General features: G+C 44.5%; 4 protein-coding genes and 1 long non-coding RNA gene across 22 annotated transcripts; 2 read left to right on the forward strand and 3 right to left on the reverse strand.

Moving 5' to 3' along the window:
* Positions 1-8,693: 8,693 nt before the first annotated feature.
* LOC143277466 (large ribosomal subunit protein bL17m-like) lies at positions 8,694-39,198 on the reverse strand. 2 transcript variants are annotated; one of them, XM_076582300.1, is made up of 4 exons: positions 38,927-39,195; positions 19,904-19,975; positions 14,790-14,928; positions 8,694-9,113 (listed from the first exon to the last, which is right to left on the reverse strand). In XM_076582300.1, exons 1-4 carry the CDS (start codon positions 39,101-39,103, stop codon positions 8,857-8,859), a joined length of 645 nt encoding a protein of 214 aa, XP_076438415.1. In that variant the 5' UTR covers positions 39,104-39,195; the 3' UTR covers positions 8,694-8,856. The 2 variants fall into 2 exon arrangements, with proteins under 2 accessions (XP_076438415.1, XP_076438416.1); XM_076582301.1 differs by lacking the exon at positions 19,904-19,975 and having other exon boundaries at positions 38,927-39,198.
* A 14,253-nt stretch (positions 39,199-53,451) lies between these two features.
* Positions 53,452-121,618, forward strand: LOC143277513 (uncharacterized). 17 transcript variants are annotated; one of them, XM_076582369.1, is made up of 16 exons: positions 53,599-54,065; positions 54,274-54,453; positions 55,915-56,709; positions 56,746-56,850; positions 73,857-74,192; positions 79,805-79,938; positions 82,228-82,444; positions 86,211-86,510; positions 95,426-95,704; positions 97,100-97,423; positions 103,845-103,970; positions 104,960-104,992; positions 107,878-107,901; positions 108,893-109,168; positions 119,722-119,771; positions 120,396-121,615. In XM_076582369.1, exons 4-16 carry the CDS (start codon positions 56,790-56,792, stop codon positions 120,582-120,584), a joined length of 2,349 nt encoding a protein of 782 aa, XP_076438484.1. In that variant the 5' UTR covers positions 53,599-54,065; positions 54,274-54,453; positions 55,915-56,709; positions 56,746-56,789; the 3' UTR covers positions 120,585-121,615. The 17 variants fall into 17 exon arrangements, 16 of the variants coding, with proteins under 16 accessions (XP_076438490.1, XP_076438495.1, XP_076438486.1 ...); XM_076582368.1 differs by having other exon boundaries at positions 55,915-56,653; XM_076582371.1 differs by lacking the exon at positions 53,599-54,065 and adding an exon at positions 53,509-53,527 and having other exon boundaries at positions 54,395-54,453; positions 55,915-56,850; positions 120,396-121,614.
* A 5,432-nt stretch (positions 121,619-127,050) lies between these two features.
* On the forward strand, positions 127,051-130,638 carry LOC143277515 (uncharacterized). The gene is made up of 2 exons (XR_013053748.1): positions 127,051-128,586; positions 128,622-130,638. It is a non-coding gene; the product is annotated as an uncharacterized LOC143277515 (long non-coding RNA).
* A 6,387-nt stretch (positions 130,639-137,025) lies between these two features.
* Positions 137,026-197,363, reverse strand: LOC143277295 (NADH-ubiquinone oxidoreductase 49 kDa subunit-like). The gene is made up of 13 exons (XM_076582063.1): positions 197,231-197,363; positions 187,929-188,038; positions 187,538-187,647; positions 174,463-174,543; positions 172,160-172,280; positions 168,633-168,745; positions 165,546-165,620; positions 163,638-163,801; positions 158,142-158,261; positions 142,081-142,210; positions 141,294-141,389; positions 139,371-139,512; positions 137,026-137,807 (listed from the first exon to the last, which is right to left on the reverse strand). The coding sequence occupies exons 1-13, from the start codon at positions 197,311-197,313 to the stop codon at positions 137,770-137,772; spliced, it is 1,383 nt and encodes a 460-aa protein (XP_076438178.1). The 5' UTR covers positions 197,314-197,363; the 3' UTR covers positions 137,026-137,769.
* Positions 197,364-250,347: 52,984 nt separating this feature from the next.
* Positions 250,348-286,604, reverse strand: LOC143277363 (BAG family molecular chaperone regulator 1-like). Its single transcript, XM_076582147.1, has 7 exons — positions 286,559-286,604; positions 274,604-274,738; positions 274,067-274,158; positions 271,543-271,608; positions 270,832-270,951; positions 253,682-253,837; positions 250,348-251,053 (listed from the first exon to the last, which is right to left on the reverse strand). The coding sequence occupies exons 1-7, from the start codon at positions 286,602-286,604 to the stop codon at positions 250,988-250,990; spliced, it is 681 nt and encodes a 226-aa protein (XP_076438262.1). The 3' UTR covers positions 250,348-250,987.
* Between the last annotated feature and the right edge of the window lie 1,754 nt (positions 286,605-288,358).

A 288,358-nucleotide genomic window follows, 5' to 3' on the forward strand; every position in this document is an offset into this window, starting at 1 on the left:
ACTCAAATGGTATGGCCATGTCATGAGATCATCAGGGCTTGCCAAGACATTCCTGCAGGGCACAATGCAAGGAGGGAGGAGAGGCAGACAGAGGAAGAGATGGGAGGACAACATCCCAGAATGGACGGGCTTGAGGTTGAGCGATACAATCAGGAGGTCAGAAAACCGAGAGGATTGGAGGATGCTGGTTGCCAGATCACCTGTGGTGCCCCAACGGTCCACAAGACTACGGGATAGGTGAAGGTGAAGGTGATATCTAAAATAAAACATGCAATGCAAACCAAAAAGATACTAGGCCGCGAGGCCTAAAGGCAAAAATGCCAGTCCCAACTACTACTAATACTAGTACTACTACTAGAAGACTAGTACTACTGCAGAAGCGTACTTGCGTACCCCGCTCAACAATAACAAACGAAAGAAGAAAATAAATAAAATAAAATAAAAGGAAACAAGTAAAGATGAAGATTCGATGGGGACATAAAAAAGGCCGAGAGGTCTAAGCAGATGACCTGCCATTCCCTATACTGCTACTACTACTACTATGTCATATTCTGGCATTCCTTCAACATTCTAGTAGCTCTCCTTAAGGTGTTTAACTGTTTCAGAAGTAGGCTTGTCTTAAACAGATGATAAGCATCTAGATAATCCATCAATGTAAAAACACTCACTCGAAATGTCCGATCTCCAGACAAATCATAGACCTCCGTCCTTTGTTCCTGTGTGTCATGACGGTTCACGTTATAAATCCATCACAGGAAGACACAGAACAACGTCATTTTTGGAGTGATGTCATTAGAAACGTCAATGGCATTGCTGCAATTCGTTGAATTCTTTCGCGTAATTACCACGACTGATTTTGCCATGAAATAGGCGTCATATTCACAGTGTGGAAAACCGATTATTCCCGCCGATCAGTGTGCTTTGAGACCAAAGATATCTACCCACATGTTTGATTTTAGACGAAAATCCATTATTTCCCCTACTCCACCCATGCTTTAAATCATCACTACTTTCCCTGTTCCTGTCTCCTCAATATGCTTTTCTTTTCTTTTTTTTAAGAATATAAACGAAATAAACAAACTAACTTGTCAACCCGTAGAATTACAACAAAGAGCCAGTTGGGCTCCAAATTAAACTCTGAACTATTTCAAACACATGTTGATTATCATATAACTTATAAGACATTTCTATGGAAGCAGATGGAACTGCAGGTTTTGTAAATAACAAAGGTAAATATGGTTTTAACTGTACATATTTATGGATGATATGCAGGGGGGTAATTTCACTGCCGCAAATGCAAGTCACATTTGAAGTATATTTTGTTTTTATGGCATCCAGTCATAGTCTGTATATTACACTGGTGAACCTTCTGCAAAAAGCTGTGATGTCCTTTTGTTTTAAAAGAAAACATGCAATCAGTTTTGCGCTAGCTATTGTCAGTGTTTCTATGTCATGGTCAGACTCCTGTTTTAGTTCACTGGCATGGTTCCAGTAAGTTTTCTCCAGTGGGGAATAACCTTCTTGTAATCAATAAGGAATACGAATTTCTATGGCATTGTAAATGCTCATTGCGTCTTTTTTCGCACAACGATCCACCCGTTCATTTCCCAAAACCCCGTAAGAAGGGATCTAACAAAAGTTAATTTTTGTTCCACAGATAGTCAAAACATGAACTGTATGACGAATTCCTGTTACGAGTTCTCCTCTTGTCTTCAAATTAAAAGGTTTTAATGCTTTTAATTCACATTTAGAATCGACACAAAATAACACTTGAAATATGGTAATAAGAAGATCTAGTAGGTACACGTGATTTAATCCCATTAATACAGCCATAAGTTCTGCTGTGAATATAGAAAAAATCTTTACCGATATGATAGTAGGTATACTTCTCTACTTTTAATGACGGAATTATAAATGTAGCCCCTGCCTGATTGTTATCAAGTACTGGACCATCTGCATATACTTTAAGGCGATTTGGATAATTTTCTTGAATGTGAGATTTCACAAAAGCAAGGACAGCAGGGCCTTCAGCTTTCTTTAAATCTAGATTATGTCAAATGTTGCGTTGTACATCTCCCATTTAGGTATTGTCGTGTATGATAACCGAGGGGCTGTTTGATTTGGGTTCACAGTCGTGAGGGAGTGAATAAGCTGTGATCTTTTAGGGGAATGAAGATTTGATTTTAAACTAATCTCGGCAATATTTGAATTTTGAACTGTTGTAGGTACACCTGTCAAGATGAATTTTGCTGATGCAAGTTTCATCTGTTCTTCAAAGGGTAATACTTTAATTTCTGTGTATGTTTTTAAAGTTGAAGTATGAACTGGAAGCCTCCGGCTTTGTACAGAGGAGCCACAAAGACTGGTTTGACGAGAACGACTCTGGAATCTCCAAGCTCCTGAACACACTGCATATCTGACGAGGCAATTGCAGCCCTCCCACAGCTACCAATGACTCGCTAGCTGCCCCTCCCACCAAGGTCGAGACCCAGAAGGCCCTGAAGCTGACAACGTCAGGAAAAGCACCGGGAGCGGATGGAATCCAGGCTGACATCTGCAAGTATGGAGGCGAGGTGCTGACAGACAAGCTGACCGCCCTGTTCCAGTCTATCTGGGAGAGAGGGGAGGTCCCCCAGAATTTCAAGGATGCTTCTATTGTCCACATTTACAAACGGAAGGGAGACAAAACATCCTGCGATAACCACCGTGGAATCTCTCTCCTCTGTATCGCCGGCAAGATCTTCGCCCACATCATACTAAACAGACTGGTTGATCAGGTCTCCAACACAGTCATCCCTGAAACACAGTGCGGCTTCCACTCAGGCAGAGGAACATGTGATATGGTGTTTGTTGTACGCCAGATGCAACAGAAGTTCCGTGAGTAGAACAGGGAGCTCCACATGGTCTTTGTAGACCCGACTAAGGCCTTTGACACGGTGAACCGCCATGGTCTGTGGAGGATCCTCCTAAAGTTTGGCTGCCTAGAGAGCCTAATCCAGCTGATTGCGTCTTTCCACGATGGCATGCAAGCGAGAGTACAGGAAAATACTGACATGTCGGATCCGTTCTCTGTGGTAAATGGAGTGAAGCAGGGCTGCGTCTTGGCACCCACACTGTTCTCCATTCTCTTCTCTGCCATGCTGATTGACGCCTTCGAAGACTGTGACCAGGGCATCTACATTCAGTTTCGCACAGATGGCAAACTTTTCAACTTACGGCGACTCCATGCCAGGTCCGGGGTGTTTGAGGCACTGATGAGAGAGTTCCTCTTCGCTGATGACTGTGCGCTTGCTGCACACACCCATGAGGACATGCAGTTCATTATGGACAGGTTCTCAACCTCCTGCAGGTGCTTTGGACTCACCATCAGCCTCAGCAAGACCGAGTCCATGTAAGAACCGTCTAGCTCACAGAACGCCAGTGCCTCCCCTCCACCTGCAATCAAGATCAATGACACAGAGATCAAGTCAGTCGACAAGTTTTGCTACCTGGGCAGCACCCTATGCAGCAACGGAGCCCTTGATGCAGAAGTGACGCTGCGCATCACCAAGGCCAGCTCCGCCTTTGGCAGACTCAGCAACAGGCTGTGGAACAACAAAGGCATCAGGCTCAGCACCAAGATGAAAACCTACAGAGCTGTTGTGCTGACCACCTTGTTGTACTACTGTGAAACATGGACGACGTATCGCCGTCACATTCAACAACTTGAGCAGTTTCACCAGAGATGCCTACGAAAGATCCTTGGCATAAAGTGGCAAGACAGGGTCTCCAACCTCCAGGTCCTAGAGAGGAGCGGCCTGCCCAGCATCGAAAGCCTGCTGATCCAGTGCCAGCTATGCTGGACAGGACACGTTGTCCGCATGACAGACAGCAGGATCCCAAAGATGCTTTTGTATGGCCAGCTGAAGGAAGGCCACCATGAACTTGGAAGACCCTGCAAGCGCTTCAAGGATACCTTGCAGACAAACCTCAATGCCTCTGACATAGACATCGTTTCCTGGGAAACTGATGCCCTTGACCGCTGTCGCTGGAGGATGCTGTGCTCTAGTGGCATAAAGACGTTTGAAAACAAGAGAATGCTGGCCATTAAGGAGAAGTGTGAGCGAAGAAAGCAGGGCTGAACTTCTGGAGACGTTTTCCCTTGCAACACCAGTGGGAAGTGCTGTGCATCCAGAATCGGCCTCTTCTTCCATATGAGGACACACACCAACAGATAAGCCTGCCTGCCTACTCATCCATCGGACCGACGGGAGACTCCATCATCATGAACTGGAACACCAACAGCAAGATTATATGCTTTACTATCCACACTTTGTAATTTCTTTTAACATGTATTTTGGTGCAGAAAAGAATACCTCTTGTGCATAGGTTAGCTTTGAGCGTACTAGCGATTTCGCTGGGTGGATAAGTACACAGGTATCCTGACCCCAGTGTTGCCTGCTAACAATCTTTAATAAATTGACGGTTTTCTAGCATTTGTCAAGAGGTATTCCAGTGTATATTCCATGTTAGTTTTGATGTGAGATATACGCCAAGGAATTTTACTACTTGTTTATAATCTATCACTGACCCATCTATTTTAAAAATGGGAAATGTGTCTGGGTTATCATCATGATTAAACAGAACCATGCATGATTTTTCTGGCTGCAGAGTCAAACCATTTTCTGACATAATTATAGTCAGTCAACTTATTTAGTTCTTCTTGATACAGCCTCTTTGCGTACTTCATCAATTTGAGAGGGGTTTTGTTTTCATTGTTAGTTTCATCCATATACATAATTATATTGTCTGCATATTGTACCTTTTCAACATTATTTGATAAAGACTGTGAAAGATCGTGAGCTAAGGTGTTGAAACGTATTGGTGTGATTGCAGATCCTTGTGGGATTCCCATGTCAAGTGATCTGGAGTTAGAATAAGTATTTCTTACCTTTGTTTTGATTACTATATTGCTTAGAAAAGCTTTGAAATAATTAAACATGCAACCTGATAAACCAGTTGATTTGATTTTATAGAGTAATCGTGAATGCCATAATTGATCATACGCTTTTTTTTTATATCAAAGAAGGTGGCTAGAACATTTTTTTCCACAAGCAAACTGATGTTTTATCTGGTTAGTGAATTTAACTGGGTGGTCAGCTGCTGTTATCCCTTTTCTAAAACCTGCTTGGGTAACTGGAATCACACTGGGGTTTTGTTTTCACAGTAATGAAGAAGCCTGTTTAGCATAATTATTTCCATTAACTTTCCAACATGTGAAGTCAGAGCAATTGGTCTGTAATTGTTTTTATCAGTTTTTGGCTTGCCTTTGGAACCACTATGGACTGTTTCCATAAAGTGGGCAAAGTACCGTTTGACCAACAATACTGAATATGATTATGATTTTGTGTGTGTGTGAGAGTGCGTGCGCGCGTGCGCGTGTGTGTGTGTGTGTGTGTACTCGTTTCTGTTTCACACAGAAACAGTGTGTGGGCTGATCACAGTAAAAGACAAGTCATTATTGACTGATTTTATCAGAATCCATTTCCAAAACAGACAGAATGATGAAATGGCTGATAATAGGTTTTAAAAGAAGGAAATTCTCTCTTTTGAGAATTTCAGTGTAAGAGGCACAGGTCAAGACAGCAAAGCAGTGTAGCAAGAGATTTATTTCACCTCTCCCTCTCCACAAACTTACTGATTTCGGTACAAATGATATGAAGTATGTTGCCTACTACCAGGGACATAAAGAATATTTGTGGAGAACAAACATAAATAGAAAATCATAAAAATAAGGAGGTATACACCTACAGCTGCAGGAGAAATACTGGGAGCAGCAACAGCCACTGTACATCGCATTCATCGACCTGAACAAGGCCTTCAACCTTGTCAGCAGAAAAGGCCTCTTCACACTGCTACAGAAGATTGATGTCCCCCCAGACTCCTGAGGATGATCACGTCTTTTTATGAAGACATGCAGGGCACCGTCCAGCATGATGGATCTTCCTCTGACCCATTCCCAATCAAGAGCAGGGTGAAGCAAGGCTGCATGCTGGCCCCAACAATCTTCCACGTGTTCTTCTCAAAGGTCTCGTATGCCTTCAGCCAGTCAGAGGACGGTGTGCATCTCCACACCAGAAGCGATGGCAGTCTCTTCAACCTGGCCCGCCTTCGCGCTAAAAGTAAAACCAAAGTGCAGCAGGTTCTCATACGTGAGATGCTCATCACAGATGATGCAGCTGTGACAACTCACTCTAAGGAAGCACTTCAGCAACTCAACCGCTTCGCCCATGCATGCAACGAGTTTGGCTTGACCATATTAGCCTAAAGAAGACTAACGTCATAGGTCAGGACGTGAGCAGGACTCCAGGCATCTCCATTGGTGATTTCATACTTGAGGTCGTCGAGGTCTTCACATACCTCGGCTCCACCATCTCCAGTAGCCTCTCCCTGGATGCCGAACTCAACAAGCGGATTGACAAAGCAGCAACAGCCATGGCCTGGCAAAGAGGGTCTGGGACAATCCCATGCTGACCATCAGCACCAAGATGCATGTGTACCAAGCCTGTGTGATCAGCACTCTGCTCTACGGCAGCAAGACAAGGACCCTCTACTCCCGCCAAGAACGCAGGCTTAACATCTTTCACCTGCCCAACTTTAGAAGAATTCTGGGCATCACGTGGCAAGACTGTGTACCAAACAAGGCTGTCCTCGACCAGGCAGGCATCTCCAGCATGTTTGCACTCCTGACCCGGCACTGTCTGTGGTGGCTCAGCCACGTCAGACAAATGGATGACGGGGGAATCCCCAAGGACATCCTTTATGGCGAGCTCGCCACTGGTTCCAGACCTGCAGGAAGGCCTGTCCTACGCTACAGGGACATCTGCAAATGAGACATAAGGGCAGTGACATCAACCCAGCAGTTTGGGTGGCAGTGGCCGACTATCGCAACAGCTGTAGAAGGACCATGAAGGCATGTGTCCAGAGGAGCAAGGAGAAGAGAAAACAGCACTTGGAAGAGGGAAGAGAGTGCAGATGGCAGAGGGCAGAATATGTACCCTCTGAGCCAGGTGCAACTTTCACTTGCCACAAATGTAACAAAGCCTGCCAATCAAGAATCGAACTGGACAGCCACAGCAAGCGCTGCAACTCAACATCTTGACTGAACCAGGCGCAGAGTTCCATTGTCTCCCGTGACAGATGGATGTCAACATACACCTACAGCAAGGTATGCCTATTCAAATAGGCTGAATGCATATACACACACACACACACACACACGCATGCACACACAAACACAGACACGCACACACACACACAAAGACGAAAATCACAGTTGTGGATAGATGTTAAACAAAAGAACGAACGCACACACACACATTTACACATGTGCATGTGTGTAACTGTGTGTGAACATTTGTGAAAATGTGTGTGAATATGTGTGTGTGTGTGTGTAGCCGTGTGTTATCTGAATGGTACATATGTAAGTGAATCAGAGACTCCCAAGAAAGGAAGTGTCTTGGTATTGGTGTGCTCTTGTTGACCAAAGTACAAATAATCGGTGACTTGAAGCTGTGTGCTGTTGACAATTTCAAGGAGCCAGTTGTCACTCACTGTCTGTTCACTGCTGAAGTAAAGGTACAGCAATGACGTGAGAACTTTCCACTTTTTCCACTAATCACAGCAACAGAACAGCTGGACCTGAATTACCAATGTCAGCAGATTGTTGTCTCCCTTATTTCTTTCACTGACGGAGGTTTCTTGCATTGTCACTGTCTACCCTTCAGTACCTGTGTGCAGGCCACCATTCCCAATTTATCCATGCTCACAATATTCTGATTTTCTGACGTTTCATATCTCCACCAGCCTGTTGACATGTACACTCAGCCACTACTCTGCAAACTTTCACCTTTAACTCTCTCCATACGAACGGCGAAAGAGACGATGTTAACAGCGTTTCACCCCAATTACCACCATCAAAATATTGCAAGTGGAAGGCTCTTATACTGAAGAGGTGAATGTTGACAAATATACTGAAGAGGTGAATGTTGACCAAGAATACCATAATTCTGACGACGGACGCTGAAGGTTGGGTCTGTCATTGAGACACCCACTGGACATCCGAGGGGTCTGTGTAGAGGAGAAGAGAGGACTGGCCGTACTGAGTGAGTTAAATCTCCTCCAGTGTCAGTTGGGAGCATGTCCTTGTTCCCCCAGGTCTTTGTTCCCACAAAACAGTTTTAGGACAGGTCAGTATTCCCCGAGGTCTATGTGGAGTGTTTGCCTAGTGGTAACACATCCACCAAGGAAGCGAGAGAATTTGAGCACACTGGTTCGAATCCCACAGTCACCAGTATTTTCTCCCGCTCAACTACACCTTGAGTGGTGGTCTGGACGCGAGTCACTCGGTTGAGATGACAAACTGAGGTCCCATGTGTAGCATGCACTTAGCACACATAAAGAACCCACATCAACAAAAGGGTTGTCTGTGGCAACATTCTTTCGAAAAATCCACTTCAATAGGAAAACAAAACTGCAAGCAGAAAAAATACAAAAAATAAAAAGTACAGATAAACAAGTAAAAGAGTAAAGAAAAAAGCTCAAATGTACCTACTCTGTTATTTCTTGTTTAAAAGAAAGAATGAAGGAAAGGCAGAAGAAAGGACTACACTGTGAAACATGCACATCTACATAACTCACACAAACTCACAACAAAACAGAACACATTTATTCAAGTGACAACTTTACACGCAATAAAAGCATCAACCTTGTTTCATTTGTAATTAAAGAAGTTAATAAATCATTCTCACTCTCTCCAAAACCATACATCATTCACTGTTAATGATTCTGATGGACTGCCTTGCTGACCAGTACATGTCACAGTCCACCTTTTGTCTGCATGTACGATGGGGTTTTCTCCCTGTCTGAGGGGTCTGTTTCCCCGGGGCGGGCAGGCCCATCAACACTGCTTCCATCTGGACACAGGCCTGAAGGCTGGCCAGACAGTGGGCAGGCTGAGGAGGTGTCTGCCTGTTGCTCAGCATGGAAGTCCTGTCTTGCTTCCTGCAGCAGGATGTTGTGCAGGAGCAGGCTGGTGTCACGGGGCTGGGGACGCACCGAGGGCCAGGGGTTACCTGAACACAACACAACACCAAGGGCCAGGGGTTACCTGAACACAACACAACACCGAGGGCCAGGGGTTACCTGAACACAACACAACACCGAGGGCCAGGGGTTACCTGAACACAACACAACACCGAGGGCCAGGGGTTACCTGAACACAACACAACACTGAGTGCCAGGGGTTGTCTAAACATAGCACAGCACAACACTGAGTGCCAGGGGTTGTCTGAACATAGCATAGCACAACACTGAGTGCCGGGGGTTGTCTGAACATAGCACAGCACAACACTGAGTGCCAGGGGTTGTCTGAACATAGCACAGCACAGCACAACACTGAGTGCCAGGGGTTGTCTGAACATAGCACAGCACAACACTGAGTGCCAGGGGTGGTCTGAACATAGCACAGCACAACACTGAGTGCCAGGGGTGGTCTGAACATAGCACAACACAACACTGAGTGCCGGGGGTGGTCTGAACATAGCACAGCACAACACTGAGTGCCAGGGGTTGTCTGAACATAGCACAGCACAGCACAACACTGAGTGCCAGGGGTTGTCTGAACATAGCACAGCACAACACAACACTGAGTGCCAGGGGTTGTCTGAACATAGCACAGCACAACACTGAGTGCCGGGGGGTGGTCTGAACATAGCACAGCACAACACAACACTGAGTGCCAGGGGTTGTCTGAACATAGCACAGCACAACACAACACTGAGTGCCAGGGGTTACCTGAACACAACACAACACCAAGGGCCAGGGGTTACCTGAACACAACACAACACCGAGGGCCAGGGGTTACCTGAACACAACACAACACCAAGGGCCAGGGGTTACCTGAACACAACACAACACCAAGGGCCAGGGGTTACCTGAACACAACACAACACCAAGGGCCAGGGGTTACCTGAACACAACACAACACCAAGGGCCAGGGGTTACCTGAACACAACACAACACCGAGGGCCAGGGGTTACCTGAACACAACACAACACCAAGGGCCAGGGGTTACCTGAACACAACACAACACCAAGGGCCAGGGGTTACCTGAACACAACACAACACCAAGGGCCAGGGGTTACCTGAACACAACACAACACCGAGGGCCAGGGGTTACCTGAACACAACACAACACTGAGTGCCAGGGGTTGTCTGAACATAGCACAGCACAACACTGAGTGCCAGGGGTTGTCTGAACATAGCACAGCACAACACTGAGTGCCGGGAGTTGTCTGAACATAGCACAGCACAACACTGAGTGCCAGGGGTGGTCTGAACATAGCACAGCACAACACTGAGTGCCGGGAGTTGTCTGAACATAGCACAGCACAACACTGAGTGCCAGGGGTGGTCTGAACATAGCACAGCACAGCACAACACTGAATGCCAGGGGTGGTCTGAACATAGCACAGCACAACACTGAGTGCCAGGGGTTGTCTGAACATAGCACAGCACAACACAACACTGTGTACTGCTGACACTGTAACAACAGTGAGACAATGATAACTCACTGTGGACTGCTGACACTGTAACAACAGTGAGACATTGATAACTCATTGTGTACTGCTGACACTGTAACAACAGTGAGACATTGATAACTCACTGCTGAGTGCAAACACTGTGAAACAATGATAACTCACTGTGGACTGCTAATACTGTAACAACAGTGAGACAATGATAACTCACTGTGGACTGCTGAGACTGTAACAACAGTGAGACAATGATAACTCACTGTGGACTGCTGACACTGTAACAACAGTGAGACAATGATAACTCACTGTGGACTGCTGAGACTGTAACAACAGTGAGACAATGATAACTCACTGTGGACTGCTGACACTGTAACAACAGTGAGACAATGATAACTCACTGTGGACTGCTGAGACTGTAACAACAGTGAGACAATGATAACTCACTGTGGACTGCTAACACTCTAAACAACAGTGAGACAATGATAACTCACTGTGGACTGCTAACACTCTAAACAACAGTGAGACAATGATAACTCACTGTGGACTGCTAACACTCTAAACAACAGTGAGACAATGATAACTCATTGTAGACTGCTGACACTAACAACAGTGCGACAATGATAATAATAATAATATGAATAATATTTAATAATAATAATTATTATATTTATATAGCGCTCAATCTTGTGCAGAGACAAATCAAAGCACTTTCACACCAGTTATTCAAACGCATGCATAACTCTAAAACTGAAAAAAAAAAAAAAAAAAAAAGACAAGGAAGAGGCAAGGAATGGAGGCTATTTTGGGAAGAGGTGGGTTTTATGGCCAGACTTGAAAGAGCTGAGTGTGGAGACCTGATGAAGCAAAAGAGAAGCTTATTCCAATTACAAGGTCCAGAGACAGAGAATGAACGTCGGCCAACAGTCGAGTGTTTGAATCTGGGTATGCATAAACAGAGTGGATCCGAAACTGATCGTAGAGAGTGAGATGGAGTGGACTGCTGACACTAACAACAGTGAGATAATGACAACTCACTGTGGACTGCTGACACTTTAACAACTGTGAAACAATAACTCATTGTTGAGTGCAAACACTGTGAAACAATTATTGTTTCACAGTGTCTGCAATTGATAACTCACTGTGGACTGCTGACACTGTAATGACAGTGAGACAATGGTAACTCACTGTGGACTGCTGACACTGTAACAACAGTGAGACAATGATAACTCACTATGGACTGCTGACACTATAACGACAGTGAGACAATGATAACTCACTGTGGACTGCTGACACTGTAACAACAGTGAGACAATGATAACTCACTGTGGACTGCTGACACTGTAACAACAGTGAGACAATGATAACTCACTGTGGACTGCTGACACTGTAACAACAGTGAAACAATGATAACTCACTGTGGACTGCTGACACTGTAACAACAGTGAAACAATGGTAACTCACTGTGGACTGCTGACACTGTAACGACAGTGAGACAATGGTAACTCACTGTGGACTGCTGACACTGTAACAACAGTGAGACAATGATAACTCACTGTGGACTGCTGACATTTTAACAACTGTGAAACAATGATATCTCATTGTTGAGTGCAGACACTGTGAAACAATGATAACTCACTGTGGATTGCTGACACTGTAACAACAGTGAGACATTGATGACTCACTGTGGACTGCTGACACTAACAACAGTGAGACAGTTTCTGTTTCAGTAGCTCAAGGAGGCGTCACTGCGTTCGGACAAATCCATATACGCTACAACACATCTGCCACGCAGATGCCTGACCAGCAGCGTAACCCAACATGTTTAGTCAGGCCTTGGGGGGGGAAAAAAAGAAGAAAAAAAAAAGGTGAATAAATAATAGATAAGCTTACATAAATAAAAAAAATAATAATTATAATATAAAAAAGGTAGTAGTAATAATAATAATAATAAAATAATAATAATAAATAAATAAATGAGAATGGAGAAAATATCAATTAATGGAGAAAATATCAATTAATGATTTCTCAGTACTGTTTTTCTCCATGACAACAACGTTCTGGAAACGTCATTCAGTTAGGTTTCAATCACATGCACTTCATGAACATGTACTATTCGAGTGGATTTTTCTGTTCAATTTTGTCAGGGCCAACCCTTTTGCTGCCAAGGGTTCTTTTTTACATGCACACACCACTTAACTTTCAGACACCTGACATGATGTTTATCTAAAACCTCTGTGTTGTTGTTTTTGGGGTTTTTTTTAAATTCTTTTCAAGAATCATTTTCTTTTTATTCTTGATTCTTAATAATTACATTCATATTTTCTTTCACCAACCATCTTTTTAAGGGATCAAGCAGGTGAAGCACCTTTGTTTCTATGATACGTCAGACCTCAGGCATATACACAAACATTATACATTCACATGCACACTTACTCAATATCAACTGTTGGCCTGACTTGATTAACACATGCACGCAAGTTTGCATGCACGCACGCACATGCTCTCACACGCAACACACACACACGCGCGTGTCAGTTAACTCACTAGTGAGACAATGATAAGTCACTGTGGATTGCTGACACTAACAACAGTGAGACAATGATAACTGACTGTGGACTGCTGACACTAACAACAGTGAGACAATGATAACTCACTGTGGACTGCTGACACTGTAACAACAGTGAGACAATGATAACTCACTGTGGACTGCTGACACTGTAACAACAGTGAGACAATGATAACTGACTGTGGACTGCTGACACTAACAACAGTGAGACAATGATAACTGACTGTGGACTGCTGACACTGTAACAACAGTGAGACAATGATAACTCACTGTGTACTGCTGACACTGTAACAACAGTGAGACAATGATAACTCACTGTGGACTGCTGCCACTAACAACAGTGAGACAATGATAACTCACTGTGGACTGCTGACACTTTAACAACTGTGAAACAATGATAACTCATTGTTGAGTGCAGACACTGTGAAACAATGATAACTGACTGTGGACTGCTGACACTGTAACAACAGTGAGACAATGGTAACTGACTGTGGACTGCTGACACTGTAACAACAGTGAGACAATAACTGACTGTGGACTGCTGACACTGTGACAACAGTGAGACAATGATAACTGACTGTGGACTGCTGACACTGTAACAACAGTGAGACAATAACTGACTGTGGACTGCTGACACTGTGACAACAGTGAGACAATGATAACTCACTGTGGACTGCTGACACTGTAACAACAGTGAGACAATGATAACTCACTGTGGACTGCTGACACTGTAACAACAGTGAGACAATAACTGACTGTGGACTGCTGACACTGTAACAACAGTGAGACAATGATAACTCACTGTGGACTGCTGACACTGTAACAACAGTGAGACAATGATAACTGACTGTGGACTGCTGACACTGTAACAACAGTGAGACAATGATAACTCACTGTGGACTGCTGACACTGTAACAACAGTGAAACAATGATAACTCACTGTGGACTGCTGACACTGTAACAACAGTGAGACAATGATAACTCACTGTGGACTGCTGACACTGTAACGACAGTGAGACAATGATAACTCACTGTGGACTGCTGACACTGTAACGACAGTGAGACAATGATAACTCACTGTGGACTGCTGACACTGTAACAACAGTGAAACAATGATAACTCACTGTGGACTGCTGACACTGTAACAACAGTGAGACAATAACTGACTGTGGACTGCTGACACTGTACACGTAACAGTGAGACATGGATAACTTACTGTGGACTGCTGACACTGTAACGACAGTGAGACATTGATAACTCACTGTGGACTGCTGACACTGTAACGACAGTGAGACAATGGTAACTGACTGTGGACTGCTGACACTGTAACGAAAGTGAGACAATGGTAACTCACTGTGGACTGCTGACACTGTAACGACAGTGAGACAATGATAACTCACTGTGGATTGCTGACACTGTAACAACAGTGAGACAATGGCAACTCACTGTGCACTGCTGACACTGAAACTGTAACACTGTGAGCAAGGGTGTGGCTGAGAGTGAGAGGGGGCCCTGGGGATGAGCAGTGTCAGGTTAGTACCTTCATCAAAGGAAACAAGATGGTGCAGCAAGAAAAAAACAATAACTAATATATATATATATATACTTTTTTTTAACTAATAGGACAGTATGATGGCAAAGTGACTGACCTTTGAGTTCCAAAACCCCCATGGGAACGCCGTCACCTGGGTAGAGGCCAGAGATTTTATGGATGGACGTGGCAGCAGCAGGAAAGGAGGAGTAGCGTGGCACCAACACTTTGAACAACTTGTGAATCAAGTCTTTTTCCTGTCAACACACATAATTTGCATCTTTCTGTTTTGTGAAACCATGCCTTCTGAACAAGAAACGAATTAATGAGAAAAGTGGAAAAACAAATTAGATAAATAATTTAAAATTTTATCAATTCAGAAATGCAGTGAATTCAGAAATGCAGAGACTGTTCAAAAATTATTTCCACTATAAAAGAAGATGTTGAAATCATCAATTCTTATAACTTATCAATAACTTGATGTTTGGTGTGATGACCACTGGCATGGCAAATAAATAGAAAGTTCATAACAACTGTATTTATTGTTCAAGGACACTAGAATCGTTACAAGGTCAACAGTAACAATTGCAATGTTACCACACATCTGATGCAAGCAGCTTCCAAACTTTTTGCTGCAATTGTTGGGAGAAAACGTGTCTGAACCAGACAAAAATAAACAAACAAAAAAACATAAAGAAAGAAAGATGGCCATGCATGAGACATGGTGTGCAATGTGGCTGTGATCCTCAGGACCATCCTGACTGGTGTGTTCACACCACACCGTGCCCCTACACTGACTGACCAGTGTTCACACTAAACCATGCCTCTACACTGACTGACCAGTGTTCACACTAAACCATGCCTCTACACTGACTGACCAGTGTTCACACTAAACCATGCCTCTACACTGACTGACCAGTGTTCACACCACACCGTGCCTCTACACTGACTGACCAGTGTTCACACCACACCATGCCTCTACACTGACTGACCAGTGTTCACACTAAACCATGCCCCTACACTGACTGACCAGTGTTCACACCACACCACACCTCTACAGTGACTGACCAGTGTTCACACTACACCATGCCTCTACACTGACTGACCAGTCTTCACACACCATGCCTCCACACTGACTGACCAGTCTTCACACACCATGCCTCTACACTGACTGACTAGTGTTCACACTAAACTATGCCTCTACACTGACTGACCAGTGTTCACACATCATGCCTCTACACTGACTGACCAGTGTTCACACTAAACTATGCCTCTACACTGACTGACCAGTGTTCACACCACACCATGCCTCTACACTGACTGACCAGTGTTCACACCACACCATGCCTCTACACTGACTGACCAGTGTTCACACACCATGCCTCTACACTGACTGACCAGTGTTCACACCACACCATACCTCTACACTGACTGACTAGTGTTCACACACCATGCCTCTACACTGACTGACCAGTGTTCACACCACACCGTGCCTCTACACTGACTGACCAGTGTTCACACCACACCATGCCTCTACACTGACTGACTAGTGTTCACACACCATGCCTCTACACTGACTGACCAGTGTTCACACCACACCGTGCCTCTACACTGACTGACCAGTGTTCACACATCATGCCTCTACACTGACTGACCAGTGTTCACACTAAACTATGCCTCTACACTGACTGACCAGTGTTCACACCACACCATGCCTCTACACTGACTGACCAGTGTTCACACCACACCATGCCTCTACACTGACTGACCAGTGTTCACACACCATGCCTCTACACTGACTGACCAGTGTTCACACCACACCATACCTCTACACTGACTGACTAGTGTTCACACACCATGCCTCTACACTGACTGACTAGTGTTCACACCACACCACACCTCTACACTGACTGACCAGTGTTCACACTACACCATGCCTCTACACTGACTGACCAGTGTTCACACCACACCATGCCTCTACACTGACTGACCAGTGTTCACACTACACCATGCCTCTACACTGACTGACCAGTGTTCACACCACACCTCTACACTGACTGACCAGTGTTCACACTACACCATGCCTCTACACTGACTGACCAGTGTTCACACCACACCATGCCTCTACACTGACTGACCAGTGTTCACACCACACCACACCTCTACACTGACTGACCAGTGTTCACACTACACCATACCTCTACACTGACTGACCAGTGTTCACACTACACCATGCCTCTACACTGACTGACCAGTGTTCACACTACACCATACCTCTACACTGACTAGTGTTCACACACCATGCCTCTACACTGACTGACCAGTGGTCACACCACACCATGCCTCTACACTGACTGACCAGTGTTCATATCACAAATGAATATACCATTATATCTGATTGTGGTGTTCATAATCAATGTGTGAAACAGTATAACGTTTGTATATATACAAAATGGTTATCAATTCTGTTTTTACATTCAAGATATATAACTGCAATGTGTCGGTAAATGATGTCTGCAATGCATACTTTAAATGATGTCTGCAATGCATACTTTATGTTTGTGTCTTCATCATGTATTTAATACCTACTTTTACTATCACGATTCCATGTTGAATGTTGTGACAATGCACCTGGTCAAATTTCTCTAATATGAGATAACAAAGTATTCTATCTTCAACAACAACAACACACACACACACACACACACACACACACACACACACACACACACAATCATGTCTACTGGTTGGCTTGCATGTTGTTGTTTTTGGGAGGGGGGGGAGGGGGTTGTTTCGTTTTTCAAAGGAATTGACAAGACACAAGCAGGTCTGCACATAATACTGACAGGTATTTTAAAGTGTCTGAGAGACATATTCACATAATGAAGCTGTGAAGATTTTGACAGATCTCCACAAAGCAGAAAGCTGCTTGCCTAAAACAAAGTGGTAGTAGACTGACAGTGACTCTACTGTTCTGACTGTACTGCTTTGGTTCTGTTTCTGCTCTTTTCCTTTTGAAACAGTCATACTGTTTCACACATTGTGAAAAGTTATCATTCCGAGCCGTCAGCAATCAGTGCATCAGCATTAGGGCATAAAGTTTAGCAATGACTGTTTTCCGTGTTCTTTCCACAGCTAACAAAAAAACAAAACAAAACAAAAAACATACTCCACATGTACACACAATTACACTACATACACAGTCACATACAGACACACACACACACACATTCATGGCTTCTGATAAAGCATTTTATATCAGCTGAAATACTTGTATACATACATGTGTTGGGACGTTCAAGAATGAACACAGAAAACAATGAAAATCTTGCATCAGTCTAACTGACCTTGGATCGTCTGCTACAAAGAAGAGTTGTTTCCCTTCCTTACTTACCTCAGCAACCTTCACAATCATACCAAAAGGTGTGCCTGTCTTTGTTAGTTTTTATGTGTGTAGAAATACAGAATTGATGACTATGTGCAGCACAACTAATCTTCTGAAGGTAGCCTGGGACCCCCAGAATGCTGATAAAGAGTCCCTGGCACCCCTGAAATGTTTAACTCATCAGAAACCCTGCTACACACAAAAAAATCACACACACACACACACACACACACACACACAGACAGTAACTATTTTACATAACAGGGAGTGTGACAAAGTAGAAAATAACAAATGAAATTCTTTTTTGGGCGGTGATGGGGTCAGGGAGGGGGGTAGGGGGAGAGGCAGCGGGGGTGAGGGGGTGGCAGGGAGGGGAGGGATGCCTGAGGGAGGTGTAGGGGGGACTCAGGGGGAAGGGGGGGGGGTGAGGGGCTAGGGGTGAGGAAGAAGAGCGGTGTTTCTCCTGACCCATTAATTCAGCACATGACCTATTAATTAAGTGGTGAACCAGAAGACGGGTGTTTCTCCTGACCATTAGTTCTGCACATGACCTATTCATTAAGTGGTAAACCAGAAGAGGGATGTTTCTCCTGACCCATTAATTCTGCACATGACCTATTAATTAAGTGGTGAACCAGAAGACGGGTGTTTCTCCTGACCATTAGTTCTGCACATGACCTATTCATTAAGTGGTAAACCAGAAGAGGGGTGTTTCTCCTGACCCATTAATTCTGGACATGACCTATTAATTAAGTGGTGAACCAGAAGACGGGTGTTTCTCCTGACCATTAGTTCTGCACATGACCTATTAATTAAGTGGTGAACCAGAAGATGGGTGTTTCTCCTGACCATTAGTTCTGCACATGACCTATTCATTAAGTGGTAAACCAGAAGAGGGGTGTTTCTCCTGACCCATTAATTCTGCACATGACCTATTCATTAAGTGGTAAACCAGAAGAGGGATGTTTCTCCTGACCCATTAATTCTGCACATGACCTATTAATTAAGTGGTGAACCAGAAGACGAGTGTTTCTCCTGACCATTAATTCTGCACATGACCTATTCATTAAGTGGTAAACCAGAAGAGGGATGTTTCTCCTGACCCATTAATTCTGCACATGACCTATTAATTAAGTGGTGAACCAGAAGACGGGTGTTTCTCCTGACCATTAGTTCTGCACATGACCTATTCATTAAGTGGTAAACCAGAAGACGGGTGTTTCTCTTGACCATTAGTTCTGCACATGACCTATTCATTAAGTGGTAAACCAGAAGAGGGGTGTTTCTCCTGACCATTAGTTCTGCACATGACCTATTCATTAAGTGGTAAACCAGAAGAGGGGTGTTTCTCCTGACCATTAGTTCTGCACATGACCTATTCATTAAGTGGTAAACCAGAAGAGGGATGTTTCTCCTGACCCATTAATTCTGCACGACGTATTCAATAAGTGGTGAACCAGTTTTAAAAAAACCCACTGTGTGCAGAACAAAGTAAAAACCAGTTTCAAACAAGAATCCACAACTCATACAGCACTGGCAAGCGCTGCAATCAGTTCACATACATAAAGCTAATGTTAGCACTACACCACATTCACTTTTGATTTTATTGAATGAGATCATTGTCACTTGAAAGTAGTTTTAGTACTGAATTGAAGGAGGAGACTAACTTCTTAACTTTTTGCATTCACATTCATGACCAGTTGCAAAAAATCAAATGTATGTTTCAATCAACAACTATGACTATCAAATGTTATATAAACCATCCAGGCTTCTACCACCAAATACTTTTGCCCATAATATTCTCAGATTTGTACTTCATTTAACCTGAAATTTTCTTGCATTCTTACCAGTAGCCAGTGGTCTGCCATTTCCATGGTATGTTTGTGTGTATCCCCATTACGGACTGCCATCTGAATCAACTGAAACAACCACAGGGAACATTTATTCACGTAAGTTATAACATGAACTTGATAAAGTCTACATTTATATTTTTCTCTTTTTCGTCATTTTTTACCTTTTTTCAGTCAGCATCCTTCTGTCTCAATCCAAAACATGATCACAATCCAGTTATGAGGGAACTGAGCAGTATGCACATGTGCACGCATGTGTGTGTGTATGTTTTATTATACATGTATCACTGTATCAGGCTGGCTAAACTAGGTGAGGGTAGCCGACGGGTCTCAAACCCTCGGTGAGTTAGGGCTTGTCTACCCCAAGCATGTGAAGACTGGATCCAGCGGACTCTGCGGAAGAAACCTTCATGGTTCAACGGAGAGGAAGGCAGTTGCAGCAGAGCACTGTGGAGTGCTGAGGGCAGGATGAGGCACATAGGACATCCTGGTCATCCACTGCATCCGTTGCCATCTCCAGTCATCTTGACCTCGTCTTGCCACTGGAAACAGATGGTCTCGGACAAGAGAGTGAGGTCGACGGTGCGCAACTCCTCCTCACTATAAACAAAGTCATCGTGCAAGTCATCAGTCATCCTTCATTCCATACCATCATTTTCCCCAAGCCCTGTAGCGACAGGTGAGCGACGAAGCAACATGTGTGGGTACACTGGCAGTTGTAGCCGTGGACCTGCACACAGGCGGCTCAGGCCATGGGGTCATTTTTCACCGACTGGAGCAACAGTGGAGATTGGCAGCCCCCTGAGCGACTGAGCAACCCTCTTCAGGACAGCACTGCTCACCTCCATGGCATGAGGAAGGGGCTAGAAAAGGTGCCCTAAACATTGCCTGCTCCACACCACCCTCGTCAGCATACCACGGCTGACGGGGACCCTACTCAAGCGGTCAACACACAAAGGAAAGAAAGAAGAAAACAAGGAGCACCCCATTGACCATTCCCACATGGAACGTGTGTACGCTTCTGGACAGAGGCAACTCAGCCAGACCACAGAGACGCACAGCACTCATTGCGAGTGAACTAGCCAGGTACAACATCGACATCGCTGCCTTAAGTGAGACCAGACTGGCAGAAGGCGAACTCTGTGAGCAAGGCGCAGGCTACACCTTCTTTTGGAGTGGTCGCGGACCTTCAGAGAGATGTGAGGCTGGAGTTGGCTTTGCAGTGAAGACAACCCTCGTTGGCAAGCTGGCTGGCCCCCCGAAAGGAGTGAACGATCGCCTGATGACAATGAAACTCCCTATATGCAACGGGAAGAAGTTTACCACCATTGTCAGCGCCTATGCGCCCACCATGACCAACCCGGATGAGATCAAGGACAAGTTCTACAAGGACCTGAACACTGTCATCACCACTGTTCCCAACGCAGACAAGCTCATCATTCTTGGTGACTTCAACGCGAGAGTTGGCTGTGACAGCACCTCCTGGGAAGGTGTGACTGGGAAGCATGGGGTTGGCAACTGTAACAGCAATGGTCAACTACTTCTCCAGACATGTGCTGAGCACGACCTTCTTATCACAAACACCGTCTTCTGCCTCCCTACCCATAACAGGACGTCATGGATGCATCCTCGCTCTGGGCATTGGCATCTCATTGACTTTGTCATCGTCAGGAAGAGGGACAGGCAGGACGTACGAGTCACGAGGGCCATGTGCGGCGCCGAATGCTGGACAGACCACCGCCTTATCGTCTCCAAACTCAACCTCTACATCCAGCCCAAGAGACGGCCTCAGGGCATGAAAGCACCCAAACGCCTGAATGTCAACAAGCTGGAGCTAGGCAACATAAAGCAGAGCTTTGCTGACACCCTGGAGGAACGCCTGAGTCCACCGTGCTGGACAATCAGAATGTGGAGGCAGCATGGGGCGCACTGCATGAGACGGTGTACAACACTGCCATGGAGTGCCTGGGGCCTTCTGCCAGGAAGCACAAAGACTGGTTTGATGAGAACTGCAATGAGATCAAGCAGCTGCTGGAAGACAAACGCCAAGCCTAAAGAGCCCACATTGAAGATCCCAAGTCACAGTCAAAGAAAGACATACTGAAAAGCGCACGCAGCACCATCCAGCTGAAGCTGCAGCAGATGCAGGATTCCTGGTTGAGCAACAAAGCTGATGAGATCCAGGGCTTTGCAGACAGGAATGACATGAAGAACTTCTATAACGGCCTGAAAGAAGTCTACGGCCCCACCACCTCTGGATCTGCTCCACTCCTCAGTGCTGATGGTTCTACCCTAATCACTGACAAGGACGGGATCCTTGAGAGATGGGCTGAACACTTTGACAGCGTACTGAACCGCCCTTCCACCATCAATGATGAAGCCTTCGACCGCCTCCCCCAGGTGCCAGTCAGTGAGTCGTTGGATGCCATTCCAACTTTGGAGGAGACCCAGAAAGCTATCCGTCTGCTATCCAATGGCAAAGCCCCTGGCTCAGACTCCATTCCAGCTGAGGTCTACAAAGAAGGTGGTATGGCGCTGACTGAGAAGCTTCATCAGCTATTCCAGCTCATCGCAGGCAAGACTCTGGCCAGAGTGCTACTCAACCATCTCATAGTGCACCTTGAGCAAGGTCTCCTACCAGAGAGCCAGTGTGGCTCCCGGAAAGAACGCAGGACTATCGACATAGTGTTTGCTGCCAGGCAGATCCAGGAGAAGTGTCAGGAACAGAACGCCGACCTTTACTCCACCTATGTCGATCTGACCAACATAACAGTCTCTGTGGGCTTTTCCAAATACAATAGACTGAGCAACACACTAGACGCCACATTCTTGGCATCAGAGATCTTTTCCCATCCCTCTTGCAGCCAATCAGTGGCAGCCTCTGTGCGTGTGTGCATGTGTGTGTTTGTGTGTATGTGTGAGTGTGTTTTTGAGTGCGTGTGTGCATGCGCGAGGGTGTAAGTGTACACAAGTGTCAGGAGAGTTCTACGCACGTGCGTATGTGTGTGTGTGTGTGTGAGGGGGAGGGGGAGGTGGGGGTGCGGGGGGGAGGGGGGTAAAGGATGAGGTATGTGAGTGTATGCATGCCTACACTGTGGGAGCAACAGGATACTGGAACGTGCGGGTGTGTATATATAATATAATATATATACCTTTGTATATATGTGTGGGGGGTTGGGGGTGGGGGATATGGGTGTATGTGTGTGTGCTTGTACAAGTAAGTGTTCATCTGTGTGTGTGTGTGTGTGTGTGTGTGTGTCCTGGGGAAGCTGCGATACATAGCCTAGAAATGAGTGTGTGGAGGAGGGGGTAGAGGAGGTGCAGGGTCATGTGTGTGGCGTGTGTGTGTGTGTGTGTGTGTGTGTGTGTTGGGCTCATGTACGTTTATGTGTATTTGACTGTGCTTTCATATCTGTGAAACTGCATGTTTGGTTCATATCTGTTATGCATGTGTGGGTGTACGTGTGAATGTGTGTCTTCATGTTTTACATTTATTTGCTTATTTATCATCATTGTTGTCTTATTTGTTTATTTATTTATTATTTATTATTATTACTACTACTACCTTTTTTTATATATTATAATTATTATTTATTTATTTATCTATGTACGCTTATCTATTATTTATTCACCTTTTTTTCTTTTTTCTTTTTCTCTCAAGGCCTGACTAAGCGCGTTGGGTTATGCTGCTGGTCAGGCATCTGCTTGGCAGATGTGGTGTAGCGTATATGGATTTGTCCGAACGCAGTGACGCCTCCTTGAGCTACTGAAACTGAAACTGACCAAGGCCTTCGATACTGTTAGCAGAGATGACCTTTGGAGAATCATGGCGAAGTACGGATGTCCCAGAAAGTTCATCACCATCATACGGCAACTACACGATGGGATGCTGGCCCGAGTCCAAGACAACGGAGAGATTTCAGAACCATTCCCTGTCTCCAACGGAGTCAAGCAAGGGTGTGTTCTTGCCCCCACCCTGTTCAGTCTCATGTTTTCAGCCATGCTGACAGATGCCTTCAGAGACGCAGATGTAGGCATTGGAATCAGGTACTGCACAGATGGCTCACTCTTTAACCTCAGGAGACTTCAAGCAAAAACCAAGGTGAGGACAGACACCGTCAACGACTTCCTGTTTGCCGATGACTGCGCTCTCAATGCTGCCTCTGAAACTGACATGCAACACAGCGTCGACAAGTTCTCTGCTGCCTGTGACAACTTTGGCCTCACAATCAGCACAAAGAAGACTGAGGTGATGCACCAGCCAGTTCCAGGAAAGCCTTACGTTGAACCAAACATCTTCATCAACGGGCAACGACTGAATGCGGTGGACAAGTTCACATACCTGGGCAGTACACTCTCTCGCACAGTTGTCATCGACGATGAAGTGAATGCCAGACTTGCCAAAGCCAGCACTGCCTACGGCAGACTCAATAAAAACGTTTGGAACAGGAGAGGCATCACCCTGGAGATGAAGCTCAAAGTATACAAGGCCATAGTTCTCACCACACTGCTCTATGGATGTGAATCATGGACGGTCTACAAACGCCACGCCAAAAAGCTGAACCACTTCCACACCACCAGTCTCAGAAAACTTCTCGGCATAAAGTGGCATGAGAAGATCCCTGACACAGAGGTGCTCACTCGTGCAAACTTGCCCAGCACCTACACCATCTTGATGCAGGCCCAGCTGTGCTGGGCAGGCAATGTAGTTTGCATGCCAGACCACCGGCTCACCAAGAAACTGCTGAACGGCGAACTCCAACATGGCAAGCACTCCCATGGAGGCCAAAAGAAGCGCTTCAAAGACACTCTGAAAGCTTCTCTGAAGGCCTTCAACATCAGCCACGACACCTGGGAGCTGAATGCAATGGACAGACCAAACTGGCGTTCAGCTGTCCACAAAGGCGCCAAATCCTGTGAGGCCAACAGAATCGCTGCAGCAGAGCAACACAGAGAGGCCAGGAAAAGCAGTGCCAGCAAGTCCCCAACAGCCGCCACCATCCCCTGTCCACACTGCGTCAGAACCTTCTGGGCACAGATTGGCCTGACCAGTCATCTGCGCACCCACACAGCCCAACCCACCCACCCCCAGGATGACTAAATGGTCCTTGTCGATCCCGATGGACGAACCACACATCACTGTATGCATGTACATTATGAGTTTACACAGTCCTTTTTCACCAAGTGTTGAAAAACATAACTTTTACATATACCCACTTGTTTTATTTCAAAAGTGAAGCAGCACAATTTTATCAACACATGATATGGAATTTTGCTGGAGCTGCATGTATACGCTTCTGAAATGTGGGAACCACTCCTTAATGGTGATGTTATTTTTAATTACAGTGTTATTTTTTCCTGGATACTGTTCACACTACCTTCCCAAACTATTGCTGATCATTCACAAAGTTGATAATTCTCTTCAGTGATAAACTATTGAATAGCTTTTCCTTTCTAAGCAGTAACTTATTTATATTTTCTCCTACTAGTTCTAGCTACACAAAATTTATACTGTCATCAACAGCTGGTTTTCTTCAAAATCCTTAAGACTCTGCTCACAGTTGTCAAGAAGGATCACATTTCCACATCCTTCATGAAACCAACCTTACTGGGTAGATATTCTGTTTACACAAACTTTTTGTTTCATTGATTCATTTTAGATTTCTTTTCACTGGCATTAAAGATCTGTTATGCTTCATTCATATTTTCAACTCAATATAAAACTCCATACTAATCAATCAATTCCAGACAACCTCAATTTCTAACTTACAATCATAAACAAATTCTCCACTCCACACATTTATTTTTCTTTTCTTTTTTTCTGTCCCACTTATGTGCATGTGGACACGTTTTCACATTCGTTACATGCATGTTAAATTGCAGTCACACAGAATATACTCTTTCAGCAACATAAATGTCACATTTTGAATGTATGTAATGACATATGTAATCAAATGAATCATGAGGACACAGAATAATAATTTACAGCATACTGTTTCCTGTATCAGAGATACATTATGTGTGAAGACCATATCCATCACCATAACATCAGCCACAAACCTTAACCCATTCAGTGCCTATGTCAGCTGACGTCCTGCATAAAGTGATACCAGTCACAGTGCTGCATAAAGTGTTGCCACAGCCACAGTGCTACATAAAGAGTTGCCATAGCCACAGTGCTACATAAAGTGTTGCCATAGTGCTGCATAAAGTGTTGCTAGAGTCACAGTGCTGCATAAAGTGTTGCCACAGCCACAGTGCTACATAAAGTGTTGACACAGTGCTGCATAAAGTGTTACCACAGTCACAGTGCTGCATAAAGTGTTGACATAGTGCTGCATAAAGTGTTGCCACAGTGCTACATAAAGTGTTGCTAACAGTAACATGGCCAGACTGAGACCAAGTGCCGACAACACAGGTGGACTGTAGCCAGGAGGTGATGAGTCAGGCAGGCCTGTGATACGTGGAGTCATGTTGCATTGCACAGGGGCTGCTGGAGGCAGGTTGTGCCAGATACGGTGGAGGTGACCAGCACGACAGCACCATGCAATGCTGGGCTTACGGCACAGCCCCACCTGCTGAATGCGCTGGTAGAACCCTCTGTTCAGGTAGCACATGCTGTCATTTAGAATTTTCTGTCCAGTCTGTTTGATGTAAGACAGATCTATCCATTTTGGCAAGAGAGTTGAAGAATGATAGTGAATTAGCTGCTTTGTCACTTTCAAACACTTGAAATGTTGAACAGAAAGAAAAGGTTCACAGTATATCCCGCATAAATACAGGCAAGGTTTGGCTGCTTGACAAGTTGTCAAAACAATTAGAAAGGTTGAACAGAAAATTATATAAACAAGTTCACAGTAGCAGGCACAAACACAGGCAAAGTTACTTGCTTGGTCAGTTTTTCAGTTCAAAACACTTGCATTGTTGAAAGAAAAGACAAGTTCACAGTGGTCTGGAATGCAGCAAGCAACAACAGCAGATACAGACGAGCTGTGTTCACAGTCACAATAACCAAGAACATTTTTGAGGTGTGGAATGGAGGCCAACAGCAGGCCTAACACGAACACCATTCAGACTCTGAAATGAAGAAAAATGGTAGAAGCAGATGAAAGTACCAAAGCAAAACAGGTTTTTCTTGATTGTAAAAAAGCCATTGAAAACTTCGAAAAGATATTTACACCACTAAATTCTCGGCCACAAAAGGAACAAGCTGATAAAACTTTCAGCACAAAATGAATATGCACCTTTATTTCACACTTTTATTTCATTGTATGGGCTAAAGACTGCAAGACAGTTTCAGTGAAAGCATTATGCTTTATAAATCATTAAAAGCATTATAAATCAGCAAGGAACCTTGGAGTCATTCTTGACTCAAACTTCAACATGCATGCTCAGGTAATAAATCTGATACGCATAGTCAATTGTGAACTTCATCGCATCAACTCTATCCGTCAGTGGTGGTGGTGTGTCCATCGAGATCGATGATGACCATCGTTGTCATCCAGATGGGGGATGGGGGGAGGGTGGTGGTGGGGTGGGGGGAAGGATGCTCATGAATCTATCTGTGAGTGCGCAGATGGCTGAATAGTCCAATCTGCGCACGAAATGTTCGCTGACAGTTGGGGCAGACAAAGACAGGCATATCATTGTCAGGGAGCTTGTTTGCCCGTGACTTTCTGGCCTGCCTCTTCTCAACAGCTGCAGCAGTCCTGTTGGCCTCGCACAACCTGGCGCCTTTGTGCACAGCAGCGCGCCATTTGTCACGGTCCACTGCAGATTCCTCCCAGGAGTCAGGGTTGATATCAAACGCTTTCAGAGAGACTTTCAGAGTATCTCTGAAGCGCTTCTTCTGACCTCCGTGTGATCTCTTCCCTTGTTGCAGCTCGCCATAGAAGAGCCTTTTGGGCAGCCGATGGTCTGGCATGCGCGCCACGTGTCCAGCCCAGCGAAGCTGGGACTGCATCAGGATGGTGAAGATGCTGGGAAGGGTGGCTTTTGCGAGCACCTCTGTGTCAGGGGTCTTGTCTTGCCACTTGATGTTCAGTAGCTTCCTGAGGCATGTTGTGTGGAAGTGGTTCAGCTTCTTGGCGTGTCGTTGGTACACTGTCCAAGTTTCGCAGGCGTACAGTAGTGTGGGGAGAACTACTGCTCTGTAGACCTTTAGCTTGGTCTCAAGACTAATGCCTCTTCTGTTCCAGACATTTGCATTGAGTCTACCAAAAGCTGCGCTTGCTCTTGCAATCCTGACGTTCACTTCATCGTCGATTGTCACATTTCGTGACAGTGTGCTGCCAAGGTATGTGAACCGCTCCACCGCACTGAGTCTCTGACCGTTGACTGTGATGTTGGGCTCAACGTAGGGTTTCCCTGGGGCTGGCTGATGGAGAACTTCAGTTTTCCTCGTGCTGATGGTAAGGCCGAAGTTCCTGCTGGCAGTGGCAAACTTGTCGACGCTGAGTTGCATGTCAGCTTCAGATCCAGCGTTGAGGGCACAATCATCAGCAAACAAAAAGTCTCTGATGATGTCTGTCATGACCTTCGTTTTTGCTTGAAGCCTTCTGAGGTTAAACAGCTTGCCATCTGTTCGGTACTTTAGGCCGATTCCAACATCGCCATCTCTGAAGGCATCAGTAAGCATTGCAGAGAACATGAGGCTGAACAGCGTTGGAGCCAGGACGCAGCCTTGCTTGACACCATTTGTGACAGCAAAAGGAGCAGATGTTTCACCATTGTCCTGGACTCGAGCCTGCATGCCTTCATGGAATTGGCTGACCAAGGAAATAAATTTCCGAGGGCATCCGTACTTGGCCATGATCTTCCACAGTCCCTCTCTACTCACGGTGTCGAAGGCCTTAGTGAGGTCGACATAGGTGGAGAACAGATCAGCATTTTGCTCCTGACATTTCTCTTGCAGCTGCCTTGCAGCAAACACCATGTCGGTGGTTCCGCGCTCTTTCCGGAATCCACATTGGCTCTCAGGCAAATGACCTTCGTCAAGGTGTGCTGTGAGGCGGTTAAGTAGGATCCTGGCAAGTATCTTGCCTGCGATGGAGAGCAAGGAAATGCCCCGATGGTTATCACAGGCTTGCCGGTTCCCCTTTCGCTTGTACAAGTGAATGATAGATGCATCTTTGAAATCCTGGGGGATCTTCTCTTCTTTCCACATGAGTGAGTACAGCTGATGAAGCTTCTCAGTCAGCACAGTGCCTCCATCCTTGTAGACCTCTGCTGGTATGGAGTCTGAGCCAGGTGCTTTGCCACTGGATAGCAGACGGATTGCTTTCTGGGTCTCAAGAAGTGTTGGCGGATCGTCCAGTGCTTCGTTGGTGGGGACTTGTGTGAGACGGTCTATGGCTTCATCATTTATGGAGGAAGGGCGATTTAAGACACTGTTGAAGTGCTCAGCCCATCGTTCGAGAATGTTCTCCTTCTCGGTGATCAAGGTATTCCCATCTGCACTGAGGAGGGGGGATGATCCTGAGGATGTGGGGCCGTAGACTTCTTTTAAGGCATCATAGAACCTCTTCATATCGTGCCTGTCAGCATATCCCTGGATCTCATCAGCTTTGTCACTCAGCCACTTATCCTGCATCTGGCGTAACTTTTGCTGAACAGTCCTGCGGATGTCATTGTATGCATCCTTTTTTGATGTGGACTTTGGGTTGCTCAGGTGGGCTTGATGCAGACGGCGTTTCTCATCCAGAAGCTGCTTGATTTCATCACAGTTTTCATCAAACCAGTCTTTGTGCTTTCTGGTCATAGGTCCCAGGGTCTCTGAAGCTGTACTATAGATCAGCTCACGCAGGGTCCTCCAGTCAGACTCCACATTCTGGTTGTCCAGAGAGGCAGATTCCAGACAATCTTCCAGCAGCTCCACAAAGGACTGTTTGATGGTGATGTTTTTCAGCTTAGCGATGTTGAGCCGTTTTGGAGCCTTCTGGCCTTGGGGGCGTCTCTTGGGTTGGATTCGAATATTCAGCTTCGAGACTACAAGGCGATGGTCTGTCCAACACTTGGCGCCGCACATGGTCTTTGTTACACGTACATCTTGCCTATCCCTTTTCCTGACGATGACATAATCGATGAGATGCCAATGCTTTGAGCGAGGGTGCATCCATGACGTCCTGTTACGGGTAGGGAGGCAGAAAACTGTGTTGGTTATCAGCAGTTCGTGCTCTGCACAGGTCTGAAGCAAAAGCAATCCATTTGGGTTGCAGTGGCCCACACCGTGCTTTCCAATCACTCCATCCCAGGAGATGTAGTCAGAGCCAACTCTAGCATTGAAGTCCCCAAGAATGATGAGCTTGTCTGCTTTAGGGATGGCAGCAATGACAGAGTGAAGGTCCTCGTAGAACTTCGCCTTCACTTCATCCGGGTTGGTCATGGTTGGGGCGTAGGCACGGACAATGGTGAGGTGCTTCTGGCCAGATGCCAGTGGGAGTTTCATGGTCATAAGCCTATCGTTGACTCCCTTTGGGATTCCAGCTAGCTTGCTGACAAGTGCTGTTTTTACTGCAAAACCAACGCCAGCCTCACGTCGCTCTTCGCTTCCTCGTCCACTCCAGAAGAAGGTGTAACCAGATCCCCGTTCACAGAGCTCGCCTTCACCTGCAAGCCGAGTCTCACTCAAGGCTGCGATGTCGATGTTGTATCTGGTGAGTTCGGATGCAACTAGTGCTGTTCTCCTTTGGGGTCTGTCCGCGTTATCTCTGTCCAGGAGAGTCCTTATGTTCCAAGCACCAATGGTGAGAGGAACGATCCTTGTTTTTTTCTTTTCTTTCTCTTTGTTTCGACCGCTGATGTAGGGTCCCCGCCAGCCGCGGTATGCTGGCCAGGGTGATATGGAGCAGGCAATTTTTAGGGCACCTTTTCTAGCCCCTTCCTCATGCCAGGGAGGTGAGCAGTGCATTCCTAAAGAGGGCTGCTCAGACGCTCAGACGGCTGCCGAGCTCCATCGCTGCTCCTGTCGACGAAGAACGACCCTATGGCCTGAGCCGCCTGCGTGCAGGTCTGCGGCTGCGACTGCCAGTGTACCCACACCTGTCGTTTCGTCGCTCGCCTGTCGCCACAGGACTTGGGGGTGATGAAATGATGAAGGATGAAAGGTCATTTTGGATGACTGATGACTTGCGCGATGAGTTTGTTTAAAGTGAAGAGGAGTTGCGCAACGTCGACCTCACTCTCTCGTCCGGGTCCACCAATTTCCAGTGGCAAGACTAAGTCGAGACGACTGGAGGATGAGCACGGATGCAGTGGATGACCAAGATATCCTTTCAGTGTCTCATCTTGCTCTCTGCACTCCACAGTGCGTTGCTGTAACCGCCTTCCTCTCCGTTGAACCGACAGGTTTCTTCCGCAGATTCTGCCGGACCCAGACTTCGCATACATGGGTAGACACACCCCGGGGGCCAACTGCGTGTGGCATGCACACAGCACAGTGGAGCTAGATGGCCGTCGGTGGCTCTCCTGAGCCGACGCCCTTTTATGGATCTCCATAAGGGTGTCTAGCCACCCGCCTCACCAGTCCCAGAAGGGAGCGGTGGAAGTGCCGGTTTAGTCGTCGGCAACCCGACCCTGAACAGGTCTGCTGAAACTACTAAAACTCTTATTTCTGCTTTTGCGCGGTCACGAATCAACTACTGTAATTCTCTTTACACAGGCTGTCCACATAATATTCTTCAGCGAATTCAAAAACTTCAAAACAATGCTGCCCGTCTGACTCTCAAAGTCCCACGTACTGATCACATTTCTCCTCACCTCCGCACTCTAAATTGGCTCCCCATTGAAGCGAGAATTAAATATAAAGCTGCATGTCTCTGCTATTCTGCTTTCCACTCCACAGGACACACGTATCTTTCTGACCTTATCAGTGTTTACACTCCTGCAAGAAATCTACACTCTCCCTCTGTTACCTTTAGAAACTTCCTCGTCTCAATACAAGAACCTATGGTGAAGGTTCTTTTTTCTTTGCTGCTCCTCACATCTGGAACAACCTTCCTCATCATATCCATGCATCTGATTCTATTTCTGCTTTTCGCTCATCACTAAAAACTTATCTTTTTAGAACCTATTTATAAGCTCTCTCAGCTTTCTTGTTCTCCAACACCACCCATGTCAGCTCAATTTGGATGTATGAAGAGTGGGAAAGGAAGAGTGTGTGTGTAGGGGGAGGGTTTATTGAGAAAGAAAGGTCATGAATGTTTTATGTAACTTGTATTTGTAATACTTTCCTTCATGTAAAGCGCCCTGAGCTCTTACAGAGAAAGGGCGCTATATAAATGAACATTATTATCTTTTTTTTTTTTACACTGGACCCCATGATTCAATCATAACGATAATCTTGAGAAAGTTACTTTGGGTATTTTGGGATCCACATTACATGTTACACAGTATTATATAATTGTTAATAAAATACATAATTTTGTGTAGGCTTTACTTGATTTCATTGCATGGGCTAAAGACTGCATTGATAGTTTCATTATAAGTTTTATGACTGGCCCATATCGGAACTCTAACATGTTATGTAATATGACAATAGGCTTCTTTGAGAAAGCAAAAACCCCTCCCATTCAATTTGCCCAGAAGAGTCTTTATCTTATTTTTTCTTTGATTTTTTTTTATAAATAATATCTTTAAACAATGTTACTTATTTAATCCTTTTGAAAATAAGTTTTATTACATTTATCAAAAGTAAGGATGCTTATTATAGTGTTATTTCTTTCTATGTTACACCTGTAATAATAACAGTCACACTTTCATCTCTTCTGATCCCATTTTCACATCTTTAACCCAAACAAACTCTTTTTTTTTCTGTGTAACATTGTTCTACACATACTGATCTACAATCATCCACAGTAAATGATAAGATTCAAACAGACTGATTTGGGGGGTTCATGTCACATAACCTCACCCTGGCCCCAGTTCTGGAGACTGACCCAAATCCCTTGACTGGGACCACTGTCTTAGGTGGACAAAGTTTCTGATGTTATTTTTGCATATAACACAAACCTTCTTTTCAGGCACACTCGACAAAGTCCAGTTAGCAAAACATTATCCACCTGACATATTATGCTTATCTAATTAGCATGTTTATAATCCTGAAACATTAAACTAACCGTTCAGATCATGTTTGTGTTCACTGAACCAAACTCTGATGAAGGAAAAATCAGAATAGATGCAGGATATAAGAGGGTGTCTTAGTACAGGCACCATGGCAACACTTTTCATCCAATGCCGGGTGATGTCTTTTACTAGGCACCAAACTGGGTAAACTAATGTGGGCATAATAATATTAATGTAGCGCGTGTTCTGAGGGTGTATACATACACATATAAAATACTTTTATATATCAATGAAACTTAATCAAGAACAATCAAATATTCCCATGAGCTGACACCTTCACCATGACTTTTTTTTTAATCAAATTACTCCCCCTGAATGCTCCCCCCCCCCCCCTCTCTCTCTCTCTCTCTCATTGAAGCTGAAACATTACAAGGAGGAGTGAGAGAATTACTAGAAATATGCCTGCTAAAGGTGGACACTGTAACCCATATAATTTTTGGTTCTTGACATTTCTGCAGAAACTGGCTGCTATGTCTTCACAATTATGACAGTTAATTAAAACATTTTTACCCATAACATTTTTAAACACCCCCTCCCCCTCACTCCCACCCCCCAAAAAAGAAACTTTATCATAAACAATTTCAGGTTGCAATGTCTCATCTCAAAATTATGAGAGAGAAAAATGTTGACCATAGGAGCTGACGTGCAGGTCAGCAACAGGTGTAAGGCTGTGCTGTGTGGCACCCACCCACTGTCATCTCCATCTGGAAAGGTATGAAAATGTTCCCCTGACCTGCATCATCAGTGAACTTGACCAGGACATCATCCTCGTTGCACTAAAGGACTTGTTAATAATTAATTACATTTTTCCTTCTTATCCCTCATCAGTTTGGTCATTTTAGGGGCACTACTTTCTCCTCTTTAAGTTCTTAACTCTTGGCCCCGTATTTTTGCTCACATATATATATATGTGTGCAGTTTTGACTTCTCACATTACTCCTCTTTTTTTCTTCTTACAAGTTTTCAAAGTATTCTTTGATTTGAATATTTTGATACTCTGTGTATGCCTTGGAAAGTTAGGATTTTCCAAGGCAAGGCAAGGCAAGGAGTTTATTTCGTGTGCCCCCTGGGGGCATTGAAACATTACACATGTTCACCATCTACACACATCCAATGAATACAAAAAGAGTAATGTCAAAAACAAGAAGTAGGCTCATTCGTTCAATCACCTAATATACACAGTGACAAGTACTATTTCACTCATAATATAAACATACATACAAAAAACAGCAAAAAAATCAATTGGGAAAAAAAAGGCGCATCAATAGACAAAACATTAATAAACAGGGCTTCGAATAGCAGAAATCAAGGATTTCAGTTTTAACAGTATTCTTTTGTTTTTTCAGAAAATAACTGGTGGAATTTAATGGTGTTTGGGCGGATTCTATAATACTAGATAAACATTTTTGTCTGATGCTTTCAAAAAAATGAGCACACAAATAGTGAAACTCATCAGCAATGTCGTTTGTGGAACATTTATCACATAGTCTTTCATTTCTGAGTAAACTGTCAAAACGCAGTCTATTAACAGGCAAAGGATTATTAGTTGTTCTAAACTTAACTAACTCAATTACACAATTATTTGGTGGCACTGTAAAATAAGCATCTTGGCCAAAGTGTGGTTTAATATCCTGTAATTAATATACACAGTATCATTATCAACATGTCTATACCAATCTTGCAAAAACTTATCTTTTAAACAACATTTAATTTTCTCTTTGAACCATGTGGGATGTACATCAAAATTCTGTTGGTTCAACCAGAAGTAACTTAATCCAATTTCATTCAATACAGTATGAATACTTTTCAAGTATTGGTTCTGATGTATGTTATCACTGTATAGACTAAAGAGACATCAAAAAACAACCAAGGACAGTTTAGACGTTCTTTGGTTTATAACAAGCCTAAACCAAAACACTAGCATTCTGGATCTAACAGAGACAGACATGGGAAATTTACCAGTTTCACCAAAAACCATAAATGACAGGGTGGACTGTCTTAGTTTTAGAACATGTTTATAAAATTTTAATTGTAATTTTTCCACGATTTCAGAAATATCAAACCCCCAAATTTCACAACCATATGTAAGTATAGGAAGAACTGTCTTATCAAATAAATCAATAATTAAATTGACAGGAAGATTAAAGTGGCTACTTTCCCTCAGTAACGTAAATGCTGCTCTTGAAGCACGATCATATCAATCTCGCTGGGCAACATGCATTTAAATATTACAATTTAACTTTAATCCCAAATACTGGAAGTCACTTACAACCTCAATTTTGTCCTTATCGTTATAAAAATCTGGAAATGTTCTTACTTTGCCCCTAGAAAATACTACTACTTTACACTTCTTTAGTTCTTAGCATTCAGCTTAAGCTTCCGTTTTTTACAATACTTATAGAAAATACTGTCTCATTGAGGTAATACCATTCTGCAAACCAATGGCTGTCTCTGAGAAAATCACAGTATCATCTGCGTAAAGCAGAACAAATAGTTTTAAGAAAATATTGCAATCCTGTTCACTCATGTTCATTTTCCTAGCCTCATCAACTATGTTTTCTAATCCATCTAAATCTTTTTCTAAGTGGGATTTCATGTCATTTAAAAACAATGCAAACATTAACGGAGACAGATTTTCTCCTTGTCTCACCCCAACATTTGAACTAAAAAATTCTGGGAATTCATCACTGGCCATAACACATGATTTGGCGTCATCATACATATTTATAACAACTTGCAATATTTTACCATTAATACCACACCTTATCAATTTCTGCCATAAGAACATCCTGTTAACCTTTTCAAAAGCTTTCTCGTAGTCTAAAAAAGCACAATACAATCTCTTTTTTTTTATACAGCAAAATATCAATGATACCATATAAAGTAAATAAATGATCTAACGTTGAAAAATCATTTCTAAATCCAGCTTGTTCCTGCCCCATTATGCCTGAACTATCGATGTATAGTTTTAGGCGCTCATTCAGTAAACTTGCAAACAGCTTGCCAAAACATTGTGATACCACGATAGTTGTTTAAGTCATCGGGTGAACCTTTGTTTTTGAAAATTGGTCTTATGATCCCTGCAGTCCAGTCAGATGGAACCTTGCCAGTCAACAGTACAAGATTAAATAGTTTAACATATATATATTAACCATTTTATCATTTGAGGCTTTCATAAATTTGTTGATAATATTATCTAACCCAAATGCCTTACCGTTTTTCAACTTTGTAATGCATTTAACAACCTCAGCTTTGGATATGAAATCATTAAGTTAAGGATTTTCAAAATCACTTTCTTCCAAAGAAAAACTATTCATATCATTATCACCTTCTTCAAGATTCATATTCTTAAACATTTCATAGAATAATTTACAGTCAGGTAATTTCACATTATTCTTTTTCTTATTCTTATTTAACAAATTCCAGTATGTTTTCGGGTCCTTTGACTGCAATTGACGGAGTTTTGTGGCTAAATCTAAGTTATAGTTATTTAATTTTTTTTTCATACATCTTTTATACTCTTTAGCAGCTCGTTTATTTTCAGCATTCAAGAAAATATTCTTATTTCTGTTATGTTTTGCCCTACGTTTAGCTCTATTAAAAAGATTTTGCTTTCGCTTACATTCCTCATCAAACCAAGGTTGTCCAAATGATTTTTGTTCATGCTTTCTGTCTACCCTCTTTTTCTTCTTAACCATTCCCAATATCCTAACATTATCCAACAACACTACATTCACTTTATTCACAATAGAATTCATTGCGTCAGCTGAAACAGACCCTGGATGTCCAAGTAGTAAATCTAAATCATGATGAAGCTTATTTACTACATCAATATTAAATTGTTCAGTATAGTTTTCCTTTAAATCATTCAACCATTTTACATAATTTGGCTGAATAGACGCTCCCTCACTATTATTATTGTCATATATTCCAGCAACATCATGTAGGGCACTGAACAATATATTAGGCATCGTAAGTGTCAACGTAATGGGACAATGAACATCAGAAAACAAATCATTAAAATCCATGACACAAAATTCTTTCACATTTTGCCACATATTCAGTAAACAATTACGTAATCCACCTTAATCTTAATTCTCTTTCACTACTCTTTGCTGACTTCAGCTGCAGTTTTCTTCTTTCACAGAACTGTCAACATTTTTCTTGGTCTCAGTCCTGGCCAACTAGTAGAAGTGGAATTATCTGCTAAATCACTTTGACTTACTTTTGGTTTGTAGATATTCATGTGTGAGTGAAATAATACATGAATTGTAAAACAGGCATTTCACACGTGTATGCACGCATGCACATGCACACATATGAGGGACTGAGAGAAATGAAGTGAGAGAGAGAAACTCTGAAGTAATGACTTGGGCCAATGACAATAACAATAATATTCATATATATATATATATAGGATATATCCATGTGAACGTAGATCAGTTGTCTATTGTCAGCATGCACTTCATGTTGTCCATTCATGTTTTCTTATATTACCACAGACAATATGCAAGAGCGAAAATTGCTGAATGTGACAAGTGAATCCACAGACTTTTTAAGTACTTTTCACGTGAAATTATTTAAAGATGTAAACACATGGTAAAAAAAGTCAATAAGAAAACAGTTGGCATGTCTGTTAATTCTTGCAAGGGTGCATTAGCACTAGAAATTTTGACAATAACACCAGTCGTGAACATGTCTGATGAGGTAGGATTTGTTGCGTGATGCCCAGCGTGGGGTGGACACGACTAATCTTGAAATGCCGACATGTTTACATTTATGCATCCAGTCCACTGTCCCATGAGTGGTGACTAACCAGTAACCACTGACAGAACGTGCCTTCGTGCGTATGCTGAATTTGTGAAATCAGGATAAAATTACTGTGGCATTTGTATTTCTATTATCATTATTATTATTATCATTATGAGCATATACGCTTAATCCTGAAAATACGCCCTAGACGTTTACAAACAGAACACATCCATAAATATAAAAAACTGAAAAAGGAAAGACTGAACACAAAATACCAAGATACACCCCCCACCCCCACCCCCAGCCTCCCAAACACACACACAACACATACGCACACACACAAGTTACAGCACACAATCATAAATCCATGTGTTATTGTGACACAGGCATGGGATGCAATGCAGACAACTGAACAGGACATTAAAGTGATCCACAAAAAGGACAGTTTCAAGTTCAATAAGCCATTTGTTATGGCTTCCAATCATAAACTGTTGCCTAACACATGTAGGTGGTTTGTATTATAAGATAAACATACACATAATTATTGTGTGGAGCATGTTTACCACCTGAAAAAGACCTGCAAAGTGAGTACCCATGAGCATGTCTAAGATGTTAGTGCCATTTTGGAAGAAATATAAGCAAACAAGAAATACAAAAAATAGCAGCAAATCTTTTTTGCACCAAAACAGCTTTATTTCATTTACCAAATGATTAACATAAAGTGTGAAGCAGACAAAATGCACCATCATATTATGAATTTTGTGCAATTTTGTTAGAGTGAAACACCCCTTGACTCAGCCAAGTGTTCCTTGTATTGTAGAACTGCACATTTGATAAAATCAGAACGTTTTGAATACTGTAAATTCTAAACTTTTTAGTGAGAATGACTGACTGGCTGAGATCATAGACACATGACCACTGACTTGCATTTGCAAGGCATGAATTCACTGTGTTATTCAGTTGGAATTCTGAGATGTTATTGTCTATGCTGAGATATACATCTCAGAAAAATAGAGGCTGAGCCAATGGTCTGCTAAAATGTATGACAGTGGGAAAATATTCCGTTCATCCTGCCAAACTCATAACAATTTCTCCACCGGTGCCGTTATAGCATGCTACATCCCCTGGTGTGCACTGTCCACTTACTTTTTCGGCATACCCCCTGGCCTCGTCACACTGCGCGAAGGACGACTCGACCCGCTCGTGCCGGATCAGGGCCGTGACGTGCTTCCTCAATCGTTTCAGTCGTCCTTCGGGCCCAGCGCCAAGTCCTTCGACTTTAGATAATTTCCTAGGGCGCAGCCTCACACGAAATCGCAACATTTTAAAGAAAACACAGAAAGCCCCTGGGTCATGTGTTGTCCGTGAGGCTTTGCAAGGTTGAAAAGCAACTCTTGCTCGTTACCTTTAACCATTCCCAATTCGCACAAGACTGTTCCCACAAGAATCATAACCATTTAAGAATACGTTCATTCGTTCACTGCTGGAGATACAAAAATGTTAATGTACAAAATGTGCAGGCGAAATCTTTGCTCCAAAGTGATAATGAAGCATCCCAGTTAAGGTTACTGCGATCGCTTTCAGATATGGACTTTTTCTTAGTATTTGCTAATAAGTAAATAAGCACACACACACACACGCGCACACACACACACACACACACACACACACACACACACACACACCCCGCTGACTGACGGAAACTATTTATTGTCTGTTTAACTTTTTGTTGTACTGACTCGGACATTTTCGCAACCATTTGAATAAATATTAACTGAGCAACACAAAGTCGGAAAATCTAATTAAGTTTGAAAAAACAAACAAACAAACAAATATTGATATGAATTTAAAAAGAACATATTTAACAAAACAATTTACCAATTTTCATTAATATCATTATCTCAAAAAATGTTTTAACGCACTGTGACACACATACTCACAGACGTGTATCCCCCACCCACTCCCTACATACATCCATGCATGCACACAGACGCCCATTCAAATTCCCCCACCTCATCCCCCTACCCCAAGTACACTTGTATAGTCACAATTTGATTTCATTCCCCCGCTCCAAAGACGTGTAAGTCAGTGTTCACACCCACGTGCACAAGCCCTCTCCCTCTCTCTATCACACACACACACACACACACACACACACACACACACACACACACACACATATATATATATATATATATATATATATATATATATATATATATATAAGAAATGAATAAATTAACAGAGAGAGAGAGAGAGAGAGAGAGAGAGAGAGAAAAGACAAAATAGTAGTGAACTTCATTGCACACATACAGAATGCAGTCATTAAATTAAGGTTTCATAATGTAATCAAGACGACATATTGCGTGTTAGAGTCGAACAGTTCCACTAATTAGAATAATGGGAACTTTGCTCTTCATGTAAATCTGATGCTATCACCCAAAACGAAACACTACTTTGGATTAAATAAAATAGAGGGTAAACCCTGCAGCATATAATACATTAAAAATAATACATTTTTTTAATTTAAAAAGAAAGGATAAAACAACTTAGAAAAACCGACCAATAGGATGGCTTTTGATTAGGTCAACTGCGGTTTTTGTCAGAGACCAACCATCATAGTTTTCTTTGCTGGGGTGAAAAAAGCTGCACATGGCGACTCGGAATGGAAGATTAAAGGATGTAATCATACCATGAAGGGGTTTGAAATGTGAATGTGTATCTGGACATTCGAGCAAAAAATGTGGGATGTCAAGGGTCTTACCACAAAATTAATACATAGTGGTGACGGTTTCAAAAATCTTCATAACCATGCATTAGTTCTTATAGTAGCCTGTGTGTCACGTTTCTTGTGGAAATTGATCCGGGGTGATGGGGGCGGGGGGGGGGGGGGGGGTAGATCCCACCAGAGCTTCTTATTTGAGTTTTCTAAGAACTGCTTCTGTCTGAAACTCCAGATACATGTTGAAAGAATAGTACAGGCTTCAGGAACAGAAATACTGAGGAATATTGTAATTGATTGAAACTGAATTGTTAGTTCGATGCCGCTTCCTTGGCACAAAAATCGGCCATTTCGTTGCCACGAAGATTATAATGTCCAGGAACCCACAAGAGTGAAATGTCGGAGCCTCGTATAATTAACTGGTGGATTAAATACAAAATTTCGTACATAATATCTGCTCGTTCAGATAAAGATTGATTATTTAAAGACATCAATGCAGATTTTGAATCAGATAGTATAAAAATTTTTGGAAGGCACAAGAGGCATATCACTAAAAAAATAAATAAATAAAAATAAAATATAAAAATTTTTTTAAAAGCCATCAGAATTGTAAACAATTCAGTAGTAAAAATTGAACAACCTTTAGTTAAGTGGAATCTCTTTTTAATGTTAAGCTCGGGGATTACAGAAGCGGTCCCAACTTCAGAGTTACTACTGATTGATCTATCTGTGAAAACACGGAGGTAATATTTGAAATGTGTACTAATCAGTTCTTTGGCCCGAGAGGCAATAATCAATGGACTGTCACTCTTTTTTAACTGTCCATGCGTAAAAATAATATTTGCTTGCTCAGTCAGCCAAGATGGATGAAAACAATGCGGAATTTTCGCAATCTGGGAAACGGAGACAGACTGCAACTCTCAAAAACTGACTTAGTAAAATCGAACAAGGACGTGTATACAGCTTTGCTACGAATTTCTCTACAGATGTATGTTTCTTCATCAAGTTCAGAGACAACCGAATTTGAGACAGCTCTAGCCCTTACCATGTAGTTACAGGCACTTAATTTCCTGTGTTCAGGTAATGGTAAAACACCAGCTTCTTTGTATGTTTTGTCGATTGAAGCCCATCGCGGTAACTCAAGTGTAATCTTAAAAGCTAAGGAATCAATACTTGTCAGTTTGTGAAGATCAGAGTTTGAAGCAGTGAAATAGACTTCCTGACCATATGATATAATTGAGCGGACAAGTCCCATTGCAGCACTGATAAGATTACTGCCACAATTTATAACACACACACACACACACACACACACACACACACAAACACACACACACACACACACACACACACGCGCGCATTTGTAGAGAGAGAGAACTAAACACTGAAATGTTTAATGTCATTGGCTGAAAAGCTCTGGTGACATAGTGGGTACTAATCAGAATAAAATGGTGCAAAATAGTTTCAGTTTCGCAAAATAGATAAAATGGAACAGAAAAAAAACAAAAAAAACAAAACCAGAATCAGAAACAACATAAACTAATAAGAGATTTAACGACACTTTGGCACTTTGTCATTAGCTTGAAGTACATATGACATGTGACAGGGGGCGTAATGTGCCTTTCTTCAGTCGTTCGTCTCCAAAGTTTGGATGGTCCATAGAAAACAAAGTACAGATAAATCACATAAGAAATATTTACGCACGTGACATCGACACACAATATATCAATACAAACACATTCTCTTGTTGAGATAATAAAGTATTCTGTAATTTGTAATCTGTCATCTGCAAAGTACAGTATAAATCCTGAAATAATTATTTATGCCTCAACATCAAAACCCATCATATCAAACACATCAAATAATTACCATGTCGATAGAGACTTACCATCCAAATGTTGCCCTTCCTTTTTATCTATGCTTTTTTCCCCATAGAACCCATATACTAACTTCGTTTAATTGATTCTGAGTATTTGGACCGATTATGGACGTTTTCCGTATATTTATTGCCTCAGATACATATTTTGCAAGTGAAAGTATATATCGAGCTTCATTTTCTGTCATCAGCATGCCGAACAAATCTTTTCTCTGCGCTGGAGATGTATTGAAAGTGGTACAGTTTTTTCCCCCAGTTCATCTATCTTTTGCAGTTATATAAAATGATTCTAATCTTCTGGGCTTTCGCCACACATTGTAGAGAGATGTCTATGGACAATTGAAGAAATATTTAGAACATGTTTACGTAGTACAAGACGTCATGTAAGGAAGATGACGTAGAAAATAACATTACGTCACCTAATATGAGCGTGGTCTGTGACCAAGCTGCCAGCCAAGTTCACGGTGGCCTTCCTTCAGCTGGCCATACAAAAGCATCTTCGGGATCATGCTGTCTGTCATGCGGACAACGTGTCCTGTCCAGCATAGCTGGCACTGGATCAGCAGGCTTTCGATGCTGGGCAGGCCGCTCCTCTCTAGGACCTGGAAGTTGGAGACCCTGTCTTGCCACTTTATGCCGAGGATCTTTCGTAGGCATCTCTGATGAAACTGCTCAAGTTGTTGAATGTGACGGCGATACGTCGTCCATGTTTCACAGTAGTACAAGGTGGTCAGCACAACAGCTCTGTAGGTTTTCATCTTGGTGCTGAGCCTGATGCCTTTGTTGTACCACAGCCTGTTGCTGAGTCTGCCAAAGGCGGAGCTGGCCTAGGCGATGCGCAGCGTAACTTCTGCATCAAGGGCTCAGTTGCTGCATAGGGTGCTGCCCAGGTAGCAAAACTTGTCGACTGACTTGATCTCTGTGTCATTGATCTTGATTGCAGGTGGGGAGGAGGCACTGGCGTTCTGTGAGCTAGCTGGTTGGTACATGGACTCGGTCTTGCTGAGGCTGATGGTGAGTCCAAAGCGCCTACAGGAGGTTGAGAACCTGTCCATAATGAACTGCATGTTCTCATGGGTGTGTGCAGCAAGCGCACAGTCATCAGCGAAGAGGAACTCTCTCATTAGTGTCTCAAACACCCTGGACCTGGCATGGAGTCGCCGCAAGTTGAAAAGTTTGCCATCTGTGCAAAACTGAATGCAGATGCCCCGGTCACAGTGTTGGAAGGCGTCAATCAGCATGGCAGAGAAGAGAATGGAGAACAGTGTGGGTGCCAAGACGCAGCCCTGCTTCACTCCATTTACCACAGGGAACGGATCCGACATGTCAGTATTTTCCTGTACTCTCGCCTGCATGCCATCGTGGAAAAACGCAATCAGCTGGATTAGGCTTTCTGGGCAGCCGAACTTTAGGAGGATCTTCCACAGACCATGGTGGTTCACCATGTCAAAGGCCTTAGTCAGGTCTACAAAGACCATGTGGACCTCCTTGTTCTGCTCACGGCACTTCTCTTGCATCTGGCATACAGCAAAACACCATGTCACATGTTCCCCTGCCTGAGCGGAAGCCGCACTGTGTTTCAGGGATGACTGTGTTGGAGACATGGTCAACCAGTCTGTTCAGTATGATGCAGGTGAAGATCTTGCTGGCGATGCAGAGGAGAGAGATTCCACGGTGGTTATCACAGGATGTTTTGTCTCCCGTTTGTAAATGTGGACAATAGAAGCATCCTTGAAATCCTGGGGGACCTCCCCTCTCTCCCAGATAGACTGGAACAGGGTGGTCAGCACCTCGCCTCCATACTTGCAGATGTCAGCCTGGATTCCATCTGCTCCTGGTGCTTTTCCTGACGCTGTCAGCTTCAGGGCCTTCTGGGTCTCGACCTTGGTGGGAGGGGCAGCTAGCGAGTCATTGAATGGTAGCTGTGGGAGGGCTGCAATTGCCTCATCAGATACGGACGAGTCCCTGTTGAGGAGGGTGTTGAAGTGCTCTGCCCAGCGGGCAAGGATGTCTTTCTTGTCTGTCAGGAGGGTGGTCTGGTCCGAGGCTCAGACGGGTTGATCCTGTGACTCTCGGCCCATACAGAGCTCGGAGACCATCATGGAAGGTCTTCATGTCGTGAGCATCAGCAGCAGACTGAAGCTCTTTGGACTTTCTATCCCACCAGGTGTTCTTCATCTCACGCAGCCTCTTCTGTACGAGTTGCTTGGTTTGCAAGAACTGGTTCTCCTTCCTCTGGCAGTCTTTATCGGAAATGTGATCCTGATGCCGTATATACAGTGTGTTCAGGAGCTTGGAGATTCCAGAGTCGTTCCCATCAAACCAGTCTTTGTGGCTCCTCTGTACAAAGCCGAGCGTGTCAGCTGCTGCTGCTGTGTGCCCAGCATCTCTAAAGGTGCTCCATACCTCTACATCAGTCGATGCAGGAATTTATTGGAGAGCTACTTGGATTTGCTGCTGTAGCACGTCCTTGGTGATAGGGAGACGATGGATGTTCAGCTTCCTAGGGGGTTTCTGCCTGGCTGGTTGGAGCTTGCTTGCAAGTCTGATGTTCATCTTGCTGTGTACCAGGCGATGGTCCGACCAACAGACTGCTCCTCTCATGCAGCATGTAGTGGAAACATCACCTCTGTCCCTCTGCCGGACAATCACATAGTCCAGCATGTGCCATTGCTTGGAGCGGGGGTGCATCCATGTGTTCTTGTACTTGTCCGTTTGTTGGAAGAGGGTGTTGGTGATGGTCAGTCCATGCTGCGCACAGAGCTAGAGCAAAAGCAGTCCGTGTGAGTTGCGCTTGCCAGTGCCATGCTGTCCTAGGACTTTTGGCCACGAGGAGAAGTCCACGCTGACGCGAGCATTGAAATCCCCAAGGATGATCAGCCTGTCCTTTCTGTCTACCGCTGAAATGGTGCGGCTGAGCTCCTCATAGAAAGCTTCTTTGATGTCATCAGGGTTGGTCATCATCGGGGCATAGCAGCTCATGACTGTGGCGAAGCGATCCTTGGACAGCTTCAGACGCAGGGTCATCAGCCTGTCGTTTATCCCATGTGGAAGGCTGTCAAGCTGTCATGCCATCAGGCTTCCCAATGCAGTAGAAGGTGTAGCCCCCTCCAACTTCCTCCAGCTGGGTTTCACCCGCAAACCTGGTTTCGCTCAGGGCTGCTATATCCACCTGGTAGCGATCAAGCATTCTAGCAATGAGCGCTGTGCGTCTTTCTGGTCTGTCGTCTCTGTCTAAGAGGGTGCGAACATTCCAGTCACCCAGAGTCAGGGCATGACTCCTGGTTCTTTTCTTTTGTTATTTTCGACCGCTATTGTTGGATGTCCAAGCAGGTGCGGTTTCCTACTAGGTACTAGGTGAGGCAGGCTTTGTTTGGGGATCCTTTTATCTCCCCTTCTCCATGTGGGGAGAGCAGTGCTGTCCTTAAAAAGGGCTGCTCTGACACTGTGGGAGGATACGGGCGCCGCATCTGCCCCAGTCTACGGCGGGCGACCATCACCCCACAGCCGCCTGCGTACAGAGTCGTGACAAGGAACTGCCAGCAGCATCCTCTGCCTGTCCCCGTTACCACTTCTCCATCGCCGCAGGGCTTGGGAAAGCTGGGTGTTGAAGGGATAGCTCGTCGTTCCGACATTAGCCTGGTTGCCTGACCAGCACAGGTGACTTTTTTTTTTTTAGTGAGGAGGAGTTGTGCAGTCCCTTCCCCACTCTCTCGCCTACCGACGCTCACAGTCCCACAGGTGCAGATACTGCCACGTGTATGACGGCCTCGGCAGGTGCAGGTTTTTTCTTTGGAGCTCCGTCTCCTAGAGGGACTTCCAGTCAAGGATAAGAGCTCCCCCTGCCCTTTGGTGATCCTCTTCCGCCTTCACAGCCGTTGGGAAAGGTTTCCTCCTCCGCATGGCCCGTCGTTGGGAGACTTCATATGCGGCAGGTAGTACTGGGTTACATGGTACCAGTAGCAACGGCTATGCCCCTGACCTGACATCTTTTATATATATATATATATATATATATATGAGTAAAATCAACAGTAGCGATCGGAATTGCTCAGTAAAAAATAAGTAGATAAAAAAAATAAACACGAAGAAAACAAAAGCCGCAAACAAACAACAACAAAACAACAACCGGAGACCAGCTCCGCTGAACAACGCAGTGAACTTTTTTAATTGAAAACAAGTATTGACGAAGAAATAACAGAATGCGTCGCGTTTTGACCAATATATCATTTAGGCCTTTAATGTCTTCCAAAGACGAAACAAACCACACTGACATCAGTTCAGTTTCAGTTGTAACGAGGCATCAAAGCGTCATACTGTACACTACACTGCCACTGCCCAGAAAAGAGATAAGGGAGGAAGAAAAGGGTAGGGAGTGTCACAGTGATGGGGATTCACTAACCTCAGCACAGATCCAACTGACAAAGTGCTGCTTGAGATCTCAAATCTGTCAAAAGCAGCAGCATACTAAAGAGGGGAAAAAAGAGAAAAAAGGAGCAAAGATTTTTTAAAGAGATAGAGTACTATTCTAGTGTAAAGAATAGGCAAAGCCTCAGTTCTAGACTCACTTGTGTTTATCCTGTAAAGGAATCATGAAGAGAGAAAAAAAAAAAATCGTTGAAAAGTGCTCTGTATTAAATATGATATATAAAATAAGCTTGGGAGAAAACAAATTCACAAAAAAAGGCATGCCAGCGGGATGGAACCATGCAGGGAGTGCCATTGGACACAGCAGGACGAGGTGCAACTGACACGCACAGCAGCAACAGGAAGATCGAGTTGCAAGCTGTGAGACTCCAATACCACTGTCACCTGCCTACCCGGCCACAAGACATCGCTGAGAACAACACACAACGACGTCACTGAGAACAACACACAACGACGTCACTGAGAACAACACACAACGACGTAACTGACGTCAGTGAAGTATGTGTGTGGTATGTGTGACTGCGTATTTGTGTCTTATGATTAAACCTTGTAAAGGTTTAACTGAGAATTAAATTTGATTCTGATTCTGATTCTGATTCACACACACACACACACACACACACACATACACTGACGTGTGTGTGGTATGTGTGACTCCGTTTTTGTGTCTGTGTCTGTAAAGGTTTAACTGACAATTAAAATTGATTCTGGTTCTGATTGTTCTTGTTGCTTATAGTCCAGCCGACCTCACAGGGCCATAATTATCAGGACTGTCAAACCATAAAAATGATCAACCGTGTCAACACAAAACTGTCACATCTACACACACACACACACACACACACACACACACACACACACACACACAAACCACTGTAAGACAAACCCACAAAACAGTTCATGACACATTATCCCAACCATTTAGCTCTTTATGGCAAATGAGACCAGGCCATGCTGAGGATGCCAGCCATTCCACTCAATCTATCATCCCCAGATTACAAAATATCGTGAAAAAGGAAAGAAAACCAACAACAACAACAACAATACTTCAAAGCCAAACAAAAAATACATGAAAAAGGCCAAAATAGGCAAGACATATAACACTACAGAATGAGCAGCTAGTGCCCATCCCAGTGTTTACATCTACGTAATCACCAGAGCAAAACAGCACAGACAGAACATGGACTGCGGAAAACAAAAAAGTGTCAAGGCTTGCTTGAAAAAAGAAAGGGAAATGGACTGGGAAGGCAGAAAAAAGACACAACAGTGAAGGAAGAAAAAAAAAGGGGGGGGGGGGGGGGGCAGAAGCAAAGAGAGTGATAGAAAAGAGGAAATTTCTAGCACAGAATTTCCAGGTGGGGATGATATTTACAATGAAAGACCCCGGCATCCCCACGGGGTACTGATTCTGATTCACACACACACACACACACACACACACACACACACACACACAAACACACACACACATACACACACACACACACAGCGTGAACACTGTGTGCCACGCGATCGTGGAGGGGTGGGTGGAGGTGACAGGGGAGTGGTGGGTGGAGGTGACAGGGGAGGTGTGGGTGGAGGTGACAGGGGAGTGGTGGGTGAGGGTGACAGGGGAGGTGTGGGTGGAGGTGACAGGGGAGTGGTGGGTGAGGGTGACAGGGGAGGGGTGGGTGGAGGTGACAGGGGAGTGGTGGGTGGAGGTGACAGGGGAGGGTGGGTGGAGGTGACAGGGGAGGGGTGGGTGGAGGTGACAGGGGAGGTGGAGGTGACAGGGGAGGTGGAGGTGACAGGGGAGTGGTGGATGAGGGTGACAGGGGACTGGTGGGTGAGGGTGACAGGGGAGGTGTGGGTGGAGGTGACAGGGGAGGGGTGGGTGGAGGTGACAGGGGAGGGGTGGGTGGAGGTGACAGGGGAGGTGGAGGTGACAGGGGAGGTGGAGGTGACAGGGGAGGTGTGGGTGGAGGTGACAGGGGAGGTTTGGGTGGAGGTGACAGGGGAGGGGTGGGTGGAGGTGACATGGGAGGTGGAGGTGACAGGGGAGGTGCGGGTGGAGGTGACATGGGAGGTGCGGGTGGAGGTGACAGGGGAGGGGTGGGTGGAGGTGACAGGGGAGGGGTAGGTGGAGGTGACAGGGGAGGTGTGGGTGGAGGTGACAGGGGAGTGGTGGATGAGGGTGACAGGGGAGTGGTGGATGAGGGTGACAGGGGAGGGGTGGGTGGAGGTGACAGGGGAGTGGTGGGTGGAGGTGACAGGGGAGTGGTGGATGAGGGTGACAGGGGAGTGGTGGGTGGAGGTGACAGGGGAGGGGTGGGTGGAGGTGACAGGGGAGTGGTGGATGAGGGTGACAGGGGAGGGGTAGGTGGAGGTGACAGGGGAGTGGTGGATGAGGGTGACAGGGGAGGGGTAGGTGGAGGTGACAGGGGAGTGGTGGATGAGGGTGACAGGGGAGGGGTGGGTGGAGGTGACAGGGGAGTGGTGGATGAGGGTGACAGGGGAGGGGTAGGTGGAGGTGACAGGGGAGGTGTGGGTGGAGGTGACAGGGGAGTGGTGGGTGAGGGTGACAGGGGAGGTGTGGGTGGAGGTGACAGGGGAGGTGTGGGTGGAGGTGACAGGGGAGGTGTGCGTGGAGGTGACAGGGGAGTGGTGGATGAGGGTGACAGGGGAGGTGTGGGTGAGAGGTGACAGGGGAGGGTGGGTGAGGGTGACAGGGGAGTGGTGGGTGGAGGTGACAGGGGAGGTGTGGGTGGAGGTGACAGGGGAGGGTGTGGGTGGAGGGTGACAGGGGAGGTGTGGGTGGAGGGGACAGGGGAGTGGTGGTGGAGGTGACAGGGGAGGGGTGGGTGGAGGTGACATGGGAGGTGGAGGTGACAGGGGAGGGTGCGGGTGGAGGTGACATGGGAGGTGCGGGTGGAGGTGACAGGGGAGGGGTGGGTGGAGGTGACAGGGGAGGGGTGGGTGGAGGTGACATGGGAGGTGGAGGTGACAGGGGAGGTGCGGGTGGAGGTGACATGGGAGGTGCGGGGTGGAGGTGACAGGGGAGGTGGTGGTTGGAGGGTGACAGGGGAGGGGTAGGTGGAGGTGACAGGGGAGGTGTGGGTGGAGGTGACAGGGGAGTGGTGGATGAGGGTGACAGGGGAGTGGTGGATGAGGGTGACAGGGGAGGGGTGGGTGGAGGTGACAGGGGAGTGGTGGGTGAGGTGACAGGGGAGTGGTGGATGAGGGTGACAGGGGAGTGGTGGGTGGAGGTGACAGGGGAGGGGTGGGTGGAGGTGACAGGGGAGTGGTGGATGAGGGTGACAGGGGAGGGGTAGGTGGAGGTGACAGGGGAGTGGTGGATGAGGGTGACAGGGGAGGGGTAGGTGGAGGTGACAGGGGAGTGGTGGATGAGGGTGACAGGGGAGGGGTGGGTGGAGGTGACAGGGGAGTGGTGGATGAGGGTGACAGGGGAGGGGTAGGTGGAGGTGACAGGGGAGGTGTGGGTGGAGGTGACAGGGGAGTGGTGGGTGAGGGTGACAGGGGAGGTGTGGGTGGAGGTGACAGGGGAGGTGTGGGTGGAGGTGACAGGGGAGGTGTGCGTGGAGGTGACAGGGGAGTGGTGGATGAGGGTGACAGGGGAGGTGTGGGTGGAGGTGACAGGGGAGGGTGGATGAGGGTGACAGGGGAGGTGTGGGTGGAGGTGACAGGGGAGGTGTGGGTGGAGGTGACAGGGGAGTGGTGGGTGAGGGTGACAGGGGAGGTGTGGGTGGAGGTGACAGGGGAGGTGTGGGTGGAGGTGACAGGGGAGTGGTGGATGAGGTGACAGGGGAGGGGTAGGTGGAGGTGACAGGGGAGGTGTGGGTGGAGGTGACAGGGGAGTGGTGGGTGAGGGTGACAGGGGAGGTGTGGGTGGAGGGTGACAGGGGAGGTGTGGGTGGAGGTGACAGGGGAGGTGTGCGTGGAGGTGACAGGGGAGTGGTGGATGAGGGTGACAGGGGAGGTGTGGGTGGAGGTGACAGGGGAGGGTGGATGAGGGTGACAGGGGAGTGGTGGGTGAGGGTGACAGGGGAGGTGTGGGTGGAGGTAACAGGGGAGGTGTGGGTGGAGGTGACAGGGGAGGTGGTGGGTGAGGGTGACAGGGGAGGTGTGGGTGGAGGTGACAGGGGAGTGGTGGGTGAGGGTGACAGGGGAGGTGTGGGTGGAGGTGACAGGGGAGGGGTGGGTGGAGGTGACAGGGGAGGTGTGCGTGGAGGTGACAGGGGAGTGGTGGGTGAGGGTGACAGGGGAGGTGTGGGTGGAGGTGACAGGGGAGGGGTAGGGTGGAGGTGACAGGGGAGGGGTGGGTGGAGGTGACAGGGGAGGTGTGGGTGGAGGTGACAGGGGAGGTGTGGGTGGAGGTGACAGGGGAGGTGTGGGTGGAGGTGACAGGGGAGGTGTGCGTGGAGGTGACAGGGGAGTGGTGGATGAGGGTGACAGGGGAGGGGTAGGTGGAGGTGACAGGGGAGGGGTGGGTGGAGGTGACAGGGGAGGTGTGCGTGGAGGTGACAGGGGAGGTGTGGGTGGAGGTGACAGGGGAGGGGGTGGGTGGAGGTGTGGGTGGAGGTGACAGGGGAGGTGTGGGTGGAGGTGACAGGGGAGGTGTGCGTGGAGGTGACAGGGGAGGTGTGGGTGGAGGTGACAGGGGAGGGGTGGGTGGAGGTGACAGGGGAGGTGTGGGTGGAGGTGACAGGGGAGTGGTGGATGAGGGTGACAGGGGAGGGTGGGTGGAGGTGACAGGGGAGGTGTGGGTGGAGGTGACAGGGGAGGGGTGGGTGGAGGTGACAGGGGAGTGGTGGATGAGGGTGACAGGGGAGGTGTGCGTGGAGGTGACAGGGGAGGGGTGGGTGGAGGTGACAGGGGAGTGGTGGATGAGGGTGACAGGGGAGGTGTGGGTGGAGGTGACAAGGGAGGTGTGCGTGGAGGTGACAAGGGAGTGGTGGATGAGGGTGACAGGGGAGGTGTGGGTGGAGGTGAAAGGGGAGGTGTGGGTGGAGGTGACAGGGGAGTGGTGGATGAGGGTGACAGGGGAGGTGTGGGTGGAGGTGACAGGGTAGTGGTGGGTGGAGGTGACAGGGGAGGTGTGGGTGGAGGTGACAGGGTAGTGGTGGGTGGAGGTGACAGGGGAGGTGTGGGTGGAGGTGACAGGGGAGGTGTGGGTGGAGGTGACAGGGGAGGTGTGGGTGGAGGTGACAGGGGAGGTGGAGGTGACAGGGGAGGTGTGGGTGGAGATGACAGGGGAGGTGGAGGTGACAGGGGAGGGGTGGGTGGAGGTGACAGGGGAGGGGTGGGTGGAGGTGAAAGGGGAGGGTGGGTGGAGGTGACAGGGTGGGTGGAGGTGGAGGTGAAAGGGGAGGGTGGGTGGAGGTGACAGGGTGGGTGGAGGCAGGGTTACAGGGGAGGGTGGGTGGAGGTGACAGGGGAGGGTGGGTGGAGGCAGGGTGACAGGGGAGGGTGGGTGGAGGTGACAGGGGAGGGTGGGTGGAGGCAGGGTGACAGGGGAGGGTGGGTGGAGGCAGGGTGACAGGGGAGGGTGGGTGGAGGTGACAGGGGAGGGTGGGTTGAGGCAGGGTGACAGGGGAGGTGTGGGTGGAGGCAGGGTGACAGGGGAGGTGTGGGTGGAGGCAGGGTGACAGGGGAGGTGTGGGTGGAGGTGACAGGGGAGGGTGGGTGGAGGTGACAGGGGAGGGTGGGTGGAGGCAGGGTGACAGGGGAGGGTGGGTGGAGGTGGAGGTGACAGGGGAGGGTGGGTGGAAGCAGGGTGACAGGGGAGGGTGGGTGGAGGCAGGGTGACAGGGGAGGGTGGGTGGAGGCAGGGTGACAGGGGAGGGTGGGTGGAGGCAGGGTGACAGGGGGGCTGACAGGAGCAGAATGACAGTGACCAAATGGGATTCAAGCAACAGCAGCCATATGCTGGCAAATTATCTTTCCATGTAACTCTCACCTTCAGGCAAACGGTTCTGTGTCCCAAAATTTAAAACAAACAGAACCAAATGCAGCTTTATACCAACCTCAACTCAGCAATTAAACAGCAATAACTAATAATCAGATCTGTGATATAAAAAAGTAAAATGTAAGCCAGAATGTGTGTATGTGGAATGTGACATCTTAAATGAAAGTATTGTTGAATTGCATTGTTATTATAATCTTTTTATGTCTCATGTCTACTTTTAGTTTGCTATTTCATGCCTATTTTATTCATATCCTTTAACTGATTTTGTGTTGCACATGTATGGCTGTGATGATGTATGTATGATTTACTCAGTCACCTTTTAAAGGTTTCTGGTGTGTTGTTGTCATCCACTGTGATTGTTTATTGTACACATGGGTTGCCATCTAAACATTTTAGGTCTTCTATGTATACATGTTGAATGACTGTGAATTCTGTGTATTGTTTATGTGTTTTACACCACAATTGAATTTCTCTTGTTGAGATAATAAAGTATTGTGTATTCTGTATTTCTCCCCTCGTCACTCCCTTCCTCTCCTGCCACCTCAGGGGCAACAACACACAATACCTATCCCTGTGTGTGTGTGTGTGTGTGTGTGTGTGTGATATGTGTACACCTGATACAGTGTTTACTGCAGCCTTTGCCCACCATGTGGGTGAGAGCAGTCACACCGTTTCTGCTGAACAGTGGTGTGTAGTGTGGGCTGACGTTTGTGTGTGCGGTGCAGGGTTCGTGTTGTCTGAGGTGTCGGGTGTGGGGTACGTTGTCGCGTTATGTTTACTATGTTTTATCGTGTCTTGTTGTGTCGTGTTGCGTCGTGTCATGTTGCGTTGCGCTGTGCTATCTGTGATGTGTTGTAGTATGCTGCGATGTGTTCTGTGTTACTGTGGGGGTTGTGGCGTGCTGAGTTGCACTGTGTCGTACTGCATTCAAGTTCAGTTATAATGTAAAGTGAAACCATGGTGTATATAATGTAACACGGTGACATGGCTTCAGTTCCTATCGGTGACACGAGAAAGGAAGTTACTTTGTACGGCACTGGCCTGTCATGTGTGAGAATTGTCCCTGCGCGCTCTAAGCGCACTGCCCGGTAGCTTCAACGACAGTGGAGTACGTTGTTAATCTGGCCGCGTTTCCTGTTTCTCGAAAATCACAAGTGCTGTTACAAACCAACAATACATGGTGAAGAGTCCGTCCGTCGTCACTGCTTTGTGAACTATCAGTATCAGTCATTACACCAACAGGACGCGAATCGAGCTAGGCTAAGTGGCGAGATGATTCACAGGAAGTCACTGTGTATGTGTGTGTGTGTGGGCGTGCGTGCGTGTGTATACGTGCGCGTGCGCGTATGTGTGTGTGCTCGCATGTGTGTGTGTGTGTGTGTGTGTGTTCGTACGTGTGTGCCTGCGCGCGCGCGCGTATGTGTGTGTGTGTTTGCGTTCGTGCGTGCGTGTGTGCGCGGCCAACGGTGTCCTCTTCTGCCGGGGTTTTGCGTGCCATGTAGATCGGGCAGTGAAACACTTCCTCAATGTGGAGCGCCTCAGTCGCCTGCCCTGTGTGTTCACTTCAAGTTGTTCAGATCAACCGTCAGTCGGCCATGTTCAGTTCTCTCTCCACTGTCACAGGTTAACGTGTGTGTTCCTTGTGTCGTGCGCCAGGAGCTGGTGGGGTGCCGTTCTGTCAGGTGTGTCTTCCTCAATGTGTAGCGTCTGTTGTTTAGAGTAAGGTGTGTTATGTAGTGGTGGTGTGTTATCTGTCTTCTTGAGTCAGGTGTGTTACTTGGTGGTGTGTTGTCTGTCTTCTTTAGAGTCAGGTGTGTCCTACTGACATGGTGGTGGTGTGTTGTCTGTCTTCTGTAGAGTCAGGTGTGTTACTTGGTGGTGTGTTGTCTGTCTTCTGTAGAGTCAGGTGTGTTATATGGTGGTGTGTTGTCTGTCTTCTGTAGAGTCAGGTGTGTTACTTGGTGGTGTGTTGTCTGTCTTCTGTAGAGTCAGGTGTGTTATATGGTGGTGTGTTGTCTGTCTTCTGTAGAGTCAGGTGTGTTATATGGTGGTGTGTCGTCTGTCTTCTGTAGAGTCAGGTGTGTTACTTGGTGGTGTGTTGTCTGTCTTCTGTAGAGTCAGGTGTGTTATATGGTGGTGTGTTGTCTGTCTTCTGTAGAGTCAGGTGTGTTATATGGTGGTGTGTCGTCTGTCTTCTGTAGAGTCAGGTGTGTTACTTGGTGGTGTGTTGTCTGTCTTCTGTAGAGTCAGGTGTGTTATATGGTGGTGTGTTGTCTGTCTTCTGTAGAGTCAGGTGTGTTATATGGTGGTGTGTCGTCTGTCTTCTGTAGAGTCAGGTGTGTTACTTGGTGGTGTGTTGTCTGTCTTCTGTAGAGTCAGGTGTGTTATATGGTGGTGTGTTGTCTGTCTTCTGTAGAGTCAGGTGTGTTATATGGTGGTGTGTTGTCTGTCTTCTGTAGAGTCAGGTGTGTTACTTGGTGGTGTGTTGTCTGTCTTCTGTAGAGTCAGGTGTGTTATATGGTGGTGTGTTGTCTGTCTTCTGTAGAGTCAGGTGTGTTATATGGTGGTGTGTTGTCTGTCTTCTGTAGAGTCAGGTGTGTTACTTGGTGGTGTGTTGTCTGTCTTCTGTAGAGTCAGGTGTGTTACTTGGTGGTGTGTTGTCTGTCTTCTGTAGAGTCAGGTGTGTTATATGGTGGTGTGTCGTCTGTCTTCTGTAGAGTCAGGTGTGTTACTTGGTGGTGTGTTGTCTGTCTTCTGTAGAGTCAGGTGTGTTATATGGTGGTGTGTCGTCTGTCTTCTGTAGAGTCAGGTGTGTTATATGGTGGTGTGTTGTCTGTCTTCTGTAGAGTCAGGTGTGTTACTTGGTGGTGTGTCGTCTGTCTTCTGTAGAGTCAGGTGTGTTACATGGTGGTGTGTTGTCTGTCTTCTGTAGAGTCAGGTGTGTTATATGGTGGTGTGTCGTCTGTCTTCTGTAGAGTCAGGTGTGTTACATGGTGGTGTGTTGTCTGCCTTCTTGACTTGTTTGAGTCATTTCTTACGTGATGGTGGAGACCGTGCATTATCGGCTCTCTGTTGTATGACTGAGTCGTTGTGTAATTCTCTCTCTCTCCCTCCCCCCCTCTCTCTCTCTGTTTCAACTGTAGGTTTGCACCGTGTATCTGTGGTGACCTGTCAGACGGAGAGTTCTGTGGACAGTAACGCGGAAGCATAATTTGTGGTGTGCACAGAATTTCTCAGAAACGGGAGTGTCAGCAGAGAGAAGCACTGCGAAAAGGAGCGTTAGAAAACAGAATAAGTGGAAGGAGAAGTTGCAGAACACAGTGGTAACGGACAAAGTGGTAACAGACACAAGTGATGTGAAACAGACACAAGTGGTGTGAAACAGACACAAGTGGTGTGAAACAGACACAACAAGTGGTGTGAAACAGACACAAGTGGTGTGAAACAGACACAACAAGTGGTGTGAAACAGACACAAGTGGTGTGAAACAGACACAAGTGGTGTGAAACAGACACAACAAGTGATGTGAAACAGACACAAGTGGTGTGAAACAGACACAACAAGTGGTGTGAAACAGACACAAGTGGTGTGAAACAGACACAAGTGGTGTGAAACAGACACAACAAGTGATGTGAAACAGACACAACTAGTGATGTGAAACAGACACAAGTGGTGTGAAACAGACACAAGTGGTGTGAAACAGACACAAGTGGTAACAGACAGAATATGAGGTGAAACAGACACAAGTGATGTGAAACATAAGTGCAGTGAACCGGACAGAAGTGCTGTGAAACAGACAGAAGTGCAGTGATTCTGAAGTGCAGTTAAACAGACAGAAGTGCTGTGAAACAGACAGAAGTGCAGTGATTCTGAAGTGCAGTTAAACAGACAGAAGTGCTGTGAAACAGACAGAAGTGCAGTGATTCTGAAGTGCAGTTAAACAGACAGAAGTGATGTGAAACACAAGTGCAGTGAAACAGACAGAAGTGATGTGAAACACAAGTGCAGTGAAACAGACATGATGGGGAACAGTCGCTGGACAGGTGTGATGGTGGTCATTCTGTGCTCAGTGGTTCAAGGTCAGTGGCATAGACGTCCTGTCTGTCAGATGTTACTCTGATGTAAGAAATAAACTTTGTAATCCTTGCCTCAGAAGGCTGTACCAGTGACCATGTTGTTATGATGAGTCATGTTGAACTATACCCGTATACTGAGCATACTCACACACACACTCACATTATGTTATGATTTTGCACATGCTGTATATTTGTGTTATGCTCACGTCAGTTATTGTTTTATCCTCTTTCGAAAAATTGATGGTATGGCCAACATCAAAGGCACACACAGTTTACAAGATCGTTACTCACAGTTGTCAACCCTGATATGGACCTGTCAGTTAGGGTTGAAGCTGTAATGTCTACTATGATGACTGTAGCATGGGCTGTAATGTCTCTCTTTCACTAACTGTGGCCTGTAACGTCTGTTCATATAATGCTGTGTCATGGCCTGTAACATCTATAGTTATAACTATGTGGCAGGACCTGTAACATCTATAGATGGCATGGCCAGTGACGTCTATAGATATCACTGTGTTGCATGGCCTTAATGTCACTCTCTCTATATATCACTATGTTGCATGGCCTGTGACGTCTATAGTTTTAACTATGTTGCATAGCTTTAACGTCTACAGATGTCACTATGTAGCAGGGCCTGTTACGTCTATAGATAATACTCTGTCACGGTGGCATAGGCTGTAACGTCTATATATAAATGTAACGCTGTAGCATGACGTGCATCGTCTGTAGATATGACGCTGTGTCATGGGCTGTAACGTCTATAGATGTAACGCTGTGGCGTGACCTGTAACATCTATAGATATAACGCTGTGGTATGGCCTGTTATGTCTATAGATGTAATGTATAGCATGATCTATAAAGTCAGTAGATATAATGCAGAGGCGTGGCCTGTAACGTCTATAGATGTAACACTGTAGTATGACCTGTAGCGTCTGTAAATGTAACGCTGTGGCATGCCTGTAGTGTAACGTCTATAGATGTAACGCTGTAACATGGCATGTAACATCTATAGATGTAACGCAGTGGCATGGGTTGTAACGTCTATAGATGTAACACCGTGCCATGGGCTGTAACATCTATAAATGTAACGTCTATTGACCTTGTTCGTTAGGAAACTGGAAGTCAGTGAAAAGTTCAGCCCCTTCACCGTGGGACGTCCGGATAAGGCAACATGGCGACTCTGTCCGCTGATACTGAAAGTGCGCTTGAATCCATGAAAGTTAAAGAACCGAAAGAGTATTTTAAAAAAGAACGGACAACTGATAAGTAGCGCGAAAGTTGAACTTGTTCGTTGTACAAAGAATCAGTTGTCGCGGAGCCAGAAACAAGAAGGCGAAGTCAAGTCAGTTTCTGCTGTCACAGCAACATAAACCTCCTGCAGATTTTTAACAACTGAAGAAAAAAGTATCGCTCCTGTGTGTGACCCATTCATTCAGAATCTATATACATTCTAGCATTTCATATTGTTGCTACATAGTATGAGTGAGAGAGAGAGAGAGAGAGAGAGCACGCCTTCTAAAAACAGATTTAAGACTTGAGAAAAGGCCATTGCTGTTTCAGTGATCTTTGTCTGGCTTTTCTATCACATGACTTTTTAATACATATTGTGGGGAGGAGAGTGTTGGAGTTGAGCATGGAAATCTGTGGGGAAATGAGTGGTGCAGTTTAGCATGGAAATTGTGGGGAGAAGAGTGGTGGAGCTGTGCATGGAATTTGATTAAAGATAATAATCATCAAAACTGATTCATGTGTGTGTTTCATCACAGCTGCGTTGATTAACTGCAAGTAAAGAATGGTTTCATCTTATGGTGTAGCATGTATGCATGTGTGCATACAGTACTCATTCAACATTACAAGTGACATGCATTGATAAGTCTTCTCAAGACTTCCAGACATTCAGACACACCAGTAGGGTACAATCAGCTGGCCTGTTTACCCAAAATGGATATGTCTGTACTTTCACCAGGTTAGAATATGTTTCTTTTATGGAAACCTGTAAGTTCATTGTATCTAACAACTGGCCAAAGGATTAACGCGTACATACCAGCTTTCTCTTTGATGCCATTTTTTTAGAAACTGGTAGTGCTGTAAATTCTTAATGTATTTATTTGCATTTATTTACATTTGCATGCCCCACCTCCCATCTTTTATTTCCTGTATTTTTTTAATCATATATATATATAATATTCATTTGTTCATTGAAGAAAATGACTTTGATTAGATATTTTCTTTTATTTTTTTGTATCACCCATTCATACCTAAATGCTAAACAATGAACAATTGTCTAAACAATTTGAGTTATTTATGATGTGAGCACCATTTAGTTATGGATGTTGCGTGTGTGCGTGCGTGTGTGTGTGTGTGTGTGTGTGTGTGTGTGTGTGTGTGTGTGTGTGTGTGTGTGTGATATATACATCTGTATTGGAGTGCAATGTCTACATTCACAAAGTTTTGATTTTTTTTTATGATCAGAAAGAAAAAAACAAAACTCTGCAGTGAATCTTAACTGGTTTGAACCACACTGCACCCCTTCCCACCTCCCACCTTTTTCCCTCAAAGAGAAGAAGAAGAAAAAAAAGAAGACTTGCACATCTGAAAGCTGTGACAAAAAAAAGCAAAGAACTTTGTTTTAGTTACACATTTTCAGTTAAACTCCATACAACCCCCAAAATGTGTCAGATCTATTCACTGCATTATGCATGTGCAGAATCTCAAGCCTGTGATTTGTTTAAATTTGAAACATTAACTATGCTTTATCTCTGTGTGTGTGTGTGTGTGTGTGTGTGGAAGTAGCAAGGATCTCACTGTCTCAGTATCATTGTTACAGCACTTTCTGAAAATGTTCAAGCATTTCCATTTGAAAGATGTGCTGACAAATGTTGTATACTGGAAATTCTTTGTACTGTTTTTTTTTCAGGGGTACACTAGCCAGTTTTGTACTAGCCTATGTGTCAGAGATGCATATATCTGTGCTGAATAGATATCACAGCTAAGAATGTGACCAAAAAACAAACAAACAAATAAACACCCAAAAAAATGCAATCGGTTTGTGGCTGGTATTCGTTGCGATGTCACCTTTTTTTCCTTTGAAGTTCGAACAGCACACAGTACTTCTTTCCTCCCGTTTTTCCCAGACCCATTGTGAAGCATTTACACAAGTACATTCAAAGAACTCGCAACTTTTGCTTTCAGAGACTCCCCACGAATTCTGTTTCCGGCTTAATCAAGGGCAAATTACTCTAATTTTTTTTCTAACGAACAAGGTCTATAGATGTAACGCTGTGGCATGGGCTGTAACGTCTATAGATGTAACACCGTGGCATGGGCTGTAATGTCTATAGATGTAACGCAGTGGCATGGCCTGTAACGCCTATAGATGTAACACTGTAGTATGACCTGTAGTGTCTCTAAATGTAACGCTGTGGCATGCCTGTAGTGTAACGTCTATAGATATAACGCCATGACATGGCATGTAACATCTATAGATGTAACACTGTGGCATGGGCTGTAACGTCTATACGGATGTAACGCTGTGGCGTGACCTGTAACGTCTATAGATATAACGCCGTGGCATGGGCTGTAACACCTATAATGTAACGCTGTGGCATGACTTGTAACGTCTATAGATGTAACGCTGTGGCGTGACCTGTAACATCTATAGATGTAATTCTGTGGCATGGGCTGTAACGTCTTTAAATGTATTGCTGTTGCGTGACCTGTAACATCTATAGATGTAATTCTGTGGCATGGGCTGTAACATCTTTAAATGTATTGCTGTGGCGTGACCTGTAACGTCTATAGATGTAACGCCGTGGCATGGGCTGTAACGTCTATAGATATAACGCCGTGGCAAGGGCTGTAACGTCCATAGATATAACGCTGTGGCGTGACCTGTAACGTCTATAGATGTAACGCTGTTATAGATGTAACGTCTATAGATCAGTATAACGCTGTGGCATGGGCTGTAATGTCTATAGATATAACACCGTGGCATGGGCTGTAACATCTATATCACTGTCTGGCATGGCCTGTAACGTGTATAGATGTAACTCTGTAGTTTGGGCTGTAATGTCTATAGATGTAACATCTGTAATTATAACTATAATTATGGCCTGGTCTGTAACGTCTGCAGATGAAACACTGTGGTGTGGGCTGTAATGTATATATATATATATATATATATATATATATATATATATATATATACACTTTGTGGCATAGCATGTAACGTCCATAGATCGATATTTTCATATCACTTTGTGCAGTTCCACAAAGTGGACATTTCGACGTCAGTGCTCATTATTTCGAAATCAGCTGAAGTTCATGGATTGCTCCCAGTGCCCACACACCACAGTGATGATAACGACAATGATACCAATGATGGCGACTGCATTTACACAGCGCTTGTTCAAAGACTTTACAAAAATGGCAGTCAGTCTGATACAGGCAGCTGACAGACATTAAAATTTTGCCAACTTGGAAGTGGACACACAGCAGTGCACTACAGACATGCACCAGCCAGGAGAGATCAGACACGAAACACCACCAGAGGGGGTCACAGTTTATCCAAATGGACTGGCAGCACAGTGGACTGAAGGGGGTGGGGAGGGAGGAGGGGGGGGGGGGAAACAGAACATTAGAGAGCTGTTGTCACAGTAACTTTGTTCCACAGAGAACTTCAGACTGCTTTTGAACGAGGAAGGTGTTTACTGTGCTCAACATACACCAGTTTAGGCTGTTTCAGAAAGCAAGGACTGCTGTTACATTTAATGAGCGGACTGTTCGGGCCGCGTGAGTGATGAGCTGACCGGAGCACACGGCCAGTGGTGTGTTCATTACAGTTCAGAGAGGTGTAGAGGAGCAATGTGTTCGACAATTAAACACAGGCAGGTTAGTCCATGTTGAATAATCTCTGACACCAAGCTGGTGAAGGTGTCCATGGAGAGGTGTAAAGGGCAGGTGACAACAGGTGTAATTAGCAGGTGACAACATATTAAAGGGTGACGGCAGGGTAAAGAGTAGGTGTCTCACCAGTTCAGGAATCATTCCTAGCACCTCCATACACTCCACGGCAGTAATACACCTAAATTAGGAAAGCGTACAAGAAGTTGTTGATTCTGATCGATAGTTGACGGATTGTTAGTAATCACGACAGTCTGCCGCACGCCCTTTATCCCCCGCGGCTCCCGCAAACTTCTCATTGGATTAAGCTTTCTTCCACTCATTTTTTGTTTTATATAGATATAAGGATATAACTTTATATTATAAGTTTAATATGGCGGAAGGGTTCGCAGAAGGTGGTGAGTCAATAATAGAATCTGGTTTCTTGCAAACAGAATTATTAAAGAGCGCGGTTAATGATTACTATGATGCATTTGGACAAGAGCCCGATGTTGGGCGAAATTATGCCAATTTTGAACTTGATAGTAGAGGTACACTACGATTAAAAAATAATCCAGATTTTAATATCATTAACGTCCGCACGAAACAACCCCTAGCACTTTCAACACTAGCGGGAAAACCTGGTGGAGCAAATATTATTCGCGAGGAACTTGGTTTTGTAGACTGGAGGAGGAAACCCCAAACGGTCGCGGCTCTCCAAAAGGTTGAAGCCAAACTGGGCGAAGAAATTGAGATGGATGATTTCTCACCAAATACAATCGATGAAGTACTTAAAACTATAGATGATCCTCCCCTCACCAATGAACTGGGTGGTTATATTCGTGAACTCAAAGGTTTAGACAAAGCCATGCAAAGACAGCGCGGTAATCTTTCTGACAACCTCTCAAAACTCTCTCACCTGGATGAAGAAATGTCAACTTTAAAAATAAGAATTCGGTCTGCGGAACTAGCTGATAAACATGAAAGCGAAATCAAACCCTTGCGTTTACAATTAGACGATCTAAACATCGAGCGTGCTGCACGGCTAGAAGCGATATCAACACACAAAGAAGCGCTGCGATCTCAAGTCAGCAGAATGCGTGAAACGATACACAGAATTCTTGAGGAGGACACAACACTAGCGGAACGTATTCGAACGCTTTTTAGAGAACAAGGCATTACTATCGTTTCCATTCTTACTGCCTTTGGTATGATTATCAGCACTATCGTTTTGGCCGTCACGGGTGGAGGGGGCACTCCACGGGCGCCGCCGGGTAAAAAAGATGACAACTGGATAAGAAAAAGGCTTAAAGATTTGGGAGAATTACTTAAAAAATTAGGTTTAAAGGCGATTGATGCCCTCCCAGGAGTCATTGGGGCTATTGTTTCGTGGTTATTAAGCACGTTGGGTAAAGCGGTTGGGTGGTTAGCCAACAACCTGTGGGCACTCGTGCTCGGTGCTGGCCTCCTGTTTGATTATTTAAAGAAGAGAAAGTAAATACCACCTATCAATCCTAAAGTAAGAGCGACTTTATAGTCTTTGTGAGTTGTTGGCTCTTCTTCGTACGATACTTTCGCTGGTTTGAGTTTAAATTTGTTATCCGAAGAACCTGCACCATACAGAAAGGGTCTATTACCAGCACCGGTAGCTATTGCAAATCCTGGTCGAGATGTTTGTATTAATTTTTTATTTCTATAGGTAAGAGTGAACCACCCGCGAATGCCTAACAAAACTCTCGTTTCACCCGCTCCTGTCCTCGGTGTTGTCAAAGGCTTGTGTGATTTATAATCGAGCACCGTATTACTCGCATCAAGCATTGCCAAGTCTGCATCAGAAGGTGGCACAAGAGCCCAGTGACCTCTAGACCATTGAAGAGCTTTTCCTGATGGGGCAACAAAATAGTATGCATTTGGTGGAACACTTTGGGTATTGGGTGGTGGAACACTTGGATGTTGAGTAGGTGGAACACTCTGGGTAGGTGGAACACTTTGAGTAGGTGGAACACTCTGGGGTGAAACACTCTGGGTAGGTGGTACAATGTGTGGTAGTTCGTTTAATCCATCATTAACACCAATATTCTGTTCTTCTGTCGCAATGACAATTTTATTATTATAATTAATGCGTGTACCAACCCTCAATGCCATATCAGATGGGGCCATATAAAGGCCAACACCAAATGCAAAGTTTACTTCGGATCTCGCGTACTGGAGAACGTCCTGGTATTTTTTTATTGCCGTTTGTAGGTTTTCGGGGGCATTAATCGCATCTTCAACATTGGCTAAAAATTGTTTTTGCGCATCAAATCCAGTTCCTTTTGTTGTTATACTCGTGCGCGTTTGCGCTTGTGACCCTATTAGAGCCCACACATAAGTGCGAATGCTATCGTTGAGACGAACTATCCCCGCATGTGTAAAACCCAACCCCTTATCAGGAATAAATGTTGTCCAAGCCCGGGTGATGTCCACCGTATGTCTGATTTTATCGTGGGGGCTAAAGAACACAGGTCCCTCTCCTCTGTTTCTCATTGCCTGTCGTGCAGCCCCACCGGGGGTCTCAGCCTGAATAAATTCTCCCAAACCAAAGCCATGCTTTTCTATTTTCTGTCTCCAATCCCTCTGCCCAAATTCGGCACACAAACGCTGATAAACTGCTTTATCAAACGGATTATTATACATGTTAAATGCTTGGTCGGTGGGTAGCGGGATTTTTAACTCGTCCAATAACCTCCGAATCTGATAGTAAAAATGAAACCTATACACGGCTCGAATAAACGGATCAGAAGCTTGAAAATGTTCTTCCGTTACTCCACACCCGGCGGTCGCGCACCATACCACAAAATTGATTTGATTCTGCCACCACACTATCGGGTTGTTTCTCCACGCAAGCCAGGCTGCATTCATCTCCCCAGTCATAGTGGGGTTCGCATAAGACTGAAAAACATCGGGAAACTTGGCGGTAAAAGAATATTCGCTGTTCACGTAGATCATTTGTGTACAACTTATTCTTTTTTTCTTTATACCCGGTTGTATAGGACGTGTCCTTATTGAAGCTGTAAATTTTCTTATTCATAGCTATGTATATAATAACAACCGATATTCAAAAAGACGAATTACCGCGGTGCATACCTAATCAAAGTGGAAGACTAGAAATCGCGCTGCGTGAAATAACTTATTATCCCAACTGGAAAAATATCAGTGATGAGCTCGGAAACAATTTCTTTACTACTACCGATCGTAAGATAATAATCCCAGATGGTTATTATAATGTGTGTGAATTGAATAAAGAAGTGTTCACCCCCCACGGTGCAGAGTTAGACTTGCACGCTCCGAGTGGCTATCTGAGAATAAAGAGCACCAAATCGATTGAACTTTCTGAGCGTCTTGCACATACTCTGGGGTTCCCCCAAAAACTCATCGCGCCGGGAATAATGGTGATAGGAAACAGGCATCCGCGGCTCGCGATACATAAAGCACTTTACATTCACCTCTCTCAAATTAGTACCACCGATAATTTCTATAACGGATTGCCTTCTACGTTGTTACAATCAATCCCAGTAGAAAATGAAAGATGCGGGGGTGGTCGAACAACCACGTTGACATCACCCCAATACAAAAGACTTTCTCACGGAGATTTACCACGTTTAACACTTTCTATAGTAGATGAAAATCATAATCCCGTTTCTATTGATTATTTAAATATTACATTACATATAAGATATGTCTGAACCCTGCACTACACTCAGTTTAGTTGATCTCGGAGATACAGAGGGATTTGATGTGTCGGGAAAAGAAAATCAGTTGTACGCCTTCCAACTTTCTGAAGGAACATACAAAAGAAAAGAAGTAAAAATTGGTGATATCGTGAGTGAGGATGATGTTGTCAATGATGAGCCCTATCAACTTGTTCGTTTAAACGGTACATGGCAGCTAAAACCCCTCGACAAGTGTATGGTAGATTTTAAAATTGAATCACCTTACATTATCAAAGAAGGAAATAATATTTATAGAATAAAAAACAGTGGCTGGATGTTCATTGATTTAAAAGCGTTTGATGTAGATTTAGTAATATACCAGGGGAGGTGTTATGTGCTTGAGAAATACTCGAAGCTTCTTGATTCTGTATTTGAATTACATATTTATGGGTCAAATGTTTTGAAGGGCTTCCGTTTCCGTATTATTTATGATGTAATTCTCGGTGAAGAGTCTGATGATTTTGTAGAAGTTTTTGAAGGGTTTTACATTAAATGGCCCCAAAATCTTGCAAATCAACCCCTAAGAATCACCATTGAAAAACAAGATGATGGTAGGTCCTATGATTTTATACCACAGGATAGTCATATAGAATTCTCGCTTGAAGGTATTGCCACAAAACAGAAAACTGGGTTTTTTTGGATCTACCCCCTTCTTCCTCAAAATATTTCCTTTAGAAGACTACGTTGCGCCATTTGAATATTTAGAATATACTATAAATATTAGAAATGGTGGATCCCGGAGGGCCAGGAACACATAGTATCAAACCCTGCACTACGCTCGGTTTGGTTGATCTCGGAGATACAGACGGATTTGATGTGTCGGGAAAAGAAAATCAGTTGTACGCCTTCCAACTTTCTGAAGGAACGTACAAAAGAAAAGAAATAACGAGTAATGGTGGTGTCAACAAATTCAGCGAACTTGCAGACGTGAACGTTGACGGTGTTGTTGTGAACAAACCACATCATCTTGTTCTTTCCGACGATGATACGTGGGTACCTTATCCGGTGGATAACTGGGATTTAGATTTTGAAATAAAACAACCCTATGTTAGTATTGGAAGAAATCACGCTCTACAAAAAATACAAAATAGTGGTAAACTGTTGGCTTCCTATCATACGCGTAAAGATCTAATCGTCGTTAACAGCGACGACTTTGGATATGTTATTGGTATGAAAGGTAAAAAGACTGGTACACTGCGGTTAATTAAAGAGTTTGATTTTAAGCCGCCTATTCAGGGGTCAACTATCGTTTTAGATATACTCCTTAGTGGGGTGCCAGATGATTTTGTAGAAGTTTTAAAAGGGTTGCAGATAAAATGGCCTGGAAATCTTAAAAATAAACTCTTGAGAATTACCATCAAAATTCCAGTGGTTGACCCATCTGATCAACCCGATCCCTCTATAGAATTCTCGCTCGAAGGTGTCATCAAACGTCCAGTGTTAGATAAAATATCTCTCGACTTTATTCACATCGGACCTCTTCAGCTTAAAAGACTGCGCTACTCTCCTCATCCTGTTACCATAATTTAAAAACAAAAAATGATTATTATAGAATAATGGAGTTTCGCCTACGAGAGATATCGAATATAAAAAACAACCTCGAAAAAGAGCGTGATGAAAGAACTTTATTTTATAAAAAATATAAACGCGGTGTAAATATCGCTACAGCCGCGGATACAACGCTGACGACTCTTAGTCTCGCCCTTGGGGCATCGGGTGTTGGATTACTGTTGAGTGTCGCCGCTGCTCCCGTAGCTATTGGAATAGAAGTGGGAGCTGGTCTCCTTGGTGTGGTTGGTTTAACTTGTAAATTTATTCATAAAAAATTAATGACACGAGCCATGAAGCACAACGAGATTCGCGTGTTGGCCGAGTCAAAACTGAACACTATAAATGATCTTATTTCAAAAGCATTAGAAGATGATAAAATAAGCGATGAAGAATTTAGTCTCATTCTGGCTGAAGTTGAAAAATTCAATGCAATGAAAACAGACATAAAATCGAAACACAAAACTCAGTTGTTAAAGAAAAATCTATTTGATATTCAAGATGGTAAACCATCCAAAAAGCTAACTAGGTCAAACGTTCATATGTGAACGGTTGACCCAACCTCCTCTCTTTAAGGACCCCATGACCATTTGACTCTCCATACACATATTTAAGCCGGTTTTTCGTTTTTATGCTTGAGGGCGGTATTGCGCGGTTTTGGGCTGGGGTCGGTTGTATATAAAACCCCCATGACCGTTTCGCTCTCCATACACATATCCAACCATCATTTTTTTTTTTTTTATCTTGTGATTTGGCTCTCCATACACATATTTAAGCCGAAAAAACCGATTGCACGGGTTGTTTTTTTTATGCTTGAGGGCGGTATTGGACGGCTTTGAGCTAAAATCAGTTGTATATAGAACCCCCATCCCTTATACTACTCCTTGGACCCGGAACCACCTGCCTGGAGAACCCTCTCTTCGCCATTGCACCTTGAGTCCTAGGTACACGCCCGGTGACTCTGCTTGCAACTACATTTCCTACTGTGCATTTTTCTCCTTTTAAATTCCACGTTTGGACGACAGACATATAAACAGGACAGTTCTCATCACAAACAAGTGAAGGCGACAGGACAAGGTTGTAGTCTTTTGTGTGTGAATACACCCTTTTCCTTCCCTGTTTAAGTGGATGCACTTTAATCTTTAAGCTTAACTTTTCTTTTCCTGAGTGTCAGCGATTGTTGTGTCCCTTTACATCGTGTGCTATAGTGTTTCATATCTTGGGGGCATGATAAATATTGAACGTGCAATGAATATGGTGGAGATATGTCATTCTTCTTCGTCGCCACGTCAAGTGTCAAGTCATGTTGCAGTACAATTTACCAATGATTAAAATAACATTTTTTATTTTGATCAACTAGTCTAATAACTAGCAACAGGTGATAATTATGATAGCAACACACACTTGATTTTCAGTCTAGCCCTGGCCACCTTTGGACCAAAATAACAAAATAATCTCTGATCAACTGTTTAATTCTGTTTTCTCAACGGGTAAAAACATCAATCTTTTGGGTGTGCCTCAATCGACAGGGTGAAACTGATCAGTGACTAACGGGTCAGTTAACTAAAGTTAGTCTTCTGGTGACACGTTTTGGTTTCAATCAAATTTTTGGTGTGTTTGGGTCTAACGAAAGAATTCATATTATTAGATCTGGATTCACGCGATTTTTTAAGTCAGTCAACGTTCTCATATGATGGTGGAAATTTCTCCAAACGTTATGGTTGCCGACCCCGTCACTTCGTATGTGGTGCCGTTATCCTTGAACTGCTGTCATCTTAACTTGCAGACAGAAATAATAAAGGGTCCCCGCTCAAGTCTCAGCTCAGTGACGTAAAGTGCTGATGGATAGTCTTGTCGTCAGCACTCGTTCTGAAACATTCCGTGGAGACGACAGTTCAGATATCTCATCCATGTCACAACTCATGAAAATCACGTGTAAAGTTCTGTTTTGTACATACCCTTCCCCACTTACTGTCCCCAGCTTGCTTGTCATTTTGTATTTCTAGCTCCCGGTTGTAGCCTACGTTTTTCACGTGCAATCGTGGAGTCATGTTTTGCGTTCCTGTCACTGCTGAGCAGAGGTTCAAGTCTCTGTTCTGTCAGTGACGCTTCTCAATGCTTTTCGCCCGCGGCCTTCTTGGAGGAAGGTCGTGTCGGGTTTGGGCTTTTTAGTCGGCACCCTCACGTGGGGATAAGTTTTGCTCCGGGTGGCCATGTTTTCTGTGTTCTGTGTACTCCAGCGGGGAGGGTAAGAGTGCCCTGCTGGACGTGTGTCTTTTGTTTTTTTTCCAGCGTCGGGGTAGTGGTACCTGGTTGGCAGTCTGCGTTGGCCTGGTACCGTTAGTGCTGGGTTGTCTGCAGACTGCTGTCTTCCTGCTGCCCTCTTCTCGTCACTGTCGTCGTTTGTGCACTAGCTTCATCGTCATCGTCTTTGTCAGTCTTCACCGTCCTTTGTCAGTCTTCACCGTCCTTTGTCAGTCTTCACCGTCCAAATCGTCGTTTTCCTCTTGTGTTGTGGAGTGCTTCAGTATTTTTTCGTTTATTCATCAAACATCTTAAGTGTACTGATAACATTCTTTACGCTGGTTTCAAGTTCCGCTGGTCGGCCGTTTCTTCAAGTTCTGTGTTGCATGTTTATTTATCCACTCTGTCATTTAAGTGTATCAGTTGTTGTGGCTGGGATTGTGGTTATTGTTTTATTTGGCAAGTTATGTGTGTGATTGAATAAATCTATGTGAACTTTGAATTATTGTCTGTTTCAGTTGTGTAGTGCTGGGTTGGGTGGGAGGTTCTATTCCGCTCTCTTATAGGGCGTGACATCCGTTACACCGCGTGGCGAGATATATTCAAGAGAACAGTGTAAAGTAAATTTAGGCGTTCTGCACTCAGCCAGGAAAGTTCATATCGGTTCAGGCCATGAGGGAAAATACAATCAGATAAAATGAAGTATAGGTGAATAAATAAGTAATTGAATGAATTAATTTTCCACCGAGTGATGCGGTGCTGGCTGGGGAGTTTTCATTTTCTTTTGGAAGTCTGACTGAGGTTTTATTTTGTAAATTCATAATTATTTCACTCTGTTTCGTCGCGTTTATATCAACTTTGATAAGAAAAAAGACGTGCTGGTCAGTTCAACATCGATTCCTCCTTAATCAGACCTACGATTCGTGCAGGTCAACATTTATTCCATTTATTACCATTTAATGCAGAGCCCAAACAAATCTTGCTTTGTAATTTGAAAAACCTTGCCAAATCGAGCTTGCACGCAAGACAAGACTTGAATTCTGATGCCTATGTAAAGCACAATGAATTATTTGACAATAGTAATACACCTGCTTGCATATTAAATTTATTTTCTTCTGTTTTCATGATAACACCATTTTTTTAATGTGCGAATCTGGTGATATATGCATATATTTCTGGGACACACATATTATCATTGGTCCATTGTATATGGAGCATTGTGGAGTAGAAATAAGTCCCTTTTTTCCCCTTGTCATTTCTTTTCCTCTCTTCTTCCCCAAGTTATTTATGTATGTATTCTTTTATTTTCGTATATATGTTCTTCAGACCTCAGTACACATGAACCTTTAATGTATAAATATACTAAGGACGTATAATTAGCGTTTTACTACGTTAATACATAAAATGTTGAATACACAAATGATGATATGCATGATGCATAATATATATGTTATCACTATATATTGTATGTCTTCCATATTCATATGTACAATATAAACGCAAAGATAATTGATAAAAAGAAGTAAAAAAAAAAATTGGGGGGGGGGGGGGGGGGGGTTAACGGCAGTGTTCGAGGTTAATGGCACCACACTTCGTGACAGTCTTGTTCCTTCTGAATCGTCTTTGCTGTCTTCAAATGGCGATCTCGCTGGTACCCCGTGAAGCTAAGGGTTCGTTCGGCTTCCCGTTCTCTGCTCGCTTTTCTCTTTCGTGTGTAGACTTCCTGACTGTGTCGGGTTAGATCACCGTTCATACTCGTTCTGGTCCCTCTGCTCGCAGTCTCCTCAGACCCTGTCAAGCTCAGTAGATTAGTTGATTCTTGAGGTTCTCAGCTCACAATCTTCCAGACGCATCAAGCTCAGCCCTCTTTATGTTATTCTCCGAAGAAGCTTCCTTTCCCGCCCCGTCTCTTCGCTTGTCTGATTTGCCTAATCCTTTCCCGTCCTGTCTCTTCGCTTGTCTGATTTGCCTAATCCTTTCCCGTCCTGTCTCTTCGCTTGTCTGTCTGATTTGCCTAATCCTTTCCCGTCCTGTCTCTTCGCTTGTCTGATTTGCCTAATCCTTTCCCGTCCTGTCTCTTCGCTTGTCTGATTTGCCTAATCCTTTCCCGTCCTGTCTCTTCGCTTGTCTGTCTGATTTGCCTAATCCTTTCCCGTCCTGTCTCTTCGCTTGTCTGATTTGCCTAATCCTTTCCCGTCCTGTCTCTTCGCTTGTCTGTCTGATTTGCCTAATCCTTTCCCGTCCCATCTCTTCGCTTGTCTGTCTGATATGCCTAATCCTTTTGGTTTCATTGGTTTTTTCTCCATTTTCCCTGGTGAATCTTTTTCTGTCGACAGTGTTTATTTTCGTAAAGATAAAGTTCGTTGCTTATTTGCTTGCAAGCCAGTGATTCTCTTTGGGTGTGCAATAGTAGTATTTGATTGCTGTTTCACTCATGGTTTTGTGTGGTTGTGCCTATGGTGATTTGTTTACCTCCTCTCCATGGATATGAGTTCCTTTCTCGTTCCCTGCAAGCCGCTAATCTCCAGATGTGAAGTTTGTTGTTTGGTTGCCACTGTACATTTGGTTATTCAACTGATTGTGTTGAGGACAATTTTTATGATAATCATCAGTCCCCAGTGAACAAGCAGGATGTTCTGTGTGCTGTGCCGCAGTGTGTCGGACTGGTGCGAGTGACGTTACGTAAACGTTTGGTCACGTGATCTGTCCAGACTTTTATCAGTGACTGTAGTAGTTTCGAATTTACATGACAGTAGATGACGACAGGGTAAAGGGCAGGTGAACACAGGTAAAGATGACGACAGGGTAAAGGGCAGGTGACGACAGGGTAAAGGTGACGACAGTGTTAAGGGTAGGTAACGACAGGTTAAAGGGGAGGCAGGTGATGACAGGGTAAAGGGCAGGTGATGACAAGGTAAAGGGCAGGTGACGACATGGTAAAGGTGACGACAGTGTTAAGGGTAGGTAACGACAGGTTAAAGGGCAGGCAGGTGACGACAGGGTAAAGGGCAGGTGACGACAGGGTAAAGGGCAGGTGATGACAAGGTAAAGGGCAGGTGACGACATGGTAAAGATGACGACAGTGTTAAGGGCAGGTAACGACAGGTTAAATGGTAGGCAGGTGACGACAGGGTAAAGAGCAGGTGACGACAGGGTAAAGGGCAGGTGATGACAAGGTAAAGGGCAGGTGACGACGTGGTAAAGATGACGACAGTGTTAAGGGCAGGTAACGACAGGTTAAATGGTAGGCAGGTGACGACAGGGTAAAGAGCAGGTGACGACAGGGTAAAGGGCAGGTGATGACAAGGTAAAGGGCAGGTGACGACGTGGTAAAGGTGACGACAGTGTTAAGGGTAGGTAACGACAGGTTAAAGGGTAGGCAGGTGATGACAGGGTAAAGGGCAGGTGACGACAGGGTAAAGGCCAGGCAGGTGATGACAGGGTAAAGGGCAGGCAGGTGATGACAGGGGGCAGGTGATGACAGGGTAAAGGGCAGGCAGGTGATGACAGGGTAAAGGGCAGGCAGGTGATGACAGGGTAAAGGGCAGGTGGTGACAGGGTAAAGGGCAGGCAGGTGATGACAGGTCAGGCAGGTGATGACAGGGTAAAGGGCAGGCAGGTGGTGACAGGGTAAAGGGCAGGTGGTGACAGGGTAAAGGGCAGGCAGGTGATGACAGGGCAGGCAGGTGATGACAGGGCAGGCAGGCGATGACAGAGTAAAGGGCAGGCAGGCGATGACAGAGTAAAGGGCAGGCAGGCGATGACAGAGTAAAGGGCAGGCAGGTGATGACAGGGCAGGCAGGTGATGACAGGGCAGGCAGGCGATGACAGAGTAAAGGGCAGGCAGGCGATGACAGAGTAAAGGGCAGGCAGGCGATGACAGAGTAAAGGGCAGGCAGGTGATGACAGGGCAGGCAGGTGATGACAGGGCAGGCAGGTGATGACAGAGTAAAGGGCAGGCAGGTGATGACAGGGCAGGCAGGTGATGACAGGGCAGGCAGGCGATGACAGAGTAAAGGGCAGGCAGGTGATGACAGGGCAGGCAGGTGATGACAGGGTAAAGGCCATTCCTATCTCTGTGGCTGCCTTCACCTCTACACTCCATCTCGCTCTCTACGATCAGCTTTGGACCCACTCTGCTTACGCATACCCAGATTCCAATGTTGGCCGCTGTTCTTTCTCTGTCTCTGGACCTTGCATTTGAAATGAACTTCTTTCTCTTGATCAGTCTCTGCACTCAGCTTTTTCACGTCTGGCCTTAAAACCCATCTCTTCCCAAGATATCTTCCCTCCCCAGCCTCTTCCTTGTCTTCAGTTTCTTCAGTTTTCGAGTTATGCATGCGTGTGAATGACTGGTGTGAAAGCGCTTTGATTTGTCTCCGCCCAAGATTCAGTCTTATTTAGATACTGATAATCATATATTTATATAAATACTATTATTATTATTATTATTATTATTATTGTCCTCTCTGATCCTGTCGTCTGAACAATGTGAACAGGAATGGACTGGGGGCGGGGAAAGGGGGAGAGGAGCCATCAGTTTGGTCACAATGTGTTTCTCACGTTGGGTTCCTTTGTTATCAGCTGACGTCAGCTTCAAGGACTGTGGCGAGGACCAGGACCTGTATGGCGAGGTGGTTCGTGGAAGGACACGTAACTTTACCTGCACTAGTATTCGCTCCAATCAAAACGTGACGTGGAAACTGGATGATTTCGAATTAGGTACCTGCCCACCCATTAAACTCAGTGGGACCTGTGACACATCAACCAGTGTATTTGGGACTGACAAGTTTCTGCCCCGCAGAACGACCCAATCAAAGAGTGTGATGACCATCCTTGACACAGAGTTACGATCGCTGAGGAACGGCACGCTCCACTGCACAAGTCTCAGCAGCACGACCTGTAACATTGATGTGATCGGTACGTACTTTGCTTGACTGTCTCCGCCTCTGTTTCTGTCTGTCTGTTTCCAGCTATGTGTCTGTTACTTTAATTCTTTCTTTCTGTCTGTTTCCAGCTATGTGTCTGTTACTTTAATTCTTTCTTTCTGTCTGTTTCCAGCTATGTCTGTTACTTTCCTTCTTTCTGTCTGTCTGTTTCCAGCTATGTGTCTGTTTAATTCTTTCTTTCTGTCTGTTTCCAGCTATGTGTCTGTTACTTTGTCTGTTTCCAGCTATGTGTCTGTTACTTTTCTTCTTTCTTTCTGCCTGTTTCCAGCTATGTCTGTTACTTTCCTTCTTTCTTTCTGTTTCCAGCTATGTGTCTGTTACTTTCCTTCTTTCTTTCTGTTTCCAGCTATGTGTCTGTTACTTTCCTTCTTTCTTTGTCTGTTTCCAGCAGTGTCTGTTACTTTCCTTCTTTCTGTCTGTTTCCAGCTATGTCTGTTACTTTCCTTTCTTTCTGTCTGTTTCCAGCTATGTCTGTTACTTTAATTCTTTCTTTCTGTTTCCAGCTATGTGTCTGTTACTTTCCTTCTTTCTGTCTGTTTCCAGCTATGTGTCTGTTACTTTCCTTCTTTCTGTCTGTCTGTTTCCAGCTATGTGTCTGTTACTTTCCTTCTTTCTGTCTGTCTGTTTCCAGCTATGTGTCTGTTACTTTCCTTCTTTCTGTCTGTCTGTTTCCAGCTATGTGTCTGTTACTTTCCTTCTTTCTTTCTGTCTGTTTCCAGCTATGTCTGTTACTTTCCTTCTTTCTGTCTGTTTCCAGCTATGTGTCTGTTACTTTAATTCTTTCGTTCTGTCTGTTTCCAGCTATGTGTCTGTTACTTTAATTCTTTCGTTCTGTCTGTTTCCAGCTATGACTGTTACATTCTTTGTTTCAGTCCATCTCTCATTTTCCTTCCATGTTTGCCCATCTCTCCTTTCTCTCTTTGTGTCCGTATGTATAGTTTTCTTGCTTTCATGTCATCTACTTTGTTCTATCGTGTACTGTGAACTATGTATTTAATACATATGAAGCTTCCTCTTGTTTCAAAAATATGCGTCTAACTCTGTACACCATCGTGTTGACCAGTGATCAGGGTTGGAGGCCCCTTTTTGGCAAGGTGCTGTGTCCTTGGGAAAGTGCGCTTTACTCCGATTTACCTCACTTCACCCAGGTGTGAATGGGTACCTGACTGGTCGGGGAAGGTTAAAAATGACGGAAGAAAAGGGTTAGCCACGCCTTTCTCCGCTGAGCCTCAGACTGAGGGCTGTACAAGGCTTTGGTATTATCCAGTTTCAACCAAACTGACGAAGCCCGCATTCTGTTACCATAGCCACACAGCAGTTACATGAGAGCGGTGAACTACATGTCAGAACTGGTGACGGAATGACCTGTGTTCACACGTCAGAGAATGACTTCTGTGTTCACACATGTCTGACAGAACAAAAATTGCAGACCTGACCACGTGTGTGAGAAGGGTTGAAGTCTGGATAGCAGAATGACACGACATGGCAAGCTCACGAGTTCCCTTCTGGTAAAGACACAGTGGCCGACTCTGCTGTGATTTGAGGAAAACATGGAGACATGACACTGGTCACTGTGTTCAGGGAGATATCATGTCATGGGTCACTGTTCAGGTAGATATCATGTCATGGGTCCCTGTGTTCAGGTAGATATCATCTCATGGGTCACTGTGTTCAGGTAGATATCATCTCATGGGTCACTGTGTTCAGGTAGATATCATCTCATGAGTCACTGTGTTCAGAGATATGTCATGGGTCACTGTGTTCAGGTAGATATCATGTCATGGGTCACTGTGTTCAGGTAGATATCATCTCATGGGTCACTGTGTTCAGGGAGATATCATCTCATGGGTCACTGTGTTCAGGGAGATATCATGTCATGGGTCACTGTTCAGGTAGATATCATGTCATGGGTCCCTGTGTTCAGGTAGATATCATGTCATGGGTCAATGTGTTCAGGTAGATATCATCTCATGGGTCACTGTGCTCAGGTAGATATCATCTCATGGGTCACTGTGTTCAGGTAGATATCATCTCATGAGTCACTGTGTTCAGGTAGATATCATCTCATGAGTCACTGTGTTCAGGTAGATATCATCTCATGGGTCACTGTGTTCAGGTAGATATCATGTCATGGGTCACTGTGTTCAGGTAGATATCATCTCATGGGTCACTGTGTTCAGACATATGTCATGGGTCACTGTGTTCAGGTAGATATCATGTCATGGGTCACTGTGTTCAGAGATATCATGTCATGGGTCACTGCGTTCAGAGATATCATCTCATGGGTCACTGTGTTCAGAGATATCATCTCATGGGTCACTGTGTTCAGAGATGTGTCATGGGTCACTGTGTTCAGAGATATCATGTCATGGGTCACTGCGTTCAGAGATATCATGTTATGGGTCACTGTGTTCAGAGATATGTCATGGGTCACTGTGTTCAGAGATATGTCATGGGTCACTGTGTTCAGAGATATGTCATGGGTCAATTGTGTTTAGATTGATCTCACGTCAAGGATCACTCTATTCAGAGATATGTCATGGGTCACTGTTTAGATATATCATGTCGTGTGTCAGTGTTCAGAGAGATATCGTGTCATGGGTCACTGTGTTGAGAGATATATCGTGTGTCACAGTGTTCAGATAGATGTCTTGTCATGGGTCACTATTCAGAGATGTCATGGGTCACTGTTTAAAGATGTAGAGATATATCATGTCATGGGTCACCGTGCTAAGAGAGAGAGAGAGAGATCTTGTCATGGGTCACTGTGTTCAGAAATATATGATGCCATGGGTCACGTGTTAAGAGATATGTCACTGGTAACTGTTCAGAGATTGTCATGGGCCACTGTGTTCAGATATATCATGTCATGGGTCTCTGGGTTCAGAGATATATCATGTCTTGGGTCAGTTTTCAGAGATATATCTCGTCTTGGGTCACTGTGTTCAGAGATATATCTCGTCTTGGGTCACTGTGTTCAGAGATATATCTCGTCTTGGGTCACTGTGTTCAGAGATATGTCATGGGTCACTGTGTTCAGAGATATGTCATGGGTCACTGTGTTCAGAGATATATCTCGTCTTGGGTCACTGTGTTCAGAGATATGTCATGGGTCACTGTGTTCAGAGATATATCATGTCATGGATCACTGTTCAGAGATATATCTCATCTTGGATCACTGTGTTCAGAGATATGTCATGGGTCACTGTGTTCACATATATCATGTCATGGGGGCACTGTGTTGAGAGATTTCATGGTTCACTGTGTTCAGAGATATATCATGTCATGGGTCACTGTGTTCAGAGATATGTCATGGGTCACTGTGTTCAGAGATATATCTTGTCTTGGGTCTCTGTGTTCAGAGATATATCATGGGTCGCTGTGTTCACATATATCATGTCATGGGGGCACTGTGTTCAGAGATATATCATGTCATGGATCACTGTTCAGAGATATATCTCATCTTGGGTCACTGTGTTCAGAGATATGTCATGGGTTGCTGTGTTCACATATATCATGTCATGGGGGCACTGTGTTAAGAGAGATGGCATGGGTCACTGTGTTCAGAGATATATCATGTCATGGGTGACTGTGTTTAGAGATGTCATTGGTATCTTTGTTCAGAGATATGTCTTGTCATGGGTCACTGTGTTCAAAGATATGTCATGGGTCTCTTTGTTCAGAGATATGTCATGGGTCACTGTTCAGAGATATGTCATGGGTCACTGTGTTCAGAGAAATATGTTATGGGTCACTGTGTTCAGAGATATGTCATGTTATAGGTCACTGTGTTCAGAGATATGTCATGGGTCACTGTGTTAAGAGAGATATAATGTCATGGGTCACTGTGTTCAGAGAGATATGTCATGGGTCACTGTGTTCAGAGATATATCATGTCATGGGTCACTGTGTTCAGAGATATGTCATGGGTCACTGTGTTCAGAGATATGTCATGGGTCACTGTTCAGAGATATGTCATGGGTCACTGTTCAGAGATGTCATGGGTCACTGTGTTCAGAGAGATATCATGTCATGGGTCACTGTGTTCAGAGAGATATCATGTCATGGGTCACTGTGTTCAGAGATATGTCATGGGTCACTGTGTTCAGAGATGTGTCATGGGTCAATGTGTTCAGAGATGTGTCATGGGTCAATGTGTTAAGAGAGATATCAGATATATAACATATCACTAGTTGGGATGGTGAGGGTCAGGGTCAGTTGGAGCGGTGAGGGTAAGGGTAAATTAGAGTAGTGAGGTTAAGGGTCAGTGGGGATGTTGAGAATCAGGGTCAGAGTGGTAAGGGTCAATGGGGCTGGTGAGGATCAAGGTCAATTAGAGTGGTGAGGGTAAGGGTAAATTAGTATGATGAGGTTAATGGTCAGTTGGGATGGTGAGGGTCAGTTGGGATGGTGAGGGTCAGTTGGGATGGTGAGGGTCAGAGTGGTGATGGTCAGTTGGGATGGTGAGGGTCAGAGTGGTGATGGTCAGTTGGGATGGTGAGGGTCAGAGTGGTGATGGTCAGTTGGGATGGTGAGGGTCAGAGTGGTGATGGTCAGTTGGGATGATGAGGGTCAGAGTGGTGATGGTCAGTTGGGATGGTGAGGGTCAGAGTGGTGATGGTCAGTTGGGATGGTGAGGGTCAGAGTGGTGATGGTCAGTTGGGATGGTGAGGGTCAGAGTGGTGATGGTCAGGGTCAGTAGAGTGGTGAGGGTCAGTTGGGATGGTCAGTGTGTGGTTTGTGTATGGGTGTGTGCATGTGTGGGGATGCATGTGTGTGAAGCATAACAAACATTCACTCTAAACAGAATGAAGATGTCGACTTGTTCATCAGCCTTGTTGCCCGGATGTTTCTTTAAAGGGTACAAGTATACTTTGCACTGATTGGACCTGACAGCTAGACAAAAGATCAGACATGTATTGCACTGATTGGACCAGACAGCAATGATTGGACCAGACAACACTGATTGGGCCAGACAGCTAGACAAAAGATCAGACATGTATTGCACTGATTGGACCAGACCACACTGATTGGACCAGACCACACTGATTGGGCCAGACCACACTGATTGGGCCAGACAGCAATGATTGGACCAGACAACACTGATTGGGCCAGACAGCTAGACAAAAGATCAGACATGTATTGCACTGATTGGACCAGACAGCTGGACAACAGATCAGACATGTATTGCACTGATTGGACCAGACAGCACTGATTGGACCAGACAGCTAAACAACAGATCAGACATGTATTGCACTGACTGGACCAGAACACTGATTGGACCAGACATCTAGACAAAAGATCAGACATGTATTGCACTGATTGGACCAGACAGCTAAACAAAAGATCAGACATGTATTGCACTGATTGGACCAGACAGCACTGATTGGACCAGACAGCTAGACAAAAGATCAGACATGTATTGCACTGATTGGACCAGACAACACTGATTGGACCAGACAGCTAGACAAAATATCAGACATGTATTGCACTGATTGGACCAGACAGCTAACACTCTAACCATGTATGTGAGGTGGCGCCCTCTCTTGGGGCAGAATCAGCAGGGGAGATGACTGTGGGCAGAACCAGCAGACGGCAGGTGTCAAGCAGACTTGCTGACGTCAGCATGGCCCTGGTCAGTGCACGTGCACTGTAACATCACCGGGGGCAATTCCACCAGACACAGATACGGCTGTCGTCTTTTCCACAAAGCTGAGGTCAGTGGTGACTTGGGTCAGTGCTCTGTGTCCTCACAGGCCTCTCTCTCGCTCTCTCTCTCTCTGTTTCTCTTTCTCTTTCTTTCTGTCTGTCTGTCTGTCTCTCTGTATCTCCCTCTCACTTTCTCTGTCTCTCTCTCTTTCTCTGTGTGTGTGTGTGATTTGACTCGACTCAGCTCAATTTATTGTCATAAAATCTTTAAGGATTAATAGACACAACTGCAGCACAACATCAGCATTGTCATAACAACCATAACACAACACCACATTGATTAAACACATATTTCAGCATGATCACAATAATGACAAGTACACACTAACACAGCCACAGCATCTGCAGTACTTCACTAGTACAACACCACTGGTGTGTGTGTGTGTGTGTGTGTGTGTCTGACTGACTGACTGACTGACTGACTGTCTGTCTGTCATTGTCTGTCTCTTTCCTTCATCTGCTGCAACTTCAGTACAACACCAACACCACTACAGAATGCCATCAGCACAACAAAATATGTGGAGGTCGACTGTGGGGTGACAGAGGCCCGATTTTTGGACAGAGTGGCAGTATTGGTCAAGAACTCGACCTGACCGATAAGTCAATCCCACTTGTCGAGACCGTGTGTGTCACCCTTTGAGATGTGCTGGGTTGGATACGGGGGCAGAGGACAAGGGGTTGGCCCCTGGTCCTCCTGGCAACCCAGCGTGCGCCATAGGTGTGCCCTAGTATGGGTAGAATGGGGGAAACCACCCGTGGGCGCCAGCCATCCTGTGACCCCACCCCAAAGGGTCACTGGCGCTTTGTGCTGGTGTTGATGTTATAGTTGTGCTGGTGTTGTACTGAAGCTGTGTTGTTGTTATGTTATAGTTGTGCTGGTGTTGTACTGAAGCTGTGTTGTTGTTATGTTATAGTTGTGCTGGTGTTGTACTGCAGTTGTCATGACTGTACTGTCATATTGCAGTTTTCATAGTGGTGCTGGTGTTGTATTTGTTCTATTGTTGTACTGTGTACTCATGTTGTGCTGTAGTTGCTTTAGTTGTGCTTGTGTTGTACTATTGACTTAGTTGTGTTGCTGGCACAGGAACCGTACTTGTGTCCATGAAACGGGTAGAAACGGGTAGAAACAGGTCATACACATGACAGCCCGCTCAGACAGATCATGGGAGTGACTGTGGGTGTTGTAGCCGACAAACATAGAAAGAAACGGAGAAAAAAAACAGAAAAGCTTGTGTCATACTGTTGCCTTCATTGCAGTTCTGGGGCTGCAGTTGGGTGGCCAAGGCATCAGTAGAAGGTGAAATTCTGTAGACCTGGAAAGCCATTTTGATATTTGCACATAAGAAAAAACAAGCATCAGCCTTTTTGTCATTGCGTGAATTGACAGACCTGATTGTCTATGTGAACAGATCCCTTCTTGACTGAGTCAGTGTTTGATGAGATCCCCCTCTACCTTGTCCATTCTTTGGGCAAACTGCTCCTGTGTAGTTTGTTAGTCAGACATTCATGAAGAGATCTCCATGAAAACCAAGTTCCTTGATCAGGTTGCTACAAGCACCTTCTCTGCTGCTGTCTGAGCTTCAAAGTGTTGTTCAGCCAGGTTCACTGCTTCCTCTCTGCTGCCAGAGCTTCAAAGTGTTGTTCAGCCAGGTTCACTGGTTCCTCTCTGCTGCTGCCTGAGCTTCAAAGTGTTGTTCAGCCAGGTTCACTGCTTCCTCTCTGCTGGTGCCAGAGCTTCAAAGTGTTGTTCAGCCAAGCTCACTGCTTCCTCTCTGGTGCCAGAGCTTCAAAGTGTTGTTCAGCCAGGTTCACTGCTTCCTCTCTGCTGCTGCCAGAGCTTCAAAGTGTTGTTCAGCCAGGTTCACTGCTTCCTCTCTGCTGCCTGAGCTTCAAAGTGTTGTTCAGCCAGGTTCACTGCTTCCTCTCTGCTGCCAGAGCTTCAAAGTGTTGTTCAGCCAGGTTCACTGCTTCCTCTCTGCTGCCAGAGCTTCAAAGTGTTGTTCAACCAGGTTCACTGCTTCCTGTCTGCTGCCAGAGCTTCAAAGTGTTGTTCAGCCAGGTTCACTGCTTCCTCTCTGCTTCACGTCTCTTCTTCCACAGCAACAGGACTGCATTCAAAATTGTGATATTTTCTGCACATAGGGCTGCTTTCAGTTGATTGTAATGCTGTCATGGTTTCAATCAAAACTGGTGGGTAAATGTTGTGTCTGTCAAATGGATTTTATTTTGTTCTTCACAAGTGAATGTAGCTTCATATTTCGGGACTATGGAATTCCATCTTCATGGGCATGTGACAGACGACAGAGCTGACGGAGCCGACGGAGCCGACGGAGCTGACGGAGTTGACGGAGTGGCAAGTGATGAAGCAGAACACCTTGCCCACAGGGTCTGCTGTGTGTAACTTCACCACCCCCCTCAACACCACAGTGGACGGCCATCACCACTACACTGTCAAGCTCAAGCCTGGCCGCAGCTGGAAAAATGTCAAATTCAGCAACGACGAAAACCAAATAAGTGAGTCATCACCTGATAAACACTGAATCTGTAACTGTTTAACACAGTGATACTGACTGTTGTGTAAGCCACATTGACACAGCTGTTTCTTCCAATCCTACAAACAAAAAAGTAAACTTACACACCCACCAAACAATCGGAATTCCAAACTGAATTTGGAACATGTCCTGTTAGCATGAAGGGAAGAGAAAAGATGTTATGCCTTGTCAGAGGGACCAACACCTGGCAGTATGATAACGGAATGCTTTATCAAGGATTTGCTGTTCTCCTTTCATTCCTACATTGATTAATGGTAGTGTGTTGTATCCATTGATGACACCGTGATAACTATTTCTGAACATGCAACACTGCAGGTGTAAGATGACTCAGTGACTGATTTTCATTGAGAATGGAGGGCCGAACCCATTGCAACAAGGGGAAACAATGCTGCATGACATTCCACAAGTTCAACAGGGTGATGTGAGAAGTGAGGAAGTAACAGAAAGTTTAAAGCTGAAGCAGCAGGGATAGCATTTTGAGGTCTGAGGGTTGGTTCTTTCTCCCTGACCAAGCCAGTCAGTCAGCTGAGTGGCTGAACATATCAATGGAAGTTAGGTAATTCTCTGGCTTGTCCCAGCTCTTGCTCCCTGACTGTCAGTGACAGAAACTCTGTGCATCAATATAACACACTGGCCTCAAACATGTGCAGCATCTCTGACTGTTGCGTGTGATGGGCAGTTTTGGTTCTGTTCACTGAAGAAACCGGTAGCTACACGTTACAGAGCATGTTGATATTGTGCCAGTAGTGCTCACAGCCGGACTTCTGACTAGAATCTGGTATATTTCACATATCTAAGTCCCATAGAGGAATATAAAAAAAAAAAGAAAAAAAAGCCAGGGTGACATTACACTTAAATTGTACTATTGATGTTTTGTATAAGAAGGCAAGGCAAGGAAAGAAGTTTGTTTCGTGTGTCCCCTGGGGGCATTGAAACATTATGCACTTGAACATCTTTTCCAACAACCATATAGATAACATGAGTGATGTATAAAAAAAAAATCAAAAAAGAAATACAAAAAACCCACATGAGCAAACAGATATATTAACGATCCATTTCTTACCTTTAAAACAGACAATGTTATTTTCATTATCGATATACAAAGTTTTACTGAAAAGAGACACATGTAGTCAAAACGAAGGCTTAATTAAAGTTTGGATAACATTCTTTTTTTTCCAGAAAATAGCAAGTGGAATTTGGAGTTTGGTTGGGTTCCATAATATGTAGGTTAAATTTTTCTGATGCTATGAAAAAAGGGACACAGAAACAGATACTGAAACTCATCAGCAATGTCAAAAAAGGGACAGAAACAGATACTGAAACTCATCAGCAATGTCAAAAAAGGGACACAGAAACAGATACTGAAACTCATCAGCAATGTCAAAAAAGGGACAGAAACAGATACTGAAACTCATCAGCAATGTCAAAAAAGGGACACAGAAACAGATACTGAAACTCATCAGCAATGTCAAAAAAGGGACAGAAACAGATACTGAAACTCATCAGCAATGTCAAAAAAGGGACAGAAACAGATACTGAAACTCATCAGCAATGTCAAAAAAGGGACACAGAAACAGATACTGAAACTCATCAGCAATGTCAAAAAAGGGACAGAAACAGATACTGAAACTCATCAGCAATGTCAAAAAAGGGACACAGAAACAGATAATGAAACTCGTCAGCAATGTCATTTTGGGGGACATTTATTACAGAGTCTTTCATTTCTGGGAAAATTGTTGAAATTCTGTTTATGAACAGGCAATGCATTGCTGGTTGTTCTAAACTGTGCTGACTAAATTACACAATTATTTGGTAACACTGTAAGATATACATCTTGATTAAAGTTTGGTTTAAACATCTCTGTAATTAACATATATAGAATAGTTATCCACGTGTCTATACTAATCTTGTAAAAACTGCTATTTTAAACTTTGCTATCTTTCTCTTTAAACCATCAGGGATGAACATTGGAATTGTGATGGCTGAACCAGAAACTGCTCAGTCCAATTCCATTCAAAGTTGTATGAATGCATTCCAGGTATTGGTTCCCATGTATATTGGTGACATACCAATTGAAGAGACAGCTTTGAAGTTTTTCGGTTAGTAACAAGTTTAAACCAGAATGCCAGAATCCTGCTTTTCACAGAGACAGACACAGGAAACCTACCAGGAAACAGACACAGGAAACTTACCAGGACACAGACACAGGAAACTTACCAGGAAACAGACACAGGAAACTTGCCAGGAAACAGACACAGGAAACTAACCAGGACACAGACACAGGAAACCTACCAAGACACAGACACAGGAAACCTACCAGGACACAGACACAGGAAACCTACCAGGACACAGACACAGGAAACCTACCAGGACACAGACACAGGAAACCTACCAAGACACAGACAAACCTACCAAGACACAGACAAACCTACCAAGACACAGACACAGGAAACCTACCAGGACACAGACACAGGAAACCTACCAGGACACAGACACAGGAAACTTACCAGGACACAGACACAGGAAACTTACCAGGACACAGACACAGGAAACTTACCAGGACACAGACACAGGAAACTTACCAAATACCATTAAAGACGGAGTGGACCATCTAAGTTTTACAACTAATTTGTAAAATTTCAGTTGCAATTTTGTTATGATATCACATATGTCAAAACCCCAAAGTTCACAACTGTATGTCGTTACAGGGAAAACTGTCTTATCAAAAAGATGAAATAACCAGATCGACAGGAAGCTTCAGCTGGTTAGTTCTCCTCAGAAGTGCAAATGCTGATCTTGAAGCACAGTCGCATATATTATGTTGGGCAACATGCATTTTATTACTGTAATTTAGTTTCAGTCCCAAGTACTGAAATTCACTAACAATCTCAATTTTGCCCTCACCAATATAAAAGATCAGGGAATATTCTTGTTTTGCTGTTGGGAAAGATCACCACTTTACATTTTTTAGCATTCAGCTTCCATTTTTCACAATACTGTCTCAATGCAGTAACACCCTTCTATAAGCCTGTGGCTGTCTCAGAAAACTACCATGTTGTCTGCTTAAAGCAGAACGAATAATTTCAAGAAAGTATCACAATCCAGTTCACTCATACTGGGCACTTCAACATTAATGTTTGATCAGTCAAGATGAGTTCCAGATAAGCATTAGAGTTGTCTTTGAGTGAGTTATATAGCGTCTGTTTGTAATGTATTTCTCATTTTAGTTGTTAGTTAATTTGTTTTATGAATTGTATTTCTGTGTTATTTGCATGTGTTCATTCAGTGTGAATGTGATATTGCTGTTCAATAAGGAGGAAAGTGGCAGAATGGTGAAGATGCTCATCTGCCAGTGCAGAGTCTGTGAGGGTGTGGGTTTGAATCCCGCTCTTGCCCTTTCTTCCAAGTTTGACTGGAAAAGCAGACTGAGCGTCTAGTCGTTCAAAGGAGACGATGAACCCCAAGTTTGACTGGAAAAGCAGAGCGTCTAGTCCTTCAAATGAGATGATGAACCCCTTGTGCAGAACAAATGTGGCACACTGAAAAAGAACCTATAGTAACAAAAGTGTTGTCCTCTGGCAAAATCCTGTAGAAGAAATCCACTCTGATGAGTAAACAAATATATATGCATGCACTCAAGGCCTGACAAGGTGCCTTGGGTGAAGTTATGTTCCTGATGCAGTCATGCATTTTTCTTTGCAGCATACTGTAAATTGTGCTGTGTGCAGGCCGACCATCCATGCCATCAATTGACAAATGCAGTTACCCAGATCTGGTTCCGGAGATGGGAAATCTGACATGTCGGTGCATTGCCGACCGCGTGGGGCTTCCCAAGGGGTGGCTGGTGTGGTCAAAGCGTGTCAACGGCCAGTTCAACACCAACAGTCCGCTGAGAAGCGGAAAGAGGGGGGAGACAACACTGGAAATGACCACAACACTGACACGTCAAGATGACAAGATCCAGTTCCGATGTGACGTCATCTGGGCTCACAACATCACTGGGGACATAAAGAGTTTCACTGTGGGATGTCAGTCAGCTTGTCTTTGTCTCTCTCATTTTGTTTCTTTATTTTTGTTTTGTTATCTCAGTTTGACTGTTTTATGTTTGTTGTCATCTGCATGTTTCAGGAGCCACGTCCTTTTTCCAGTTTGACCATTGTGTCATGTGTTTGTCAGTCCTGACTCTGAGGACTTGTCTCTCTGTCAGAATCTTTTATTCATTTGACCACTTCCCCCATCTTCTTCTACCTATTGTGTCTGTGACTGACAGAACCCCTCAGAGTGAAGGGGAACCTTTATGTGAGATGGCTCTCCACTGACACATACAGACACTGTACACCTAAACTGATCTCTCCACTGACACATACAGACACTGTACACCTAAACTGATCTCTCCACTGACACATACAGACACTGTACACCTAAACTGATCTCTCCACTGACACATACAGACACTGTACACCTAAACTGATCTCTCCACTGACACATACACACACTGTACACCTAAACTGATCTCTCCACTGACACATACACACACTGTACACCTAAACTGATCTCTCCACTGACACATACAGACACTGTACACCTAAACTGATCTCTCCACTGACACATACACACACTGTACACCTAAACTGATCTCTCCACTGACACATACACACACTGTACACCTAAACTGATCTCTCCACTGACACATACAGACACTGTACACCTAAACTGATCTCTCCACTGACACATACAGACACTGTACACCTAAACTGATCTCTCCACTGACACATACAGACACTGTACACCTAAACTGATCTCTCCACTGACACATACAGACACTGTACACCTAAACTGATCTCTCCACTGACACATACAGACACTGTACACCTAAACTGATCTCTCCACTGACACATACAGACACTGTACACCTAAACTGATCTCTCCACTGACACATACAGACACTGTACACCTAAACTGATCTCTCCACTGACACATACAGACACTGTTCACCTAAACTGATCTCTTCACTGACACATACACACACTGTACACCTTAACTGATCTCTCGACTGACACATACACACACTGTACAGCTAAACTGATCTCTCCACTGACACATGTTGCAGACACTGTGCACCTAAACTGATCTCTTCACTGACACATACACACACTGTACACCTAAACTGATCTCTTCACTGACACATACACACACTGTACAGCTAAACTGATCTCCCCACTGACACACACAGACACTGTACACCTAAACTGATCTCTTCACTGACACACACAGACACTGTACACCTAAACTGATCTCTTCACTGACACATACACACACTGTACAGCTAAACTGATCTCTCCACTGACACACACAGACACTGTGCACCTAAACTGATCTCTTCACTGACACATACACACACAGTACAGCTTAACTGATCTCTCCACTGACACATACACACACTGTACACCTAAACTGATCTCTTCACTGACACACACAGACACTGTACACCTAAATTGATCTATCCACTGACACATACAGACACTGTACACCTAAATTGATCTATCCACTGACATACACACACTGTACACCTAAACTGATCTCTTCACTGACACATGCACACACTGTACACCTAAACTGATCTCTTCACTGACACATAACACACACTGTACACCTAAACTGATCTATCCACTGACATACACACACTGTACACCTAAACTAATCTCTCCACTGACATACACACACTGTACACCTAAACTGATCTCACTGACACATACAGACACTGTGCACCTAAACTGATCTCTCCACTGACACACACACACTGTACACCTAAACTGATCTCTTCACTGACACATACACACACTGTACACCTTAACTGATTTCTCCACTGACACATGTTGCAGACACTGTACACCTTAACTGATCTCTCCACTGACACATACACACACTGTACACCTAAACTGATCTCTTCACTGACACATACACACACTGTACACCTTAACTGATCTGTCCACTGACACATGTTGCAGACACTGTACACCTTAACTGATTTCTCCACTGACACATACACACACTGTACACCTTAACTGATCTCTTCACTGACATGCACACACTGTACACCTAAACTGATCTCTCCACTGACACATACACACACTGTACACCTTAACTGATCTCTTCACTGACACATACACACACCATACACCTAAACTGATCTCTTCACTGACATGCACACACTGTACACCTAAACTGATCTCTCCACTGACACATACACACACTGTACACCTTAGCTGATCTCTTCACTGACACATACACACACTGTACACCTTAACTGATCTGTCCACTGACACATGTTGCACACACTGTACACCTAAACTGATCTCTTCACTGACACATACACACACTGTACACCTTAACTGATCTCTTCACTGACACATACACACACTGTACACCTTAACTGATCTGTCCACTGACACATACACACACTGTACACCTTAACTGATCTGTCCACTGACACATGTTGCACACACTGTACACCTAAACTGATCTCTTCACTGACACATACACACACCATACACCTAAACTGATCTCTTCACTGACACATGCACACACTGTACACCTAAACTGATCTCTTCACTGACACATGTTGCACACACTGTACACCTAAACTGATCTCTTCACTGACACATACACACACTGTGCACCTAAACTGATCTCTCCACTGACACATACACACACTGTACACCTTAACTGATCTCTTCACTGACACATACAGACACTGTACACCTTAACTGATTTCTCCACTGACACATACACACACTGTACACCTTAACTGATCTCTTCACTGACACATACACACACTGTACACCTTAACTGATCTCTTCACTGACACATACAGACACTGTACACCTTAACTGATCTCTTCACTGACACATACACACACTGTACACCTTAACTGATTTCTCCACTGACACATACACACTGTACACCTAAACTGATCTCTCCACTGACACATGATGCACATACTGCCACAGGCAAGGCCAAGGAGGACGTTGATGTATTGTCATCATGAGAGTACGGCAAAGATAACCAAGTGACCATTTTTATTTGTACAGCTAGTTCTCAGGTTTTCACAAATTTCGTATATGTAACACCTGAGTGAGGCTGATAATGATGGTGAGGAGATCCATTTTATTTGAAGACTGTATTTGTATTTGTATTTCTCTTTTTTTTTTACAACAGATTTCTCCCCAGGGAGAGCGCGTTGCTACACTGAGAGTGTCACCTTTCTTTTTTTTTCCTGCATGAAGTTTTCTTTGTTTTTTCTTATCAAAGTGGATTTTTCTACAGAATTTTGCCAGTGACAACCCTTTTGTTGCTGTGGGTTATTTTACGTGTGTAAAGTGCATGCTGTACACAGGACCTTGGTTTATCATCTCATCCAAATGACTAGCATCCAGACCACCACTCGAGGTCTAGTGGAGGGGGAGAAAATAACGGCGACTGAGCTGTGATTCAAACCAGCGTGCTCAGATTCTCTCGCTTTCTAGGCAGACGTGTTACCTCTAGGCCATCACTCCAGTATGACAGGCCTATACTGTGTTTCCTTTCATAAGATATTCTGATGCAAACCAAGCAAGATCCAGACATCTGTGTACTATGTGTTGGTCAGGAGATGTGAGGAAAGATGTGGATGACACATTATGTTGGTCATGAAATGAGAGGAAAGATGTGGATGACACACTGTGTTGGTCATGAAATGTGAGGAAAGATGTGGATGACACAGTGTTGGTCAGGAGATGTAGGAAAGATGTGGATGACACACTGTGTTGGTCAGGAGATGTAGGAAAGATGTGGATGACACATTGTGTTGGTCAGGAGATGTAGGAAAGATGTGGATGACACACTGTGTTGGTCAGGAGATGTAGGAAAGATGTGGATGACACATTGTGTTTGTTAGATGTAGGAAAGATGTGGATGACACATTGTGTTTGTTAGATGTAGGAAAGATGTGGATGACACATTGTGTTGGTCAGGAGATGTGAGGAAAGATGTGGATGACACATTGTGTGTGTTAGATGTAGGACAGATGTGAATGACACACTGTGTTGGTCAGAAGATGTGAGGAAAGATGTGGATGACACATTGTGTTTGTTAGATGTAGGAAAGATGTGAATGACACACTGTGTTGGTCAGGAGATGTAGGAAAGATGTGGATGACACATTGTGTTGGTCAGGAGATGTGAGGAAAGATGTGGATGACACACTGTGTTTGTTAGATGTAGGAAAGATGTGGATGACACACTGTGTTGGTCAGGAGATGTGAGGAAAGATGTGGATGACACACTGTGTTGGTCATGAGATGTAGGAAAGATGTGGATGACACACTATGTTGGTTAGGAGATGTGAGGAAAGATGTGGATGACACACTGTGTTGGTCATGAGATGTAGGAAAGATGTGGATGACACACTGTGTTGGTCATGAGATGTGAGGAAAGATGTGGATGACACACTGTGTTGGTCAGGAGATGTGAGGAAAGATGTGGATGACACATTGTGTTGGTCAGGAGATGTAGGAGAGATGTGGATGACACACTGTGTTGGTTATGAGATGTAGGAAAGATGTGGATGACACATTGTGTTGGTCACGAGATGTAGGAAAGATGTGGATGACACACTGTGTTGGTCAGGAGATGTAGGAAAGATGTGGATGACACATTTTTGTTAGATGTAGGAAAGATGTGGATGGTGTTGGTCAGAATATGTAGGAAAGATGTGGATGACACATTGTGTTGGTCATGAGATGTGAGGAAAGATATGGATGACACACTGTGTTGGTCTGGAGATGTGAGGAAAGATGTGGATGACACATTCTGTTAGGAGATGTAGGAAAGATGTGGATGACACATTGTGTTGGTCAGAAGATGTGAGGAAAGATGTGGATGACACACTGTGTTGGTCATGAGATGTAGGAAAGATGTGGATGACACACTATGTTGGTCATGAGATGTAGGAAAGATGTGGATGACACATTGTGTTGGTCATGAGATGTAGGAAAGATGTGGATGACACACTATGTTGGTCATGAGATGTAGGAAAGATGTGGATGACACACTATGTTGGTCATGAGATGTAGGAAAGATGTGGATGACACACTGTGTTGGTCAGGGGATGTGAGGAAATATGTGGATGACACACTGTGTTGGTCAGGAGATGTGAGGAAAGATGTGGATGACACACTATGTTGGTCATGAGATGTTGGAAAGATGTGGATGACACACTGTGTTGGTCATGAGATGTAGGAAAGATGTGGATGACACACTGTGTTGGTCATGAGATGTAGGAAAGATGTGGATAACACACTGTGTTGGTCATGAGATGTGAGGAAAGATGTGGATGACACACTGTGTTGGTCATGAGATGTAGGAAAGATGTGGATGACACACTGTGTTGGTCATATGATGTAGGAAAGATGTGGATGACACACTGTGTTGGTCATGAGATGTGAGGAAAGATGTGGATGACACACTGTGTTGGTCATGAGATGTAGGAAAGATGTGGATGACACACTGTGTTGGTTAGGAGATGTAGGAAAGATGTGGATGACACATTGTGTTGGTCATGAGATGTAGGAAAGATGTGGATGACACACTGTGTTGGTTAGGAGATGTAGGAAAGATGTGGATGACACACTGTGTTCGTTAGATGTAGGAAAGATGTGGATGACACACTATGTTGGTCATGAGATGTAGGAAAGATGTGGATGACACACTGTGTTGATTAGGAGATGTAGGAAAGATGTGGATGACACACTATGTTGGTTAGGAGATGTGAGGAAAGATGTGGATGACACACTGTGTTGGTCATGAGATGTAGGAAAGATGTGGATGACACACTGTGTTGGTTAGGAGATGTAGGAAAGATGTGGATGACACACTATGTTGGTTAGGAGATGTGAGGAAAGATGTGGATTACACACTGTGTTGGTCATGAGATGTAGGAAAGATGTGGATGACACACTGTGTTGGTTAGGAGATGTAGGAAAGATGTGGATGACACACTATGTTGGTTAGGAGATGTGAGGAAAGATGTGGATGACACACTGTGTTGGTCACGAGATGTAGGAAAGATGTGGATGACACACTGTGTTGGTAAATGTAGGAAAGATGTGGATGACACATTGTGTTGGTCATGAGATGTAGGAAAGATGTGGATGACGCATTGTTTGTTAGATGTAGGAAAGAGATGTGGATGACACACTGTTTGTCAGAATATGTAGGAAAGATGTGGATGACACATTGTGTTGGTCATGAGATGTAGGAAAGATGTGGATGACACACTATGTTGGTTATGAGATGTAGGAAAGATGTGGATGACACATTGTGTTGGTCATGAGATGTAGGAAAGATGTGGATGACACACTATGTTGGTCATGAGATGTAGGAAAGATGTGGATGACACACTATGTTGGTCATGAGATGTAGGAAAGATGTGGATGACATACTGTGTTGGTCAGGAGATGTGAGGAAATATGTGGATGACACATTGTGTTGGTCATGAGATGTAGGAAAGATGTGGATGACACATTGTGTTGGTCAGGAGATGTGAGGAAAGATGTGGATGACACACTATGTTGGTCATGAGATGTAGGAAAGATGTGGATGACACACTGTGTTGGTCAGGAGATGTGAGGAAAGATGTGGATGACACATTGTGTTGGTCAGGAGATGTAGGAAAGATGTGGATGACACACTATGTTGGTCATGAGATGTTGGAAAGATGTGGATGACACACTGTGTTGGTCATGAGATGTAGGAAAGATGTGGATGACACACTGTGTTAGTCATGAGATGTAGGAAAGATGTGGATGACACACTGTGTTGGTCATGAGATGTGAGGAAAGATGTGGATGACACACTGTGTTGGTCATGAGATGTAGGAAAGATGTGGATGACACACTGTGTTGGTCATGAGATGTAGGAAAGATGTGGATGACACACTGTGTTGGTCATGAGATGTGAGGAAAGATGTGGATGACACACTGTGTTGGTCAGGAGATGTAGGAAAGATGTGGATGACACATTGTGTTGGTCAGGAGATGTAGGAAAGATGTGGATGACACACTGTGTTGGTCAGGAGATGTGAGGAAAGATGTGGATGACACACTATGTTGGTCATGAGATGTAGGAAAGATGTGGATGACACACTGTGTTGGTTAGGAGATGTAGGAAAGATGTGGATGACACACTGTGTTGGTTATGAGATGTTGGAAAGATGTGGATGACACACTGTGTTGGTTATGAGATGTAGGAAAGATGTGGATGACACATTGTGTTGATTAGGAGATGTAGGAAAGATGTGGATGACACATTGTGTTGGTCATGAGATGTAGGAAAGATGTGGATGACACATTGTGTTGGTCATGAGATGTAGGAAAGATGTGGATGACACATTGTGTTGATTAGATGTAGGAAAGATGTGGATGACACATTGTTAGATGTAGGAAAGAGATGTGGATGACACACTGTGTTTGTCAGAATATGTAGGAAAGATGTGGATGACACATTGTGTTGGTCATGAGATGTGAGGAAAGATTTGGATGACACATTGTGTTGGTCATGAGATGTAGGAAAGATGTGGATGACACATTGTGTTGGTCATGAGATGTAGCAAAGATGTGGATGACACATTGTGTTGGTCAGGAGATGTGAGGAAAGATGTGGATGACACATTGTGTTGGTCAGGAGATGTGAGGAAAGATGTGGATGACACACTGTGTTGGTCAGGAGATGTGAGGAAAGATGTGGATGACACATTGTGTTGGTCATGAGATGTAGGAAAGATGTGGATGACACACTGTGTTGGTCATGAGATGTAGGAAAGATGTGGATGACACATTGTGTTGGTCATGAGATGTAGAAAAGATGTGGATGACACATTGTGTTGGTCATGAGATGTAGGAAAGATGAGGATGACACATTGTGGTGTGTGATCCAGGTCTTCCCTTCAGAGCCGTCTGCAAACTGTTGTCTGGGCAGGGTGGACAATCCTACAATGATAATGACCCTCCCACACCCACCCCAGTGGTCAGCTCATGTGTGTGGTGTCATCTGTTTTGTTCTATAATTTTGCATTGTTTAGATACTGAGTGTTGTTTTGTTATTCACAAACTGTATTGCTGATATATATTACAAGTAAGTGGTTCTCTTTTGTAGCCATACATGTAAGTATTTGCAAAACTGAATCTAATGTTTGGGGAAAAGTGCAGTAGATGCCATCTTGTGGTTGTTTTGAGTGGTATGAAATGGCCAGGCTGGTCATGTTTGTCATCTGTCAACAGATCCAGCATCTGGTGTGGACTTCACAGTCATGTTTGTCATCTGTCAACAGATCCGGCATGTGGTGTGGACTTCACTGTCATGTTTGTCATCTGTCAACAGATCCGACATATGGTGTGAACGTCACAGTCATGTTTGTCATTTGTCAACAGATCCGACATCTGGTGTGAACGTCACAGTCATTTTGTCTGCTGTCAATAGATCCAGCATCTGGTGTGAACGTCACAGTCATGTTTGTCATCTGTCAACAGATCCGACATCTGGTGTGGACTTCACAGTCATGTTTGTCATCTGTCAACAGATCCGGCATCTGGTGTGAACGTCACAGTCATGTTTGTCATCTGTCAACAGATCCGGCATCTGGTGTGAACATCACAGTCATGTTTGTTATCTGCCAACACATCCGGCATCTGGATTTCAGTCATGTTTGTCAACTGATCCGGCATCTGGTGTGGATTTCACAGTCATGTTTGTCAACAGATCCGGCATCTGGTGTGGATTTCACAGTCATGTTTGTCACCTTTCAACAGATCAAGCATCTGGTGTGGACTTCACAGTCATGTTTGTCATCTGTCAACAGATCCGGCATCTGGTGTGAACGTCACAGTCATTTTGTCATCTGTCATCAGATCCGGCATCTGGTGTGGACTTCACTGTCAGTGAGGGCAGGAGTGTGGCGGAGAACAGAGAGGCGGTGTTCACCTGCTCTGCTACAGGGGGCCGACCTTCCCCCAACATCACCTTGAGAAGGGAGGGTGGGATGTTCTTTGGGAAGGTCAAAGTGGAGGGACCATCCCCACTGGAGCACCGCCATGCTGTGCGGTGCGAGGACAGTGGGAGGTACACGTGTGTCGCCTCCAATGGGATGGGACCAGATGTTGAACACACTGATGTGCTAAATGTTACTTGTGAGTGTTCCCGTTCTCTGAACTGTACACTTTATCTGCTGTGTAGACCAAACCACTGCTAGTGCTACTACTACTATACTACACCTACTACTACTACTGTTCTGCTTCTACTTCTGCTGCTGCTACTACTGCTGCTACTGCTACTGCTGCTACTGACATTGTTATAGAAAGCACATACAATGATCATAACCTCATTTGATTTTTAGCTGAAAAATTTTTTTTCTTGTATTTTGTTCACCCACTCTGAATTGTGTTACGAATCAGTTATAAATATTCCTCATAAATATTACAGGCACCAGTTTCTGTTCAGGTTTACATTCCTCATAAATATTACAGGCACCAGTTTCTGTTCAGGTTTACATTCCTCAGAAATATTACAGGCACCAGTTTCTGTTCAGGTTTACATTCCTCAGAAATATTACAGGCACCAGTTTCTGTTCAGGTTTACATTCCTCAGAAATATTACAGGCACCAGTTTCTGTTAAGGTTTCTTCACTTTTGGCATCCACAGAGGAAAATATCACAAAGGGCTTGCCATTTGTTTGCATAAAGCATTTTACCATTTGTTTGCATTAATATAAAGTGTTTAAAAGTTTGTAGATCAGTCTGCAGTTCATCCCTGAATGATATACCTTATATATCTATCTATATCTATATGTATGTATGTATCTGTGTGTGTGTGTGTGTGTGTGTGTGTGTGTGTATTTCTCTATATCTATATATCTATTTTGAGATTGGGACAGTATATATGTTGGATGGGGTGGTCAATACAGCAATATATATGTTGGACTGGGGTGGTACAATACAGCAGTATATATGTTGGATGGGGTGGTCAATACAGCAATATATATGTTGGACTGGGGTGGTACAATACAGCAATATATATGTTGGACTGGGGTGGTACAATACAGCAATATATATGTTGGACTGGGGTGGTCAATACAGCAATATATATGTTGGACTGGGGTGGTACAATACAGCAATATATATGTTGGACTGGGGTGGTACAATACAGCAATATATATGTTGGACTGGGGTGGTACAATACAGCAATATATATGTTGGACTGGGTTGGTCAATACAGCAATATATATGTTGGACTGGGGTGGTCAATACAGCAATATATATGTTGGACTGGGGTGGTACAATACAGCAATATATATGTTGGACTGGGGTGGTACAATACAGCAATATATATGTTGGACTGGGGTGGTACAATACAGCAATATATATGTTGGATGGGGTGGTACAATACAGCAATATATATGTTGGATGGGGTTGTCAATACAGCAATATATATGTTGGACTGGGGTGGAAGGCTGCAGCAAACGTCTGTTTCGTAACTTCAGGTTGAATGCGTGAGGCTTGAACCAATGAACTGATCACTGTGACTAGGTGCACCGAGAGATCTCTCTGGAGACATTCCAACAGTCAACATTGAAGACAAAGAAAAACGCTTCACTTTTGACGTCATCGCCAACCCTCCTCCTTACCACGTCAGTTTCTTCTTTCTGGGTTCGAACCCCAGTAACCCAGGGTCCAGTGTGCGGGCCATCTCCCTGACAGGGCAGTGTGGCCGGAAGGACGGAGCAATGTACACTGCCACCTGCACTGTTGTCATGGACAATGTGACGTCAGCAGCAGCAGAGGGGTTGTATAGAGGCAGTGTCCAGAACCAGGGAGGAATTCTGAACTTCACCTTTGAGGTGAAAGTCAACGGTTAGTGGATCCTCTCGTACTGATTTTCTCCCTTCTTCTCTCTTTTACACAGTACACACACACACACACACACACACACACACACACACACACACACACACACACACACAAGCGCACGCACATACGCATGCGCACATGCGCATTTTCTAAATCCCACTTGGTTTCACAAGAGTACAGTCTGGTGCCTGAAACATGTTTGTCATTAAGAACAGAAGTGAACAGTGCCTCTTAAACATCCATGTCATATTCCTGTATAATTACCTGTCTTAATACTACAGCATAGAAAGCTTTGGTCAGATTCACACAGATTCACAAAGACTGGTCTGATGGTGAAAGTAATGCCCACAGTACCACCATTGGTGTAGAAGTCACGCTGTTGTCTGATGGTGAAAGTAATGCCCACAGTACCACCATTGGTGTAGAAGTCACGCTGTTGTCTGATGGTGAAAGTAATGCCCACAGTACCACCATTGGTGGTAAAGTCACACTGTTGTCTGATGGTGAAAGTAATGCCCACAGTACCACCGTTGGTGGTGAAGTCACACTGTTGTCTGATGGTGAAAGTAATGCCCACAGTACCACCATTGGTGGTAAAGTCACACTGTTGTCTGATGGTGAAAGTAATGCCCACAGTACCACCGTTGGTGGTGAAGTCACACTGTTGTCTGATGGTGAAAGTAATGCCCACAGTACCACCGTTGGTGGTGAAGTCACACTGTTGTCTGATGGTGAAAGTAATGCCCACAGTACCACCATTGGTGTAGAAGTCACGCTGTTGTCTGATGGTGAAAGTAATACCCACAGTACCACCATTGGTGTACAAGTCACGCTGTTGTCTGATGGTGAAAGTAATGCCCACAGTACCACCATTGGTGTAGAAGTCACGCTGTTGTCTGATGGTGAAAGTAATGCCCACAGTACCACCGTTGGTGGTGAAGTCACGCTGACTCTGAGAGTCAGCAGTGTGTGCCAGTGCCCAGCAATGCTGAGAAGTCATATCGCAGCCAGTGTCCAGCAATGCTGAGAAGTCATATCGCAGCCAGTGTCCAGCAATGCTCAGAAGTCATATCGCAGCCAGTGTCCAGCAATGCTCAGAAGTCATATCGCAGCCAGTGTCCAGCAATGCTCAGAAGTCATATCGCAGCCAGTGCCCAGCAATGCTCAGAAATCATATCACAGCCAGTGTCCAGCAATGCTCAGAAATCATATAACAGCCAGTGCCCAGCAATGCTCAGAAACCATATCACAGCCAGTGCCCAGCAATGCTCAGAAACCATATCACAGCCAGTGTCCAGCAATGCTCAGAAATCATATCACAGCCAGTGCCCAGCAATGCTCAGAAACCATATCACAGCCAGTGCCCAGCAATGCTCAGAACTCATGTCACAGCCAGTGCCCAGGAATGCTCTAAAACCATATGACAGCCAGTTCCCAGCAATGCTCAGAAATCATATCACAGCCAGTGTCCAGCAATGCTCAGAAATCATATCACAGCCAGTGCCCAGCAATGCTCAGAAACCATATCACAGCCAGTGCCCAGCAATGCTCAGAACTCATGTCACAGCCAGTGCCCAGGAATGCTCTAAAACCATATCACAGCCAGTGCCCAGCAATGCTCAGAATTCATGTCACAGCCAGTGCCCAGCAATGCTCAGAAATCATATCACAGCCAGTGCCCAGCAATGCTCAGAAATCATGTCGCAGCCAGTGCCCATCAATGCTCTAAAACCATATTGCAGCCAGTGCCCAGCAATGCTCAGAACTCATGTCATAGCCAGTTTCAGTTTCAGTTTCACTTTCTCAAGGAGGCGTCACTGCGTTCGGACAAATCCGTACACGCTACACCACATCTGTTGAGCAGATGCCTGACCAGCAGCATAACCCAACGCGCTTAGTCAGGCCTTGAGTGCATGCTTACATATTTGTGTACCTATGAAAGTGGATTTCATTTTACGTAATTTCGCCAGAGAACAACACTCTCGTTGCCATGGGTTCTTTTTCAGTGCGCCAAGTGCGTGCTGCACAGTGCCCAGGAATGCTCTAAAACCATATCACAGCCAGTGCCCAGCAATGCTCAGAAATCATATCACAGCCAGTGCCAAGCAATACTCAGAAATCATATCATAGCCAGTGCCCAGCAATGCTTTAAAACCATATCACAGCCAGTGCCCAGCAATGCTCAGAACTCATGTCGCCGCCAGTGCCCAGCAATGCTCTAAAACCATATCGCAGCCAGTGCCCAGCAATGCTCGGAACTCATGTCATAGCCAGTGCCCAGCAATGCTCTAAAACCATATCACAGCCAGTGCCCAGCAATGCTCTGAAACCATATGACAGCCAGTGCCCAGCAATGCTCAGAAATCATGTCACAGCCAGTGCCCAGCAATGCTCTAAAACCATATCACAGCCAGTGCCCAGCAATGCTCAGAAATCATGTCAGCCAGTGCCCAGCAATGCTCTAAAACCATATCACAGCCAGTTCCCAGCAATGCTCAGAAATCATATCACAGCCAGTGCCCAGCAATGCTCAGAACTCATGTCGCAGCCAGTGCCAATCAATGCTCTAAAACCATATCACAGCCAGTGTCCAGCAATGCTCAGAACTCATGTCACAGCCAGTGCCCAGCAATGCTCTAAAACCATATCACAGCCAGTGCTCAGCAATGCTCTGAAACCATATGACAGCCAGTGCCCAGCAATGCTCAGAAATCATGTCACAGCCAGTGCCCAGCAATGCTCTAAAACCATATCACAGCCAGTTCCCAGCAATGCTCTGAAATCATATCACAGCCAGTTCCCAGCAATGCTCAGAAATCATATCACAGCCAGTGCCCAGCAATGCTCAGAAATCATATCACAGCCAGTGCCCAGCAATGCTCAGAAATATCGCAGCCAGTGCGCAGCAATGCTCTAAAACCATATCACAGCCAGTGCCCAGCAATGCTCAGAAATCATATAACAGCCAGTGCTCAGCAATGCTCAGAAATCATGTCACAGCCAGTGCCCAGCAATGCTCAGAAATCATGTCGCAGCCAGTGCCCAGCAATGCTCTAAAACCATATGACAGCCAGTGCCCAGCAATGCTCAGAAATCATGACACAGCCAGTGCCCAGCAATGCTCAGAAATCATGACACAGCCAGTGCCCAGCAATGCTCAGAAATCATGTCACAGCCAGCACCCAGCAATGCTCAGATCATTCAGTGCCCAGCAATGCTCAAAAATCATATCACAAGTCCCATTACCTTGGTTCCTGTCTTGTGTGCTGATAGATGGACCATGTTTTGTTCTTTACATGATGATGACAGTGTCAGTGTGATGTCACTGTACTGTGGTGTTTACGTGATGTCAGTGTTGACGTGATGTCACTGTACTGTGATGTTTACATGATGGTGACAGTGTGATGTCACTGAACTGTGATGTTTACATGGAGTTGACAGTGTTGGAATGATGTCAGTGTGTGATGTTTACATGGTTATGACAGTATTGGTGTGATGTCACTGTACTGTGCTATTTACATGGTGATAAGTGTTGGTGTGATGTCACTGTGTGGTGAATACATGGTGATGACAGTGTTGGTGTGATGTCAGTGTGTGATGTTTACATGGTGATAACAGTGTTGGTGTGGTGTCACTGTGTGGTGTTTACATGTCAGTTTCAGCATTGGTGTGATGATCCAGTCACAGCATGACAACATGATGATGATTACTCTGCCATGTGATGACACTGATGTCACATGGTGATGACACTAATGTCACATGATGAATAGATAATGATGATAATTATATCATGTGATGACATCACTGATGTCATGTGATGTCACTATGTCACCTGTTGATGTCACTAATGTAACCTGATGATGTCACTGATGCTGCCTTATGAGGTCACTGATGTCATGTGATGTCACTTATGTGATATGATGAAGACACCGTGTCATGTGATGAAGACATGTCATGTGCTGATAATGACACTGATGTCATGTGAAGTCACCTGATGTCACTGATATTATATGATGATGACACTGATGCCATATGTCACCTGATGATGACACTGATGTCATGTGGTGTCACTGATGTCACCTGATGACACTGATGTCATGTGGTGTCACTGATGTCACCTGATGACACTGATGTCATGTGGTGTCACTGATGTCACCTGATGATGACACTGATGTCATGTGGTGTCACTGATGTTACCTTATGATGACACTGTCATGTGGTGTTAATGATGTCACCTGATGATGACGCTGATGTCATGTGGTGTCACTGATGTCACATGATGATGACACTGATGTCACCTGATGATGACACTGATGCCATGTGGTGTCACTATGTCACCTGATGATGACACTGTCATGTGGTGTCACTGATGTCACCTGATTATGACACTGATGTTATGTGGTGTCACTGATGTCATGTGATGTCACCTGATGGTGAAACTGATGTCATGTGGTGTCACTGTCACCTGATGACATTGATGTCATGTGATGTCGCTGTCACCTGATGATGACACTGTCATGTGATGTCACTGATGTCATGTGATGATGACACTGATGCTATAGGGTGTCACTATGTCATGTGATGATGACACAGATGCCATGTGATGTCACCTGATGATGACATTGATGCCATGTGATGTCACCTGATGATGACACTGATGCCATGTGATGTCGCCTGATGACACTGATGCTATGTGGTGTCACTGATGTCATGTGATGATGACACTGTCATGTGATGACACTGATGCCATGTGATGTCACTGATGCCATGTGATGTCACTGATATCATGTGATGTCACTGTCACCTGATGATGACACTGATGCCATGTGATGTCATGTGATGATGACACTGATGCCATGTGATGTCACTGATGTCATGTGATGATGACACTGATGCTATGTGGTGTCACTGATGCCATGTGATGATGACACTGATGCCATGTGGTGTCACTGAAGTCACCTGATGACACTGATGCCATGTGGTGTCACTGATGTCACTTGATGACACTGATGCCATGTGGTGTCACTGCTGTCACCTGATGATGACACTGATGCCATGTGGTGTCAGTGATGTCACCTGATGACATGGATGCCATGTGGTGTCACTGATGTCACCTGATGATGACACTGATGCGTTGTGTTGTCACTGTCACTTGATGACACTGATGTCATGTGGTGTCACTGTCACCTGATGATGATGCTGATGTCATGTGATGTCACCTGATGACACTGATGCCATCTGGTGTCATTGATGTCTTCTGATGATGACACTGATGTTTGGTGTCACTGTCGCCTGTTGTCACTGATGTCACTTGATGAAGCTGTCATATGGTGTTACCTGATGATGACACTGATGTCACCTGATGATGACACTGATGTCATGTGGTGTCACTGATGTTACCTGATGATGACACTGATGTTATGTGGTGTCACTGATGTTGCCTGATGATGACACTGATGTCATGTGGTGTCACTGATGTTACCTGATGATGACACTGATGCCATGTGATGTCACTGATGTTACCTGATGATGACACTGATGTCATGTGGTGTCACTGATGTTGCCTGATGATGACACTGATGTCATGTGGTGTCACTGATGTTACCTGATGATGACACTGATGTCATGTGGTGTCACTGATGTTGCCTGATGATGACACTGATGTCATGTGGTGTCACTGATGTTACCCGATGATGACACTGATGCCATGTGATGTCACATGATGACATGGATTCCTAGTGGTGTCACTAATGTCACCTTATGATGACACTGATGTCATGTGGTGTTAATGATGTCACCTGATGATGACGCTGATGTCTTGTGATGTCACTGATGTCATTGATGATGACACTGATGTCATGTGGTGTCACTATGTCACCTGATGATGACACTGATGTCATGTGATGATGACATTGATGCTATATGATGTCACTGATGTCATGTGATGATGACACCGATGCCATGTGATGTCACCTGATGATGACATTGATGCCATGTGATGTCACCTGATGATGACACTGATGCCATGTGACGTCGCCTGATGATGACACTGATGCTATGTGGTGTCACTGTCATGTGATGACACTGATGCTATGTGATGTCACTGATGTCATGTGATGATGACACTGATGCCATGTGATGTCACCTGATGATGACATTGATGCCATGTGATGTCACTGATGTCATGTGATGATGACACTGATGTCATGTGATGTCACTGTCACCTGATGATGACACTGATGCCATGTGATGTCACTGATGTCATGTGTGATGACACTGATGCCATGTGATGTCACTGATGTCATGTGATGATGACACTGATGCTATGTGGTGTCACTGATGTCATGTGATGATGACACTGATGCCATGTGATGTCACTGATGTCATGTGATGATGACACTGATGCTATGTGGTGGCCTTACAGCGACCCTGCCGGAACCTCCACCAGCAGGCCCCAGTGTGGCAGTCATTGTTGGTGTTGCTGTGGGGGCTGTTGTGGCCATCGCCATCGCCATTGTGATCTTCATTGTCTACCGTTGTCGTAAAAAAGGTATTGGCTGCACGCTGATAGCACTGCACCATTGGCTGTCACACACTGCTCACAGTTCTTTCAGGTCACATGGCGCTGTCAGTGCAACTCGCATTCTGTTGGCGCCAGCCGCTGAGGCAGATTTAACATCATGACACACAGAAGACAGATGAAGTGTGTCAGATGTGTCACTGTGGACTGACACACAGAAGACAGATGAAGTGTGTCAGATGTGTCACTGTGGACTGACACACAGAAGACAGATGAAGTGTGTCAGATGTGTCACTGTGGACTGACACACAGAAGACAGATGAACTGTGGCATATTTCAGCCTGGGGCAGCCTCCCAGTCAGTGCTGACTGCTGACGGCACAATGGGAACATTGGGACCACCCAGTCCATTTTCATTTATATTTCATATTTCATTCATCTTTGCCTGTTTTGCTGAGGTTTTCGCAGCAGCTGTGCAGGCCTGTATCTGGTGTGAAGGAAAGTAATGCCATCCTCATCCTCATCTTCATTTATCGTTAAAACAGGAAAAAAATGTCATTGTCAGTGACAAAACCCATCAGTTGTACTGATGAAAAATGTTAATTGGTCAGGTGGAGGCGAAATCAATTTCCTACCAAAGAACTGTTGTAGAATCAGATTCCGAATCAGAATCAATTTTTATTATGTCAGTTAAACCTTAACAAGGTTTTTAGACACAAAAATGCAAAATTACATGTACCACACACAAAAAGCAAAACAAAATGATAATAATACATAAAGAACAAGAGATTGTAGTGTGTGTGTGCATGTGCATGTGCGTGTGTGTGTGTCTGCGCGTGTGCATGCATGTGTGTGTGTGTGTGTGTGTGTGTTTGTCACAGTAGTAGTGGTAGAAGCAGTAAATAGTAAAAGTAATAGTAGTAGAAGTGCATTCATTTAACATGTTTTCACAGAGTGATGTGGTACTCAACGCTGTGTGTTCAGGAAGTTGGTGGTCACATTGTTGCTTTCTGTCTGCAGGCTCCAAGACAACCAAACCTCCAGGAGGTAGGGGTGAGTTGATCTCTGTCTGGCTCTTGTGTGTGTGTGTGTGTGTTGTGTGTGTGTGTGTGTGTGTTGTGTGTGTGTATGTGTGTGTGTATGTGTGTGTGTGGTGTGTGTGAGTGTGTGTGAGTGAATTGTGTGTGTGTGTGTGTGTGTGTGTGTGTGTGTGTGTGTGTGTGTGTGTGTGTGTGAGTGTGTGTGTGTGTGTGTGCGCGCGCGTGCGTGCGTGCGTGTGTGTGTGTGTGTGTGTGAGTGTGTGTGTGTGTGTGTGTGAGTGTGTGTGTGTGTGTGTGTGAGTGTGAGTGTGTGTGTGAGTGTGAGTGTGTGTGTGTGTGTGAGTGTGTGTGTGTGTGTTCTGTGTTGTGTGTGTGAGTGTGTGTGTTCTGTGTGTGTGTTCTGTGTGTGTGTGAGTGTGTGTGTGCGCGTGCGTGCGCGTGTGTGCATGCGTGTGTGTGTGTGTGTGTGTGTGTGTGTGTGTGTGTGTGTGTGTGTGTGTGTGTGTGTTCACGTGCGCGTGCGTGCGTGCGTGTGTGTGTGTGTGTGTGTGTGTGTGTGTGTGTGTATGTGTGTTTTCCAATTTCAGAAAATGACTATGTAAAATCTGGTATTGGGTAATGAGAATAAATGGGCGAAGTTTTGTTTGAAAAATAAACAAAAGAAACAACAGCATCCAAGTGATAACATTCAGTGAGGTAACAATCTTAACATCTTCAGAATAAAAAACCAACAACTGTAATAGTAAACCAACTGGTCTGCTCAACAGTTATCTGAAAATAGTGCACATTAGCAATGGACTGCTGAAACTGTCAACACTTCAGATGATATCTAGTCAGGGATGTGTGGCTTTGACATATGATACCTTAGTATGTGATCAACTGTTACGTGAGCACCTCATTTGCAAGAAATGTTACTGACATATTTTTAATGATGACAGTTCATCATCTATTTGCAGATTAGAGAAATAGTTTGCTGTCTCCAGAAACCATTTGGCAATGGTTTTCAATGAAAACATACATTTTCTGTATTTTTCTATTTAACTCCAAGTTACCGGTCTTTTTCCTCAAGCTGAAAATTTGACCATTGAACTTTATATACCATAGGGTAACATTCCTGTAGTGAAAGTGGAGTGTTTAAATCTAATGCCTTCATGCAACCTCTAGCTCCTTTTTTAGCCAAACTATCAACGTTTTCATGACAGTAAATACTGCAGTCAGATGGAATCTAACAAAAGGTTATGTGTCAGCCTCCTGGTCAGAGTTCATGAATTAAATGGCTGATTTCAATAATGTCTTTATACCAGTTTCTTTTAAAAATCAAATGGCTTGAAGAACTGATTTGGAATCGACACAAAATAGAATCTGGAATAGTTTTTGGAAAGGAGATAATAAAGTGTAAAGTACATCACAGTCAGTATTGCTGTCAGTTTAGCAGTGAAGACGAAATGAGTCATTAATGCTAGGGTCTGGAATAACAAACACAGCACCAGCTCATTATTTACCACACAGCCTTCTATAAATATCTTTAGATAATTAGAATATTTGTCATGCAAATGAATCTCTACATGTGTTGCAAATACATTTATGCTGTCATCTTTTGTCAGATCGGTATGATCAATATCAAACTGCGCTCTTTGGAGTTCCCATTTTGGAACAGGTGACTTTGCAGACCTTTTAGAAATCAGTGGGGTTTTATTCAAACCAGAATTTGTTGTATTTGGTGTGTTTGTCCCAATTTTGTATGAAAAGCAATAAATATCGATCTCTTTAGAAAGTAGAATGAATGAATGAATGAATTTTCTTTAATGGTGGAAGTGGAATAAGCAAGGACATACCTTTTTTCATCTGGCCCTCAGGGCAAAGAAATTAAACAAGCAAACAAAACAAAATAAGAAATACAATACTCAACTACTACTACTACTACTTCTAAGTAAATAAGATAAAATAGATGATTATGAAAAGAAGAGAGAACAAAATAATGTTATAGTAAGAAAGACAAATACAAATACTATAACGGATACATCACATACACAAACGAGTAGACTTGCATATGCATAAATATGTAACCATCCGTAATCATAACAACAACAATAATACTAATACTAATAATAACAATAATAGTGCATGGTATTTTATTTAACATTACCTGTTTAAGTAGAATAGCATTATCACTGAGGTTGACTTACATCATTTATATATTGTCCATTTTATCAAACAAATAGTTTTTTTTAAAGAGGTTCTGAAGTTATCACTACTAGTTATCTGTTTTAAAAAGGAAGGCAGATTATTCCAGTATGAACCACCACATATGAAAGGCTTGACTTAAGGAGATCAATTCTAGGAAGAGGTATTGTAAGTTTCTGAAAGTGTCTATTGGTGTTTATTGGAAAGTTATCTACCATACCAGGAGGAGCTGCTCCAGTAACTGCTTTGTGCATAAACAGAGCCTTGTTGTATTGTAGTCTTAGTTACAGTGGAGGAATGCTCAATGATTTATAATCATTGGTGGTTAATGAGCTGGATTTTAAAACAACTAGTTTAAGAGATCGGGTTTGAGAGTTATTTCTGATTCCATATAATTTTTGACAGTTAAACTTCTCAAAACAAATTTACCAAATGCAAGTACCCTGTGATTCTCTAGTGGTCACACTCCTGCTGCATAGTTTTCACACTTGAAGCAGTAACTGGTAAACTATGGGCAAGTTTGTATGCTCTGCAATCTGTCTTTTGGGGTTATTGGTTTTTTTAATGTAGATAGTGTGTGTGTGCGCGCGCGTGCGTATGTGCGTGCATGCGTGTGTTCATCTAACATGTTTTAACATAGAGTGATGTGGTACTCGATGCTGTGCATGTGTGTTCAGGAAATGGTTTGTCCACATTGTTGCTTTCTGTCTGCAGGCTCCAGTACAGCCACAACTCCAGGTGAGTTAATGATGTCTGTCTCATTGTGTGTGTGTGTGTGTGTGTGTGTGTGTGTTGTACAATACCTGTGTGATGGTCTGAAGCAAGAGAGGGGTGTAGACAGATGTATGCTGTCAGCTGAACGAATTTCAACCTGCATGGGGAACAAGATATTGGCATCCAGTTTTGTTTCTCAGTCCTCTGGTTACACAGTATGCTCTTTGTTCTGGTTACACAGTATGCTCTTTGTTCTCTCTTCTCTTCCCTCTTCTTTCCACAAGTTATGCCCCTTTGTTCTTCCTTCTCTGTACGTATCAAGCTGCTTCTTCTGTCTGTATGTGTTGTTTTCTGGCTTCTCCATGTTCTCTGCTCATGACCTCTTCCATACCTGTTGTTTGGTGCTGTGCCTGAGAGTCCTGGTGCTCTGACCAGTTTATCATCTCCCTCTCTTCCTTCCGAATCCTCAAGTCGGGTGTGTGCTGTGTACAGTTTGTTCACCTGTGTGTGTTGTGTGCTGTGTACAGTTTGTTCACCTGTGTGTGTTGTGTGCTGTGTACAGTTTGTTCACCTGTGTGTGTTGTGTGCTGTGTACAGTTTGTTCACCTGTGTGTGTTGTGTGCTGTGTACAGTTTGTTCACCTGTGTCTGTTGTGTGCTGTGTACAGTTTGTTCACCTGGGTGTGTTGTGTACAGTTTGTTCACCTGTGTGTGTTATGTGCTGTGTACAGTTTGTTCACCTGTGTGTGTTGTGTGCTGTGTACAGTTTGTTCACCTGATCCTTGTGTCTGAGTGTTTGTGGGGTGTCTCTAGTTGGTGATGTCACTTTCTTTCTTTGTATAATGATTTTGCAGTTCTCTCGTTCTCATTCTCTCTCTCTCAGCTCCCCCTTTCTCCCTTCACACACACACACACACACACACACACACACACACACACACACACAGATACCCTGTGTGTCTGCCTCATGTCCATGTGGGCTTGGCACTGTGTTCTGTGGCCCACGCTGCTGACAGTGAAGTACAGAGCAGTTCCCAACGGCGCCGACAGAGAGGAAAGTCCCCTCCCCCCTCCCTCCTCCCCACAGGCATTGCTGCCAGCAGGAGAGAAGGGCCATGTCTACACCAACGTCACCCAGGGGCCCAGCGGTCTGCAGCCACAGACAGATGACTATGCTGTCGTGCAGAAGCCCGAGAAGGGTGGGGCACAAGGTCACCCCAACTGTGACACGGGCAAGGTGAAGGACAGCATGAAGGGAGTGGAGGAGGAGGAAGTGACAGAGCCCAGTGAAGGTAGGCAAGAGGAAGAGGCAGTCAGAGGAAGAGAACAGAAAGAGATGGAGAGAGTTAAATGTCAAATTTTTTGTCGTGTTGGTCACCGTGTTATTGTAGTCACTGTGTGTTGAGTTGGTCACTGTATGTCGTGTTGGTCACTGTGTGTCGTGTTGGTCACTGTGTGTCGTGTTGGTCACTGTGTCGTGTTGATCACTGTGTGTTGTTGGTCACTGTGTGTTGTTGGTCACTGTGTGTTGTGTTGGTCACTGTGTGTCGTGTTGGTCACTGTGTGTTGTGTTGGTCACTGTATGTTGTTGGTCACTGTGTGTCGTGTTGGTCACTGTATGTTGTGTTGGTCACTGTGTGTCATGTAGGTCACTGTATGTTGTGTTGGTCACTGTGTGTCGTGTTGGTCACTGTATGTTGTGTTGGTCACTGTGTGTTGTTGGTCACTGTGTGTTGTGTTGGTCACTGTGTGTCGTGTTGGTCACTGTATGTTGTGTTGGTCACTGTGTGTTGTTGGTCACTGTGTGTCATGTTGGTCACTGTGTGTTGTGTTGGTCACTGTGTGTCATGTTGGTCACTGTATGTTGTGTTGGTCACTGTGTGTCATGTTGGTCACTGTATGTTGTGTTGGTCACTGTGTGTTGTGTTGGTCACTGTATGTTGTGTTGGTCACTGTGTGTCATGTTGGTCACTGTATGTTGTGTTGGTCACTGTGTGTTGTTGGTCACTGTATGTTGTGTTGGTCACTGTGTGTCGTGTTGGTCACTGTGTGTCATGTAGGTCACTGTATGTTGTGTTGGTCACTGTGTGTTGTGTTGGTCACTGTATGTCGTGTTGGTCACTGTGTGTTGTTGGTCACTGTATGTTGTGTTGGTCACTGTGTGCTGTGTTGGTCACTGTGTGTTGTTGGTCACTGTGTGTCGTGTTGGTCACTGTGTGTCATGTAGGTCACTGTGTGTTGTTGGTCACTGTGTGTTGTTGGTCACTGTGTGTCGTGTTGGTCACTGTGTGTCATGTTGGTCACTGTATGTTGTGTTGGTCACTGTGTGTTGTTGGTCACTGTGTGTTGTTGGTCACTGTGTGTCGTGTTGGTCACTGTGTGTCATGTAGGTCACTGTGTGTCATGTTGGTCACTGTGTGTCGTGTAGGTCACTGTATGTTGTGTTGGTCACTGTGTGTTGTGTTGGTCACTGTGTGTCATGTAGGTCACTGTATGTTGTGTTGGTCACTGTGTGTTGTTGGTCACTGTGTGTTGTTGGTCACTGTGTGCTGTGTTGGTCACTGTGTGTTGTTGGTCACTGTGTGTCGTGTTGGTCACTGTGTGTCATGTTGGTCACTGTGTGTTGTGTTGGTCACTGTGTGTTGTTGGTCACTGTGTGTCGTGTTGGTCACTGTGTGTCATGTTGGTCACTGTGTGTCATGTAGGTCACTGTATGTTGTGTTGGTCACTGTGTGTTGTTGGTCACTGTGTGTTGTTGGTCACTGTGTGCTGTGTTGGTCAATGTGTGCTGTGTTGGTCACTGTGTGTTGTTGGTCACTGTGTGTTGTTGGTCAGTGTGTGCTGTGTTGGTCACTGTGTGTTGTTGGTCACTGTGTGTTGTGTTGGTCAATGTGTGCTGTGTTGGTCACTGTGTGTTGTTGGTCAGTGTGTGCTGTGTTGGTCACTGTGTGTTGTTGGTCACTGTGTGTTGAGGTGTCACAGTGCTGTGTTGAGGTGTCACACTGCTGTGTTGAGGTGTCACAGTGTTTTGGTGTCACAGTGCTGTGTTGAGGTGTCACAGTACTGTGTTGGGGTGTCACAGTGCTGTGTTGGGGTGTCACAGTACTGTGTTGGGGTGTCACAGTGTGTGATGGTGTCACAGTGCTGTGTTGAGGTGTCACAGTGCTGTGTTGAGGTGTCACAGTGCTGTGTTGTGGTGTCACAGTGTGTTGGGGTGTCACATTGCTGTGTTGAGGTGTATTGAGGTGTCACAGTGCTGTGTTGGGGTGTCACAGTGCTGTGTTGGGGTGTCACAGTGTGTTGGGGTGTCACATTGCTGTGTTGAGGTGTATTGGGGTGTCACAGTGTGTGTTGAGGTGTCACAGTGCTGTGTTGAGGTGTTACAGTGCTGTGTTGGGGTGTCACAGTGTGTGTTGAGGTGTCACAGTGTGTGTTGGTGTCACAGTGCTGTGTTGGGGTGTCACAGTGCTGTGTTGAGGTGTCACAGTGTGTGTTGGGGTGTCACAGTGCTGTGTTGAGGTGTCACAGTGTGTGTTGGTGTCACAGTGCTGTGTTGAGGTGTCACAGTGCTGTGTTGAGGTGTCACAGTGCTGTGTTGGGGTGTCACAGTGCTGTGTTGAGGTGTCACAGTGTGTTGGGGTGTCACAGTGCTGTGTTGGGGTGTCACAGTGCTGTGTTGAGGTGTCACAGTGCTGTGTTGAGGTGTCACAGTGCTGTGTTGGGGTGTCACAGTGTGTGTTGAGGTGTCACAGTGCTGTTGAGGTGTCACAGTGCTGTGTTGAGGTGTCACAGTGCTGTGTTGGGGTGTCACAGTGTGTGTTGAGGTGTCACAGTGCTGTGTTGGGGTGTCACAGTGTGTGTTGAGGTGTCACAGTGTGTGTTGGTGTCACAGTGTGTGTTGGTGTCACAGTGTGTGTTGAGGTGTCACAGTGCTGTGTTGGGGTGTCACAGTGTGTGTTGAGGTGTCACAGTGCTGTGTTGAGGTGTCACAGTGTGTGTTGAGGTGTCACAGTGCTGTGTTGAGGTGTCACAGTGTGTGTTGGGGTGTCACAGTGTGTGTTGAGGTGTCACAGTGCTGTGTTGGGGTGTCACAGTGTGTGTTGAGGTGTCACAGTGCTGTGTTGGGGTGTCACAGTGTGTGTTGAGGTGTCACAGTGCTGTGTTGGGGTGTCACAGTGTGTGTTGAGGTGTCACAGTGTGTGTTGGTGTCACAGTGTGTGTTGGGGTGTCACAGTGTGTGTTGGGGTGTCACAGTGTGTGTTGGTGTCACAGTGTGTGTTGGGGTGTCACAGTGTGTGTTGGTGTCACAGTGTGTGTTGGGGTGTCACAGTGCTGTGTTGAGTTGTCACAGTGTGTGTTGGGGTGTCACAGTGTGTGTTGGGGTGTCACAGTGTGTGTTGGGGTGTCACAGTGCTGTGTTGAGGTGTCACAGTGCTGTGTTGAGGTGTTACAGTGTGTGTTGGTGTCACAGTGTGTGTTGGGGTGTCACAGTGCTGTGTTGAGGTGTCACAGTGTGTGTTGAGGTGTTACAGTGCTGTGTTGGGGTGTCACAGTGTGTGTTGAGGTGTCACAGTGTGTGTTGGTGTCACAGTGTGTGTTGGGGGTGTCACAGTGTGTGTTGGGGTGTCACAGTGTGTGTTGGTGTCACAGTGTGTGTTGGGGTGTCACAGTGCTGTGTTGAGGTGTCACAGTGTGTGTTGGTGTCACAGTGTGTGTTGGGGTGTCACAGTGCTGTGTTGAGGTGTCACAGTGCTGTGTTGGGGTGTCACAGTGTGTGTTGAGGTGTCACAGTGTGTGTTGAGGTGTCACAGTGTGTGTTGAGGTGTCACAGTGCTGTGTTGGGGTGTCACAGTGCTGTGTTGGGGTGTCACAGTGTGTGTTGAGGTGTCACATTGCTGTGTTGAGGTGTCACAGTGCTGTTGAGGTGTCACAGTGCTGTGTTGAGGTGTCAGTGCTGTGTTGAGGTGTCAGTGTGTGTTGAGGTGTCAGTGTGTGTTGAGGTGTCACAGTGCTGTTGAGGTGTCACAGTGCTGTGTTGAGGTGTCACAGTGCTGTGTTGAGGTGTCACAGTGTGTGTTGAGGTGTCACAGTGTGTGTTGAGGTGTCACAGTGCTGTGTTGGGGTGTCACAGTGCTGTGTTGAGGTGTCACAGTGTGTGTTGGTGTCAGTGTGTGTTGGGGTGTCACAGTGCTGTGTTGAGGTGTCACAGTGCTGTGTTGGGGTGTCACAGTGTGTGTTGAGGTGTCAGTGTGTGTTGGTGTCACAGTGTGTGTTGGGGTGTCACAGTGCTGTGTTGAGGTGTCACAGTGTGTGTTGAGGTGTCACAGTGTGTGTTGAGGTGTCACAGTGTGTGTTGAGGTGTCACAGTGCTGTGTTGGGGTGTCACAGTGTGTGTTGAGGTGTCACATTGCTGTGTTGGGGTGTCACAGTGCTGTGTTGAGGTGTCACAGTGTGTGATGGTGTCACAGTGTGTGTTGGGGGTGTCACAGTGTGTGTTGGGGTGTCACAGTGTGTGTGTTGAGGTGTCACAGCGCTGTGTTGAGGTGTCACAGTGCTGTGTTGGGGTGTCACAGTGTGTGTTGAGGTGTCACAGTGCTGTGTTGAGGTGTCACAGTGTGTGTTGGGGTGTCACAGTGTGTGTTGGGGTGTCACAGTGCTGTGTTGAGGTGTCACAGTGTGTGTTGAGGTGTCACAGTGTGTGTTGGGGTGTCACAGTGCTGTGTTGAGGTGTCACAGTGTGTGTTGAGGTGTCACAGTGTGTGTTGAGGTGTCACAGTGCTGTTGAGGTGTCACAGTGTGTGTTGAGGTGTCACAGTGTGTGTTGAGGTGTCACAGTGTGTGTTGAGGTGTCACAGTGCTGTGTTGAGGTGTCACAGTGCTGTGTTGAGGTGTCACAGTGTGTGTTGGGGTGTCACAGTGTGTGTTGGGGTGTCACAGTGCTGTGTTGAGGTGTCACAGTGCTGTGTTGGGGTGTCACAGTGCTGTGTTGGGGTGTCACAGTGTGTGTTGAGGTGTCACAGTGTGTGTTGAGGTGTCACAGTGTGTGTTGAGGTGTTACAGTGTGTTGGGGTGTCACAGTGTGTGTTGGGGTGTCACAGTGTGTGTTGGGGTGTCACAGTGTGTGTTGGGGTGTCACAGTGTGTGTTGAGGTGTCAGTGTGTGTTGGGGTGTCACAGTGCTGTGTTGGGGTGTCACAGTGTATTGGGGTGTCACAGTGTGTGTTGGGGTGTCACAGTGCTGTGTTGGGGTGTCACAGTGTGTTGGGGTGTCACAGTGTGTGTTGAGGTGTCACAGTGCTGTGTTGAGGTGTCACAGTGCTGTTTGTTCTTTAGTTTGGTGTCTTTTCACTATCAGTGATATTAGACGATTAAAAAACCCAAAAGACAAGAAAACAAAACAACAGGGGATGGGGAGCGGGGAAAGAGGAAAACAGAAAAGGTAGAAATCTACCCAAAAATGCATGCCTAAAATGCAATAACATTTAACAGCAACAGTTCAATAATAATCATAATCAGAAACCATTAACACAATTTTGAAGGACATTAAAGGAATGTAGAAATAGGGCTATGAAATAATGCCTGTGAAAGTTCGACCATAAGAACCTCGTCAGAAATAACTTTCGAAAAATCATCTGCAGAGTAGTTGTTCTCTATGAAATACTTGGGCAAGAAGGTACGTAACTGCTGACATTGAAACAAACAATGATGCAAGCTGAACTGCTAACCACAGATGCATGTAACATTTTTACTATACTTTGTCTTCAGTGCATCAAGTTTTATACAGAAGAAAGTAGAGGTTATTAATCTTGTATAGCACGCTGATGGATTTGGAATCTTTTCTTTAATAATATTCTTGGGGAATAATGTCCCCTTATTTTAAAAACTTTTCCTTTCATTGGTTATGAAATCGACCCCATGCTGATTTTTCTAACAAAGTGTATGCCTCTTTTACAGAAAGACGGACATGTATTTTTGTCGATTTTTCCGAATCTTGTGTGCTCCTCTTTTAGTTGCTTTATCAGCAGTTTCATTGCCATTAATGCCCACATGAGAAGGCACCCAACAAGAACTGACCCCAGTCCCTTCAATCTTCAAACAATGTACCAAATGATTTGCCTCAATAACTAAGTCAGGTCTTGTTTCAAGGCTAAATAATTCTAGAGCATAAAGTACTGATTTGGAATCAACAAAGAATGCTATTTTCGAGAAAAATATTTGCTGGCTGACTAAGTAGTTCAGAGCTTGTATAATAGCAATTAGCTCAGCTGTGAATATGGAAAGATGTTTTCCAGTAAAGTAAGATTTTTCAACTTTAAAGGCAGGAATATAGAAAGCCACACCAGCATTTTTGTCATCAAGAACAGATCCATCTGTAAATATATGGAAATGATTCTGATATTTTTCTGCTATGTGAATTCTGGCAGTACTTGTCATTATATTGATGTTTTCTTCCATTTTTGTTTCAGAATAACTGATATCAAAATCTGCTTTCAACATTTCTCAAAAAGGAACAGGTTTATGATGTGGTTTTGCAGCTAACTCTTTCATGTTAACATCAGATTCTTTTAACAAATTTGAAACGTAAGTTGCAACTGTTTCTTGTGATGAAATGGCATTAGATCTTTTACGAAAATCAATGTCAGATCTTACTGTCAGTTCATCAGCAATGAAATTTTTTGTCATTGAAGTATATCTCGCAGCGAATTTTGCTGTTGCTAACTCACGATGTTCATTTAAGGGAAGAATTCCGACTGATTTGTGTGTTTCAGGTTGGATGCATGGGAGGGCACTCAGAGGGCAATTTTGAATCTATGCTTTGAATCTTTTGTAATAGATATTTAGGTGCACTGAAAAATATTTCTTGTGCATAGGCTATCTTAGATCTTACAAGGGCCATGCAAAGATGAATCAGTGTTTTTGTATCCATTCCCCAGGGTAAGCGGCTTATTTTCATAAAATTGATACTTTTCCTTGCTTTTGTTAAGATGTAATCAAAGTGAATGTTCTATGTCAGCTTTGAAGTAAGATAAACACCTAAACACTTCACCACCTGTTTATAATCAATCACGTCACCAAGTAATTTAAAAATGGGCATGCTAGATGGGTTACCACCTGAATTAAACATGATACATGTTTTTTCAGTCAACAAAGATAGACCATTTTTAAACATGTAGTTACCAAGGTTATCAAGATCAGATTGATACAAACGACGTGTGTAATTCTGTGCTCTTTGTGCTGTGTTGATGTGCATGTGTGCACTGTGGTGCTGTCTGGCATGACCGAATGACGCATGACTTCTCTGTGCCTGAGGTGACCCCATGACCAGACACCCACTCTGTTCTGTCACTGGTCTTCACTTTACACACCTGCAGTGTCCACTACCTCTCACTGACGCATGTCTCTGCAGGTTACAACTATCTTGTGCATCACCTGCACACTATCAGGCATGCTGGGAAGAACTGCAAGCCACACAGAATGACAGCACAGAATGAATCACTAATGATGACATGATGATGATCTTGATGATAATGAATCAGCGATAATGATTTGATGATGGTATTGGTGATAATGAGTCAGTCATGATGACATGATGATGATCTTGATGATAATGAATCAGCGATAATGATTTGATCATGGTATTGGTGATAATGAGTCAGTCATGATGACTTGATTATGATCTTGAGGATAATGAATCAGTGATAATGATTTGATGATGATCTTGATGATAACACCATAATTGGCGATGATCCTGGAGATGTCCACACAGTGTGTCATGATGTGGATAGAAGCAGGGGTCAGAGGTCATCACAGTGCACCTCTGTCTGTCCTGGGCTGGGGAAATTCCAGGTGGGGAATGTCCCCACACACCTGGCAGGGAGGGAATGTCCCCACACACCTGGCAGGGAGGGAATGTCCCCACACACCTGTCCCCACACACCTGGCAGGGAGGGAATGTCCCCACACACCTGGCAGGGAGGGAATGTCCCCACACACCTGTCCCCACACACCTGGCAGGGAGGGAATCTGGCAGGCAGGGAATGTCCCCACACACCTGGCAGGGAGGGAATCTGGCAGGCAGGGAATGTCCCCACACACCTGGCAGGGAGGGAATGTCCCCACACACCTGGCAGGGAGGGAATGTCTCCACACACCTGGCAGGGAATGTCCCCACACACCTGGCAGGCAGGGAATGTCCCCCAACACCTAGCAGGCAGGGAATGTTCCCACACACCTGGCAGAATGTCCCCACACACCTGGCAGAATGTCCCCACACACCTGGCAGGGAGGGAATGTCCTGACACCCTGGCAGGGAATGTCCCCACACACCTAACAGAATGTCTCCACACACCTGGCAGGGAAGGAATGTCTCCACACACCTGGCAGGTAATGTTCCCACACACCTGGCAGGGAATGTCCCCACACACCTGGCAGGGGATGTCCTCACACACCTGGCAGGGAGGGAATGTCCTCACACACCTGGCAGGGAGGGAATGTCCTCACACACCTGGCAGGGAGGGAATGTCCCCACACACCTGGCAGGGGATGTCCTCACACACCTGGCAGGGAGGGAATGTCCTCACACACCTGGCAGGGAGGGAATGTCCTCACACACCTGGCAGGGAGGGAATGTCCTCACACACCTGGCAGGGAGGGAATGTCCCCACACACCTGGCAGGGAATGTCCCCACACACCTAGCAGGGAGGGGATGTCTCCACACACCTGGCAGGGAGGGAATGTCCCCACACACCTGGCAGGGAATGTCCCCACACACCTAGCAGGGAGGGAATGTCCCCACACACCTGGCAGGGAGGGAATGTCTCCACACACCTGGCAGGGAGGGAATGTCCCCACACACCTGGCAGGGAACGTCTCCACACACCTGGTAGGGAGGGAATGTCTCCACACACCTGGCATGCAGGGATTGTCCCCACACACCTGGCAGGGAGGGAATGTCCCCACACACCCTGAATGTCCCCACACACCTGGCAGGGAACGTCTCCACACACCTGGCAGGGAGGGAATGCCTCCACACACCTGGGATGCAGGGATTGTCCCCACACACCTGGCATGTAGGGAATGTCCCCACAAACCTGGCAGGGAATGTCCCCACACACCTGGCAGGCGGGAATGTCCCCACACATCTGGCAGAATGTCCCCACACATCTGGCAGAATGTGAGGGGTGGGCTGGGCACTGGGTGTGAAGGATGGGCTGGGCACTGGGTGTGCTGGGCACTGGGTGGGCAGGACATTGGGTGTGAGGGTTGGCTGGGCACTGGGTGTGAGGTGTGGGCTGGGCACTGGATGGGCTGGGCACTGGGTGTGAAGGATGGGCTGCGCACTGGGTTCGAGGGGTGGGCTGGGCACTGGGTGTGTGGGCTGGGCTGGGCACTGGGTGTGTGGGCTGGGTGCTGGGTGTGAGGGGTGGGCTGGGCACTGGGTGTGTGGGCTGGGCACTGGGTGTGAGGGGTGGGCTGGGCACTGGGTGTGAGGGGTGGGCTGGGCACAGGGTGGGCTGGGCACTGGGGTGTGAGGGGTGGGCTGGGCACTGGGGTGTGAGGGGTGGGCTGGGCACTGGGGTGTGAGGGGTGGTTTGGGCACAGGGTGTGAGGGGTGGGCTGGACACTGGGTGGGCTGGGTGTGAGGGGTGGGCTGGGTACAGGATGGGCTGGACACAGGGTGTGAGGGGTGGGCTGGGCACAGGATGGGCTGGACACAGGGTGTGAGGGGTGGGCTGGGCACTGGGTGTGAGGGTTGGCTGGGCACTGGGTATGAGGGGTGGGCTGGGCACAGGGTGTGAGGGGTGGGCTGGGCACTGGGTATGAGGGGTGGGCTGGGCACAGGGTGTGAGGGGTGGGCTGGGCACTGGGTATGAGGGGTGGGCTGGGCACTGGGTATGAGGGGTGGGCTGGGCACTGGGTATGAGGGGTGGGCTGGGCACAGGGTGTGAGGGGTGGGCTGGGCACTGGGTATGAGGGGTGGGCTGGGCACAGGGTGTGAGGGGTGGGCTGGGCACTGGGTGTGAGGGGTGGGCTGGGCACAGGGTGTGAGGGGTGGGCTGGGCACTGGGTGTGAGGGGTGGGCTGGGCACTGGGTGTGAGGGGTGGGCTGGGCACTGGGTGTGAGGGGTGGGCTGGGCACTGGGTGTGAGGGGTGGGCTGGGCACTGGGTGTGAGGGGTGGGCTGGGCACTGGGTGTGAGCGGTGGGGTGGGCACTCAATAAAAGATATGTATTCATGTCCTGTATACACAGTGAACATTCTGTAATCCATATCACTGTTGGATGGGTGATGAAAACATACAAACATGGGTGATGAAAACATACAGACATGGGTGATGAAAACAGACATACCCAGCATGCACTACACCTGGAAACATACTATGGCTGCCAGAGTAGCATTGTAACAATAGATGGACAGGTAGATAGGTTGTTGAACAGACAGATAGACAAATAAACTTAAGGTGGACAGGCTGATAGACAGATTGCTACACAGCATAGGCAGATAGACCGAAGACAGATGGATATTTAGATAGACAAGACTGAATTGAACTGAATGGAGTATATTTTTTTTGATAGTAATACATTAAGCAAATAGTGCTTTAGAAAAACAACAATTTTTAGATAGGTTGATAAATAGTTAGACAAACAGATGATGGGTGTCAGATAGATAGATATAGATAGATAGACACACAGACAGACCAACTGACAGACAACAGATGAATAGTTTGATAGCTGGCTAGATAGATAATTAAATTGCTTTGTTATTTGAACTTTATAACTGGATAATGAATTGTTTTGAATCTGTTGTCATGACAACTGACATGGTGAACTGTGTGTGTGGACAGCCCATGTGTATGGCAACATCAACATGCAGGAGAGAAGCAGAGGGCCTCAGGTAAGATCACTGCCATACTTGACAGGTGACATCTGGAAGAATAGCAAGTACATTACAAGTATAGTTTCATCTCTGTCTGATTAATTCAAAGTAAAAACTAACACGCTTTTGTAATTCCTTAAATCTAATAACAAAATTTCTTGACTGCCTTCATTTACAATGTAATCATTCTGAAATCTAGAAACAAAATTTTATGACCGCCTTCATTTGTAACATCACTGCACCAGTCTAGCTGCTGACAGTTAAGTTGAAACAGTTCAACTGTCCACTTCATAACCAGCTACAGACTGGAATGTCAGACTGTCAGGAGTGAGAAGAACAGCAGAAGCATGTGTCCAGCTGACTGCAGTGGAACTGACATTCCTGTTGGCCTGCTTTCAGCTCCTACAGCAATGTTCACCTGCCTGCACCAAAGAAGAGGAAAGAACATGCTAATATTTAACAATGTGATAGTTAACTGTCATGAACTCCTCTTGGTATGGGATAAAATCCACCAACTAACAGTGTAATTTTGAAATTCCTAAGCATATGTCCCAGTATGAAAAAGAAAAATGCCATGAACTGAAAAACACACGCACACAGACATGCGACTAGTGATAGCCACAACCTCTGTCCTTTCTGCAGGATGCCAGTTCCCCGGGCCCACAGGTTGAAGGTCAAGCGAGGCCCATTGAAGGTGAGCTGAGCCCTGAAGGTCTGCTCTACGTGTCTGTGGACTTCTCTGACCAGCCGCCTCGCAACAGGCAGCCACTTTGTCCCCAAGATGATGCTGTACTGTACAGCGATGTCAACTACAAGGCTACAGATGGATAGTGGGCCATGTCCACAGCACGGGGTTGTCAGGGAGAGAGGAGACACAGAACATGTATATGTCTGCAGTGGGTATGGGGACATGGAACATGCATATGTCTGCAGTGGGTAAGGGGGAATGGAACATGGATATGTCTGCAGCGGATTTGGGGACATAGGAATGCATATTTCTGCAGTTGGTATGGAGACATGGAACAAGTATGTCTATGGTGGGTACAGGGACATGGAACATGTATATGTCTACGGTGGGTACAGGGACATGGAACATGTATATGTCTGCAGAGGGTATTGGGGCATGGAACATGTATATGTGGGCAGTGGGCTTGGAGACATGGAATATGTATGTATCTGCAGTGGGTATGGGGACATAGAAATTTATATGTCTGCAGTTGGTACGGGGACATAGAAATTTATATGTCTGCAGTGGATACAGGGACATGGAACATGTATATGTCTGCAGTGGGTATGGGGACATAGAAATTTATATGTCTGCAGTTGGTACGGGGACATAGAAATTTATATATCTGCAGTGGGTACGGGGACATGGAACATGTATATGTCTGCAGTGGGTATGGGGACATTGAAATTTATATGTCTGCAGTGGGTACGGGGACATGGAAATTTATATGTCTGCAGTGGGTACGGGGACATGGAAATTTATATGTCTGCAGTGGGTACGGGGACATGGAAATTTATGTCTGCAGTGGGTACGGGGACATGGAACATGTATATGTCTGCAGTGGGTATGGGGACATAGAAATTTATATGTCTGCAGTGGGTACGGGGACATGGAACATGTATATGTATATGTATGCAGTGGGTACAGGGACATGGAACATGTATATGTATGCAGTGGGTACAGGGACATGGAACATGTATATGTATGCAGTGGGTACGGGGACATGGAGCATGTTTATGACAGCAGTGGGTATGGGGACATGGAACATGTTTATGACGGCAGTGGGTACAGGGACATGGAACATGTATATGACGGCAGTGGGTACAGGGACATGGAACATGTTTATGACAGCAGTGGGTATGGGGCTTGATACATGTTTATGACGGCAGTGGGTATGGGGAGATGGAACATGTTTATGACGGCAGTGGGTATGGGGAGATGGAACATGTTTATGACGGCAGTGGGTATGGGGAGATGGAACATGTTTATGACGGCAGTGTGTATGGGGACATGGAACATGTTTATGACGGCAGTGGGTATGGGGAGATGGAACATGTTTATGACGGCAGTGGGTACAGGGACATGGAACATGTATATGACGGCAGTGGGTACAGGGACATGGAACATGTTTATGACAGCAGTGGGTATGGGGCTTGATACATGTTTATGACGGCAGTGGGTATGGGGAGATGGAACATGTTTATGACGGCAGTGGGTATGGGGAGATGGAACATGTTTATGACGGCAGTGGGTATGGGGAGATGGAACATGTTTATGACGGCAGTGTGTATGGGGACATGGAACATGTTTATGACGGCAGTGGGTATGGGGAGATGGAACATGTTTATGACGGCAGTGGGTATGGGGACATGGAACATGTTTATGACGGCAGTGGGTATGGGGAGATGGAACATGTTTATGACGGCAGTGGGTATGGGGACATGGAACATGTTTATGACGGCAGTGGGTATGGGGACATGGAACATATACATGTCTGCAGTGGGTACAGGGACATGGAACATGTATATGTATGCATTGGGTACGGGGACATGGAACATGTATATGTATGCAGTGGGTATGGGGACATAGAAATTTATATGTCTGCAGTGGGTACGGTGACATGGAACATGTGTATGTATGCAGTGGGTACAGGGACATGGAACATGTATATGTATGCAGTGGGTACAGCGACATGGAACATGTATATGTATGCAGTGGGTATGGGGACATGGAGCATGTTTATGACGGCAGTGGGTACAGGGACATGGAACATGTATATGACGGCAGTGGGTATGGGGCTTGATACATGTTTATGACGGCAGTGGGTATGGGGAGATGGAACATGTTTATGACGGCAGTGGGTATGGGGCTTGATACATGTTTATGACGGCAGTGGGTATGGGGAGATGGAACATGTTTATGACGGCAGTGGGTATGGGGAGATGGAACATGTTTATGACGGCAGTGGGTATGGGGAGATGGAACATGTTTATGACGGCAGTGGGTATGGGGACATGGAACATGTTTATGACGGCAGTGGGTATGGGGAGATGGAACATGTTTATGACAGCAGTGGGTACGGGGAGATGGAACATGTTTATGACGGCAGTGGGTATGGGGAGATGGAACATGTTTATGACAGCAGTGGGTACGGGGAGATGGAACATGTTTATGACGGCAGTGGGTATGGGGAGATGGAACATGTTTATGACGGCAGTGGGTATGGGGAGATGGAACATGTTTATGACGGCAGTGGGTATGGGGACATGGAACATGTTTATGACAGCAGTGGGTATGGGGACATGGAACATGTTTATGACGGCAGTGGGTATGGGGACATGGAACATGTTTATGACAGCAGTGGGTATGGGGACATGGAACATGTTTATGACGGCAGTGGGTACAGGGACATGGAACATATACATGTCTGCAGTGGGTACATGTTTATGTCAGCAGTGGGAATGGGGACATGGAATATGTGTATGTCAGCAGTTGGCGTGGAGACATGGAGCATGTATACGTCTGCAGAGGATATAGCTCACAGTAGGAGGCTATTGACCAGGTAAAAACAACACACAAAAAATCAACAAGATGTGAGGATGGCAAGATATTGGTGGTGGAAACTCAGGCAGACAATGTGCAGTCACAATCAGGAGGAAGAGGATTAGAACTAATTCGCAGTCTAGTGATGGCCAAAGCTGTATCAAATGTCTGACAGAAAATAATGGCAATATGTTAACACAAATAAATCAGTTACTGATAGTATCATGATAAAACTGATTATAACATACCGGACACTGCAAGAATGCAGTCAAACATGCAGCTTGGTATTTTTGTTGCAGAAGAAACTTGTTTCTTTCGGTCCGTATTATCTGTAATGTCTTTGCCTTGCATATGTTATTTTCAACCATGTAGTTCAATGTCTGAAGTACCTTGTGAAATGGATAGGTCTGGAGCCTGTGTACTGTGTATATATATATTACTAAAATGGACAAATTTCTTTTGAAGATACAGCATTCTCTCTGGCTACAGTCCAGATGATAGAATCGTTTTGTGAACTCACTCTGGATAAATGGTCCGGATCGGGGTCCTACTGTTCACAACCATTTCAAAGGGCCTCAAGATAGTTTTGAATTTTTGGAGTGGCACCTAATTTCCATAATGACATTATGAGCTAAGAATATCTTATCTGAACTTTCAACTTTCCACTGCGAACAATAAATGCAGTGTGTGTTGCTGTGCTTGGGAGCAGGAGTTATTTTAGCGGCGACTGGTTCAAGTGAACAGTGCGTGTCAACAATGGCGGATGACCCAGTTTCGTCTCAGTCCCAAGGCAGACAACAGAATTAGATGGAACAGCCTTATCTGGCTACATAATGTTCTGAATTTAACCCGTTTCAAAGTCTTTGTGCTTTCCTGGATTCGTTTACAAGTCATCAGTGTGCAAATTTCGAATAAAAATTATGGATACTTTCATCATCTCACTGTATGATATTGTAAGAAGGAAGGAGACATTCAACTATTTTGTCCCCCAACTAACTCGTTATGTTTCTGATCAGTTTGGAAGTTTTCAGTGTATAAATTCTAACATTTATTTTTTGGCAATTTTATTTCTTACCCATACAAATGGGTCGTCTGTGGGGGAAAGTCAGGGGAGCTAACTGGCAGTACTAAGTGAGTGAAACTCATAAATCATGTTATTTTATCAGCCAAGATGTCATCAGTAAATGCTGACAGGGATATAAATTTGACATGCTTTTTGTGGCCTCAGTTGTATGCAGCTCATGGAGCACAATCTTTTTTTTCTTGTTTTTTTTTTTTTTTTTGGTTTTTTTCCATTTGTAGTGCTTTACATGAACTTCACTGGCTGACAAAAAAGACAAAAATGATAGCAGGAGGGTAAAAAAAAAAAAAAAAAAATCAAACACAGTTCCAAGCTGTATTATTTTCGTGTTATTTTATGATTTCAGTGCATCATTTTTTATATTCTATGTGTGGTTACATATGTTTTGTGTTTTGTTGGCTCTAGTGTGTATACGTGTCTGTGTGTGTGTGTGCACTTGTGCGCATGTGTGTTTTCAACTTTAAGACATCACAGATCAGTGTTAAATATTCCAAAACCATCCACACTTATCACAACCAAAACAGCTGCTACTGCCCCCACCCATCTTGGCACACCTGTTTTGTTTGAAAAAAGACATTCAACTATGATAAACGTTTCTTCATATTTGAGATATATATTTCATTTTTTCTTTCCTGGCAAGAGGGCATTTACTTCATGAAAGAACAGCTGTGAAGGGCAATGTCACCTGTCACTGGCTTTCCTTCAGTACCCCTGATTCCAGACTGGTCACATCAGGGCAGGCCTTCATGGTTTGGAATTGTCACCAAGTCTGGTTTCACTGAAGAAGTCTACAACAGTCATTGGAATATGCTCGGGTTCATTATCAAAATATTTTATGCAATGAACAAGAAAAATGGAAGGAATATATTATGAAAGGAAGCATAGAGCACAGGCTTGTAAAACAGTCCCCTATCTAAACGGGACCTTTGACCTTTGTAGCAGCATCCCCTCCCCATTCCCCCACATCACCACATTCATCACAACATTGTCCCGCATTCTGTGGCCTGTACTTCTCTCCTGGTCACCTCAGTTTTGACACCCCCCCCCCCCTCTTTCACTTCCAAGCTTTGAGCGAGTTCCTGTCATGGTCTGGTTATGGTTGGGAGATTGTGGTGGGAGGGAGGTGGTCACATTCTCCACTGTGGAGGGGAAGCTCACCCAGTCTGGCTTCACAGTAGGTGGTGTCTGCAAATGGTGACTCAGAACGGGCACTTCTGAACACCACCAAAGTGACTTGATCAGCAGCAGTGCAGGGACTCCGCAGATGTGTGGCTTCCTGGCGACCTAACAATGGTGATTCACTGTGGACTGCTGGGGCTGAAACTGGCAGATGAGCCTGGGTGTGGCTGTGTATGGGGGACTCAGAATGAGTGGTTTGGGAGTGGTGCCACTGAAACTGCAGCCAATGTGGCAGCAAGAAAGAAGAAAGAAAAAGATTCTTCTGCTTCTCATTTCTCTTATTTCAGTGTCCTTCATTTTCACACAAAATACACATGTATTGTTTCTTTGAACAGGGCTGTTTTTAAATTGTTGTTTTTTTTGTTTTTGTTTTAGCAGTCATTGGGTGACTGGTTCCCTGTATCAAGTGTGTTCTGTGTTCTCTGACAAGAGGACACTGACAGAGAGGCAGTCACTCTTGCCTTCATGTCCGCCCCCCTGCCTCTTTGTCAGTGTGTGTGAAATGAAAGTTAGATTCTTTCTGCATTCATGTTACTCTTGTAAATGTCTCTCGAGTGAGGGAAAGAATATCTTTATTGAATATTTGCCTTTTTTTTTGGTCTTGTTTAGCTTGCAAAAGATCGCTTTACATCTCATTCCACCATTTTGTTTCCAGAGGTTCTGTATAAAATGTGACACTGTCATTTGATGTGCAGCTTAACAAGTTGTCATTTCTAAGGGTAGTACAATTCAACAACGGTGAATTTTACATGATGGAACTCCAAACACACACCCATACCCTGATAGCATGATGGAACTCTAAAGACACACCCGTACCCTGATAGCATGATGGAACTCTAAAGACACACCTGTACCCTGATAGCATGATGGAACTCTAAACACACACCCATACCCTGATAGCATGATGGAACTCTAAAGACACACCCTTACCCTGATAGCATGATGGAACTCTAAAGACACACCCTTACCCTGATAGCATGATGGAACTCTAAAGACACACCCTTACCCTGATAGCATGATGGAACTCTAAAGACACACCCTTACCCTGATAGCATGATGGAACTCTAAAGACACACCCTTACCCTGATAGCATGATGGAACTCTAAAGACACACCCTTACCCTGATAGCATGATGGAACTCTAAAGACACACCCTTACCCTGATAGCATGATGGAACTCTAAAGACACACCCGTACCCTGATAGCATGATGGAACTCTAAAGACACACCCTTACCGCATCCACTTCAGCAAAGCCATGGACATTGTGTGCGGATCATTTTGTGGGCACATACTTTAGGGGGAGGGAGGGGGGAATTCTGAACATAATGATAAAGAAAGCCATGGACATTGTGTGTGAATCATTTTGTGGGTACATTCTTTAGGGGGGGGGGGGGGGAATACTGAACATAATGATAAAGAAAGCCATGGACATTGTGTGTGAATCATTTTGTGGGTACATTCTTTAGGGGGGGGGGGGAGGATCTGAACATAATGATAAAGAAAGCCATGGACATTGTGTGTGAATCATTTTGTGGGTACATTCTTTAGGGGGGGGGGGGAATACTGAACATAATGATAAAGAAAGCCATGGACATTGTGTGTGAATCATTTTGTGGGTACATTCTATAGGAGGAAAAATACTGAACAGAAAGAATGGAGGTTGGGTGGACTGGCTATGCATTTTTCAAATGTTCATTTTACCAAAAAGTATTCATACATCAGATACTGTGTTACATATCTTTGTACACTCCAAACATTCTCAGTTACCTTTATATCTGTGTGTGTCATACATTTAAGTGTTACCAATGCCTCACCATTTTGTTAAAAGATATGCAATTATTGTATTTTGAAAATGTGTATTTGATGCTTTCATCTGCTTCCTTTCACTATTATTACTATTTACTATTCCCTTTTTCTGGGCAGCTTTAGCTTAAAAACTACTGTGTGTAATAAGCAATTTAACAAGTTTGGTTGAATATCTTCTGTCATCTGTATCTGGTTAAAATGATTACTTTTTTAATGGATTGTCTAAGTTTTTCATACCATTTTTGACAAGAATTTGGCAGCTTTTTCAATTCAAAAGGTATATGTCATAATATAATCTAGCTCCTTTAAATACAGAATATTATATATTATTACTATTTCAGGAACATTGTGTACTTAATTATTCAGTATGAAACATCCTGTTCTCTTCACATATTGTTTGTTGGACAGATGTGACAAAACGTTGGGAGGAAATGTATATTCATTCCTTATTTCTTGTTGAATTAATTCTGTAAAAAATGTGTCAATCATTTGTCGAGAAATGGGTGAAACAAACTTCTTTGTGGATCCAGTTTTATACAAGTTTTATCATGTTCTTTCCAGTTTTAATATTTTCATTATAAAATACTTGTTGGAAAGCAGCTTTATTTATGCTTTTTTAATTCCCTTGTGGTGAAATCCTGGTGACATTTGTTCATTTCTTCCTTTCACAGGTACCGATTGCTTTCTCTGTGTGTGCATTTCAATAGAAGGTATTCACTTTGTTTTCGTTTTTTCTTTTAAATCTTTTTCTGGATCCCCAGTCAGTAATCCATTTCAGTGTGCTAGTTCATCCATGCTTTTTCTGGATCACCAGTCAGTAATCCATTTCAGTGTGCTGGTTCAGCCATGCTTTTTCTGGATCACCAGTCAGTAATCCATTTCAGTGTGCTAGTTCAGCCATGCTTTTGTTCACCAAATAGTATGTCTTTGAATCATAAAAAAAAAAAAAAAATGTTTGATTCCCCCTTCTGCAGTCCATTTTACACTGAACGATAACTATTTCACCGCCAAGTTACTGTGTAAAGAACATTCCCCAGCACCATACATTTTTGATACAATGTTCTCAGTCACAGGCTTTGGTTCATGTCAAAACAACACAGTGGACTTGTTCATTGTTGTTGTCAAGCTTTGTTACAATGTGAAAAACAGTCCTTTTAACATGACCCCTGGAAGTTGACTAAAGCTGCCTATGGCGATGCACTGTCTAGTCGACTAAGGTCACCTATGGCAGTGCACTGTCTAGTCGACTAAGGTCACCTATGGCAGTGCACTGTCTAGTCGACTAAGGTCACCTATGGCAGTGCACTGTCTAGTCGACTAAGGTCACCTATGGCAGTGAAAGAGTTAAAGGAACTTTTTTAATTTCACGTTCCTGTGTTGAGATCAATAGTTTTCTAATTGTTTCTTTTAGCAGCTTAATATATTTTTCAGCTTTATTTACCTTTTTCTCATATTACTCAATTTATTTGTAAACCATCTTTTCTGTGCTGGTTTTTTTTTGTTTGTTTTTGTTTTTTCATCATATAATAATTTTTTTCTAATCTTTTTTCATTTTTGTAAAACAGAAATCTACAAGTGTTTGATAAGAGACAGCTTTATTCAGTGCAGATTGTACATATGTAATATCAAGTAGAATATTCAGAAAGACATCGCTTATTTTGTTAAGACATTCCATCTAGAAGCACATACTTGAAATGTATTGCATTGTTATTGCCCAAGTTAATGTTCCAAGTGAAGGGAAGAAGGTCGTTGCAGGGTTATTCACTTAATCACAGATATATACCTGTAATACCTGTAAATGTTAAAATTTCAGAACATCGTGTTTATCTGTCAACAAAAATGGCATTAACCAAAAGTGGCATCTCATCTTGACCAGATATATTTGTAAATGTTATTTCAGAACATCAGGTGAATATATTAACAAAAATGGCATCACATTTTGACCAGAGATACCTATAAACATTATTTCAGAACAGCATGTGAATATATTAACTAAAATGGCATCACATCGAAAATAGTCATCACTACAAGTTGTACTGCTAAGTAAATTGCAGATTTTCTTTTTGTAGCCGTTTTGTTTTAAACCCCAGGCTGCCTATATGACGAGATAACTCGTCATGGAAAGCATGTACGCTTCGCTGCCACAATGATGAGATAACTCGTCATCGAAATATTCGGACTTTTCCCTGCTTTGCATTCAGTTCGTTGACAAAAATGCTGGTAGCTTTAGCTTGGGGAATCTTTCTAGATTCTATTCATAGCTAGAAACACCATCTGCATCATAAGGCAGTCCTTTATTTGAAAGTTTTGGTTGGGTTACTGGCCGCAGTCTTTGCCTGGCTCCTCTCCTTGCTCGCTCAACAAAATGTCCGACTGACTCTGTGCTCAAGACATGCGATCGTGGCGAACTAAATCAACCAAGATTACTTTCTTTAGCTGATGCTCAGAAAGAATTGAAGCATAAATTCGAAGGAGAAGACAGTGGTGAACATTTATAGGACGATTTGAAAGAAAATAAAGGGAGCAATCAAGAGAGTGGCCAAGATTCGACTATCAGTGAGTGATGTCGGCTGTTCAGCTCTAGCAGACGACAGAAGTCACCGAATTTTTAGCAGTGAGCTATTTTCTTGGCACTCAGCCAGCACGGTCTGATGAGAACTGGATAAAGTGACTGTGAAAGGGGTGAAGAGGAGGGGGGATGGCCTCACATCCATATTATCACTTGCAGAAGTCACAATGCATTATGTATCTATTTCTTTTTCAGTTTTTTTTTATATTGTGGTGGTTCTAGTATGATTTTGTGTGTGCAGATATCCATTTGTCCAGAAAATATATTTTAGTGCAAATTACCTAATGTTTGTAATGAACAAGTTGAAAATGTGACAAAAAACAAAACACTGATTTCAAAACAACAGCATGTCACTTAAAATGCATAAAATGGGAAAACATCATGTGTTTTGTATTCTTTATTCATTTCCATTTCAGAAAATATATACTTTTATGGGTCTTTCTCCAATAACAAAGAGCACAGAATTTTTTGAAAATTTATACCCGTTTTTTGTGAAAAAACCCTGGCAAATAGATTTCACTTAAATCTTATTTTCCTGGCAGCGAAAGGGTTAATGACCGAATAATGAAACAGTTTCATAATCTTTATTCATATATATTCTATTTTATATGCCCAAGCTTCTCTTCATTTCTTGTCACTGAAGAACAGCTGTAGGAAAATAAATGTCTGACTAAAATGTCTGACTTTTCTGTAATCTGAATCCACCTGTTGTGAGAGAGAGAGAGAGAGAATATGTATGTTTGTGCAAACACATTCACATAATCATCAACACAGTTCACAAAAGATTGTACAACTACTCATGCAGATGATGGGGACAGCTTGTGAGAAGAGAATTACAGTAGTTGATTCATGAAAGCACAAAGCAGAAATAAGAGTCAGGGAAAAGACAGGTGTGGAGAGTCTTAAAGAGGAAACAATAATAGCTTCAGTCTTGTCCTCCGTAAGCTATAGTGTGTTGAATGTCACGCAGGATTTAACATCAAGCATGCAGTCTTGCATTGACTGAATCAGACTGTCTATTTGGCTAGGTTCTGCCGACTTCTGTAGTTGAGTATCATCAGGAAAGAGTGGTGAAAAACAGAATGGGGCCCAGTACAGAGCCTTGTGGCACACCATAGGATATCGGGGTTGGATCAGACTTTCATTAGCAGAGACAATGTGAAAGCAGGCAGGTATGAAGAAAAACTAATTTTCAGAACTGTTGAATGAATCACAAATACATGTCCAAGCTTAGGAAGGAATATGCTGTGGACCTCTGCATTGAATGCAGCTGATAGGTTGAGCAAGGTCAACACTGACAGTTTGCCTTCATCGATAGACAGGAAAGGGTCATTGACCCTTTCGGCAAAGCAGTTTTTGTGCTGTGGGTAGATCTGTCTCGCGCTGGGAATATACGGCTTAGGGGTGCGTCCCCCAGGTGGCGGATGGGGGAGCCCTCCCTTTGTGGGTTGCACCAAATGATATGGAATAAGGTGCCGTGGACCCACATAGTCTAGGAGAAGGACAATTCTGATTTCAAACCCGGGCAGATGGAGTCTGACAGCCTCAGCAGGCAGTCCATCCAAGAGAAGGACAAACTCCCAAGAGAAAATCCGGCCAACTGTAAACCGTTACCAGAACAGGAGATCACCGAAGACGGCGCCACAGTGGCCTCTCTAAGGGGTGTGATCTAGTCAAAACTGGCTGTGCACGCACTCTATGACACATGGCTACGCAGACAATGCCAGACTGATGTGGTGTCGTCTTCCTGGACCATGGCCGGGGGGAGACGGTGCTGGGCCCTCAGCCTCAAAGGGGCCCATCCACTACTACCGACCACGGACACCATGCTTCCCAGACTCTTTGGGGAGAACAGATTGGAGCACATGGGCAAGCAGCACTTCGTATCGTCCACTGGAATGCGGAAGGAGTACAGCGCAAGAAGGTTGAGCTCCAACGGTTTCTGCGTGAAAATGCGATCGATGTATGTTGCATCCAAGAGACCCACCTCAAGAACACTCACCGCTTTTTCATAAGAGGTTACGAGTTGTTCAGACAAGACCGAGAGAACAGACCAAAGGGAGGCCTCATCACCCTGGTAAGAAACAACATCCCAGTGGCAGAGACCCAGAGTTCTGGTCAAGCTGATCTTGACACAGAATTTCTGGGAGTAAGTTGGTGTTGCCAGGCACGTCAGTGACAGTCCTCAGTGTCTACTCACCTACAAACCAAATACAGCTTGACTCCATCCTCATTGACTCCCACAGCTGGATCATCACAGGAGACTTTAACAGCCACTCACCCAGCTGGGGCTACCAAGATCTTAACAAGAAGGGAGAAGATGTGAAAAACTGGGCAATCAGTAACCAACTGATCCTCAACAGTCCAAAAGATCCACCTACATGCTACTCACGAGCATGGACCACAAGCACTCCTGACCTGGCCTTCGCAACAGACGACATCTATAGCATTGCCCAAAGGGAGGTGTCGCCCTGGCTTGGAGGCAGCGACCACAGGCCAGTGATCATCACAGTACAGACAGTTTGAAACCCATCCCAACAAGCTGGAATTACAAGAAGGCAAACTGGGACCTGTTCAAGCATGAGGCAGACAAGAGGATTTCTGCGCCGACACTGTTACACCACGACATCAACGAAAATGCCAAGATTTTTAAAAGGCAGTATTAGATGCAGCACAGGCAGCTATTCCACGAAGCAAATGCAGGAACTACCGTCCCTACTGGACACCTGAGCTCGACACCCTGCACAAGACCCTCAGTGAAACCAGGGACACGATGGAGAGCTCCCCCACTGACGAAAATGTAGAGACACACAACAGAGCGAAAGCTGTGTTCATAAAGGAAAAGCTGCAAGCAACACACAAGAGCTGGCAAGACAAGACATCCTCCCTGAACACGGAGACATGCAGGGGCTTTGGAAGCTGACAAAGAAACTGAACGAATGACAACCCCAGCAGAGGCAAGACCGTCATCAAGCAGGACAACCAGCTGAAAACAGAAAAGGCCGCAGCCAACACCTTTGCGGAACTATACCAAGAGGAGAGTGCGAGCCACATGTCCAGACAGCGCATCAAGCAGGTACGAGAGGAAACCACGAAACTAATGACATCAGACCTACATGGCATAGATGACAACTGTACGAGCGAACCATTTACCATGAAGGAGCTGAAGATCAAGAAAGCTCCGGGGCCAGATGGCGTCACTGGCGACATGCTGAAGCACCTGTGACCAGCATCCAGAACAGTGCTGCTTCAGATCTTCAACTACAGCTGGACAGCAGGAGTTGTGCCTTCCATCTGGAAAGAGGCAGAGATCATCCCGATCCCAAGGAAGGGAAAGAACAAGGACCCCCACAGCTACAGACCAATCAGCCTTTTGAGCTGTGTCAGCAGGCTGGTGGAAAGTATTGTCAACCGCCGCCTCACCTTCCTCCAGGAAACACAGAACATCCTTTCACCTACCCAGACCAGCTACAGAAAATTCCGAAACACAGGACATCGAAAACTCTTTTCAGGAGGAGAAGAAGACACTGGCCATGTTTTTTTTTTTTTACCTGTCAAGAGCGTTTGACAAAGTGTGGAAGGAGGGCCTCATCCTGAAACTTCTCCAAGCCGGCGTACATAGCAAGATGTACATGTGGATCCACCACTACCTCTTCAGCAGGACCGCAAGGGTCAGACTAGACGGCTTCCACAGCAGAAAGGTCAAGCTGTGTGAGGGTGTCCCCCAGGGAGGAGTGCTTTCCCCAATGTTGTTTCTGTTGTATATCAACGACATCAGAGACAACATCACGAAGCACGTCTCCAACAGTCTGCACGCAGACGACCTGGCAGTATGGACATCTGCTGAACACACCAGCACAGCCTCCTACCAGCTTCAGAAGTCGTCAACAATATCGCTACATGGACAGACGACTGGGGTCTTGAGCTCAACACCACAAAAACCAACGCAACACTCTTCTCTCTCCACCGCCAACGAGCAAGTCAAGCTGAAGCTCCAGGGACAGGTCTTGCCCCAGACGGATATGCCAACATTTCTTGGCGTCAAGTTGGACACCCGCCTGACCTGGAGGCCCCAGATTGAGGAGATGGAGAGGAGAGGCATCCGCAAGCTAGCCCTGCTGAAGAAGCTGGCCGGGACGACTTGGGGAGCAGACAGCAGGCTTCTCGCCAGGGTCTACATGGGAGCGGTCAGACCCACCATGGAGTACGCCTCAACCTCGTGGGGCACAGCCTCCAAGACCAACAAGAGCCGGCTTGACAGTCCAAAATACGCGACTACGCCGCATACTTGGAGCCATGAGGTCCACGCCAATCCATGACATGGAGAAAACTGCTGACGTCGAGCCCCTGGAAAGAAGACGCAACCTGAAAGTCCTGATGCAGGGAGAGAAGCTCAGGAGACTGCCCTCACATCACCTACATCACAGACTGGAGCAGCCCACCAAGAACTGTCTCAAACGTCAGAGCCTCAACCACCAGTATAAAGCACTCAGAGCACAGCACAGCGATGTTCTGGCGGCAAAAGGGGAGTCTTGCACTGACCTTGCCTTGCCTGACTGGAGGCTTGACCAAGAGATAGAGGCCACCATCAGCCTCAGTGTTCCTGGCATCACCACCGAAGATCAGCAACCAGCTACTCTCAAGATCCTGACTGGCCATGATAGAGGAGTCCTACCCAGCCAGCTCCTGGACGCATGTGTACACGGACGGATCAGTGGAGGAAGCCACACACAACGGAGGCAGTGGTGTCTACATCAGATTTCCCCATGGAGAGCACAGCAGCATCTCACTCCCTGGAGGAAAGCTCTGCTCCAATTTCACAGCTGAAGTCCTGGACATCAAAACAGCAGCAGAATTCCTCTCCTCCTGTGGAAAGCCCCTTGGCAGCATCTCCATCTTCACTGACTCCATGTCCACACTCCAGGCCCTTGACTCCCCTGATCCTGGTCCACTGATCCAGTCCCTTAAGGCCTCCCTCACAACCCTTACCCAAACAGCCCCAACAACCCTCCAGTGGGTGCCTGCCCATGTAGGCCTCCCAGGTAACGAGCATGCAGACCACCTTGCTAAGGACGGAAGCCAACTCACACAGCCGACCATTCCTGCCACGTATGAGGAAGCAAAAACTGTCCTCCGCAGCAGATTCCGAAGAGGCTGGGTCACCCTGAATAGAGGCTACCAGGCACACCAGGATCCGATCAGGACACTGGAGAGGAGACACCAGACTTCCATCTACCGCCTTCGCACAGGACACTACGGCCTCCAAGCACACCTGAAGAGGATTGGAGTGGCAGCCACATCCCTATGTGATTGCGGCCAGCTGACCAGACCCCATCCCATATTCTCTAAGACTGCCCCCTGTATGAGAATATGCGGCAGCAGTCCTGGCCTGGGGGTGTGGACCTCAACGCCAAGCTCTGGGGGATGGTAGCCGATCTTCACCAGATGTCCGAGTTTGTGGCATCCCTCGGACTTTGACCCTGACTGCACAGCTGTCGAATGCAAAAGAAAAGGTAGATCTGTATACTGACTGGAAGGAGGGATGAGACTGCTTGTTGCTAAATGGTCTCGAAGTTGAGAGAGGACTTTTTTTTCTATATTTTTTTTGACACAAAAGCAATGGATACAGAGCGAAAGCTTTTGGTGTCATTGTGATCCATGGTGTTTTCTTTAGCGGGGGCTTAACAATGACATTTTTGTATACTTCAGGGAGGACACCAGAACCAAAGAACCATTTATAAGTATTGTTAGTGCAAGGACAGCATCCAAACACTTATACAGTAATGGTGTTCCAGGTCACATGTCTCTGGACCAGACTTTGTCAATGCACCGGGTACATTTTTTCTCTGACACAGATGCAAAAGGAACACCTCAAAATTCACAGGATCTGACAAAACTGACCGAATTAAGTTCTTTCCAAAGATTAACAATCTTTGAGCAGAAAAAATCTGAGAAGACACCAGGCAATACTGAAGATGAAACAGAAGGAAGCAAAGCAGATTTTGTCCTACCACAAAGCTTACTTGTAATGGAACATAGTTCTTTGCTTGACCTAGCTTCATGTATTGAAAAAACAAAGCCTTGGCTTTGTGCACAAGAAAAGTAACAAAGTGAATAGTCAACAGACAAGATGTCTGTGTACTCCATATTTTTTGTTTGTGTCATGTGTACTCCCTGTGTCTTGTTTGTGTCATGTGTACTCCGTGTCTGTGTACTCCCTGTGTCTGTGTCCTGTCTGTGTCCTCAGTGTCTGTGTCATGTGTACTCCCTGTCTGTGTGTACTCCCTGTGTCTGTGTACTCCCTGTGTCTTGTCTGTGTACTCCCCGTGTCTTATTTGTGTCCTGTCTGTGTACTCCCCATGTCTTGTCTGTGTCCTGTCTGTGTACTGCCTGTGTCTTGTCTGTGTACTGCCTGTGTCCTCCTGATGTCTTGTCTGTGTACTCCCCATGTCTTATTTGTGCCCTGTCTGTGTACTCCCCATGTCCTGTCTGTGTACTCCTCGTGTTTTGTCTGTGTCCTGTCTGTGTCCTGTCTGTGTACTCCATGTGTCTTGTTTGTGTCCTGACTGTGTACTCCCTGTGTCTTGTTTGTGTCATGTGTACTCCCAACATTTTGTCTGTGTACTGTGTTCTCTGACAATGAAAAAAATATCACTCCAATCTTCACTCTCTGACAAAGAAAGATTTGGACAATGAAAGTTTACACACTCTTACACACACGGGCACAGACACGCACGCAATGTGCACACACCTAACGATGCATGCACACGCACACAGCTGTTTCACTCTAAATTGTAAAGTATCTTACCCACATGTTTTTCTTTTTACATAACTGATGTGTGCAGGGTGATCAGTGAGGGGTGTGGCAGTTCATTTTTTCTCTTTGATTTTTGCTGACAGGTATTTTAAGTTAGCCTAAAGAGAATTTTCTGTTTGGGTTGAAGCAGACAAAGTATTTTGAATTGAATTGAACTGAAATTGAAATGAACTGAAATTGAAATGAACTGAACTGAATTACTGAAAGATTCCATGGCAGCTTTCAGTCCAATCTTCACTCGCCCACACTGAAAAGGGACATACAAAACACTTTTTTTTTTTTTTAATGGTTTAATGAAGCAATTCACATCTTTCAAGTGTGTGAGTATGAAAATCATGACATGCTTTATAACACTCACACAAAGCATAAACTTATCACAAACTATTGTGTTGGTCAATCACAAATGCACAACTCCCCACTCACAGATCTAATAGTTTAGGGGTGGGAGTGGGGCTACTAGGTGTGTGTGTGAATGAGGTGGGGGGAAAATGATGGAACAATTTCTGTCAACACTGTCTACTTCATGAGTGTCAGAGATAACAAGCAATGAAGCTGTCACCATTTCACGCTGCCCCTCAGTACCCTACAGTGTGCATCCTGCCTGTCACTGGCTTGGTGACATTCTATCCACGCCTCGCTGCCAACAACTTTCACAGCACAGTTGACTGCTTCAGCACACACTGTGCAGACAGCACGACTTCTTCATGCCCTTCAGTCAACTGGGCCACATTTCACACTGCAGCTTCAACAATGCCAAAGTTACAGTCCACTGATGTTGGCTCAGCTACAACATGACGGGTAGTTTCACACAGCTAACTGACTGTATCTTCCCTCCCCCACAACATACACTTGACTGTTACTGAAAAACAGGAAGAAAACACAATGGCCCATGAAAGCCGCAGCACAATAAGTAACTTGGAGATGTAGAAATTTTCAGTAGACATGTTGTCCACTGCTTCAGGGAGGTCCTCAGCAGGCTGTGATGTGACACAGGACGGATGTCACCTGGGCTCTTTACCTGTCCACCTCTCCAAACACAATGTCCAGGGTTCCTGTCACACACACAAACGCCCGTCACCATTACTGCCACACCATGGCTACATTCCTCTGACTGTCCTACACATAACACAACGTACAGGTGTCTGTCCTACACATAACACAATGTGCAGGTGTCTGCCCTACACATAACACAACGTACAGGTGTCTGTCCTACACATAACACAATGTGCAGGTGTCTGCCCTACACATAACACAACATCCATGTGTCTGCCCTACAAATGACACAACGTCCAGGTGTCTGTCCTACACATAACACAATGTACAGGTGTCTGTCCTACACATAACACAACATCCAGCTGTCTGTCCTACACATAACACAACATCCAGCTGTCTGTCCTACACATAACACAACATCCAGCTGTCTGTCCTACACATAACAACGTCCAGGTGTCTGCCCTACACATGACACAACATCCAGCTGTCTGCCCTACACATAACACAACATCCAGCTGTCTGTCCTACACATAACACAACGTCCAGGTGTCTGCCCTACACATGACACAACGTCCAGGTGTCTGCCCTACACATGACACAACGTCCAGGTGTCTGTCCTACACATAACACAATGTGCAGGTGTCTGTCCTACACATAACACAACATCCATATGTCTGTCTCACATGACACAATGTGCAGGTGTCTGTCCTATACATGATACAATGTGCAGGTGTCTGTCCTACACATGACACAATGTGCAGGTGTCTGTCCTACACATGACACAATGTGCAGGTGTCTGTCCTACACATAACACAAAATCCAGGTGTCTGTTCTACACATGACACAATGTCTAGGTGTCTGTCCTACACATAACACAATGTGCAGGTGTCTGTCCTACACATAACACATTGTGCATGTGTCTGTCCTACACATAACACATTGTGCATGTGTCTGTCCTGCACATAACACATTGTGCATGTGTCTGTCCTACACATAACACATTGTGCATGTGTCTGTCCTACACATAACACATTGTGCATGTGTCTGTCCTGCACATAACACAACATCCAGGTGTCTGTCCTACACATAACACATTGTGCATGTGTCTGTCCTACACATAACACAACATCCAGGTGTCTGTCCTACACATAACACAACATCCAGGTGTCTGTCCTACACATAACACAACATCCAGGTGTCTGTCCTACACATAACACAACATCCAGGTGTCTGTCCTACACATAACACAACATCCAGGTGTCTGTCCTACACATAACACAACATCCAGGTGTCTGTCCTACACATGATCCAATGTACAGGTGTCTGCCCTACACATGACACAATGTGCAGGTGCCTGTCCAACACATAACACAATGTGCAGGTGTCTGTCCTACTAATAATGCATGACCATTGCAGTCTGCTGCAGTAAAATGTGGGGGTCTTCATTCTCTTATTCCTCTTCTGGTTGGTTTGAAAAAAAAAAAAAGTTATGACCTCTGAGTTAGATACTACTTACGTGTGTTTGAGTCCAATAGATCCGTAGCTGATAATATAATGGTCTGATTCAATTTCTATAAAACAGATTCTATAAGCAGAGAAGAAAAGGACAAGAGAGTACTGACCAATGATAGCAACGACGTCTGCCAGCATATGTTTCCTGGACATTTTGTCCAGACCTGCCAGGTGAGCGAAGCCCGGCGCCTTGATCTTACACCTGTAGGGCTTGTTGGTGCCGTCCGACACCAGGTAAACCCCAAACTCCCCCTGCACCACACCATCACACATCATCACAGGAATTCATGAAACCAAACATCACCACCACACCATGTGTCTATGCACTGACACATCATCATTCTGTGGCTGTCCCTCTACACACTGACACATCATCATCACTATGTGGCTGTCCCTCTACACACTGACACATCATCATCATCATCACTATGTGGCTGTCCCTCTACACACTGACACATCATCACTATGTGGCTGTCCCTCTACACACTAAGACATCATCACCATCACTATGTGGCTGTCCCTCTACACACTGACACATCATCATCATCATCACTATGTGGCTGTCCCTCTACACACTGACACATCATCATCATCATCAGTATGTGGCTGTCCCTCTACACACTGACACATCATCATCATCACTATGTGGCTGTCCCTCTACACACTGACACATCATCACCACCATGTGGCTGTCCCTCTACACACTGACACATCATCACTATGTGGCTGTCCCTCTACACACTGACACATCATCACTATGTGGCTGTCCCTCTACACACTGACACATCATCATCATCACTATGTGGCCGTCCCTCTACACACTGACACATCATCACCATCACTATGTGGCCGTCCCTCTACACACTGACACATCATCATCATCACTATGTGGCTGTCCCTCTACACACTGACACATCATCATCATCACTATGTGGCTGTCCCTCTACACACTGACACATCATCATCAGGCTGTCCCTCTACACACTAACACATCATCAAGATCACTATGTGGCTGTCCCTCTACACACTGACACATCATCATCACTATGTGGCTGTCCCTCTACACACTGACACATCATCACCATCACTATGTGGCTGTCCCTCTACACAGACACATCACTATGTGGCTGTCCCTCTACACACTGACACATCATCACCATCACTATGTGGCTGTCCCTCTACACACTGACACATCATCACTATGTGGCTGTCCCTCTACACACTGACACATCATCACTATGTGGCTGTCCCTCTACACACTGACACATCATCACCACCATGTGGCTGTCCCTCTACACACTGACACATCATCATCACTCTGTGGCTGTCCCTCTACACACTGACACATCATCACTATGTGGCTGTCCCTCTACACACTGACACATCATCACCATCACTATGTGGCTGTCCCTCTACACACTGACACATCATCACCATCACTATGTGGCTGTCCCTCTACACACTGACACATCATCATCATCATCACTATGTGGCTGTCCCTCTACACACTGACACATCATCATCATCATCACTATGTGGCTGTCCCTCTACACACTGACACATCATCACTCTGTGGCTGTCCCTCTACACACTGACACATCATCACCATCACTATGTGGCTGTCCCTCTACACACTGACACATCATCATCATCACTATGTGGCTGTCCCTCTACACACTGACACATCATCATCACTATGTCGCTGTCCCTCTACACACTGACACATAATCATCACTTTGTGACTGTCCCTCTACACACTGACACATCATCACTATGTGGCTGTCCCTCTACACACTGACACATCATCATCACTATGTGGCTGTCCTCTACACACTGACACATCATCATCACTTTGTGGCTGTCCCTCTACACACTGACACATCATCATCACTATGTGCTGTCCCTCTACACACTGACACATCATCATCACTATGTGGCTGTCCCTGTACACACTGACACATCATCATCATCACTCTGTGGCTGTCCCTCTACACACTGACACATCATCATCACTATTTGGCTGTCATACTGACCTTAGGAGCCTCAATGGCTGTGTAGGTGGACCCTGGTGGCACCTGGTATCCCTCAGTGAACAGCTTGAAGTGGTGGATTAGGGCTTCCATTGAATCCTGCACACACACAAACCATTGTTTTTCAGACATCATACAGCCAAGCCTTTATCTTATCATGGCACTTAAAGCCTATCCAGTTATGAAAACACTACATCGAAACACACTGTCTCTGACAATGACATGAACTGTGACAATGATCTGACAATGAACTATGACACTGATCTGACAATGACAATGAAATATGACACTAACTGACAATGAACTATGACACTGATCTGACAAAGAACTATGACAATGATCTGACAATGAACTAAGACATTGATCTGACAATGAACTAAGACATTGATCTGACAATGAACTGTGGCACTGATCTGACAATAAGAACAAACTATATTGTTCTGACAATGAAACTATGACACTGATCTGACAATGAACTATGACATTGATCTGACAAAGAACTAAAACACTGGCCTATAATGAACTATGACACTGATCTGACAATGAACTATGACACTGATCTATGGTAATGAACTATGACATTGATCTGACAATGAACTATGACACTGATCTATTGTAATGAACTGTGACACTAATCTAAGACACTGATCTGACAATGAACTAAGACAATGGTCTGACAATGAACTGTGACACTGATCTGACAATGGCAATGCACTATGACACTGATCTGACAATGACAAAACCAGACTGCAGATGGGTGAAAACAGTGAACAAAAGGTAGGAGTCATACCTTCATCTCACTGCGTGCAGGGGGGGTAATCTTGTTGTCATCGACTTTCACCTCACCAGGTGGCATCTTGTTCAGACACTGATGAATGATACGCAGTGACTGTCGCATCTCTTCCATGCGGATCAGGTATCTGTGAGATGACATACCATTGAAAACAACATGGTATCTGTTAGATGACATACCATTGAAAACATCATGGTATCTGTGAGATGACATACCATTGAAAACATCATGGTATCTGTGAAGTGAAATACCACTGAAAACAACATGGTATCTATGAAACTGTTCGTTTATTTATTTATAGTCTGTCCATCTAAGATGATGATATTAGACTGATATCTATGAAATGACATTGAAAACAACAGGGTATCTATGAAATGACATACCACAGAAAACATCATGGTATCTGTTAGATGACATACCACTGAAAACAACATGGTATCTGTGAGATGACATTCCATTGAAAACATCATGGTATCTATTACAGATGACATACCATTGAAAACATGGTATCTGTTAGATGACAAACCATTGAAAACATCATGGTATCTATTACAGATGACATACCACTGAAAACATCATGGTTATCTATTACAGACGACATACCACTGAAAACAACATGGTATCTGTTAGATGACATACCACTGAAAACATCATGGTATCTGTTAGATGACATACCATTGAAAACATCATGGTATCTGTTAGATGACATACCATTGAAAACAACATGGTATCTGTTAGATGACATACCACTGAAAACATCATGGTATCTGTTAGATGACATACCATTGAAAACAACATGGTATCTGTTAGATGACATACCACTGAAAACAACATGGTATCTGTTAGATGACATACCACTGAAATCATCATGGTATCTATTACAGATGACATACCACTGAAAACAACATGGTATCTATTACAGATGACATACCATTGAAAACATCATGGTATCCATTAGATGACATGGTATCTGTTAGATGATATACCACTGAAAACATCATGGTATCTGTTAGATGACATACCACTGAAAACATCATGGTATCTATTACAGATGACATACCATTGAAAACATCATGGTATCCATTAAATGACATGGTATCTGTTAGATGATATACCACTGAAAACATCATGGTATCTGTTAGATGACATACCATTGAAAACAACATGGTATCTGTTAGATGACATACCACTGAAAACATCATGGTATCTGTTAGATGACATACCATTGAAAACAACATGGTATCTGTTAGACGACATACCATTGAAAACAACATGGTATCTGTTAGATGACATACCATTGAAAACATCATGGTATCTATTACAGATGACATACCACTGAAAACAACCTGGTATCTGTTAGACGACATACCAGTGAAAACAACATGGTATCTGTTAGATGACATACCATTGAAAACATCATGGTATCCATTAGATGACATACCACTGAAAACAACATGGTATCTGTTAGATGACATACCATTGAAAATATCATGGTATCTATTACAGATGACATACCATTGAAAACAACATGGTTTCTGTTGGATGACATACCACTGAAAACAACATGGTATCCATTAGATGACATACCACTGAAAACAGTATCCATTAGATGACATATCATTGAAAACAACATGGTTTCTGTTAGATGACATACCATTGAAAACAACATGGTATATATTACAGATGACATACCATTGAAAACAACATGGTTTCTGTTAGATAACATACCATTGAAAACATCATGGTATCTGTTAGATGACATACCATTGAAAACATCATGGTATCTATTACAGATGATATACCATTGAAAACAACATGGTATCTGTTAGATGACATACCACTGAAAACATCATGGTATCTATTACAGATGACATACCATTGAAAACATCATGGTATCTATTACAGATGACATACCATTGAAAACATCATGGTATCTGTTTGATGACATGCCATTGAAAACATCATGGTATCTGTAAGATGATGATGATGATGGCTGGTTCTTCGTTTGCGAAGATTAGTGGGAAGTTCCCGCCAGGGATGGGCAGCATGCTTTTTGATAGCTGATTAGTCCAATCAGTGATCTGCAGAGTCTGTGGCATTGTGGGCAGGTGTAGATCTGGCCTGCGTTGCTGGGCTGCGGACCTGGGTCTTTCCTTTTCCTGATGTGTCCTGCCCAGCGAAGTTGTTTTAGCATCAGCATTGACTCGATGCTTTGCAGTTGAACTTCTATGTTTGTTATGTGGTCCTTCCACTTGATGCCCATGATAGACCGAAGGCATCTCTGATGGAACTGCTCCAGCTGCTTTGTTTGTTTCCGGTACAGCACCCATGCCTCTGATCCATATAGCAGTGTTGACAGTACAGCAGCTCGGTAGACTCGCATCTTTGTGGAGAGTCGCAAGGAGTGGTTTTTCCATACTCTTTTCTGGAGGTGGCCAAATGCACTGCTCGCCTTTGAGAGGCGGTTGTCCACATCTTTGGTCACTGTCGCGTCGTTCGATATGATGCTGCCCAGGTAGGTGAATTGCTCTACCGTGTTAAGGGGATGGCCATCAATGCTTATGTGGGGAGCAGTGTACATGGTCCCTGGTGCTTTTTGGTGGAGGACTTAAGTTTTCTTCAGACTTATAGTCAGACCGAATGCCTTGGCTGCCTGTGAAAAACGATCTACAATGACCTGAAGAGCTTCTTCTGTGTGTGCCAGGAGGGTGCAGTCGTCTGCAAAGAGCAGGTCCAGGATAGCTTCTTCTGAGGTCTTCGTGTGGGCCATGAGCCTTCATAAGTTGAATACGCTGCTGTTGGTCCTGAATCTGATATAGATCCCCTCGTCTAGATCCTCCTTTGCTTCTCTCAGCATCATGCTGAAGAAGATCACGAAGAGTGTACGGGCTAATACACAGCCTTGCTTCACTCCATTGCTGATTGGGAATTCTTGTTAGATGACATACCATTGAAAACAACATGGTATCTGTTAGATGACATACCACTGAAAACATCATGGTATCTATTACAGATGACATACCATTCAAAACAACCTGGTATCTGTTAGACGACATACCATTGAAAACATCATGGTATCTATTACAGATGATATACCATTGAAAACAACATAGTATCTGTTAGATGACATACCACTGAAAACATCATGGTATCTGTTACAGATGACATACCACTGAAAACATCATGGTATCTGTTACAGATGACATACCACTGAAAACATGGCATCTGTTAGATGACATATCACTGAAAACATCATGGTATCTGTTAGATGACATAGCATTGAAAACATCATGGTATCTGTTAGATGACATACCATTGAAAACATCATGGTATCTATTACAGATGACATACCATTGAAAACAACATAGTATCTGTTAGATGACAAACCACTGAAAGCATCATATTATCTATTACAGATGACATACCACTGAAAACAACATGGTTTCTGTTAGATGACATACCACTGAAAACATCATGGTATCTGTCAGATGACATACCATTGAAAACAACATAGTATCTGTTAGATGACATACCATTGAAAACATCATGGTATCTGTTGGATGACATACCATTGAAAATATCATGGTATCTATTACAGATGACATACCATTGAAAACAACATAGTATCTGTTAGATGACATACCACTGAAAACATCATGGTATCCATTAGATGACATACCACTGAAAACAGTATCCATTAGATGACATACCATTGAAAACAAAATGGTATCTGTTAGATGACATACCAAGGCTAGAAAATGCCAAAACATCACTCTCCTACTCGCTTCCCTCCACTGGCTTCCCATTCAAACACAAATACAATACAAATTCTCAATCCTTTGTCACAGTTTCTTCACTGATTCTTGTCCCGACTATCTTTCAGATCTTCTTTCTGCCTATTCATCATCCAGACAACTCCGTTCTTCGAATGACATGCGCACACTGTCTATTCCAAGAATTTGCACAAGAACATATGGTGAAAATTTCTTTTTTTTTGCTGGACCAAAACCGTGGAATTCACTGCCCTCACACATGCGTCACACCCCAGCACCTGCGTTCAAGACAGCACTCAAAACACATCTTTTCAAGTTGTATCTTTTTAAGTACAGCTTTTCCATCTGTATATGCTTACTGTGATTTGATCGCTGGGTGTGCTTTTGGTGTTGATTTGTGTGCATTTGTGAAGATTTTTGGTGTGGTTCTGTGAGGCTTCATTCCTTGGTGCATATTTTGACTAGGGTGAATGTGATATGTTCTCTTGCTGTGATTTGGGCCTATGTGATGTGAAACTGTGATAGTGCCTGTAATTATTTATATATCTTCATGTCATTTAGTTTGAAGTATGTAACTTTTAGCCAGTGTGATGTGAGAAATATGTATATTATAGCAAATGTGATGTGAGACTATGTCTATTTATCTATTTCATTTTTGTACATATTTTTACGTCACTTAGTCTTAAATTTCTGTATCTTATTGTAAAGCCGATGAGCCCCATATGAGATGGGGGGGTACTGCGCTATATAAGCCTGCATATCATTATCATTATTAAAACAACAAGGTATCTGTTAGATGACATATCATTGAAAACAACACAGTATCTGTTAGATGACATACCATGGAATACAACACATCATTTGTCTGGAGAATAGGGTATATGCATTTTGTATTCAAAGAAGTCTGGTTAGAGGTATGACTGAGTGAGTGTGTACCTGCATGCAGCATTTTATGCATAAGTTCTTGATCATGTTAAACATACTGAGGTTACCCAGGCAGGCACGCCTACCCACAAATTTGCTTTTCTGGAACAACTCACATTAGAATCAGGGACAGGGTATCATTTTCAGGAATATCTCAGCAAACATACAATAATCGTCTGACAGCCAGAAGCAATGGCTGGTCTTGTCAAAGTTACTTCGCTGGTGATGGAAATCAAGAGGATTTCCACAAAATGGCTTTGGTACTGTTTGGACAGTTCCGGCTTTTCACAAAATGGCTTCGGTAATATTCATCAGCATTTCGGTAAGTCTTAACCAGTTGAGTGCCAGATAATTTTATAAGAAAGTGTTTTCCCCTTGACAGAGAATTCGGAGGATTTGTGTTATAATTTTTTTTTAAATTCTAGTACAAAAACTATGGGAGATACAGAAAGAAAGTAAAAGTTGTTGTGAAGGAAAATAAATGTAGATTCTGAATCTGAGCTCCCCCCCCCCCCCCCCAATCAATTTGATTGTAGATAACTGTTTAGGCATTCAAAGTAAAAATAATAATTTTTGTGCAAAGAAACAAAAGAAGTCTATTTTCACCTCCACAGAATGGCATCCATAAAGAATACAAACAAAATTCATTTGTAAATAACATACATATCATCAGATTATACCTGCAGAATAAATTAAAACCAGCTGCAACTTTATAAAAACAAATCACACCTCATGTAGACATGTAAGTGAATCACTGTCCAATGACCAACGTGTGTACAGTCAACATAAAAAGTCAACCATGTTCTCAGAAACTGAACAGGCAATCTTTTTGACAGCTAAGAGCTTTCCCCAGTTAGAGGGTGAAGTTCTTTTGATGACATTCACTCCCTCCAAGCTGCATGCGGGCCGATAAAAGTGACTGCTGTGCATCCGGCTTGCCTCCTCTTCAAACAAGTTAGCCATCTGATTCAGTGACAAACAGCATTAAAAACAAAAAAAACCATGTGTTTCAGGTCCAGTACACATTCAATCCTGTGTTTCATGAAAATCGTGGAGCATTGGTCATTGTCTACTTCCTGCAGTATGCACTGAAATGTGAGTACACTCGTGTCCAGCTGCCATGCCCACATCATACATCACTCCTCTCCCTCTCCTCCCCCTTTCCAAACGCTCGCTGCACGTTTCTGTCAGTCATAGCCACTTGCTCAAAAATGCTTTATGATTGGATAGACGGACTGAATTACCATCAAATGGGCTGTCACTGTTGTTGTCAATTACCTTCATGTCCAAACCAATCATCAGACAAGACAGAGCCGTGGCTGTCCATAATCATAAGCACAGCTTTCAAAATTGTGTAAATCTGCTCACTGGACCACTTCCTTCATTGGACAGTTTTCAACACCTATCCATGTGCGTTCCACATGGTCCAGTTAGCAAATCATTATCGAACAGAAAGGGGTCTTCTACCTGTTGCATCCTCATTTAAATAGTATTTTTTATAATCTCGACACATCAAACTGTGTGCATTGAACCAAACTCCAATGAAGAAAAATTCTGAACATACTATGCAGGACGTCAGTGGACATCTTATAGGCACCATGGCAACAACTAGTTAACGCTCAACTAGTTAATGAACTGTCTTCGGCAATGGTCGGAAAGCCATCTAAGGGTACACTTGTACCCACTAGATACTTTGTGACAAAAATTTTACGGTTGGATTTTTTTTATTTTCCAGGGCATGCAGCAAATATCTGTATTTCTGGGACACCCTGTTCATTCTATCAATTTTCCAAGACATAATACCAGTCCTCAATAATGATAGGCATGCCTGCCCAGGCCAAAGTCAATCACACCTGCAGTGGCTCAGGAATTTAAGCAATACTCCATTGACATATCTGTCATGTGGATGATACTCAACTGTGTGGCCCAAGTCTTCCCATCGGAGCCCATAGCACGCTCAACTCTGGGTAGGAGCAGGTGACGGACCAAAAAACTGTACTCATGCTGGGACTCTAAACAAAATCGTCCCAGCTGTCAGTCCTCGATGCTTACCACTTCACCAATGATTCTGGTGACCATTCCTGTTCTTTAACCCTCTTACCCCCAGGTCATTCAGCACTAATCACCCCTGAAATCCCATGCCAAGGCGAATAACTCATGATTTTCGATAGTGGGTAATTATAAACATTGATTAAAATATAATTACCTTCTTTTGTTGCACATGCTTATTTTTCCTGCATTCTACACATAATAAAGTTGCAGAAGAATTTTTGTTTCCAGGCTCATGTTGCTTTGTATTTACACACAAAAAATAAATGTATCAAATTTGATGGTCAACTTTGAAAAAAATTCTTTTAATTACAGTATGATTTTCTTTTAAATAAGTATATCTGGTCTGCAGTGACTTCTAACACATCTTCTTTTTATTCTTTTTCTTACTTAACTTGAATTCCAACAATGAACATGCTGATTTTTATGTTCTTTTCATTTTGAGGGATGGTGTGTTTTCCTATGATGGTCGGGAGAAAAACAACAGCAAACAAACAAAAACAAACAACTGTCGCGAGATGGATTACATTTCTTGCCTTTTGACCTTTTTCCTATTTCATGTGCCTGTGTGTGGATGGATTTGTAAAATGTATAAACTTCGAACGCCTGTTGTTTTTGTGTGCTTGAGTTTCATATCGTGTCATTTCTTGGGTTTTCACGTGCTGGGTTTTTATTTTTCCATTAAGCTGTACTCAGGACAGCATCAGCTGAATTTTTAAAACTGGTTTTGGGAAGTCAGACGCGCGGCAGAGCTCTCAAGAGTAACATCCATGTGGATGTTCTGGGTGTGGCAATATGTATTGCCCAGTTGTGTACAACACCTGTGTGTGTTGAAGTTAGGTTTTCCTGACTAGCCAATTCAATTCAATTCAATTCATGTTGTTTAGAGCCCAGCCGACCGTTTAGGCCATCTCAGGGCTGTTAGCACGTTTCAACAAAAAAATCTTCTCAAAACTGTAAATAAAATATCTTATTTAAAATTTTTATGTTTACAGCCCAGCCAGCCACTTAGGCCATCTCAGGGCTGTGACCACAACAAATCTTTACAGTATGCCTTTTTTTAAAAACATGCAATTAAAAATATCTAAATCTTGTTAAAAATATTTGTTTCTCTTAAAAAGTCCATTACTGCCCAGGGAGGCACATCCCTGAACAGTGTTCTCAAGGACTCAGCTGTGTAGTGTTTAAGTCGGACCTCGTTCAAATCCCAGCAGTCTAATAAGTGTTTCACAGTAAGAGGTTCATGACAAGGGATACACCAAGGAGCTTCTTCATTTTTTAGCAGATAGGAGTGTGTGAGGAGTGTGTGGCCAGTATGTAATCGGCACATCACCGTTTCCTCTCTGCGGTTACCAGAAAAAGATGGAAGGTATTCTTTCAAATTTGGTCTAATTTGGAACAGTTTGTTGTTGGTATTGTTGTTCCATTCTTCTTGCCAGAGATTGTGTAACTTTGAACTTTTGGTTTCAGGTCAGAAAACGGAATTGTGGAATTGGATTTGGTCTGCTTTGTTGCACTTTTGGCTAGTTGGTCAGCCATCTCATTTCCAAAAATGCCCGAATGACCCGGTATCCAAACAAAGACAATATTATAGTCATCATTTTTAAGGGAGGTGTGCAGCTCGTGGAATTTTAGAAGCATGGGATGATTTGTATTGCGGCCAGAGATGGCCTCCAGAGCAGACAGAGAATCAGAGAGGATAAGAAAGTTTTTGTTTTGTGACTGATGAATCATTTTTAGAGCTAAAACCAGAGCAGTGAGTTCTGCAGTGTAAACTGAGCTGTCGTTTGGAAGATGTTTTGATAAAGACGAGTTGTTGAGAGAAGGGGATACAGCAGCACAGCCAACACCTTCCTCAGACTTTGAACCATCAGTAAAAATGCGCAGGAAGTCTGGATACAACTGGCATAGTTCAGCATACAATGATTTATAGATCAGGGAGTTGGTGGACTCTTTTTTGTAAGAAGACAGGTCAAACCTCACCTCAGGAGTTTTTATCATCCAGGGAGGACTGTCCGGAAACTTGGAATCATCAGAAATGACATCAGTGTTTATATCCGCATCCTCCAGGTGTGGAAGAATGCGGATGCCCAGAGGTGGAATGCAGGACTGGTTATCTTGAAATTTTTCTTGAGAGGGAGGATTCATAACAATGTCATAGGCAGGGTTTAGTGGATCAGATGAAAGTTTCAGATAGTAATTTAAAGATAGCTTGAGGCGTCTGAGGGTTAATGAGGGTTCTCCGGCTTCAGCATATAGACTATGAACTGGGGTCGTTCTAAATGCCCCCAGACACAGTCTTAATCCTTGATGATGAATGGGATCGAGCTTCTTGAGGTAAGAGTCTCTCGCAGAGCTGTATACAATGCTGCCACAGTCAAGCTTGGAGCGCACAAGGGCCCGGTACAGGCGTAGGAGGGTCCGACGGTCTGCACCCCAGTCCGTGTGAGCTACCACTTTGAGTGCATTGAGAGCTTGTTGACAGGATTTCTTGAGATATTTGATATGGCTGAGGAAATTCAGTTTTTGGTCAAAAATGATACCAAGAAATTTGGCTTCTTTGAAAGATTTGATTTTTCCATTTTTTAGTTTTATTTCTGGGTCAGGAAAAAAGGTTCTAAAATTATGGAAATGGATACACTCTGTTTTGGAAGAAGAAAACTGGAATCTGTTGTTCTCAGCCCACTGTTGAATTTTGTCTACACATAACTGCAGTTGACGTTGTATGCATGGAAACGATTTCCCTGTTGCGTACAGAGCAAAGTCGTCGACAAACAGTGAAGAATCGGATCCATGGCGAACAGAATTTATAATGCTATTTATTTTAATATTGAAAAGTGCAGGAGAGAGAATGCTGCCCTGTGGAACACCCTGCTCCTGCATGTAAAAGTCAGACAAAGAAGAACCCAAGCGGACCTGAAACTGTCTATTAGATAAAAACTTTTGGATGAATTTTGGAAGGCGACCACGGAAACCAAGGTCATGAAGGTCAGATAAAATTCCATATTTCCAGGTTGTGTCAAACGCCTTTTCCAGATCAAAAAATATAGCTACAACATGTTGTTTGTTTACAAAAGCATTGCGGATGGTAGACTCAAGACGGATCAGATGATCAACTGTAGAGTGGTGTTTCCTGAAACCACATTGCTCAGCTGCTAAGAGCCCCTCAGTTTCTAGGTACCACATCAAGCGGGAGTTGACTATTTTCTCCATGAGTTTGCAAATGCAGCTGGTTAGAGCAATAGGTCGATAGTTTGAAGGGTTGCTCGGGTCTTTGCCAGGTTTGGGAAGTGGAATAATATGGGCTTTTCTCCAGGATGGAGGGAAGTAATCAGTGGTCCAGATATGATTAAAAACTTTTAGGACTGTTTGAAGACAACTTTCAGGTAAATGTTTTAATAGGCTGTAATGAATTTCATCGGGCCCAGCTGCAGAGTCATTGCATGACTGGAGACTCGACTTCAATTCATCCAGCGTAAAAGGCAGATTGTAAAGTTTGATACCATCAAAGTCAAAGTCACAAGGAGATTTTTCTTTTTGAGTTCTTAATTTTGAAAAGGCAGCAGATCTGTTGACAGCAGAGTTTTCCTGTAAAGTAGACGCTAATAAGTTGGCAACTGCTTCTTTTCCTGTAATTAGGCGGTCGTTTAGTTTCAGGTGATGGAAAGAGGGGCAGGTGTTTTTACCCTTGATCTTTTTTATAACTTTCCATACTTTCTTGGTAGATGTTTTAAAATTTAGTGTGGAAACAAATTTTTTCCAGGAATTGCATCTGCTCATTTTGTAGATATGTCTTGATTTCGCTCGGAGACGTTGGTGGGCTCTAACGTTGTCTGTGGTTGGTCTTTTAAAGACCTTACGTTGAGCCTTTTTCCTCTCCGAGCAAATATCTCGACAATCTTGATTAAACCAAGGTGTTTTGGGAAGTTGAGGTGATCTACTGGAGGTAGGAATAGCCGTTTTTGCACTATTTAATATTACATCTGTGAGAGATTTGACAGGATCATCAGAGTTTATTATGTTGTTTTCATCCATTTTTGAATGAACTATGGCAGAGAAAAGGTCCCAGTTGGCTTTATTCAGAAGAAAGTGTTCTGGAATAGAGATAGGCTCACGAACAGTGGGAGAAATAAGAATAGGGAAGTGGTCACTCCCATGCAGGTCATCAAGTACTTTCCAATCATAGTCAAGGACTAATGATGGGTCACATACAGACAGATCCAAGCATGAGAATGTACCATTTCTAGAGTCCAAGAAAGTGTGAGATCCATCATTTAAGACACAGAGATCAAGATCAGAGAAGATAGTTTCCAGTAAGCGACCTCTGGAAGATGTGCGGCCACTTCCCCAGAGTGGAGAATGACCGTTAAAGTCACCCAGGAGAAGAAATGGTCTAGGTAATTGTTGAATAAGATTTTCAATGGCTTGTTTTTGAACTGGGATAGAAGGGCTGAGATAAAGGTTGCAGATAGTGATAGTTTTATGTAAACTAACTCTAGTTGCTACGGCTTGTAAATTTGTTATGAGGGGAACAGGACTGTGTAAAAGAGATTTGTGGATAAGTAAGGATACGCCTCCAGAAAGACCGTCTTTTTCAGTGACATCTGCTGGTGTGTTTTCAATGTGGTAGCCATTTATAGAAAAATCTTTACCATCCGGCAGAAATGTTTCCTGGATGGCCAGTACAGCTGGTTTTTTATCACAGCAGAAAGTAAGAAGTTCCTCATATCTAGCTTGTATACCTCTGACATTCCACTGAGAAATTGTGTTCATGTTGATGATGTTTATAGCCCAGCCGGCCACTTAGGCCATCTCAGGGCTGTCCTGGTAGTCCATATCATCACAGTCATCTTGGTCCGAAAGAGGGTTGTATTGATTTTGTAGCTTCAATTCAGCTTTTTTCTGTCTCCCAGAGAGGACAGACCACCTCCGATCTCCTCCAGGAGCTTTGTGTTCCGGTGGCTTGTGAAGAGCCGCTCTCCCATGGGAGACAGTTCCCCGCCCCCGCTGGTTTTTAAGTACTCCCCCCGGCTTGGGAGGAGGAGCAGGTTTGTGACTCCCCTCCCCAGCCGAGGATCCGGTCTGGGGATAAGGAGCTGCGGTAGAGGCAGATGGTACGCCCCTACCAGAAGGAGTTTTCTCCCTCGCTGCAGAAGTACCGGAGGACCCCTGCAGAGGAGGAGAAGAAGAGGAAGGAGAAGAAGAAGAAGAAGAAGAAGAATGGGTGGATACAATGCCTCCACCCGAGGCGACTGACCCTTTCTTGTGTGTAAACTCTGTACATTCTGTCTGGCAAGCGATGCTTACCATCTTTACTTTGGTTTTGAGAACGCTGGCGTACGATTGACCTTTTGGTTCACTGTTTTTCACCAACTTCCTGGCCTCAGAAAAGCTGCACTTTTTTTCTGCTTTTATCCGTTGAATTGTAGATTCTCTAACCCAGGTGGGGCAGGTCTTTGCAGAAGAAGGATGGTCACCTCCACAGTTCACACAAAGGGCAGGACTGACACATGCCCCTGTGTGGGGAGACTTGGCACAAGTGCCACACACCTCCTCCTCCCTGCAACGATCCCGCACGTGGCCAAACTTCTGGCACTTGAAGCACCTGAGCGGAGTTGGCACGTACAGAGAAACGTTGACCCACAAATATCCCACCCTGAGAGTCTCTGGTAGTACCGTGGATCCGAAGGTCAAAAAGAAGGTATTGGTTGGAACTCGGTCAGCGCCTTTCCTCACATGGACCCGATGCACATCCGTGACCCCCTGCGACGCCAGCTCCGTCTTGATTTCAGCCTCCGACACACCTTCCAAATCACGACATCTCATTACCCCCTTACAAGAATTGAGGCTCTTATGAGGGGATATTTTAACAGGGCGGTTCACAAAAGTTGAGGATTTCAGTAACTGGTCAGATTGCTTTTTTGTGGCACATTCAATGAGCAGCGTCCCATTCCTCAGCTTTTTCGCATCCTTTGCCTTGCCTCCCACAATAGCAGAGATTCCCTTTTCAACTGCGAAGGGACTCAGAGTCCGCAGAGGGTGATCACTGTCAAGGGGTTCAACCACCAACCAAGAAGGCCAATTACCAAACTCCCTCCTAGCATCATCATCCGAATCAGAATCAATTTCATTTCCATTTCCGTGCGTTCGTTTCCGTTTTATAGAGTTTTGATTTTGTTTGTGCATGAGGCGTAGGCTCAGCGATGGCAGTAAATATTCGGTCACCCCAGGAGAGCTGCCGTGCTGGGGAAGGGACAATGGATGGTCAATTCGACGTCCGTCTGCCTGAAACCGTCCCGCATGAATTCAGACAGTACACTCTCACGACTAACTAACGTATAGCCATTCATCCCCTAGCCGAGTGTAAGAAACGTGGGATTACGGGCCAGATACGCTGACCACGTTTGGGTCTTTGGTTCGGGAGAATTCATGCATCCAATCTGCTTCCCATACCCCGTCAACAAACAATATTTCAACATAACAAAAATCCCTCCACCTAACAACCAATCCAAACCACATCACTATACCATCAATTGGAAGCAACAATCAGATGCATGAATCCTCCCGCTAACACCCCCGGCGACGTGAAGCCAGACCCCTGGGGGCTCCTGACTAGCCAAGTCCACCAGGGGAACAAGTTGTTCCATGTAAGTAGCCAGTATTTATCTTCAGTTAAACGTTTAAATGTTCTCGTTCTTTTTTGTGTGTGTGAATGCTACATTGGATAAATAGAAAGGGGTCTCTTTCGAAATGATTCTGTAAAGTGTAAAAGTGGTTGGCTAGCTTGTTTGATGTTATACGTGGTTAATTGATTTTCTTGCTGCACTGTATTAAATCATTACTCGTCCTAGTATTATGGGGGATTTTGAGTAAAATTCATTGTTGTAATTTTTCCCGTATTGTAATAGGTCTCGGATAAGTTCATTTCCCAAGTAATGGTGATGGTAGTGCCAGTAGAAGTGGTAGTGGTGGCAGTAGTGGTAGTAGTAGTTATTGCATTTGGTTGGGTTTTATATAAACCACTTATTGGAACTGAGCCGTGTTTGCCAAGTGCAGTGATTAAAGCAGATTTTCTTATTACGTAATTGAATTAAGTCTTAAAATCGTTATGATGTTTATGCTAGTTTGTGATATTACTGTCATAGTAATATTGGCCTTTTAGGCCTGTCCCTGTTCTTGTTCCTGTTCCTGGTATCTCCCTTCCCACCTGAGTCCGCTGGGACGACAGACTGGCAGCGTCCCTTCCCCAGACTCCAATAGCGTCCTGGGTTGAGCGTGGACGTTACAGCCCAGCTATTCCCTTTCGTCCCTTTTCCCTTGTTTCCCTTTTCCCAGCCCATTTGCGTCCTTTGACCCTTCCCAAACATCACCCGTTCGTCCATCTTCTCATCGTCGTCCCTCGTCGCAGCATCGTCTATCATCTTGTGTCGAACTTCATCACTCCAGCTTTTCCGCCAGCCCCCTCAACAGTGCCGCCCACCGTTTGCGGTATGGGTGGGTGGAAGAGGTCAAGATTTGTGTTTGTCCCCTCCCCTTCTTTCCCTCACGTTCCCAGAAGGGACATCGACTTTATCATTAGTCATCACTCAGGATCCAAGTTTGTGTGTGTGTGATCATGAGTATGTGTGTGTGTATATGTTTGTGTGCTCGTGCATGTATGTGCTTTGATTGCATGAGGGTTGTATGCCATAGTTTGTGACAGTATACTTTTGTTTGGGGGTTTTCTTTATTGTCATTTGTTTGTATTTGCAATCGTTTGTCGTGTAATAAAACTTTATTTAACCTTTCAAGTTCCTGATTCCTTCTGTGTGAGAAGGTAGGTCCCGTCCCAGGAGGGTCGGGGCGCGACAACAACAAACCTACCTCACATGTATTTTCTCCATGATGAAAAGAAAAATATAATCCATTTAACTAGCAAAATCAGGAAGATTGTGCAGAATGTCAATAAGTAAGTATAAGTGCAATCAACGACTGACAGTATCGATTCCGACAGTTTGGCAATCGATTTATGATTTCGGAGGTCCGGTGATTGATTCACGATTTTGGAGATCCGGCGATCGATTCACAATTTTGGAAGTCCGGTAATCGATTCACGATTTCGGAAGTAGATTCACGATTTCGGAAGTCCGGTGATCGATTCACACACAAGTACCAACTACACTCTCAATATCAGTAAAACTCAGTCAGTGGATGTCTAGGTCATTCAGTATGATCGACTTTTACAAAATTCTCATGCAGAAATTATCTTCAGAATAGTTATTCGGATTACACTACTACGATCGACAGTCATCAAACTCATCTTGCAACTTTGAAACTTCAAAACTTTGGCAAAACTTTACCAAATCAGTAGTATATTCCACTGAACTAGCACATTCAGGAAGATCGTGCAGAACGCCAATAAATATCAGTGAAATCAAGACTTACTCACTGACAGTATCGATTTCGGAGGTCCGGCGTCTGATTCATGATTTCGGAGGTTCGGCGATCGGTTCACATTCAAGTGATCAACTTCACTCTCATTGTCGGCAAAACTCGGTCAGTCGATATCTAGGTCACTCAGTTCAATCAATTTTTACAAGATTCACATGCAAAAATCATTAAAACGGTTCAAAGTCATCTTCAGAATCGGCGTTCAGATTAGCTAAAGCTCTCAGCAATCATCAAACTCATCTTGCAACTTTAAAAATTCACAACTTTGTCAAAATTCAAGCAAATCGGACTCTGAAAAGTGCAAAATGCATGGCAGGAAGTGCCGAAAATGAGACTGTGAATCTCGAGAGTCTCGTTTCTGTAAACAACAATGGCTGAATCCATAGTAAGCACATGTTTAGACAACAGTACTGGGCAGGTGGGGGTGTTACAGTGCAAGTCAACACTGGGCGAGTTGGGGGTATAATGGTTAAATATGGCTCCATCAACAGTGAGGCAAGGTGTAGGGACAGCTGTGGAGGCAAGCTTTCCATCCTGGGTAGGAGGAGGTATCCAGCCTGAAAACTGGATGTGTGAGGAACGCCTCACCATCAACTGTCTAACCACACCACCAAACATTACAGGAAAAAACATCATGAATCAAGGATGTTACAGGACAAACCAGGAACCTCACAGGATGAAGCAAACAGGACTTATATGCGTATGACATATATATAATAATTACCTGTTTTAAAATCTGATCAGGTGTTTTGTGTTGAATTCTTTGTGATCCTGTATCTGACATTATCATAGTTCTGGCAAAGTTGTTCTGACCTAATGAAACAGAGTATGAGAGGGCTGGCTGACAGCACAGACTGTCAGCAAGATAGGGACAAGGTGTACCTGTCATAGCAGTCCCCGTTCCGTCCAATGGGGACATCAAAGTCCACCTGATCATAAGCGTCGTAAGGCTGCACCTTCCGAATGTCCCACTGGATGCCTGAGCCTCGCAGCATCACTCCGCTGTACACAACAGTCAACAATGCCTCAGTCTGACACACCATCACATGGACACACTGAATAATGGACATGTTTGCACACACGATCACATAAACACACTGAACAATGTACATTTTTAAACACACTATCACATGGACACACTGAATAATGTACATGTTTAAACACACTATCACATGGACACACTGAATAATGGACATGTTTGCACACACAATCACATAAACACACTGAACAATGTACATTTTTAAACACATTATCACATGGACACACTGAATAATGTACATGTTTAAACACACTATCACATGGACACACCGAACAATGAACATGTTTAAACACATCATCACAAGGACACACCGAACAATGTACATGTTTAATCACACTATCACATGGACACACTGAATAATGTACATGTTTAAACACACTATCACATGGACACACTGAATAATGGACATGTTTGCACACACAATCACATAAACACACTGAACAATGTACATTTTTAAACACATTATCACATGGACACACTGAATAATGTACATGTTTAAACACACTATCACATGGACACACCGAACAATGAACATGTTTAAACACATCATCACAAGGACACACCGAACAATGTACATGTTTAATCACACTATCACATGGACACACTGAATAATGTACATGTTTAAACACACTATCACATGGACACACTGAATAATGTACATGTTTAAATACACTATCACATGAACACACCGAACAATGAACATGTTTACACACATCATCACAAGGACACACCGAACAATGTACATGTTTAAACACACTATCACATGGACACACTGAATAATGTACATGTTTAACTCAACAGCATCTGGTCGGCCGCCGGTTTCCGACACTATTCCGCTCACTTGAAAGCCTGTCGGACGCATTGTTACGACAGGTTTTGATCCTTTTTTAACGTTACCGATCTTATTTTAAGGGCGATAACTCACAGTTTTCAGATAGCTCAGACACTTTTCTTGCGAGTTCCTTCCCTTAGACCGTTGTTCGTTCGTTGTTTGTAAAGTGAACCACCCTCACGCTCACCACCAGTTGGTTTTCAACATGGCGACTCCACGTCGAAACCGGTTCGTGCGGAACATAAGAATGGCTCAAGCACTCGAATTGATTCATGAAACCGGGTCTGATGACGAAGATGCTGTTGTTGGAATGTTCGACGAAATTTCGGACTCTGATTCTGACTATATTCCTGACGAAAATCATGATGAAGTGGCGGACACTGACGATGACGAAGGCGGAATGACTGGTCAGCGAAACTCGACACCAACACGTGTGCCTGCTGCAGCGGCTGATTCTCCAACTAATGGAGAAGAACCCGAGGAGATGGAAATAGATCAGGACAATCTGTTTGATGATCATATAGATCCAGATTATATGTATGACTGGAGTAGAAATTTGGCCAATTTTCCATTCAACCCACCCTTCGGTTTGACACCAGGATTTCAGGGCCCCCTCAAATTGCCGCCTTGGGAGGACTGCAAACCAATTGATTTTTACAGTCTCTTCATTGATAAAAGTATGCTAAAACACATGAAAACAGAGACAAACCGTTATGCTGCAAAAAATATCCAGCAGGTACAGCAAAGAGAAGAACTTTCCCCACGGTCACAGTTCAACACCTGGAAGCCTGTGACACTGGATGAAATTAGAAAATTTCTGGCTATCCTCATCCACATGGGGATAGTAAAGAAACCAAGAATAGTGGACTACTGGTGTACTAATCCAGTTGTGAAGACTGGATTTGCCTCCAAGCTGTTGAAACGCGACAGGTTCAGAGCCATCCTGTCGTTCTTCCACCTGAAAGACAACTCGACATTCCTGGAGCGAAACCATCCTGACCATGATCCACTCCACAAGCTGAGACCATTGATTGACCACCTTGTGCATGTAAGTTATTTTCTTTTTTGTGTGTTTGTTTTGAATGTGTGTGTGTGTGTGTGTGTGTGTGTGTGTGTGCATGCTTGTGTGTGTGTGTGAATGTGTGTGTGTGTGTTATTATTTATTCTTCCCCACTTGTTAAATATTATCAGTTCAAATGATAACAAATGTTAGTAGATAGTGGTAGTATTAGCTGAAGTAGTGGTGATGGTTTGCTGTATCATACATATTGTGACTGTCCACAATAGTAAAAACTGTTTGCATGTTTCAGCTCTTCAAGACTGTGTACATCCCGGAGCAGAATATCTGCATCGATGAGGCCCTTTGCCCCTGGAGAGGCCGGTCATCTTTCCGGGTCTACATGAAGGACAAGCCGGTCAAGTGGGGCATCAAGCTGTATGAGCTGTGTGAGAGCTCCTCGGGGTATGTGTGGAACCTTGAGGTGTACTGCCACAAGCCGGGTCTCAGCAACCGCCCCCACGATGTTGTCTTCAGGCTCCTCGACCAACTGCAAGACTGCGGCTATGTCCTTTATGTGGACAATTACTATTGCTCACCCACCTTGGCCCACAGTCTCACTGCTGTCAACACTGGATGTGTAGGCACTGTGCGGGCTAACCGGGTGGGCATGCCAAAGGATTTGGTGACTGGAGCCTTCGCCCGCGGCCAGATGGACTACAGGAGACTGAATCAGGTGATGGTCATTAGGTGGAAGGACAAGAGGGATGTGAATATGATAAACACTCAGCACATCCCTGAAATGATTGCAGTGAGATCACGGTCAGAACACAAAAGAAAACCCACGGCTGTTGACTACATTGGGAATATGGCTGGTGTTGACCGCAGTGACCAGATGATCTCATACACGCCAATGCACCGGAAGACCATCAAATGGTGGAAGAAGCTGGCCTTCCACCTTTTGACCCTCACAATGATCCAGTCTCACTGCCTCTACAACAAGCTGCAGAGGAGTCTGGGGAAAAAACCGCTGACACTGGAACAATTTGCCATATCAGTATGCTATGACCTCGCCAGTCTTCCAGTTGGGGATGATGAGGAGCGGAATCGTGCTGCTGCCCCGATCAACGAGGAAGTCAACCGCCTCGACTGCAAGCGCCAACACTTCATGGAGAACACAGGCTACAGGCAGTGTGTTGTGTGCTATGCCAAGGAGAAGGCAAGAGGAGCCACCAGAGAGCACCTGAAGAACAGGGTGCAGCGCACCAAGTTTCAATGTCGACAGTGCCAGAAAGCCCTATGTGCTGTGCCGTGTTTTGAAATCTACCACACCAAACAAGACTTCAGCAAGTAACAGTGTCACTGAAGTGTCTACAGTCAGTACAATGTGTGCATTGTGTAAAAAAGAGTGTTTGTGTGGTGTTTTTTTCCAATGAGTGTACAGTCCTGCAAATGTTTTCCAGTGTGTTTTTCAAGACTGCAAGCAGCAATCAGTTTTTTGTGTGTTTTTTTCCAATATATTCTCATCAAATCTCTTTTTTTTATGCAGCATGCATAAATAGTATCATAAGCACATCAAACCAAGAGTACAGGAGTGTGACTGAACCAGTGTAGGAGGATTCAGAGCATGAAGAAGTGGATTACCTGTGTTCAAAAATTTTTTTTGTTTTCCTGCCAATGTGTATCATATTGGATTACCTATATCATCAAAACCATGTGGTTCCTTCACTTAAGGTAAGCATTTTTAGTAAATTCATTGTTACATCTGTCCACTGGTATGCGTTTTATGTTTGTAGGGTGAGTGGTTGATTTTTTGTGATTTTTTAAAAACTGCTTAAAATAGTGCGATTTGAGAGGGAAACCCGGCCATTTTGACTGAGGGTAGAGTGAGTTAAACACACTATCACATGGACACACCAAACAATGAACATATTTACACACATCATCACAAGGACACACCGAACAATGTACATGTTTAAACACACTATCACATGGACACACTGAATAATGTACATGTTTAAACACACTATCACATGAACACACTGAATAGTGTACATGTTTACACACACCATCACATGGACACACTGAATAATGTACATGTTTACACACACCATCACATGAACACACTGAACAGTGTACATACACCATCACATGAACACACTGAATAGTATACCTGTTTACACACACCAGCACATGAAAGCACTGAATAATGTACATGCTTACACACACCATCACATGAACACACTGGACAGTGTACATGTTTACAAACACCATCACATGAACACACTGAATAGTATACATGTTTACACACACTATCACATGAAAACACTGAATAATATACATGTTTACACACACCATCACATGAACACACTGAACAGTGTACATGTTTACACACACCATCACATGGACACATTGAATAATGTACATGTTTACACACACCATCACATGAACACACTGAACAATGAACATGTTTACACACACCATCACATGAACACACTGAATAATGAACATGTTTACACACACCATCACATGAACACACTGAATAGTGTACATGTTTACACACACCATCACATGGACACATTGAATAATGTATGTGTTTACACACACCATCACATGAACACACTGAACAATGAACATGTTTACACACCCCATCACATGAACACACTGAATAATGAACATGTTTACACACACCATCACATGAACACACTGAACAGTGTACATGTTTACATACACCATCACATGGACACATTGAATAATGTATGTGTTTACACACACCATCACATGAACACACTGAACAATGAACATGTTTACACACACCATCACATGAACACACTGAACAATGAACATGTTTACACACACCATCATATGAACACACTAATTACACATCATGGTTTTTGTTGTTGGTGTTCTTGCTGCCCCATCATACGTCAGCAGCATTATCCAGACACTGCTCATTCCCAAGCCCCCATACACAGCCACAGTCAGGTTTGTCTGTCACATTCCAAGCACCAGCAGTCCACAGGGAAATATCAATAAGAGTTTACCAGGAGGCTGTAAGCCAGAGGACACCCTGCACTGCTGCTGAGTACTTTGGTGGTGTTCAGTAGTGCCTGTTCCGATTCAATGTTTGCAGATCATCACCTACCAAGCACTCCAATGAGGATAAATTTCATTTAGTCATGGAACCAGACTAAGCGAGCACCCCTCCATAGTGGACACACCCACCAGTCCCTCCAATGACAACCCAACCAAAGAAAATGTTTGTGGTAAAAGTTTATCATGGACAAACACACACATTTCACTCACACTTTGGTGGACAAACACACAACTGAAACGGGGTTATTACACAAACTCACTTGACTTAACATGCATGCTAAAAATAGGGGTCTGACAACACATTTTCAAAGTCCTTTTTAAAAACTGAAAATCTATAACCCCACTTAATGGCCTTTACATACACATGCACACACACAGTATACATATGACTTCCCCCCCACTCCCCTCACCCACCTAAAACCATAATTCAAAGCATCTTCAGCAGAGATGACCCCAATGTCAATGGTGCGGGCTTTCCAGATACGGTTTTCTGTCAGCAGGTCTTCTACCTCGTCCAGACGCTGACCAAACTTCTCTATGAATTCGTAGATGTCATCCATCAGGCCCAGGGGCATGTCCTGCAAACACACATTGCAATCATGGACACACGCTGCAATCATGGACACACATTACAGTCATGGACACACTGCAATAATGGATACACACTGCAGTCATGGACACACACACTTCTATCATGGACATACACTTCAATGATGTGGTACCCTTCCATAATGGGCACACACTTCAATGTGGTACACTTCTCACTTCAATGATGTGGTACACTTCCATAATGGACACACACTTCAATGTGAATGATGTGGTACACTTCACACTTCAATGATGTGGTACCCTTCCATAATGGACACACACTTCAATGTGGCACACTTCCATAATGGACACACATTTCAATGTGGTACACTTCCATAATGGGCACACACTTCAATGTGGTACACTTCCATAATGGACACTCACTACCAGTGCCACACAATCACTGAAATGGGGATCACAGACACTGAGTCTATTGATGCATCCCTGTTGTGCATTACTCTACTGGAGGATTACAGACAGTGAATGAATATCCCTGTAGTACAATAGTCTACAACAGGATTACAGACACTGAGTATGTGGATGAAGCGCAATGTCTATTTGGGGATTACTGACAATGACTTTGTGAATATATATCTATAGTGCAGCTGTCTGCTTGAGGGTAACTGGCAGTCAGTGGATATATCCATGCAGTGCAGTAGCCTACTTGGGGGTTACAGACAATGAATGCATATATGATATCCCTGCAGTGCAGCAGTCTACTTGGGGGTTACAGACAATGAATGCATATATGATATTCCTGCAGTCCAGTAGTCTACTTGGGGGTTACAGACAATGAATGCATATATGATATCCCTGCAGTGCAGCAGTCTACTTGGTGGTTACAGACAATGAATGCATATATGATATCCCTGCAGTGCAGCAGTCTACTTGGGGGTTATAGATAATGAATGCATATATGATATCCCTGCAGTGCAGTAGTCTACTTGGGGGTTACACACAGTGAATGCATATATGATATCCCTGCAGTGCAGCAGTCTACTTGGGGGTTATAGATAATGAATGCATATACGATATCCCTGCAGTGCAGTAGTCTACTTGGGGGTTACAGACAATGAATGCATATATGATATCCCTGCAGTGCGGTCATCTACTAAGGATTATAGACAGTCCGTGAATGTATCCTTGTTGACCAGTTGTCTTCACAGAGTCTGTGAATGTATCTTGACTCAAAGAGTTCTTTCTGTTGAAGTAGTCTCGTACGAAATCAAGGGACATCCATTACAGAACATCATCATGGGAAATGTCTGGCAGATGAAACAAATTTCTAATTTAGTTACTGTAATATAAAATACCCAGGTGTGAATGGGAACCTGGCTTCAGTTGGAAAAGATCCAAATGGCCTAAGGAATATACCGGTCTCTGCCAAGCCCTCCAGTGGCCGTGACTATGAATTCACTGCCCCCATGGCCAAAAAAGGCAATGGGAGCATTAACTTTAAATGCTGAATGGTGACTGCCTCTATGTTTGAGGTGTGCCTATATTTTGATATATCTTTAACACTGTCTGGGTTTAACATTTCAGCAGGAAAATCTGTTTCAGGACTTTTGATGTTGCAGGTGTACTGTAGAGTGATTGGCCAGATGCTGTTGATGGTATATGTTATTGCCTGTTGAATTTCTACTCTCCTGGCTTCACTTTGCAACCACAGCCTTTTGAGTAAAGAGAAAAAGTACAGTGTCAATTGCCATTCAGTGTCTTCAAGACAAAACTCACCAAAGCAACTCCTCCAGGCCTCACATAGGCAGCATGCATACGTGCTCCTGACACACGTTCATAAAACTCCATCATCTGAAACCACACATCCACACACACACATATCAACACACACACACACCATACACACCAGAAACACATATATCAACACACACTTACAAAATTTTAATCGCATATCTCACTACTAGAATTATACAGATACTCTTAGACGATAAACAAAAAACACCTGTCAAAATAATAGTAACTATAACACACTGCAACACAATAAATGATGATTTGTGTTTGTATCAAATCTCAAAATAGTCAAGGCAAATTTACATCGTTGTGAATTTATCTAAAACAACACACACACACACACACACACACACCCACACACTTAAGCCTTTGTAACAGCTTACCAGAAAATTCATTTGAATGATAGTGTTGGCAATTTCTGATATTGTTAAGAATTCTGAAACTTTGCTTCATAGACCAGCTCAGCATTTATTTATTTATTTTACATCTGGTTTTAGTTTTAGTTTCTTTTAATATTCTTTTACATTCTTTTTTTATACTTTGTATACTTCATTATCAGTTTCCTGCTTTGTACACAGACGTTCTTCATGTAAAATCAAAGTATATGATCTTATGTTAAAAATGAAGAACACACACACACACAAAAAAAAAACCACACACACACATAGCACACTTACCCACACACACATACATACACACGCATAGCATGCTCACACACGATATAGACACTTTGACCACGCTTCTTTTCCACATACAAGCATTTAAGTTGTATTTCCCTACAATACTGGCGTATGACCAAACTTCCTGCTTTCAGGCGGAGTCTGGTACCAGGCAGCAGAGTACCTGAACTCAACTCATCAGTTGAACTGAAATTTTATGCTTTTTTTCCCCACTGTCACAGGCACACAGTACACTGCTTTTGTTTCTTTCATCTGCTTGGTGTCGTTAGTGTCCTTCATCTGCTTGGTGTACATGTCATTAGTGTCCTTCATCTGCTGTCAGTGTCCTTCATCTGCTGTCATTAGTGTCCTTCATCTGTTTGGTGTACATGTCTTTAGTGTCCTTCATCTGCTGTCATTAGTGTTCTTCATCTGTTTGGTGTACATGCCATTAGTGTCCTTCATCTGCTGTCATTAGTGTCCTTCATCTGCTGTCAGTGTCCTTCACCTGCTGTCATTAGTGTCCTTCATCTGTTTGGTGTACATGTCTTTAGTGTCCTTCATCTGCTGTCAGTGTCCTTCATCTGCTGTCAGTGTACATGTCATTAGTGTCCATCTGCTGTCATTAGTGTCCTTCATCTGCTTGGTGTACATGTCATTACTGTCCTTCATCTGCTGTCATTAGTGTCCTTCATCTGCTTGGTGTAATGTCATTAGTGTCCTTCATCTGCTGTCATTAGTGTCCTTCATCTGCTGTCAGTGTCCTTCATCTGTTTGGTGTACATGTCATTAATGTCCTTCATCTGCTGTCATTAGTGTCCTTCATCTGTTTGGTGTACATGTCATTAGTGTCCATCTGCTGTCATTAGTGTCCTTCATCTGTTTCGTGTACATGTCATTAGTGTCCTTCATCTGCTGTCATTAGTGTCCTTCATCTGTTTGGTGTACATGTCATTAGTGTCCTTCATCTGCATGGTGTACATGTCATTAGTGTCCTTCATCTGCTGTCACTGTGTCCTTCATCTGCTTGGTGTACATGTCAGTGTCCTTCATCTGCATGGTGTACATGTCATTAGTGTCATTCATCTGCTATCAGTGTCCTTCATCTGCTTGGTGTACATGTCATTAGTGTCCTTCATCTGCTGTCATTAGTGTCCTTCATCTGTTTGGTGTACATGTCATTAGTGTCCTTCATCTGCATCTGCTTGGTGTACATGTCATTAGTGTCCTTCATCTGCTGTCATTAGTGTCCTTCATCTGCTTGGTGTACATGTCATTAGTGTCCTTCATCTGCTGTCATTAGTGTCCTTCATCTGTTTGGTGTACATGTCATTAGTGTCCTTCATCTGCATCTGCTTGGTGTACATGTCATTAGTGTCCTTCATCTGCTGTCATTAGTGTCCTTCATCTGCTGTCATTAGTGTCCTTCATCTGCTTGGTGTACACGTCATTAGTGTCCTTCATCTGTTTGGTGTACATGTCATTAGTGTCCTTCATCTGCTGTCATTAGTGTCCTTCATCTGTTTGGTGTACATGTCATTAGTGTCCTTCATCTGCTTGGTGTACATGTCATTAGTGTCCTTCATCTGCTGTCATTAGTGTCCTTCATCTGCTTGGTGTCTTTAGTGTCCTTCATCTGATTGGTGTACATGTCATTAGTTTTAGTGTTTTTCATTCTGGAGGTTCTGTTGTTCTTCACCCTGGAATTGGATTTTGTTCAACTCTTTCCTCTCAATTCATGGCTATATCATTGTAATATACAGTATTGTACTGCACTCTAATGTATTGTATTGTATAGTTCTGTAACTGTTTCACTTTTTTGTTACAACAGATTTTTCTGCATGAAATTCAGGCTGCTCTCCCCAGGGAGAGAGCATCAACACAGCTCAGTGCTGCCCTTTTTTATAATACTTTTTTTTCATCCCTGCAAGTGTATTTGTTTTACTGTCACAAAGGATTTTCCTTCATGATTTTGCCAGGGTCAACCCTTTTGACAGTTCTGTTGCTGTGGTTTCTTTAGCTTGCACTAAGTGCATGTTAAACATGAGACCTCAGTCTATTGTCTTATTAGAAAGACAAGCATCCAGACCACCACTCAAGGTCAAGTGGAGATGAAGTAAAAATCACTGTCTGTATGGGAATCAAACCCATGGACACTTGTTTCCCAGTTGGGTGCATAACCACTAGCCCACAGCTTCACCTTAAAATAAACATTTACTCTGTCACTGAATGCATACAAATGTGAAAGAGAAAAAGGGGAGCAAGGAGAGAAGGGGAGGAAGAGAAGAAGAGGAGGAAGAGAGGAAGAGGACGAAGGAGAAAAAGAGAGGGAGGAAGGAGAGGAGGAGGAAGGAGAGAGAGAAGAAGAGGAGGAAGAGAGGGTGGAAGGGGAGGAAGAGTGAAGAGGCCTGACCTTTTCCCGTTCCTCAAAGAGCCAGAAGAATGGAGTCATGGCACCAATGTCCAAAGCGTGTGTACCCACTGCCATGATGTGGTTCAGCACACGTGTGATCTCTCCAAACAAAGCTACACACACACACACGCACACACACACACACACACACACACAGAGCTTCCATTTCACTTATGTCATACACATCTACCGGTACATAGGCCCTCAGTAAGGGTCCATGGGGCAATGCCTCTGGTGGGGGTCTGGGGGCAAAGCCCCTGAAGCTGCACGTTTTTCTCCATTTCAAACCACAAATTCTGCACTTGAGGGCCACAAATGCACTGAGGTATTCCAACCCATAGAAGACAAAAATCAATTAAGTTCTTCCTAAACTGAAGTGTTTTTGAATTTAAGCATGTAGAAATGAGCCTTGGGGACACGATTTTCATAATCTTGCTCTGTGTGTGTGTGTGTGTGTGTGCAACTGGCACAAAATTAAAAAAAACTGAAAGGCTGGGGTTGAGGCGGGGTACATGCCGGAGGGGATGGAGGATCAAGGGTGGCATGCCCCACTGGAGCTGAACCAGAAAGATGGTCGAAAACACATTTGGAGATTCTCCAGATCAAGGAGTTAATTCTTCTTGCCCAACAGACAACTCTTCTGTTTACTGAACAAAACATATAGAAAGTATTTGGATATATAGAATGCACATCAACAATTCAAGTCACCTGCATGTTCTATGATTAACAGCACAGTCAGAGAGATCGCAGAAAGACAAGGGCAGTGAGAGAACAAGTGTCAGAGAGAAGTGTGACACAGACACAGGCTGGGAGATGAGAGACAGACACAGGTTGGTGTGAGACAGACACAGGCTGGGAGATGAGAGACAGACACAGGTTGGTGTGAGACAGACACAGGCTGGGAGATCAGAGACAGACACAGGTTGGTGTGAGACAGACACAGGCTGGGAGATGAGAGACAGACACAGGTTGGTGTGAGACAGACACAGGCTGGGAGATGAGAGACAGACACAGGTTGGTGTGAGACAGACACAGGCTGGGAGATGAGAGACAGACACAGGTTGGGAAATGAGAGACAGACACAGGTTGGTGTGAGACAGACACAGGCTGGGAGATCAGAGACAGACACAGGTTGGGAAATGAGAGACAGACACAGGTTGGTGTGAGACAGACACAGGTTGGGAGATCAGAGACAGACACAGGTTGGGAAATGAGAGACAGACACAGGTTGGTGTGAGACAGACACAGGTTGGGAGATCAGAGACAGACACAGGTTGGGAAATGAGAGACAGACACAGGTTGGTGTGAGACAGACACAGGTTGGGAGATCAGAGACAGACACAGGTTGGGAAATGAGAGACAGACACAGGTTGGTGTGAGACAGACACAGGTTGGGAGATCAGAGACAGACACAGGTTGGGAGATCAGAGACAGACACAGGCTGGGAGATCAGAGACAGACACAGGTTGGGAAATGAGAGACAGCCACAGGTTGGTGTGAGACAGACACAGGTTGGGAAATGAGAGACAGACACAGGTTGGGAGATGAGAGACAGCCACAGGTTGGGAGATGAGAGACAGACACAGGTTGGGAAATGAGAGACAGCCACAGGTTGGTGTGAGACAGACACAGGCTGGAGTGAGACAGACACAGGCTGGAGAGAGACAGACACAGGCTGGAGAGAGACAGACACAGGCTGAAGAGAGACAGACACAGGTTGGTGTGAGACAGACACAGGCTGGAGAGAGACAGACACAGGCTGGAGAGAGACAGACACAGGCTGGAGTGAGACAGACACAGGCTGAAGAGAGACAGACACAGGCTGGAGAGAGACAGACACAGGCTGGAGAGAGACAGACACAGGCTGGAGTGAGACAGACACAGGCTGAAGAGAGACAGACACAGGCTGGAGAGAGACAGACACAGGCTGGAGAGAGACAGACACAGGCTGTGTGAGACAGACACAGGCTGGAGAGAGACAGACACAGGCTGGAGAGAGACAGACACAGGCTGAAGAGAGACAGACACAGACACAGGCTGGAGTGAGACAGACACAGGCTGGAGTGAGACAGACACAGGCTGGAGTGAGACAGACACAGGCTGTTTGAGACACAGACACAGGCTGTGTGAGACAGACACAGACACAGGCTGGAGAGAGACAGACACAGGCTGGAGAGAGACAGACACAGGCTGAAGAGAGACAGACACAGACACAGGCTGGAGTGAGACAGACACAGGCTGGAGTGAGACAGACACAGGCTGTGTGAGACAGACACAGGCTGGAGTGAGACAGACACAGGCTGTGTGAGACAAACACAGGCTGGAGAGAGACAGACACAGGCTGGAGTGAGACAGACACAGGCTGTTTGAGACAGACACAGGCTGTGTGAGACAGACACAGGCACAGGCTGGAGTGAGACAGACACAGGCTGGAGTGAGACAGACACAGGTTGGAGTGAGACAGACACAGACACAGGCTGGAGTGAGACAGACACAGGCTGTGTGAGACAGACACTGGTTGTGTGAGACAGACACAGGCTGTGTGAGACAGACACAGGCTGGAGTGAGACAGACACAGGCTGGAGTGAGACAGACACAGGCTGTGTGAGACAGACAGTGGTTGTGTGAGACAGACACAGGCTGTAGTGAGACAGACACAGGCTGGAGTGAGACAGACACAGGCTGTGTGAGACAGACACAGACACAGGCTGGAGTGAGACAGACACAGGCTGGAGTGAGACAGACACAGGCTGTGTGAGACAGACACAGGTTGGAGTGAGACAGACACAGACACAGGCTGTGTGAGACAGACACAGGCTGTGTGAGACAGACACAGGCTGGAGACAGACACAGGCTGGAGTGAGACAGACACAGGTTGGAGTGAGACAGACACAGGCTGTGTGAGACAGACACAGGCTGTGTGAGACAGACACAGACACAGGCTGGAGTGAGACAGACACAGGCTGGAGTGAGACAGACACAGGTTGGAGTGAGACAGACACAGACACAGGCTGGAGTGAGACAGACACAGGCTGTGTGAGACAGACACAGGCTGGAGTGAGACAGACACTGGTTGTGTGAGACACACAGGCTGTGTGAGACAGACACAGGCTGGAGACAGACACAGGCTGGAGTGAGACAGACACAGGCTGTGTGAGACAGACACAGGTTGGAGACAGACAGACACAGGCTGGAGACAGTCACAGGCTGGAGACAGACACAGGCTGTGTGAGACAGACACAGGTTGGAGACAGACAGACACAGGCTGGAGACAGTCACAGGCTGGAGACAGACACAGGTTGGAGACAGACAGACACAGGCTGGAGACAGTCACAGGCTGGAGACAGACACAGGCTGTGTGAGACAGACACAGGTTGGAGACAGACAGACACAGGCTGGAGACAGTCACAGGCTGGAGTGAGACAGACACAGGCTGTGTGAGACAGACACAGGCTGGAGACAGACACGGTTGACAGGTCAGGAGGAGGCAGTTGTGAGAGGCTTGCAAGGTAAGGGAGAGAACTCACTGCGGATCCATTTTGCACGAGGAGGGATGTCGATGTTGAGCAGCTTTTCCACGGCCAAAGAGTAGCACTGCTCATTGCACATCATCGACACATAGTCCAGACGATCAAAGTATGGCAATGCCTGCATGGATTGCAAACAAAGAGTGAGTCAATGGAACAAATCACACACACACACACACACATATCTAGCCAAATGTATAGTATACAGATTTACAAAGGAAGCAAATACTTCAGGCCTCATCTTCAAGACCTAAGATATTCATCACAAAAGAGAAATGATAGGAAAAGGAACCCCACAGTGGATCATCACCTTACAAAACAACACATTTTGAATAGCATCACCTCATGACCTTGACCTTTTAACCTGATGTTCATGTCCTGGCCATATAACCTGTTGGGAGGTCCATGCATCATGAAGAAAGCCTGCAAGACCTACACCCTAGTTTTGCTATTGTGACCTTGACCTCTGAACTTGACTTTCAGCAGCTTGGACAACACCCATCAATGACTATTCCAGATTTGATGAAACCTAGAAGCAAGGCACCAATCTCAGGGGTGACACACGCCACATCCATTTATCAGTACTCCTGACAGTGTGTGTCACTATATTAGTATATCACAAGTGCTTTCAATAACCCTCTGGATTTTCAACAAAGCACAAATTGTCAACTTTGTTTTACCAAGCAGCCAAACCAATGCAACTATCAGTACTGTATAAAATGTATCATGTTCATCTTGTATGATACAAATATCTATCAAAATAAAATGTTTGCCATCAGTCAGGGAATGGTCACCACTGGTCTGTAAAGGTTTACATCTTCTGAAGTTTCGCTGTTCAGGTTAGCATGTTCATCTTGTAATTGTGCTTCACTTTAGGTCCCACCCTCTTCTTCCTTGACTTCAGAATGTCCTTCATTCCTCCAAAACTGATCCACACAGCTTCTTGTTTATCTGGATTAGATGACATCACTGATACAATGGTATTACATAAGTTGCTGATATCACCATCAAAACAGTCAGTTAGCATAAATGATGAAGCCAACCAATTGTGGTAATGAGTAAGGTAGGCAGTTCAGCCACCCTCAAAGGCAGCACCTGTTGGCATCTATCCCTGACACTAGTCATCAGTAAATCAAAGCAACCTAGAACACAAGTTCTCACGTCTCATCTGATCTGGTGACCGAGAAATGTAAGAAGTAAAAGATCACAACAGAGATTATAGAATTAACAAAATTCCACTATGATGTAAGATGCATGGCAATATCTGTATACAACTGCTAAGACTGGAGTAGAAACCTGAGTGTAAGAAATGTAAGAAGTAAAAGATCACAATAATAATAATAATAATAATAATGGCCATTTATGGTGCTAATCTTACCAAAGCCCTAAGCACTTACAAAAACAAGAATACATGTAGGACAAGTATACTGGGACGAAACAGCACAGGCATCAAGGGACAGTCACCACTTCCACCACGATTTTGCAATTTTCTTATCATGCACACAACAGACACACATGAAGAAGGGACACACAAACTGAAGAGGAATGAAACTGAGATGCCAGTCAGGATGTGAAAAGAGTAGTTTTAAGAGAAGATCTGAAGGATGACAGAGAAACCGAACTGCAGAGGGAAAGAGGGAGCTTATTCCATGAGGACGGGGCCTGGAAAGAGAATGAGCGTTGGCCCACAGTCTTGGTATCAAAGTGTGGGATACGGAGAAGGTGAGTGTCAGATGAGGAGCACAACTGTCGCAATGGACTGTACAGATGTAGAAGATCGGTAAGATAGGAAGGAGCGAGACCGTTCAGGGATTTAAAGCACAGCAAAGACAGTTTATATTCAATTCGTTTCTTGACAGAGAGCCAATGAAGACAGCAAAGCAAGGGAGTGATATGGGTAGATTTAAAGCATCTCATAACCAGATGAGCAGCATTGTTCTGCACCTTTTGAAGTCGAACAAGAAGATTCTGAGGACAGCCAGCAAGGAGAGAATTACAATAATCCAGTCTTGAGAGAACAAAAGCAGAAACAAGTGTTTTGGTGGCCTCTTCAGAAAGAAGACGACGAACAGAACCAGAGTGGCAGAGCTCCAAGTAGCATGCACGACATACAGAGGAAACATGATGGTGAAACGACAGTGTCTGATCAAGTATAACACCCAGGTTGTGCACTGTTGCAGATGTCTAAATATATCCAATTTAACTGAAGTGGGAACAGAATCAGAATAGAGATTATAGAATTCCACTATGATGTTAGATGCATGGCAATATCTGTACACAACTGCAAAGACTGGAGTAGATACCTGAGTGTAAGTCTTGTACTCAATCAGTTTCTCTGTCCCTCGGTGAAGAAGTCCAATATGAGGATCAGCCCGCACCACTGTCTGTCAACAATCAACACACACATCTGGTGATCAGTCACCAACATCACTGCAGTCACACGGTGATCAGTCACCAACATCACTACAGTCATACAGTGATCAGTCACCAACATCACTGCAGTCACATGGTGATCAGTCACCAACATCACTGCAGTCACACGGTGATCAGTCACCAACATCACTACAGTCATAGTGATCAGTCACCAACATCACTGCAGTCACACGGTGATCAGTCACCAACATCACTGCAGTCACACGGTGATCAGTCACCAACATTACTACAGTCATACAGTGATCAGTCACCAACATCACTACACTCATACGGTGATCAGTCACCAACATCACTACAGTCACATGGTGATCCATCACCAACATCACTACAGTCATACAGTGATAAGTCACCAACATCACTACAGTCACCTGGTCATCCAGTCACCAACATCACTACAGTCAACATCACTACAGTCATACAGTGATAAGTCACCAACATCACTACAGTCACCTGGTGATCCAGTCACCAACATCACTACAGTCACCTGGTGATCCAGTCACCAACATCACTACAGTCACCTGGTGATCCAGTCACCAACATCACTACAGTCAACATCACTGCAGTCACACGGTGATCAGTCACCAACATTACTACAGTCATACAGTGATCAGTCACCAACATCACTACACTCATACGGTGATCAGTCACCAACATCACTACAGTCACATGGTGATCCATCACCAACATCACTACAGTCATACAGTGATAAGTCACCAACATCACTACAGTCACCTGGTCATCCAGTCACCAACATCACTACAGTCAACATCACTACAGTCATACAGTGATAAGTCACCAACATCACTACAGTCGCCTGGTGATCCGGTCACCAACATCACTATAGTCATACAGTGATCAGTCACCAACATCACTACAATCACATGGTGATCCCATCACCAACATCACTACAGTCATATGGTGATCAGTCACCAACATTACTACAGTCACCTGGTGATCCCATCACCAACATCACTACAGTCATACGGTGATCAGTCACCAACATCACTACAGTCGCCTGGTGATCAGTCACCAACATTACTACAGTCACCTGGTGATCCCATCACCAACATCACTACAGTCATACGGTGATCAGTCACCAACATCACTACAGTCGCCTGGTGATCCAGTCACCAACATCACTACAGTCATATGGTGATCAGTCACCAACATCACTACAGTCATATGGTGATCAGTCACCAACATCACTACAGTCATACAGTGATCAGTCACCAACATCACTACAATCACATGGTGATCAGTCACCAACATCACTACAGTCGCCTGGTGATCCAGTCACCAACATCACTACAGTCATATGGTGATCAGTCACCAACATCACTACAGTCATATGGTGATCAGTCACCAACATCACTACAGTCATACAGTGATCAGTCACCAACATCACTACAATCACATGGTGATCAAGTCACCAACATCACTACAGTCATAACGGTGATCAAGTCACCAACATCACTACAGTCACCTGGTGATCCAGTCACCAACATCACTACAGTCATACAGTGATCAGTCACCAACATCAATACAGTCACATGGTGATCCAGTCACTAACATCATTACAGTCACCAACATCACTACAATCATATGGTGATCAGTCACCAACATCACTACAGTCATACAGTGATCAGTCACCAACATCACTACAGTCACCTGGTGATCCAGTCACCAACATCACTACAGTCACCTGGTGATCCAGTCACCAACATCACTACAGTCGCCTGGTGATCCAGTCACTAACATCACTACAGTAACCAACATCACTACAATCATATGGTAATCAGTCACCAACATCACTCCAGTCATACAGTGATCAGTCACCAACATCACTACAGTCGCCTGGTGATCCAGTCACTAACATCACTACAGTCACCAACATCACTACAATCATATGGTGATCAGTCACCAACATCACTACAGTCATACAGTGATCAGTCAGCAACATCACTACAGTCATCTGGTGATCCAGTCACCAACATCACTACAGTCAGTGTTCCAGTCACCAACATCACTACAGTCATACGGTGATCCAGTCACCAACATCACTACAGTTATATGGTGATCAGTCACCAACATCATTACAGCCATACAGTGATCAGCCACCGGGGGTTTGGGGGTGCACGGGAGGGGTAGTACCTCTAGAGGGGGGGCTTGTCACGCTCTTCTGGAAGTGGTTCATCCTCTGTTGGTCCCCACCGGCACCCAGCTCTCACCTATGGGTCCTAGAAGCTGCTAGCATGCGGCAGCGCCCAACCCCCGGGCAACGGCTTTGACAGGCTGGCTAAACTAGGTGAGGGTAGCCGACGGGCCTCAAACCCTCGGTGAGTTAGGGCTTGTCTACCCAAGCATGTGAAGACTGGATCCGGCGGACCCTGCGGAAGAAACCTTCATGGTTCAACGGAGAGGAAGGTGGTTGCAGCAGAGCACTGTGGAGTGCTGAGGGCAGGATGAGGCACATAGGACATCCTGGTCATCCACTGCATCCATTTCCATCTCCAGTCATCTTGACCTCGTCTTGCCACTGGATACAGACGGTCTCGGACAAGAGAGTGAGGTCGACGGTGCGCAACTCTTCCTCACTATAAACAAAGTCATCGCGCAAGTCATCAGTCATCCTTCATCCCATAGCATCATTTTCCCCAAGCCCTGTAGCGACAGGTGAGCGACGAAGCGACAGGTGTGGGTACACTGGCAGTCATAGCCGCGGACCTGCACACAGGCGGCTCAGGCCATAGGGTCGTTTTTCACTGACTGGAGCAGCGGTGGAGATCGGCAGCCCCCTGAGCAACCGAGCAGCCCTCTTCAGGACAGCACTGCTCACCTCCATGGCATGAGGAAGGGGCTAGAAAAGGTGCCCTAAACATTGCCTGCTCCACACCACCCTAGTCAGCAGACCGCGGCTGACGTTGACCCTACTCAAGTGGTCGACACACAAAGGAAAGAAAGAAGAAAACAAGGAGCACCCCATTGACCACTGCCACATGGAACGTGCGTATGCTTCTGGACAGAGGCGACTCAGCCAGACCACAGAGACACACAGCACTCATTGCGAGTGAATTAACCAGGTACAACATCGACATCACTGCCTTAAGTGAAACCAGACTGGCAGAAGAAGGCGAACTCTGAGAGCGAGGCGCAGGCTACACCTTCTTTTGGAGTGGTCACGGACCTGAAGAGAGACGTGAGGCTGGAGTTGGCAAGCTGGCTGGCCCCCCGAAAGGAGTGAACTATCGCCTGATGACGATGAAACTCCCTATATGCAACGGGAAGAAGTTTACCACCATTGTCAGTGCCTATGCGCCCACCATGACCAACCCGGATGAGATCAAGGACAAGTTCTACGAGGACCTGAACGCTGTCATCACCACTGTTCCCAACGCAGACAAGCTCATCATTCTTGGTGACTTTAACGCGAGAGTTGGTTGTGACAGCACCTCCTGGGAAGGTGTGTTGGGGAAGCATGGGGTTGGTAACTGTAACAGCAATGGCCAACTACTTCTCAAGACATGTGCCGAGCACGACCTTCTTATCACAAACACCATCTTCTGCCTCCCTACCCGTAACAGGACGTCATGGATGCACCCTCGCTCTGGGCATTGGCATCTCATCGACTTTGTCATCGTCAGGAAGAGGGACAGGCAGGACGTACAAGTCATGAGGGCCATGTGCGGCGCCGAGTGCTGACAGACCACCGCCTTATCGTATCCAAGCTCAACCTCCGCATCCAGCCCAAGAGATGGCCTCTGGGCATGAAAACACCCAAACGCCTGAATGTCAACAAGCTGGAACTAGGCAACATCAAGCAGAGCTTTGCTGACACCCTGGAGGAACACCTTGAGTCCACCGTGCTGGACAACCAGAATGTGGAGGCAGCATGGGGCGCACTGCATGAGACGGTGTATAACACTGCCATGGAGTGCCTGGGGCAACACTGCCATGGAGTGCCTGGGGCCTTCTGTCAGGAAGCACAAAGACTGGTTTGATGAGAACTGCACTGAAATCAAGCAGCTGCTAGAAGACAAATGCCAAGCCTACAGAGCCCACATTGAAGATCCCAAGTCACAGTCAAAGAAAGACATACTGAAGAGCGTACGCAGCACCATCCAGCTGAAGCTGCGGCAGATGAAGGATTCCTGGTTGAGCAACAAAGCTGATGAGATCCAGGGCTTTGCAGACAGGAACGACATGAAGAATTTCTATAACGGCCTGAAAAAGTCTACGGTCCCACCACCTCCGGATCTGCTCCACTCCTCAGTGCTGATGGTTCTACCCTGATCACTGACAAGGACGGGATTCTTGAGAGATGGGCTGAACACTTTGACAGCGTACTGAACCGCCCTTCCACCATCAATGATGAAGCCATCAACGGACTCCCCCAGGTGCCAGTCAGTGAGTCGTTGGATGCCATTCCAACTTTGGAGGAGACCCAGAAAGCTATCTGTCTGCTATCCAATGGCAAAGCGCCTGGCTCAGACTCCATTCCAGCTGAGGTCTACAAAGAAGGTGGTATGACGCTGACTGAGAAGCTTCATCAGCTGTTCCAGCTCATCTGGCAGCATGAGGCAGTTCCACAGGACTTCAAAGACGCTTCCATCATACACCTGTACAAGCGCAAAGGAAATCGTCAGGCCTGTGACAACCACTGCGGAATATCCCTACTGTCCATCGCAGGCAAGACTCTGGCCAGAGTGCTACTCAACTGTCTCATAGCACACCTGGAGCAAGGTCTCCTACCAGAGAGCCAGTGTGGCTTCCGGAAAGAACACGTGACTATCGACATGGTGTTTGCTGCCAGGCAGCTCCAGGAGAAGTGTCAGAAGTGCCGACCTTTACTCCACCTATGTCGATCTGACCAAGGCGTTCGATACTGTTAGCAGAGATGGCCTTTGGAGAACCATGGCGAAGTACGGATGTCCCAGAAAGTTCATCACCATCATACGGCAACTACACGATGGGATGCTGGCCCGAGTCCAAGACAACGGAGAGACTTCAGAACCATTCCCGGTCTGAGTGTCTCCAACGGAGTCAAGCAAGGGTGTGTTCTTGCCCCCACCCTGTTCAGTCTCATGTTTTCAGCCATGCTGACAGATGCCTTCAGAGACGCTGACGTCGGCATTGGCATAGGTACCGCACAGATGGCTCACTCTTCAACCTCAGGAGGCTTCAAGCAAAAACCAAGGTGAGGACAGACACCGTCAACGACTTCCTGTTTGCTGATGACTGCACTCTCAACGCTGCCTCCAAAGCTGACATGCAACACAGTGTCGACAAGTTCTCTGCTGCCTGTGACAACTTTGGCCTCACAATCAGCACAAAGAAGACTGAGGTGATGCACCAACCCAGCTCCAGGAAAGCCTTACGTTGAACCAAACATCTGCATCAACGGGCAACAACTGAACACGGTGGACAAGTTCACATACCTGGGCAGTACACTCTCTTGCACAGTTGTCATTGACGACGAGGTGAATGCCAGACTCGCCAAAGCCAGCGCTGCCTTCGGCAGACTCCATAAGAACGTTTGGAACAGGAGAGGCATCACCCTGGAGACGAAGCTCAAAGTATACAAGGCCAAAGTTCTCACCACACTGTTCTATGGATATGAATCATGGACAGTCTACAAACGCCACGCCAAAAAGCTGAACCACTTCCACACCACCAGCCTCAGAAAACTTCTCGGCATAAAGTGGCAAGAGAAGATCCCTGACTCGTGCAAACTTGCCCAGCATCTACACCATCTTGATGCAGGCCCAACTGCGCTGGGCAGGCCATGTAGTTCACATGCCAGACCACCGGCTCCCCAAGAAACTGCTGTACGGCGAACTCCAACATGGCAAGCGCTCCCATGAAGACCAAAAGAAGCGCTTCAAAGACACTGAAAGCTTCTCTGAAGGCCTTCAACATCAGCCACGACACAAGGGAGCTGAATGCAATGGACAGACCAAAGTGGCGTTCAGCTGTCTACAAAGGCGTCAAATCCTGTGAGGCCAACAGAATCGCTGCAGCAGAGCAACGCAGACAGGCCAGGAAAAAAAGTGCCAGCAAGTCCCCGACAGCCACCACCATCCCCTGTCCACACTGCGTCAGAACCTTCCGGGCGCGGATTGGCCTGACCAGTCATCTGCTCACCCACAGAGCCCAACCCACCCACCTCCAGGATGACTAGATGGTCTTCGTCGATCCCGACGGACGAACCACAATGATCAGCCACCAACATCACTACAGTCATACGGTGATCCAGTCACCAACATCACTACAGTCATACAGTGATCAGTCACCAATATCACTACAGTCACATGGTGATCCAGTCATCAACATCACTACAGTCACCTGGTGATCCAGTCACCAAAATCACTACAGTCACCTGGTGATCCAGTCACCAACATCAATACAGTCATACGGTAATCAGTCACCAACATCGCTAGTCATACAGTGATCAGTCACCAACATCACTACAGTCATATGGTGATTAGTCACCAACATCACCACACTCATACAGTGCCAGTCACCAACATCACTACCGTCATATGGTGATCAGTCACCAACATCACTACAGTCATACCGTGATCCAGTCACCAACATCACTACAATCATACAGTGATAAGTCACCAACATCACTACAATCACATGGTGATCAGTCACCAACATCACTACAGCCATATGGCGATCCAGTCACCAACATCATTACAATCATACGGTGATCAGTCACCAACATTACTACAGTCATAACAGTGATCAGTCACCAACATTACTACAGTCATTCGGTGATCAGTCACCAACATTACTACAGTCATAACAGTGATCAGTCACCAACATCACTACAGTCATGCGGTGATCCAGTCACCAACATCACCACAGTCATACGGTGATCAGTCACCAACATCACTAGTCACCTGGTGATCCAGTCACCAACATCACTACAGTCATATGGTGATCCAGTCACCAACATCACTACAGTCATATGGTGATCAGTCACCAACATCACTACAGCCATATGGTGATCAGTCACCAACATCACTACAGTTATACGGTGATCAGTCACCAACATCACTACAGTTATACGGTGATCCAGTCACCAACATCACTACAATCATACGGTGATCAGTCACCAACATCACTACAGTCATACGGTGATCAGTCACCAACATCACTACAGTCATATGATGATCCAGTCACCAACATCACTACAGTCATCTGCTGATCCCGTCACCAGCATCACTACAGTCATACGGGGATCCAGTCACCAACATCGCTACAGTCATACAGTGATCAGTAACCAACATCATTACAGTCCAGTACAACCTGTTCAGGGTCGGGTTGCCGACGACTAAACCGGCACTCCCACCACTCCCTTCTGGGACTGGTGAGGCGGGTGGCTAGACACCCTTATGGAGATCCATAAAAGGGCGTCGGCTCAGGAGAGCCACCGACAGCCATCTAGCTCCACCGTGCTGTGTGCATGCCACATGCAGTTGGCCCCTGGGATGTGTCTACCCATGTATGCGAAGTCTGGATCCGGCAGAATCTGCGGAAGAAACCTATCGGTTCAACGGAGAGGAAGGCGGTTACAGCAACGCACTGTGGAGTGCAGAGAGCAAGATGAGACACCGAAAGGATATCTTGGTCATCCACTGCATCCGTGCTCATCCTCCAGTCGTCTCGACTTAGTCTTGCCACTGGAAATTGGTGGACCCGGACGAGAGAGTGAGGTCGACGTTGCGCAACTCCTCTTCACTTTAAACAAACTCATCGCGCAAGTCATCAGTCATCCTAAATGACCTTTCATCCTTCATCATTTCATCACCCCCAAGTCCTGTGGCGACAGGCGAGCGACGAAACGACAGGTGTGGGTACACTGGCAGTCGCAGCCGCAGACCTGCACACAGGCGGCTCAGGCCATAGGGTCGTTCTTCGTCGACAGGAGCAGCGATGGAGCTCGGCAGCCGTCTGAGCAGCCCTCTTTAGGAATGCACTGCTCACCTCCCTGGCATGAGGAAGGGGCTAGAAAAGGTGCCCTAAAAATTGCCTGCTCCATATCACCCTGGCCAGCATACCGCGGCTGGCAGGGACCCTACATCAGCGGTCGAAACAAAGAGAAAGAAAAGAAAAAAACAAGGATCGTTCCTCTCACCATTGGTGCTTGGAACATAAGGACTCTCCTGGACAGAGATAACGCGGACAGACCCCAAAGGAGAACAGCACTAGTTGCATCCGAACTCGCCAGATACAATATCGACATCGCAGCCTTGAGTGAGACTCGGCTTGCAGGCGAAGGCGAGCTCTGTGAACGGGGATCTGGTTACACCTTCTTCTGGAGTGGACAAGGAAGCGAAGAGCGACGTGAGGCTGGTGTTGGTTTTGCAGTAAAAACAGCACTTGTCAGCAAGCTAGCTGGAATCCCAAAGGGAGTCAACGATAGGCTTATGACCATGAAACTCCCACTGGCATCTGGCCAGAAGCACCTCACCAATGTCAGTGCCTACGCCCCAACCATGACCAACCCGGATGAAGTGAAGGCGAAGTTCTACGAGGACCTTCACTCTGTCATTGCTGCCATCCCTAAAGCAGACAAGCTCATCATTCTTGGGGACTTCAATGCTAGAGTTGGCTCTGACTACATCTCCTGGGATGGAGTGATTGGAAAGCACGGTGTGGGCCACTGCAACCCAAATGGATTGCTTTTGCTTCAGACCTGTGCAGAGCACGAACTGCTGATAACCAACACAGTTTTCTGCCTCCCTACCCGTAACAGGACGTCATGGATGCACCCTCGCTCAAAGCATTGGCATCTCATCGATTATGTCATCGTCAGGAAAAGGGATAGGCAAGATGTACGTGTAACAAAGACCATGTGCGGCGCTGAGTGTTGGACAGACCATCGCCTTGTAGTCTCGAAGCTGAATATTCGAATCCAGCCCAAGAGACGCCCCCAAGGCCAGAAGGCTCCAAAACGGCTCAACATCGCTAAGCTGAAAAACATCACCATCAAACAGTCCTTTGTGGAGCTGCTGGAAGATCGTCTGGAATCCGCCTCTCTGGACAACCATAATGTGGAGTCTGACTGGAGGACCCTGCGTGAGCTGATCGATAGTACAGCTTCAGAGACCCTGGGACCCATGACCAGAAAGCACAAAGACTGGTTTGATGAAAACTGTGATGAAATCAAGCAGCTTCTGGATGAGAAACGCCGTCTGCATCAAGCCCACCTGAGCAACCCAAAGTCCACATCAAAAAAGGATGCGTACAATGCCATCTGCAGGACTGTTCAGCAAAAGTTACGCCAGATGCAGGATAAGTGGCTGAGTGACAAAGCTGATGAGATCCAGGGATATGCTGACAGGCACGATATGAAGAGGTTCTATGATGCCTTAAAAGAAGTCTACGGCCCCACATCCTCAGGATCATCCCCCCTCCTCAGTACAGATGGGAATACCTTGATCATTCTCGAATGATGGGCTGAGCACTTCAACAGTGTCTTATATCGCCCTTCCTCCATAAATGATGAAGCCATAGACCGTCTCCCACAAGTCCCCACCAACGAAGCACTGGACGATCCACCAACACTTCTTGAGACCCAGAAAGCAATCCATCTGCTATCCAGTGGCAAAGCACCTGGTTCAGACTCCATACCAGCAGAGGTCTACAAGGATGGAGGCACTGTGCTGACTGAGAAGCTTCATCAGCTGTACTCACTCATGTGGAAAGAAGAGACGATCCCCCAGGATTTCAAAGATGCATCTATCATTCACTTGTACAAGCGAAAGGGGAACCGGCAAGCCTGTGATAACCATCGGGGCATTTCCTTGCTCTCCATCGCAGGCAAGATACTTGCCAGGATCCTACTAAACCGCCTCACAGCACACCTTGACCAAGGTCATTTGCCTGAGAGCCAGTGTGGATTCCGGAAAGAGCGCGGAACCACCGACATGGTGTTTGCTGCAAGGCAGCTGCAAGAGAAATGTCAGGAGCAAAATGCTGATCTGTTCTCCACCTATGTCGACCTCACTAAGGCCTTCGACACCGTGAGTAGAGAGGGACTGTGGAAGATCATGGCCAAGTACGGATGCCCTCGGAAATTTATTTCCTTGGTCAGCCAATTCCATGAAGGCATGCAGGCTCGAGTCCAGGACAATGGCGAAACATCTGCTCCTTTTGCTGTCACAAATGGTGTCAAGCAAGGCTGCGTCCTGGCTCCAACGCTGTTCAGCCTCATGTTCTCTGCAATGCTTACTGATGCCTTCAGAGATGGCGATGTTGGAATCGGCCTAAAGTACCGAACAGATGGCAAGCTGTTTAACCTCAGAAGGCTTCAAGCAAAAACGAAGGTCATGACAGACATCATCAGAGACTTTTTGTTTGCTGATGACTGTGCCCTCAACGCTGGATCTGAAGCTGACATGCAACTCAGCGTCGACAAGTTTGCCACTGCCAGCAGGAACTTCGGCCTTACCATCAGCACGAGGAAAACTGAAGTTCTCCATCAGCCAGCCCCAGGGAAACCCTACGTTGAGCCCAACATCACAGTCAACGGTCAGAGACTCAGTGCAGTGGAGCGGTTCACATACCTTGGCAGCACACTGTCACGAAATGCAACCATCGACGATGAAGTGAATGTCAGGATTGCAAGAGCAAGTGCAACTTTTGGTAGACTCAATGCAAATGTCTGGAACAGAAGAGGCATTAGTCTTGAGACCAAGCTAAAGGTCTACAGAGCAGTAGTTCTCCCCACACTACCGTACGGCTGCGAAACTTGGACAGTGTACCAACGACATGCCAAGAAGCTGAACCACTTCCACACAACATGCCTCAGGAAGCTACTGAACATCAAGTGGCAAGACAGGACCCCAGACACAGAGGTGCTCGCAAAAGCCACCCTTCCCAGCATCTTCACCATCCTGATGCAGTCCCAGCTTCGCTAGGCTGGACATGTGGCGCGCATGCCAGACCATCAGCTGCCCAAAAGGCTCTTCTATGGCGAGCTGCAACAAGGGAAGAGATCACACAGAGGTCAGAAGAAGCGCTTCAGAGATACTCTGAAAGTCTCTCTGAAAGCGTTTGATATCAACCCTGACTCCTGGGAGGAACCTGCAGTGGACCGTAACAAATGGCGTGCTGCTGTGCACAAAGGTGCCAAGTTGTGCGAGGCCAACAGGACTGCTGCAGCTGTTCAGAAGTGGCAGGCCAGAAAGTCACGGGCAAACAAGCTCCCTGACAATGATATGCCTGTCTTTGTCTGCCCCAACTGTCAGCGAACATTTCGTGCCCAGATTGGACTATTCAGCCATCTGCGCACTCACAGATAGATTCATGAGCATCCTTCCCCCCACCCCACCACCACCCTCCCCCCATCCCCCATCTGGATGACAACGATGGTCATCATCGATCTCGATGGACACACCACCACCAGTCATACGGTGATCCAGTCACCAATATCACTACAGTCATATGGTTATCAAGTCACCAACATCACTACAGTCACTTGGTGATCCAGTCACCATCATCACTACAGTCATACGGTGATCCATAGATTAGAGAATTAACAAAATTCCAAGACTAAGATTACCTCCATCCCACAGGGTTTTTTTCTTTCTTTTTTCTTTTTATAAATGCAGGAAAATTAACATTAATCTGTCATTTCATCATTTTGTCAATCAGTGATCAGTAACTTCACTCTGAAAGTCAATCAGACATCAGTCACGTACCACCAACAGCCAATCAGACATCGTCAGTCACTTCACACCAACAGTCAATCAGACATCGTCAGTCACTTTACACCAACAGTCAATCAGACATCGTCAGTCACTTTACACCAACAGTCAATCAGACATCGTCAGTCACGTACCACCAACAGTCAATCAGACATCGTCAGTCACTTTACACCAACAGTCAATCAGACATCGTCAGTCACGTACCACCAACAGCCAATCAGACATCGTCAGTCACTTTACACCAACAGTCAATCAGACATCGTCAGTCACTTTACACCAACAGTCAATCAGACATCGTCAGTCACTTTACACCAACAGTCAATCAGACATCGTCAGTCACTTTACACCAACAGTCAATCAGACATCGTCAGTCACTTCACACCAACAGTCAATCAGACATCGTCAGTCACTTTACACCAACAGTCAATCAGACATCGTCAGTCACTTTACACCAACAGTCAATCAGACATCGTCAGTCACTTTACACCAACAGTCAATCAGACATCGTCAGTCACTTTACACCAACAGTCAATCAGACATCGTCAGTCACTTCACACCAACAGTCAATCAGACATCGTCAGTCACTTCACACCAACAGTCAATCAGACATCGTCAGTCACGTACCACCAACAGTCAATCAGACATCGTCAGTCACTTCACACCAACAATCAATCAGACATCAGTCACTTCACACCAACAGTCAATCAGATATCATCAGTCACTTTACACCAACAGTCAATCAACCAACACCCACACCCCACCCCATCAACTCACCCTTCACCACACCCACACCCCTAACAGCACTCCCACCCCTCCCCTCCCACCCATAATAACACCTCCACCCCTCACCACTCTACTACCCCTCCCCTCCCCCCACCCATAACAACACCCCCACCCCTCACCACTCTCCCACCCCTCCCCTCCCCCCACCCATAACAACACCCCCACCCCTCACCACTCTCCCACCCCTCCCCTGCCCCCACCCATAACAACACCCCCACCCCTCACCACTCTCCCACCCCTCCCCTCCCCCCACCCATAACAACACCCCTACCCCTTACCACTACCCACCCCTCCCTTTGCTCCACCCATAATAACATCCCCACCCCTCACCACTAACCCACCCCACCATTCACCACACCCCAACCCCTGATCACTCCACCACCACCTCCCTCACCCCACCCTTCACCACGCCCCCACCGATAACACCCCCCCTACCCCTCACCTCTCCATCCAGTGTCAGCACAAGACGCAGCACTCCATGAGCAGCAGGATGCTGGGGGCCAAAGTTCAGCGTGATGTTCTGCACTATTTTCTCCCTAACTACAGCATGTTCTGAAAGCACCACCACATTTCTACATCATTCCTACATAATGTGATAACTGTGTGTGTGTATCTATATATATATATATATATGTGTGTGTGTGTGTGTGTGTGTGTGTGTGTGTGTGTGTGTATTGTTCCTTTTTTTAATTTAAAATTGTAACTGTACTGCTGTAGAAAAAGCAAATTTTGAAGCTTACCATGTAAATGCATCCACATATGCATAAACACACACACACACACACACACAGCTTTTATTCAATTATAATTCAACTATAGTAATGACAACAAACCATTGAAAGGGGGGAGCTTCCAGTTGGATATGCTTTCATCGGGATACATGACGGGTAGGTTGAACTTGTCATAGTACTCCTTGTCAGGCATCCAGACTTTGCCCGCTCCCCTGTAAAATGCACATATGCATGAGTGCATTCACACCAGTTGCACACATGGACATAGATACATACATATATATCCACACACAAACACATTCATAATTGCACACATGCATGCACATGTTTTCTATAGATCTACCTTCACAGAGGCCAAGGATGTGCCAGGTGTACCTCTCCATCTCACAGGTCAGTTCTCCTTCCATGGATATTGTGTGGTTTCCCACTAGTACCATATTTTTCACATTTGCCCTGGTCGGGATCGATAGATGACACAGTCATAGCTAATCCGGGCTGAGACCAATCTGGTATGGACTCTGTATTCTTTTCTTTCATGATGCAGCATGTCTTGGGGGAACGTTCGGCAAGTCAAATGTAGCAGAGCCGCAGAGCCCATCCCTCTCAGATCAAATTTTCTTGTTGGGTTTACTCCCCACATACGGCAAGTAGTACTAACAATGGAGAAATACAGACAGAATAAGGGCATGTCTTGTACTGTTGTGGAGAAAAGAACAAACGTTTAAGCGTTGGACTTTCAATCTGAGGGTCCTGGGTTCGAATCACAGTAACGGCGCCTGGTGGGTAAAGGGTGGAGATTTTTCCAATCTCCCAGGTCAACATATGTGCAGGCCTGCTAGTGCCTGAACCCCCTTCATGTGTATACGCATGCAGAAGATCAAATACGCACGTTAAAGATCCTGTAACCTATGTCAGCGTTCGGTGGGTTATGGAGACATGGAAATACCCAGCATACATGAACCACGACAAAGTCATCTACAAGTCGATGTTGGTCGTATAACAGAAAGAAGAGAAGAGAAACATGTATAGAGTGAGGTTTTTGGTCAACAATAAGTAGATTTTCAAGTAAGTGATGACAGAAACAGCAACAGAGGTCTTAAAAGTTAAAGCCGATGGAAACCAAAATCATGGATCACAAGTTGTACCCTAGAGATGTGTGACAAAAGGAAATTAAAATCACAAATGAAAACTGAGAAGGGAAAGGGAAAATACAGTGATATAGACAAGATCTGTCAAGGAATGATGAATGCAAAGGAAAACTGGACTGAACAGCAGTGTGAAGACATTCACAAAAACCTTGATAGCAATGACACAAAAGGCCTTAGGATTATAAGACATGAACCCCTTTTTCACTCACTTGTGTAAACAAAGTGAGTCTATGTTTTAACCCGGTGTTCGGGTGTATGTGTGTGTGTGTGTGTGTGTGTGTCTGTGTGTCCATGGTAAACCTGAACAGTCATTTTCTCTGGAAATGCTTTGTCTGTCAATACCAACTTTGGCTTAAAATTCGTAGGAAAAAAAATATTCACAGTCATAACAATAAGAGTTTGTAAGTCTCCTGAATTAAGCCATGTTTCCCATATCATTAATGGTTTATTTCACTGAGGACGTTTCCGGGATTCCGAAAACACCATAAAACCGCATCCCAGTTGCAGTAGCATTGGCGATGCTTAGTGAGTGATGGCGTGACCTCGATTTTCTTGCTCGCAATCAAATGGAAAAAATACAAATTCTGAACAGAACACATACAGTGGCACAGATGACATCATTGACGTGTTTACTGCATATGAATCTTTTAAAGTGGATACTCAATTAATTAACTAGAATGAACATAAGAGAAACTTAATCGACTGTGTTAACCTATACATGAGTCTATCTAGATCCAGAGAAAAATGGTTAAATGTTGCAGTGTGGCGATAGCCACATGTCCTTTACCTCAGATTTTAAAGAATTCTTAATTGCCCTTAAAGAATTTTTAAATGCCCGAGATACACCAAAATGATATGATTTAAACAGCATTATCACTTGGAATACCGCAATCGATTTATCGCCCTTAAAAAAAGCATGCTTAAATGTTAATTTTTTAACATCATTTATGGATCTGCAATTGTGCAGTAAGGCAATTTCTTCCCACCCGAACATGCCGGGTTCAAATCTGCGCTCAGGCCTTTTTTTTCTTTTTTTTTTAACCCAAAGCTTTTTAATAACAAATACAGAACACATTTTAATGATTTTTTTTTTCAAAGTGTATCACAAGTGAGTCTTGAAGGCCTTGCCTCTCTTGTTAAAATTGTTCTCTCTCTTAGTCTTTATCCCTTTTAGTACGGATTGGATGGTAGTGACAGACTTGTACAAATCCCATAGAGGTCTGGCCTGCCCTGTATTTTGAACACAATCCATCGTGGTATTTTTGTGGGTGGCAAAATTGACCAGTCACCGTGTGTGTGCTGTGTGTGTGTGTGTGCTGTGTCGAAAGCTCGCGCAGCAAATCTGTCAGTGGCTCAGTGAACTGTGCCACACTGAAATCCACGCGCGGTGTGGCGTCTGAGCGTGATGTAGATGTGTGTCGCCAACACGGAAATGGAAAATGTGTAAACCGAACACATGTTGATGTTGTGAATGAAAAGATGGGTGAAAGGAATGTTTACATTCTACCCCAGTGTTCGTTTGCTGTAAACGATGTTCAAAATAATGGTGTGCTTACTGAGACTGATGTTTCATTATATGGCATGAATATTATGTGTGCTGAACACAGTGTTGTTGGTAACTGTTTGCTACACAGTGATATTTTTGAGATGATGAAGGCTGATAACGGTGATGTTTGTATGTCCAGAAATAAAACTGTTTTTGATGACGAATATGTAAATAGTGATAGATCTGACATGGACATTAACAAGGAATATGAGAAAGTTATAAATTCTGAATGTGAAGATGTAAATGATCGTGATGGTGTCTGTGAGAACTTGAATAGATTAAATAGTGAGGGTGATTGTGTGACTGAGAATGATTATGACGGTGCGGGTGATGGTTGTGACTGTATCAGTGTATGATGATGATGGATGGAATACATGATAATAAAGATAAGTACATTGATTTACAACTGGATAGTAAATAGGGTTGTTCAAAGTTAGATAAGAATGTTGTTCGTGAGAATGAATGCGTTGAAGAACATGATCATAAATGGATGAGCGATTCAGGAGAAGATAATGTGGGAAGTTTAGTTACATTTGTAAATACAATTTCATTTCTCCAATGGAATATTTGTGGATTACAACCTAAGTTGGGTGACTCAAGTTTTGTTCAGTATGTTTCATTGTTTGATTTTGTATGTCTTGTAGAAACATTTGTTGAAAAATTTGAATCTTCTATTTTTAAAAACCATAAGTCGTATGTAAAACCAGCAGTCAAAATAACACAACAGGGGAGGTGCTCAGGTGGATTAATTTATCTTGTATGGAAAACCTTACTTCCTTATGTGCAGTATATTGATTGTGACAGCAAATATTGTATGACATTTGTGTTGGATAAAAGTTTCTTTGGCTTCTGTAAAAATGTTTTACTTGTGTGTGCATATGTTCCTCCAGAAAATGCACCGTATTATAATATTTGTGATTTTGATAATGGAATTGATATGTTGGAAGAGTGCGTATTGGAAAAACTGTTATGTTCAGATGATTTTTATTTGTTATTATGTGGTGATTTGAATGCAAGAACTTCTGATGTATCCCCTGAAATTTTACATGAAGGTGAATTATATGTTTGTCATAAAAATGCCAGTAGCATAATAAACAGACATTCTGAAGACAAGGTATTAAATTCATATGGAAAAAAATTACTTAACATGTGCACTGTATTTGGAATGACCATTCTCAACGGCGTATGTAATGTGACCTAGAAGGTCGTTTCACATACGTTTCTGATTTAGGCACAAGTGTGAATGATTATTTTTTAGCATCTGTAAATCTTTTTGATTCGTCATCTCAGAATGTAAAATTACAGGTATTAGAAAGAATTGAATCTGACCACTTACCCATTGTATTATATATTGAGAAACACTCCACAAGGCAATGTGATATGAATTCTGATTATGATATGATTCAGTCCATTATTAAATATTGCTGGAATGATATATATGCAGAATATTTTTCTTTTTCTATGGAGTCACAGGAAATACAAGAAAAGTTACAGTCAGCAGAAGATCTTATTCACATTGATATAAATAGAGCATTAGACAAGTTTAATCAGACTGTTGAAGAACAAGCAGAGCATATGAAAAAACATATATTCATAAACAAAAAAGCAGCAGACAGAAATTGGTTTGATCATGAATGCAAAATGGAGAAACGCCGGGTACGCAGACTGTTGAGGATATGTAGAAGAACATTAGATAAAGAAGATCGCATTTTGTTTTGTATTGCTAGACGTGTGTATAAAAATTTAAACAAGAGAAAAAAGAATATAATAACTCATTAGTAAACGAACTTATAGATTCTGTTAAAAGTCAAAAGGAATTTTTGGACACAGTACAAAAGATCTCAAAAAAGAAAGTACAACCTTTAAATGATATTTCTATTCAAGAGTGGTTCGAACATTTCAAAAAAGTGCTAGAAAATGAAGATGGTGATGAGGGGGAAGTAACTGAAAACATGAATATAGAAAATGTAGGGGATAATTATACACTAGATAGACCTATATCTCACAAAGAAGTCTTATTAGCAATTAGAAAATTAAAAAATGGTAAATCTGCTGGCCCTGATGGACTGATTGGTGAATTTTTCAAACATTCTGGTGAGACGACTGTTAGTTTCCTGGTGAAGCTGTTTAATTATTTGTTTGTAAATGGAATCTACCCAAGCAATTGGACAGAAAGGAGGAGTTGTATATATACAGAATCTATAATTATGCCATTGTTTAAGAAAGGTGATATTAACAATGTAAACAACTTTAGAGGCATTTCTTTAAGTGATATTAGTAGTAAGTTATACAGTTCCATTATTAACAATAGACTACAAGAATGGATAACCCAGAAAAACATAATTGGAGAATATCAAGCTGGTTTTAAAAAAGGCTATTCAACTATTGACCATATATTTACTTTAATGGCCGCAATACAAAAACAGTTTGCAAATAATAGAAAATTGTATGTGCTTTTGTTGACTTTGAAAAGGCTTTCAATTCTATTTCCAGAAAACTTTTATGGCCTGTTTTGCTGAAAAATGAAATCAGTGGTAAGCTGCATCTTTGTGTGAAAAATATGTATAATGAAGTGAAAGCGAGAGTGAGATCGGGGGCAAAATAATCAGATTGTGTGAATTGTATTTGCAAGGGGATGTCTGTAGCCCTGTCTTGTTTTCACTTTTTATTAATGAACTAGCGTTAGAAATTATGCAAAATGGTCAACATGGTGTTGCTTTTGATTTGATTGAACTGTTTGTTCTACTTTTTGCTGATGACATGATTCTGCTGTCTATAACAACAGTTGGTTTACAGCAACAACAGTTTATACACTGCTGCAACTAATTTACAGCTAAAAGTAAATATGGATAAAACAAATATTGTTGTTTTTCGTAAGGGAGGGTATCTGGTAAGAAATGAAAGATGGTCATATGGAAGCGAAAGAATAACTGTCGTAAATGCATATAAATACCTTGGGATTTATTTTTCAACAAGACTCAGTTTCAACTTTGCATGTCAAGACATTGCTAATAAAGCACAAAAAAAAGCAGTTGTTTTGATTCTTCATATTTTGTATAGACTGTAGTTCTTTTAGTGTATTTGTTAGATTATTTGATTCGCAAGTTCAGCCAATATTACAGTATGGAGCAGAAATCTGGGGACTGGAAAATAGAATAGTAACAGAAAAAGTGCCTTTGTTTGCATTGAAACGTTTTCTTAATGTAGACAATCGAACTCCAAATGATCTTGTTTATGGTGAACTGGGTAGATACCCTATTTATCTAAATTCTTATATCAAATGTATTAAATATTGGCTAAAGTTGACTAGAATGAATGAAAACAGATATCCATTTAAAGCATATAAAATGTTATATAGTTTAGATAATAATGGTAAGAAGACTTGGGCAACGAGTGTTCGTCAGTGTTTAAATACATATGGTTTTGCATTTGTATGGGATAATCAAGGGGTGGAAGATATTGCAGGTTTCTTAAAGTGTTTCAGACAACATATTATTGATTGCAGGTGGCAAGATTGGCATGATCATATACAAACTAGTGATAGATTCGCACAGTTTAGACTTTTTAAAACATCACATGTGATTGAGCCATACATTGAGTTAGGACTGAACAGATATATAAAATGTACACTGACAAAATTTAGATTTGGTATTTCTAGTATTGCTTCTCATAGTTTCAGGTATAGCATTCTAAATGAACCCATGTATACATGCCGTTTATGCAGTTTGGGTAAAGAAGATGAATTGCGTTTTTTGTTGTTGCCCTGCTTTGTGTGACCTTAGACAAAAACTTATTCAACCGAAATGTTTTAGAGATCCGTCTAATTTTAGGTTCAATTTACTCATGTCTTCAAGACAGGAATGTACTCTGTATAACTTTGCCATATATATATATATGAAGGATTGAAGAGACTACGTACAGTTATCTCTTGAATGTTGTTGAATATTTGTGTTGACTATTTTGGGTGATACGGTTGATATTGTGCTAACAATTTTTGGTTGATCTGAATTGTCTACTTACTATGTCATGTCATTTTCTAATTATTATTTATCAATGAATCCCCCCTTCAGTAAGGGGCTCTGGCCTTATCTGAATAAAACATTCGTTCGTTTGTTCATTCGTTCATTCTTTATCCCTATTCTACATTCAACAAGCACTGTGCAATCCCCTTAAACGTCACTAAAAGTCAGTGATGATCAATGGACATTATACGAAGAAGAAGAGTTCTTTTCTGCAGTGCCCCAATATAGACTGACAGAAGTCGGGTGGTATTGGTAGTTCTGGTACACTTTTATAATATGTCACTTACTAGTTAGTCTGTCAATGATTATAAAACATGGAGTTCATGGAATATACTGGTAATGAATCAAACTTTTTTTCTTTTTCTTTTAATTTAAGCCAACACTCAATGGAAAAATTCAAATGAACAGAAAGACAGTTAACTCAGTACACACATCTTTAGATTAAGTTCAAAATCAAGTGTCCTTGAAAACAAAAAAAGTATGTTCAACAGAAAAAAAGGACTTCTTACATTCAAATGTTATAATTAATCAATCAGTAGATAATATAAATGAAACAAATGATTTTTTGTAAGCCTAATGTAAATTGCTAATACTGTAATAGTGCCAACTAACTTTTGTTTTCATAACCAAGCCTGTGCTGAAGGAACTGTCAGGAGAGTTAGCCCCAGTCCTCACTATCATCTATGCAACCTCACTACGTCAGAGCACAGTGCCGAGGGACTGGAGAGAAGCCATAGTGACACCCGTCTTTAAAAAAGGAGAACACTACGAGCCCAGTAACTATAGGCCTGTTTCGCTGACCAGCGTCCCGTGCAAAGTGATGGAGCACATTGTGGTGAGCCACCTAATGAAGCACCTAGAGACAAACCAGATCCTGAGCCCTCGCCAAAACGGATTCCGCAAGCATCGCTCCTGCGAAACACAGCTCCTCGAGTTCAGTGAGCAGATGACGGAGACCATAGAAAGAGGCCTTCAAAGTGACGTGGTCGTAATGGACTTTGAGAAGGCATTCGACAAAGTGAATCACAGCCTCCTCTGTCATAAACTGAAGCACTATGGTGTCAGGGGCCAGCTGAATACATGGCTTAGAAGTCTGCTCCAAGATCGTCGACAGGCTGTGGTGGTGGACGGTGCATCGTCGGACTACATCCCGGTGAAGTCCGGAGTACCGCAGGGCTCAGTCGTCGGGCCATCCCTGTTCCTCACGTACATAAACGACCTTCCTGAAAAGGTGGAATCGGACAGTTGCCTTTTTGCAGATGACACTCTTCTCCACAGAAACATCACATCATCCGAGGTTCAGGGCATCCTACAGGAGGACTTGCACCGACTGGAAGACTGGGAGAGCCAGTGGGACATGTCGTTCCACCCGAAGAAGTGCAACGTTCTCAACATGACACGATGTAGAACAGTAAGGGAGAGCTCCTACACCCTGCACGGCCACACACTGGAAACAGTCAGCTCCACGAAGTACCTCGGTGTGACAGTACAGAGCAACAGCAGCTGGAATGCACACATCGATGCCGTAGCTGCAAAGGCCAACCGCACACTGGGTTTCCTTCGTAGGAACCTGAAGATCGGCTCCACCACCATCAAAGAAAGAGCCAGCAAGTCCCTCGTCAGGCCCATCCTCGAGTTCGCCTCCACTGTATGGGACCCCCACCATAATGACGACATCAGCAAGCTCGAAGCAGTACAACACAGAGCGGTGAGATTTGTCCAAAACCGACACAGAAACACCTCAAGTGTCGGAAATATGCTGGAACAACTAAAGTGGCCCAAACTACAACAGCGAAGGAAATCAGCAAGACTCGCCATGCTCTACAAAATCGGTCACAACCTGGCCAAAGTCGAAACAAACAACCTCATACCAAAGAACAGAAGAGGGAGAGGCCACAACCAAGCATACAGAATACTATCATGCTGCACTGACTACTGGAAATTCTCATTCCTGCCACGTACCATCAGAAAGTGGAACTCACTACCAGAAGCTACTGTCACCGCCCCTTCCCTTGAGGCTTTTGCCTCAAGGATGTGAATGTCTTAATAAAAGCCCTGCCCCGCCATCATCCAAAGTAAGTCAAGTGAGGGACTAGGGCTCTGCCGGTCGGGGCTTGACCCCAGGGGCCGCTTCGGTAGCCGGAAAGGCCTGGTCCTGATGCCTGAAACAGTTGATGGCTTCCTCCCCCCCAACCCCCCAACCACCCCTGGGCCCATCATTTTTCTACCCCCTCCATCCCATCACCTAGGAAGGTGGGTCATGCTGCTGCACTCCTCCCCACTATGGTGTCAGAATGGTCAACGTGATGACCGTGAACTCCTAACAGGAAGAAGAAGAAGAAGAAGCCCTGGGATAGTCCGCAATTTTTTTAATTTTTTATTTTTAAATCATTAAAAAAAAAGTTAAATGTTAATAATTTACTTTTCTGTGACAGAAAAGAAGACTGGCACCATATCAATGCAGAAACTAAATAAGATATTTCATTTTTTATGAAAAATCTATAAAGTCCTGCTTGATTGTCTCTAAGTGTTACCTAAGCCTGATGACAAAATTACAATGTCCTTGTTGAAGTTGTTCAGCATGTTCCGTAACACCGAATTAAACCATGCGCGATTAACATTGCTGAATCAAACAAGTGCATTATTTCAAAGGTACATCAATCATATTAAAAATCATTTTTGCCAAACCTGGCAAACAAAAGTGGGGAACAGCTTTTCCACACAGCTCTCTGCAGAATCGCCGGAGCGACCTTCCTCAGAGCCGACGCCATGTTTGACTTCGTTACTGGAAGAATGCGCTCCCTTGAGTGTGCAGTGGCCGTTGCCAGCGCGGTGGGATCACGGACTTTCAACACTGAAAACGTCTGTGGGTGGGATGATTACTGAATTCACTGCGCACGACTTCTTCTTCTTCTGTTGATCATCCCCAATTAAACTTTGAATAAGTCATCAGTAAAAGAATCAATGGCTCAATTTTTGCTGATATGAACTGTGAAAATAGATTGCATGCACTTCAGTTACCAAGTTCAGAAGACTGCGTGGTGATTTGGATGTATAAAATGATTATATGATTGCAGAACTATATTCATTGTTTACATTGAATGAGAACACTTCTACAAGAGGCCATTCCTACAAACTGTTAAAAGTTTCAGCAAAAACTTCCAGACAGATTTGCACATTTTTTCCCTTACAGTAGAATAATTTGCCACAAGATGTTGTTTCCGCTGGAACGGTGAATGCTTTAAAAACTATCTTGACATTCATTTACAGAATTTTAAGTGCAAAGTCAGTCTAGATATTTCTTGACTTTTCAAGCATTGCGCACTCAACGACATTATCGTTACGACTCTCTTTTTCTTCCCCACTTCAACTGAGCGAGCAAAAGGCCTTGTCAGGCCTGCGCGCCTTGATATTAATATAATTTGATATGAGTACTTGCGTAGTTTTTCTTCAAGTTCTCTGGCGCTGCTCAACTAGCAGCACTGAGTAGTAGTATAATATATAGTAGTACTGAGTAGCAGTCATGTAGGGACTGGCAGCTAGTCATCTGCCTAGGCGGCCTCTCGGTTTGTTTGTTTTATGTCCCCATCCGTCGAATCTTCATTTTGACTTCTTTGTTTGAGTCAGTTTTATTTATTTATTTTCTTCTTTTCTTTGTTGCTGTTGTGTCAGTGGAATTACGTCGAGTTCACGGCTTAACTTGGCTGCAGTGGAAACTTTATCAGGCCTCAGTATGATACACAAGCTCACCTCACATGCCCCCACAAAAACGGCAATGTTTTCCAGATCGTTGAACCAAATCGAGGAACTGAACAAGGTGGCAGAATGGTTAAGACGCGTATCTGCCAATAGTACGTGAGGGTCTGCGTTCGAATCAGTCCCGTTGAAATGGTGACTGATTAACGTCTTCCGGCGTTAGCAATCAGTCTGCCGGAGACATTGTGTTTCAGTAAATCAGCCGGTCCCGCTCAGTCTAGCTCTTTATTATCCTAATTCTGACTCAGTGGAAAATCAAATTGAGCGTTTTGTCGAATGAGACGATAAACCGAGGTCCCGTGTGCGGCACTCGCACAAGGCGAACTGAAAAAGAACCCATTGCAACAAAAGTGTTGTCCTTTGGCAAAATTCCGCAAAAGAAAAAGAATGTCTTATCTTATTTCCCTCCCTTTCCAGCCCCTGCCATCCCCCCGGCGAAGCCTGTCTGCCCTTCCTTAGGATAGGAATGGGTAATTGTGAACGATCCAGTCGAAGCGGCGACCAACTCAACGTGTGTACTGTAAAGACTACATGTCTTGCGATAGTCAGACGCAGTTCTTTTGTTTTTTAAGGCTTTCTCCGACTGGTTGCATCAGGAAAAGTTCGTCTGCTCATTCTTTTCAACTTTTTGTCGACGTTTGAAATAGCAGGGGTGCCCGGAGGGTAAATGCGAACACTGTGGGCAAGTCTAAATGTGAACGATGGCTTTTGGTACATGTAGACAATTAAAACAGAAGCAGCTCTTTAACTCATTAAACATAACAATTATTGGAACATTGCACCAGCCTGTTGTATTCACGGTTGGTTTTGATCACACACGCACACACTGAGACATTTAAACACACACACCCCACACCGCACACAAACACACCCTTTTGAGAGTGTTTAGCTGTGCAGCATTGTTCACAAATAAAAAATATCCTGTGGTCCAATTGCAAACAACAATACAAGTTTTGCAGATTCCTGTCAAAACTGACGTTCTGATCTGTCACTGTGGCCAATATGCTTTCTTAAATTCTCCCAGCACTGGTAATGTGCAGTCAACATAACCGATCAAATAAAACTATTTTCAAGTTAAACTGTGTCGAAATTCAAGTCGTCCTACTTCTTCTTCTTCTTCCGTTGAGGACCACAATCAACACTGATTCTTATGTCACTGTTAGGAAAGGGGGGCCTACTAGTACCAGTCAGCGCTGCCACCAAGACACCCCATACAGTCTTTTTGGGTCTCCTCTCACAAGATCTAGTCCTTCAGCCAGCCCCTCAAATTAAGGGGGTCGGTACCACTCATAGTGGCAAGTGTTATCATATATTTTTAGAATCGTCTATGTCCCTAGATGTCAGAAAATCATGATAATGTTGTGAACGTGGCAGTTTTCTGCCTGTTATCACGTGATTTCTAACCCCACCCTACCGCGTCGAGAACGCGCACTGTGATCAAGCTCTGTTCTCCCAGAGCCTAAACCATTGAAGATAGAAAAACTATTATTGAACAAAAAAGATGTATAATAGCATGCTAAACAGCTTTTGTTCTTATAAGTATATCAAATTATTATTTGTTCGTGAAATGTAGTGGCGTTTTGAGGATTTCATGAAATATTCACACAAAATTCGGCATGTCGTCTTTTGTCAAAGCTAAATCGTTAGATATAGGAAGACACTTTATGAAGCAAAACGAAGCGCATGGGACTTGTGAACAAATTTTATTCTCATAACACTATCAAAATGTTGATCGTTTTGGAAAAGCAATCACTTTTGTGAGTGTCATCAAAGATTACACAACACGACAAAATTCTCAGTTTGTGTTCTGCTCTGCCTAAACGGTTGCAAAGAAAAAAGTACTACTAAACAAGAAGATGTAGAATAGCACGCAAAACAACTTTTGTTCTCATACATTTATCAAAATATTAATTCGTTCATGAAATGTAGTGCCGTTTTGAGGATTTCATGACAAAATTCACACAAAATGCGGCACTTCCTCTTTTGTAAAGGCTACCTAGTACGATATAGGAAGACATATTTAGAAGCAAAACGAAGTGCAAGGGACTTGTGAACAACTTTTATTCTCATAAAACTATAAAAATTGTTAATGGTTTCGGAAAAATCATGGCTTTTGTGAGTTTCATCAAAAATTACGCAACACGACAAAATACTCAGTTTGTCCAAGTCGGTGTAATGCTCTGCCTAAATGGTTGTAGATGTAAATATACAAGTAACGCTAAACAACCAGATGTAGAATAACACGCTAAAGAAAAATTGAGCAGAAATAGATGAAAGTCAAAGTAAAAGATATTGCATTTTGACCGTGGGCACACATGCAAACTGGGGGAGGGGCAAAACAGAGACAATACTTGAAGAGCTAAATCTATTAAAGGTAAATCAAACAGCAACGTTTGTTTTTATCATTTGATATGTGAAATTATCGCACATTCTTATGATTTAGGATGCTGCCAAGACGGTAGTTGGTATGGAAGTACCAAAAATAAAATGCCATATATACTGCAGAACTGTCTTCACTGTGAAACATACTTTGAACAGCCTGAAAAGAAAAGCAGAGGAACCAGTTCAACCACGTGAGGAAGCTTCGCAGACAAAGTGGCAAAGTCGAGGACCATCTTCTACTTCAAGAGTTCTTCCAAAACAATGTATATTTTGTGAAAAGTCTTCGAAGTATTTGTAAAAATCTAACACAAGAGGACAGTTAAATACAGGCAAAAGAACTTCGTGTGGGTAAAACCCTACGTGACATTGCTGTGAAAAAATGTGACACCAAAATAACTGCTGTGACAAGCAGAGACGTGGTAGCAGCTGAGGCACAATACCGTCGGACATGCTACAAATTATACACTAAAGAAACATATATAAGAAACATGTAAAGACAGGTTGCCAACTCAGAAAGAGGCTGATGAGGAAATGCCAGATGATGAAGAAAGGACATATCAGAACGCAGAAGATGCATCGTATGCCTTGCTTTTCAAGCACATCAAAGAACTAATGGCACAGCCAGACGTCATTCCTCTTGTGTCTCTTACTGAGAAGTTGAAGATGTTCATGTCAGTGAAGGGTATCAAAGACGTCAAAGATTCCACAACTAGACACATCCGTAGAAAGCTTGAGATTAGATTTGGTGAGGAGCTGGTTAAGTTTCCAGATGAAAATGGAAAGATTTTAGTGATGCCAGTCACTCTCAGTCCCCACGAACTTGGCCCAATGTATCAGGCACTCAAAATACAGCTGGCCTTGTGGAAATCAGACAGCTCATCGACTGACAAAGTGTTGGATAAAGCATCTCTGCATCTTTGACAAGCAGTGAAAAATTCGCAGAACAAGTCACTATGGCACATCAACCCCTCAGATTTGGACACAATGGAATCCCGCTGATCTGAAATGCTTCCTTCTGGCACTCATTACTGGTGATCCAAACAACGAGAACCCATCAACCAGGAATCGAATCCTAATTGACTCGTTTAACCAAGACATTGTGTTTGCTGTAAGTCATGGGCAACAGAAGACTCCAAAACACATCCTTTTGTAATATGATCTGAAAAGTCTTACTTGAAACGTGGAGCTGATCAGAACGTTGAACAGGCTAGGACATGGAGTATCATATGAACAGCTTGAAGAGAACGACACAGCACTGTGTCTACAAAAGATAGCAGATTCCATCAACAAGAGAGTGATTCTTCCCAGGAGCAATGTCACGTAGGGTTTTATCCACACGAAGTTCTTTTGCCTGTATTAACCCCTAGGCTGCCTGCATGACGAGATAACTCGTCATGGCAAGCATGTATGCTTCGCTGCCTGCATGACGAGATAACTCGTCATCGAAATATTCTGACTTTTCCCTGGTTTACATTCACTTCCTTGGCAAAAATAGTGGTAGCTTTAGCCTGGGGAATCTCTCTAGATTCTATTCATAGCTAGAAACCCCATCTACGTCATGAAGCAGTCCTTTATTTGAACGTTTTGGTTGGGTCACTGTCCAAGTGTTTGCCTGACTTCTCTCCTCGCTCGCTCAACAAAATGTCGGACTGACGCCGTGCTCAAGACATGCGATCGTGACGAACTAAATCAACCATGATTTCTTTCTTTAGCTGATACTCAGAAAGAATTGAAGCGTAAATTCGAAGGAGAAGATAGAGATGAACATTTATAGGACGATCTGATAGAAAATAAATGAATAATGAAGAGAGTGGCCACGATGCGACTGTCAGTGAGTGATGCCGGCTGTACAGATCTTAGCAGACGACAGATGACCGAATTAGCAGCAGAGCGATAGTCTTGGCACGCAGCCAACGCGGTCTGATGAGAACTGAATCAAGTTACCGTGTGAGAGGGGTGAGGAGGAGGGGGGTGGAGACTGAGGGGGCGTGGCCTCACATCCATCTTATCACTTGGAGAAGTCACAATGTATTGTGTATCTATCTCTTAAAAAAAAAATATATATATATATATTGTGGTTGTTCTAGTATGATTTTGTGTTTGCAGATATCCATTTGTCCAGAAAATATGATGTTTTTGTGCAAATTACCTGACTAATGTTTGTAATGAACAAGTTGAAAATGTGACAAAAAACAAAACACTGATTTCAAAACAACAGCATGTCACTAAAAATATATAAAATGGGAAGACATCATGTGTTTTGTATTCTTTATTCATTTACCTTTCAGAAAATATATACTTTTATGGGTCTTTCTCCAATAACAAAGAGCACAGAATTTTTTGAAAATTTATACCCGTTTTTTGTGAAAAAACCCTGGCAAATAGATTTCACTTAAATCTTATTTTCCTGGCAGCGAAAGGGTTAACTGTTCTCTTGTGTTGGATTTTTTTCAAATACTTCGAAGACTTTTCACAAAATATACATTGTTTTGGAAGAACTCTTGAAGTAGAAGATGGTCCTCGACTTTGTCTGCGAAGCTTCCTCACGTGGTTGAACTGGTTCCTCTGCTTTTCTTTTCAGGCTGTTCAAAGTATGTTTCATAATGAAGACAGTTCTGCAGTACCTATGGCATTTTATTTTTGGTACTTCCATACCAACTACCGTCTTGGCAGCATCCAGCACAGGTGTATGATTCCCTATTTTAGGCGCTTCAAGCAGTTTCCCATGATTGGAATGAATTTGGAGAAGTCAGACTCATTTTCATCACATTTGTAAGTCTGTTGGTGGATGATACACTGGTCAGCTGAAGACTTTAATCCGGGTCTTCCTTCAGGCGGAGCTCTGCCATGATAGTACTGGATCCTTATCAATCAGAAGTACTTCTGGTGGTCAGTACTGCCCTCTGACGCCGTCTGAAACAGACACAAACACAGGAAAATATAGATTTTACTTTCTTTATGTTAATTCCTATATCATAAGAATGTGCGATAATTTCACATATCATACCTGTATATTTACAACTGCAACCATTTAGGCAGAACATTACACCGACTTGGACAAACTGAGTATTTTGTCGTGTTGCGTAATTTTTGATGAAACTCACAAAAGCCATGATTTTTCCGAAACGATTAACATTTTTATAGTGTTATGAGAATAAAAGTTGTTCACAAGTCCCTTGCGCTTCATTTTGCTTCTAAATATGTCTTCCTATATCTTACTAGGTAGCCTTTACAAAAGACGAAGTGCCGCATCTTGTGTGAATTTTGTCATGAAATCCTCAAAGCGGCACTACATTTCATGAACGAAATAATATTTTGAAAATGTATGAGAACAAAAGTTGTTTTGCGTGCTATTCTACATCTTCTTGTATAGTAATACTTTTTTCTTTGCAACCATTTAGGCAGAGCAGAACACAAACTGAGAATTTTGTCGTGTTGCGTAATCTTTGATGACACTTACAGAAGTGATTGCTTTTCCAAAACGATCAACATTTTGATAGTGTTATGAGAATAAAATTTGTTCACAAGTCCCATGCGCTTCGTTTTGCTTCATAAAGTGTCTTCCTGTATCTAACGATTTAGCTTTGACAAAAGACGACATGCCGAATTTTGTGTGAATATGTCATGAAATCCTCAAAACGCCACTACATTTCACGAACAAATAATAATTTGATATACTTATAAGAACAAAAGCTGTTTAGCATACTATTATACATCTTTTTTGTTCAATAATGGTTTTTCTATCTTCAATGGTTTAGGCTCTGGGATAACAGAGCTTGATCACGGTGCGCGTTCTCGACGCGGTAGGGTGGGGTTAGAAATCACGTGATAACAGGCAGAAAGCTGCCACGTTCATAACAGTATCATGATTTTCTGACATCTAGGGACATAGACGATTCCAAAAATATATGATAACACTTGCCACTATGAGTGGTACCGATTAACCTGCTGGCGGATGGACTAATCCCTCCACATGCATTGCCAGTCTTGCTGCCACCAAGACACACCATTCGGTCATAACTCAGTGAAGTCCCCTCTCACAGGATCCACTCATTTTTATCTTTCTTCGACTTTTATCTTCCTACAATTTGCTTCCCTTGATTTTAGGATTTTGAGAGTAGCCTACGTTTGTAACCTTGGTCCGCAGTGGTGCGCAAAGAGAAGAAAGAGCGCGGAAATAGCCAGAAATAGCTGATGTTTGACTGGTTCTTTGAACTGGATATTCATTAAGGTATTAGGAAAAGGTCGAAGCAGACGTTAAATTGTGAAATGCTACCGTAAAGAACGCTTCGAAGTGTGGCGGTATACGAATCGTTCGCAATTACCATACCTACCCTAAGTCATCTCGATTGGTGCCGGCTGGCTGTGCTATTAGCTAGACGTTGGACAGCTTCAAATCATTATAAAGGGTAGGCCTCAGTAGGTATGGGTAATTGGGAACGATTCGTATACCGCCCCACTTCGAAGCGTTCCTTAACGGTTGCATTTCACAGTTACGTATCGCTTCACTGTCTTCTCTTTTACTGTCTTCCCTTTCTTATATTCTCTTCTTATTTCTTCTTCTTAGTTCTCTTCTTCTCATTTAATAACTATTGTAAATAAAACAATAGAAAAACCCATTGTGACTGGCCTCTATATGTTCCTGGCCTGTGCGCGGGAATTCTTGTCAATCCTTTCATCCTTCTAATCATCATTATTTAGTTCTTTTGTACCGTCCGTACCCTTGAATAACCACTCGGTTCAGTACAACCAGGTAACACAAGTGGCGTCGCTGACAGGATTAAGATCCTTCAAAATATTCTGATGACAGGATATTGATCCATAACAAAATAGATCCAATTATTCATTTTAAAGTTTCAATTCTTTTATCCAAATTCAATCCATCCCCAAACCACAGCCCTTTACCACCAAGTGTACCTTGTTACAACTTGGCGCTGTGAGCATAGGATGTGCTAATTCTTTAAATATCTCTAAATATAAATTATAGGCCCCTCGCCAAGCATACTCTATTACATACTTGGCGCTGCGAGCAGGATCGTACAGGGACAAGAGGTTGCATTAACAGTCATATAGGGATAGTCTAACATTGGAGAAGAGAGAAGACAGTGCAGCAGGTACATCAAGTCCACGAGAAGAGTCATCGCCCCATCAAGATGGCGTCATCCAACTTCCTGCCCAAACTCCCAACACTATCTGGTGAGGAAAGCAGCATAGAAGTCGAAGACTTTGTCCAGGAGGCCAGACTGATCCTTCCTCTGCAGCCCCTGGATGACGCGACAGCCTCTCTCTGGCTGATCTCAGCCCTTGCTGGCCGAGCTCGCCAGCAGATCGTCAGGCTGCCAGCGACTGAAGTGGACACCCCAGCCAAGATCCTTTGCATCATTGAAGAGAACTGGGGAGATCAGCGATACACCACATCCCTTGCCATTGCCTTCTCCAACAGACAGCAGCAGCCCAAGGAGACGATTGAAGAGTACGCATCCCATCTTCAGCACCTATGGACAAAGGTCAACAAGGCTGAAGATGGGGTGATCCAGGTGTCAGCGACCATCCTCTGCGACGCCTTCGCCAGAGGTCTTCAGCCAGCTGCACTGAGGCGCAATGTCAGGCGCTTCATCAGAGACCACCCTGACACCACCTTCAAGGTGGCGAAGAAGGAGGCCCAGTGATGGCTGTGGGAGGACAGCCACACCTACAACATCTGCCCCGGCATAGACAACACCACTGTTGTCCGCCTGGAAGCCCAGCTGGCCACACTAGCAGCTGAAAACACCAGCCTGCGACGTCAGCTGCGGTCCTCCATGCCAGCACACCGCCCACATCCTCCAGGACCAGCGCTTCATCCTCGCAGCTGTGCTGCTGACTGCATCCCACACCCTCCACACTGTGTCTGGTATGAACGGTCTGGCCACACCAAGCACCAGTGTCGGCACAAGCGGCACTACATGAAGGAGGACAGGCAATCAAAGGCTGAAGACAGGCAACCAGCCACATCTAAGGGGAGACGACTCACAACACATGCGGTCAACAAACAGCATGTCACTGCCAACCACATGCCTACCCTCTGCCAGCAGCACTTGCGACCCAAGCTGCCACCAGAAGAGCTGCACAGACTTCAGCTTGCTGACCCCACCATTGGGCCAGTCCTGTCTGCATGGCCAGCCACGCCAGCCCTCAGCTCCAACTGGCAGACCAATGTGCTGACCCAGCAGCATGACAGACTGATCTGCAGGAAGGGTGTCCTGCATCGACAGGTGATGGACCCTAAGCTTGGGGCGTCTGAGCAGCTAGTGCTTCCCAACAAGCTCCGCCCCCAGGTACTGTCATCCATACGACAACGCACTGGTCACCAGGGCTTCCAACGGGCTGCAGAGATGCTGTGACCCCAGGGGCCGAGGTCTTGTCGGGTGCGTAGCAACGTTACGCATTGGCGGAGGCCGTACGTACAACGTTGCCCCTAAAGAGGATGGGCATGGCGTGTGCGGAACGTAAAATTTGCTGCTACGTTCGACGTTCCTTTACGACAGCTCCCACCCAGGCGTAAACCTATGCGTAGAACACGTGTCAGGAAGAAACATGGCGAACAGAGTATACTTTAGGTTACTGATGCGTCGAAATTTCAGACGTCAACGGATTCTGCGTGACCGTACCAACCCGTTTGATGTTTATGATGTGGACCTGTTTGCTAGGTTTCGTTTTCGACGGGAAGACATCGTTACTCTCGTCGACATATTTGGAGATGAGCTGGAGCATCTCCTCCAGAGAGGAGGTTCGCTACGTCCGTTGATGCAAGTGTTAGTTGCATTGCGTTTTTTGGCAACAGGGGGATTTCATCGAGTGATTGGGGATTTGTTCCAAATTGACAGACGGACAGTAGCAAGAGTTATTGATCGATTCTCCTCAGTGTTGTCTAGAAGACTGGGGGAATTTGTTAAGCTTCCTGTTTCACAGAGAGAAGCTGATGTGATGAAAGACAGGTTCTACCAGATTGCACGTTTTCCCAATGTACTTGGCTGCATAGACTGTACACATATTCCAATCATTGCACCTGTGGTCAACGAATTTGAATACGTCAACCGCCACGGCAACCACACAATTAATGTGCAGCTCATCTGCAATGCAGATATGGTGATCATCAACTGCATTGTGCGTTGGCCAGGGTCAGTGCATGACTCTCGCATTTTGCGTGAAAGTAATCTTTTTCGGAACTTTGAAGGACCACAGGCTCCACTTCAGGGTGTATTCCTTGGAGACAGTGGCTATATGATTCGCCCTTGGCTCTTGACTCCAATCCTCAACCCGGACGGCTGAGGATGTATGTATTCACACATACATAATATGTCTTCTGAATCAAAGTTGTACAAAGGCTACATTTCTAAGAAATCCATGAGAAACAACACATATGTAGAGTTTGTAATCTTACCATGTTAGTAGCATGCACATTGAATAGCTGTTCTTACCCTGAATCACCAAATACCACTCAGAGAGAGAGAGAGGGAGACAGAGAGAGACAGACAGACAGACAGACAGAGAATACTTACGCTTTATTCCTTCTAGAAGACATGACTCGTCCCCCAGAATGTCCAAAACGACATCGTGCCATCACGGAATGTCAGGAAGAGGACCGCCACCCGTGGGAGGGTTTTTCAGTTTGCTGCGGAGACGGATGGCATTGAGTCGAAGATCGGACCTTTTTTTTTTCACTTTCTGGGTCGGCCTGTGTGTTTTTCCTCTGGCATTGACACAGTTTGCAATATCCTCCCAGAGTTGTTGCTTTTTTTTTAACCGTCACTGCGTTGTTCAGTTTGCAGAACAAGGCTGAAGCATGTTCTTTAACAAGCTCCAGCAAACAACGAATCTCCTCTTCCGTAAAATTTGTCGTCCTCTGTCTTGAGCTTTCAGTTTGGTCTTCCATGTTAGCAAGAGCAAGAGGACGAGATGTGCAGCGGAAACGGTTTTCCCGTTCGCTTTAGCTATTTTTAGCTTAACGTCATACGTACGCTTCACAACGCACGACGTAGCTCCGCGAGCAACTAAGTATGTGTCATGACCACACATTTACGCATTTGCGGAACTACGTCGTGCGTTGGCTTTCCGCGTTCGTAAGTTGATGCGTAACTGTCTTGATGTACGCATCCGACAAGACCTCGGCCCCAGGTCTACCGGCCTGGCATGTACCGCGACGTGGAGCAACACTTCTCCAGTGGCCCATCCAACAGCAACACCACTCAGACTGCTTGTATCCAGACCCAGTCTGTGGGAAATAGGTCAGTCCCAGCCTCAGCAGCAGCACCAAGACGCCGACGCAGACGGAGGCGCCACAGCACACCTGACGCTGTGGTCCCACACGTGTCCCCACCTGTACTCAGCCCTGCACCGCAGAGGTCCCACCAACAACCACCAGTCACGCCGACTTACCCAGTCCCACTGCACCACAAGAACAGTAAAGCGTCAGACTCTGGCACTGACAGTGACAGTGGTGTGTGGCAAGTCAGTGCCATGCCTAAACCCAGGACATCAACTCTGCGAGCTGCACCAGAGCCGCCTCCACTACCACCAGATCCTACACCCAGAATGTCTCTACGACTGGCAACCAGGACTCCACTAACAGTGTTTTGAGACTGGTCAAAGTAATTTTCTTTTGCACAGAGACAGTCATGATGCATTAGTCATGTTTTATCAGGTCTTTTTTTTTTCTTTTTTTTTTCCTGTTCTTCACTTCTTGCCATTCCTATGACCTATCATTGTCATATGGTCTATGCAGTGCTTTATATTTTCATGTCTATGAACATGCTCTCATAATTCATGTTATGATCTATGCTATTATACATGTAAGCTACTCAACATGTGCGTCTGACAGTCATATGATACATAGATTGATAGGCACACAAATGAATGCTTTCAAACTTCATAGTGTATTTACCTAATTGGGACCCCTTCTCTATATCAAACTGTTCAAAGTCAAGTCAGGATGCATTCGACTGAGTCAAAAACTCTTAACTTAACCAGGCTAATGCCGCTTTGCATATAGAAGTAGGGTGTTGTTCATAAGAATGTTGCAGTCATTTCACATTCACTTAGCTATCAGTTATCAGCTAAATTATCTCCCTTACCTGCCCAATAATTCTTGTTTGATGCTCAGCTAAGTCTGCTCACAATGTGGATAGTTTATTTCACTGATAGTGATGTGGAGGGACTGTTTTCACTAAAGAGGATAGTTTATTTTCACTGATTATGATGTGGAGGGACTTTTTCACTTATGTGGATAGTTTATTTCACTGATAATGATGTGGACGGACTGTCTCACAAACGTGGATGGACTATCTCACTGATGTGGACGGACTGTCTCACAAACGTGGATGGACTATCTCACTGATGTGGATGGACTGTTTCACCATATTGTTCTTTGATATGTATTCACATTTAAAGTCGGTTTATATCAGGTACATATACTTATGAAAGTTTCTGTTTTTAAATATACAAACTTGCAGAAAAGCATTTTTAACTTTCTTGCTTTCCAAATTATTGATCTGAAAGGGGTGTGAAATCATTTGACACTGATATTAGATTTCACACACACATGCACACACACACACACACACACACACATGCATACTAATGCTTACAAGTTACATAAAATAAAATTTCAGCATATCATGCTCTTATGTATTGATGTTTGTGAATAACGACTATTGTCAAAAGTGATTAAAAAAAATTATTTATTTATTTTTGATTAATTATTTATTTTATTTTATTTTATTAAAAAATTTTTTTTTTTAATCTTTCTATTTTCTTTTCAAATTTTGCACACATGCATAGTCTCAAAATAAAACTGACAAAGTAAATAAACAATCTCTGCTATACAGTGTGGGTTTCTGCAGATTGTTGAATACTTACACTCCTATTTCTGAATAGTCTCATTGCTTATGTTTGTGAAAATGTTCATTGTTAAATGATCTTTTTTGAGACAATGTCTGAGAAATCAAGTAAAATGTCATGGTTTTGATAAACACACACGCACAGACACACAGACACACACACACACGCACGCACGCACACACACACACACACACACACACACACACACACACACATGCATGCACACATGCACTGGTGGTGGTGGTGGTGGTGTGTCCATCGAGATCGATGATGACCATCGTTGTCATCCAGCTGGGGGATGGGGGGAGGGTGGTGGTGGGGTGGGGGGGAGGATGCTCATGAATCTATCTGTGAATGCGCAGATGGCTGAATAGTCCAATCTGCGCACGAAATGTTCGCTGACGGTTGGGGCAGACAAATACAGGCATACCATTGTCAGGGAGCTTGTTTGCCCGTGACTTTCTGGCCTGCCTCTTCTGAACAGCTGCAGAAGTCCTGTTGGCCTCGCACAACTTGGCGCCTTTGTGCACAGCAGCGCGCCATTTGTCACGGTCTACTGCAGATTCCTCCCAGGAGTCAGGGTTGATATCAAACGCTTTCAGAGAGACTTTCAGAGTATCTCTGAAGCGCTTCTTCTGACCTCCGTGTGATCTCTTCCCTTGTTGCAGCTCACCATAGAAGAGCCTTTTGGGCAGCCGATGGTCTGGCATACGCGCCACGTGTCCAGCCCAGCGAAGCTGGGACTGCATCAGGATGGTGAAGATGCTGGGAAGGGTGGCTTTTGCGAGCACCTCTGTGTCTGGGGTCCTGTCTTGCCACTTGATGTTCAGTAGCTTCCTGAGGCATTTTGTGTGGAAGTGGTTCAGCTTCTTGGCATGTCGTTGGTACACTGTCCAAGTTTCGCAGGCGTACAGTAGTGTGGGCAGAACTACTGCTCTGTTGACCTTTAGCTTGGTCTCAAGACTCATGCCTCTTCTGTTCCAGACATTTGCATTGAGTCTACCAAAAGTTGCACTTGCTCTTGCAATCCTGACGTTCACTTCATCGTCGATGGTCGCATTTCGTGACAGTGTGCTGCCAAGGTATGTGAACCGCTCCACCGCACTGAGTCTCTGACCGTTGACTGTGATGTTGGGCTCAACGTAGGGTTTCCCTGGGGCTGGCTGATGGAGAACTTCAGTTTTCCTCATGCTGATGGTAAGGCCGAAGTTCCTGCTGGCAGTGGCAAACTTGTCGACGCTGAGTTGCATGTCAGCTTCAGATCCAGCGTTGAGGGCACAATCATCAGCAAACAAAAAGTCTCTGATGATGTCTGTCATGACCTTCGTTTTTGCTTGAAGCCTTCTGAGGTTAAACAACTTGCCATCTGTTCGGTACTTTAGACCGATTCCAACATCACCATCTCTGAAGGCATCAGTAAGCACTGCAGAGAACATGAGGCTGAACAGCGTTGGAGCCAGGACGCAGCCTTGCTTGACACCATTTGTGACAGCAAAAGGAGCAGATGTTACGCTATTGTCCTGGACTCGAACCTGCATGCCTTCATGGAATTGGCTGACCAAGGAAATAAATTTCCGAGGGCATCCGTACTTAGCCATGATCTTCCACAGTCCCTCTCTTGTACACATGCACTAACACACACACGAACACACAAATACCAGTAAACAAAACTTACCCATGGGTGAGAAACATTAAACCAACTGTCTTGTTTACCTTATTTCATTATATTTCTGTAAAATTACTTTGTATTTTTATAACATCTTTATAGTGTTATATAATATATTAATGTGCGGATGCTTTTGAAATAGGTAAAATTAGGGAAGGATCACCTTTGAAGCAAGTGTTTGGAAAATGTAAAATGTGAAATGACACTGGCATTATGGTTGAAACACATTGTATGTATATATTTATTACCTGTTAGTCTATTATTTACCATTATTTATCTATTATTATTTTTATGACTACTATTATAACTATCTACTTCATCTAATGATTTATTATCATTTTTATTTTAATTATATCTTTATTATTATTATTTGCTGTTATTATTATTATTATTGTTTTGTTTTTAAACTATTATTATTATTATTCTTTTCTCTGGTTTTGTGTGCTTGTGCGCGCTCCCCACCCCACAATACACTCACAGCCGACACCATCATGTTCACTTATGTGAACACACGCTTGAGGATACTGCTGAAGTAACTTGTCACTCACCCATTTTTTCTATTGTTTCCATGTGCTGGGAACCCAGCGAAGCTCACCAACATTACAATGTGTTATTTTTTAAAGTTTGTTATATGTTTTGTCTATCTAATCCATATCGCACAGTATGTTATTTGTTTTGATTGTCTGAATGATACTGTACACTTTGAATTTGATGATGAACTTGACATGTCAGTAAAGTGTAAAATAAGGGTAGGGAACATCAGTTGTTTTCAAAAAGTCCAAAAATGGCTAGCCTTACCATATCTTCCCTTAATTGTCAGGGTTTGGGGAGTTATCCAAAAAGAAAGGATGTCTTGCAGTATTTAAGACAAAAGAAATATTCAGTGTATTTCCTTCAGGATACCCATTTCACAAAGAAAGTAGAGCGTCAGATTCAAACCAAATGGGGTTATGATTGTGTGTTTTCCTCTAACAATAGTAGATCAAGGGGTGTGGCAGTTTTATTCAACAACAATTTTGACTTTAAAATAGAAACAATAATTAGGGACATGGAGGGAAATTATATTATTCTGGTGTTAAACACTGCTGGACATCATATAGTATTAGCTAATATCTATGGTCCAAACAGGGATGAACCAGAGTTTTTCAAAGAAATCCAAGCAAAAATTGAGGAATTGAGTATTCCAAATATCCTTTTGCAGGTGATTGGAACCTAGTAATGAATCCTAATCTTGACTACTATAACTATAAGCATATAAATAATGTAAAAGCAAGAGATGTAGTTTTTGAAATGACCTCCACATTAGAGCTAACTGACATTTGGACAGAACTGAATCCTGAAGTTTTAAGATATAGTTGGAGAAGAACCAACCCTTTTCAACAGAGTCGTCTTGACTTCTTTTTAGTTTCTGAATCCTTAATCACTAATGTAAAGAATGCAGACATTCTATTTGGTTATCGAAGTGATCACTCTCTCATATGTATAGAAAAAGTATTCAAAGTTGAAGAAAGAAGCAGAAGCCATTGGAAATTTAATTCATCATTACTCAAAGACCATGAATATGCAAAATTGATTAATGACACTATTGAAGAAATAAAACAACAGTATGCAGTGCTTCCTTATGTGAGAGAAAATCTCAAACAAATAAGCAATGACCAGATACAGTTTGTGATTTAGGACCAGTTGTTCTTGGATACACTTCTAATGGAAATTAGAGCAAAATCCATTTCATACAGTATAAAGAAAAAAAGAGAATTAAGACAAACTGAACAACACTTAGAGGAGGAAATACAAGCATTAGAAAGAAAATCACCCCATACTGAACTTGACACACTTCTCATAACAGAACGTAAGACACAACTAACAGAAATTAGAAAATCAAAAATGGAAGGCATAATCTTAAGATCAAAAGCAAGATGGGCATCTCAGGGGGAGAAAATAAACTTCTGTACATTAGAGAAAAGACATTTTGTTAGCAAACAAATGTTAAAATTAGTATCAGATGATGGCAAACTGTTAACTGAAAGTGATGAAATGCTCGAGGAAACAAAGACATTCTTCAGTGATTTATATAAAGAAATAAAATCACAAAATATAGAGCTTAGTAATTACATAACAAATTTACCCAAATTAAGCAAAGTTGAATCCGACAAACTGGAAGGATTAATAACAAAATAAGAAGCATCAGAAGTGTTAAAAAATATGCAGAATGACAAAAGCCCCGGTACAGATGGGATGACAGTAAACTTTAAACAAAATTTTGGAGACAGATGGGGGACTTTGTGGTTCAGTCTATAAATGAAGGGTTTATTAAAGGTGAAATGTCAATCACACAAAGAGAAGGATTGATAATCTGTATACCCAAAATTTATCTGCCATGTTGATTTCCGTTAGATTAGATAGATCATTTGAAAGCCAGATACCAAGGATTTTAAATGTAGGGGGGTTCCATTCCATACGTTGGTTCTCTAAGTATATTATATTTGAGTTTTTCTTTTTACCTAACCAAACATTAACAGTTTTTTCAACATTTAACTTGGCCTGAAAATTCCTCAAACTCTCCTAATACATCAAACAATTTTTCATACGACTTTCTGTCTCCTTCCAATGTAAATAATGTGTCATCAGCAAACTGACTTATTTTAAATTCTGTGTCTGATATCTGTATTCCTTTAATTTCTTTGTCTTCTCTAATTTTACAAGCTAATATTTCTACACACAAGAGGAATAAATATGGTGATATAGGGTCACCCTGACGACACCCTCTGTTTATAGTGAAAGTCTGTGACATCTTTCCATTAACAATTACACATAAACCAAGGGAATACCTTAAAAACTGGAGACCTGTCTCACTACTGAATGTCATATATAAAATCAATTCAGCTTGCATAGCAAATAGAATGAAAACAGTGTTACCAAAACTAATTCATGAAGATCAGACTTGGTATATTTCAGGGAGGTATATTGGAGATAACATTCGATTATTATATGACATGATACACTACTTAGATATAAAACAACTACTTGGGTTATTGGTTTCAATTGATTTTGAAAAAGCCTTCGACTCCGTAAACTGGGATTACATGGGAAATGTTCTTGAAACATTTGGTTTTGGAAATGGATATACAGTTTTTATAAAATTATTAAAGCTCGTGTAATTGTTAATGGAAAGATGTCACAGACTTTCACTATAAACAGAGGGTGTCGTCAGGGTGACCCTATATCACCATATTTATTCCTCTTGTGTGTAGAAATATTAGCTTGTAAAATTAGAGAAGACAAAGAAATTAAAGGAATACAGATATCAGACACAGAATTTAAAATAAGTCAGTTTGCTGATGACACATTATTTACATTGGAAGGAGACAGAAAGTCGTATGAAAAATTGTTTGATGTATTAGGAGAGTTTGAGGAATTTTCAGGCCAAGTTAAATGTTGAAAAAACTGTTAATGTTTGGTTAGGTAAAAAGAAAAACTCAAATATAATATACTTAGAGAACCAACGTATGGAATGGAACCCCCCTACATTTAAAATCCTTGGTATCTGGCTTTCAAATGATCTATCTAATCTAACGGAAATCAACATGGCAGATAAATTTGTCGAAGTAAAAACATTGTTTAATATTTGGTCGAAAAGAATATCAACACCTCTGGGCAGGGTAGCTGTGCTCAAATCACTTATTTTGTCCAAACTGGTCTATCTATGGATATTGTTACCAAACCCACCTGACAGTGTTTTCAATTTGTATGGGACAAAAAAAACAGACAAAATAAAACGAGTGTATGCAGTGCACGATGTAGAAAGTGGGGGAATTGGAGTACCTAACATACAGGCTTTTGTACAAGCATTGAAACTATCCTGGCTACGAGAAATGCTCACTGCATGTTTTAAATGGAAGAAAATACTACAGAATATACATCCTGAAATAGAATTTAAAAAAACAAAACAAAAAAAACCAAACTATGGCTCTAAAAGATTTCTAAACAAAGGTAATAAGTTTTGGAGAGATGTATATGATGCTTATGATAGATTTTGTATTCAAATAGAATTGAATAAGAATGCAGAAATAGTAGCAGAACCTATTTTTTTACAATAACAAGTTCAAAATCAACATTAACTATTTTCACTGTAAAGCATGGACAGATAAAGATATATTTTTTGTTAATGATGTTCTAAATGAAAGAGGCCAATTCTTAAATTATGAAGAATTCTCAAGGAAGTATGGAATAAAAGTAAATTTCTTAAACTTCATAAGCTGTACACAAGCAATTAAAGAATATGCAAGAAAAAGGAACATAAAATTTGAAAATAGCAAGAAGAACAAAGATAGCAAGGCATTACAAATATTATGTGGAATAAGCAAAGGAATAAAAACATACTATGAATTACTATTGCAAAAGATAGAAATATTTGACATAAAAGCCTTTATGAAATGGGAAAATAAGCTAAATACACAAACGTATTGGGAGATTGTATTAAAAAAGATCAAGAAAATTAAGGAAATAAAGTTTAAATGGTTTCAGATCAAAGTATGCCATAGAATCCTGGTGTCAAATAATATCCTAAAAGTAATGGGTGTGACTGATAATGACAACTGTAATTTTTGTGACACCGAAAAAGATGAAATACAGCATTATTTATGGTTTTGCCCAGTTATACAAACTTTCTGGGTTCAGTTTGAAAATAAACTTAAAGAAAACTGTGAAAACTGTGAAGGATTGTCCCTCAATTTTGAACTTATTTTGTTTGGCACTGATGAAAAAACTAAAACAGATGATGTTTTTGATGTGATAGTTTTATGGGCAAAATTCTTTATATACAAGTGTAGAATTAATAAGGTTAAACCAGGTTTACATGCATTCATTGCTGAACTCAAATGCAATTACACAACAGAAAAACAAATACACCTAATGGAAAGGAATTATCAGGATTTCTTTATTAAATGGCTACCTTATTTAGATTTAGTGATGGAACATAAATTCTAATCTTTTATATAGAGTCAGAGGTGTTTCCACAGGAGTGGAAACATTATATTGACCAATATTGTATTGACTGGTTTGTTTTGACTCGTATGTTCCCTGTGATCCATGAGATTTAACTGTTAATGTGTGCTGTGAACTGAGATTGGAAATGTCATGTTCTGGGATCTATGTCGGCTTTTTGTTGTTGTTGTTGTCTGTGTATGTGTTTGTTGTTTGTTTGTTTTCTCTATTCTTCATCCATTCTTTCTTGCTTGTTCGTCAGTTATTTGTTAACTAAAAAAGATTTGAGCCGATCTGTGTTGCAGCACACGTGACTGTCTTTGCAGTCCGCTAAACTTGCATAAATTGGCACAGTGAGTGATGAGTGGTCACTTCATACCTGGTCAGTCATCTGACCAGAGCTGCTCGCTCTCTCTCTTGCTGCGTCGCGAGCAGTGTGAGTGTGTGTCGTTTGTGTTCTCACAATGGCTGACATCTCGCTATGTATCGCTGTAAGTACTAGTGTGTAGAATGTGTTGATTTGTAAATTGTATTCTTTGACACAGTACTTGTGTTCATATGAGTATGTTCAGTTAATTCTTTGTTCAGTTATTGCTTTGACATGTTAGTCACAGCTCGGCTAGGATTGATCTAAATAACTGCCATGTCGTCATATGCTTGGAGCAGTGTTCCATTTGAGTCCTCTTAACGTCACAGTCAGTGACGTCTCTGGACACTGATAGTTTGTTGGAGAATATTCTAGTGAGTGCATATGACGCGTTCTTTCTCATTTGCTGTCACTGATGAAGGCCAGTGTTTCACTGATTCTCAGTACTCTGAAATGTGTGTAGTATTCTGTCATGATAACAAGATTGTGTTGGATTAATGTCAGTTATCGGTTAAAACCACCTGATATGTATCAGTCTGTTAATTGTAATTTACTTATCATGCTCTCTCCTATACGGCTTACTCTAGTATAGCGCAACATGATAAACTGATTCATTTGAGTCACTTTGACACAGTATAAAGTTTACCTAATCTATACTGTCAGTGTACTTTCACTAAATTAGCATAGCTTTAATCACTTTAACTGCACTATTTAAATGTATTAGAAATGTCATTTGATGTCAGTGTTTGGTCTTCACACATATGCATTACCAAGTGGAAGTCTTTCCATGTAATATGTATACATGTGCTTTACTATTCACTTGTGCCGACATATTGTGCTAATGACATTTATTTGTGTCATTCCAGGCACTATCCTCTCTTAGTGTCTTCTCTTTTTTTATGTTCTCTTCTTATGTCTTCTCCTATTCTCTTCTCCTTTATGTCTTCTTAGTTTTTCTCTACATAACTATTGTAAATAAAACAATAGAAAAACCCATTTGTGACTGGCCTCTATATGTTCCTGGCCTGTGAGTGGGAATTCTTGTCTATCCTTTAATACATTCAACCATCATTTAGTTTAGTTCCTTTGTACCGTACCCTTGAATAACCACTCGGTTCAGGTAACACGGCTACACTAAGAATCAGTCAAAAATCACTGGCTATTACCGCGCTCTTTCTTCTCTTCGCGTATGCCGGCCTGCCATTGCCGGTCTTGCCGACCAAGGTTGCAAACGTGCTCTCAAAATCCAGCTAAAATCAATGGAAGGAACTAAGTTGTAGGAGTTGAACTTTCAAGTTGACACACTTTAACTCTCTCCATACGAACGGCGAAAGAGACGACGTTAGCAGCGTTTCAACCAATTACCCTATCAAATATGCAAGCGAAGGCTCTTATACTGAAAGTGAATGTGACAAAGAATCACAATTCTGACGACGGAAGCTAAAGGTTGGGTCATTCGACACCACTGGACATCCAAGGGTCTGTGTAGGGAGAAGAGAGGACTGGCCGTACTGAGTGAGTTAACTGAAATAGTTAAGTGAATTGATAGGTTATGCTGACTGGAATGCATATTACTAGTGCTGGGAGAATTGAAGAAAGCATGTTGGTGATGTGAGATCAGAACGTCAGTTTTGACAGGAATCTGCAAACTTGAAATAATGTCGTTTGTAATTCAAGTAGGTATGGGTAATTGCGAACAGCGTGTACTTGCGAACGATTCGTTTACGGGCTCACCTCGAAGCGTTCTTACACAATTTAACATCTGCTTCGACCTTTTTCTAATACCTTAATGAATATCCATTTCCAAGAACCACTGAGTTAAACATTTGCTATGTATGGCTATTTCCGCGTTCTTTCTTCTCTTCGCACACCACTGCCGACCAAGGTGACAAATGTGCTCTCAAAATCCTGAAATTAGAGACGGAAGCAAGTTGTAGGACTTGAATTTCGACACAGTTTGAAATAGCTATTTGATCGAATACGTTGAATGCGCATTACCAGTGCTGTGAAGAAAGCATAATTGGTGACAGATTAGAATGTCAGTCTTGACAGGAATAAGTAATTAATCAGTAGTGTAATTTGCAATTAGACCACTGATCAGTTGGATATTTTGACGCAAGTCTGTTTGAGAACGATACTGCAGTTACTGAGCACTCTCAAAAGGGTATGTTTGTGTGTGGTTATGGGTGTGTGTGTTTAAATATCTGTTTGTGTGAAGTGTGCATGTCGACGAAGCGTTGAAAAGAATGAGCAGACGAACTTTAACTAGCGCAACCAGCCGGAGAAAGCCTTCGAAAACAAAACTATGCAACCTTTGACTGTCTATGAGGGGGTCAGCCCGATACTCCCCCGTGTCGATACTCCCCCGCGTCAATACTCCCCCGTGTCGATACTCCCCCGCGTCAATACTCCCCCGTGTCGATACTCCCAACGTGTCAATAGTCCCTCTCACAAAGATCCAAAAACAATCAAATACAGATGAATGTATATATTTGTGATTGTTAATGCTTTCTGCTTGATCAAAGTTGTGTTGTGGAATGATGAATGTGTTATGTGTTCTCTTCATAACAGCCGTCCGCGTTCCGAGTTGAGCAGCGACTGGTGTGTGTTGGGCCCGCTGTTGTGTGGGCTCGCTGCCTTGTAGTACGGGCCGTGTTACACGGACTTTTTCATCACAACTCAGTCTGGTGGCAAAATCTCGCTCTCTCTCTCTCTTCGTCTCTCATTTTCTGTTTCTCTGTCTCTCCCCCTCTCTGCCACTCTCTCTGTGTCTCTTTCTGTCAGTCTCTCTCTCTCTCTCTCTCTCTCACTCTCCGTCTCTCATTTTCTGTTTCTCTGTCTCTCCCCCTCTCTGCCTCTCTCTCTCTCTGCCACTCTCTGTCTGTCCCCCCCTCTCTGCCACTCTCTCTCTCTGCCTCTCTCTCTCTCTCTGCGTACCCCCCTCTCTGCCACTCTCTATCTCTCTGTCTCCCTCCCTCTCTCTCTGTCTCCCCCTCTCTGCCACTCTCTCTCTCTCTCTGTCTCCCCATCTCTGTCAGTCTCTCTCTCTGTGTGTCTCTCTCTGTCTCCCCATCTCTGCCACTCTCTCTCTCACTCTATCTCTTTCTGTCTCCCCATCTCTGCCACTCTCTCTCTCTCTGTCTCTCTCTGTGTGTCTCTCCCTCTCTGCCACTCTCTCTCTCTCTGTCTCTCTCTGTCTCCCCCTCTCCGCCACTCTCTCTCTCTCTGTCTCTCTCTGTCTCCCCATCTCTGCCACTCTCTCTCTCTCTCTGTGTCTCTCTGTGTTCGTGTCTCTCTCTGTCTCTCCCTCTCTGCCACTCTGTCTGTGTCTCCCCATCTCTGCCACTCTCTCTCTCTCTCTGTCTCCCCCTCTCTGCCACTGTCTCTCTCTCTCTGTCTCCCCCTCTCTGCCACTCTCTCTCTCTGTCTCCCCCTCTCTGCCACTCTCTCTCTCTCTCTGCCACTCTGTGTGTGTGTGTGTGTGTCTCTCTCTGTCTCCCCCTCTCTGCCACTCTCTCTCTGTCTTTCTCTCTCTCTCTGTCTCCCCCTCTCTGCCACTCTCTCTCTCTCTCTCTCTCTGTATCTGTCATTCTCTCTCTTCCCTCTGTTAGTCTCCCTCTCTCTCTCTCCGTCTCTCATTTTCTGTTTTCTAATCTCTCCCCCTCTCTGCCACTATCTCTCATTCTCTCTCTTACTCTCTCTCTCTCTCTCTGCCCGCACACACACTTATACATAGACATATACGTTGTGTGCATCCCGCTGACACACAGTAAATACATTATTCGGTGAACACCACACACACACACACACACACACACACGTTCACACTGTTTTGCCGCGATATGATATTCAGTATTGATGATGGTTTTAAAGTTAATCAGTGTAATTTGTCACAATTTACAAAGAAAACCAAGGAGGACTTTATGGAAAAAGTTCTAACTGGAAAGAAAAATACCACTGAAAAGAAATAGGTCAGTAACAGAACGCCTGTAACGCTAGGGTACATTTTAGCTCTGGTCATTCTTGATAGTAAAAGACTGAGTAATATAATATGAAGCTCTACAAACCTAATCTCAGACAAATAGGACACTTCTTTAATAACAACACACCATTTTTATTGATCACACACTTTCTCGACAATATAAAAACAGTGTCTTTTTTAATCATACCCTGGTATATTCATACCGTAATTCGTTTTTGGCAGACAAGTATATTTGAATGGCAAATTCATAAAACTTTCGGGAAATCATTATGAACCCCTCCTCCCGCCTGGGTAATGTGTGTATGTGTGTGGCTGGGGTGGGGGTGGGGGTGGGGGGTATGGTCACTTGAAGGTCTACCACCAATGACCATTGCTGACCACTGACCGTCGCTGACCTGGGAGAACATAATGATGATGATGATGGAGTCTCCCGTCCGATGAGTAGGCAGGCAGGATTATCTGTGGGTGTGTGTCCTCATATGGGAGAAGAGGCCGATTCTGGATGCACAGCACTTCCCACAGGTGTTGCAAGGGAAAACGTCCCCAGAAGTTGAGCCCTGCTTCCTTTGCTCATGCTTCTCCTTTATGGCCAGCGTTCTCTTGTTTTCAAACGTCTTGATGCCACTAGAGCACAGCATCCTCCAGCGAGAGCGGTCAAAGGCATCAGTTTCTCAGGAAGCGATGTCTATGTCACAGGCTTTGAGGTTTGTCTTCAAGGTGTCCTTAAAGCGCTTGCAGGGTCTTCCAAGTTCGCGGTGGCCTTCCTTCAGCTGTCCATACAGTAGCATCTTCGGGATCCTGCTGTCTGTCATGCGGAGAACGTGTCCTGTCCAGCATAGCTGGCACTGGATCAGCAGGCTTTCGATGCTAGGCAGGCCGCTCCTCTCTAGGACCTGGAGGTTGGAGACCCTGTCTTGCCACTTTATGCCGAGTATATTTCGTAGGCATCTCTGGTGAAACTGCTCAAGTTGTTGAATGTGACGGCGATACGTCGTCCATGTTTCACAACAGTACAACAAGGTGGTCAGCACAACAGCTCTGTAGGTTTTGATTTTGGTGCTGATCCTAATGCCTTTGTTGTTCCACAGCCTGTTGTTGAGTCTGCCAAAGGCGGAGCTGGCCTTGGCGATGCAGAGCGTCACTTCTGCACCAAGGGCTCCGTTGCTGCATAGGGTGCTGCCCAGGTAGCAAAACTTGTCGACTGACTTGATCTCTGTGTCATCGATCTTGACTGCAGGTGGGGGGAAGGCACTGGCGTTCTGTGAGCTAGCTGGTTGATACATGGACTCGGTCTTGCTGAGGCTGATGGTGAGTCCAAAGCTCCTGCAGGAGGTTGAGAACCTGTCCATACTTGTAGATGTCGGCCTGGATTCCATCCGCTCCTGGTGCTTTTCCCTGACGTTGTCAGCTTCAGGGCCTTCCGGGTCTCGGCCTTGGTGGGAGGGGCAGCTAGTGAGTCATTGACTGGTAGCTGTGGGAGGGCTGCAATTACCTCGTCAGATACGGACGAGTCCCTGTTGAGGAGGGTGTTGAAGTTTTCTGCCCAGCGGGCAAGGATGTCTGTCAGGAGGGTGGTCTGGTCCAAGGCTCGGACAGGGGTTGATCCTGTGACTCTCGGCCCATACACAGCTCGGAGACCATCATGGAAGGTCTTCGTGTCGCGAGCATCAGCAGCGGACTGAAGCTCTTCGGACTTTCTCTCCCACCAGGTGTTCTTCCTCTCACGCAGCCTCTTCTGTACGAGTTACTTGGTTTGCAAGTACTGGTTATTCTTCCTCTGGCAGTCTTTATCGGAAATGTGATCCTGATGCCGTATATGCAATGTGTTCAGGAGCTTGGAGATTCCAGAGTCGTTCTCGTCAAACCAGTCTTTGTGGCTCCCCTGTCAAGTCAAGTCAAGTCAAGATTTTATTTCATGATGGTAAATTGAATAAGCAACAATTGCTTTTTTACATCAAGCCATCAATGAAAATAATAATAATTAAAGAGAAGGAGAAAAAATGAAAAAAATGAGACAAAGAAAAAAAATTGAAGAAAAAATTTAGGGGAGAGAGAGAGAGAGAGAGAGAGAAACAAGCAGAAGAAGAAGAACAACAACAACAAAATGCATATATATATATATATATATACAAGAATACTGTGATAAAGAAATACAAAATTGCATTTCCATTTCACACACACGCACGCACACACACACACACACACACACACGCACACACACACACACCACTGAATACAAATTCTCGGACACAATTACACCATGCCCATCCCACCCTGTACAAAGCCGAGTGTGCCAGCTGCTGCTGCGTACACAGCATCTCTAAAGGTGCTTCATACTTCTACATCAGTCGATGCAGGAATTTGTTGGAGAGCTGCTTGGATTTGCTGCTGCAGCACATCCTTGGTGATGGGGAGGCTGTGGATGTTCAGCTTCCTAGGGGGTTTCTGCCTGGCTGGTTGGAGCTTGCATGCAAGTCTGATGTTCATCTTAATGCGTACAAGGCGATGGTCCGACCAACAGACTGCTCCTCTCATGCAGCGTGTACTGGAAACATCACCTCTGTCCCTCTGCCGGACAATCACACAGTCCAGCATGTGCCACTGCTTGGAGCGGGGGTGCATCCATGTGTTCTTGTACTTGTCCGCTTGTTGGTAGAGGCTGTTGGTGATGGTCAGTCCATGCTGCGCGCAGAGCGAGAGCAAAAGCAGTCCGTTGGCGTTGCACTTACCAGTGCCGTGCTGTCCTAGGACTTTTGGCCACGAGGAGAAGTCCACGCCGACGTGGGCATTGAAATCCCCAAGGATAACCAGCCTGTCCTTTCTGTCTACCACTGAAATGGTGTGGCTGAGCTCCTCGTGGAAGGCTTCTTTGATGTCATCAGGGTTGGTCATCATCGGGGCATAGCAGCTGATGACTGTGGCGAAGCGATCCTCGGACAGCTTCAGACGCAGGGTCATCAGCCTATCGTTTATCCCACGTGGAAGGCTGTCAAGCTGTCGTGCAAGTTTGGTTTGTATGGCAAAACCCACGCCTGAAGTTCTTGGGGTGCCTTCTGGCTACCCAGTGCAGTAGGTGTAGCCCCCTCCAACTTCCTCCAGCTGGGTTTCACTGGCAAACCTGGTTTCGCTCAGGGCTGCTATGTCCACCTGGCAGCGATCAAGCATTCTAGCAATGAGCGCTGTGCGCCTTTCTGGTCTGTCGTCTCTGTCCCAAAGGGTGCGAACAATCCAGGCACCCAGAGTCAGGGAATGACTCCTGGTTCTTTTCTTCTGTTGTTTTCGACCGCCAGTGTTGGATGTCCAAGTAGGTGCGGTTTCCTACTAGGTACTAGGCGATGCAGGCTTTGTTTAGGGACCCTTTTATCTCCCCTTCCCCGTGTGGGAAGAGCAGTGCTGTCCCTAAAAAGGGCTGCTCTGACGCTGCGGGAGGATACGGGCGCCGCATCTGCCCCAGTCTATGGCGGACGACCGTCACCCCACAGCCGCCTGCGTGCAGAGTCGTGACTAGGAACTACCAGCAGCATCCTCTGCTTGGCCCCATTACCACTAGCTCGTTCCGACATTAGCCTGGTTGCCTGACCAGCATAGGTGACTTTTTTTTAGTGAAGAGTTGTGCAGTCCCTTCCCCACTCTCTCGCCTACCGACACTCAGAGTCCCACAGGTGCAGATAGTGCCGCGTGTAGAACGGCCTCGGCAGGTGCAGGTTTTTTCTTCGGAGTTCCGTCTCCTAGGAGGATTTCCAGCCAAGGATAAGAGCTCCCCCTGCCCTTTGGTCATCCTCTTCCGTTTCCTCCTCCGCCTAGTCCGTCGTTGGGAGACTTCACATGCGGCAGGTAGTACTGGGTTACATGGTACCAGTAACAAGGGCTATGCCCCTGACCTGCCTAACGGGGAGAATATAGACATGGGGGAACATAGACATGCTTTCGAGCTTAATTACTATTCAAATACATGGAATAGCTTCCCAACCCCACGTGCCCCACAAAGCAAAGCAAACGGTTGAAGTCATGGACTGTCAGTGAAAGGAATAAAGACGACAAACCAACGGTTACTAAGTGAACGCTGAAATGTCGCCAAATCAAATGAAATGTCACCAGTCCACTGATAAAGCTAGCATATGTATCCTTCAGTACACCAGTGTATATATATATATATATATATATATATATATATATATATATATAATCTACTTGTATGAAGTACCTTCGGTTTCGGCATATGAATATCATAAATATGTTGTTTTGGTCTTTTTTATTTACACATGCAGGTATACATGCGTGTGCGTGCGCGCGCGCGTGTGTGTGGATGTGTGTATACATGTGTGTGTACGCTCGCGCGCGTGTGTGTGTGTGTGTGTGGGGGGGGGGGGGGGGGGGGGGGGGGGGGGGTCAGTGGGTGGGTGGCTGTCTGTCTGTCTGTCTGCGTTTCTGTTTATCTCTGTGTGTGTGTGTGTGTGTGTGTGTGTGTGTGTGTGAAAGTGCGTGGATGTGTATGTTGTTGGTGGGTGTGCATGTGGACGATGGGTATGTATGACGTGGGGGCGGGGGGGTGGGGGGGGGCGTCAGATGGTCCGTGTGTGTATGTGATTGTGTGTGCGTTTGTGTGTGCGTTCGTGTGTGTGTGTGTGTGTGTGTGTGTGTGTGTGTGTGTGTATGTGTGTGCGCGCGCCTGTGTGGGTGTGTGTGTGTGTGTGTGTTCTCAACTGTAGGTCTTTGTCTTATGTGTGACGTCTCCTCGTTGGCCCTAAACATCTGCATCTGGGGTGCGGCGCTCCAAGATGGGGCCATAAAAGTGTCAGAACAGTGGCTCATAAAAGTTTGGAAGGTTTGTTTCAGGCAGCGGGATCAAAGCATAGTGCGGCGGCTTGGCCGAAGGTTGGGAGGTGGGGGGTGGGTGCGGGGGTAAACTTTACGGGTTGGTGATAACATATCGAAGTCCAACAGTGTATATACGCGCACATGAATTATCCGTGCTAAATTTTACAGCGGTGGAACGCTCTCTCTCTCTCTCTCTCTCTCTCTCCGACTGTCTCTCAGTCTGTGTGTGTGTGTGTGTGTGAAAACAATCAATAAATAAAATCGAAAACATGAACAATCCACGGCATGTAAATACGTATAACCCTACCCCCCAAAAACCATATGCCTTAGATATATCAAACAAATCAATTAATATCTTTCCCCCTGTTTATATGTTGCAAATCACATCAAGTTACATGATATTGCTCATCAGTGCTTAATGATACCGATTCAAATCTTTAATTGTTGATTAGTCAAGTTCGCTTACTGTTATCATTAGTATTTCGTTCTAAGGATGTTATATTGTAATCTCATATTTTACACAAAATTTCACCAATTATAAGTTATCTAACACACACACACACACACACACACTGCGTGAACAGTTACTTTTCCCTCACCAGTAGCTGTCTTTTTCCTCTATGTTTGTCAAATAACACTTATGGTTGAAAGACGCTAAACTGAAGAAAAAGAAAAATACAACAACTGCAGCAGCAACAACGACTACACACACACACACACACACACACGGGGGAGTATCGACACGGGGGAGTATTGACGCGGGGGAGTATCGACACGGGGAAGTATTGACGCGGGGGAGTATCATGTTATCTTACAGTACACACGTTGAGCTGGTCTCTTCTACTGGATCGTTCGCAACTAGGCATACCTACCCTATAGGACATTTTGATGTGAGTATTTGCAAACGATGCTGCACAGCAGTTACTGAGCACTCTCAAAAGGGTGTCAGTTGTAGTAAGATGCATGCATGCGTTTGTAGTGCTTTGTGTATCGAGACGAGCTAAGGGAAATAACTCCGGTTAATCTGAACTTGGCGGAATAAACGTGGCTTACACAGAAGCACTCTGTCTGGACTCCATTTGTCCCTTTTCATAATATTTACATGGTGGCATCAAGACTGATGAACAGATCACGACGTGAACAGGTGAGCACCTTTCTGTACACCATGGGAGAAAGTGCTGACAACATTCTTGCCACCTTACGTGTAAACGAGGACACAATTGAATTTAAAGACTTGCTGCAGGCTTTCAATGGTTACTTCAACGTGAGAAAAAAACATCATTGCAGAAAGAGCAAAATTCAACAAACGCTCACAGGCAGTCGGAGAAACCATTGATGCATTCATTCAAGACCTCCACAAATTGGCCGACGAATGCAATTTTGGCGACTTGAAAGAAGAGTCAGTAATAAGAGACAGAATCGTGGTTGGTGTTATCGATGACACTCTATCAAACGAGCTACAGTCGAAAGCAGAACTGACACTGGCCCAAGCTGTCCAACTCAGCAGGCAGGCAGAGGCCAGGAAAGAAAGCCAGCAGCTAATCAGAGGCAGTCCTTCAGTCAACCTGGTAGACAGGAAACCACCTGCCACTTACAACCAACGCTTCAACTCCAGGAGTCAGTACAAGCACCACAAGGCCAGCAGTGCTGCTGGCAACGTTTGTGGTTAATGCGGCAAAGAGCCACACAGTTGAGACAAATGCCCAGCTAAGAACGCAACATGCAGCAAGTGTCACAAACATGGACACTTCCAAGCAGTATGTTGCAGTAGCCAAGCTCCTCGACACGCCCGTCGCCCAAGGGCAGTCCATGAGCTGTTTGAAGACGAGGAAGAAAACAGGGACAATGACTATGACAGCCATTTCCTGGGTCATGTCTACCATCTGCAGGATGAAGACTGCTGGTCAGCTGAAGTCCTTATCAATGGCTGTCCTCACACCTTCAAGCTGGACATGGGGGCATCAGTGACAGTGGTTGGAGAAAAACGGGCAGCCTCACATACTTTGACTAAGCCCACCAAAACCCTGAAGGGACCAGGAAATACCAAACTGAACATACTCGGCACCTTTCAAGCACAGCTGCAACACAAAGAAAAGACAACAACAGAAACGCTATATCTCATCAAAGGACAGACATGCTCCCTCCTCAGCAGATCAGCCTGCACCAAGCTTGGCTTAGTTGTACGCATCCACAATGTGACACAGACAACGGATTTCAAGCAAGAATTCCCTCAACTTTTCACTGGTTTCGGGCTGCTGCAAATCCCTTACTCCATTTCCCTTAAGCCAGAAGCCCGTCCAACATGCCTGTATGCCCCACGCAAAATTCCCCATCCACTCGTCCCAAAAGTAAGGCGCGAGATCAATAGAATGATGGAAGAAGGACTCATTTCCCCTGTTACGGAACCCACCAGCTGGTGCTCGGGAATCGTCATCGTTCCAAAACTAAACGGGGCAGTCCGCATCTGTGTGGACTTGACACAACTGAACAAAGGCGTGCAGCGGGAAGTTCACCCCCATGGCATCAGTGGACGAGAGCTTGGCTAAGCTGTCAAAGTCCAAAGTCTTCACCAAGCTTGATGCTAAAAGCGGATTTTGGCAAGTACCTCTAGACCCTGGCTCAAGGCTCTACACCACTTTCGTCACGCCCTTTGGGCGATTTTGCTTCAATTGCCTCCCCTTTGGCATTAGCTCAGCCAGTGAAGTGTTCCAGCGCCTTATGTCTCAGATCCTGGAGAATATCGAGGGCGTCATCTGCCACATGGACGACATCCTCGTCCATGCAGAGGACCAGCAAACACACGACCAGCGCCTGAGGACAGTCCTGCAACGACTCCAGGAAGCTGGCCTCACCCTGAATGACAAACGCGAATTTGCAAAACCATCAATCAGGTTCCTAGGCCACATCATCGATGCAAATGGCATCCACGTGGATCCAACCAATGTGGAAGCCATCACTAGCTTCCCACCTCCCACCAACACCACTGAGCTCCAGCGCTTCCTTGGCATGGTAAACCAGCTAGCGAAGTTCACGCCTAACCTTGCTGACATCACCGCACCACTACGGGGCCTACTCCGCAAGGACACAGCATGGACATGGGACGACCAACAAGAAGCAGCTTTCCAACAAACAAAACGCCTCCTCACCTCTACACCAGTCCTTGCTCACTACAGCCCTGACCGAGAGACAACCATTGCAGCTGATGCTTCCAACACTGGGATCGGGGCAGTGCTCTACCAAACACAAGACAGTGGGACACGACGACCCATCTGCTTCATTTCAAGATCACTCACAGATGCAGAGAAGAATTACGCAGTCATTGAAAAGGAAGCCCTGGCAGCTACTTGGGCCTGTGAGAGACTGAGGGAATATGTCTTGGGACTGAAGTTCACCCTGGAAACAGACCACATGCCATTGATCCCCTTGCTCAACACAACAGAACTGCACAAGATGCCACCACGGATCCAACATTTTCGCCTCCGTCTCATGCGATATGACACCAAAGTCACCCATGTGGCAGGAAAAAATCAGATCACAGCAGATGCGCTGTCACGCGCACCAGTTTCGCTACCCGACAAAAATGACGTCAACCTTATTGATGATACAAATGCACATGCCCAACAGTGCATCAACATCCTCCCAGCATCAGCTGAAAAGTTACATCGAATACGGCAGTCACAAACAGCTGACCCAGAAATCACCGAAGTTCGCAAGTACGGCACCAATGGCTGGCCCGTCTACTTACCTGACTCTCCACTCCTCCAGCAATACTGGACCAACAGACAGCACTTCACAGTCGTCGATGACCTGCTACTCTTTGATGATCGCATCGTCATTCCCCGTGACATGAGAATGGACATCCTCAACCACCTACATGAAGGACACCAGGGCATCACTAAAACCCGTGCCTTGGCCTCATCTTCAGTTTGGTGGCCTTCCATCTCCTCCCAGATAGAAGAAATGGTCAGCAAATGCCGCACCTGCGCAATACACAGGCCAGTCCCAAAAGAGCCATTACTTCCCTCTTCCTTCCCCGAACGCCCATGGTCCAGAGTCGGGATGGACCTCTTTGAACATGATGGCAAAATGTACATCATCATCATTGACTACTATTCTCGATGGATTGAGATTCGACCCGTAGAAAAAACATCAAGCGCTCACACCATCGTCTGGATCAAGAGTGTTTTTGCAGCCCATGGCATACCAGACGTTGTTATTTCTGACAACGGTCCACAGTTCGCCAGCACAGAATTCAGGGCGTTTGCAGCAGATTACGGCTTCACCCACACCACGAGCTCACCACGGTACCCCCAGAGCAATGGTGAAGCAGAGCGCGGAGTCAAAACGGTGAAACAGATGCTCAAAAAATCCAAAGACACCTATGCAGCCCTACTCCTCTACAGAGCCACTCCATTGCGCAACGGTCTCTCCCCCAGCGAACTCCTGATGGGGAGGAAACTTAAAACCAAACTTCCCATCCTACCCTCCTCCCTCCGCCCATCAACTCCCGACCACTCTCTCATCCAAGAAAAAGAGAATGACATGAAATCAAAACAACGAACACTCTTCAACAAACACCATGCTGCACGAGAGGCACCTCCACTCAAAACAGGAGAATCTGTGTTCATTAAAGACATGAACAAAACCGGACAGGTTGTAGCAGAACACCACAATCCACGCTCCTTCATCGTGGCAACAACGCAGGGCACGATCCGCCGTAACAGGTCACACCTAGTGGCCATGCCTGGTGAAGCCCCACCAACACTGCAGACAACCACTTCCGCAGGGAATGCCACGTCTTCGGGTTTTCTTCCACCACCATCACCACCTCAACAGATCCCCTCATCGCCCAGCCATCCATACAGATGGCCACGCCCAGGGCAACACCCACGGTCCCAGGATCAGCTGTCAACAACACACCAGGTCAACACCGCACCAGATCAGGCAGACCAGTCAACAAACTGGTGAAGCTGAATCTGTGAAAGTGTACCCAGCAGATCTGAGAAAGGCCCTTATGGCTTATCTGTACTGGGAAAACAAAGTGTAGGAAGTGCAAATGTGCTCCCATACAGGTCTGAGAAAGGCCCCTATGGATCACCTGTCTTGGGGAAAACAAAATATTAGGTTGAAAACTTCACCAGCACAACAAACTTATTTCACCCCATAACCATACCAAAGTATGGAACACTGTGCAACATTGACATATATATTCTTGTATGTGTACATGTACATTGCTTCTGAACACTTAACTCACTCAGTACGGCCAGTCCTCTCTTCTCCTCTACACAGACCCCTAGAATGTCCAGTGAGTGTCTGAATGACCCAACCTTTAGCTTCCGTCGTCAGAATTGTGGTATTCTTTGTCAACATTCACGTCTTCAGTATAAGAGCCTTCCGCTTGCAATATTTTGATGATGGTAATTGGGGTGAAACGCTGTTAACATCGTCTCTTTCGCCGTTCGTACGGAGAGAGTTAACAGTAACCGCTGATCTAGTCACATGTCATCAAACGTACACTGGTACCAAACCCAAAACCCACACAAATACGTTTAACGCATTGTGTTTGTTTTTCACATTTTCTTTTCTTTTCTCCTTTTCACCACAAAATTCTCTTGTCACTAAAAGTTTCAAAGCATATTCCATGATATGTATCCGCCCACAAGCCATAATTTCCTTATTTCTTTGGAAGGAAACTGTACTGAATTGATTGACATTGTTACGAATCAGTAGAAGGGGGAAGAGGAGAGAAGTGAACAGACTCTCACAAAAGAAGCTCAGTGAGACTCGTAGTGCATACTGCATGATCTGCTTTAAGTTCATTTATAGTTCATTGTGTATCTAGATGGAAATGAACAGTACCCCACACAAAAAAGGGGAGTTGTAGTATGGTGCATGCGTTTGTAGTGCTTTGTGTATCGAGACGAGCTAAGGGAAATAACTCCGGTTAATCTGAACTTGGCGGAATAAACGTGGCTTACACAGAAGTACTCTGGACTCCATTTGTCCCTTTTCATAATATTACATCAGTGTTTGTGTGCGGTGTGGGGTGTGTGTGTTTAAATGTAAGTTTGTGTGCATGTGTGATCAAAACCAACAATACAACAGTCTGGTGCAATGTTCTAATGGTATGTTACGTCTGGTGATTTAAAGACCTGCTTCTGTTTTAGTACACTTGCCCAAAGCCATCGTTCGCAATAATAGAATTGTCAGTCCGTTCGAATTTACCCTCAGGCACCCCTGCTATTTCAAACGTCGACAAAACGTTCAAAAGAATGAGCAGACGAACTTTTCCTGGAGCAACCAGTCGGAGAAAGCCTTCAAAAACAAAAGAACTAAACCACACCTACCCTACTGTGCACTGTGTGTAATATACCGTGTGTCTCTTACTGTATTCAGTAATTTCCTCACCGGCACACACACACACACGCACTGACACACTTAGTGACTTAACACACCGCACACTGACGCACACACACACACACACACTTTGAGTCACGCGCGTTTGCGTACTCAGTTGGGTTGTACGTAAAAAAAAAAACGTTGCCGGCTTTGAAAGGCTACTTTAGTGATCATCAGTTATATTATTCAGTTGCCAAAATGTGTGTGTTGTTTTCCCAGGGCTTAAGTCATTTACAAGTTTGAAAACTTTTTCTATTCCAGATGATTGTATATTGCCTATATATCATTACCACACCTTACACTGAAAAATATAAGGTAGGCCTATGGATTGTTTATCATTAAAAATAACTACTTTGGTTTTGGATTAAATAACTTCGTTTCCATTCTTGACAAGTCATGTAATGCCTTCACTGACATTTGTCAGAATTATGGAGACAACGGCGATTGTACGTCCAAATAAGACTGAAAGAGGCTGCATGCGAGTTTGCACAAAATCTTTATGTACAGCACATAATCATAGCTGCATGGGAACCAGTTCAGCAGTTCACATTGTTTTTTTAATTTACGGTGTTGTTTCGTGTGTGTGTGTGTGTGTGTGTGTGTGCGCGCGCATGTGTGTGTTAAAACCGAGTTTTCACACCGGCAGTGGCTAATGCCACAACTTCTGGGGACACACACACACTTGCACACATGACACACATACACGCGCACGCTCGCACACACACATCATTACACGCACACACACAAACACTGACCATAGACGAGGATACGAGACAGGGCGTAATGGAAGGCAAAGAGGCGGGAAATTTGGCGGGGTACAGATAGATTCAAGAATGTGTGGTACATCGAAGGGGTCAAAGTTTCAACCAGAGGCATGTTCAGATCTGTTCCAACTTCAGGTTTTTGCTTTTTTGGGTGTAAAAAAAAAAAAAATTCGGACTTCTTGAGGCAATTTCGTCTTCAGACCTACCAAACATTGAGACAATTTTGTCTTCAGACTTAACAAAATTGAGACAATTTCGTCTTCAGACTTAACAAAACTGAGACAATTTCGTCTTCAGACCTACCAAAAAGTGAGACAATTTTGTCTTCAGACTTACAAAAATTGAAACAATTTCGTCTTCAGACCAACTAAAATTGAGGCAACATCCTCTTCAGACCTACCAAAATTGAGGCAATTTCATCTTCAGACCTCTCGAACACTAAAAGCAATCTCGTCTGAAGATCTTTTAATATTGAAGCAATTTCCTCTTCAGACCTCTCCAACGCTGAGGCAATTAGAGCAAACCAATAGGCCTAGTTTGCATCAGTTTGACATGGTACAGTTGGTACAGTATATGACACCAAATTCGTCTTCAGACCTATCAAAATTGAGTCAACCACCTTCAGACTTACCAAAATTGAGTCAACTTTGACTTCAGTCAGACCTACCAACATTGAGTCAACTTCGTCTTCATACCTACAAAGATTCAGTCAATGTCTCTTCTGACTTACCAAAATTGAGGCAATTTCTTCTTCAGACTTCTCCAAACACAGACAACCCAATTACTTTTTCATACTCTACACTGTAGCGATTTCTTCTTCAGACATTAAAAAAAAAAAAAAAACACAACAAAACACAGTCTCTTCTGCAGGCCAATCACATCTTTTGTCATATCTTCAATTCAAATTTGATGGTAATTCCCTCATCACACTTCTTAAGATCAAATGCAATTTCTATTCCAGGCCTCCCACAAAATCAAACCCGGACAATTTCTACTTCAACTTTTCCAGAATTAACGGGTACCATCTCTTCAGAACTCGTTTAAGCTTTTTTACTTGTTTATCAAACCTGATCAAAACTGGAGACTTTTTTTTCACCCTTCAGACCTCAATGAAGCAGGCGAAACAAAACGTCAACAAAATGTGGGTGAGGGGTGTCAATGTACTGGTCAGGGAGCTAGCTATGTGGGTGAGGGGTGTCAATGTATTGGTCAGGGTCAGGGAGCTATGTGGGTGAGGGGTGTCAATGTATTGGTCAGGGTCAGGGAGCTGTGGGGGAGGGGTGTCAATGTATTGGTCAAGGAGCTATGTTGGTGAGGGGTGTCAGTATATTGGTCAGGACGCTAGCTATGTGGATGAGGGGTGTCAATGTGTTAGTCAGGGAGCTGTGGGTGAGGGGTGTCAATGTGTTGGTTAGGGAGCTATGAGGGTGAGGGGTGTGAAAGTGTTGGTCAGGGAGCTATGTGGGTGAGTGATGTCAATGTGTTGGTCAGGGAGCTAGCTATATGGGTGAGGGGTGTCAATGTGTTGGTCAGGGAGCTAGATATGGTGAGGGAGTTATGTGGGTGAGGGGTGTCAATGTGTTGGTGAGGGAGTTATGTGGGTGAGGGGTGTCAATGTGTTGGTCAGGGAGCTATGTGGGTGAGGGGTGTCAATGTATTGGTCAGGGAGTTAGCTATGTGGGTGAGAGGTGTCAATGTGTTGTTCAGGCAGCTGTGGGTGAGGGTTGTCAATGTGTTAGTCAGGGAGCTATGTGGATGAGGGGTGTCAATGTGTTGGTCAGGGAGCTATGTGGGTGAGGGGTGTCAATGTGTTGGTCAGGGAGCTATGTGGGTGATGGGTATCAATGTGTTGGTCAGGGAGCTAGCTATGTGGGTGAGGGGTGTCCATGTGTTGGTCAGGGAGCTAGCTATGTGGGTGAGGGGTGTCCATGTGTTGGTCAGGGAGCTAGCTATGTGGGTGAGGGGTGTCAATGTACTGGTCAGGGAGCTAGCTATGTGGGTGAGAGGTGTCAATGTATTGGTCAGGGAGCTAGCTAGGTGGGTGAGGGGTGTATTGCTAGCTATGTGGGTGAGGGGTGTCCATGTGTTGGTCAGGGAGCTAGCTATGTGGGTGAGGGGTGTCAATGTATTGGTCAGGGAGCTAGCTATGTGGGTGAGAGGTGTCCATGTGTTGGTCAGGGCGCTAGCTATGTGGGTGAGGGGTGTCTTGGGTTGGTCAGGGAGCTAGCTATGTGGGTGAGAGGTGTCAATGTATTGGTCAGGGAGCTAGCTAGGTGGGTGAGGGGTGTCAATGTATTGGTCAGGGAGCTAGCTATGTGGGTGAGGGGTGTCAATGTGTGGGTCAGGGAGCTATGTGGGTGAGGGGTGTCAATGTGTTAGTCAGGGAGCTAGCTATGTGGGTGAGGGGTGTCAATGTGTGGGTCAGGGAGCTATGTGGGTGAGGGGTGTCAATGTGTTAGTCAGGGAGCTAGCTATGTGTGTGAGGGGTGTCAATGTGTTGGTAAGGCAGCTAGCTATGTGGGTGAGGGGTGTCAATGTGTGGGTCAGGGAGCTATGTGGGTGACGGGTGTCAATGTGTTGGTCAGGGAGCTAGCTATGTGGGTGACGGGTGTCAATGTGTTAGTCAGGGAGCTATGTGGGTGACGGGTGTCAATGTGTTGGTCAGGGAGCTAGCTATGTGGGTGACGGGTGTCAATGTGTTGGTCAGGGAGCTATGTGGGTGACGGGTGTCAATGTGTGGGTCACGGAGCTATGTGGGTGATGGGTGTCAATGTGTTGGTCAGGGAGCTAGCTATGTGGGTGAGGGGTGTCAATGTGTTGGTCAGGGAGCTATGTGGGTGACGGGTGTCAATGTGTTGGTCAGGGAGCTATGCGGGTGACGGGTGTCAATGTGTGGGTCAGGGAGCTATGTGGGTGAGGGGTGTCAATGTGTGGGTCAGGGAGCTATGTGGGTGACGTGTGTCAATGTGTTGGTCAGGGAGCTATGCGGGTGACGGGTGTCATTGTGTTGGTCAGGGAGCTAGCTATATGGGTGAGGGGTGTCAATGTGTTGGTCAGTGAACTGACTTGTGGGCAGAGATGTAAATGAGTCACCGAGGCAATAATACAATTACTGAATGGAGTCGCAGACGTCTATAAAGATACAGACACAAAGACTGAGACAGTGAACTGAGATCTGATTTATTTGAATTATTATCAATCTGTATTACATTCTTCAATCTCTGTGAGACATTGAAACTACAACACATTCATACACCCAAGTTACTGCATTTAAGGCATGTACACACTGTTCAAGAGCAAGAATGAAATCTGGCTCTTTTGCTCTCTCCTGTGCTCAGTCCTGATATGGCCCTGCAATGTCAGCTACGATATAAGAAACAAAAGATATATTCCCGTGCAGAACTTTGTGGTCTCACTGGGGGAAGATGATTTTGCGCTACTTAAGTGGGAATGCAATCATGTAGAGAAATGTGATCATGACATCACTCTGTATGGTGCTGTTTGTTTGCACTCACATGAGCCACACTTATGTCAGACAATTCTATGTGTTGAGATTTTATAACCAGAACCATGAAGTGTGTGTGTGTGTGTGTGTGTGTGTGTCCATGCGTGCATTCCTTGCAATCATGGTCAATCATTTTTGAATGTATGTGTTTATTTAAGTTAAAAGGTTTCGCTCATTTGGAAGAAATTTCTTTTATGTAGAGAAATATGTGTTCATTATTTCTAAGCAGTCAAATCTGTATTACTGAGGTATTTGGACTGTAACCCTTCAGTGCCAGACATCAATTTGACATGTACTTCCTGTTTGCCAGGCAACTCTTATGGTGTGAAGGGTAATAATTCACAAAAAAATTCTAGCACACAAAGGGCCACAGGAAAGTATGCATGACCTTTTTTTTTCTTTAAAGAAAATGAACAGACTATCAATTTCTAATAGTCTGAAGCTTACTGAACACACTGATTCACAATGTGTGAACCATAAATGTGAGAGAAACATATTTCACATACTTCCTGAATATATGTCAGACAATGTTGGTAACAGCAGCTGAAATGGACCTATAAAAGATATGAAAACTAAACACTAAATGTGCTGCTGTACATTATGAACACATAGTCATAAATTATAATCCAAAATTCTGGAATTCTACACATTTTCAACCAATCATTCATTCAGTTCTTTGGCAACAGCAGTAGAATATAGTCAGCAAACTGTTTCCTTTAGTCCAGTTATTTCAAGAGCAATATAAATAACACACACGTCTTTCACATGCCATGCCTGCCTGTACCATGCCCTCTCACCTCATGCTCACTTTCAGACAACATCAAAGAGGTTAACAGTGACCCAGATGACATACAGTACAGGGAAGGGGTGAGCAATATTGAAAATTCACCTGCTGATCCCCTTACTTGATATGCCAGCATGATTTTAAAAAATCACAATCCTCCAGTGATTCATGCAACGCATGACCCTGTTCCACCCCCTTCATCAAACACCTCCCTGCCCTGAATAAGGACTGTATTGCCTTTGAGGTCGACTCTAGGTCAGCCACAGAGCCTCCAGTACACTCTGTTTCCTTTCATTACAACATCTAGCTCTACAATAACCCCCCCACACCCCCAACCCTCTCTGCAAATCTTCACTCTCACTCATTCACATCAACTGTCAAGTGAACCATCTGACTAGATTTTTTCACCACAAGTACGAAATGTGTCTTCAATAACTTGCAAAGCTTGTGCAACATCTTGGGTAACAAAATCACAAAGGGTGTTTGCAACACATTTCTACCCACTACAGCCAGTTTGTGTTTCGTTGTCAACATCTTGAAATTTTCTGAGACTGGTACTGACAATAATTTGGCCAACACAGTTTTTCATTCCAAGCCCCCTTTATTTGGAATCAACTTCCTCAGCCTCTCTGTCACTCATCTTCGCTGCAATCTTTCAAATCCAGTCTGAAGACCCACCTTTCCCCTCCTAAATAATTCTCAACAGCTCATCCCTTTCCAGTATGAAAAAAAAAAGAGGACTACTTGTGAGTGAGTGAGTTTTGATAGTTTTAGATCTTCTTGGTAGTATTTTTGATTGTGTACAATTTATGATTGTATGTGTGCGTATGCGTGTGCTTGTGTGTATTGTGGTGTGTGTGCGGGGGTGGGGTGGTGGGGTGGGTGATGAATAATTTTGAATGATGTTTGGTATTTTGTGTTCAATGTTTTCTTTTTGATATTTACATATGTGTTCTATTTGTAAACGCCTAGGGCTTGTTTTCAAGATTAGGCATAAATGCTCATAATAATAATAATAACAATAATATCCAGTAACAGCCACACAAAGTGTGACTGGCTGCTCCTCCTCTCAGATAATGAAAGTAGACACATCAGGCTTTCTGACTGGTGTTTTTTTTTGGACACATCAACTTTAAAATATAAGTGTGAAAAATCCTGAAATTACAGATGTATATATACATCATGAGGCAAATAGCCATGCAGTTTTCATGACATATACATAAGTCACGGGGCACTGAAGAGGTTAAAAATGCTGTGAGGATAAAAGTGGGATTGTGATTGTGGGAGATGGTGAGGAATAGGGCCTGTGCACAAAGTGGTTAAAAGAGAGGGAAACTGGGCAGAGGGTTGGGGAGGAATGAGTTGGAGAGTGGGGGACAGAGCAGAAGATGATCAGGGGTTGGGAAGGAAAGAGTTGGAGTTAACAGAGGGGGGACAGGGCAGAGGGTTGGGGAGGAAAGAGTTGGAGTTAACAGAGGGGGGGACAGGGCAGAGGGTGATCAGGGGTTGGGAAGGAAAGAGTTGGAGTTAACAGAGGGGGGGACAGGGCAGAGGGTGATCGGGGGTTGGGAAGGAAAGAGTTGGAGTTAACAGAGGGGGGACAGGGCAGAGGGTTGGGAAGGAAAGAGTTGGAGTTAACAGAGGGGGGACAGGGCAGAGGGTGATCAGGGGTTGGGAAGGAAAGAGTTGGAGTTAACAGAGGGGGGACAGGGCAGAGGGTTGGGAAGGAAAGAGTTGGAGTTAACAGAGGGGGGACAGGGCAGAGGGTGATCAGGGGTTGGGGAGGAAAGAGTTGGAGTTAACAGAGGGGGGGCAGGGCAGAGGGTGATCAGGGGTTGGGGAGGAAAGAGTTGGAGTTAACAGAGGGGGGACAGGGCAGAGGGTGATCAGGGGTTGGGGAGGAAAGAGTTGGAGTTAACAGAGGGGGGACAGGGCAGAGGGTGATCGGGGGTTAGGAAGGAATGAGTTGTTGGAGATAACAGGGGGGGGGGGGGGGGCAGGGCAGAGGGTGATCAGGGGTTGGGGAGGAAAGAGTTGGAGTTAACAGAGGGGGGACAGGGCAGAGGGTGATCAGGGGTTGGGGAGGAAAGAGTTGGAGTTAACAGAGGGGGGACAGGGCAGAGGGTGATCGGGGGTTAGGAAGGAATGAGTTGTTGGAGATAACAGGGGGGGGGGGGGGGGGGGGGCAGGGCAGAGGGTGATCAGGGGTTGGGGAGGAAAGCATTGGAGTTAACAGAGGGGGGGACAGGGCAGAGGGTGATCGGGGGTTGGGGAGGAAAGAGTTGGAGTTAACAGAGGGGGGAACAGGGCAGAGGGTGATCGGGGGATGGTGAGGAAAGAGTTGGGAGTTAACAGAGGGGGGGACAGGGCAGAGGGTGATCAGGAGTTGGGGAGGAAAGCATTGGAGTTAACAGAGGGGGGGACAGGGCAGAGGGTGATCGGGGGTTGGGGAGGAAAGAGTTGGAGTTAACAGAGGGGGGAACAGGGCAGAGGGTGATTGGGGGATGGTGAGGAAAGAGTTGGGAGTTAACAGAGGGGGGGACAGGGCAGAGGGTGATCAGGGGTTGGGGAGGAAAGAGTTGGAGTTAACAGAGGGGGGAACAGGGCAGAGGGTGATCGGGGGATGGTGAGGAAAGAGTTGGGAGTTAACAGAGGGGGGAACAGGGCAGAGGGTGATCGGGGGATGGGGAGAAAGAGTTGGAGTTAACTCACTCAGGACGACAAGTTTTCTCCTTTGCTTTTCCCCACAGACGGCCCATTTGTAAGGGTTTGGAAAAAAATTACAAAAAATACAAAATACTGTGTAAGAAAATGAAACTTTCAGAACTGGTTTATTACGTGTTGAGCTATTACATATAAACAAATCAAATTTCTCATCTTATTTTTACAGTTTTGCCATATGTAGAAAATACTGCCAATTTTTCATCCTGAATCACCATACCCATGCTCGCTTTCTGCATTAAAAGGAAATTTTCTATCTAAAATTACGTTTAAATAACATACTTACCGTGACCCAACTAGTGCAGACTCTGGCAGGGGTCTGACATTCCTGTCCTGTGCAAACTACTATCCGCCTATGCGGAGAAAACGAAACTACGGCCGATAACCTCCCGGAAGTAGGTAACCTCCCCTTTGTCCCGCTGGCTAGCGCCCTCTTTTGACGGCAATATGCCATCACCAGCGCAGTGAGCAGGGAGAACAGGAAGCGGGAAGGACGGGAGGGTCTTAAATTTGGGTCACGGTAAGTAGGTTATTTAAACGTAATTTTAGATAGAAAATTTCCTTTTAATTACACATACTTAACCGTGACCCAACTAGTGCAGAATAGCGCGACAAGGTGGAGGGCTCGCCTGTTCTACTGTCTCTGTGCTGTGATGGCCTGTTGTGCAACTACCACAGAAGCGATACCTCTTGTGCCATCATCCCGCAGGCGTGCGACGTCTCTCTGGTAGAAGTCGACGAGCCATCATCCCTAAAGCGATAGGTGTCCCTCAAGTAGAATTCGACTAAAGTAGAGTGTACTGTGTCACCTGAGGATATTGGTGCGGGCAAAGAAGACAGAGGTCCACAGCTGTATTGTGGGGGAGGTCTGTGGACCACAGCTGTGCTGATAAATGTAGCGCAAGGAAAATCGGGTCGGTGGGTTGAATCCACACTTTACTGAGAGCCCTTCGAATCAAAGGAAGGGAAGGAAACACGTACCCTTATAGGGTTGCCTCATTTGAGCGCGGTTGAGCGTCAATGCAAGGAGGTGCGCATGTGGTTTGATCTGATGATTCCACAACGGATGTGGGCCGATAGTGGAAGTGATTTTGTGTTTGAAGGAAACTGTGGCACGAGACAGAGGTAGGTCGCCATGTCGGGCTTGCCATAGGCATGACAGCCAGATCTGTAGAACTCCTCCATGCGAGCTGACAGGCGATGGGCACTCCCACCCCCATTTTTTTGTCCTTGCCAAAAAATGACAGCACTGGTATGTTGCCTATGCATAGAATGGCAGACATTTGGCAACAAAAGACTTGATGTCCCTGGTGTCTCTGGGACAGGGTTGTGTAATTGCCCAGGTAGGTACCATCACGAAGGGGCATATGGAAGGCTTGGTGGCTTCTGTACCTGAGTGTGGCATGTTGGAGCAACCTGCAGAGTTGTCGGCAGTCGATGGCTGGGTTGGATCAGGCTGTGGAAGTGCATTTCATGTGCCCACAGGTCACTGAGTCTCATTCTGGGTGGAATTCCCAAATGGAAGAGGGTTTCCATGGGGAAAATTTTTGCTGAAAGTTCTTTAGTGAGAAAGGGGACCAGATCCATGACCGGCCTCTGGCTGTGTGTGGTGCGCACTGAGTCTGGGATGGAGCGGGGCGGGGCAGGGAGGTAAGTGGCTCAAGATGTGTTGTACTGGCTATTTACATCAAAGCACTGATCTGACGTACATTTTTAGTATGGCCAACTGCAAGGTGAGAGCTGTATTATCAGTAGTTTCTTAATTGCAAAGGGAAATTATTTGCAGCTTAGTCTTTCATGAATGACTATGTCTCTCAGACTAGAAGTCAAATTGCACTGGGACTTAGTGCTGTAGCCTTGGGCCTAGGTAGCCTTTGGGAACCGTCCCAATGATGAGTCCTAAGGCTCTCTTGATCGAGGGACTGGGGATGCAACTTGGGCAAAACACTCTCTACTATAAATTGTATAATTGAATTCCAGCCCAAATAGTTGGGACAGCAGTTGCCTCCTCTGCTGTTCTGATGGTGACTGTCATACACAACTGATTATCATATATTGTTCCTAGTAGGACACCAATCAACATGGGTAAATCGGGAAACAGCTGCTGTGTGCTTCAGGGACGAAGGTGTTCACCATGCAGGTTATGTTGCAATGTAAGGAAGCCGGAAAGAGTTGACGGGGTCTTGTGGTGCGACCGTGTGTCTGAAAGACATGGTGCTTACTTCCGAAGTGACAACAAAGTCATCCTCTGACAGGCCCTTGACTGAAGACTGGGGCTCCATGATGGGATAGCCTGCCTAGGCTAAAACCCCTGGAAGTGTCTCATTGGAAAGACAGTGCTTGAGGAGGAATGCCCATATGTAACCACAGCAGTGGTTGTGTGTAGAGGCTGAAAGGATCAGGCAGGGAAGACCAAGTGCAGAAAGTGCTTTCAAACACCAATTGTTTGAGACGTTGATGCTGGATCTGTGTTCAAGCAAGGTGATGAGGTGAACTGATGTGCTTGAATGCGGCATCTGCCGTGTTGGTATGAGTGGGCAGAAAGGTACACCCCTGTGGCTAATGGACGGTTCGTTGTGCTTTGTGAAACGCATCCGTCCTCGTCAATATGCCTTTCTCCCAAATGTAGAGGAAAACAATTATGACCCAGGCCTTCTGCTACTAGAGAGGAGTGGAAGAGATGGGCTTAGGGTGATTGTCTCCTGCCCAGTGGGCAGTTTTTGGGTCCGCTAAAACTTGGAAGGCAAAGATAGACACTCCTTCATGGGAAGGCTGGCTAGGATGTAGGGCCCATGTGGAGCTGTGGTCACAACCACAGTGGTGCAAACCAAGGGTTGTTGTAGGCAAGGGGAGGAAGAAGGGATGCCTTACAAACTTGGAAGGAATGAAGGGCATGTGTGTCCGGAGTGGCACCTCTAAGTTGGAATGCCTCATCCCTCCTTGTGCATCTCCAGCCTTATGGGTGATTGTTGCAGGCAAATGAGTTGGTTTGCCTTGTCCGTCCTTGCACCAAGAGAGGGCATTCTTAGCCCTGTGGGTGTGAAGGGTGTGTGTGTGGGTCCCTAAGGACCAGCCACTACTGAAATGTGAAGGAGCATACATTCAAGCGTGAATGAGGCTTTTTTGTTGTTGTTTTTTTAGTGCAGTCGTCCTCCAAAAGCAAGGTAGGGATGAATTTATGAAAATGAATACATATATGTGCAAAGGGATTATAAACTTCCATCAACTCAAGTGATGGTGTCAGAAATATGCCAATGACAAGAGATCGAGACACAAGAAATAAGCGGCTGTATAAGCATACGTGTAGCGTGCACTGATATACCCAAGTAAATGGGTAAGTGTGCATAATCGTCAATGGAAAGGAATCTGTCTATGCACCTAAATATGAGATGTACATACACATATGAATAAAGTGCCAGTACGTAGAGGCAGAGAGTTCTGGGCATTGTGAACAGAAGGCCGCAAATGCAAGTGTGCCTAGATTGCTATGTAGGGAATCTCAATGAATAGATGTCAATGAATAGAGATAGAAATATAACTGTACATGTTAATATGAAAGTTGTCTGAACCTATCCGGTAAGCGCACACACATGTGTATACCGAGGGATAAGTACACATCTATAAGTGAAAGCAGAAATGTGTATGAATGTAGCAAGATATCTCATAGATATATATGTATATGTGTGTGTGTATATATATATATATATGTATATATATATATTTTTGTTGTTGTTGTTTTTTTTGGTTTTGGTTTGTTTTGGTGTGTGTGTGTGTGTGTGTGTGTGTGTGTGTATAATTTTTTTTTTTTTTTTTTTTGATTGTTGATTGTGATCACAAATCAAAAGGATGGAAGGGGAAATATTGTGATTTATTTCCTGTGGCCAATAGCCTGAGAAACAGCAAGAAAAGTGCAGTTGCTATGCAAAGATGTGTAAAGTCCATGACTGGGCATGAGGACCCAATGAGAAACCGAAAGAAAACATTGGTGGACAGCACGGGGGGCAGGAGTGACGTGCTGTGTCGGCGAAAGTAACTACAGCTTCAAGCGCCCTTCGTTACAAATGCGGAGTTGCCTCCCTTGGCACCGAAAATCGTCAAAAAGGATGGTGTCTTTAGAGCACATATTCCCTGGTGCGACGTGTCCTCGCTGTAGAGGAAGGAGTGTCAAGTTGTGTGTGAGAGTCCGTGGTTCAATGCCACCATAACCGACACAGGTGAAGACGGCCGCAAGGGGAATAATTATAATGTCCCTTAGTGCCGTGGGAATCCGAACCCAAATCGGTTGCCATCGGACGCGAGACGGTCGGGGCATGTGGCCTGACGGCACCGTAATCCAGTGTTATGGGCATCGTGGACGAGGGGGTGACAAGTCCGTCGGCTTGCCGTGGGATGTGCATCCCCCTGTTGTTGAACGGCGGTCCAATCTCGCGGATAGCTCCTGCGAGAGGACCGACGTTCAGTTGTTGTGTGTTGACGGATAAAGGGATAGACAAGATCGGCCCGAGCACTGCCGAGAGGCAGGATCGAGTTATTAAGAGGTACTCCAACGTGGAAGTGCCGATATTAGTCAGGGTAACAGCAGAGTTAGGCAATGGGGCATAAGAATCCAGCACTGCTGAAGTTCCAATGGGGTGTGCGCGTACCTGCTCTGTGGGCGAGGGGCGGTGCAGGCGCAAGGTGTGGCACCGGGAGGCAGAGTCATGCATAATTGCTGCAGCAAGTTAGCAATGAGTTGCTGATTGTTTGGATGAGTAGCTTGCTGAGACACCATTAGTGGGTGGGAAACAGCAGCACTTGGCGGTGCGGCAGATGGGGTCATCACCGCATAGCTTGGTGGGACCATGCACGCACTTGCACTGAAGGCGAGAAGCAGTGCCGGTGCAAGGGAAATAACTGCGGCGGTCACCGGCAAGGGTGCCTAAGCAGGGGTTGCCTCCCTTGGATTGGGTGATCTGGACAAGGAAGGGGATGCATGCATATGGGCAAGCGTGTCCCCTAGTGGTCCACCTTCCTCCCTACACCAGGGGAGGGCATCCCTACGCGCCTCGGTCGCCATTGGATCCGAGACGGTCGAGACATGCCGTGTGGGGGGTCGCATGATCTGATGTCACGGCCGCCACCACGGACGCATCGCACATAGGGCCCAGTCTAACGTACGGATCCAAAACAATCTGGCTTTTTTGTTGTTGTTGTTTCCCCAAAGGGATTGTGGCACATTCCACTGGTGCAACTGTGGGTATGGGTAAAGAGAGGAGATCGACTCGTACACTGCTGACTGGCAGGGCCGAGAAAACGCAGATCGCGTTGAGTGCGTTCGCGGATCGATAAAAATGACATTAAAGGTAACACTGACCTGAGTGTGTGACAACAAACCTCTAGAAGTCACCAGAGGGGGTGTAGGAGGTGGTGGAGGTCTGGAGTCGACCGGAGGGAGCGGAGGAAGTGGAGAAGGCGGTGAGTTGGCGTTGTTGAGAGGGCCAGGAGTAGAGGGCCCAGAGTGTCAGCGAATCGATTGCGATTGCGCCTTAATTTTAGCATGATTCCCCAATCGAGCTACATAATTACGTGACCTGGTTGGAGACATAATTTGACAACAAACAAGAACGCCAGAGAATCGACAGACAGGCAGAAAATACGAAAAAAAACTTAGCCGTATGAAGAGCACAGGAACAGGACTCATGATGGCTGCCGGAAAAAGAGGGCGCTAGCCAGCGGGACAAAGGGGAGGTTACCTACTTCTGGGAGGTTATCGGCCGTAGTTTCGTTTTCTCCGCATAGGCGGATAGTAGTTTGCACAGGACAGGAATGTCAGACCCCTGCCGGAGTCTGCACTAGTTGGGTCATGGTTAAGTATGTGTAATTAAATTCGCTTTCTTGACATGGAACCCCCATCTCAAGGACATCGAGAGACGAGCAACCAGAAAACTGGCCATCCTGAAAAAACTCGCCGGGACCTCTTGGGGTGCCAACAGCAGCATACTGCAGAGGGTGTACACTGGAACTGTCAGGCCAACCCTGGAGTATGGCAGCACTGCCTGGGCCACGGCATCAGCAACCAACACAAGCCGCCTGAGCAAAGTTCAGAACGCAGGGCTACGGCTGATCACTGGCGGGATAAAGACGACTCCAGTTCAGGCGATGGAGAAACACACAGGCCTCCACCCACTCAAAGATAGACGAGAGGAAAAAGTCTTCATCCACAGCGAGAAGCTCCTGCGCATGCCAACTCACCCAATGCACGAAAAACTGAAGCACCCAACAAAGAACAGACTGAAGCGGACCAGCTTCAACCACCTCTCCAAGACCCTGCACCGCCAACATGAAGACCTGCTGCCCTCGTCCCCTGCCGAGATGGAAACACTCCCCGACTTCGAGGAACCGGCCGACCAACTGGAAGGAGTCTCAATCATCACAAAAGTCCCTGGCATCGACCAAAAGGACTGCCAAGCCCCTCCCCTGCTGAAAGCTCTGACATTGGAGATGATTGAGACTCAGTACAACCCCAGCGAATGGACGCACGTCTTCACAGATGGATCCTCGGAGGGAGCGGTGAAGAATGGAGGAGCAGGCATCTTCATCAGGCACACAGATGGAAGACTGACCCCTGGAGCCTTCCCCACAGGAAGAATCTCCTCGAACTACAGAGCGGAGACAGCAGCACTACTCCATGCTGCACAAGGCCTCAGGACGTCAGTCAACCCACCACCAAAGATAGCCTTCTTCACTGACTGCAGATCTCTCCTGCAGGGACTCCAGTCAACCAGAAACGAACAGCAGCTGACAAACATCAAAGCAGCCCTTCATGACCTTTCAAAACGGTCGACTGTCACTGTTCAGTGGGTTCCTTCTCACTGTGGGGTCATGGGGAACGAAAAGGCCGATGCTCTCTCCAAGGCAGGCAGCAAAATGAAGCAGTTCAGCCACCCCGTGACCTACAGAGAGGCCAGGACCATCATCCACAACCGTTACCAGAACCAGTGGATGAGAAGGCTGGGTGCAAACAGTGGTGTCGATCCCACCAGCTCCAGAGACACCAGCAGACTGTCCTCTTCAGACTGAGAACCGGCCACTGCCGACTACTGAGTCACCTTCACCGTATGAAGATCGCCCACACTGATGAGTGTCCATGTGGCACTGGACCCCAGACCCCTGAACACATCCTCCAACACTGCCCAACCCATGAAGCTCTACGGCGTCAAACCTGGCCAGGGGGCACGGAGCTACAGGCGCAGCTTTGGGGAGACCGCCACGACCTGGAGAAGACCGTGGGCTACATCGTGGCGACGGGGGTGACCGTCTGACGCAGCCAAAACATCGAACGCAGAAGAAGAAGAAGAAGAAATTCGCTTTCTTCTTCGTCATCATCCACCTCTTCAATGTCCGACCCTTCAGTTTGTAGCATTTCAAGTACTTCGGCAACCCTAAAACGTTGCCGTCACTGCCTTGTTCGCTTCACAACATTCTGAGAAGAGCCCGCTTTGCTAACAGGCTGGCACGTGAGCAGACAACCGGTCAGTGACTTTGTCAGCGTGTGTGCGAGACGGGCCACACATCTCAGGCTGACCAATCATACCATTTGATTGTGGAGTGACCCAGAATAGCGCACTCTGCTTGGCTGATCACAAAATCACGTGTACAGCGCATGATGGAATTTTACTTTCGGAGAATGCTATTCCATTCCTTCGTCCGAATCCAAATATGTTTTGTGTAGGAATGCGTGAGCATTCCTTTTGTCCGGAAAGAGTTAACACAGGGGGGAACAGGGCAGAGGGTTCGGGAGGAAAGAGTTGGAGTTAACAGAGGGGGGGACAGGGCAGAGGGTGATCAGGGGTTGGGGAGGAAAGAGTTGGAGTTAACAGAGGGGGGGACAGGGCAGAGGGTGATCAGGGGTAGGGGAGGAAAGAGTTGGAGTTAACAGAGGGGGGGACAGGGCAGAGGGTGATCGGGGGTTGGGGAGGAAAGAGTTGGAGTTAACAGAGGGGGGGACAGGGCAGAGGGTTGGGGAGGAAAGAGTTGGAGTTAACAGAGGGGGGGACAGGGCAGAGGGTTGGGGAGGAAAGAGTTGGAGTTAACAGAGGGGGGAACAGGGCCGAGGGTTGGGGAGGAAAGAGTTGGAAATAACAGAGGGGGGAACAGGGCAGAGGATTGGGGAGGAAAGAGTTGGAAATAACAGAGGGGGGAACAGGGCCGAGGGTTGGGGAGCAAAGAGTTGGAGTTAACAGAGAGGGGGACAGGGCAGAGGGTTGGGGAGGAAAGAGTTGGAGTTAAAAGAGGGAGGGGGGGGGGGGCTGGGGCAGAGGGTTGGGGAGGAAGGAGTTAACAGAGGGAGAGGGGGGGTCAGGGCAGAGGGTTGGGGAGGAAGGAGTTAACAGAGGGGGGGACAGGGCAGAGGATTGGGGAGGAAAGAGTTGGAGTTAACAGAGGGGGGGGGGGGGGGCAGGGCAGAGGGTGATCAGGGGTTGGGGATGAAAGAGTTGGAGTTAACAGAGGGGGGACAGGGCAGAGGGTTGGGGAGGAAAGAGTTGGAGAGTTTGTGAGAGAAAGAACTGATTTGTTTTATGCATTACATTTTTTAGGTTTTGAGTGTACTATACAATTTCATGAATGTAAAATGTTTTTCAATATTGTACTATCTCATGCTGTCTTGTCTCCCAAAGGCAATTTTCCTTGTATTTTTATGACATTAAACTGATTGGACAGATATATTTATTAACGATGCCTGTTACAGTCACTGTAGTAAGAATTCTTGTGACCTTGATTTAATTCTATATAAATTGCAGCTTATGGGGGTAAAAGCTGAACTGGTCTGGCTTTGTCACTAAAAGTCATGGCCCTGATCTTTGTTCTGAATGGATGGTAAAACACATGCTTTCAACTGATGCAAATCTGAACTGGTTCAACTTCTTTCATATGTTTAACTCACTCCAGAATGAAAGGACACGATTGAGATCCTACTGTTTACAATATTTCAAACTAAGGGCCCCGATCGAAGCCTTAGGTAGTTTTGAATTTTTGGAGTGGCACCTAATTTCCTTAATGACAATATGAGCTAAGAAAATCTTAACTGACCTTTCCATTCTCCACTGCGACCAATAAATACAGTGTGTGTTGCTGTGCTCATGAGCAGAAGAATTATTTTCTTGATGACTGGTTCATGTGAACAGTGCATGTCAACAATGGTGTCTGACCCAGTTTCGTCTCAGTCATAAGGCAGACAACAGAATTAGATGGACGGACTCTATCGTGGCTTTGTAATGTTCCGACTTTAATCTGTTTCAAACTTTTTGTGCCTTCCTGGATTCGTTTACTGTTCATTCAGTGTGTGCAAATGTGGAACAAAACATATGAATACTTTGATCATCTCACTGCATGACAGCATAAGAAGGAAGTTTTATATTTTGTCCCCAACTATCTTGCTATATTACTGATCAGTTTTGAAGTTTTCAGTTAATAAATTCTAACATTTGTTTTTTTGGTGATTTTATTTCTTACCCATACAAATGAGTCATCTGTGGGCAAAGTCAGGGGATCTAACTGGCAGTACTAAGTGAGTTTAGAGCAAAAGTGAGTGTTTAACAAGTAGGGATATTGTACTGTATTACTTTTAGTAAGGACATATTTCTCTGTGTGAAATCTGGGCTGCTCTCTCTGGGGAGAGCATGTTGCCAGAGTATAGTACCCCTCCCCACCCCCCCAATATATATATATATATATATATATATATACATATATATATACACACACACACACATACTGAGAGAGAGAGAGAGAGAGAGAGAGAGAGAGAGAGAGTTTTTCATCTTATCTGAATGACCAGCACCCAGATCACCACTCAAAGTCCAGTAGAGGGGTAGTAAAAATCCTGGTCCATGTATCGAACTTCAAACCCCAGACACTCACTTTAGTAGGCTCTGCTTCAGTGAAGTCAGTCACATGAACAGTGTGACACAGCCTTTAGTAGGCTCTGCTTCTGTGATGTCAGGTCACATGAACAGTGTGACACAGCCTTTAGTAGGCTCTGCTTCAGTGAAGTCAGTCACATGAACAGTGTGACACAGCCTTTAGTAGGCTCTGCTTCAGTGAAGTCAGTCACATGAACAGAGTGACACAGCCTTTAGTAGGCTCTGCTTCAGTGAAGTCAGTCACATGAACAGTGTGACACAGCCTTTAGTAGGCTCTGCTTCAGTGGTCAGTCATATAACATCCCTATTAACATTCCTCCTACTACATCAGTGTATCAACCACACAATGTCTGACATCAATCACTGGTTGACACTCCTACTACATCAGTGTATCAACCACACAATGCCTGACATCAATCACCAACACAGGAAGCCAATCCCATACTGACATAGGAAACATCATCTGTCCACCCTGAGAAGCTGCAGTCATACAGCCAGTTGTGTCTATTTACCACATCACACCAAAAGAAACACACATCATTTCATGTCTGCCAGTCTCCTTTTTACATGTGTCAGCGTTTCTTCACAGTGGTCCATATGTTGCTGCAACAAACACAAGGCGCATATTTGGTCAAATTGCTTTTCTCTATCAGAAATCAAACAAAACAACAACAAAAAACAAACAAGCAAAGAAACAAAACAACAATCCAGCACTGAATCATCTGTTTCACAGAACAGTCTCCATCCATTTGTCACAGGGATAGAATAAACAGCTTGTTAACCATTCACCTGTCAATGCAACATAAATAATAAACATGTGCAGTATAAAGTAAATGCAACATAACACAGTGAACATATCAAGTATAAAATATGTTTTAAAAAAGTGTAAACAACCCAACTTATCTTCAGTGCAAAAGCTACTGAACATTGCCAACATACACAATATATATTTTTCAACCCAAGTAATGGAACATCCTTATCTCTTGACTTCTCTACTTCTTTGTCAAGAGAGAGAAGGATGGAGGCAGGGAGGGAGAGAGGGTGGGAGGGAGACAGGGAGAGAAGGAGAGACTGAGGGAGAGAGAGTGAGAGAGGGTGGGAAGGAGAGAGGGAGGGAGGGAGAGAGAGAGAAGGTGAGTCTGGGAGGGAGAGAGAGATGGTGGGAGGGAGAGAGGGACAGAGAGGGAGAGACTGAGGGTGGGAGGGAGAGAGAGGGAGGGAGAGACTGAGGGAGCGAGGGAGAGAGAGAGGGAGACTGAGGGAGGGAGAGAGAGGGTGGGAGAGAGAGAGAGAGGGAGGGAGAGAGAGGGAGACTGAGGGAGGGAGAGAGAGGGTGGGAGAGAGAGAGAGAGAGGGAAGGAGAGGCTGAGGGTGGGAGGGAGAGAGAGAGAGAGGGAAGGAAAGGCTAAGGGTGGAAGGAGGAGAGAGAGAGAGAGAAGGAGAGGCTGAGGGTGGGAGGGAGAGAGAGAGAGGGAAGGAGAGGCTGAGGGTGGGAGGGAGAGAGAGAGAGGGAAGGAGAGGCTGAGGGTGGGAGGGAGAGAGAGAGAGGGAAGGAGAAGCTGAGGGTGGGAGGGAGAGAGAGAGAGGGAAGGAGAAGCTGAGGGTGGGAGGGAGGGAGAGAGGGAAGGAGAGGCTGAGGGTGGGAGGGAGAGAGAGAGGGAAGGAGAGGCTGAGGGTGGGAGGGAGGGAGAGGGGGAAGGAGAGGCTGAGGGTGGGAGGGAGAGAGAGAGGGAAGGAGAGGCTGAGGGTGGGAGGGAGGGAGAGAGAGAGAGGGAAGGAGAGGCTGAGGGTGGGAGGGAGAGGCTGAGGGTGGGAGGGAGAGAGAGAGAGAGAGGGAAGGAGAGGCTGAGGGTGGGAGAGAGAGAGAGAGAGAGAGGGAAGGAGAGGCTGAGGGTGGGAGGGAGAGGCTGAGGGTGGGAGGGAGAGAGAGAGAGAGAGGGAAGGAGAGGCTGAGGGTGGGAGGGAGAGAGAGAGAGGGAAGGAGAGGCTGAGGGTGGGAGGGAGAGAGAGAGAGGGAAGGAGAGACTGAGGGTGGGAGGGAGAGAGAGAGGGGGGGAAGGAGAGGCTGAGGGTGGGAGGGAGAGGCTGAGGGTGGGAGGGAGAGAGAGAGAGAGAGGGAAGGAGAGGCTGAGGGTGGGAGGGAGAGAGAGAGAGGGAAGGAGAGGCTGAGGGTGGGAGGGAGAGAGAGAGAGGGAAGGAGAGACTGAGGGTGGGAGAGAGAGGGGGGGGAAGGAGAGGCTGAGGGTGGGAGGGAGAGAGAGAGAGGAGAGACTGAGGGAGGGAGGAAGAGAGGGAAGGAGAGACTGAGGGAGGGAGGGAGGGAGGGAGAGAGGGAGGGAGAGAGAGAGAGGAGAGACTGAGGGAGGGAGGAAGAGAGGGAAGGAGAGACTGAGGGAGGGAGAGAAAGAGGGAGGGAAAGAGGGAGGGAGAGAAAGAGGGAGGGAGGGAGAGAGAGAGAGGGGGAGGGAGAGAGAAAGGGTGGGAGGGAGAGAGGAAGAAAGATGAGGGAGGGAGGGAGAAAGGAGGGAGCAATAGAGGGGAAAGGGTTAGTTCTTTAGCTCCATCCTATCTCCACCCACCACTGCTGACTTCTGGAGTTAAGGTGTATGCCTGGGAATTGTGTGACCAGATGGTGTGTGTGTGTGTGTGTGTGTGTGTGTGTGTGTGTGTGTGTGTGTGTGTGTGTGTGTACTGTATTGCATTGCATTGCACTGCATTGCATTGCTTTGTACTGTATCACATTTTATCATAATAGAGTTCTCTGTGTGAAATAGGGGTGCCACCCACATGTATATATTTTTCTTCTGTCATCAATTTTATTTTGCTTTACTATCAAAGTGGATCTTTCTACTGAATTTGTAGCCAGTGACAACCATTTTGTTGCTGTAGGTTCTTTTATATGTGCAAACAAAGGTGGCAGTCATGATGGAAGTAATCCCTCTGATGTGACATTGTGAACTGTGGATCAGGGTGTGTGTGTGTGTGTGTTGTTTTCCTTTCATTTACACACAGTGTACCCTGACTGACCAGCGAAAAAGATTGGTGCCTGGCAGGAATGGCAACCTACACTGGTGTAGACAAAACAGCAGCCACAATGGGTTATCACCGTCCACATGATGCTGGCCACTGTCCCTCCTCTCCTCTTGTGTCCAGGTGTGTGCATTCATGTTCACACACTAAATTACTGAAGGGGTGTATTAACATTTAGCTCACACATGCATGGATTCTCACCTGTATCCGATTGACCAGAGCTTTACGTTTGGCACGACCATCAGTGTCTGATGGGTCAAACCTGAGAGTGTCTAGCGATTCCAAGAGTCGCATCAACCTTTCTGTGGATGCCAGTAATCCCTTCCGGACCTGCTCCAGTTGCACAATGTCTGCACTCTGCCACCATTCAGCACAGCAAGTCACTGCACAGCACACTCATAACACAGCAGTGACTGCACAGCACACTCACAACACAGCACTGACTGCACAGCACACTCACAACACAGTGACTGCAAAGCACACTCACAACACACTTCAACAGTGACTGCACAACACACTCACAACACAACAGTGACTGCAAAGCACACTACAACACAACACAGTGACAGCACAGCACACATAGACATTGTACAGCACACTCACAACACAACACAGTGACAGCACAGCACACTCACAACACAACACAGTGACAGCACAGCACACTCACAACACAATGACATCACAGCACACTCACAACACAACACAGTGACATCACAGCACACTCACAACACAACACAGTGACAGCACAGCACACTCACAACACAATGACATCACAGCACACTCACAACACAACACAGTGACAGCACAGCACACTCACAACACAATGACATCACAGCACACTCACAACACAACACAGTGACAGCACAGCACATTCACAACACACTGACTGCACAGCACACTCAAACACAACACAGTGACTGCACAGCACACTCAAACACAACACAGTGACTGCACAGCACACTCACAACACAACACTGGCTGCACAACACACTCACAACAAAACACAGTGACAGCACAGCACACACGGACACTGCACAGCACACTCACAGCACAACACAGTGAAAGTACAGCACAAAACATTGCAGCATTTACGGATTACTATTCACTGTTTTAGTTCATACTTTCTCTGTATATCCCCTTTAACCAACCCCACCCACCCACGCACCTCCCACAAGAATGACATGTCTAATATCATTGAAAGTGAAAACACATCAAAGAAAGGAAACAAACTGTCACAGATGACACATAATATTTGGACAGCAACTGCATGTGTGGCATGCACAGGTTCAGTGTTAATTGTGAGTGAATTAATTCTTGTAAAGTAAATTGGAAGTAGGTTAAGTGGTGTAATACAATATCAACTTACTTTCCAATAATTGATGCTATGGGATGTAAAACTTGTTTCTTGTGGTTACCTTGATAATATGTTCATTTCTGAAATGGATTTTTTGTTTGGTCTAAAGGAAGAAGCGTGGCTATTCATTTTATGAAAGCTGAAATTTTATTGGACTACTGTTTTATGAAACTGGATTGGATATCCAGGGCTGACAGAATTAGCCTTAACATCCCTGCTTTTCAATGGACTGAGGATGTTCATTTTTTGAATGTCAACAATGATAGACAAATATTTTGTTTCTTCTGTCATTGATATTGTGATGATGGAGACTGTGAGGTGATCGACTAGTGGTGGAAAAGGAGTGAAATGTGCTGATGAAGATGGTTTTAATGTGACAGACAGGGAGCTGATCTGAGAGGAGTGAAATGTGCTGATGATGGTTTTAATGTGACAGACATGGAGATGATCTGAGAGGAGTGAAATGTGCTGATGATGGTTTTAATGTGACAGACAGGGAGCTGATCTGAGAGGAGTGAAATGTGCTGATGATGGTTTTAATGTGACAGACATGGAGATGATCTGAGAGGAGTGAAATGTGCTGATGATGGTTTTAATGTGACAGACATTGAGATAATCTGAGAGGAGTGAAATGTGCTGATGAAGATGGTTTTAATGTGACAGACATGGAGATGATCTGAGAGGAGTGAAATGTGCTGATGAAGATGGTTTTAATGTGACAGGCATGGAGATGATCTGAGAGGAGTGAAATGTGCTGATGATGGTTTTAATGTGACAGACATGGAGATGATCTGAGAGGAGTGAAATGTACTGATGAAGATGGTTTTAATGTGATAGGCATGGAGATGTTCAGAGAGGAGTGAAATGTGCTGACGAAGATGGTTTTAATGTGACAGGCATGGAGATGATCTGAGAGGAGTGAAATGTGTTGATGAAGATGGTTTTAATGTGACAGACATGGAGATGATCTGAGAGGAGTGAAATGTGCTGATGAAGATGGTTTTAATGTGACAGACATGGAGATGATCTGAGAGGAGTGAAATGTGCTGATCAATATGGTTTTAATGTGACAGACATGGAGATGATCTGAGAGGAGTGAAATGTGCTGATGATGGTTTTAATGTGACAGACATGGAGTTGATCTGAGAGGAGTGAAATGTGCTGATGAAGATGGTTTCACTGTGACAGGCAGGGAGATGATCTGAGAGGAGTGAAATGTACTATGAAGATGGTTTTAATGTGACAGGCATGGAGATGATCTGAGAGGAGTGAAATGTGCTGATGATGGTTTTAATGTGACAGACATGGAGATGATCTGAGAGGAGTGAAATGTGCTGATGAAGATGGTTTTAATGTGACAGGCATGGAGATGATCTGAGAGGAGTGAAATGTGCTGATGAAGATGGTTTCACTGTGACAGGCAGGGAGATGATCTGAGAGGAGTGAAATGTACTATGAAGATGGTTTTAATGTGACAGGCATGGAGATGATCTGAGAGGAGTGAAATGTGCTGATGAAGATGGTTTTAATGTGACAGGCATGGAAATGATCTGAGAGGAGTGAAATGTGCTGATGAAGATGGTTTTAATGTGACAGACATGGAGTTGATCTGAGAGGAGTGAAATGTGCTGATGAAGATGGTTTTAAAGTGACAGACATGGAGATGATCTGAGAGGAGTGAAATGTGCTGATGAAGATGGTTTTAATGTGACAGACATGGAGATGATCTGAGAGGAGTGAAATGTGCTGATGAAGATGGTTTTAATGTGACAGACATGGAGATGATCTGAGAGGAGTGAAATGTGCTGATGAAGATGGTTTTAATGTGACAGGCATGGAGATGATCTGAGAGGAGTGAAATGTGCTGATGAAGATGGTTTTAATGTGACAGACATGGAGATGATCTGAGAGGAGTGAAATGTGCTGATGAAGATGGTTTTAATGTGACAGGCAGGGAGATGATCTGAGAGGAGTGAAATGTGCTGATGAAGATGGTTTCACTGTGACAGGCAGGGAGATGATCTGAGAGGAGTGAAATGTACTATGAAGATGGTTTTAATGTGACAGGCATGGAGATGATCTGAGAGGAGTGAAATGTGCTGATGAAGATGGTTTTAATGTGACAGGCATGGAAATGATCTGAGAGGAGTGAAATGTACTGATGAAGATGGTTTTAAAGTGACAGACATGGAGATGATCTGAGAGGAGTGAAATGTGCTGATGAAGATGGTTTTAATGTGACAGACATGGAGATGATCTGAGAGGAGTGAAATGTGCTGATGAAGATGGTTTTAATGTGACAGACATGGAGATGATCTGAGAGGAGTGAAATGTGCTGATGAAGATGGTTTTAATGTGACAGGCATGGAGATGATCTGAGAGGAGTGAAATGTGCTGATGAAGATGGTTTTAATGTGACAGGCATGGAGATGATCTGAGAGGAGTGAAATGTGCTGATGAAGATGGTTTTAATGTGACAGGTATGGAGATTATCTGAGAGGAGTGAAATGTGCTGATGAAAGGAAATTTTCTATCTAAAATTACGTTTAAATAACATACTTACCGTGACCCAACTAGTGCAGACTCTGGCAGGGGTCTGACATTCCTGTCCTGTGCAAACTACCATCCGCCTATGCGGAGAAAAAGAGAGCAACTACGGCCGATAACCTCCCGGAAGTAGGTAACCTCCCCTTTGTCCCGCTAGCTAGCGCCCTCTTTTGACGGCAATATGCCATCACCAGCACAGTGAGCAGGGAGAACAGGAAGCGGGGAGGACGGGAGGGTCTTAAATTTGGGTCACGGTAAGTATGTTATTTAAACGTAATTTTAGATAGAAAATTTCCTTTTAATTACACATACTTAACCGTGACCCAACTAGTGCAGAATAGCGCGACAAGGTGGAGGGCTCGCCTGTTCTGCTGTCTGTGTGCTGCGATGGCCTGTTGTGCAACTACCACCGAAGCGATGCATCTTGAGCCATCATCCCGCAGGCGTGCGACATCTCTCAGGTAGAAGTCGATGAAGGTGGCAGGGTTTTTCCAGTAGGCCACATCCATAATGTCTTGCAGCCGTGTTGAGTGCGTTAAGGCAAGAGAAGAGGACCATGCTCTGACTTCATGTGCCCTGGCCGAGGAGGCATCAAGTCTCAATCCTACGTCTGCATATGCGCCTTTAATCGCATTGACTATCCATCAAGGCAGGGATGTCTTGCTAATGTCACGCGGATGGTCCAGATTCCAGCTAATGAAGAGGCGTCGTTTGGACGATCGGAAGGGACACGACCTTTTAAGGTATATGCGCAGGGCCCTGACCGGGCAGAGGAATCTGTCCTCGTCGTCATGGGCCATATAGAGGAGAGCGGTTTGATGAAAAGAATGGGAGAGGGTGTACTGGGATTTTGATTTTTGGCAAGAAATTCAGGGAGGAATCTAAGCGAGATAGATCCGTCCGGCTCAAAGGCTATATCTTGTGTGATGCCACTGAGGGCATGAACCTCACTACAGCGCCTGCCTGAGGCAAGTGAGATGAGAAAGAGTGTCTTCATGGAGAGTAGCTTGAAAGGAGCTATAGCAAGGGGTTCGAAGGGGGCCTTGCGGAGGTATTGTAGGACCAGAAAAAGGTCCCAAGAAGGGGTCTGGAGGGATTTATGTGCGTGACTGAGGGAAGCCCCTCGAACCAGTGCTCTGAGCAGGGGGTCATCTGAGAAAGAGGGCCCACCCAGTTGCCGAAGAGTGGAGCTGATTGCAGCGTGATGGACCCATACTGCAGAGGCAGAGAGGCCTTTGGAGGAGGAGAGTAAGGCAAGAAAGTTGGCGAGATCCATATTGGATGGGTGTGTGGGATTGACTGAGTGGGTTGAGCACCAGGAGAGCCAGTGGTTCCAGTGTGCAGAGTAAACACCTTGAGTGCCTTTGCGATGTGAACTGCACACAAGGTCAACTGTGTCATCGGAGGCGCCTAGTGCTGACAGAGATTCCCGCACAGTAGCCAGGCATGTAGGTTGAGAACCTCTGGGTTTCTGTGGGGAATGCCCGAGCGGGGCTGGACTAGGGAGTGTCTGCCGATGTGAAGGCGGAGTGGGGGAACGTGAGTGAGGTGGAGAAGGTCGGGGAACCACGGCTGTGCTGGCCAGTGTGGTGCGATGAGAATCAGGGCGGCACTCTCCAGCCTTGCCTTTCTGAGGACTTTTCCCATGATGGGAAGTGGGGGGAAGGCGTACCCCGAAAGGTTGGACCAGCTGATCAATAGGGCGTCTATGGCCCAGGCCTGCGGGTCTGGAACTGGGGAGACGTATGTTGGGATGCAGAAGTTGAATCTTGTGGCGAAGAGATCCACCTGTGGTTTGTGCCAATAGTCCCAGATTGGCTGAAGAGTTGAGTGTGACAGGGTCCACTCCGTTTGGAGCACGGTGTGGGATCTGCTGAGGTAATCTGCTAGAATGTTGAGCTTGCCTGGGGCATGTCGTGCTCTCAGGTGGATGCTGTGCTCCTGACACCAGAGGAGGACTGTCTCCGCGCGCAGAGACAGCTGGTGTGAGTGAGCTCCCCCCTGTTTGTTCAGATAACATGCTACCGTCGTGTTATCCGTGCACAGCATGATTGACCTGTGCGACATGTGGGGGAGGAAGTGCTGGAGGGCAAGGAAGACCGCCTCCAGCTCCAGTCTGTTGATGTGCCATGACTGCTGTTGTGGGTTCCAAGTCCCCGAGGCTGTGTGGTTGTCCATGTGGGCACCCCAGCCCATGTTGGAGGCATCTGTGTACAATTCTGCATCTGGTGCTGGGTTCGAGATTGGAACCCCGGGCTTGAGCCATTGCATGTCCATCCAGCGTTGGGTCGACTGTGAGAACCATGTGCCCAGAGGTATACGGGTGTCCCATGCCTGTGAAGACTGGGACCACCTGTCCTGGAAGTGGCGCTGAAATGGGCGTTTGTGTAGTCTCCCTAGTGGAACTAGTGCAGCGAGGGACTCCATGAAACCTAGCAGAGAGGCAAGTTCCCTGGCAGACGCCGAGGTTGCCTGTGATAGCTGAGACAGGAGACTGTGTAGCCTGTGGAGGCAAGGCATGGCCGGACGTATGGTCACTGATACTGAGTCGATTGCCATACCCAGGAATTTGAACTGCTGAGAGGGCTCCAGTTCCGATTTTTCTGCATTCATGAGAAAGCCCAGCGATTGGCACTGGTTCCTGACAAGGTTCAGGTGGTGCTGGCAGAGGGCCCTGCTCTCGGCAAGGATCAACCAGTCGTCTAGATTGACCCTTAGGCATATGCCCTTGCTCCTGAGAGCTGGGCAAAGTTCCCTGACCACCCTGGTGAAGACCCAGGGGGCTGGCGCAAGGCCAAATAGAAGTGCTCTGAACTGGAAGGACTTGCCGTCCCATGAGAAGCGGAGCCATTTGCGGTCCCTGGGGTGAATAAAGATATGGAAGTATGCGTCTGTGAGGTCTATGGAGACTGCCCAGTCGCCTTGCCTGATGGAGTCCCTGATTGATGCGGGTGTTTCCATGCGGAATGGTTTGTACTGGAGGTGGTACTCGTTTAGAAGGGAAAGGTCTAGGACTGGCTGCCATTCGCCGGAGCTTTGGGGACGACGAAGATGCAGCCGAAGAAGCCTGGTGACAGAGGAGGAGCTTCTTCTATGGCTTCCTTGTGGAGGAGAGAAATGATTTCGTCCCGCAGGGCTGAGCGGACTGAGTCACCCTGTGGGGGGGCGGGGGGGGCGGGGGGGGGGGGGGGGGGGGGGGGGGGGGGAGGGAGGAGGAGAGAGGGTGAGAGGTGCCTTGGAGGAGAGCCAAGGTAGGCGAAACCCCGACCCTATCACCCGGAGGACCCACTCGCACGCTAGGAGGGACAGCCACGCTGGCATATGCCTGGAAAGGCTGCCTGCTGGCTGCTGGTGCGCGAGTGGGGTGTGAAGGGCGGGGGTGAGTCATTGGGGGTGGGCCAGTCTGGAGTTGGCTGTCGGCCTGTGTGGAGGCCGAGCTGCGTACTGCTGACGCCTGTACGCCCTGGGCTGCCCCCTGGGTTGGCCCCTGGTGTTAGAGAGGGATGGCTGATGTGAACGTGGCCTGAAGGCAGCCACATTGCTCTGCCTGAAGGAATATGGCTGATGTCGCGGAGCGTGCCACGAGTGTGCCGAAGTGCGGAGAGGGCTGGCGCCAAGAGCAAGGTCCCTACGCAAGTCTGCATGCCGTTTTATGGCTGTCGTGGGAAATCCCTGACCAAAGAGGGAACCGTCGGTGGGGGTAAGTGCTCTGAGGGAAGCGTGTTCTGGCGGAGAGCGCATGCATGTGGACTAGTCAAGCAAAGCATCCCTCCTGGCCAAAATTATATTCATGTAGGCCTGTGCTTGTATGCCCGCAGAACGCACGAGAAGCTGGCTGATCTGCTGGACGAACGGTGAGAAAACTGAAACGTCAAGGCCTGCTGGTTGTTCAGTGGGGGCTTCCATGAGGGCCACAGCAAGGCCCGCAAGGAAACTTTCCGTGGCAGAGGTCGATTCTAAAGAAGATCTGAGGGCTTCCTCCAGGTCCATGAGGAATTTGTCATGTACTGTAACTCTGCAACTGTCACGCAAGTTTTGCAGGAGGAGTAGGTGGTCCTCATGAGAAAGAGGAAGTGGTTTTTGAGGGATAGGGCCCAGAGCTAAAAGTGGAGGTTTTGAAGTGGATCGGGGCAGAGTTTTCTGGAATTTCCCCCGGCCCATTGCAGCTGGGAAGTTTGGAAGTGAGTCAGAGGGGACATCGGTGATGGGTTGGCCCCTGATGCATGCCAATGTGTTCTGCAGTGCCTCGACTACCATGGTCGATTGAGTAAGAGCATATTGAGGGGCATGGGAGGATCTCTGGATGCCCATAATCTCCATAGCACATTTTATAGGTGAGTCCGGTGCGCGAATGGTCTGTACCCTATCTGGAGAGTAGGAAGCAAGGAGGGCAAGTGCTTCTTGAAAGGAAACCAGCTGATGATCTTCCCCAGGTGGTTCCTCTGTATCAGTGTCCCCTTCAGAGAATGTCTCTCCAATGGCATAGGGTGATGGGTCAGGCTGTGTGCTGGGCATGTGACCAGGCTGCTGGGAGGTGGAGGTGGAGGGTGGAAGCAGATTTGCTGCAGCAGAGTGAGCAGTGGTAGATGGTGTGGCACCTGGAAGCAGAGTGGTGCATAATTGATGCAGCAAGCTGGCAATGAGTTGCTGGTTGTTTGGTGGAGCAGATTGCTGATCCGCCTTTATTGAGTGGGAAACAGGAGCAACCGGCTGTATGGCAGATGGTGTCATCGCCGCAGAGCTTGTAGGGGCCAAGCACGCACCTGCACTGAAGGCGAAGGGTGGTGTCGGAGCAAGGGAAGTAACTGCGGTGGTGACCGGAAAGGGTGCCGAAGCAGGAGTTGCCTCCCTTGGATCGGCTGCTCGAGACAAGGGGGAGGACACACACGTATGGGCGAACGTGTCCCCTAGTGGTCCACCTTCCTCCCTGCACATGGGGAGGGCATCCCTAAGCGCCTCGGTCGCTATAGGACCCGAGACAGAAGAGGCATCCCGCATGGGGGGCGCGTGAGCCGATGTCACGGCCGCTGCCACGGACGCATCACACATAAGGCCCTGTCTAGCGTGCGGATCCAAAGCCAGTGTGTGTTGATTTCCCAAAGGGATTGGGGCACATTCCATTATTGATATAGTGGGAGTTGGCAAAGAGATAGAGGAGATCGACTCGGGCACTGCTGACTGGCAGGACCGAGAAAACGCGGATCGCGTTGAGTCCGTTCGCGGATGAAAAAGAATATTGTCAATGGCACCACTGACCTGAGTATGGGGTAACGAACCCCTAGAAGTCGGCGGAGGAGACATCGGAGGCAGTGGGGGCCTGGAGTCGACCAGAGGTAGAGGAGGAAGTGGAGGCTGCAGGTCGGTGTTGTTGTTTACCGGGCCCGAAGTAGAGGGCCCAGAGTGTCCGCAAATCGACTGCGATCGCACCTTCCATGATCTCGGTTACCTATTTCCGGGAGGTTATCGGCCGTAGTTGCTCTCTTTTTCTCTGCATAAGCGGATAGTAGTTTGCACAGGACAGGAATGTCAGACCCCTGCCGGAGTCTGCACTAGTTGGGTCAAGGTTAAGTATGTGTAATTAAAGATGGTTTTAATGTGACAGGCAGGATTCAAGATTCAAGATGGTTTATTCAATTAAGGCCATAGCCCCATATGAATAGGGGGTAATAACAGCTTTACATGTGTCATTGCAATTGGTAATATAAACAATACAACATCATTCACAACAAACTATCAGTGAATCTAAGAAATGAGCGTCTCTCTTAATTGCAGTGCTTTATAAAGATACATAGCAAAACTACGTATGGTGTTTTCATCGTTAGATGCCATTAATAAACATAACCGAAACAAGCATGGATTTATATAATATTTGGGGGGAATAAATTATATTCGTAAGTCAGTCAACACAGGGCATTTTAAAACAAAGTGAACTTCATCCTCTCTTGATTCTTTGCATAATGGGCACAATTGTTCAGAATGACATGTTGCTTTGTAACGATATTTGTGTGTGTTTACTTCAGAGATTCCAAATCTAAATCTGGTCAATGTAAATCTGAGGTGTCTGTTAAAATCAAACAGAAGGTATCGCTTTACTATATGATCAGAGGTAAAATTTCGATAAATTTCAAATCTTTCACTCGTTTGAATATGGTTTTCCCACTCCTGCCACCTAGTCTATCAATCGTTGACGAAGAATTTGCACAAATCTAATTTCATCCCCTACTCCTTGATATTCCCATACATACCCAAAACCAAGTTCACATAAACACATTCGTACATTCGATACCCAGTTTGTTTTGCCTCTTAAGTCTAAATCATATAGCATATTGTAAGATTTACTTGGCAGTCGAGTATTATTCATTTTTAATAACTTTAATCAGTAACGAATGCATCTAATAGCAGAGTTAATATAGATTGGGTGCCTATTAGTTTCTCCATATACTAAATCATTGGGTGTTCTCACTTCAACCCCTAAAAATTTTTTAAGCCCAAATAAATGAACAGACTCACAATGCATAACCGATTTTCTATCTAACCCCCACAATTCTGAACCATATAACACAATAGGTTGTATCTGAATATCAAATAATTTCAGAAATAGCTTCAAGGAATTACTATTCAACAAACGAAGTTTCTTCATAATATTTAACAACGCATTTTTCCCTCTGCTAGATAAATCCTTACATGCAGCTACAAAACTCAAACGTGTAGAGAAGAATATTCCAAGATATTTATAGACATTAACGACAGGCATAACAACACCATCATAAACCCATCTTTCCCTCGCTGCCAGATAACCCCCTTTTCTAAAGACAATTATGTTACTCTTATCCAAATTAACCCGTAATTGTAACTGACTGGCTGAATTTTTCAGATTATTCAACTGTGTCTGAAGACCAACAACTGTCTCAGAGAGTAAAACTATATCATCAGCGAGTAGTAAAATAAATAATTCCATAATATCACTTGTGAATCTAGCACCGTGCCTTCCCTTATCTATTATTTCTATCGCTAATTCATTTATAAATAATGAAAACAAAATAGGACTACAAACATCTCCCTGTTTAACTCCTCTAGTACAACATATATAATTCGTAAGCTTATCACCACATCTAACTCTTGTTTCAACAACACTATACATACTCCTAATGCAATTGAAGAGTTTTCCACTTACTCCATTTTTAACCCGGAGAGCACGATGAGCCACGATCGTGGCTTTCCCGGTAAAGTGCGATGGGCCACGATTGTGGCTCTGTTTACATAAGGTCCAACATCGTACGGCTATGCTCGGCAGCCTTCGTAAAACTGCCTTGTTCTGGTGTTACTGCCTCCCTGCTTGTGTTTGCACAAACTTTGACCGAGTTTATAAGTCCAGATCTTCGTATTTTTTGTAAACAATGAGTGACACTGAAGTTGACAAAGCTCAGGAAATGAGTGACCTTGTCACTAGTGATGATTCATTTGCTGACAGGGATTCTGGTGAAAACGGCTTTGTTATTTTGACACTTGGGCATGCTGGCTTGCTTGTTGTTCATTCAGTTTTGTGTCTCCAGCCACAAAAACTGGGGGGTGGGTGATGGGGGTGGGGAGGGGTGGTAAAGTGGGTTAGGCATGGGTCTATTGCGATTTCTTGACCAAATCAAGCTAGAAAACTGGAAATTATTTTGATTTAAAGCATTCTTGCTGCTTTTGAAAGCAACATGAGCTAAAAGAAAACATTTATTTCTGTTTCTGCCTGTGATTGCATAAAGTATTGTAGATGTGCGCGTGCGTGGCGTCGGTGGGTGTGTCTCAAACAAATAATACAATGCTTATAATTTCATTGTTTCAGTTATATTCATATCATGATTCTGCAGCCAGAACATTTTTTGTACAGTTTAATTCCAATTTTGAGATTTTGACTCTGTAAAAGATGTGAAAATACCTATAAACATTGTGGTTGACGTTTTTGGAAAACGAGTGTGCAAAATTTGTTAATTATATCCTATGGAATATCTCCAACTACATACAAGGTACAGCCTTTTTCTTACTTTTATCTGATTCTTCATTCACTCTACTTTCCAAAAATGTATAGGTTTACCTATTTATTCTTACTGATAAGCATACAAATGCCCCAAATCAGAGCACAGGTAGCGGAGGCAAACTATCCCTTTGTTTTAAGCATGATTTCTGTATGTATGTTTTATTATATCCAGCACTTTGAGGGTTAATCAGAATGGGCCATAATAAATTTTGGTTAATGGAATCAAATGCCTTTTCAAAATCAATAAACGCCACATACAGTTTACGGTTAAAAGAAAACTGTTTCTGGATGAGTGCAAAAAGAGTAAACATATGATCAGTTGTTGAGTAACCTCGTCTAAACCCAGCTTGATGTTCTCCAGTTATATCATTATATTCTACATATTCCTGAATCCTTTGGTTAATGATAGTGCTATACACTTTGCTACTGATGTCACAAAGTGAAATGCCTCTATAATTATTAGTATTATTTACATTACCCTTTTTATAAAGTGGAAGAATAATCGAATGACACCATTGTTCAGGAAAGACACCTTTATCAAATAAAACATTCAAGAATTTTACAAAAAAGTCTACAATCATTTCACAAGGAGTTTTTAAAAATTCTCCAATAATGCCATCAGGACCTGCTGCTTTTCTACTTTTTAATTTTCTAAGGGCGAATTTAACTTCTTGAGTGATTGGACGATCCATGGCCTCGGTTTCCACTTCTGGTAAAACATAATCAGTGTTATCATGCTGTGTATCTTTATCTAATAAGGCTTTAAAGTGTTCAAACCAGTCAGATAATTCATTCTTAGGTTGTTTTCTTTTATAAGGTATTTTATTTACACATTCCCAAAATTGTTTTTGGTCATCAATAGAAGCAGTCAACTTATCTAACATATTTCTATGAAACTGTTTTTTCTTTCTATCTAACATATGTTTATATTCTCTCCTAGCTTTAACATACTCATTATTATCATCTTTACCTATCGTTCTACGACATTTTCTCAATAGCTTACGTACATTTTGTCTAGTATTCCTACATTCCTCATCAAACCAACCTTCACGATGCTTACTGTTATCTACACTTATGCTTTTCTTCATACATGCTGCACACTCACGGATACAATCATTAAACAATCCTAAGGCTTCATTAACATTGACATCAATCAGTTCAAGAGCTGTATGCAATTTAACATGACATTCTACTTCACATAATTTTCTGTAAAATTCTTGACCATAATCCTCACTCCATACAAATTTTTCTATGATCTCCACAGCATTGCTTTCTCTGTTTTTAAATGAATTATCAGTTGACAACGTAATATTATATTCAACAGGAAAATGATCGGATTCATATCGATCAGCAACATGGAGTTCACACAAGTCACACACAAAATCATAAAGGTCATTAGATTAAATAAAGTAATCATTCACACTGCATCCATTTTCACTTGAGAATGTATAGCGACCTTCCTGGTCACCATTACAAACCCCATTCAAAATAATCAAGTTTAAAGCAGTACACATATTCAACAGAGATTTACCATAGGCATTAATAGAAGTATCTTGAGAGCAACGTTTAGAAATGACAGAACAACTTTTAAATTGAGACTCGATATTTTCATTTACTGGCTGAGATGGAGATAGATTAGAGATTCGACTATTTAAATCACCATATATGATTACGTAGACATCTTCCAATTCTAATAACAAATCGGTTAAACAATCTTCAAGTACAGCAATCCCTTGATCATAATCGAAGTGAACATAAAAAGGAGAACCCTCTGGCGGTACATAAACACATACATATAAAATATTTTTAACACATCCAAACAATCGGCTGTCAATAAGAAATGCACACATATTTTCAAACTTAACATTTAATTTATGTATATATGGATCAAATTCGTTCCTAAATAAACAGATGATCCCTCCCGATCTTCTTCCTTGCTTTGTGAACTTAACAGCTGGTTTGCAGTGTATTGTGTAGCCAGTAAACATACTACTTTCACAGTCGTCTTCAAATGTTTCAGTGAGACATACAAAATCAAATGATGAAATATAAGAAAGAAAGTCGTGAAATATAAACTTCGAACGTAAACCACTGACATTCCATGACAAAAAAGAAAAAGTTCTTAACTTATTAATGGGAAACGAATTAGCATGGTTAACAAATTGGGAAATATTATTTACAGGTATTCGGCCATTCTGTTTAATATTATGGGAAGAAGGATTTCCACATTTCCCCCTTCTATCTGTTAACAAGGCATGAGAACTTGCATTACGTGAAAACTGGTTCGGATCACGATCACAGGCATGCTCTGTTAAAGGGTTTAAATTTTGGTCTAATCCTCTGCATGCCTCACGTGAGGTCGTCAGCGGCCAGGTCAAGCTCACAGGGGAATGGTTCGGTGTATGGTTAGCATTTATTCCCGTCTTAGATTTTACCCGGGCAGAATCAATATAAACATGGGGCGGGCCAGGTTCCTATCTCACTGTCGTCAGGGAATCGTGAGAGTCAAGAATGAACTTTCGCCCATCAATAAAGAGGTGGTCATACACCATACGTGCCTGTCTCCCTTCATCCCTTGCTTTCTTCAAGTGGGGACCCAGCTTCCGTCTGATCTCACGGGCTCTCCAAGTGAAGTCCTCCCCAACAAATATTTTAGTTCCCTTCAGTTTTTGTTTTGCTTTCAATATTTCAATCTTTTGTTTGTAGAAGGAACATCGAGCAATAATTGGGGAATCTGATTTGGAGTTCAATTGATGTACTCTATCAAATTCAAATGCATCTGTCAGATCAAGCTTATCAGTAATCAAGTCCTTAATCACCCCTTCACAATCTTCCCCTTCCCTTTTTAAAATGCCATGAAAAATCAAATTATTTCTTTTTGACCTACTTTCAAGGTCATCACATTTCTTTTCCAGATCATTTACTTTATCATTCAAATCTTTATTCTTCTGTTCCAGTTCATTATTTTTATGATGTAGTTCACTTACTTCATCTTTGAGGCCACTCACAAGTTCATGCAAGGCACCGTACTCCTGGCGCAAGCTGCACATTTCCTGTTTGACTTCATCCAGTTTACTGTTCATGGAACTGTTCATTTCACTCAGTTTACTGTTCACAGAACTGTTCATGTCGTTCACAGTTGCCATCACATCAGCCAGGGACGGTTCCTTTGTCGAACGAGTGGAGTGTGAGCTGGAGAGCTGGGTCTGCCGCAAACTGCTGGAGGACGTCGACGCACCTTGGTCAGGGTTAGGGTTAGGTCCAGGGTTCGCTTCAACATCACCACAGCTCAGGAGTAATTCACCTGAAGCCACTGTGGAAGACAAGTCACGGTCAGGAACCGCTGACTGGTCAGTACTGGCTCGTCGTCCAACACCCTCACTGGTCAGCCGTGCCTACCTCATGGTACTGCCAGACCTGGGTCTGGGGTTCAGCTCTACATCGCCACACCGTAAAAGGAGGTCACTGAAGAAAAACACAGTGAGGGCCAGTCCAACCAATACACCGGTCAGGCATGTGCGCACTCTGAGGGTACGAAGTTGCATGGCCGCTTTCTGTTTTGCTCGTTTCGCCATGAAATTGATGAAAACAGAGACAAATCCACCGCATCGAACACGGAAATCAAGCATGGCTGAAGGCATGGTTGCTTAGTGTCAATCATCAACGATCGTATTTGAAACAATACAGCGTAATTAACCAAAAAACGTTAATTATTTGCAGAGCACTGAGAAACACGTCCGCTTCGCACAGGTAACAACAGCTCACCCCCCGTGACAGGCAGGAGATGATCTGAGAGGAGTGAAATGTGCTGATCAAGATGGTTTTAATGTGACAGACATGGAGATGATCTGAGAGGAGTGAAATGTGTTGATGAAGATGGTTTTAATGTGACAGGCATGGAAATGATCTGAGAGGAGTGAAATGTGCTGATGAAGATGGTTTTAATGTGACAGGCATGGAGATGATCTGAGAGGAGTGAAATGTGCTGATGAAGATGGTTTTAATGTGACGGGCATGGAGATGATATGAGAGGAGTGAATTGTGCTGATGAAGATGTGAAATGTGCTGAAGAAGATGGTTTTAATGTGACAGGCATGCAGATGATCTGAGAGGAGTGAAATGTGCTGATGAAGATGGTTTTAATGTGACAGACATGGAGATGATCTGAGAGGAGTGAATTGTGCTGATGAAGATGTGAAATGTGCTGAAGAAGATGATTTTAATGTGACAGGCATGCAGATGATCTGAGAGGAGTGAAATGTGCTGATGAAGATGGTTTTAATGTGACAGGCATGGAGATGATCTGAGAGGAGTGAAATGTGCTAATGAAGATGGTTTTAATGTGACAGGCATGGAGATGATCTGAGAGGAGTGAAATGTGCTGATGAAGATGGTTTTAATGTGACAGGCATGGAGATGATCTGAGAGGAGTGAAATGTACTGATGAAGATGGTTTTAATGTGACAGGCTGGAGATGATCTGAGAGGAGTGAAATGTGCTGATGAAGATGGTTTTAATGTGACAGACATGGAGATGATCTGAGAGAAGTGAAATGTGCTGATGAAGATGGTTTTAATGTGACAGGCATGGAGATGATCTGAGAGGAGTGAAATGTACTGATGAAGATGGTTTTAATGTGACAGGCAGGAGATGATCTGAGAGGAGAGTGACTGTCGGCAGAGATGTCTTGATGTTTGGTTGAGTGCAGCAACTGCTGAATGGGACTTCGTCAGTTTTGTGTTGAGTGCTGTGACAGCCATGTTTATATCAGGGCTTGTGTTGAGTGCTGTGGCAGCCATGTTTATATCAGGGTTTGTGTTGAGTGCTGTGGCAGCCATGTTTACATCATCAGGGTTTGTGTTGAGTGCTGTGGCAGCCATGTTTACATCATCAGGGTTTGTGTTGAGTGCTGTGGCAGCCATGTTTATATCAGGGTTTGTGTTGAGTGCTGTGGCAGCCATGTTTACATCATCAGGGTTTGTGTTGAGTGCTGTGGCAGCCGTATTTGATCATATTCATTGTCTCTTCAGTGTCTGAAATGCATGGCTCTCTCTTTAGTTGGATATGTGTGATGGTTCCTGTGATCTGCGTGGACTTTTGTTGAAGTGAAACTTGGGTTGTGACAATATAAAAAGATCAATAGCCCCAGTGGCGGTTTATTTAGAACACCTTTTTTTCAAATTAACATTGAATATATATGTACACTTCATGGTGTCATTATTAAGATATAGTTTGCATGTGCCTTGTTTGTTACATAATCAAAATTAGTAAAGAACATAATAAAGTAGTTTATTTTGGATTTTTATACACATGTGTTTCCTCTGGTGAGAATGAGACAATACCAAAAGTAAGTCACTATGGGTGTAGTTGAGGAACAACAGTGAATGTGCCATAAACATATAGTGAAAGACAAAAACAGAGTCCTACCCCCTGATCTTGGAGTTGCTGGCCTTGCTGTAAGAAGGCAGACACAGTCGTCTCCTCCTTACTCAGCCTGCGTTCCACACTGTCCAGCTGTGTCCGGTCTGTCTGGCCAGTGTGCTTGGTCTGGTCATCACAATGCACTAGTGACTATACGTTAGTCACCCTGTGTCACCGCCATTCTTACATGGCTACCGTTCTCTCTCTTTATTGTTCATAAAACATAAATCATCCTTTGTCTTCATAATGGTCATCCACTGACCTTTTTCATCATTTCCACAATAATCATCCTCTGTCAGCACAATAACTGGACATTAATTGTCGTGTTTCCATCATTCACACAACATTAATCTTCCTCTACCATTGCAGTTCACATGATAATTATTCTGTGATTAAAAAAAAAAAAAAAAAAAAAAAAAAATCCTGTCATTGCATGTCACAGCACATCAATCTTTGTCATTAAAAATCACAGGATATATTAAACCTCTGCCAACAGAAATTCAGTAGACTAATCTTCCTGTCATAGTTTGCAAGGCATTATTCATCTTCTATCATTTCACTTCAGAGTACATTAATCATCCTTTTCACATTACATTACTATCATCATACCATTTTTTGGTTTCAGAATTCTTGTTTATTCCAGAACCTTCTACTTCTAGTCTACACACAAACAAAACATGCCTACACACATGAACACACACACACACACACTACAACCTGCTGTGGAGGCTGAGTAGGTAAGGGGGATCTTGTGATGGGGTTACTCTTGCTCTCTGCATCCTCCTGTCACATGTCACGATTTTCAGTGACAACAACCACTATCCTATTTGTCACATGTCATGATTGTCAGTGACAACAACCACTATCCTATTTGTCACATGTCTTGATTGTCAGTGACAACCACTATCCTATTTGTCACATGTCATGATTGTCAGTGACAACAACAACTATCCTATTTGTCACATGTCATGATTGTCAGTGACAACAACCACTATACTATTTGTCACATGTCACATTTGTCAGTGACAACAACCACTATCCTGTTTGTCACATATCATGGCTGTCAGTAACAACAAACACTATCCTGTTTGTCACATGTCATGATCGTCAGTGACAACCACCACTATCCTTTTTGTCAAATATCATGATTGTCAGTGACAACAACCACTATCCTGTTTGTCACATATGATGATTGTCAGTGACAACAACCACTATCCTATTTGTCACATGTGACGATTGTCAGTGACAACAACCACTATCCTATTTGTCACATGTCGCGATTGTCAGTGACAACAACCACTATCCTATTTGTCACATGTCACAGGGTTCAGTAACAACGACCACTATCCTTTTTGTCACATGTCACGACTGTCAGTGACAACAACCACTGTCCTGTTTGTCACATGTCATGATTGTTAGTGAAAACAACCACTGTCATGACTGTCACAAGTCACGATTATTTGTGACAACAACCACTATCCTATGTCACATGTCATGACTATCAGTGACAACAACCATTCACGATCTTGACTGTCAATGACTTAAAAAACCAAAAAGACACAAAAAACTGACGGTCACTGACACCAATCAACACTGAATTTCCATGCCTTGTCATTGCAAAGTGTTTACATGAGATGCCTCCTGTCATCAATATGACTCAGATGGTGGGATCACAAACACTTGTCCTTCACACACAGACCAAAGACATCTACTCTGGTTGATTGATTTACAGTGGAAAGGCCAATAATGCTAAAATTAGCTTACAACATCACTGCAGTGGCACACAATCCATTCAGAACTTTGAATTTCTTGAAGTCTGTGGCCAAAGAAAGACCACTTTTTAACTTGGTCAACAAAACTGACCATCAGCAGGAAGAGATTAAGCTATACACATCAAGAGATCAGCCAGTTCTTTGTTTTCTGCTTCCTTTGTTTGGCTATTGTTATTTTTTCAAGCCAGTGGCATAGGCAGCACATACACACTGCAGAACAAACTGTTTTGTCAACAGGCTGTTCGGATGACAGCTACCTGCAGAAGTGTAAAATTAACAAGGCTCTATGTTTTTATAGGTCCTGCTGCTTAGTCTGGAATTCCATGCCTCTGTCTTGGGCACTTTATTTTTCTGCCACTATTCTGATTTGTAATTAACCCCCCCATCCCCGATAACCCCAAAATATATTTCTCTATTTCTCTCTCTCTCTCTCTCTCTCTATATATATATATATATATATATATTGACAACCCATACCTCAAGTGACTACCACACAGGGACAACACATGCCTCAAATGACTGCCACTCAGTAACAACGTATTATACCTCAAATTAGTGACAACATATGCCTCAAATGACTGCCAATCAGTGACAACATATACCTCAAATGACTACCAATCAGTGACAACATATACCTCAAATGACTGCCAATCAGTGACAACATATACCTTAAATGACTACCAATCAGTGACAACATATACCTCAAATGACTACCAACCAATGACAACATATACCTCAAATGACTACCAATCAGTGACAACATATGCCTCAAATGACTACCAATCAGTGACAACATATACCTCAAATGACTACCAATCAGTGACAACATATACCTCAAATGACTGCCAATCAGTGACAACATATACCTCAAATGACTACCAATTAGTGACAACATATGCCTCAAATGACTGCCAATCAGTGACAACATATACCTCGAATGACTGCCACTCAGTGACAACATATACCTCAAATGACTGCCAATCAGTGACAACATATACCTCAAACGACTACCACTCAATGACAACACATAACTCAAATGACTGCAACTCAGTGACAACATATACATCAAACTATGTCTGTTTGACAGAACATATAACATTCACTATGATTAAGCAGGCTGTCAACGACAAGACAAATATGACAGTCACACAGTGACAGCACCTATCAATTACCATGACCTCATCAGAAAACAACAGTATGACATTCTGTGAGAAAGAATACACCATATTTACATGAAAGTTATGGCACAGCCCATCAAATTTAAAAGTCAGTGACATCAGATTCTAAATATTTTGACTGATGTACATGAATCTTCAAGTTCAACCAAAAGAAATTCAGTTAAGATTGTTTCCTCTAAAAACAGTAACAACAAATGATGAGCAATCACAAGGTAAGGTACTGCATTACTTTGCTGAGTCCTGAAGTTTAATTTGGAGAAAACAGCATGCAGAAAAGATGGAAGCAGGTACCTTTGAGCCAAGCACCATGACTTTGGAGCCCTGACGAAGGCCCAGTGATGACAGGCTTTTGTTCAGGTCCCCGCCCTGTGTCAGTGATTTGCCTGGAAACAGGAATCACACAAGTGACACAGTGCTCACATATCAACTGTCCCTTTACCTGGTGAGGAAGAATCACACAGGAAAATACCACACACACAACCACTAACCCCATACCTGGTGAAGAAGAATAACACAGGTAAAACGACACATAAACAGCCACAAACATCTTACCTGGTGAAGATGAACTGAAGAGTTAAAATGACACATAAATGACTACTAATCCCTTACCTGGTGATGGAGGATCACACAGGTGAATGACACAAACACAACAACTAAACTCTTACCTGACAAAGAAGAATCACACAGCTAACACAAAATACATACATCTACTGTCCTCTTACCTGCTGAAGACATATCACACAGGTGATACAAAGCACACAAAAGAACAGAAAACTGAACAAAGAAAGTTCATGTTATTACAGATAGTTATCCAAAAGCCAATGGTACCTTTAAAGATAAGCTTCTGACGTTCTTGAGGTATCCCAGTCACATTCTGAGCAGCAGCAGTCAAATGTCGCACAGCCAGCTCAGTGCCTTCATCCGCCTCTGATGCCGTCAGGGTGATAAAGTGGTTCTTCACTCCTAATAAACACCATACAACACATCACAGGGTGATAAAGTGGTTCTTCACTCCTGATAAACATCATACATCACAGGGTGATAAAGTGGTTCTTCACTCCTGATAAACATCATACATCACAGGATGGTAAAAAGGTTCTTCACTCCTGATAAACATCATACGTCACAGGGTGATAAAGTGGTTCTTCACTCCTGATAAACATCATACATCACATCACAGGGTGATAAAGTGGTTCTTCACTCCTGATAAACATCATACATCGCAGGGTGATAAAGTGGTTCTCCAGTCCTGATAAACATCATACGTCACAGGGTGATAAAGTGGTTCTTCACTCCTGATAAACATCATACGTCACAGGGTGATAAAGTGGTTCTTCACTCCTGATAAACATCATACATCGCAGGGTGATAAAGTGGTTCTCCACTCCTGATAAACATCATACATCACATCACAAGGTGATAAAGTGGTTCTTCACTCCTGATAAACATCATACACCACATCACAGAGTGACAGAGTGGTTCTTCTCTCCTGATAAACATGATACAACAAATCACAGGGTGATAAAGTGGTTCTTCACTCCTGATAATCATATATCACATCACAAGGTGATAAAGTGGTTCTTCACTCCTGATAAACATCATACATCACAGGGTGATAAAGTGGTTCTTCACTCCTGATAATCATACATCACAGGGTGATAAAGTGGTTCTCCACTCCTGATAAACAGCATACATCACAGGGAGATAAAGTGGTTCTTCACTCCTGATAAACATCATACATCACATCACAAGGTGATAAAGTGGTTCTTCACTCCTGATAAACATCATACATCACAGGGTGATAAAGTGGTTCTCCAGTCCTGATAAACATCATACATCACAGGGTGATAAAGTGGTTCTTCACTCCTGATAAACATCATACATCACAGGATGGTAAAAAGGTTCTTCACTCCTGATAAACATCATATATCACAGGGTGATAAAGTGGTTCTTCACTCCTTATAAACATGATACAACATGGGGTGATAAAGTGGTTCTTCACTCCTGATAAACATCATACACCACATCACAGGGTGATAAAGTGGTTCTTCACTCCTTATAAACATGATACAACATAGGGTGATAAAGTGGTTCTTCACTCCTGATAAACATCATACATCACAGGGTGATAAAGTGGTTCTTCACTCCTTATAAACATACACCACATCACAGGGTGATAAAGTGGTTCTTCACTCCTGATAAACATCATACATCGCAGGGTGATAAAGTGGTTCTCCACTCCTGATAAACATCATACACCACGTCACAGGGTGATAAAGTGGTTCTCCAGTCCTGATAAACATCATACACCACATCACAGGGGGATAAAGTAGTTCTCCACTCCTGATAAACATCATACATCGCAGGGTGATAAAGTGGTTCTCCAGTCCTGATAAACATCATACGTCACAGGGTGATAAAGTGGTTCTTCACTCCTGATAAACATACACCACATCACAGGGTGATAAAGTGGTTCTTCACTCCTGATAAACATCATACACCACATCACAGGGTGATAAAGTGGTTCTTCACTCCTGATAAACATCATACGTCACAGGGTGATAAAGTGGTTCTCCAGTCCTGATAAACATCATACACCACATCACAGGGTGATAAAGTGGTTCTCCACTCCTGATAAACATCATACACCACATCACAGGGTGATAAAGTGGTTCTCCACTCCTGATAAACATCATACACCACATCACAGGGTGATAAAGTGGTTCTGTATGTGCATGTGTGTGGGTGCTTTGCTTCACGGACATAAACCGAATGGACCGATCAATCCTGTAGTTCACCACGTGACAACTTGATGTGACCCTGCCACACATGTACTGATGTAGCAGCCATTGTACACCCACAACTTCACTGAGCAAGAAAGTGAAAAAGAGAACATGCTGTATTGTGCTGCCATTAATTGCTCCAGAAAACCTTTGAAGGCAGGAGAGAAAATAACCACATTTCATCGGTCAGAAAATAACTAATTCAGTTGGTTTTTACAATGTCATTGTGTTGTGAAAGAAAATGTGTTTTCTTCTTCTTCTGGTTTTAGTAATACTATTGTTTTGGGGTATGTCGGTGCTCATGTCTGCTTCATGCATCTTTTGTTCTTCTTCTTCATGTTATTATTATCATAATTAGTGCTCTTGGGCTTAATTTGTGGTTGCTCTTGTGTTTGTCATGTTGTCAGCTTTGCACTTCAATTGTGTATAATACACAGAATCAATTTTAATCAGAATCAGAATCAGAATCAATTTTAATGTCAATTAAACCTGAACAAGGTTTATGAGACACGCATGCAAAGTAACATGAAACCACGCCAAAAAAAAAGAAAAGAAAAGAAAGATAAATGCTGAACAAGACACTGAATCACTCTTGCACGCTATGGCGTTTTTGACAGCAGTTACTGACAAATTTCCCAAACAGTCCCACAAGTTTGTCTTCCAGTATTAGCTGACTGGGTTTAATAATATTTGGAATGTAATTTTGAATTTTTTGTATGAATTCTATTCTAATTTCTTTGTATAATTAGCAGTCATCTAAGAAATGAAATTCATCCTCTATTGTTTGACATTGTAAACATAGTCTCCTTTCTTTTGGAATGTTGAAATATCGGCCTTTTTCTATTGCTAAATCATGACAGGATATTCTTAATTTGCACAATGATTGTTTTTGATTATAATTAAGATATCCTTCAAGCAAATAAGGCTCGGTTCTGTATTCACGAGTAACTTTATTATAGAATAGTAGTTTAGATTTATTTTCAGATTTGTTTCTCTTCCAGAATAAAACATATCCATATTCTAGTTTATTCATTATAACGTGGCTAAGTCTATGAATATTGAATGTTGACTGATTATTCCAAACATGTCCTAAACCAAGATTATGTAATATAATTTCAATAAAATTAATCCATGTTCGCTGTTTTGTTTCCTCTGTAAGCATGTCATCATACACAATTTTGATATACGAATTTTCTCATGCCTGTGTTATGTGAAACCAAAATTTTATTACTTGACAAATCACTTTTAAACTTAAGGGGTATTTACCTATTTCACCAAGTATTGCTAAATTTGTGGCTTTTTTGTGGACACCCAGTATTTGTTTAAAAAAGTTTAGATGAACATGCTCATGAGGAATTTTGTTCATGAGACAATGGTTATATAGTTTGTCAAAGGTAAAAGTAGCACCTGCTTTTTCTCAAGTGGGGAACCATATTTCTGCTCCATACGTTAGTATTGGTAAAACGAGACTATCAAATAATTTTGATATTATATGTATGCTTATGTTTTCATTCTTGAAAGATCTTTTAAGAATATGAGAAGCTTTATTACCTTGTTTTGCCAGATGTTCCATAGCCTTTTCAAAACTGCCTGATTTATGTAATATTATTCCCAGGTATTTATATTGTTCAGTTGTTTCTATAACTTCTGTTCCACATTTAAAAAACAGTCGAGCTCGTGGTTCTGATCTCGAAAATATGACAACTTTTGTTTTGCCTCTATTGATTTCAATACCCCATTGTTTACAATATAAATGTAACTGGTTTAGTTTCAGCTGTAGGCCATGTTTAGATTTTGAAAGTAATACGAAGTCATCAGCATATAAAAGACAAGAGATACTTTTGTTTTGAGAATGACTAACTGTTGGCGAATCAGTATCTGGGAGCCAGTCAACAATATCATTTATAAATATATTGAATAACGTGGGGCTCAGTGTATTTCCCTGTAGTACTCCTCTTCGAACATAGATTGAAGGGGAGAATCCATTTTCATTACGGGTGCAGACTTTTGTGTCTGTATACAAACTTTTTATTAAATTGAAGCACCTACCTCGTATACCGATTTTTTTTAGTTTTGTGAACATACCTGCATGTGAAATGCTATCAAACGCTTTTTTGAAATCCACGAAACATGCGTATAATCTGTCCGTTCTATTTTTCATGGTGTAATCAACAATTTTTTTCAAAACAAAAATATGGTCTGTAGTTCTAAAACCTTTTCTAAATCCAGCTTGTTCTTTTGCAAGTAAATTGTTTGATTCTAAATAATCATTTAATCTGCTGTTGAGGATTAGACAAAGTAGATTGCTTAAAGAACAATTTTTAGTTATTCCTCTGTAGTTATTTGGGTTTGATTTATCTCCCTCTTTATGAATTGGGATAGATATCCCATTTTTCCACAAATCCGGATAACATCCAGTTTTTAGAATGTAATTAAGTACTGTTTTAATTGTAGGAAGTAAGTCCAGTAAAACAGCTTTAATTATCTCATTTCTGATACCGTCTATGCCCGGTGATTTGTTGTTCTTCAATTTTTGGCACGCTTTTATTACTTCTGTGTCAGATATATCATTATCTAAACAAGTGTTATTACAATCCACATTGTTAAAACCGTTTTTCATCCCATTATCACTGGTATTTTGGTTTTCATCATCCATACCAACTTTGTTTCCAATAAGTTCATGTAAGTGGGTAATCCATCTTTTAACTGACAGGGATTGTGTGTTTTGATGCGATTCCATTGTTTTTAGCTGTTTCAATTTTTTCCACAATGTATGTGTGCGTGCGTGCGCATTTGTGTGTGTGTGTGCTCTTTTCTGTTCACTTAAAATATAACCGTCCAATACAGTGGATTTTTTTTTTCTAAAACTGATAAAAGTGATTAGACTTAACAGAAAAGAAAAGATCACTTATTCTAAACTGAAATACATTGTACATTGCAACAAAAAAAATCTAACTCTAAATATGCTCGTGTGTGCGTACGTGTGTGCGCACGCAGTGTGTGCGTGTCTGTCTGTATGTGTCTACGTCTGCATGAATGCCATGTGTTTGTGTGCGTATTTGACTGTGCAACAACCAATGTGCCTATGCAGGGACGCAACTTTTTCAGGTGGTCATCCCTTTGTCTTCACCTCTGCACATATGAAGCAGGAACACACAGTCACAGACACAAACACATACACACACACAAACACAGAGGCAGAGGTGGCTTTGACACACACACACACACACATACACACACACAGGCAACTTCAATACTACTATGACCGAAGACTTGAGACAAGGGAAGTAATAAACAGGCCTGTTATGTGTTGGACAGCCCTTTGTTAACTTCACCTCTCTATTTCCGCAAAACACACACACACAAGCACATGCACACACACACATTTACTGCACTGTCAGTGCGCAGGGTCCAGGAGGACTGGCATGGCATCTGCATGGTGTCAGCTGTGTGGCCAGTGGTTTGGTCCATTCTAAGTTTGTGGCTTTACTTGCATTTGTGTTTTTCTTTGTGTATGCATGGATTATATTTATACCTCAAGCTCTTATGCATATATATATATATATATATATTTCTATCATATATGTACATGAGTGCAACTGCCAGAGCAGTGCAAAAGAGCCTTCCAAATGCCTTTTAAATCTAATATGTTCTGCTTCAGTGGTTGGGGGGAGCAACTGCCCCCCAACAGGGCACTGCCCATGTACCCTGCCAGGAGCCTCGGCGGCCCCTGGACCCCTGCCTTTCAGTTTTGTGGTTTTCTGGCAGTTGCATTCATGTGATGGAGTCTCCCGTCGGTCCGACGGATAAGTAGGCAGGCAGGCTTACCTGTTGGTGTGTGTCAGGTCAGGGACATAGCCCTTGCTGCTGGTACCATGTAACCCAGTACTACCTGCCGCATGTGAAGTCTCCCAATGACGGAACAAGCGGAGGAGGAAACCTTTCCCAATGGCTGTGAAAGTGGAAGAGGAGGACCAAAGGGCAGGGGGAGCTCTAATCCTTGGCTGGAAGTCCTAGGAGATGGAGCTCCGAAGAAAAAACCTGCACCTGCTGAGGCTGTCCTGCACATGGCAGTATCTGCACCTGTGGGACTGTGAGCGTCGGCAGGCAAGAGAGTGGGGAAGGGACTGCACAACTCCTCATTAAAAAAAAAAGTCACCTGTGCTGGTCAGGCAACCAGGCTAATGTCGGAAACGATGAGCTAGCCCTTCAACACCCAGCTTTCCCAAGCCCTGCGGCGATGGAGAAGTGGTAACAGGGACAGGCAGAGGATGCTGCTGGCAGTTCCTAGTCACGACTCTGCACGCAGGTGGCTGTGGGGTGATGGTTGTCCGCCGTAGACTGGGGCAGATGCGGTGCCCGCATCCTCCCACAGTGTCAGAGCAGCCCTTTTTAGGGACAGCACTGCTCTCCCCACATGGGGAAGGGGAGATAAAAGGATCCCTAAACAAAGCCTGCCTCACCTAGTACCTAGTAGGAAACTGCACCTACTTGGACATCCAACAATAGCGGTCGAAAACAAACAGAAGAAGAGAACCAGGAGTCATGCCCTGACTGGGTGCCTGGAATGTTCGCACCTCTTAGACAGAGATGACAGACCAGAAAGACGCACAGCACTCATTGCTAGAATGCTTGATCGCTACCAGGTGGACATAGCAGCCCTGAGCGAAACCAGGTTTGCTGGTGAAACCCAGCTGGAGGAAGTTGGAGGGGGCTACACCTTCTACTGCACTGGGAAGCCAGATGGCACCCCAAGAAACTCAGGCATGGGCTTTGCCATACGAACCAAACTTGCACGACAGCTCGACAGCCTTCCCTGGGATAAACGATAGGCTGATGACCCTGCGTCTGAAGCTGTCCAAGGATCGCTTCTCCTCAGTCATTAGCTGCTATGCCCCAATGATGACCAACCCTGATGACATCAAAGAAGCTTTCTACGAAGAGCTCAGCTGCATCATTTCAGCGGTAGACAGAAAGGACAGGCTGATCCTCCTTGGGGATTTCACTGCCCATGTTGGCGTGGACTTCTCCTCGTGACCAAAAGTCCTAGAACAGCACGGCACTGGCAAGTGCAACTCCAACAGACTGCTTTTGCTCTCGCTCTGCACGCAGCATGGACTGACCATCACTAACACCCTCTTCCAACAAGCGGACAAGTACAAGAACACATGGATGCACCCCCATTCCAAGCAATGGCACATGCTCGACTATGTGATTGTCCGGCAGAGGGACAGAGGTGATGTTTCCATTACACACTGCATGGGAGGAGCAGTCTGTTGGTCAGACCATCGTCTGGTACGCAGCAAGATGAACATCAGACTTGCATGCAAGCTCCAACCAGCCAGGCAGAAATCACCTAGGAAGCTGAACATCCATCGCCTCCCTATCACCAAGGACATGCTGCAGCAGCAAATCCAAGCAGCTCTCCAAGAAATTCCTGCATCGACTGATGCAGAAGAGCTATGCAGCACCTTTAGAGATGCTGTGTACACAGCAGCAGCTGACACACTCGGCTTTGTCCAGAGGAGCCACAAAGACTAGTTTGACGAAAACGACTCTGGAATCTCCAAGCTCCTGAACACACTGCACATATGGCATCAGGATCACATTTCCGATAAAGACTGCCCGAGGAAAGAGAACCAGTTCTTGCAAACCAAGCAACTCGTACAGAAGAGGCTGCGTGAGATGAAGAACACCTGGTGGGAGAGAAAGTCCGAAGAGCTTCAGTCCGCTGCTGATGCTCACGACATGAAGACCTTCCATGATGGTCTCCGAGCTGTGTGTGGGCCGAGAGTCACAGGATCAACCACTGTCCGAGCCATGGACCAGACCACCCTCCTGACAGACAAGACATCCTTGCCCGCTGGGCAGAGCACTTCAACACCCTCCTCAACAGGGACTCGTCCGTATCTGACGAGGTAATTGCAGCCCTCCCACAGCTACCATTCAATGACTCGCTAGCTGCCCCTCCCACCAAAGCCGAGACCCAGAAGGCCCTGAAGCTGACAACGTCAGGAAAAGCACCAGGAGCGGATGGAATCCAGGCTGACATCTACAAGTATGGAGGCAAGGTGCTGACAGACAAGCTGACTGCCCTGTTCCAGTCTATCTGGGAGAGAGGAGGTCCCCCAGGATTTCAAGGATGCTTCAATTGTCCACATTTACAAACGGAAGGGAGACAAAACATCCTGCGATAACCACCATGGAATCTCTCTCCTCTGCATCGCCAGCGAGATCTTTGCCCACATCATACTGAACAGACTGCTGGACCATGTCTCCAACACAGTCATCCCTGAACCACAGTGCGGCTTCCACTCAGGCAGGGGAACATGTGACATGGTGTTTGCCATACGCCAGATGCAAGAGAAGTGCCGTGAACAAAACAAGGAGGTCCACATGGTCTTTGTAGACCTGACTAAGGCCTTTGACACGGTGAACCGCCGTGGTCTGTGAAAGATCCTCCTAAAGTTCGGCTGCCCAGAGAGCCTAATCCAACTGATTGTGTCATTCCACGATGGCTTTGCAGGCGAGAGTACAGGAAAATACTGACATGTCGGATCCATTCCCTGTGGTAAATGGAGTGAAGCAGGGTTGCGTCCTGGCACTCACACTGTTCTCCATTCTCTTCTCTGCCAAGCTGATTGATGCCTTCCAAGACTGACCGGGGCATCTACATTCAGTTTCGCATAGATGGCAAACTTTTCAACATGCGGTGACTGCATGCCAGGTCCAGGGTGTTTGGGGCACTGTTGAGAGAGTTCCTCTTTGCTGATGACTGTGTGCTTGCTGCACATACCCATGAGGACATGCAGTTCATTATGGACAGGTTCTCAACCTCCTGCAGGTGCTTTGGACTCACCATCAGACTCAGCAAGACTGAGTCCATGTACCAACCAGCTAGCTCACAAAATGCCAGTGCATCCCCCCACCTGCAATCAAGATCGATGACACAGAGATCAAGTCAGTCGACAAGTTTTGCTACATGGGCAGTACCATATGCAGCAATGGAGCCCTTGATGCAGAAGTGACACTGTGCATCGCCAAGGCCAGCTCGCCTTTGGCAGACTCAACAGGCTGTGGAACAACAGAGGCATCAGGCTCAGCACCAAGATGAAAACCTACAGAGCTGCTGTGCTGACCACCTTGTGGTACTGCTGTGAAACATGGACGACGTATCGCAGTCACATTCAACAACTTGAGCAGTTTCACCAGAGATGCCTACGAAAGATCCTTGGCATAAAGTGGCAAGACAGGGTCTCCAACCTCCAGGTCCTAGAGAGGAGTGGCCTGCCCAGCATCGAAAGCCTGCTGATCCAGTGCCAGCTACGCTGGACAGGGCACGTTGTCCACATGACAGACAGCAGGATCCCAAAGATGCTTTTGTATGGCCAGCTGAAGGAAGGCCACCATGAACTTGGAAGACCCTGCAAGCGCTTCAAGGACACCTTGAAGACAAACCTCAAAGCCTGTGATATAGACATCGCTTCCTGGGAAACTGATGCCCTTGACCGCTCTCGCTGGAGGATGCTGTGCTCTAGTGGCATAAAGACGTTTGAAAACAAGAGAACGCTGGCCATTAAGGAGAAGCATGAGCGAAAGAAGCAGGTCTCAACTTCTGGAGACGTTTTCCCTTGCAATACCTGTGGAACGTGCTGCACATCCAGAATAGGCCTCTTCTCCCATATGAGGACACACACCGACAGATAAGCCTGCCTGCCCCCTCATCTGTCGGACCGACGGGAGACTCCATCACATGAGTGCAACTGCCAGAAAACCACAAAACTGAAAGGCAGGGGGTCCAGGGGCCGCCGAGGCTCCTGGCAGGGTACATGGGCAGTGCCCTGTTGGGAGGCCTACGGGGCCTCGAGGGGCAACCCCCCCCCCCCTCCCCACCCCACCCCCTGAAGCAGTACATATTAGATTTAAAAGACACTAAAAACCAGAAATTTTCATATAAAAATCACCGACTTGATTATATGTTGTGTATATAGACATAAAGACGTAAAACACACACTATTTAAAGACCTTAAATGGTGGAAAATAACTGGTCTTAACCATGAATCAGGATCAATACAAATGGTGGAAAATATCTCACCTTAACAATGAATGAAAATCAAATAGCTGCTTGTGAGGAACTGTTCCGTGTAAAATGCAAATGGGTTAGGTCCAAAGTCCTTTCCCTAGTTTCAGTTCAAGTTCACCCTGGCGACACTCTACATTTCCAGACCTGCATACCTTATATTTGTATTTGGTGTATTCTTGTAAAAAAAACTGGTGTGCTCTTCCTCAAAATGGTGTACCAAGCAATCATGTCCTCGGCTGTGATTTAAAATCAAATTCCTCATATACGCCTGTATTATTTATCTATTGCAGATTTCACACTAATAATATTATCACTATTAATACTACTGATTTCAGTTTAGCCCAGCTAACAACCAGGGCCAACTCAAGAGAATGTTTTTGTTTTTTGTTGTTGTTGTTTTTAGCCTCCACTGCAACATGCAGAGTTGAAAAAAGCCAACATTTGCAGTGTGAAACACTGTCAGGAACTGACAGATCCAAGTAAGATTATACTAGCTGGGATAAACATTTACTGTTTTTCACTTGCCCAGTTTATATATAATAATGTCGTCAAAAATCTTAGCGATTTCTAGGAATGTTCATCAATTTAGAAAAAAATCTCAGGTCTCAAAGTTAGTAAAACTAAAACCCAAAACAGGCATAGGGTATTCTAAACTGGGTTCAGCATACTTAACTGAAATTTTGATTAAATAAATTATCACCTAAATCAAAATTATCATGCATGCATAACACTGACAAAAAAAAATAATATCATTATTATATAACACCTGTTCCAATCGATGCAGACCTAAAAAATGTGATAATTCATGATGTACACATGTTCTGATCAATGCAGACCTCAGAAATGTGATAATTCATAATGTACTATTGCATTCTTCATTCTTGTGTCATGATCCATACTGCTTTTTTTTTCTTTTCTTTTTTTTTTATATGTGGCAAGCAAACATTTTTCAGTCTTTAAATTGAGTAGTTTAATAAATAAAATAAAAAAGAAAGAAAAGAAAATGATACTGTTATTTATTGTCTGCCTCTGGTGATTGAGATCATACATTAGTTCACACTGGTTCTGGAGATTATGTACTATCCATCAACACTTGGACATGTCTAAAATTCACAGCATAGGACATCAGACAAAGTAGTTCTACAAATTACAAGAAAGAATATTTGTTTAGAACACTGCAACACCAACATTAGAAAAAATTCATTGGCTAACCGAATTGCACAAACATGGAAAGCACTATCAACTGAAGTTAAACTTGCACAAAATACTAACATGTTCACAAATCTCCTTGACACCAACACCATCTTAAATGAAAACTTTTTTTGATTATGAAGAATAAAACAAAGTTTCTTGCAGAAGTGTACTTCACACTTGCGTACCCTGCCCAACAATAACAAACAAAAGAAGAAAATAAATAAATTAAATAAAATGGAAGAAGTGACGATGAAGATTCGATGGGGAGTGGACATAAAATGGCCGAGAGTTCTATGCAGATGACTTGCCAGTCCTTATACTAGTACTAGTACTAGTACTACTACTAGTAATACAAGTCTCAAGCACGGTTGATATTTGCATTTGAAAAATGTTTGGTTCATTACAAAAGACAATAGATTTGAGTTAGAAGCCCCTGAATCGTTTATGTGAATAAAAAAAAAAAAAGAAAAAAAGAAAGAAAAAAGATGCATACTTAGGTGTTACTCATGTGCCACAATCTTTGTCTACGACCACCAGTATGTGAGACAAACGCAAAATTTCTCCTCGTGTGCCACGGTACTGAACGGGGCAGACACCGAATTATTTCCATCACAAAGAAAAAACACAAAATTAAATGTTCTTAGCCATAAAGACTTCAAAAAGAACATGCCCACTAGTACATTACACTGCAACTGAGCAATATCATTCAACGAGATGACCGACCGTGCACAAGATGAAGTTTCAATGCTCCCTCCCGACTGCCAGCCATGATGCAAGGGGAATAACTTTAAAGTTATGTTCGCCTGGTAACGGACATGTCGAGTTTTGGCCACATTTCAGACTGGCCCTTTCAATTTGGCACCCCACACCATCCCCGTCCACCGCTCTCCTCTTTCTCCCGTCACACAAAGCCTTACAGTCAAGACAGTGTAACCAAGAAGATCGTTCGAACCCAATCGCGTGAAACGTACAGGCTGTCTTACCTTGAAGACGAAACTGATGGGGAAAAATGTTACTTCTAAAAATGTTATCGGTTAACCAGCCCCACCCCCCAAAAATGAAGGGAATGTATCTATCTTAATAATAATAATAATAATAATAATAATAATAATGGATATTTATATAGCACACTATCCAGAAATCTGCTCTAGGTGCTTCACTTTACAAAAACACTTATGTATACACCAACACATTACATCAAATGTTACACACACACACACACACACACACACACACACAGAGTTTATATACATGCAAGTAGTTATGTGCACATGCATATGTATACACACATAGTCAAGCACAGCTAACGTAAAGGAAGTGGACCTACCACAATTGAACTTATTGCAGTGAGGGAAAAGGTGAGTTTTGAGACGATATTTCAGTAAAAGATGCAAGGGAGTCAGACTCAATGACGGAGGTTATCAGGGAGCTTGTTCCACGTCTTTGGCGATTGAAAAGTAAACGATATGTGTCCATAGGTCTTACTTCTGACGTGAGGTATCCTGAGAAGTCGAGTATCAGAGGAAGAACGGAGCTGGCGAGATGGAGTATAGATATGGAGGACTTGAGTTCAGAAGGATACTTCAGTGGAGCCAGATCCGTTGACTGCAGAAAACTGAGGTCAGAGTGGATAGCTTGTAGTCTATTCGATCAGAAACGGGCAACCAGCGGAGAGACTGAAGGAGAGGAGAAACATGGTCAAATTTAGAAGCTCTGCAAATGAGTCTCAGTGGCAGCGTTATTCTGAATTCGTTGGAGTCTAACAGATATTTGGGAAGGCCGACCAAAAGAGAAGTACAGTGCAGTAATCCAATCTTGAGAGAACCAGAGAGCATACAAGAGTCTTGGTTGCATCGGTTGAGAGATAGTGGCGGATAGAACTGATTCTATGCAGTTCCAAGAAGGCAACTTTACCGGATACATATATTCGAAATGTGCTCTTGGAATGAAAGACCGACTGGTCTCGGATTACACCAAGACTGCGAACAGAAGGAGAAAGTGAATTAGGTGTGCAATATATTGATGCTAACGTCCATATTCTAAACATATTTCTGTTTAATAATTACGATGTAATAATTAATTGCAATGTTTTTAAAAGCGAATATGTTAAATGCTTTTATTTGAGAACATATGTTTGTTACTCTTGTTTAATCAAGTAATCTGCGTGTGTGGGGTGGGGGTGAGGGGGGTGGGGGTGGGGGTGCGGGTGTGTGCTGATTATCTGGTTGTGGTTTTCCACAATTCATCTTTATTCTTATCTTATCTGTCTGTTATAATCAATGTGCAGTATAGTAGGCTATGTTTATAATTATATTCAAATAATGTTTCTTCTTAATTCTTTCTGTTTTTACATTAAGAATACTAGTTATTACCTGCAGTGTGTGGATGTATGTATGAAACGATGTATGTATTTTTTACATTTGTATCTTCGTAATATTCGTAAAAGCTGTTGTTGACTTTTACAGTTATGGTCCCCATGCTGTTTACTTGTCTATGTTGTGATAATGCACCTGAACAAATTTC

This window comes from Babylonia areolata, chromosome 34 (genome assembly GCF_041734735.1).
Source record: "Babylonia areolata isolate BAREFJ2019XMU chromosome 34, ASM4173473v1, whole genome shotgun sequence".
In the NCBI taxonomy this organism is placed as follows: Eukaryota; Metazoa; Mollusca; class Gastropoda; order Neogastropoda; family Buccinidae; genus Babylonia; species Babylonia areolata.

Excerpts from the sequence above, each read along its gene's own strand:
- LOC143277466 (XM_076582300.1), bottom strand. The coding sequence starts at position 39,103 with ATGTTGCGATTTCGTGTGAGGCTGCGCCCTAGGAAATTATCTAAAGTC. Across the intron at positions 19,976-38,926 it reads CCAGGGGGTATGCCGAAAAA|TTGATTCAGATGGCAGTCCG; the intron begins GTAAGTGGACAG and ends TGGTTGTTTCAG. Across the intron at positions 9,114-14,789 it reads GGGGGTTTTGGAACTCAAAG|GTAACCCCTGGCCCTCGGTG; the intron begins GTCAGTCACTTT and ends TGTTGTGTTCAG.
- LOC143277513 (XM_076582375.1), top strand. The coding sequence starts at position 56,790 with ATGATGGGGAACAGTCGCTGGACAGGTGTGATGGTGGTCATTCTGTGC. Across the intron at positions 74,193-79,804 it reads CTGTAACATTGATGTGATCG|AACCAGCAGACGGCAGGTGT; the intron begins GTACGTACTTTG and ends GACTGTGGGCAG. Across the intron at positions 97,424-103,844 it reads CTTTGAGGTGAAAGTCAACG|CGACCCTGCCGGAACCTCCA; the intron begins GTTAGTGGATCC and ends GTGGCCTTACAG.
- LOC143277295 (XM_076582063.1), bottom strand. The coding sequence starts at position 197,313 with ATGGCGTCGGCTCTGAGGAAGGTCGCTCCGGCGATTCTGCAGAGAGCT. Across the intron at positions 163,802-165,545 it reads GGCCTGGAGGAGTTGCTTTG|GACATGCCCCTGGGCCTGAT; the intron begins GTGAGTTTTGTC and ends GTGTGTTTGCAG. Across the intron at positions 142,211-158,141 it reads AACGGGGACTGCTATGACAG|ATACCTGATCCGCATGGAAG; the intron begins GTACACCTTGTC and ends GTCATCTCACAG.
- LOC143277363 (XM_076582147.1), bottom strand. The coding sequence starts at position 286,604 with ATGGCTGGCAGTCGGGAGGGAGCATTGAAACTTCATCTTGTGCACG. Across the intron at positions 270,952-271,542 it reads CTACTCAGCCTCCACAGCAG|ACCAAGCACACTGGCCAGAC; the intron begins GTTGTAGTGTGT and ends TGTGATGACCAG. Across the intron at positions 253,838-270,831 it reads AGCAACTCCAAGATCAGGGG|AGTGCAGACATTGTGCAACT; the intron begins GTAGGACTCTGT and ends GAATGGTGGCAG.